Here is a 285434-nt window from a genome sequence, read left to right as displayed (position 1 = left end):
TAATCTTTGACAAAACAGGAAAAAATATACAGTGGAAAAAAGACAGTCTCTTCAATAAATGGTGCTGGGAAAACTGGACAGCTATATGTAGAAGAATGAAACTCGACTATTCTCTTACAGCGTACACAAAGATAAACTCAAAATGGATAAAAGACCTCAACGTGAGACAGGAATCCATCAGAATCCTAGAGGAGAACATAGGCAGTAATCTCTTCGATATCAGCCACAGCAACTTCTTTCAAGATATGTCTCCAAAGGCAAAGGAAACAAAAGCGAAAATAAACTTTTGGGACTTCATCAAAATCAAAAGCTTCTGCACAGCAAAGATAGACAATTTTAAAGCAGCAAATAAAAGCAAAATTTTATGTACAAGGGAAACCCTATAAGGCTATCAGCTGATTTTTCAGCAACTACTTTGCAGGCCTGAGAGGAGTGGCATGTCATGTTCACGCTGAAAGGCTGAAACCTACAACAGAATACTTTACCCAGCAAGTTTATCATTCAGAATTTAGAGAGAGAGAAATAATTTCCCAAACAAAAGTTAAAGGAGTTCATTATCACTAAACTGCCTTATAAGAACTGTTAAAGGGACTTCTTTAAATGGAAAACAAAAGGTCTTAATTCAAAAAAAATTATGAATAAAAAGATGTAAAATATGAGCATATACACAAAAGGAATAAAAAAAAGTTCTTTTAGAATGTATTCACACTTAACTATCAACTTAATATACATCGCTGTATACTTAGGATCCTACATATGAACCAAAACCCCAAAGCATCTGATACATAAGGAGAAAGAAAACCAAACATGACACTATAGAATGTCCTCAATCACAAGAAAAGAGAACAAGAGTAGAAGGGACAAAAAAGAACTACAAAAACCACTAAAAATAATGAACAAAATAGCAATAGCTAGGGCGCCTGGGTGGCTCAGTGGGTTAAAGCCTCTGTCTGCTCAGGTCATGATCCCAGGGTCATGGGATCGAGCCCCATATAGGGCTCTCTGCTCAGCGGGGAGCCTGCTTCCCTTCCTCTCTCTCTGCCTGCCTCTCCGTCTAATTGTGATCTCTGTCTACCAAATAAATAAATAAAATATTTTTTAAAAATGAAATAAAAAAAAATAACAATGGCTACTTTATTTATTTATTTTTTTAAAGATTTTATTTATTTATTTGGCAGAGAGAGATCACAAGTAGACGGAGAGGCAGGCAGAGAGAGAGGAAGGGAAGCAGGCTCCCTGCTGAGCAGAGAGCCCGATGCGGGACTCGATCCCAGGACCCTGAGATCATGACCTGAGCCGAAGGCAGCGGCTTAACCCACTGAGCCACCCAGGTGCCCCGTAATAGCTACCTTAAATGTAAATGGACTAAATGCTCCAATCAAAAGAAATATGGAGGCAGAATGGATCAAAAACAAGACCCATCTACAGGATCCCTACAGGAGACTCACTTCAAAACTAAAGACACATAAAGACTGAAAGTGAAGGAATGGAAAAAGATACACCATGCAAATATGGTGGGGTGGGGGAAGCAACACTTATTTCAGAAAAGATAGACTTTAAAAACAAAACCTATGGGCGCCTGGGTGGCTCAGTGGGTTAAGCCGCTGCCTTCAGCTCAGGTCATGATCTCAGGGTCCTGGGATCAAGTCCCGCATTGGGCTCTCTGCTCAGCAGGGAGCCTGCTTCCCTTCCTCTCTCTCTGCCTGCCTCTCTGCCTACTTGTGATCTCTCTCTGTCAAATAAATAAATAAAATCTTTAAAACAAAACAAAACCTACAACAAGACAGAGAAAAGCAACACACAATGATAAGGGGTCAACCCAACAAGGGATATAACGATTGTACATATCTATGCACCATCACTGAAACACCTAAATACATAACAGAAATATTAACAGATATTGTATAATTGTCTATTTCTCCTTTTATAATAGTAGGGGACTTCAATACCCCATTTACATCAAAGGATAGAATACCCAGCCAGAAAATAAGGAAACAGTGTCTTTGAATGACATATTAACCCACATAAACCAGATATGTACAGAACGTTCCATCCCAAAGCACAGAAATACATTCTTTTTTTTTTTTTAAGATTTTATTTATTTATTTGAAAGAGAGAGAGATCACAAGTAGGCAGAGAGGCAGGCAGAGAGAGAGGGGAAAGCAAGCTCCCTGCCAAGCAGAGATCCCGATGTGGGGCTGGATCCCAGGACTCCGGGATCATGACCTGAGCTGAAGGCAGAGGCTCAACCCACTGAGCTACCCAGGTGCCCCCAGAAATACATTCTTCTCAAGTGCACATGTAACATTCTCTAGAATAGATCACATGACAGGCCAAAAAAAACAAGTCCCAATAAACTTATGATTGGAATTGTATTGTGCATCCTTTCCACAATGGTATGAAACAGGAAATCAACCACGCACACACACTACAAAAAACACAGACACATAATGGCTAAACATGTTACTAAACAGTAAATGGGTCAAGAAAGAATTCAAAGAGGAAATAAAAAAATTCAGAGACAAATGAAAATGCAAACATAGTAATTCAAAATCTTTACGACACAGAAAAAAACAGTTCTAAGAAAGAAATGTATGGTGGTACAGACATACCTCAAGAAACAAGAAAACTCTAAAATAAACAATCTAACCTTACATCTAAAGAACCTAGGAAAAGAAGAAAGCCGGAGGTAAGCAGAAGAAAGAAATACAAAATATCACAGCAGAAATAAATAACATAGATATCCCCAGCGCGCGCACACACACACACACACACACACACGCACACACACAGTTGAAAAGCTCAATGAAACCAAGAGCTGGTTCTTTGAAAAGATAACAAAATTGATAAACCTTTATCCAGACTCATCAAGGAGAGAGGACACAAAGAAATAAAATCAGAAACAATAGAGAAGTTATAATATTACAGAAATAGGATTATAACAGAATACTACAAAAAAAATCACATGCCAACATACTGGACAACTGAGAACAATGGATAAATTCTTAGGAACATACAACCTTCCAAAATTGAATAAGACAAAATTAGAAATCTGAACAGAATACTTACTAATAATAAAACTGATTCAGTAATCAAAAGACTCCCAAAAAAGCAAAGTCCAGAACTAAATGGATTCACAGGTGAATTCTACCAAACATTTAAAGAGTTAATACCTATTCTCCTCAAACTATTTCAGAACATAGGAGAGGAAGGAAAGCTTCCAAATATATTCTACAGAAGGAGCATTGCCCTGATACCAAACCAGACAAATATAGAAAAAGAAAACTACAGGCCAATATCCTGATGAACACAGATGCAAAAATCCTCAACAAAACATTAGCAAAGCAAATCCAACAATACATTTAAAAAGTCATTCATCACAACCAAGTGGGGTTTATTCCAGGGATGCAAGGAACATTCAGTATTCATAAGTCAATCAACCTGATGCACATCAACAAAATGAAAGATGAAAATCACATTTCAATAGATGCAGAGAAAGTATTTCACAAAATTCAACACCCATTTATGACAAAAAGTGCCAACAAAGTGGGTTTAGAGAAGGAACATACCTCAACATAATAATGGACATATATAAAAAACCAATTAACATTAATACTCTATAGAGGAAAAACTGAAGACTTTTTCCTGTAATATCAGGGAGAAGACAAGGATTCCACTCCTACCACTTCTATTCAACACAGCACTGGAAACCCTTATCACAGCAATCATACAACAAAAAGAAATAAAAGGCTTCCAAATTCATAAGAAATTAAACTATTTCCAGATGACAAAATACTATACAAAGAAAACCCTAAAGAATCCACCAAAAAACTATTAGAAGTAATAAATGAATTCAGTAAAGTTGCAGGATGCAAAATTAACACCCAGAAATCAGAAATCCATAAACCAATAATGAAGTAGCAGAAAGAAATTATGAAAACAATCTCATTTACAATTGTACCAAAAAGAATAAAATACCTAGCTATAAACTTAATCAAGGAAGTGAAAGAAACTATACTCTGAAAATTGTAAGACACTGATGAAAGAAACTGAAACAAAGAGAAAGTTATTTTGTGTTTATGTACTGAAAGAATATTGTCAGCATGTCCAGACTACCCAAAAGGATCTATAAATTCAATGTAATCCATATCACAATATCAATGGCATTTTCCACAGAAGTAGAAGAAACAAAATTTGCACAGAACTACAAAGAACCTGAATAGCCAAGACAATCTTAAAAAAGAACAAAGTTGGAGGTATTACAGTTCCAGATTCCATGATACACTTCAAAGCTGTAGTAACCAAAACAGTATGAAACCAGCACAAAAACATACACATCAATGAAACATAATATAGAGCCAGAAATAAACTCATGTTTATATGATCAATTAATCTTTAACAAAGGAGGCAACAATACACAATGGATAAGGACAGCCTCTTTAACAAACAGTGCCAGAAAAACTGGACAGCAAAAGAATGGAACTGGACCACTTTTTTAAACCATACAGAAAAATAAACTCAAAATGGATTAAAGACCTAACGTGAGACTTGAAACCATGAAACTCGTAGAAAATACAGAAGCAGCCATTTCTTTGACATCAACAACGGAAACATTTTTCTAGATACACCTCCCCAGGTAAGGGGAGGGAAAAGCAAAAATAAACTTTTGGGAATACATCAAAATAAAAGGCATTTGCACAGTGAATGAAACCATCAACAAAATAAAAGGTGACCTAGGGACTGGGCGAAGATATTTGCAATGATATATGTGATAAGGCGTTGATGTCCAAAATACATAAATAACCTATACAACTCAACACCAAAAAATCACAAATAATCAAATTTTAAAAAAACGGGCCGGGGACCTAAACTTTTTTCCAAAGAAGTTCCACAGACAGCCAACAGAAACATGATAAGATGCTCAACATCACTAGTCATCAGGGAAATGCAAATCAAAACATCAGTAAGATATCACCTTTATCAGAATGGCTAGAATCAAAAGGACAAGAAATAATACGTGTTGGTAAGAGAAAAAGCAACACTTGTGCATCACTGGTGGGAAAGTAAACTGGGGCAGTCACTGTGGAAAGCAGTACGGAGATTCCTCAAAAAATTAAAAATAGAAATAACATACAATCCACTAATTCCACTACTGGGAATTTATCCAAGGAAAATAAAAACACTAATTCAAAAAGATATATATACCCCTATGTTTACTACAGCATTATTTACAATAGTCAAGATAGGGAAGCATAGTGTCCTAGTGTCCATCCATAGATGAATGGATAAAAAAGAGTGAAAATTACACATATAAAATAGACAAAAAGCAGGAACAGACACATAAATACAGAGAACAAACTGATGATGGCTAGAGGAGAGTGCAGTGGGGGAACAGGCAAAATGGCTGAGGGTGTGGGAGGTACACACTTCCACTTAAGGAACAGATAAGTAATGGGGATGAAAGTCATAGCATAGAAAAAATAGTGTTATTATAATAACATCATATGGAGACAGATGGTAGCCATAGGCATAGTGAACACAGCATCATGCACTGACTAACCCAATCATCACTGTGCTGTACACCTGAAAATAATGGAACACTATATATCAAATGTACTTCAATTAAAAAAAGTCGCCCTTAAAGACTGAGTTGCAAAAGAAAAGTAATGTCAACTACATCAATCTTAATTTGAAGCACTGGGAAAAATTAAAAAAACAACATTTTCAAACAAACAGATAAGAGTCTATTCCTAAAACAAACAAAAAGAACAAACAAAACAAAACAAAAGAACACCTCTCTATTTTATACAAAGTGTCTGAAGTCTAAAGAGGCTTATATAAATGAACAGACTAGCATTTTAGCACATCCTTTCCAGAATGTTAATTTAAGCCCTAGAAAATAATGATTTTTTAAGTCAGTAAAATAAATAAATAAATAAAGCTAAAAAAATAAAGTATCACTTCAGCCTACAGTAAATTAGAACAGAGAATGAACATTTTCACTTTTTTACCAGATTTTTAAGCTCTGAGTTCTACAACAAACCACCAATGCTATTAGTTACATTTCAGCAGAGGGCACAACTGTTTGCCACAGAAGACTTTAAACAGACTCCAGTCACAGGGGGCAAAGAGAGCAAAGGAAGGAGATGGAACCTCCTTTAGATATATTGTTGTTTACGGTGCAAAATCTGTGGGACGCAACAAAGGCAGGCCTGAGAGGAAAATATATAGCGGTACAAGCCTTTCTCAAGAAACAAGAAAGGTCTCAGGTACACAACCTAACCCTACACCTAAAGGAGCTGGAAAAAGAACAAGAAAGAAACCCTAAGCCCAGAAGGAGAAGAGAAATCATAAAGATCAGAGCAGAAATCAATGAAATAGAAACCAAAAAAACAATAGAACAAATCAACGAAACTAGGAGCTGGTTCTTCGAAAGAATTAATAAAATTGATAAACCCCTGGCCAGACTTATCAAAAAGAAAAGAGAAAGGACCCAAATAAATAAAATCATGAATGAAAGAGGAGAGATTACAACTAACACCAAAGAAATTCAAACAATTATAAGAACATACTATGAACAACTCTACGCCAACAAATTTGACAATTTGGAAGAAATGGATGCATTTCTAGAAACAAATAAACTACCACAACTGAACCAGGAAGAAATAGAAAGCCTGAACAGACCCATAACCAGTAAGGAGATTGAAACAGTCATTAAAAATCTCCAAACAAACAAAAGCCCAGGGCCAGACGGCTTCCCGGGGGAATTCTACCAAACATTTAAAGAAGAACTAATTCCTATTCTCCTGAAACTGTTCCAAAAAATATAAATGGAAGGAAAACTTCCAAACTCATTTTATGAGGCCAACATCACCTTGATCCCAAAACCAGACAAGGATCCCATCAAAAAAGAGAGCTATAGACCAATATCCTTGATGAACACAGATGCGAAAATTCTCACCAAAATACTAGCCAATAGGATTCAACAGTACATTAAAAGGATTATTCACCACGACCAAGTGGGATTTATTCCAGGGCTGCAAGGTTGGTTCAACATCTGCAAATCAGTCAATGTGATACAACACATCAATAAAAGAAAGAACAAGAACCATATGATACTCTCCATAGATGTACTTTGACAAAGTACAGCATCCCTTCCTGATCAAAACCCTTCAAAGTGTAGGGATAGAGGGCACATACCTCAATATCATCAAAGCCATCTATGAAAAACCCACCACAAATATCATTCTCAATGGAGAAAAACTGAAAGCTTTTCCGCTAAGGTCAGGAACACGGCAAGGATGTCCATTATCACCACTGCTATTCAACATAGTACTAGAAGTCCTAGCCTCATCAATCTGACAACAAAAGGAAATTAAAGGCATCCAAATCTGCAAAGAAGAAGTCAAACAATCACTCTTCACAGATGATATGATACTATATGTGGAAAAACCAAAAGACTCCACTCCAAAACTGCTAGAACTTGTACAGGAATTCAGTAAAGTGTCAGGATATAAAATCAATGCACAGAAATCAGTTGCATTTCTCTACACCAACAACAAGACAGAAGAAAGAGAAATTAAGGAGTCAATCCCATTTACAATTGCACCCCAGACCATAAGATACCTAGGAATAAACCTAACCAAAGAGGCTGAGAATCTATACTCAGAAAACTATAAAGTACTCATGAAAGAAATTGAGGAAGACACAAAGAAATGGAAAAATGTTCCATGCTCCTGGATTGGAAGAATAAATATTGTGAAAATGTCTATGCTACCTAAAGCAATCTACACATTTAATGCAATTCCTATCAAAGTACCATCCATCTTTTTCAAAGAAATGGAACAAATAATCCTAAAATTTATATGGAACCAGAAAAGACCTCGAATAGCCACAGGAATATTGAAAAAGAAAGCCAAAGTTGGTGGCATCACAATTCCGGACTTCAAGCTCTATTACAAAGCTGTCATCATCAAGACAGCATGGTACTGGCACAAAAACAGACACACAGATCAATGGAACAGAATAGAGAGCCCAGAAATAGACCCTCAACTCTATGGTCAACTAATCTTCGACAAAGCAGGAAAGAATGTCCAATGGAAAAAAGACAGCCTCTTCAATAAATGGTGCTGGGAAAATTGGACAGCCACATGCAGAAAAATGAAATTGGACCATTTCCTTACACCACACACAAAAATAGACTCAAAATGGATGAAGGACCTCAATGTGAGAAAGGAATCCATCAAAATCCTTGAGGAGAACACAGGCAGCAACCTCTTCGACCTCAGCCGCAGCAACATCTTCCTAGGAACATCGCCAAAGGCAAGGGAAGCAAGGGCAAAAATGAACTATTGGGATTTCATCAAGATCAAAAGCTTTTGCACAGCAAAGGAAACAGTTAACAAAATCAAAAGACAACTGACAGAATGGGAGAAGATATTTGCAAATGACATATCAGATAAAGGACTAGTGTCCAAAATCTATAAAGAACTTAACAAACTCAACACCCAAAGAACAAATAATCCAATCAAGAAATGGGCAGAGGACATGAACAGACGTTTCTGCAAAGAAGACATCCAGATGGTCAACAGACACATGGAAAAGTGCTCCATATCACTCGGCATCAGGGAAATACAAATCAAAACCACAATGAGATACCACCTCACACCAGTCAGAATGGCTAAAATCAACAGGTCAGGATGTGATGGATGCTGGCGAGGATGCGGAGAAAGGGGAACCCTCCTACACTGTTGGTGGGAATGCAAGCTGGTGCAACCACTCTGGAAAACAGCATGGAGGTTCCTCAAAATGTTGAAAATAGAACTGCCCTATGACCCAGCAATTGCACTACTGGGTATTTACCCTAAAGATACAAACGTAGTGATCCAAAGGGGCACGTGCACCCGAATGTTTATAGCAGCAATGTCCACAATAGCCAAACTATGGAAAGAACCTAGATGTCCATCAACAGATGAATGGATCAAGAAGATGTATATATACACAATGGAATACTATGCAGCCATCAAAAGAAATGAAATCTTGCCTGTCGGGAGCCACGCTGGCAGAATAAGAGCAAAATGGCGCATGCGCTTTTGAGGAACAAGATGTGATTGGCTGACAGCTTATGTAAGAGGTGAATGAACACTGCGGGATCCTTAGGTGGTGGAAGGGAATGATCATGCGCGCGCTGCATGATAGGGCTGCTCATTGGCTATTACAAACCGTATATATGTGCGTGAACTTCTGTGTAGGGGAGGAGCGCGGGGCCCCGGGAGCGGTGGACCAGCACGGGTTCCCGGCGCTGCGGCGCAGTGCCTGCGGCGGAGACCCCCGGGGCCCCTGACGGGGCTGCTTCCAGCAGGGCGTCCCAGGGACAGGGCTGCCCCCAGATCGCGGCGCAGGAGAGCGAAATAAAGAAGCTTGCCACCCTGTGTGCCCCCGGGTCGTTCTTGATGGTGAGAGCGACACTTGCCATTTGCGACAACATGGATGGAACTAGAGCGTATCATGCTCAACGAAATAAGTCAAGCGGAGAAAGACAACTATCATATGATCTCCCTGATATGAGGAAGTGGTGATGCAACATGGGGGCTTAAGTGGGTAGGAGAAGAATAAATGAGACAAGATGGGATTGGGAGGGAGACAAACCATAAATGACTCTTAATCTCACAAAACAAACTGAGGGTTGCTGAGGGGAGGGGGATTGGGAGAAGGGGGTGGGGTTATGGATATTGGGGAGGGTATGTGCTTTGGTGAGTGCTGTGAAGTGTGTAAACCTGGCGATTCACAGACCTGTATCCCTGGGGATAAAAATATATATTTATAAAAAATAAAAAAAATAATTTAAAAAAAAAAAGATATACTGTTGTTTAATCGGGACTGACCTAAAAAGTATTTTTCAGGACCAAAAGAAAAGGTTACATATATAAGGTTTCCTTCATCAGCTACTTTTTCTGGGAGAATATGTATAATTTCAAAAGGAAAAAATCTTAAAATCCCCCATGTACATTCTTTTGATGAACTAAGCAGTTTTAAACCCCAATTTTTGATGTTTCACTTGGTTCCCTACAAATGTATTTTAGTTCTGCTCTGTGTCCATGGCTGTGGTCAAAATGGCTGCTATTGCACATATTTTAGGAAAATTATTTCCTTATTCAAATTCTTACTTGAAAAGAGGTCTCTAAGGGCGCCTGGGCAGCTCAGTTGGTAAGTGTCTGCCTAAGGCTAGGGTCATGATCCCAGGGTCCTGGGATGGAACTCTGCATAGTTGGGTTCCTTATCTCAGCAGGGAGCCTGTTTCTCCCTCTCCTGCTCTCTGTGCTTGTGCTCTTTCTGGCTCTCATAGATAGATAGATAGATAGATAGATAGATAGATAGATAAGGGGAGGGGAGGGGAAGAGAGGGAAGGAAGGGAGGGGAGGGAAGAGGAGGGGAGGGAAGGAGGAGGGGTCTCTACATCGCTTAGCAATGACCTACTTTTCCAATATGGAAAGTGATAGATTCAACTTCTACTTCTCTGAGAAGTTTTAACTTGATTAACAAGGAAGGTAATTGTGGTCCTGGTACCTGTCTCTCTTCTGTACCTTGCTCTTGTTTCTGAACCTTGGCAGCCATCTGTATGTCCTGGCTGATGTTTCCGAAATTTGTAATTCCTTCCCAATTTATAGTATCTGCTTGAAGATACTAGAGAAAGGTAACAGCCAATTGTTAACCTTTGTTGTTCTATAGCAACTGGCAATTTAAGGAATACAGGTAAGTGCAATCTCAGGGCAGCTCACTTGGACAGCTGGATTAGGAAAGGAGCATCAGCGATCTCAGCATGAAAATGCACAAGGGTCCCTTCACTGTGTAGGGGGTGGCCTTTCTGTTTCTGTGGAAACCCTCTACAGTGGAGATAAAGGCGTGGGCATTCTAGAAGTTGGTCCACCAAGTTGGGGGAGGCAGTCATCCAAACCACAACAAAGAGCAGACTACAGACTTGCATAGAGGTTGTTCCCTTTCCTGCTTCTCCTGTCTACCTCCTTTCCATTCACCTTCACCACCTACTACTAGAGCTGAAGCAGACTTTGGGCCTGTCATTTATCCCCTCAGGGGAAAACCCACTTCTCTCCCCTTAGGCCTCTCACTGAGCAGAGTAGAGCAAAATGATGTTTAGCAACCTTGATGATAAAGAACCCAAGCTCCAAGTCAGATACCCAGCTCTGACCCACTGCAGGGCCTTATGCTGGTTCCTTAACCTCTCTCAGCAAGGCAGGATTCAGCACTTTATTTTTATTTGTTTTTGTTTGTTTTTACTTTAATATTAATTTATTGTGCAATTCCATACTTGAACACAATTACATTTTATTTTTAAATCCTTAGATCACTGTTATCAATAAAATGTAAACTATGTTAACACATTATGTAAAAATCTCAACTACAACAATTTAGAATATGAAGAATGAAGAAAATGAAGAAATGATAAAGTTAATATTATACAGTAAATAGGTGGAATTATGAATCATGTATGTATTTATAACATTACTGACCCATCAACAGATCCAAGATACATGAAAAGGAAATAAATTTCAGTTTTTTAATCAATTTGTTAACATTAAGTTATATTATCATAGCTTGGCCTAACATAAAACAATCCCCTAGACTGGGTGACTTAAACAAAACAGATTTACTTATCAAAATTCTAGAGGCTGGAAGTCTGAGATTGGGATGCTAGCTGGGTTGGGTTTTGATTAGGATTCTTTTCCTGGCTTGCAGGCAGCCACCTTCTTGCTGGGTCCCCACATGACAGAGAGTGAGCTCTGTTGTCTGTTCTTATATGGGCACTACTCCCAACATGAGGGCTCCACCCTCTTGATCTAATGTAAGGATTCAACTTTTTAGAGATAGGTTGCCAGATAAAATACAGGAGATAATATTACATATTTAAGTTGCAATTATCATTAAAAAATGAGTGGTGAAAAAAATCTGCATAACAGCATAATCATTTTAACTTTGTTTTGCAGATAGGTATGTCCTAAAGTATGGTATGTGGTATGATTTTAAGTGATACACTTATGTAATTTTTAATTTTAACTGCTTTATATGTATTCTATGAGTATGGAAAAAATATTACTAGCACATAAAATCTGTTATATCACTGACAGTATTGCTTAAGAGTGAATTCTTTTCAATTAAAACAGAGTGAATTGAATCAAATTCACAGACAGTCCTGTGTAGACAAAGAGTCTTCAGGTTTTACTGCTAAGGCAGTACATAGTGTGCCGGCTAAAATCATCAAATACCAGCCTTAACACAGTGTCACTATGCGCATATTACTTCTTCCTGTGTTTCCGTTTCCTCTTCTGAAGAAAGATATTAAGGATGGGGACATTAAGAGTATCTGTGTTGCAATATTTGTGTAAGAGATCATTGAAAAACATTTAAAGAAGTGGCCTAGCAAGCAGTAAGCACTTAATAAGTTTTTGCTATTAATACTATTAATGGTGAAATTTGCAACATTAGATTTGTGTTTTAGTAAAGTTAATCCATCTGCCAACTGCAACATGGATGAGGGAAGAAGACAATGCATCTGGAAATAACAGAATACAGTCAATCATTCAAAGGCCAAAGGAAGTGTGCCTACACAGAGTAGTACCAATGAAAATGTAGAGAAGGGAGAAGTTTATAGATCTAACGGAGCTATAATAAACAGGACTTGACAAATAGTTTAACAGGAGAAAACCCAATTAAATTGAATTTCTGATGAACAATGAACCACATTTAGTAAGAGTATGTCCTATTGTATGACATCCTTTATTTTTTATTTGTTAAATTTGGCAACCCCACTAACAGGCCCCAAGGACCTAAAAAGATTAATATCCCTTCCCTACTACCAAATGATGCAAAAAAAATTTTTTTAAATCTATAGCTTAAAAGACATGCAACAAAGTTCACTGAAGACCATATTTTTCCCCACAATACTTTTATTGAAACATCAGATTTTTTTTCAAAACCTATTTTTGGGGACCCAAATGTTTGCTTAATCTACCTATTAATACACCACAGATACTTCCTTAATTGTAGTAAAATACTGCTCATGTAAAAATTTATCATTTTAACCATTTTTAAGTGTATATAGGTCTGTGGTATTAAGTACAGTCACACTGTTGGGCAACAGTCACCACCATCTGGCTCCAGGACTCATTTCATCTTGCAAAACAAACTCTGTATCCATAAACATTATTAACTCCCCATTCTCTCTTTCCCCAGCCCCTGGCACCCACCATTCTTACTTACCATCTGTATGAGTCTGACTACTCTAGTTACCTTATATAACTGGAATCATTCAGTATTTGCCATTCTGTGACTGGCTTATTTCACTTTAACATCACATCCTACAGGTACATCTATGTTGTGGCATGGATCAGAACTTCTTTCATTTTAATGCTGAGTAGTATTCTATTGTGTATATACCATATTTTATTTATCCATTCATCCATTAATGGGTGCTACAGTTGCTTCCCCCTTTTGGCTCTTGTAAATAATGCTACTATGAACATGAGTGTATAAATTTTAATCAAGTCCTCCCTGTCAGTTCTTTTGGTTATATTTTCAGAAGTGGTATTACTGGATCATATGGCAAATCTACTTTCAATTTTTTGAGGAACCACCATACTTTCTCCCACAGCATTCAGCGCTATTTTTAAGCCTCAATTTTTTCATCTGTAAAGTGGGGTTAGGTACCAATATCAAAAAAGTACATATTTAGGAAATATTAAAACTGGCTCAGAAGGAAAGAGAACAACTTGGCAAATAACATTGACCTTAGTGAAACTTAATCCTCAGTCACACCTCCACACAAAGAAGTCCAAAAGCCAGTTGGTTTAAAGGCAGTTTTATAAAAAACAAGAAAAAGGAAACTAACCAACTCATTTAATACAGCTGATATAACCTCAGAAGGTTCATTCATATAATATTCTATTGATTTCCTTATAGTATCCATCTCTACAACCATCTGTATAATGATGCATTACAATTAGGGATTATACACACACAGCTGAATATGGAACAACAATTTATCAGCACAGGTTTATGAATTAAGTAATAATTTAGTGTTCAGATCAGAAATTGAGAGGAAAATAGATAAAATCTCTGTTAGAATTGCTGTGCCAAGAAGTCATATTTATTTTCACCTTAGAACCTTAGAATCAAAGGCTAAACTGTGGTACTATAGGATAGATGGAAAGTACCATAGGTCATCTGGGAAGGTTTAAAGGGAAAGCTGTTAGAAGGCTTCACAGAGTGTACAATATGGGCATTTGTTTGCACCACAAACAATAAGATACCTAGGAATAAAACTAATTTTATTAGTTTTATTAAGAGGTAAGAGATTTGTACTCTGAAAACTATAGAATATTTATGAAAGAAACTGAAGAGGACACAAAGACATAGGAAGAAACTACATGTTCATGGATTGGAAGAACATACATTGTTAAACATTTAACATTGTTAAAATATCTGTACTATCCAAAGTAATCTATACATTTAATGCAATCCCTCTCAAAATACCACCAGCATCTTTCACAGAGCTAGAACAAAAATCCTAAAGTTAATATGGAACCACCGAAGACCACGGAGAGCCAAAGCAATCCTGAAAAAGAAAAGCAAAGTGGGAGACACATCACAATTCTGGACTTTGAGCTTTATTACAAACATGTAATCCTCAAGACACTGGCACAAAAACAGACACATACATCAACAGAACAGGAGAACCCAGAAATGGACCTACAACCGTATGACCAACTAATTTTCGACAAAGCAGGAAAGAGTAATCCAATGGAAAGAGACACATCGTATTAAGAAAACTGGACAAGCAACATGCAGAAGAATGAAACTGTACCAGTTTCTTATACTGCATACAAAAATAGACTCAAAATGGATGAAAGACCTAAATGTGAGACAGGAAACCACCAAAATCCTAGAGAACACAGGCTGCCTCTTTGGCTTTGGCCACAGCAACTTCTTACTAGACACATCTCCAGAAGCAAGGGAAACAAAAGCAAAAATGAACTCTTGGGACTTCATCAAGATAAAAAGCTTCTGCACAGCAAAGGAAACCATGAACAAAACTAAAAGACAGTCTATGTAACAGAAGATATTTGCAAATGACATAACTGATAAAGGGTTAGTTCACAAAATCTAGAAAGAACTTATCAAACTCAACACCCAAACCCCCCAAATAATCCAGTTAAGAAATAGACAGAAAAACATGAACAGATATTTTTTCCAATGAAGACATCCAGATAGCTAAAAGATGCTCAACATTACTCATCATCAAGGAAAAACAAATCAAAACCATGATGAGATACCACCTCTCACCATTCAGAATGGTGAGAAACAACACAGGAAACAACAGATGTTGGTGAGGATATGGAGAATGGGGAACCCTCTTATGCTGTTGGTGGGAGTGTAAACTGGTGCAGCCACTATGGAAAACAGTACGGAGGTTCCTCAAAAAGTTAAAAACAGAGCTACCCTATGCAATTGCACTAGTGTTTACCCAAAGGATACAAAAATATAGATTCAAAGGAGTATAAGCACCTTGATGTTTATAGCAGCATTATCAACAGCTAAACTGTGTAAAGAGCCCAAGTGTGCACTGACTGATGAGTGTATATATAAGAGGTGATATATATATATGTGTAATACGTATATATATTTTGTGTGTATATGTGTGTGTACACACACACACACAAACACACACACACAGAGGAATATTACTCTGCCATCAAAAACAATGAAATTTTGCCATTTGCAGCAAGATGGATTGAGTTAGAGTGTATTATACTAAGCAAAATCAGTTAAAGACAAATATCATTATATTTTACTCATATGTACAATTTAGCAAGACAGATGAACATGTGGGAAGGGAAAAAAAAGAGAGAGGGTGAGGCCAACCATAAGAAACTCTGAATGATAGAGAACAAACTGAGGGCCGGTGGAAGATACAGGTGGGGGATGGGCTAAATGGGGGATGAGTATTAAGGAGGGCATTAGTTAATGATGAGCACTAGGTGTTATATGTAAGTGATGAATCACTAAATTCTACTTAAAAACCAATAATACGTTGTATGTTATTTAACTAAAATTTAAATAAAAATTTGGAAGAAAAAAATAGGCACATTTGTGGGCTGAATCCCAATTTATGAAGTGCTTTCATATAAATAGTGGTGGGTGGGTGTGGAGCAGCGTGTATGGGAGCTTGATACATACTTTTAGTGAAGAAATGGCACTGCTGGGAGCAATGGGAGGGGGCATGGAGAGAGAACAGAGTAGATGAGGCCTGATAGTGGCCAGCCCACAAGTCAAGCAGGTAAGGAAGGAGATGCCAGGATGCCTTGTGAAGCAACAGGGTTATCCCTCTGGGGAATGCTGTAACAAGATGGGGCATCTGAAATCAGTGCAGCTGGAGAGTGTAGCCTTTGCAATGTGAGCAAGACTAAATGGTGGCTGACAACTAGGACAGTGACAAAGGACAAGGGAACCATATAGGAATGTTAGGAGCTCCAAGAACATTTTAGTTTTAGGCAGTAAGAGATTATGAAGTTCAGCAGGGGGCTTGGAGCACTGAGAAAAGTGGTTCCATGAATAGGGGATAAAGTGAGAAAAACCATGAGTTTAAGCTTTGAATGTACTGAGTTTGAGAAGATGGTGAGAACATGTGACATACAATGTCTTAGCTGGTTGGATGAAGAGAAATAAGGACAAGATGAGAAAAGAGCTGGCCAATGAGCAGAGGATTTAGTCTCTGTTGCCTCCAAAGTATGCCAAGATCACCACTGAATCCTGGTTGAGAAAACATCAAGACAGACCTTAGAACTGCAATGAGGAAAACCAGCTAAGAAACTCTCATTGGGCATATGAACATTAATGTTCATATGCATTTTTCTAAGTACTAGTGAGTTTTAATGGAGTTTCTTCCATAAAATAGCTATTCAGAGACTTTTGGATTCTGCAAATGGTGTCTCCTACCACGTGTTTTATTTTCTAAAGGTAACAATGTTTTTTTTTTTCAAATATAAGGGAATTAGTAAGCAGAAATAAGGAAGTCTCGCTAGATTTTTTAATAACGATAATGTTAATTCGTGACTCTCCTTTATTCACCGGTAGCAGAAACTCTTTAATGGCCGATTACATATTTTAAAGTTCCACAAAAGTACAAGTTTCCTCCTCAGCCATAATAAACTCCCTCTTCACACTGTTTTCTCTTTTCTAGTACCATTTTTTAATTTAAATAAAATTAATTAACATATAGTATATTATTAGTTTCAGAGGTAGAGTTCAGTGATTCATCAGTCTAACATAACACCCATTGCTCATTACATCAGGTGTCCTCCTTTTTTTTTTTTTAAAGATTTTATTTATTTATTTGACAGAGAGAGAGATCACAAGTAGGCAGAGAGACAGGCAGAGAGAGAGGGAGAAGCAGGCTCCCCGCCAAGCAGAGAGCCCGATGTGGGACTCGATCCCAGGACCCTGAGATCATGACCCGAGCCAAAGGCAGAGGCCCAACCCACTGAGCCACCCAGGCACCCCACATCAGGTGTTCTCCTTAATGTCCATCACCCAGCTACCTCATCCCCCAAACCCTCCCCTCCAGTAACCCTGTTTGTTTCCTATGATTTAAGAGTCTTTTATGGTCTATCTCCCTCTCTGATTTTGTCTTGTTTTATTTTTCCTCCCCTGCCCCTATAATCCTGTTTTGTTTCTTAAACTCCACATATGAATGAGATCATATCACTGTCTTTCTCTGATTAACCTTCACTTAGCATAATATCCTCTGGTTCCATCCACACTGAAAGTGGCAAGATTTTATTTTTTTTGGTGGCTGAGTGGTATACCATTGTACATATATACCACATCTTCTTTATCCATTCATCTGTCAATTGACATCTGGGCTATTTCCATAGTTTGGCTATTGTGGACATTGCTGCTATCAACATTGATGTATGGGTGCCCCTTTGGATCACTACATTCCTATCTTTGTGGTAAATACCTAATAGTGCAATTGCTAGGTCATTGGACAGCTCTCTTTTCAGCTTTCTGAGGAACTTCCATACTGTTTTCCAGAGTGGCTGCACCAGTTTGCATTCCCACCAACAGTGTAAGAGGGTTCCCCCTTCTCTGCATCCTCACCAATATTTGTTATTTCCTGACTTGTGAATTTTAGCCATTCTGACTGGTGTGAGGTGGTATCTCATTGTGGTTTTGATTTGTATTTCCCTGATGCCAAGGGATGTGGAGAATTTTTTTCATGTGTCTGTTAAGTCATTTGGAGGTCTTTGGAGAAATGTCTGTTCAGGCATTCTGCCTACTTTTTGATTGGATTATTTGTTCTTTGGGTGTTGAGTTTGGTAAGTTCTTTATAGATCTTAGATACTAGCTCTTATCTGGTAAGACATTTCCAAATATCTTCTTCCAATCTGTTGGCTGTCTTTCAGTTTTGTTGATGGCTTCCTTTGCTGTGCAAACCTTTTTACCTTGATGAAGTCTCAATAGTTCACTTTTGCCTTTGTTTTCCTTGCCTTTGTAGACATGTCTAGCGTGAAGTTGCTGTGGCTGAGATCACAGACATAGCTGCCTGTGTTCTCCTCTAAGATTTTTATGGTTTCAGGTCTCATATTTAGGTCCTTATAAATTTATTTTTGTATGTGGTGTAAGAAAGTGGTCCACTTTCATTCTTTTGCATGTCGCGGTCTAGTTTTTCCAACACCACCTGTTGAAAAGGTTTTTCCATCAGATATGCTTTCCTGCTTTGTCAAAGACCGGTTGATTATAGAGTCCTTTTCTGGGTTCTCTATCCTGTTCCATTGATCTATGTCTGTTTTTGTGCCAGTACCATACTATCTTGATGATTACAGGTTTGTAACAGAGCTTGAAGTCCAGCACTGTGATGCCACCAGCTTTGCTTTTCTTTTTCAATATTCCTCTGGCTATTTGGGGTCTTTTCTGGCTCCATACAAATTTTAGGATTCTTTGTTCCAGCTCTGCAAAAAAAGTTGATGGTATTTTGATAGTGATTGCACTGAAAGTATAGATCGCCCTAAGTAGCACAGACATTTTAACAATATTTGTTCTTCCAGTCCATAAGCATAGAATGTTTTTCCATTCCTTTTAGTCTTCCTCAATTTCTTTCATGAGTGTTCTATATTTTCCTGACTACAGATCCATTGCCTCTTTGGTTAGTTTTATTCCTAGGTATCTTACCGTCTTGGGTATAACTGTAAATGATACTGACTCCTTAATTTCTCTTTCTTCTAATTGTTAGTGTATAGAAATGCAACTGATTTCTGAGCATTGATTTCATATCCTGCCACACTGTTGAATTCCTGTATGAATTCTAGCAATTTAGGGATGCAGTCTTTTTTTTTTTTTTTTTAGGAGTGCAGTCTTTTGGGTTTTCCACATAGAGTATCATGTCATCTGTCAAGAGTCAAACTTTGTAACATAGTCTAGAAAGGAGCAGAGACAATCTACAGAAACAATGATTTTACAGGCAATACAATGGCATTAAACTCCTATCTTTCAATAGTTACGGTGAATATAAATGGGCAAATGCCCCAATCAAAAGACACAGGGTATTAGATTGGATAAAAAAGCAAGACCTATTGATATGCTTTCTGCACAAGACTCATTTTTGACCCAAAGACCCCTCCAGATTGAAAGTGAGGGGTGGAAAACCATTTATCATGCTAACAGACATTAAAAGAAAGCTGGGGTAGCAATCCTTATATCAGACAAATTAGATTTTAATTCAAAGAGATGAGGAAAAATACTATACTGTAATTAAAGGGTCTATCCAACAAGAATGTCTAACAATTGTAAATATTTATACTCAACATGGGAGCAGCCAATTATATAAGCCAACTAATAACAAAATTAAAGAAACATTGTTAATAATACAATAATAGTAGGGGACTTTAATACCACTCTCACTGCAATGGACAGATCATCTAAGAAGATCAACAGGAAACAAGGGCTTTGAATGACACACTGGACCAGATGGACTTCACAGATATATATTCCAGTATTCCATCCTACAGAAACAGAACACACATTCTTATTGAGCGTACATGGGTCACTCTCCAGAACAGATTGTATACTGGGTCACAAATCAGGTTTCATCCAGTTCCAAAAGACTGGGATTACTCCCTGCATATTTTCAGATCACAGTGTTTCCATACTTGAACTCAATGACAAGATGAAATCTGGAAGGAGCTCAAACATTTGGAGATTAAAGAACACCCTACCAAATAATGAATGGGTCAACCAGGAAATTCTAGAAGAATTTTAAAAATCCATGGAAACAAATTAAAATGAAAACAAAACTGTTCAAAATCTTTGGGATTCAGCAAAGGCAGTCCTAAGTAGCAAGTATATATCAATACAAGTCTTTCTCGAGAAACAAGAAAGGTCTCAAATATACAACTTAACCTTATACCTAGAAGAGCTGAGGAAAGAACAGCAAATAAAGTGTAAACCAAGCATTAGAAAAGAATTAATAAAGATTAGAGCAGAAATCAATGAAACAGAAACCAGAACAGAACAGATCAACGAAACTAGGAGCTGGTTCTTTGAAATAATAGGATCGATCAACCACCAACACCAAAGAAATACAATTATAAGAACATATTATTAACAACTATATGCCAACAAATGAGACAATCTGGAAGAAATGGATGCATTCCTGGAAACATATAAACTACCAAAACTGCAACAGGAAGAAACAGAAAGGCCCACAATCAGAAAGGAAATTGAATTAGTAACCCAGAACTTCCCAACAAACAAGAGTCCAGGGCCAGATGGCTTCCCAGGGGAATTCTACCAAATGTTTAAAGAATTAATATCTATTCTTCTGAAGATGCTTCAAAAAACAGAAATGGAAGGAAAACTTCCAAACTCTATGAGGCCACTATTAACTTGATCCTCAAACCAGACAAAGACTCCATCCACCAAAAAGGAGAATCACAGACCAATATCCCTGATGAACATGGATGCAAAAATTCTCACCAAGATACTAGTGAACAGGATCCAACAGTACATTCAAAGGATTATTAACCATGACCAGGTGAGATTTATTCCTGGACTTCAAGGGTGGTTCAACATTCACAAGTCAATCAATGTGATACACTACATTAACAGAAAGAACAAGAACCACATGATCTCTTGATAGATGCAGAAAAAGCATTTGACAAAGTACAGCATCCTTTCTTAAACTTCTTCACAGTGTAGGCATAGAGGGAACATACCTCAATATCACAAAAGCCATATAAGAAAAGCCCACAGTGAATATCATTCTCAAAGGGGAAAAACTGAGAGCTTTCCCCTTAAAGTCAGGAACACAGCAGGGATGTCCACTCACCACTGTTGTTCAACATAGTACTAGAAGTCCTACCCTCGGGATTCAAACAACAACAAAAAATAAATAAATAAAAGGCATCTGAACCCCCACATGGTTATCTACTTTTCTCTCTTCCTTGGAACTGTGACTGGAAGCATTTCTGTCCTGCCCCCAACCCAGGACTGTTTCACAACTACAACCTTCAGCCTCAGAATCACTTGTTCCTAATGACACAGTATCTCTAGTGCAGTTCCAAATGTCTAATTGCAGCAACAGCCTGAATGGGAAAGCATCAGGACTTTTTCTTTTGGACAGCACTGAAAAGCAAAGTGAATGTGGTCAAACCTAACATCTGGTAGCCACTTTTAGTTAAGTGTATTCTGAAGCCTCAAAGTTTCTCTATCAAGTTAGTATTTTAAATAATTTCAAAAATTCCAAAAATGCCACATGAATTTCAAGTCTGTGTAGTTCATGACTTTATTTTATTGTGTAAAGTTACATATTTATCTTCCAATGTCGCTGATGTCTTCACACAGCAGCCCTGTGCAGCACTAACTGCTCTGGTTAGGGACCTGTCATTGTTCTTAATGGCTCTTAGTTAAAATCCATTTTGTCCTCAACCTCTATGTGCTCCTCTGTGATCCTCTAAGTTGTTTCACAGCTCCTGGAAGGTCTATATTGTGTTGGATATTTCTTAGGCCTTTCTCCCAGAGCTAACATAATTGGGACTTGTGTAAGATTATTAGTAAGTAATTACCAAACATTAGTTTATCATTCTTTCTAAAAGTACCTCATCAGTGTAGTTCTTCCTATAAATATCAAAACTTCTTTACAAATTCCTCTGAACCATCTAATAAGCATAAAACAAAGAGGCAGATAGGCCTCTTTAACAAGGTATTCCCAAAAGAAGTTCTAGAAGCTTACCAGTTTTCATAATTAGTGAAATTTTCAGCTTAATACATCCTGAAATATAAAAACTATCAGGATTTTTCAAAGGGCAACAAAGAAATAGCCCATGTTCCTTTCAAATTTTTTCAGTGTTGAGCAATGGAACCCAGAGCAGTTGTCTGAAGCAAAGACTTGGATGAGAACATAATGGAAATAATTTTTTATAACACAATTTAGAAATATTTTCTTCTCATAGTGTATGTTGTATGTAATACTTAGTTATAAAGTTTTAAAGCACAACCTCCAGTTTGAATATTGAAGAGCTGGGGTCTCTGTTTGCATAATTAGAAGAATTTCACAGCTATGTAAGAAGGTTTTTGGCAGCTGGTTTTAGCCAGAACCATTATAAGCATCAACCATTTCATGAATAATTTAATTTTTAGCATGTGTTCAAAATCCAAATGTGATTGTCTTTTATAAACAAAAAGCAGCAAAAGCTTTGATAAAAATTGAAGAATGCATAGATGCTAATAGAATTGTGTCTCTATTAGGTGGTCAGAAAAGAACAGTTATGGAAAGAACATCAGTTGAGGGCGCGGGGGTAGCTAGTGAGAAGCCGATACACCAGATGTTAGATGTAAGGCTCTACAACTGGACTAGAAAGGTAGTCAGGATTAGGTGGAGGCAGGAAGGCAGAGTGATTAGTACTGTATGATTTCAATGTAATTCTGTACCCTTCAAGTCTGATTGAAGCGAAGGTGGAATCTAAGAAGCAATATGAGTGAAAAGGGCAAAAGAAAAAGAAGGAATGATCTGGCAGGAGAAATTCATTAAGACTGGCTGAGGGAAAAATCTCCAAGATCTCTTGATCTTCTAGGTGAGATCAGAAGTGAACTGAAGAAAGCACTTCTTAGTGGGCTAACCTAAAAGAGAACATCTCCCTCCTTTTTATTAAGTGTTATACTAGAAGTGAAATAGATCAGGGAGAATACAGAAAAAGAGGAATCCTAAAGTAATAAAGTGACTAGGTGAATAAATGAATTATCTCCAATATCAAGTGGAAAGATATGCATATATGTATTTTTTAAAATTGATTTAACAAAAATGAGATAGAACTTAGGGTCTGAATACAACCTAGTTATTTTCAACATCAGGAATTCTTCAGAGGCTTACAACAGGACCCAGGGGCTACAATATATAACATTTGCAATATCCAGGATACAATTCAAAATCTCTCAACATACACACAACTAGGAAAATAGGATGAACTCTCAAGGGAAAATAACAGTCAACAAATGCCAATCTCAAGAGAGAATTATCAAAGATATTAAGGTAGCTATTATACCTATGTTTCATAAGGTCAGGGAAAACACATTTGATATAAATGAAAGGATACAAATTCTCAACAGAGAAATGGAAAATAGAAAAAGGAATCAACTGAAAATTATTGAACTGAGAAATACAATATCTGAAGTGGAAAAAAATGACTGGATGGACTCAATATCAGAATAGAGATGATAAAAGGGTCAGTACACTTGAATATACAATATAAATTATCCAACCTGCCAAACAGAGATAAAAGATTGAAAAAAAGTCAGAGTGACCAGTGTCTATAGATAGCATCTAAAGATTTAATGTAGTATAATTAGAGTCCCACAGAGAGAAGACAGATTGAAACAGATAAAATATTTAGCAAGAATGGCAAAATACTTCCCCAATTTAGTGAAAGGCATACATTTAAAAATTCAAGACACTTAGCAAGTTGCATATAGAATAAACTCAAACCAATGCCTCAACACAATAACCAAATTTCTAAAATCCAAAGATCACTAAAGAATTCTTGAAAGCAGCTGGAGAAAAAATGAAAACACATATTACGTATAGGGGAACAATGATTCAAATATCCATGAATTTCTCAAGAGAAACCATGAAGGCCAGAAGACAGCAGAACCACATATTTAATGCACTACAAGAACTGATCAACCCAGACTTCTACATCCAGTGAAAGTATGAAAATGTCTTTCAAGGATAAAAGTGGGGAAAAAAAAAAGATTCTCAGATGAAATAAAATGAAAAGAGTTAATCAAGAGCAGTCCTGTTCATATATTCAGAATATATATAAAAGCCAGTTAGGACTCAATAATAATATAAATAACCTTATTAAAAATAAGCAAAATATTTGGACAGATAATTTCACACAAAAAATATGAATGGCCAATATGCAGAAGAAAAGATGCTCAATGTCATTAGTCATTAGGATTATGCAAATTAAAACCAAAATGGATCTGAGTTCTAGTCCAAGATGGCAACACAGGAAGAACCTGAACTTAACCTCCTCCACAGACACACTAAATCTACACCTATTTATAGAGCAATTCCCCCTGAAGAAGAACTGAAGGCTGACTTAACAACTCCTACCCAACAAAAGATAAGACAAGGGCTAGAGAGACAAAGATAAGGAAACAAAGGGAACCCCCACCCCTGACAAAGATGTGAACTACAGTGGGGAAGAAGAGCATTGAGGGACCCTGAGCAGACAGATTCATGTTCCCTGGGGCACAAGAAAAAAAAGAAAAAAAAAAAAAGCCGCAGTTTAAAAGAGCAACTAATACATAAAAGATCCACCCCTGGAAATCTGCCAAATGACAGGGAAGCTGCTGAAGTTGAAGGAGTTGGCAAGAGCCATGGTTTACATTCCCCCTCTACCTTGAGAGGGTAGACTCCAGCAAGGCCTGGAAGCCATAGCTGGCTTGCTGCCTCAGTGAGCACCAGGTCCTTACCCCACACCAGTCCCACCCATCCCACCAAGGCAGCCCCAGAAGAGTGCACATAGGGAAGCCCTTGGGGGTTAGCACTCACTACAGCTCCAGCTGTCATGACAATGTGACGCAGGTGCAAAGCACCCTGGAACACTACAGACCCACACCACTCTGGCTTCAGACAGCTTGCTAAGGCAGCGCATCCCTGGTGGAGACTGCTCTGGAACCTCCCAGCTGATGTGTGCTTTGGCTCCAGCCACCCCACCAAGGTGCCCCTGTGCCTAATGCCCTGGGAACTTCCAGCCTGTGCCCTCTCAGTTCCAACTGCCCTGCCAGGGCACCTTCTGCACTGAGTACCCCAGGACACCCTGGCTTGCACCCACCTCAGCTTTAATTGTGCTGCTAGGGCACCCTCTACTCACAGAGCCCAGCCACAATATCAGTGCACACCTGCTTAGCTGCAACTGTCTAGTCAGGTCTGCCCCTAGGCTGCATACACCAGTATCCCCTGGCCCACACTCAGCCTTGGCTCCAGCTGGTCTCCCACAACATCCTGTGTAGAGAGTCCTGGACCATCCCAACTTTAGTTCTGCTATCCTGCCAAGGTGCCCTCTGAACACTCCAGGTCCTTCCCAGGCCGCACTTGCACCTAACTCAGCTGTAGCTATCCTGCCAGGGTCCCCTCTGCATGGAGAGCCCTAGTACTTCCCAGTCCACAACCTGCCTCCCCTCCCGCCACCCTGCCAGGGCAACTTTAGTGTGAAGAGCCCCAGAACATCCTGGCTTACACCTATGTCAGCTTCAACTAACCTGCCAAGATGCCCTCTGTGTCTAGAGCCTAAGGACAGTCCAACTTGTACCAACTTTCAGATTCAGCTGTCCTGCCAGAACACTTTCTTCACAGAGAGCCCAGGGACCGCATCAACCCATAAGCCATCCTGGTAGGGTGCCCTCTGCATGTAGAGCTATGCAACCTCCCGGCTTAAAATCCACTTCAGCTTTAGCTCCCCTGCCAGGGTGCCTCTTCATATAAACCTCAGGATCCCCCTGGCTTCAATCCCCCCACTTCAACTATACCTGTCCTACCAGGTGCTTTCTGCACAACACCCAGAACCCTTAGGCCTGTACCCACTTTAGTTATAGCTGCCCTTCCAGGGTGCCCCCCACATAGAGATCCTCAGGAGCCCTGCAGCCTGCACCACTTCAGTGCTGGCCTTACTGCAAAGACAGCCCCAGCACAGACTGCCGCATGACTCCTAGCACATACCAGCCATAGCTCTAGCCAGACAGCCAAAGTCACAGGCACACACAGTCTACATAAGGGACAACCATACACAAGATGATTTAGGTTTAGAAGTAGCTCTTCAGCCTAATTCATAAAAACAAACACAAAGTCAAACAAAATGGGGAGCTAGAGGAATATGCTCCCAATGAAAGAATTTAAAATAAAATTTTAGAAAAAGAATTAAATGAAACAGAGATAAATAATATGCCTAATAGAGTTTAAAATAATGATCTTAAAGATTCTCACTGGACTGGAGAGAAGAGTGGAAACAATATAAAAAAGAACGAATCAGGGGCATCTGGGTGGCTCAGTGGGTTAAAGCCTCTGCCTTCAGCTCAGGTCATGATCACAGGGTCCTAGGATGGAGAGCCCCACATCAGGCTCTCTGCTCAGTGGGGAGCCTGCTTCCTCCTCTCTCTCTGTGCCTGCCTCTCCACCTACTTATGATCTCTGTCAAATAAATAAAATAAAAATCTTTAAAAAAAAAAGAACAAATCAGAATTGAAATTAATAACTGAAATTAAAAATACATTAGAGGGAATCAACAGTAGATTAGCAGATGCAGAAGAACAGATCAGTGATCTGGAAAACAGGGTAAAGGAAAGCATCCCGGCTGAACAGTATAAAGAAAATGGCATTCAAAATATTGAGAACATGTTAAGGACTCTCTGGAACAACATCAAGTGAACATTTACATTAAAGAAGTCCTAGAAGAAGACACAGAAAAAAAGGAGTAGAAAACTTATTTGTAGAAATAACAGCTGAAAACTACCCTAACCTAGTCAAGGAAATAAATTTCCAGGGTCAGGAAGCATAGAGAGTTCCAAACAAAATGAAACCAAGGAGGTCCACACCATGATGCATAATAATTAAAACATCAAAGGTTAAAGATAAAGAGAGAATTTTACAAGTAACAAGAGAGAAGCAACATGCAAAAGAATGAAACCAGACCACTTCTTTACACACTATACAAAAATAAATATAAAAATAAATGGATTAAAGACCTAAATGTGAGATCTGAAAATATAAAACTCCCCGAAGGGAATACAGGCAGTGAGTCCTTTGACATCAGCCATAGAAACAGGCAACAGAAACACAAGCAAAATTAAAGTATTGGGATTGTATCAAAAAAGCTTTTGCACAGCAAAGGAAGCCATCAACAAAACAAAAAGGCAACCTACTGAGTGGGAGAAGATATTTGTTGAATGATACATCCAATAAGGGGGTTAGTATCCAAAACAGATAAAGAACTTATACAAGCCAACACTAACCCCACCCCCAATAAATAATCCAATTAAAATGAGCAGAGGACCTGAATAGGCATTTTTCCAAAGAAGGCATACAGATGGCCAACATCTCTATGCCTGCTTGACACTGCTAATCATCAGGGAAAGCAATTCAAAACCACAATGAGATATCACTTTATACCTGTCAGAGTAGCTATAATCAAAAAACACAAGAAATAACACGTGTTGGCAAGGATGTGGAAGAAAAGGAACCCTCACGCACTACTAGTAGGAATGTAAACTGGTGTAGCCACTGTGGAAAACAGTATGGCATTTCCTCAAAAAATTAAAAATAGAATTAATTATATGATCTAGTAATTCCATTACTGTGTATTTACCCAAAGAAAACAAAAAAAATAATTCATAAGATATATGCACCCATATGTTTATTATAGCATCATTTACAACAGCCAAGACATGGAAGCAACCTTAGTGTCCACTAATAAAAGAATGATCAGAAAGATGTGAGATATATGTAATGGAATATTACTCTTCCTTAAAAAAGAATGGGATATGCCATTTGTTACAACATGGATGGAGCTAGAGAGTACTGTGCTAAGTGAAATAAGTAAAACAGAAAAAGATACCTTAGGTTTTTCACTTAAATGTGAAATCTAAGGGGAAAAAAATGAAGAAACAAAAAGCAAAATAAGACCTATAGATACAGAGAACAAACTGATGGTTGTCAGAGGAAAGGGGAGATGAGCAAAATGGATGAAGGGGAGGGAGTGGAAAACACAGGCTTCAGATTAGGGAATGAACATGTCATGGGAATAAAAGGTATGGAACAGGGAATACATACCTTGATGGTATTGGAATAGAGTTGTATAGTGACAGATGGTAGCTACATTTGTAGTGAGCATAGCATGACATATAAACTTGTTGAATCACTATGTTGTACACCTCAAACTACGATAACACTGTGTATGAACTATAATCAACAAAAAGAACACCACAAATTGTCTCATGAGTGTTGTTAATCTAATATATGTATATATCCAGCAAGTATTTCTTCAGCATAAAATATTAGAATTAAGAAGAATTTTAGAAGTCATTTAGCTTGACCTCTCCTCCAACATAGGCATTTTTCCATAATTTTTCTGACAAACGTTTGCCAGTTAAGATTTAGTTATTTGTAATAATGAGGAACACCTCACGGTGTTGGGCAGTCCATTCCCTTACTGGATAGCTCATCATAATTCCTGTTTACTGCTATGGTTTTTTTCAGCCTCATAGAGTATATTTACCCTTCTTCCATATGACAACTGCTAACACAGCAGGTGGCAGCTAATCTGTCCCAACTAAATACCACCAGGTCTCATAGTGATTTTTCAGATCACACTGACTAATGCATAAACACCCAAAAGTTATCAGTATTCAACTCTGGAAGGTAAGATATAGACATGTTTTAATATTCTTGTTTATATGTAAATTCTAATTTTCACAATAAATATTTTACTTTAATAAGAAAAACACAAGATCCAACCACATACCCTCTAGAATGCTAAAAGCATTGGCAAGAATGTTGAGTATTCTTGTTCAACAATGTTGAGCATTCTTGCTCAAAACAGTACAACTTCTATGGAAAACTGTTTATTAATTTCTTTAAAAAATTAAATATACTATAAAAATTTCTTTAAAAAATTAAATATACATACTGTACATACCATCTATTCTATTCTTGTTATTTATCAAATAGAAAGAAAAACATATATCTAATAAAGACTTATAGATAAATGTTTTTAGGAGCTTTATTTGCAGTAGCCCAAAACTGGAAACATTCCAGATGTCCATCTGTAGAATAAACTATACCATACTCATATAATGGCCTACGTAGAAATAACAAGGTTATTTATAAACTACTGATATATAAACTACTGATAAATCAACATGGGTGAATCTCAGAAATATGCTGAAAAAGCCTTACACAAAATACATACTGTATGATATCAAGTACATAAAATTCTAGAAAATGGCTGGGGTCAGGGTAGAGAGAAGAATAGATTGTATGTAGGCATAAGGAAACTCAGGGGAGACAGAATTACTGACTCTCTTGTTGGTAGTGATGGCTTGATATACAGATCAAAACTAATCATCTTAGTTACCTGGTGTTAAGTTTTACTTAATATATCTCAATACAGCAGTAAAAAATAATTAAGAAATGAATTTCTTAATTGATTATTTTGGGGTCTGGGTGCTGTTGATGTGGAATGAATAGGAAAACACCCAGAAACCTGGTGACACAACTGTCCCTTCGAGGTCCTAGAGAAGCCCAGGAGCTAGACAGCTGCCCTTCTGCTTTGCTCTTTCTGAAGATTCTGCAATCAGCACAGAGCCATATTTATAGTGGGGGTAAGGGGCAGCTCCAATGACTGCATCCTTTTCCCATGACCATACGTTTTCTTCCTGAGGTTCTCCAGTTTTAAAATGAGTTCTCGGAGGTTCTGGGAAGATGGGGAGAGGAGGAGGACCCTGAGCTCACGTAGTCGCATGGACACACCAAGATAAGAAACACAGCAGCACAACTAACTCTGAAAGTGACCCAAAAGTTGGCAGAACAAACTTTCCAGAGTTAATCAGAGACAGGAGACCACATTGCAAAGGGTAGAAGGGCACAGACACAGCTGGGAATCAAACCTGAGTTAAGACTAACAACAAACAAGAGGGACACCACAAATGCGGAGAAGCGAGAGGATCAGACTCCATACCAGGTACCCCAGGCATGGGGGACTGACACTGGGAAGATGAATCCACAAAACATGTGGCTTTGAAAATCAGCGGGGCTTAACTTTGAGAGTTTTTACAATCATCAGGGCTTAACTCTCAATACTTTAAAAATCAATGGGCTTAGGGGCTTAACTCTCAATACTTTAAAAATCAATGGGCTTAGCTCTGGGAGAGCTGGAGGGCTTTAAGGAACTGAGGCCTGCCCTTAAAGAGACAGCCTAACACATAACTCCACTGAAACACAGCACAGAAATGCAGTTTGAAAAGCACCAGGGACGTACAGGGAGGAGACTGTATTACTAATCTCAGAATGTGCACTGGGGGTGCAGCGATATTTAGAAAACTACTCCAAGAACAAAAGTGCTGGTGGGCACCATTTCTCTCCTGGCCTAGATAGCAGATATTTGTGGGAATGAGCACAAACCCTCTCCACCTATCTTGCTAGGACCTACGGCACTACACCTGCATTTACCTGCACATCCAACCCACCCCACTTGGCAGACATTCCTCCAAAGCTACTCCTGCCCTAACTGGCCCAGCAGGGGTCAGTGCCACTCCAAAGCAACTCCTGCCCTGAAGAGAGGGACAGACACACCAGTGCACTCACAGTCCTAGCAGCAAAACCTTATAGTTGGCAGCACAGAAAGAGTGCCCTGGTCATCAGTCCCAAACTGGAAGACAGGAATCTGGTCTGACTGCCGTCCTGCCTACCAAGGAAAGCCTGTCAGGGAACAACACAGGGGGAGCTCCCTGTACGTCAGCCAAACTGCAGCCCTGGCAAATAGGCTGTGTGGGCAGGCATCTGGTCTGACTGCTCTTAATGCCGGACTACAAGCCTGGAGACCAAACATTAACAGCCCGATGACCAAACCCTGCTCAGGGTGCCCCCAACAGGCAAAGTAGGCCACTGGAACCAACTGGACTAAGGGCACACATGGATTAACCAAAACAGTAGCGCATAGCAGCCCACACAGGGGACAACCCTAATGCACATGGTTCAAGTAAACAAGGGGCACTGCACCGTAGGGCACCACAGGACCTCTTCTTCACAAGATCAGAAGACATAACTGACTTTCCTAATACACAGAAACAAACACAGAGAGTTAGCAAATGAGGAGACATAAGAATAAGTCCCAAATAAAAGAAGAGGGCAAAAGCTCAGAAAAAGAGCTAAGGGAAATGGAAATAAGCAACATGACTGATTTAAAAAATTCAATATGATGGTCATTAAGATAGTCACTGAACTTGAGTAAAAGATTCCCATGAGATCTTCAACAAAGAAATAGAAAATACAAAAAATAACCAGTCAGAGATGAAGAATTCAATAAGGGAAAGAAAAAATACACTAGAGGGAATAAATAGCAGATTAGAGTAGGCAAAAGAATGGATCAGAGATCTGGAGACAGAGTAATAGAAAATAATCAAACTCAACAGAAAAAAGGAAAAGAAAAAATGAGAATAGCTTAAGTGAACTCAGAGACATTATCAAGAATAATAACAGTCACATATAGGAATAATAGGAGAAGGGAGAGAGAAGGGGGCAGAATATTTATTTCAAGAAATAATAGCTAAAAAAATCCTATCTGGGGAAATAATTCAGATATCTAGACCCAGAGTTCACAGACTCCCCCAACAAAATTAACCCAAGGAGGTATACACCAAGATACATAATAATTAAAATGGCAAAAAGTGGTGATAAAGAGAGAACTATAAAAGCAGCAAGAGAAAGGAAAACAGTTACATATAAGAAAGGCCCCAAAGCTGATTTATTGGCAGAAATTTTGCAAGCCAGAAGGGAGTGGCATGATACACTCAAAGGGCTGAAAGGAAAAAAACCTGCAACCAAAAATATTCTATATTCTTCTATTCTGAATGATAGCCTTGCTATCATTATCAAGTAGAGATAATTTCCCAGACAAACAAAAGTTAAAGGAGTTCATTATCACTAAGCCAAGCTTACAAAAGAAGTTCAAGGGAATTCCTGAAGTGGAAAGAAAAGGCAATTATCAATAAAGAAGAAAATTATGGGGTGACTGGGTGACTCATTCAGTTAAGCATCTGACTCTTGATTTCTCCACAGGTCATGATCTCAGAGTCCTAGGATGGAGCCCCACAACTGGCTCTCTTCTCAGCGGGGAGCCTGCTTCCCCCCCCACCCCCTCTGCCTACTTGTGATATCTGCCGGTCAAGTAAATAAATAAAATCTTAAAAAAAAAAAAAAGAAAGAAAGAGAGAAAAAAGAAAAAAAGAGAGAAGAAAACTATGGAAGGAAAAAATTCACAGATAAGTGTAAATATATAATAAAAATAATAATCACTTATAAAACCAGTATGGAGGTTAAAGCACAAGATCAGTAAAATCAATTATATCTACAAAAATTGGTCAGGGAATTCACCAAGTAAAAGCATGTAAAGTATTACATCATATACATAAAGTGGGGAGGAAGCAAAAATTTAGTGCTTTTATGGTTTCATACATAAGCAATTACCAACCCATTATAGAGTGCTATACACATTAGATGTTACATATAAACCTAATGGTAGTGACAATTCAAAAATCTTTTATTAGACACACAAAAATAAGAGAAAAAAATCCAAGCATAACACTAAAGAAAGTCATGAAAACAAAAGGGAAAAGAGCAAGGGAAGAAGAAAGAAACAGAAAAAAGTACAAAAACAATTGTAAAACAACTAACAAAAAGGCAGTAAGTGCATAGCTATCTTTCTTTAAATGGACTAAATGCTCCAATCAAGACACAGGTAACTGAATGTATAAAAAAGGAATATCCATCTATCTGCTGCCTATAAGAGACTTATTTCATTTTTATTTTTATTTTTATTTTTTTAAAGATTTTTATTTTATTTATTTGACAGAGAGAGATCACAAGCAGGCAAAGAGAGAGAGAGGAGGAAGCAGGCTCCCTGCGGAGCAGAGAGCCCGATGCGGGACTCGATCCCAGGACCCTGAGATCATGACCTGAGCTGAAGGCAGCGGCTTAACCCACTGAACCACCCAGGCGCCCAAGAGACTTATTTCAGACCTAAAGACACATATAGATTAAAAGCGAAGGGATGAATAACATTTACCATGCAAATGAAAGTGAAAAGAAAGCTGGGGTAGTACTACTTATCAGACAAAACAGACTCTCAAAGACTGTAACAAGAGAGAAAAGGACATTACATAGTAATAAAGGGAACAATCCAACAAGAGAACATAACAATTATAAGTACCTATGTATTGAACATGGGAGAACCTAAATACATAAAGCAACAATTAAGAGACATAAAGGAAGAAGTGGACAGTGTTAACAATAGTAGGGTAATTTAACTACCTACTTACCTCAATGGATAGATCATCCAGACAAAAAAATTAACAAGGAAACAGTGGCTTTGAATAATACATGAGATCAAATAGACCTAAAAGATATATTCAGAACATTCTATGCAAAACCAACAAAATACACATTATTTTCTAGTTCATATGGAATATTTTCCAGAATAGATCATATGTTCAGCCACAAAACAGGACTCAATATTGAAAAGGACTGAAATCATGCATGTTTTCCTACCACAATAGTATGAAACTAGAAATCAGTCACAAGAAAAAAACTGCAAGGATCATAAACACATAGAAGCTAAACAACGTGCCACTAAATGGCAAATTAGTCAAGAAAAAAAATCAAAGATGAAATAAAAAATTAATGGAGACAAATTAAAATCCAAATCTTTGAAATGCAGCAAAATGTTATAAGAGGGAAAATGATAGCATACAGGCCTACTTCAAGAAGGAAGAAAAATCCCATATAAAACCTAACCTTATACCTAGAAGAGCTAGAAAAAGAACAAATGAAACCTAAAGCCAGTACAAGGAAGGAAATAATAAATTTTGGATACAAATAAGTTAGACTACAAAAACAATAAAAAAGAAAAATGAAACCAGGAACTGGTTCTCTGAAAAGATCAACAAAATTGGTAAACCAGACTCCTTTAAAAAAAAAAAAAAAAAAAAAAAAAGGAGAGAGAGAGAGAGAGAAAGGACTCAAAATCAGAAATGGAGGAGAAATAACCGATATCACAGAAATAACAAAGAATTGTAAGAGAATATTATGAAAAAATATATGCCAACAAATTGGATAAAAGAAATGAATGAGTTTCTAGAAACATATCTTCCAAAACTGAACAAGGAATAGAAAATTTGAAAAGATTGATTACTAGCAATGAAATTGAATCAGTAATAAAAAAAACTCCCAATAAACAAAAGTCCAAAATCAGATAGATTCACAGGTAGATTCTACCAAATATTTAAAAGAGTTAATACTTATTCCCCTCAAACTATTCTACAAAATGGAAGAGAAAGAACACTTCCAAGTTAATCCCACAAAACCAGCACCCTGATACTAAAACCAGACAAAAATACTACCAAAAAAAAAAAAAAGGGAAAATATAGGACAATATTTCTGATGAAAATAGATGTAAAAATCCTCAACAAAATATTAGCAAAAAAATCCAACACATTAAAAAAATCATTCACCACAATCAATATCTGCATATCCATCACATCAACAAGAGAAAACATTAAAATTATACTATCATCTTAACAGATGCAGAAAAAATATTTGACAAAGTATAACATATCTTTATGATAAAAACTCTCCACAAAGTGGGTTTAGAAGGAACATATTATAATGTAATAAAGGCCATATATGAGAAAGCCATAGCTAACATCATAAGCAAAGGCAAAAAACTGAAAGCTTTTTCCCTAAGATCAAGAACAAGACAAGGATGTCCACTGTCACCACTTGTATTCAACAAAGTACTGGAAACCCTCACCACAGCAATTAGACAAGAAAAAGAAATAAAAGGCTTCCAAACTCACAAAGAAGAAATTAAACTGTCACTATTTGCAGATGTCATAATACTATATCTAGAAAACCCTAAAGGCTCCCCCTGCAAAAATACAAGAACTAAGAAATGAATTCAGTAAAATCATAGGATACAAAATCAATATATAAAAATCTATTGCATTTTACACTAATGAGGAAGCAGCAGAAAATGAAATTAAGAAAATAATCTCATTTACAGTTGTGCCAAAAAGAATAAAATATCTAGGAATGAACTTAACCAAGGAGGTGAAAAATTTATACTCTGAAAAGTATAAAACATTGATAAAATTGAAGATAACACAAAACAAGTGGAAATTTATTCCATGGTTATGGATTAGAAGGACCAATACAATTATAAAGCCTATATTGCCCAAAATAATCTACAGATTTACTGTAATCCCTATAAAAATTCCCACATTTTTCAGAGAACTAGAACAAATAATCCCAAAATTTGTAAGGTACCACAAAAGACCCTGAATAGCTAAAGCAATCTCGATAAATTAGAATGAAGTTGGAGACACTACAATCCCAGATTTCAAGATACACTACAAAGCTGTAGAAATAAAAACAGGAAGGTACTGGCACAAAAACAGACACATGGATCGGTGAAACATAAAGACCCAGAAATAAACCCATGTTTATATGATCAAGTAATCCACTACAAAGAAGGCAAAACATACAGTGGGGGAAATACATCTCTTCAACAAACGGTGTTGAGAAAACTGGACAGCTACATGAAAAAGAATGAAAGTGGACCAGTTTCTTATACCATATACAAAAATAAGCTCAACATGGATTAAAGACTAAATGTGAGACCTAAAACCATAAAACTAGAAGAGAATATAGGCAATAATTACTTTGATATTGGCCATAGAAACATTTTTCTAGATATGTCTTCTCAGGCAAGGGAAACATAAGCAAAATTAAACAACTGGGACTACCCCCAAATTAAAAGCTTTTGCATAGTGAAGGAAACCATCAATAAAATGAAAAGACAACCTTCTGAGTGGTAGAAAGAAAGCAGATGAAGAAAAATAGAAACAAACCAAAGAATGACTCTTAAATATAGAAAACAAACTGATGACCAGAGGGGAGGTGCATGGGGGGTGGGTGAAATAAAGTATACTCTTAAGAGTACACTTATCTTGAGGGGCACTGGTTAATGTATAGAATTGCTGAATCATTATAGAGCACACCTGAAACTGACATAATACAATGTTAATTACACTTCAATAAAAATTTAAAAAATGTAATAACAGAAAAATGCAACATCCCTAAATCCTCTCTCTTTATTCCCATAGCTATTAATAACAGGCCCAGTTTAAATTGTACATGGGCATTTGAAGTTGATGCTTCAAAGCATGATGTGCACAGCAGTGTGAACATTCTTCCAAGGAATGCTTAATTCTTCTTGTTATTGTCTAATAGGCCCATGCAGAAATGAGGCAAATATGCCAGGGAATGAATCCTGAGAATTTTGGAAGGAGTGGAATTGGGACAGAGGTGAATACAAGCCTGGGTAAGAGAATATTTACTGCTATGTGGGTACTTCCCCAAAGTAAAATAAAATATGATTCTTGCCAAAATCAAGAGTTGGACACTTAATTGACTGAACTACCCAGGCACTCCTAAAATTTGGTTCTTGATTTTAGCTATATTTTTCTCTTACCAGTCTAATCTTCAATCATTGGGAACTCATTTCAGTCATTTCAGATCATTCATGATAACTCTTAATACTAAACATTCTATTTTTGCTGTAGCTTAACACTCTTCAGTCATTAAGTATGTGTTTTTCATAGATAAATTTCAATATATTTCACTTACAATCACCTAAATGTGGATGCTCTTCAAATTTCCAAAACTTTGTTTTTCCGTTTTCCTGCTTTTAAGTTAGATCTGACCTATGCCTAAGGTTTAAAATATAACCTAAATGCAAGGATTCTGAAAGACTCAAAAAATCAATATTCACAATCCTCACTTCTTCAAAATCCAGTTCCTGTTGTCTACTACGCATTGCCACTTAGATGTTTCACCCAGCACCTCAAACTCAACTTTATTTAAACAAGCCTATATTCTCCCCCACTCTCTTCCACTTAATTGGCTTCACCTTTAAATTTCCCAGTAATAACTGGTGCCACCATCATTCCCTCAATAGGTTATAAACTCTCCCATTGTTACAAATGTTAATTAAGATAATCTTGATACTCGGGGCGCCTGGGTGGCTCAGTGGGTTAAAGCCTCTGCCTTCGGCTCCGGTCATGATCCCAGGGTCCTGGGATCGAGCCCCACGTTGGGCTCTCTGCTCAGCAGGGAGCCTGCTTCCTCCTCTCTCTCTGCCTCTCTCTCTGCCTCTCTCTCTGCCTCCTTGTGATCTCTGTCTGTCAAATAAATAAATAAAATCTTTAAAAAAAAAAAAAAGATAATCTTGATACTCATATCTAACCACTCCCTCAGTACTACTGCTCTTTTCTTCAAAACATTCTTTGCATTTTCTTCTTTATTTCCATTTGCCAGTTTATGTCTTTTTCATTCATTCATTCAATAAATATAGAGCACCAGCTGTATGAAATGCCCAGGCACTAGGGCAGTAAACAAAACAGACCAAATCATGCCCTTCGGACTTCATTTCTCCTACGACCTTGATGTCAGTCTCATTCAGCTCAAGGACTCTGCTCAGTGCAGCTTCCTTGCACTGATAAAATACTTACTCACTGATAAAACAGACCATATCACAAACCTCCTCTAGCCTCACAAGCAGCTCTTTAAGATAAATTCCAACATTTTAAAAGTTCCAGCCCCCTACTGTAGCAGCCTGTAGAGGACCATTTCAAACTCTTCACCTTCCTGAACCCTTTGTCCCAGTCCAAATGGGTTCTTGGCTGCCCATGATTATGTCCTGGCTCATTCCCACTTCATTATTCTTGTCTGTTCTACTTTTCCAACTATGATTTATTATGCCTGCCATCTCTCTTTATATGAAGTCTAAATTCTTCCTCTTCTGTGATTCTTTCCAGCCCACTTCTTTCATTCTAATCTACGTCAGAATTATTGCAACTGACGATCAATCACAGTTTACCTGAGGGTATCTCTTATGTTGCAAAAAGCTCCTTACCAACTGAATTATTTATCTTTAAATGTTGGTCTTCTCCCCAGTCTTAAGCAGTGATTTTTTTTTTTTTTTTAAGATTTTACTTATCTATTTGAGAGTAAGAGAGTGAGGAAGAAAGAGCACAAACCCAGGGAAGAGACAGAAGGAGAAGCAGACTCCCCAGTGAGCAGGGAGCCTGATGCAGGGCTCCATCCCAGTACCTTGGGATCATGACCCGAGCATAAGGAAGATGCTTAACTGACCGAGTCTCCCAGGTGCCCCTTAATCAGTGATTCTTAATTAACAGCAGTTTATACAATATATCTGATTGCAAAAATTTGAAATGACACTTTCTTTGAGAAATCGTTAGTTCTGGCACAGTGCCTATTGTGTTTTTACCATTCCTTTAACCAACCACACAGTTAAACAACAGAAGAGGAGGGAACACTTTTAACTCACTCTAAGAGGCCAGCATTACACTAATACAAAAGCCAGTATTACACTAATATAAAAGCCAAACAAAGATACTACATGAAAACTACAGACCAACAGCCTTTACCAATATTGATGCAATAATCCTCAACAGAATAGTAACAAACTGGATTCAACAACATATTAAAGGTTTATACAATATGACCAAATAGCCTTTATTCCTGGAATGAAAGGAGGGATCAACATATGAAAATCAACCAATATATCACACCATATTAACTGAATGAAGGGGAAAAAGTAACACACGGTCATCTCAATTGATGCAGAAAAATATTTGACAACATTCAAGGGCTTTCATGGTTAATTTTATATGTCAATTTGACTGGGCTACAGTGTACCCAAATATTTGGCCAATCATTATTCTGGGTGTTTCTGTGAGGGTGTTCTAGGATGAGATTAACATTTAAATCAGGGAGTTTCTGGATTGGTGAACACATGGATAGTTGAGGAAAGGGCATGGAAGCTCCAAGCCCCTTCTCACATACCTTAACCTATGCATCTCTTCCATATGGCTAGTCTTCGGTTATATCCCTACACGGAAAAAAATAGTGATCCAGACTGTGAGCCTCTGATGCCTTCTCCACAGTTCATTAATTCTTACTTGAATTCTCTCACGGATGATATAATTTCTCAGCCCACATAAGAAAAGTCTTATGAAAATAAAAACATGGAAGGGGAGGCTTTAGAAGTATAAGAAAATTCTGGATATGTAAAGAAGAAAACTATGATAAAATCATTAAGTGAATGCTCAAAAGAAATACATACTCAAGGCAACTATATGGCAGAAACATTTTTAGTACAAGGACAAGGGAGAAGATGACAGACACCACGGGACAGGAAAGACCATTTCCTTAAACCTACCCCAGTGATCATTCCCATACTGTAGTTATGGTAAATACGATAATTTCTTCAACTACAAATTATAAATATTTAGTAATACTATCCACATGAATTCCTTTGTACTTGTCCACAAGTTATCTCTGTTAGGAAAATACTGTCAGCTATTTTTTACCCAGGTCTTATCCTGATTCCTACTGGTTCCACTTTCTCCTAGCTGCTGAATGGTAAGCCAAAAAAGACTTTTTTAAAAAAAACTTTTTCTCTTACTCCTATTCATTCTTTTCCATGCTAGTGCAAACAAACCCGAGTCCTAACTTCTTTAGGCCATATAGATCCCAAACCCCCAATCCTCCTTTTTTGGGGGATATCAGCACTTTCCACCTGGCCATCCTTCACCCTCCCAGCCTTAGATGGAGACATTTTATAGAAGTTAACTAATTTGCTCCTACTTATACAGTTGGTAGGTGGCAGAGTGAAACTTGAATAGAGATTTTTATATCTGTACACTTCTCTATGTTTCCTTGCTCTTAAGTATAACACTAAGTATGACGTTGTATATTTGTATATAAGTATACATATATTCATTTAAAAGGCAGATTATAAAGTAATGAAATGGACTTTTCTATGTTGCTTGTGAAAATCTATAAACACTGTATATATTGTGTAAATGAGAAAATACATAACACACCAGATTAGAAAGGTTTTATATTAGTTTTATCAAATCAACATTAGTCAGCAGTCTACAGAAACATTTTAAGCTGCAATTGCTTTTAAATATTATGCTTCAATTAGTCAAAAATGGCATGTTTTATACCTAAATATTCCAATCCATAAGCAAATTTTTGTTTATTTGTTTTGGGTGTTGTTTGATTTTGTTTTTTGCCTTGAAGAGGTAACTAGACAAAGGAAATGTGTATTACATTACATCTAATATGACACAAAGAAAGCATTAAGAGCTCAGCCCCTGCACAGAAAATAAAAGGATTGATTCCATCTGCAGGTACCTTTAAGAAGAAAGGAAAATTTAAAAGAAAGGAGAGCAAAAGAAGGTATTTTCATGTCTGTATGGCTAATGTGACCTGTAAATAAACCATAACATAGAGAAGTGGGCCTGGATCAATTACTGAACATGAATAATAACAAAAATATTTCTTTACATTTCTAGAGTTTAGAGTTCTAGAATTTTCAAAATGCTCTTACATGTATAATCTCATTTTACCATAATGGTTTCATGCAGCAAGCAGGAAAGTGTAGGAAGGCTCAGAATGTCAAAATCCTTCATGAAATCTTTCACATCTAATAAATACCAGGGAGCATGAGAGATCTGAACGTTGTCCTAAGACCTTTGGAATGAGAAACCTAGTTCCTCAATGACAGCTGACAAAGTTTCCTCTGGATGGTTCAGAAGAAAAGTTATCTATAGGGGAGTTTTCTTTATGCCATTACTAATCAAGATAATCTTGAGAGATTTTTATTACATAAACGGCTCTCAGGAATCACAGGTAGATAATGAACAGAAAAAAAAAAAGAAAACAGTCACAAAACTATTATTATTTTTAAAGATTTTATTTATTCATTTGACAGACAGAGATCAAAAGTAGGCAGAAAGAGAGGAAGGGAAGCAGGCTCCCTGCCAAGCAGAGAGCCCAATGCGGTCTCAATCCCAAGACCCGGGGATCATGACCTGAGCTGAAGCAGAGGCTTTAACCCACTGAGCCACCCAGGCGCCCCACAAAACTATTATTATACTTCCAAGGTGTTAAAGAAAACATTCACTCATTCAATAAATATTTACAGAGCAACTACCAGGTGCCTGACACTGTGTTAGACGTTAGGGACTCCATCGTAAGCAAAACAGGTTGTTTGCCCCATCCTCAAGAAGTTTTCCAGTGTGTAGGGAGTGTAAGTGAGACATCAAGTTTTAAAAAGAAATCTCAAAACATGAGTACGAACTTTGAAGAGCACTAAGAAACAGTGCTATGGTCTGAATGTGTCCCTCCAAAATTCATACTCTTAAAGCTAACCTCCAGCGCGATCGTACTAGGAGGTGGAGCCTTTGGGAGGTGATTAAGTCCTGATGCTGGAGCCCTCATCACTGAGACTGGTGTCCTTATAAAACAGGCCCCAGAGAGGGCCTCAGGCCCTTGCCCTCTTCTACCATGTGAGGACATAAGAAGTCTGCCATCTAGAACAGGGATACCACTAATCACCTGGCACCTCATCTTGGACTTCCAGCCTCTAGAACAGTGAGAAATAGATTTCTGTTGTTGGCAAGACACCCAGTGTATGGCATTACAAAAAAAAAATTTTTTTTTTCTAAATTTGACAGAGAGTGAGTGAGAAAACACAAGCGGGGGCGGGTGGCAGGTAGGAAGAGGGAGAAGCAGGCTCTTTGTTGAGCAGGGAGCCAGATAGGGGGCTTGATCCCAGGACTGGGATCATAACTTGAGCCGAAGGCAGACGTTTAAACCACTGAGCCACGCATGCGCCCCCGAGCTTATCGCATTTTTGCCACAGGAGGCCAAGGGACTAAGATTGGTGCTATACAAGCCTATGAAAGTTACTAGTAACGAGCACTGGGGGACAGGGAGTAGAAGAGGAGACTAAAAGGTTGTTGGGCAGATTGCTCTAATGAGGGGAGGGCGGGAAAGCATCACACAGCCCTCAAAACGTGAAAGTTCTTGCTGGCAGCTGTCTCCAATTCCCAGCTCCTTTAATTTACTTCCATTAAGTTTCCATGTCTACAGGTCCCAGGTTGCCTGCATAAACCAGAGCACCAACCTAATGGGTACTGCTCCACGATTACACAACCACTCAGAGGCGGTCAGCTGTGAACTCTGGAGCAGATGCTGTGGGAGGCTCACCCATGTCCCCTGGACACCCGCCGACACACACTTCTATTGCAAGCCGGCGGCTCTTGCTGCCCCCTCCCTTGCCTGACTAGGACCTTAGCGGCCCTCACACAGCCAGTGAAGCACCTCTGTCTCGGTGCGGGTTTCAGTCCGGGACTCCCAGTCTTCCCCTAAGTCCCCGCTCCCTGGGGCCCGGCCTGGCCCTCATACCTCCAGCCGCCCCCCAGCCAGGATCTCCGCACCAGGCCCGGGCCTTGGAAGGCCCTGAATTGTCCTTGGCGGGAACGGTACCCACGGGTGGGAAACACCACATGCATCTCACCAGGCTGGCAGGGAGGGGACCCCCGCCCCGGCCTGGGCCTCCTACTCACCTACTCGTGGGTTTCGGGAGTCACATGATCCAATGGGATGTGTGACAGCAGGGACCCCGTCACGGCCAGCCCTTCGCCCGTCCCCGGGGACAGCTTCCTTGGACTCTTTAAGGAATATTCAGCCCCGCAGGGTTGAGCCGTTTTGTGTTCTCTTGGCCTGTTCCTGCTCCTCAAGCACACAGAGAGGGAAAACATGGCGCTGAGTTCTTCAAAGCCACCCCATTCGGGCCACTGTGGTGAGAGAGAACTAGGACGCGCCTAGGCGCAGGAAGCGTCGACATTCAGGCCCATCTGGCTTTTAATGGCTGGCAGGCAGGCCTACACCGGACGTGCGTGAAAAGGCAAAGCCCACTGGAAGCTGAGGGCTGGGGCGGGGCTACAGAGGCGTGGGGGCGTGGCCTGAAAACCAAAGGGCTTGGCGGGGCGGGGGCGGGGCCAGCCCAACCGTGGGCGAGGCGGTTGGGGAGTGGGCGGAGTCAACCTGCAGCGGTAGGTGGGAGTTGTCTTGGCGGTTGGAAAGGGTTGCAAGGTGTGGTCTGGTACCTGGAGACGGTGGCATTCATATCAGTTCTGTAGAAAGCAGGGAATGGTGGCTGCCCCTTGCCCGTAAAGAGAGAGGTCAGGCCACTGCAAGGCCTGAGAGTTGGGGGGGAGAAGCTGTGAACAGTGGGTTTTCACAGAGGGATGTTGAAAGTGATTGCTGAGAAGCTAGAGGGATTTCTAGTGAAGCTAGGTGTCATCCTTTCATAATCTCCTCCAGTAAATTGGAGAGCGGAGTAAAATAATTCTATTTACCCAGAGTGGCCTCAGGACGATAAAGCAATCAGGAGGGGACTGGAGTGTGTGCTGTTAGTGAAGGCAGCACTGGAAGGACTCGCTTGGCCCTCTGATCTCCTCTTGGGAGTTTCTGGGAGACTCAGGAATTTGGGGAGAGGTTGTGGGAAGAAAAAGGAAGCCCAGATCTCCAGATGAGAGCAGCTAGAAGTGGGGTTGGGGGTCTGGGCTGTGGCCCCTTGCTGGGGAGGCTCCAGCCCTTTAGTGTGGAGTTGGGGAAAAATGTACTCTCTTTAGGTTTCTAAGGTTCCCTGTACCTTTTTTATTCCCTTGCGTCAGAGAGCATGGCCAGACCAAGAGATGGAAACTACAGGGAGGCCAGCTGAGACTTGATTGAAGAAGGTAAGGACTGGGCTGAATGAACATCCCATTCCTGGGATCCGGCAATCATTTGCCAGGAAGGCTGACCCCTTGGTGGAAAGAGCTTGGTTTCGTAAATGAGAAGTCTGTCTGCTTCTGATTTTGAGTTGGTGATTTAATTCCCCAGGCCTGTATGTCCTCATTTCTGATACGTTGTTAAGAACATTCTCCCTTCTACCTCATAAACTGTGGCAGAGGTCGACTTTGATAGCTGCCAGTGAAAATGCTTTGCACAGTAACTATGACAAGAGCTAACAATTACTGACTCCCAGCCCAGGACTATTAAGGGATTTTCCACATGCAGTCTCGTTTAATCCTTACATGAACTCTTTATGGTAGGTATTGTTATTATCCCCCCTGTACAAATGAAGAGACTATGGCTACTGTCTATCAGAGAATTTAAGTAATTTGTCCAAGGTCGTACAGCACGTTGGAGCAAAATCAAGGCTCGAATTTATTCAGACTGACTCCAGAGCCTACTCTCGCAACACTGCAACTATTAAAACCTAAATCCAGTGGGGTTTTTGTTGTTGTTGTTGTTCTCAGTATTTTATGGAACCAACTCCCAAATTTGAGCAGGATACTGAACTGTATTTCTTCTAAATCCAACAGTGAGATTCGCTGATTTCAATAATCAACTCTTTCATTATTATAGCTTAATTTCTCCGAGCCTTAAATAACATTTTTACCTATAATTAAGGGAAGGTGCCCAGTAACAGAAATGAAAATTTGACCCAGATAAAAAGAGGTTAGAAAGAGAGTTATGGGAAGAGGTAATATTAAGTAATTTGTCTCTCAAATTGTTGATAATGATAAGCCAGTTTTATTTTATTTTTTTTTAAGATTTTATTTATTTGACAGACAGAGATCACAAGTAGGCAGAGAGGCAGGCAGAGAGAGAGGGGGAAGCAGGCTGCCCGCTGAGCAGAGAGTCCGATGTGGGGCTCGATCCCAGGACCCTGGGATCATGACCTGAGCCAAAGGCAGAGGCTTAAACCACTGAGCCATCCAGGCGCTCAACAAAAAATAATTTTAAAACCAGTGCACATTCATTGAAAATATGCATATAGGTGATTAATATGAAGAATCCCTATTACACTTGTAGTATTTTGTTATTCTACAAATGTGCTCACTTCTTGTTAATTTATCTAAAATAATTTGGGTTTATGACATTACTTGCTAAGGTATATCTAAGTGACTTCTTACATTTTGTTTTAAAACCTCATTAGAGAAGGCACCTGGGTGGCCCAGCTGGTTGAGCATTCAACTCTGGATTTCAGCTCAGGTCATGATCTTCAGGTCCTGAGACTGAGCTCCATGTCCGGCTCTGCACTCAACAGGGAGTCTCCCTCTCCTTTTCTCTCTCACTCCTCTCACTGAAATAAAGTAATTAAAAAACTCTTTAGAGCAACTAACCTCACAGAGGTGTGTTGATTGCAGTATAAGAGGAGATTAATTTCAGCAAGTTCATTTTTAACTTTGATCAGAAATGACCCAACTGATGCTGCATTTTCAAAATTCATTTTCAGTCCATCAGCTAGTTCCACTATTTATTTCATGAAGTTTTAGTTTTATGTCAACTACCTTTTATTGAAATTACTTGTCAGAGCTATGATTTTCCTACATAGGCTATTCTAGTAATGAAAAATAAGATTTAAAGCATTTGGTCAAATTCATATGATGTTTGTAACTTTTCAGATTGGCAATACAAAGATCATCACCTACTTCATTGACAGTCTTCATTGACAGTCATTTTTTAATTATGGAACATGTCAAAAATCTGTAAACTTGTGTTCTTCCAAGCTTCTTTTATTTCTCCCTTACAATCATATATTCACTGGTAAAACATGTTGCTATGCTTCCTCCCACAGAAGTATAAAAATCATTAAAATATTGAAGAGGGGCACCTGGCTGGCTCAGTCCTTAAGAGTTTGCATTCGGCTCAGGTTGTGATCCCAGCAGATCTTCTCTGCTTGGTGGAGAGTCTGCTTCTCCCTCTCCATGTGCATGCTCTCTCTCTCAAATAAATAAATAAAATATTTTTTAAAAAATCAAAGATAGCAACAAATAAGCAAGACTATCTGGTTTACACTTTAAAAAATTAGAATAAAAAAATAAAAAATTAGAACCAAATTAACGTATTTTGTAGAAACATAAGGCAAGAATTTGACACAATGTCGTTCTTGACACAACTTCTCCATAAAGATCCTAATTCAGCATGCAGTACCAGTTATGACTCAACTTCCATATTATGACATTATAAAAAGAATAATCTTCAATTTACCATGTTAGTTTTTGCTGCATCCCTAAGCATAGGTTTTAGGTAAGCTGACATATTTCATAGCAAGACTTTTCTCCACGACAGGAGCTGTGAACCGATTATAGTCAGTTGCAAGCTCTCCATCCAGGGAACTCTCACAAAATGTTTTTCTCTCATTGCAGAGGTGCCATCAGAACACATTCCTACTCAAAACTTAAATTCCAAGCACATTTGTTAGCAAGAAAGCTGGGGCGGGGGCGGAGCGGAGAATCCTGTTTTTTTACTATCATGTTCAAATTAGTTCATTTTAGCAAGATCTTTGTAGTTGTCAAGTTGCAGTGAAAAATAGGCAACATTATATGTTTTATGAGTTGGTCTTAAATCATAATAGCCAGTTTCTGAACACATCTGATTGGAAAGTGTTTCTTGAGCCCCATTTTTTCCTGTTTCACCTACTGCTTCTAAGCAAGCATCACCAAAGCAATCTTTTGCTAATCGTTCAGTAATTATAAATGGATTTTTAGTTTTAGCAACCTAAGAAGCAATTCCTTGTGAAGCTCCCAAAAGCTTTAATGTCTATAGTGTAATACCAAACATCTGCTTCTGTCAGCCTTTTAATTCAAAACTCTCTTTCTCAAAGAATTTTTTTGTTTTGAATTTGTTTGGCAAGTAAATGTCACTTCAGTATCAGTCTCATTCATGACTCATTAGTAACTTTCCCATAAATCACGCTCCGGTTTTAGTACTTCGTCAAATTTACTTGCCTAATAGAGCTACGAATATATGTATGTTTACATTAAAAAATCGTAATTAAAAGTCAAAATGATTTAAAGACATTATAAATGAATAATGTGTATAGATTGGAGGATGTTAGATTACAGCTGACAGATCTTAAAGTGATAGGCCGCGTGAGGAGGAGGTCCTCCTGTGCATAGCAAGTATACAGCTCGAGTAACATGGCGCTCACCATTCAAGTCCCACGCAAACTGCTCTGTACTCTATTCAATGAGACGAGTTCACCAATCCTGTCCTGGGGCTTTGAGGAATACATATACGTTTCTCAGAGCTTGCTCCTGTTCTTTCTGCCTACCTTATCTTGGACCAGAAACAGTTTGCCAACTGGTGCTAGATCCCAGACCACACTTTGAATAGTATTATCCTAGAATTTAAGATTGGCACTTGCCAAAAATGCAAATCTGCTGGGTGCCCAATGCTTACCTGGCAATGGATGAGAAAGGATTAGCCATTTTGTGCTCTGGTTTGGCTCAGCCCCAATGATGGGGTGTGTCTTCTTCCAAAGCTACACTTGGGTCATCTTACAGCTGAGGAAGCGGGGAGTCAGAGGGTGGAAGTGACCTGGTGGGGATGGAACTGGATCAGAAAAGAAACTTGGGCCAGGTCTACCCATCCCTTATCCTCAACCAGCAGCCAAACTGTATAGGCAGCAAGCCCAGCCCAGCCCTTGGCCTCTCTGAGTCTGAGCTTGAGCCTTCTTGGGGGACGGCAGGCTGGGCTGAGCTCAGCCCATACTCAGGGTTATCTTTGCTAAGTGTCAGTCAAGAAAGGCAACAACGTCTGATGGGATATAAATATCACCCTGGATTTTCATACTTCCTCAAAGAACAGCCTCATCCTGGGGATCAGCAACGGCAGACTGGATGCCATTGGATTAGAGATTTATAATTGGCAAGGTAGGTGTGTAATATCCAGGATTTTTTGTCTCCCCCATCAGTGACAGAGTAGTTAGGAAACATTAGACATGCCTAGCACCAAATCCCAATGACCTATACTAATGGAATGGGGAAAGTCTCATCACTCATGTAGACGAGAGACCTTTTAGTGACTTTGATGGTACAGAAGCTGTGTCCTTCCCCTGCTCCTCCTCAGCAGCCCAGATCCCAACCTGGTGGAGGCAGAAGAATAATTCTCAACTGCCCTCCTCAGGCAGAATGGACCAACTAGAGTGAATGAACGAATCAGGAGTCAGCAAAGGATGAGCATGGGGTATGGAAAGGCCACAAATGCATGACATCAGCTCCTGTATGGGACTCCAAGCTCCCAGACGAAAGGCGTAAGGTTGTTTGTTGTTTTATACAGCGGCCTGAATGGTAGTCACTAAATCTATGAGGTCTCCAGATGCTTAAGTTACCTTTCTTTTTCTAAAATAGCATTGCATCTCTCCTTTCGAGTTTCATGAATTGATCTGTAAGTCCTGCCCTTCCTCTAATAGCATTTGGGACTTTTATAGTTAGAGCTGCTCACAAAGCCTCTTGTGAAAAATACTTTGCAAATGTCCTTTTCCTCCTTAGCGTTTCCAGAGGCACAGGGTAGAATGACCTGCTTTTAGGTTTTCTAGCCTAATGATAGAGACTCTGAACTCAGGCAGACCTCTAAGTTTCTTTTTTTCTCCCCCAAATCTTCTAAACCTTAAAAAAAAAAAAAGATAAAACATACCATCAAGGATAGTAATTTATATGGCTATTTGCTGTCTGGAAACAAAGAGAACATGAATGGAACTTTATACCAGGAGATAAGTGTAATATTCACGCAAGAGAAGTAGTTCAGTGGTTCTCAGCAAGGGAACATTTGTCTGAACCTAATTTTGATTGTCACAACTAAGGGAGAAGGGGGAAGTGTGATTGGCATTTATCTAATGGGTAGAGACCAGGGATACTGCTAAACATCCTACTGCACCCAGAACAGTCCCCCCACCCCCCGCCACAAAGAATTATTTGACCCCAAATGGCAATATTGTCAGCTAAGGAACCCATGATTTAGTTATCTCTTGAAATTTCTTCTAAGTTAACACTTTTGTGACTTATTTCTAATTAATCCCTGGTATTTGATTCTTTGGGGTTTTGGTCTATGTGTAAGTACTTACCAAATAGAGTATATTTGTAAAACACACAATTCAAAATACTAAAAAATATTAAAAGATACAGAGAATTACCAATTTGAGGACACTGGTCCTCGTGCTTCTGATAGTTTGTAGAGAAGGAGATTCTAATGTTAGTCTTACCATTTTCAGGGGAATCTTCTGATAAAGGAAGACTGCTTAGGGCATCAAACACACTTTTCAACTGAGAAGGCATCAGCACACCAGAGAAATGCGTGCAGTCTGAACAGGCACGAAGTTCTTGTTGATGGTCAAGTCATCTGATGTGAAGGCCTGGGTTTAATGCTGGCCTTAACATCAGTCTCCTGTATTTCATCACCATACCATCCCCTTGGTCACAGCAGAACCTTCATGTCTACTGAGGAGCTTTCTGAGGTGTGCCAAAGTGTGAGGAGCTGCCTCTTTCACAAATTGGATTCCATCCCCCACAGACCACGGTGACAGAAATCCTTCGAGTAACACTGAGATCAGGTCCAGGGGTCGGCCTGGGACTTCAGTTCTGTGGTGTGTGGTTTTTCCTGACTTCAGATAATTGTCCTTGGTAGACCTCAATGACAGTTGGTTCAGAACTGGTGATAAGTTCAATGGAGCTGACACAGGCTGACAAAAATTTCTATAGTAAAGAGTTTGTGGAATTTCCCCAGATGGGGCTTGGAGAGTTTGTCACATTAGTGGGTTTTTAAGAATGCCTTTGCTCTTCATGCATGCAACTGTGTCATTTCTTCTTCTTCTTCTTTTTTTTATAGATTTTATTTGAGAGACTGAGTGTGAGAGGGCACAGAAGTGGGGCAGAGGGAGAGGGAGAAGGAGAAGCAGACTCTGCTGAGCAGGGAGCCTGATGTGGAGATCAATCCCAGGACCCTGGGATCATGACCTGAGCCGAAGGTAGACGGCTTAAGCGACTGAGCCACCCAGGTGTCCCCCCGCATTTCCTCTTAAGACAAAACTTCTACATGTGGTTCATGTTGCTCCATTGTGGGGTGTTTAGGGGAGAGCGGGATGGCTTTAAGTGTAGGCTTCTAGCATGTCATTTGGCACTTCTGTGTCCTGATATGTCTTCTTTTGCTGATTTATTTTGATCAGTTTATCTTAAGCAAATGTTCCTCACCAAAGGAGATGGATAGAGTATTTTCCCCCGCGAGAGGAGGCAGCAGCCACATCTCCTCCGGTGAAGGAATCTGTGATTGGCCTAGTTTGGAGGGCACCATCTGGCACACTCCCCCAGGGGCTGGCCAGCAAGTGCAGGAATCTGCAGGGCTCTCTTCTGATCCAGGTGAGCACTGGAGTTTCTGTTTGTTTCCAGAGTCACAGGCAGCAGATATCCCTGCTGTGGCTGTCTGAGCGATATGCCACATGGAGGGCCAGGGGTTCTGTCTAGCAACTTAGCACGAGCTGAGATCCAGAACACAAAATGGGAACACTTTCTAAAATCCCCCTTTCCCTAATTTTAGGCCTTTTAAAAAGTATGCTGCTTTTTGTTAAGGAAACATTTTTAGGAAACTTATCCTTCTTGGGGGCTGACGTCTGCGCAGGTGCTCAAAACTATCCTGTTCTCTTGACCCTGGTGGTTGGGAGTTTTCTTCACGGTCTGCATCAAACACCCAGTCACTCTGGAAGGAACCTGTACTTCTGTTGCAGTTTTTGTAATAGCAACATCATTTCCCGATTGCCGTCAGACATCTGTCCAGGGACGTTACCCAACTGGGAAAATATCTCAAGAATTGTACCGTAGCAATAAGCAAAAGCTGCTCTCTATTTGTCAAAGACAATATAAACTTCATCTCTTCCAGAACCTACAGTAGCTGCAGGACAGATCAGATGTGATTCTGTCTAATGCTTCAAGTTTCATTCCCACTTTAAATTATTTAAGGCTGGCTTGGGTAATTCCTTCTTAAAGAATGTCAAAGTTGTGATTTCAAATCCATTTGAAATTCATAAAAGGAACATGGGCTGAGAGGACACATTCATCTGGAACTCCAGAGAAGGTTAAGTGAAGCCATCTTTTTTTCCTACGTATGCCCCAATGGGTTGTGGGTCCAAGGAACCTAAAAGCCTTCTCAGGTCCTTTCCATTGTCACAACAATGCTCACTATAAGCTGGCACCTGTAATTCCAGCAACTGTAGCAGTACACACTGGAGAAACAGTGTGAAGTAACATGCCTCCCTTTCAAACCAGCTTTGAAGTTGTTAGCTTGAGGAATCTTGGACTCTCTCAAATACTGAGAAGGAGGAAAGATCCAGTCTCTTTCCAGAAACTGTTCCATTGGAAATTATCATTTTTCACAGGAGATATTCTTGGTTGTCCTTCTTGACAGCAGAATGATCTGAATGCTTTCCCTATTGTAAGCCTTTCTAGTTTTTTCTCAGGCAATGGCAGTGGACAGAGCATGGTTTTTGCCCATGGTCCAGCTGGCATGGGAATTCAGTATACTGCCACCATGTTTCAGAGCCCAAGCACAGAGCCTGGACCTGGTTTTCTTTTTACAGCTTTATTGAGGCATAACTGACATATAATAAACTTCACATATTTAAAGTATACAGTTTAATGCATTTTAGCATATGTATACATCCCCGCAACCACCGCATGATGAGATAATGAACATATCAGCCCCAAAACTTGCCTCGTGCCTGTTAGCCATCCCTCCCTTTTACCCTCCTTTAAATATTTAACATAGTGTTTCAAAGTTGAAGACAAAAAGTGGGAAAGCTACTCTACCCATTTAGTGAGTCCGGGTATAATCCCAGCTCTAAAACAAAGTAAGAAAATTATGACAATTTTAGACCAATGTTACTTCTGGACCTAGATGTGAAAGTCCTTGATGAAATACTGGTTAACGGAATTAATCAGTTAAGGAAAAAATTACAATTGCACAATTACAATTGCTCTTCATAGAATCCTCTTTTTATTCTCCAATGTATTTTTTCACTAAATCTTCGTTCATTTTCTTCCCTACTTTACCCTCCCAATTTCCTCACAGTTATAGCTTTAGCTGATATTCTCATTTTATCCTGACATTATAAAACAAGCTGGCTGTTTTCTCATAAGTTCCTACAGAGGAAATGTGTCCTAGATGAGGAAAAGATTCTAGAAGGTGGCAATCACCCACATTTCAAAATGAAAGGAGCAAAACAATGAGAGAAGTCATATTCAGTTACAATTTTCTTAGGCCCTTCTATTGTTCACCAAACCCTTGAGTCCCCCTCAATACCACTGGAGTTGCCAGATAGTCACTTGTCAGGTTTAATTTGTGTCAAAGCTCCTGAAAACAAAGACTGCTTCTTTGACCTTGGAGGGTAGGACCCAACAAATAGGTCTTCTTTGATATTAATGATTCATTTGATCTGTCTTTGCAGCTGTCTCTAACGTTTCTGGTATTTAGGAATGAATGTTGAACTTTCTCAACAAATATTTACCAGTTAAGTGCTAACTTTCCACTTGAACTGCATGCTGAGATGAAAATGGAGAAAATGCTCTATTAAAATTGCTAGGACCAAAAAGCATAGTTGCACCTTAAAACAGTATAAATTCAAGAGCTAAATTATGGTATAGTGGGATAGAAAGGAATGGGAAGGCTCTAAAAAGGTAGCTGTACTTAGGCTTTGCAGGGTATATGGTGGGAGCCCCTGAAACAGCCCAGCTGCCAAAGTGCTTTCACTGTAATAATGGGACTGTTGGGTATGGGGTAGGTGGTATGGGGACATGAAAGATCTAAGTTCCCTAGTTGAAAAAGGTACCCTGGTGTAATGGGAGAGAAAAGAGTACAAGGTGGATGAGGCCTGATCATGGAGGACCCAACAAAATTACCTTGTGCCCATTTCCAGTCAGCCCCTTCTGTAAGAGGCAACCACTTTTCAGATATCCACCACCATATACTGCTTCCTCCTGCTGTTGAATTTCATATAAATGGAATTATGTAGTACAGACCATTTCATGTTTGATTTCTTTCACCCAACATTGGTTTTGAAATTCATATTTTTGCATGTATTTAAAATTCCTTTTGGGGGCACCTGCTGCCTCAATCCATTAAGCAGATGACTCTTGATCTCTGCTCAGGTCTTGATCTCAGGGTCTTAAGTTCAAGCCTGGTGTTGGGCTTCACATGGGGTGTGGAGCCTACTCTAAAAAAAATTCCTTTTTATTGTTGAATCCCACTCTGTTGAATGAATTAACCACATTTCTCTCTTCTCCAGGTTTTGTCTACCATGAATAAAACTGCTATGAACAATTTTGTAGACATATTTGCATGGATATATGCTTTAATTTCTCTTGGGTAAATAGGAGTTGAACTTCATAGGTTATAGGGTAGACGTCTGATTAACTTCATTCCATTCTGCTAGTTTTCCCAAATGGTTCTCCCATTTTACATCCCCACCGGCAATGGATGAGAATGTGTCACTCAATATCCTTGCTAACATTTGGTATTGTTTCTCTTTTTAATTTGATCTATTTGGGGTATTCTTGTGATTATGAAGTACTATCACACTGTGGTTTAATCAGTATTTTCCTGATATCTGATGATGAGTACCTTTTCCTGTATAGTGACCATTTCTGTACTTTGATGGGTATTGGTTCAAATCTCTTGCCCATTAAAAAAAAAATAAAAGGTGTCTTTTGTATTATTGAGTTGTTAGAGTTCTTTACATGTTCTGGGTAGAATATACCACATGCACACATACACATATTTACTCCCAATCTGTGATTTGCCTTTTCATTTTTTTAATGGTATATTACTGAGCAGAAATCTTAGATTTTAGGAATCCAGTTAATCAATCATTCCCTATGGCAAAGTGTCTGTTGTCCTGTAGTAATACAATATAAGTAAGAGGCCTGATCCCAATCTGTCTTCTAAGGACATAGAGTTCAGGACTACAGCAAAATCGACTGCTGTGTAGTGATAAAAAGGTTATAAACTTGCAGAGTAACTATACAAATGAGCTGTTAAAATATAGAAGTTCATAAATAAGATGGCAATCCAATCTGAATGCCGTGTATGTGACTGTTAGTTGATAAAACTCTGATGAGCCTTTAAAAGAGTGCCCTTTCTATCCCTTGCCAACTTTGGTCTGGACTGTCAGAAAACATGTAACTTACAACCAGGAAGGTAAGAGAAACATGAGAGGCCCCAGCATCCCTGCAACTCCCGATTCTTTTCAATCTGCTTGTATACTTTTTGCTGTTGAACTGCATTTTGCAGAGATCTTTGGAACTGAGATAATGCCCTCTATCACCTGGCACAGCCGACAGGATTCCAAATTGATTTAGTGGAGATTGTAGCTGGGCTCTGGGAAAGAATATTCTGGGATGGCCATTAGAGAACAGCATGCACTCCCTAGTCAAGAATGACAAGGGATTGATAATCTAAGTGAGACTTTGAAGTGGTTAACTGTAAGCCTAGGAATGATGATTTCATTACCCATAGAACAGAAAACATGCCTCACTGAAACAGGGCAAGAAACTGTACCATGGGAGGGCAAAGCCACTACTCTTCCAAATGGATTAACCTGTTACCCCCCAAAAAGAAAGAGTAGGGAAAGCACATTCCTTTGGTTTTCAGTGTCCATTCTCTGAGCCAAAGGCCAAGAGCTACATCCAAGGAAATAAGTAAAACATCTGGAATGAAGCTGTGTTTGTGTAGGGTGCGGGAGAGAGACTCAAAAAGAGACAGTCTAGTCTGCTTACCTTGAAAGAGGCAGGTACAGATAAAGAGGCCCTCTGAGGTGCAAGGACAGATGCAGTGCTTCTAGAAGTGTGCAGTTCCCATGTTTGGGACTTGAATCTAGTAGTGAGCAGCAGAGATGGTGCGTGCCTCATTTGGGCTCCTATCCCCACTGGAGGGCCCAGAGCCTCTGTTCACCCAGGGGGAGGCCAAAAAAGCAGATGGAGTGCCATATGTCTGCTTAGGACACAAGCACTCAAGTTGCAGGGGAAGGATCACCAGGAAGTGCTCCCGGGCCACCTCTCTTCCCAGTCACCCTAAGGTCCCACAGTGTGGTACTGGGTGTGGGGCTACCAGATGCCTGACTTCAGCCACAGCTGTGGACAAATCTTTAAAGGCCCTTCATCTCCCAATCCCCATGTAAAGAGATGATCTGAAGAAAGTTCTGTCTACTGAAGGGTTCTAACACAAGAGGATGACAACAGAAGCCCAACAGGAACCACTCTGCAGCTCATCCTGCACCAAATACTAGAACAGAACCCAAATCCTCCACTGCTGTTTACTGACAGATAACCCAGAAAGCTGAATGTTCTCTAGGATGATGACAGACTTTTTTAGAGGTAAAATTTACAGAACATAAATGTTTACAAGTTCAAGCCAGAAGGACCTGGGCCTACCTGTGTTCTTTTATGACTAGGATATGACAGTACTTTTAAACTTGGTTCCCCCAATGGTTTGCCACTGGGTTGATGTGGGCTGTGACAAGAAAGGATCCAAGGGACTCCAATAGGAGTTTTGACTTGAACTAAAAAGTTGCTCTAAACTGAGGTTTTAAAAAACCAACATATGGTTAGAATGGATTTTGGCATAAAGATTTAAAAATTCACTTTGAGACATGCTAACTATGGAATGTTTAAATGGGGACATTTTTGCTAAACTGGATAAAAATGATGCAGCACCATGATTTGATGTGTTAAACTACCATGTACTATTATTTGATGTTAGCATGCCCTTAATCTCCAGGATAAAGATAATTGGAGCCCCATTAAGATTACTTGGACATATACTAAATGATTGGTCAAGAGATAAAAGGAAGATTACAGTTTCATGGAAAAAGAGTCAAATCCTAATGATCATATATTACTTTGTATATTTGTATGTTAAGTGTCTTAAACATATGCTATGGATGGAAGGACTGTATAAAAAAAAAAAAAAGAAAAGGGTCAACATGACCTTTTCTGTATTTCTATGGAAATCTGACCTTTAAAGATATTTATTTATTTACTGGGTGGGGGGGGGCGGAGCATGAGCCGGAAGGGGGGCGGAGCAGGGGGAAAGGAAGAAGCAGGCTTCACTGGGCAGGCACTCTGACATGGGGCTCAATGTCAGGACCCTGTGAACATAACCTGAACTGAAGGCAGACTCTTAACCCACTGAACCACTGAGGTGCTGCTGGAATCCTGACTTTATTATTTTTTTTTTTTAAAGATTTTATTTATTTATTTGACAGAGAGAGATCACAAGTAGGCAGAGAGGCAGGCAGAGAGAGAGGAGGAAGCAGGCTCCCTGCTGAGCAGAGAGCCCGATGCGGGACTCGATCCCAGGACCCTGAGATCATGACCTGAGCCGAAGGCAGCGGCTTAACCCACTGAGCCACCCAGGCGCCCCTGGAATCCTGACTTTAAATCAACATCCTTGCTGTTCTCTTCTAGGACCCTAGTAGGAGAACATGTTAGCTGTACTGCTGGGGAGCACTGCTTTTAGTAAAAAGGTAGATCTCACGATGCACACCTATGATTTTTTTTTTTATTTTTTTTTTTTAAGATTTTTATTTATTTATTTGACAGACAGATCACAAGTAGGCAGAGAGGCAGGCAGAGAGAGGAGGAAGCAGGCTCCGCACTGAGCAGAGAGCCCAATGCAGGGATCGATCCCAGGACCCTGGAATCATGACCCGAGCCGAAGGCAGAGGCTTTAACCCACTGAGCCACCCAAGCACCCCCACACCTATGATTTTAAATCATGATTTATGTAACCTTTTCCTCCATGTAATGGGTGGTACAGAGAATTGACATGTGCTGCTGGCTCTAGTGGGTGCAGAAAGACCAAAGATAATTCCTCAGACTCATCCCTCTGTATGAATTGTGCAGGAAGACCTAAACCTCAGAGAAATACCTGAGACTATCTTGCTCTGTGGCAACTTCTTTGGCATTTTTACATAATAATTTTACATAGTATCCAAAAGATAAGCAAGTTACTGTTATTTGTTGCTGTTAAGTGATCTTTTGAAATCTGCAAATTCTTATAGTCCTTTGAATAGGGGTTGCTAATGGCATGTAGGCATCCTGAAATTTTTTTGTGAACCTTTCTGCTTATAACAATGCCTAAAATGGCATGTGGTAATGTTAACTTGCTTAACTGACATGGAGGGTGTTAAGTTTTTATGTTCAGTATATTGTGTGTTTATTATCTGCATCACTATATAATACTTCTGGAACTATTGCATTGCTGAATCAAGAGTTGTAGGTTTAGAGATTATGTAACCGGATAGTATAATTGAGAAAAGAATAACCCTGGATTGCTTGTTAGAACTGGATCACTTTGCAACTCCTTCTAAAACATCTGTTGTTTGAACCGATAAGTCACTGCTTTAAAATAATTTGTTGCAGCACTGGAAGGTTTAAGAAACTAGAGGAGCTCCCACCACCCTATTTGGCAATAGATTATCAGACTGGTGAATTCACTGATCATTAATGATGGGTATGTTCTTATTTTGGTACTTACCTGTCCAGACTGTTATGTCATTGGGTTGGAGCCCTGGGGTGCCATGGATTGAGAAGTACTGAGCAAGGGTCACTGATGGGAGAGAAGACCCTGTCACCTAAGGACACAAGCTACACTCCAACACTGGCCCACACCTGCACGGTGAGGAAGAACGTGGTAAGGCTGCAAAGCAAACACTCAGAATGAATTACTGTTAGCTAGAAGCTCATAGACAAACTGTAAGAATATACATGCTTGCTAGTTGACATAGCTCAGGTAAAATTTCGAAAGCATACCTCTCCATTCTCTCTGCTTCTCACCCCCACTCAACTTCTGTCTGAAGATATTTGGAGAGAGTATAATTTACTGTGGGGAAGATAAAAAGAAACATCTAAGGGGAACTCCAACATTGCCCAAACTCCTGATTCTCTTTTATCTGCTTCTGTGTTTTTATGTTAAGAATTCTTTTTTCAGGGGCACCTGGGTGGCTTAGTCAGTTAAGCATCTGGCTCTTGATTTCCACTCAGGTCAGGATCCCAGGACCCTGGGATCAAGCCCCACATCAGGCCCCCTGCTCAGTAGGGTGTCTGCTTAAGGACTCTCTCTCTCTCTCTCTTTGCTCCTCCCTCTGTCCCTTCCCCTACTCATGCACGCCTGATCTCTCTCTAAAACAAATGAATCTTAAATTTTTTTAAAAAGAAAAACATTTAAAAACACAATTTTTTTTTCAAAATTCTATAAAAAATTTCAAGCACGGAGAATATTACATTGAATATTGCTATGCCCACGACCATTTATATCATAAATATTTTGCTATACTTGGCCTCTGGCATATCTGTCCATTTATCCATCCTTCTATTCATTCATCAAACTGTCTTACTTTTATACATTTCAAAAGAAGTTTGAAACTACTTCCCCTGAACTACTCCAGTATGCATACCATTACCTAACATTCAATATTTGTTATTAGCAGATTCTTTTCTTTTTTTTTTTAGATTTTTTTGAGGTAATATTTACATATAATGAAATGCAGAAATCTTAAGTAAACATTCACTAAGTTTTGACAAATACATCTTTATAACCCAAACACTTATCAAAATATCAAACAATACCATTCCACAGAAATATAATGTAAGCGACAATATATAGCTTATACTTTTCTAATAGCTACATTAAGTAAAAAGAAACTGCTAAGATTTATTTTATAATTTATCACTTTAATTTAAATATCTAAAACATTAGAATCGAACTTGGAATAGTAAAATATTACTGAGATGTTTTATATTCTTTCCTACCCAGTCTTCAAAATCTGGTGTGTATTTTACACTTGGAACACATCTCAGTTCAGACTAGTCATATATCAACTGCTCAACAGGACCATGCAGCCAGGGGACCTGGCATGGGATGGCACATAGAGAATGTTTCAATTTCCCAGGAAGGCCCCATGCCCCTTCCACCCAGTCTCCATCCCTATCCTCACAGAGGCAACCATCGTTCTGGGTTTTCTCCCTCATGGTTGTTGAGCTCTGCCTGTCCTAGCATTTCATGTAAAAGGAATTGTACAGTATGTAGTCTTCTTTGACTCAGCATAATGCTTCTGAGATTCATTTATGCTATTTCTGTACTCAGATAGCAGGTGGTAGTTGTATGGTTAGTCTGATAAGAAACTGCTCAGCCCTTGTCCAAAATGGCTATCCCATATTCGATCAGCAGTTATTAGAGTTCTGATTCTTCCACACTCAGAATAGTCAATCTTCTCAATTTTACTTATTTGGTGGGTAGATAGTGGTTTCTCCTTGTGGTTTATTTTGCATCTTCCTAATAAATAAATGCTTATTTGCCATTTGTGTTCTTTTTTTTTCATCTAGTATCCAAGTCTTATGTTCTTTTCAAATATGTGCTTTTCTTTTCACTAGTGAATTCTTTACATATCCTGAATGTCACTCTTTTATCAAATATATGCTTTATACCTATGTTTTTTTCCTAATCTGTGGTTTGCTTATTGGACTTCTTAGTGATCTCTTTGGATAAGCAGCAGTTTTAAATTTTGTTGAGGATTAATTTATTAATTTTCTTTTAAAAGGGCTCTTTTCTGTTCCTCAGAAAGCTCTGCTTATCCTGAAGTCACAAATCTACTCTGTTTTCTTATGAAGATGTCATTGTTTCAGGTTTTAATTAACAATATGATCCCTTTTGGATGAATTTTTTTTTTGGATGAATTTTTGTATGCCTTGTGATATGTATATCCAGTTGTTCTAGTACCTTCTGTAGAAAGCTTCCTTTCTCAACAGGGTTCCTTTGACACCTGTTGAAAATCAAACGACCATGTAAGCGAGCACCTCTTTCTGTGCTATTGATGTAGGTGTTGACCTTCACTCTGCAATGTCTTGTCTTAACAGCTGTAGCTTTAGATCAGTCTTTAAATCCCTGATTCTAATCCAACTTCGTTCTCTTTTGGGGGGTATTATTACTTCAGATGTTTTAGATTCTTTGCATTTCCATATAAATTTGATAATTAGTTTGCCAATTTGTACCTAAAAAGCCTATTGGTGTTATTACCAGGATTGCATCAAATCTATGGGTCTGTTTGTAGAGAACTGACATCTTGCCAACGCTCTTCTATTCATCTGTTCCCATGCAGAAATGTGGCATATGTGTACATTTATTTTGCTATTCTCTAATTTCCACCAAAAATAGTTTTTAGCATACTGATTTTGAATATATTTTGATAAATGTTTACACAACTATTTTATGTTTTTTGATGCTATAGAAAATGGAAATTAAAACATTTGCTTTCCAACTGTTTGCTGCTAATATAAAAAATACAATTAATTTGGATGACTGGGTGGCTTAGTCAGTTAAGCATTTACCTTCAGCTAAGGTCATGATCCCAGGGTTGTGGGATTGAGCCACACATTGGGCTCCCTGTTCATTGGAGGGTCTGCTTCTCAACCTCTCCATCTGCCTGACACTCCCTCTGCTTGTGTGCTCTCTCTCTCAAATAAATAAATACAAAATTAAAAATTACAATTAATTTATATATAATCATCTTGTATACCATGACCTTGGTAAATTATTTTACTAGTCCTAATAGCTGAAGATACTCTAGTCTTTCCCACATATTCTTATCATTTACAAATAGAGACTATTTTATTTCTTTTCTCATCTTTATGTCTTTTCTTTCTGGCCTTTTGCACAGGATACACAGTAAGATGTTGAATTTTTTAAAAAGACTATGAACTGGTATTGAATTTGTCAAATGTTTTTTTCTGTATCTATTAAGAAAGTTTTTCTTTTAAAGGTACATATTAAAAACTTGTCCCAAACATCAACTCAAACAAATTTAGGAAATTATTTGTTCAATCTATCCCTTACCCACAGTTGTCCATTACTATCGTGCTATTTGGCTTTTGTACAAGACCACAAGCTAGGAGGGTCAGTGACAGAGAGCGGGCTCAGACACATACCTTCGGATTTTAAAGCTCCTACTCTTACACCAGCATCATGGTGCCCTTAGACCAGCGGAAGTATCATAAGAATTCTTGTGACAATGCTTTTAGTTTTTTTTCTCTTTATTTTTATGGATAAAATGCAACATACATATTATACTTAACAATGAAAGTTGGGACAAAAGAATCAATACTAACCTTTGAGATGGGAGACAACATAAGACAACATTGGGATTTCTTGTGACATTAAATAATTTTCTAATCAGAGCACATAGTTTTAGAAAATACTCGGGAAAATGACTGAAAGAAAAGATGTTTTTAAATTAAGGTGTGTGTATGTGGAAAACTATTTAAAATGTTTGAGAGAAACATTTTAATCCATGTCATATTATTTTTTATTAAATGACATATTGATGGAAAACAGTTGAAAATGCCTGTCAGAAACTAGGAACTATTTAATCCCATAATATATATTCTTTTCAGGCATGGAAAACATTTGTGAAAAACATTTGAAATATGCTTGAAAGAAAGAAGGGACATTTTCATCTCATGCTACTTTTCAGTCAAGTGCAGTATGGGGAAAGCAGCTGAAAAAATGCCTGAAAGAAGAGAGGACTATTAATTCCCACACTTGAAGACCTGCATTGCAACATGGTGAGACACACATGACAATGACTCCATGATGACTAAGGGACTCAATGACTAAGGGACATGAATTCTCTCAGAGTATAACACAGGTCACAGGTACAGAGTATTTTTGGCTTTAAAGCTTGCACTAAAAAATATTTTACATCATTAAATGTATATTATTAAATGTACACTGAAAGCTAACTGAAGTGACTTAAATAAGATGACTCAGGGACAGTTTTTAACAAAAACTGTTAAAGTCCATTAACTTTTTTCCTAAGAAAGACACGTGAGGTAGTTTATACTATGTACACATTGTAACAAAATTAATATTCCAGTTTATTTGAAGATCTTACTGGCTCTAAGAATCATATCCCCCAATGACCTGCTTAACAAAGGGATCCTCTTTTGCAAAATGGAGAAAACAATGAGCCAGCTCTAGGGTTTTTTCTAAGTGTCACTAAAATGTTAACTTTCTCTAATGCCTTCCTTGATATTATTCTCCTAACTGTACACCAAGAGCACTTGGGAGGAGGTGGGTGGGAAGCTAGTGAGAACTGAATCTAGGAGCTCAGGATCTGACTCTTGTTTGCATACATACTACTCATTTTTACAGACTACCATAACTATTTTAAAACAACTTTTGATAAAGCAAAGATAGTTTCAATAATTATTTGACAGAAATTTTTAACTTGTAATTGTAGGGGTTTGTTTATTCTTTAAGAACAAAATCAATAAAAAGAACCTCTACTCATACAAAAATTAGTCTGTGTGTCTACTGAAATTCTCTAATCACTTAGTTTATCCTATGACTAAGAATAAAAGTTATATTCAGAGATACTGGTATTGACATGGCCTTCCATATTACATAGTTATTTGAAAGTTGTCACACATACTTAAATACATTCAAGTGATTAATTTAAAGCTATTAGGTTAGCTAAGTCTTTAACATCTGACACCACACAAAAGTAAGATATTCAGAAACAGTTGTCTCCTGTCATCTGTCACTTATTTAAAAGTAATGATAAGTGGAGTAAATCTTTGGAACTTATACACAGGTTTAACATGTTTTCAGACCAAACATGGGAAAATTCTCAAATAAAAAATTAGATCTGCAAATATTTGATTAAAAAAGTCTTCTACAATAGTATTTAACTATATGAAACTATAGGAAGCACGATGAGAAAAACCAGTCCCTGTTTTCATGTATAAACAGAAGTATGAGATAGCTAATTTGAAGAATTTCTTCTGTGTGTGGGTATAAATTACTGCCATATTATGCTCTGGAAGTCAGCAGCTGCATAAAATAAAATGTTTACTCCCATTGTTCTGAATTTCAAAAACAATAAAAACATTTTTTTCAGACTCTTGAAAATCATTATGTAAACTAACATGCCATCAATTAGCGAAACATTGAAAAGTGATGAAATGAAGGAATATATAAAAACCTACATGACACATATTTATCTTCTAATGGGTTTTCAGGCACAGGAAATAAAAATTCTCAAACAAATAAAATGAATGGATATTTGAGTTTTTTATAAAAATAAAAAAACCCCTAATGGCCAGAAACATAATTATCTACATGTTGAATATAAATAATGTTTTTAGAGCTATCAAGGCATAATAATGCTGCATATAAAAGATTTCTTCTAGGGGTACCTAGGTGGCTCAGTTGGTTAAGCATCTGTCACTTGATTTTGTTTGGCTCAGGTCTTGATCTCAGGATCGTGAGTTCAAGCCCAGGGTTGGGCTCCACCCAGGGTGTGGAGCCAACTTAAAAAAAAAAAAAAAAAGATTTCTTCTATATGTGGGCTTAAATTATTATGTCATGTTTTAAGAATTGGTAAGTAGGAACATTGGTAAAAACACTTTTTTACCAAAGCATTGGTAAAATGTTTTCTGTATTTATGTTACTGTTTGAACTGCAAAAGAGAGTCATTTGGACATTAAATCTCATTAAAATTATTATAAATTCAATGAAATCTCAATCTGTGGATTCTAATCCAAAGCATGCTTGTAGGATAAATGAGATCTCTGTCCCCATTTCTAGCTAACCTTAGACCTATATCTGTAGTCTTAAGATGAAAGGCAGAGCTGTCTGACCCTTCAGCACATTGTGGATTTGCTCTCCATTAGATTGTGGAGAACTGTGTGTTCTCACTGATTGTAGGTCTAAAAAATGGCTCTGCAGGATCTTCATAGTAAGACAGTTTCCAGCTTACCAAATATGCATCTGACTTTAAAGTCTGAGGCTAATCCACAGTGCTTGGCCAATCTATGAATGATGAACAGAAACAATTTGCTTTTACAGCATATAAAACCTGGATATAAGAGTATTTTTCAGTACTTTTAGAAGAAGAGCAGTTGGATGAAGACAATTCTCTATTTTTAAACTGGGGCTACAGAAGTGACAATCTACAGTTGTAAAATATTAAAAAAATGATATGTTTGATCAGGAAAGGAAATCTGTGCCTGGCACAGAGAAAGCTTTTCATTGAGCACCATAATCATGATGAAAAGATAGAGGTCTGTGACTGGTAACTACACAGAGGTTATGAAAGCATAAGAACACCCTCTGTCAAATTAACCTTTGCTATGGGAACCTGTGCTCATAAGAGAACAAGCTTTAAAAATATAAATTTTCAAGAACCCACAATAGAGAAATGTTTACTTGCACCAGAACGCGGATAGTCATAATACAGTACAACATACGTAACAATACAGTGTTCTTTCAACAGAAGTTCGTCCTCCTCCAATTTGGGAGCAAGTCAGGGCATCGATATTGGATGCCTAACTTTAGAAACTGATTCCCTTTGAAAAGCAAATCTGAATTATTTTGCAGAGCAGAAATTATTGATACTTCTGGCATTCTTGTTCAAAAAGGTCAACATACATATAACGTAAGTAAAACAAAGACTCTTCCATGTCTGTGGTGGAAATTATTGATACTTCTGGCATTCTTGTTCAAAAAGGTCAACATATATATAACGTAAGTAAAACAAAGACTCTTCAATGTCTGTGTAGCATCTGCTACATAAAGAAGTATTTTTTATCTCTAGGTATAAGACGAAGTTCATTTCTGTTGTGAAGTCAAAGTACTAGAAATGATTACAGAGTTCCATATACTAGCTTGGCCTTTCCTCTGGAACAATCACAGTGTCTTTCCTTCACCATTATTAAGGAACCATAGGAGAAAGCCTCAGCTCAGTCAACCAGCTCCTCCTCCTCCACAGTTCATGTTGACAATGCTGGGAGATGCCACTTGGGCTGAGAAACACCAAGAGGGTTATTGAAACAAACATGCCAAAAACAGTCTTGTTATTTTCCCTACCAAATGTAGAATCTTCTTGGCATATAATACATGATAGGTGCCATCTTGGGGGTTATTTCAAAAACTTGGTTGGGGTTTAATCACCCACTCTGCTTGAGGATTTACATGATATATATCCAATATATAAGCATCTGGATCCAAGCAATGCTGCCCTAAAGGAAAGAGAAAATCAGAGAATGTTTTCGAGAGTGCACACTTCTATGTGTGCATGTGCGTGTGTATGTTGGGAAGGTTCAAATAAGGCCAAGACAGCTCTCTCAGCCAAAGGTTAAGTAGATACATGTTCAAGGTTCTTTAGCAAAACCAGTCTGCCTGCCTGCCTTATTCCTTCCCTTCTTTGTTTCTTTCTGACTGTGAAATGCTTCAAATAAACCCCATGCAAAATTGTGGGAAAAAACAGATGTACCAGCTATAGGCAAATTGTTCCCTAGACTCAGCACATAAATTAGGAAAATACGGCAAGAACCTGTCTAAGGTATAAACTGGTCATTTATATAATAATACATGTCTTCTAATGGTTTTACAGACAGTAACTTGACCAGGGCTAGAAAAGATTAAAATCATGTTCACTTCAGGAATGGTCATTTTGTTTCTTTACTACAGGTGCAATTCCCACAGACAGGAAATCTAGAAATGATAACAACAAAAAGATCATTCCACGAAGCAAATACATTCGAAAATTTTTATGTACAGTGTGTTTGAAATGTATATCAAAGTCTCAAATGAAACCACCAATATCTGACTCCTTGCTTGATTCATTTATCAAATATTTCTTGGAAATTATTATATTCCAGGCACTATTCCAGGGGCTAGGGCTACAGAGAGGCTTCAGATAGTGAAAAATATTTGCCCTGAGGGCAAATAAAGACAACCAGCAAATAAGCAAGTATAATATAAAGTAAGTCTTGTGGTGATAAGAACATGAGAGAACAACAAAGCTGGGAAGGCACACCTAGAGAAGGTGAGATCCTGGAAGGTCTCTTTGAGAAGGTGACACAGTGGCAAACACCTGTGAGAGGTGAGGGAGTGAGAAATGAACACTCAAAAGGAGAGCATTCTGGGAAAAAGAGTAAATGCAAAGGCTCCAAGGCAAAATGTGCCTGGTGAATGGATCTGCAAAGCTGGTGCTGAGAGGAAGTCTGTGTGTAACTTGAGAGGCAACTGCCCGCAGGTGCATTTAAAGCAATGAGAAGGACTGAACTCGCCAAGGAAGTTAGGTGTAGGTAAAAGAGTTCCGAGGCCTGACCCCACAGTTTTCCACATTGAAGGTTGAGAGGATGAGAAGTAGCAGGCAAAAGAGACTCAGGAGCTGCCAGTGAAGTGGGACAAAACCCAGAAGCTTAGGTTGTCCTTGAACCAGGTGAAGAACGTGTGTTTTCAAAGAAGGGAAAGATCAACTCCGGCAGTTATCAAGACAGAACGAATGACTGGATTTCACAACGTAAGAGTTCTCTGGTGGCCTCAACAAGAGCAATTTTGGTGAAGTGTTGCGGGGTAATGCTTGACTGGAGTGGTTTCGAGAGAGAACAAGAGGAAGAAATTGGAGAACAGAAAATGGATTCAAGGAGTTCTTGCTGTAAAGCAGAACACTGGAATGGAAGTAGGTTTGAGAGATAGTTTTGTGAAGATGAATATTACAAAAAATGTTTATGTAGTTGGAAATGATGCAGTTGGGAGGGAAAAGCTGATGGTGCTGGGGAGAATGGGGGCTGAAGCAAGGCCCTGAGTGGCAGGCGGGAGCACAAAGTGAGGCACACGTGGAGGTGCTGGCCATTAGTGGGAGCTGGTGTGGTTCATCCAGACTGTGCAGAGGGCAAGCAGAAGACCTGAACAAAGGGGAAGGCAGACACAGATGCAAGCAGAGGCAATTTCTGTTGGATTCCTTTTTGTTCCCCCTCAGGGAAATAGGAAGAATTAACCTGGGCTGAGGATGAAACCAGGGAAGTTAAAGAAGAAAGGTGTCACAGTGGCAACGTTCCATGATATTCTCTGTTTTGCAGGGATCTCCAGGAAGTGACTTTCCAACTCTGAGGCACACTTAAAAGACTCCAAAGTCTGCTCCGTATCAATTAAAATATCCACATTTAAATTTTGAAAATATTTTAGAAAATTTATACAACTGTTCTCATATGAAATTAAAAATTCAGAAACTTACTGATGTTGAATTTATATTTAAGAAACTTATAAAATATGATTTACAATAATAGCATCATATTTCTTTTAGAGTAATCAGAAAATTTCAGAGTAAAAACCGTTAGAGAATGCTTACCTATATTTCCTCCAATTTCATATAACCGTTGGTTATGAATCTTAAAGCATTCTGATGAACCATGACTGAAAAAAAAAAAAAAGCAATGTAATTTAACTTTCTTCCATGATTTGAGGTAAATTTGTGCTTTAAATATCATGGCAACAATTCCTTCTGCCTTGAATAAAATACACTCACAAATCATTATTATAATCAAAGTTATGATAAATAATTCTATTTGTTTGACATGGCCAAGCATCCAAGGCACAGGGAGGGTGGGACGATTCTAAAACAAGATGGACACTGCTGTGCCCTACAGCAACCTGGAGCCCATTCTACCCACAACTGTCAGCTTCATTTAAGAGAGGACTGTTACAGACACAGCAAGGCTGGTGAAGGAGCATCTGCATGTTTAATACTGCCTTGTCATTGGTCACATTACTCTCAGTTCAAAAGAAGTCAGGTTTCATTTCTCTTCTTGCCAAAAATTGAATGGGATTCTCTCCTCTGTCTGTGCCATGTTTCTAAACTTGCCTAAAGCTTTTCAAACTGCTTAATGTTGACTTCATTGCATATTTTTGCTCTATAGTGAAAGCAAGTCAGAGATAATAATTGTCCAATTTAATTTCTCCACCCCAGACTAAAATGCTGCAGTAGAAGAGTTGGCTAATCTTCATCCTACCTGAGCAATGACTTTCAGTTTTGTTACTTTCAAAAAGATTGACCTCAGCTCTTTGTGAGGAGGAAAGATGTGTGACCTATTTTCTTTAATTAAACATTTTTATTTGAGATCATTGTAGATTTGCTCATAGTTTTAAGAAACTCCACAGATAGATCCTATGTACCCTTTACTCAGTTTTCCCCAGTAGTAAAATCTTGCAAAGCTCTAGTGTATTACCACAACCAGAATGTCAACATTGATTCAGTCAAGATGCAGAACATTTCTGTCGCCACCAGACCCCTCTTGTTTCACTATTATAAGCCACTCACCTCCCTCTTCATCCTCATTTCCTACCCTCATCCCTTATCTCTGGTAACCTCCATTCTCTTCCACATTTTCTAGAAGTTTGTTACTTCAAAAATGTTAAATAAGTGGACACATAGAGTTTAGAACATTTTGTATTGGCTTTTTTTCTTTTTCCCAATCACCATAAATTGGTGGAGATTCATCCAAGGTGTGGCATTTTATTTGCTCAATAGCACACAATGGCATGGATGTGCTAGTTTGTTATTTACCTGTTGAATAAAGTTTGGGTTTCTTTTTCAGACTTTACTATTATAAATGAAGTTGCTATAAGCATTTGCATACAGGTTTTTGTGTGAATATTATCTTCATTTCTTTGGGATATATGTCCATGGGGCACCTATCTGGTTCAATCCATAGAGCATGTGACTTTTTTTTTTTTTAATAATATTTATTCAGTTAAGAGAGAGAGAGACAGAGAAGGCACAAGCAGGGGGAGAGGCAGAGGGAGAAGCAGGCTTCCCACTGAGCTGGGAGCCCGATGCAGGACTCGATCCCAGGACCCTGGGATTGTGACCTGAGCCGAAGGCAGACGCTTAACCATCTGAGCCACCCAGGCGCCCCAAGCATGTGACTTTTGAGGTTTGTTTTTGATCTTTTGAGTTGTGAATTCAAGCCCCACATTGGCTGCAGGCATTACTTGGAAAAAAAAATACCTAAGAGTGTGAATACTGGGTCACATGGCTGTGGCATATTTAGTTTTATGAGAAACTGCCAAACAGTTTTACAGAATAACTACAGCCACCACCAATGTATGAGTGATCCAAAGATCTCTGTATCTTTGCCAGTATTTGGTGTGCTCACTATTATTTATTTTAGCCATTCTGAGATGCTTAATGATATCATTGAGGCTTTGCATTTCCCTAATCGTTAAAGATCTTGAACATCTTTTCATGCGCAAATGTGTATCAGTATATACTCTTCAGTGATATACATTTTTTTTTATTTATTTTTTAAGATTTTGTTTATTTATTTGACAGAGAGAAAGAGGGCGTGCACAGTAGTGAGGGTGGCAGGCAGAGGGAGAGAGAGAAGCAGGCTCCCTGCTGAGCAAGGAGACCAATGTGGGGCTCCATCCCAGGACCCTGGGATCATGACCTGAGCCGAAGGCAGACAACTAACTAACTGAGCCACCCAGGCACCCCTTGCTCATCTTATTATTATTATTTTTTAAAGATTTTATTTATTTATTTGATAGGCAGAGATCACAAGTAGGCAGAGAGGCAGGCAGAGAGAGAGAGGAGGAAGCAGGCTCCCCGCTGAGCAGAGAGCCCGATGTGGGACTCGATCCCAGAACCCTGGGATCATGACCTGAGCCGAAGGCAGAGGCTTTAACCCACTGAGCCACCCAGGTGCCCCCCCCCTTGCTCATCTTTAAATTAGGTTGTTTCTTTCTTACTTTTGAGTATTGAGTTTTCCTTTTATATTCTAGATACTAGTCATTTACTGGAAGTGAAGTTTGTTAAGTATCTTTGTCTTTTCACCCTTTTCATTGAATCTTTCAGTATGTTTTCAATCTTGATGATGTCCAATTTATCAATTTTTACCTCTTATGGATCATGCTGGTTTTTTGGTTAAGATTTATTTATTTATTTTTGAGAGAGAAAGCATGGAGGAAGGGGCAGAGGGAAAGAATCTTAAGCAGAGTCCCGGCTGAGCATGGAGACCAGCATAGAGCTTGATCTCAGGACACCAAGATCATGACCTGAGCTGAAATTAAGAGTTGCTCACTCAACTGACTGAACCACCCAGACACGCCTGGATCATGCTTTTGATGTCAACTTTGAGAACTCTTTACAAGCCTGACAACACAGAGGTTTTCTCCTTTGCTGTTTTCTAAAAGTTTTATAGTTTTACATTTTACATTTAAGTCTGTGATCCGTTGTGGGTTTTTTGTTTTTTGTCTATAGATGTTCAACTACTAGAGCACCATTTATCATTTGTTAAAAAGGCTACCTTTCATCCACTGAATTGCTTTTGTACTTCTCGCCTGGGTGGCTCAGTTCATTAGCTCTCCAATTCTTGGTTTTGGCTCAAGTCATGATCTCAGGGTTGTGAGATCGAGCCCTGCGTCTGTCTCCATGATCAGAAGGGAGTCTGCTTGGGTTTCTTTCCCTCTCCCTCTGCCCCTCCCCTCCATTCTCTCTAAAATAAATAAAATAAATCTTTAAAATTTTCAGTTATTAGAACAGTCAAATTCATAGAGACAGAAAGTAGAAGAGCAGTTACCAGTGGCTGGGGGAGGGCGGAATGAGGAGTTACTGTTTACTGGGGACAGAGTCTGAGTATGCAATGATAACATCTTTCTGGAGATGGAAGGTGGTAATGATTATATAATAATGTGAATGTACTTAATACCAGTGAGCTGTAAATTTAAAATGAACTTTGTTATGGGCAGTTTTTTCCTCTCCTACAATCAATCTATCTTTCCTTCTTTTTTCTTTCTTTCACTCTCTCTCTTTCTCCCTTCCTCCCTCCCTTTTTTTTTCCTTTCTTTTCTTCCTCCCTCCCTCCCTTTCTTTCTTCTTTCTCCTTCTCCCTTCTTTCCTCCTTTTCCTTTTCTCCTTCCTCCCTTCCCTTCCTTCCTTTTCTTTTCTGTTTTTGTCTTTTGCAGTGGCTTAATCTTCTAACTAATAGTATTTGAACAAAAGTAGTGTTCTTGATCTAGTGTTAATCTTTCATCATTAAGTATCATATTCGCTGTAGAGTTTTGTAGATAGTCTTTATCAAGTTGAGGAAGTTCTTCCCTTTTCCTAGTTAACTGAGGGTTTTTATCATGAATGGGTATTGGATTTTGTCAAATGTTTCTTCTGTATCATTTAACATGATCATATGCTTTTTCTCCAATCCAATGGTGGATTCTATATTAATTTCTAAATATTGAGCCAAACTTGCATACCTGAAATGAATCCCACTTGGTCACTGTAATTCCTTTAATATATGCTGGATTAGCTTTGCTGATGTTTTGTTGAGGACTTTCATCTCTAAGTTCATGAGAGATATTAGTCTTCAGTGTTTGTTTATTGTCTTTGGTGTCTGGTCAATACTAATTTCATAAAATGAGTTAGGTAGTGTCCATTCCTCTTCTACTTTCTGGTAAAAGAATGTGGTAAATTGGTGTTCATTTTTTAAACATTTGCTAGAATTCTCCAGTGAAACCATCTGGACTTGACGATTTCTTTTTTGGAAAACTTTTAAAGATTCAATTTCTTTAAAGGCTACAAAACTATGTCATCTTTGTTGTCTTTTGGTAACTTGTGGTTTTTGAGGATCTGGTCCATTTCTTCTAAATTTGTGATTTTTGAGTATATAGTCTACTCACAATATTTCATTATCCTTTTAAGAAGGGGAGAAAATACAGAGAAACACAAAGAGGATGTGAAGATGGAGAGACTGAAGTGATAAGTCTATAAACCATAGAATGCCAAGTAGTTGTCAACTACTAGAAGATAGGAGAGAGGGATGGGAGAGCTTCTCCCTCCCAGCTTCCAGAAGGAACCAACTCTGCTGACACATTTCTTTCAGATTTCTGGCCTCCTGAACTGAAAGAATACATTTCTGTTGCTTTAAACCACCTAGTTTGAGGTAATTTGTTATGGAAATACTGGGAAACTAATGTATAGTCATATCTCATCAGGCTCCTCTGTTTCTCACACTTGCCTTGTTTTTTGAGGTCTTTGAGGAGGACTCATCAGGTATTTTGCAGAATGTTTCCAAACTGGGATTTGTCTGATGTTTTTCTTGCAGTTGTCAGGAGTTATGTGTTCTTGGGAAGAAAGCAACAGAAGGGCCATTTTCATCATTTTTTTTTTTTTTAAAATCAGGGCTACATACTATCAGTGTGATTTTATCATTGTTGATGTTAACCTTAGTCACCTGCTGAGGTCAGATTTAGTAACTATGAAGTTATTCTTTTTCTCCCTTTACATACTACAGTCTTTGGAGAGAAGTCACTATGCAGGCAATAAAGAATGCTGAGCCTCAACCCTTTTAAAATATAATTGTCTTGGGCACCTGGGTGGCTCAGTAGGTTGAGTGTCCAACTCCTGATTTCAGCTCACATCGTGTTCTTGGGGTCTTGGGATGAAGCCCTGCTTCTTGCTCCTCACTAAGCGGGGAGTCTGCTTAAGATTCTCGCTCTCCCTCTCCTTCTGTCCCTACCCTCTCCCCTGCCCTCGCTTTCATATATAAATAAAACTTTTAAAATAAATAAATAAGTGAAGTCCTAAATCTGTCCTCAACATACACTGAGCACCATATCCAGTGGTGCAATTTTTGCTTCAACCATCAAATATGATTTAAGAAATGCATAAGGAGTAGGATAATCTATTACAGTTACTATTTTTTACCCATTCTGATGTTCTCCTTTCCTTCCTGATGTTTCAAGTCTTTGTTATCATTTTATTTCTATTTAGAGAACTTCCTTTATCCACTTTTTATCGGTAAATTTGCTAGCAACAAAATCCTTTAGTTTTGCCTCACCCAAGAATGTCTTTGTTTCCCCTTCATTCTGAAAGATATTTTTTGGAGGACATAGAATTCAAGGTTGTCAGTTCCTTTCTTTCAGTAGTTGGAAAGATGCTATGCCATTTCCATCTGGCCTCCAGGGTTTCAAATGAAAAAGGAGAAATCTGTAGTAATTAGAATTGGTGTTCCCTATAAGAAAGGCATTGCTTCTCTCTGGATGATGTCAAGGTTTCTTTCTTTGTCTTTAATTTTTACAAGTTTGATTATGTTGTTTTGGAAAGGATTTCTTTGGTTTGTCCTGTTTGGGTTCACTTAGTTTCTTGAGTATATAGGTTTATACCTTTTGCTAATTTGGAAAGTTTTCAGTCATTATTTATTTACAAATACTTTCTTTAGTTCCTGTTTTCTCTACTTTTGGTACTGCAGTGATGCAAATGTTAGCTCTTTTGTTACCGTCCATGGATCCCCGAAGCTCTATTCACTTTTTTGGGTCTGTCCTCTTCCTGTTGTCCAGAATAAATAACGCTACCGATATTCCTCAAGTTTACGAATTATATTCTCTGTTATCTCCACTCTACTACTGAGCCCAACCAATGAATTTATTTCAGTTATTCTATCTTTCAGTTCCATAATTTTCATTTCATTCTTTTTTATAACTTCTATTTGTTTGCTGAGATTTTCTATTTTTCCATTTGGTTCAAGATAATTAATTGTTCAAGCAGGTAGGTGTGTGTGTGTGTGTGTGTGTGTGTACGTATGTGATGGCTACTATAAAATCCTTGTCAGATGGTTCTAACATCTGATTCAATTTAGCACTGGCATTTCTCATTGTCTTTTCTCATCCCTATTGTGATTTTCCTCGTTTTAGGTATAATGAGTGATTTTGTATCATACTGCAGATACTTTGGATATTATGAGACTATGGATCTTACTTAATCAACATTTTTTTTGGCAGGCATTCCTCCTGTTGAAGTTCAGCATAAGGTCTGGGTGGATGTGTATGTTCAGCTTTTTGCTGGGCCCCGCTGACACCTTTGTAGTGAATGTGGGGCACCAACTGGCACTGCTTTGCTGCCTCAGATTGGGGATGTAAGATCAGCTCCCTGCTGGCTCTGCTGCCACCAGGGAGAGGAAGCAGAGGTTTGACTCTTGTTGCTTTACTGCTGTTGGCTGAGAGTAAAACTCAGCTCTTTACTGGACTTCACTGAGGCTGGGGTGAAGCTGGTAGATAACTGTCTGCCGTGCACTGATTTGTTAGGTCTCACTGCTGCTGCGGGGAGGAGACTCAGCTAGAGGCAGGACCCTGCTGAGAATGTTGTGGTTGGGAACTGGATCACCACCTGATTCTGTTGGGTGGGGCATATAGATCAGTTGCCTGCTTGGTCCCACCAAAAACACAGGTATAGCGGTGTGCTTTTTCTGTTGGTGTTTGGTTGGAGTAGGGCAGGTATTGCCAAAATGGTTTTTTTGTGGTTAGGCTATCTTCTCACTAGTCCTTTGGCTGTAGGGACAGGGTCTTCTTGGAGCTCCTTTATTGTGCGTTCCTGTGCCAGGCTGAAGGTTCCTGCCTATATGTCTCCCTGCCTGGACATATGGGAGGCAACAAGGAAATCCAGGAATTCACCATCATGCTGTTTCACAGACCCAATGTCCTCAGGCAGTCAGCACTTGTCTGTCTACCTTTCAGAGAGTGTCCAACTTTCATTGTGTTATGTCTGAGGGTTTTTAGTTATAAGAGGAGATCTGGGAGGAATGGGACTTCTCTCCCCCTTTTTTACTTAAACAGAAGAAGTGGTTAGTCAGAAAATAAGCCTCTAGTGAAAAAGGCAAAAATGGGCCAGTTTACAACTAAACTAAAATTGGCCACAGTTCTAACTAGTGAAGAAAATGGACTGAACAACATCTTTTGAAGTTCATACAAAGGATTTGCATCTATCTATAGTCACGGATTCTAATCTATTTTTATTAGAACATTTTCATTCTACAAAAGGTCTACATCAGAATACAAAAGCAATTTTATCACGCATGTAACTAGCAATCATTTGGATGGTCGCATCCCCCCAGTGGCATTTCAAGTCTCTCCATGACTGCCTAGTGGTAACTACTTACAGTGTTCTAGCAACAGAAAGAAGTAAGTTTTCTGCACTCCTGTTGGCCTCTGTCTACTCTTTTCTTTTTTATGTATGCTTATATATACACATACATAGATATACATATGTATATGGAGGAGAAAGAGAACATACAAAGCATGCACACATCATAAGAATACTTGAAGAATTTTCACAAAGTGAACATACCGTGTAACCAACCCCCATAAAACTAAAAAACGAACTTCTCAGAAGCCACTGTCATGGGTTCTTATTTACTATTACCTTCACGCTCACAGAAAGCCTCTATCCTGGCTTCTAACACCATAGATTATTTTTATTGGTTACTCTTGTTTTTTAAAATTGAAATATTTTTGAGATAGTGGTAGGTTCATATGTAGTTGTAAGAAAAAATACAGAAAAATTCCTCATACTCTCTGCCCATGTCTCCCCAAATTGTAACATTTTATACAAATACAGTATAATGTCACAGTTAACATACTGACATTGATAAGATCCATCTATCCTATTCAAATTTCCCACTTGTACTCATTTCTGTGTGTGTATATTAAGTTCAACATAACATGTAGAGGTTCTTCGATCTACCACCAGAGTCAAGATACTGAGCAACTCCAACACTGTCAGATCCTGTGTTGCGCTTCTATGACCATATCCATCTCCCTTTCATGATGTCCTCTCCTCAGCTCCTAGCAACTACTAACATACCCCCCATTTCTAAAATTTTGTTACTTCAAAATGTTGTATGAATGGAGTCTTGTGCTATGTAAGCTTATGCAACTGGCTTTTTTCCCCTCCCCATCAACATGGGTACCCCTTCTTAACAGTACTGTAAAGCTTCTCTTTAGGAATTTCCATTAGTTTTGGGGCATCTGGGTGGCTCAGTTAATTTGTCCAACTCTTGATTTTACGTCAGGTCATGATCTTGTGAGATCAAGTCCCACACTGGGTTCTGCTCAGCACAGAGTCTGCTTAAGATTCTCTCCATCTGCCCTTCCCAACAACCCCTCCCCTCTTGCTCTCACTCTCTCTCTAACAACAACAAGAACAAGAACAAAAATAATATCCATCAGTTTTACTAGAGACCATCAAGCTGTACTTGTTCTCTACTGGATGGATTTAAACTAGTGTCTATCATGTTTCTCATCTTTTAAAACTCTCAGGGCAAATATTTATCCTTGAATAAGCATGCCTGAAGATTATATGATAGTTGTCTTGATCTTCAGGCACGGATATGAGGAAGTAGTGATGCAACATGGGGGCTTAAGTGGGTAGGAGAAGAATCCATGAAACAAGATGGGATAGGGAGGGAGACAAACCATAAGTGACTCTTAATCTCACGAAACAAACTGTGGGTTGCTGGGGGGAGGGGGGTTGGGAGAAGGGGGGTAGGGATATGGACATTGGGGAGGGTATGTGCTTTTGGGTAAATTGGAAGGGGTGGTGAACCATGAGAGACTATGGACTCTGAAAAACAATCTGAGGGGAGTGAAGTGGTGGAGGGGTGGGAGGTTGGGGTACCAGGTGGTGGGTATTATAGAGGGCACGGCTTGCATGGAGCACTGGGTGTGGTGAAAAAATAATGAATACTGTTTTTCTGAAAATAAATAAATTGGAAAAAAAAAAAAAAAGCATGCCTAAAGAAAAAATCCTGATTAATGTTACTTCAAGGTGACTTATGGGAGAAGCAAAAGGATTTTTTTTTTTTTTGGAAATAAAATTCTGATCCCAAGATTTATTAGTAGTTTATTTTAAGGAAAACAACGGCTATGATGTCCATTTAACTACATAAACTATCTGATCTAGGCTTGTTGAAGCTCAATGAAGCCTGAAATGTTATTCCAGGTATCTCTAAAACTAACTTATTATATTTTTTATTTTAATAAATGGTAAAACTCATGTAGTAAATGAAACTACCAAGATAGAACATGTCTGTTAAGACTCCCGTTTGTAGAACTTTCTTAAACAAACAAACAAAAAACAAAACAAAAACCCCACTTTTATTACCAACAATTCTATGGTCTACTTAATCTCTTTCTCTAATTTTGGTTTACTCTATTGGTAAAGTCCCCAAAGTAAACAGTTTCTAATTTTCCAAAAAGGTCAAGTTTGTAAAAGCCTTGGAAAGTTACTTAATCTGAAAAACGATCACCTTCCTTGTATAGAGACCTATATTCACTTATACTCACCTGTTCTCATATTGAAATTTTGCCAGTATGTCTTTGGCTTTGGTGTGACTAGTGAGCTGAATGGCCATGGACACCTTAGAGAGAAGCGGAGCATGGACCCTTATGACTCCTTCCGGCACGTCAGACTGCCAATGAGGAAAAATTCAGTACAATCTGTCAAACTAGGATGAAATCACTTTAATGATTGCACTTAAGAGATATGAAAATCAGTGGCAATGCAAATTAGGAAAACACGTGAGTGTGACCAGTATTTAACCAGAATGAAACACTGCTTTCTTTTCAACAGGAGATTCACTAAACTTAACCTGGGATTTTACTTTTGTTAAATGCTTAAGGCCTTGCTATATTGCCTTAAAATGAGAGAAGTAACACTAGGTTATGAAAAAAAATCTTGTGTTTCTATCAGTTTATTTCCTTGAACTGTGCCCCAAATAAACTTACTTTCAGCAGAATTCTGTATTTCAGTATATTTTAAGATCAAGATCTGAAAAATTTGAGAATCAATTAGAAAATACAGCTTTTTAAATATCCTTTATCTTTAGTTAGTAATAATGATTGGGGGGTCCAAGTTGAATTCCAAATGAGTACTTAAAACTTGATCCCTTGGGATGCCTGGGTGGCTCAGTTGGTTAAGCAGCGGCCTTCCGCTCAGGTCATGATCCCAGCATCCTGGGATCAAGTCCCACATTGGGCTCCTTGCTCAGCAGGGAGCCTGCTTCTCCCTCTGCCTCTGTCTGCCAGTGCTCTCTCTCTCTCTCTGACAAACAAATAAATAAAATCTTAAAAAAAAAAAAAAAGTGACCCCTCAAAGTATGTGATAACACTCTGAAGAGCAGCATATGGACTCCTGAGTATCTGTTTTCATGTGACAAGACTGGCCTGCAGACCTAACTTGGAGCTCTTATTAAATGACATAATCAAAGAATGGTATGGTCTAATTAACAGCAATTTCTGTTTTGTCAGGATTGAGTGGAAAATTCCTTTTGTTTCCGAATTTTGAATATTTTAGAAATTAATTATCTACCTAGATATGAATAGAAATAAATTTCTATCTGGGGATCTTGCTAACTCCTCAGGTAATCATTTTAAATTGGAACATTCTCAAAGGATGGCATGGTTGATATAGAAGGTTCAAGCTGAATTGACTTAATATGTACTCTAAAAGGATATGTTAATGGGTTGAACTGTGTCCCCCCAAAAGATATATTGAAGTCCTAACCCCCAGTAGCTGAGACTATAACCGTATTTGGAAATATGATCTTTGCAACTATAATTAGCTCAGAAAAGATCATAATGGAGTAGGGTGGATATATATCCAATATGGCTATTGTTCTTATAAAAGGAGAAGAGACACAAACACACACACAGTGTGTAAAGATGGAGGCAGAGATTAAAGTGATGTGTCTACAAGCTAAGGAATATCAAGAATTGGTGGCATCACCGAAAACTAGGAATGATCATCAAGAAAAGATCCTTCTCTCACAGCCTTCGGAAGGAACGAACTAAGCAGACACCTTGATTTTAGACTTTTAGCTGCAGAACTGTGAGAGAATAAATTTCTAATATTTAAAGCTACCTATTTTACAGTAGGAAACTAATAGAACATATTTTAAAATAGGGTCAGTTATTATTGTGCTTTTATACTATCATCAGTGAGAACCAGGAGAACATGCCAGGGAATGGATGTTGAGGGTGCAGGGTGTCAGGTTATTGGAACCAAGACTAAACTCCTAAAACATTGTTTTGGTTATTGCAGTCCTTCCTCTTCCAGCACCCTCCACCTCACCCCAGAAACCTCTGTAAGATAAATTCCACTTTCCTGACATTACTGAACCTGAGATCATAATAATCACTTTTTCCCTATAAATTCCTACACTATTCATACTTAGGTACAGGATACCTAACCATACATTTTGAGTCATCAGTTAGTTTACTCTCTCCCTATACTATTTCTTTATGTGCCACATGAAATGTCAAGTTTGAAGGATAGATCATGACCAAAATTATACACAGGTAGGATAGACATGGCCAGAGAATACCATGTAGGGACTTAATAAGAGAGGAAAGGAAATTATTTGTTTTCTTACCATTCTTCTCGAAGAGGGTGATTTTTGTAGTACCTTTGAAGTCTTGGGACTTATAACCTAAATAAAACACATAGTCCTCAGGATTAATGTAGGCAAAACAAATACATGCTGCTATTAGAAGAGTTAACTGTTAAAATCTTTATGGAAAACATTTTGGAAATATTTATCAAAGTATAAAATAAGCCAACAATACTACATCTGTAAGTTTATCCTACAAATATACTTTACTAGTGAGAAATAATGTATATACAAGTTTGTTCACTGTGCATAAATCTTACTAGCAAAAGACACAATCTAACTCTTCAACAATATGGGATTGATCACATAAATTATGATATGTCTATGGACTACCATGCAAAAGAAGCAAAGAAGGCTTTGTAAACTTATAATGGAATCATGATATGGAATAATCACCATGACTTTTTAAGTCAGTGAAGCAAGACACAGGACAGTATTTCATATATGCTACACTCATGCAAAAAAAGGGGGGAGAACACTGTCTAGAGCTTCAGTCAGCTGCACTCCATGGTGTTGCTGCCTCAGTATCTATTTTGTTTGGCAAGCATCCTGCAGTGACCTTAAACTGACAGTAGTCCCTCATGCAACCCCACGTCCTAGACATAAACCCATGGAGTCATGAGAAAATCGTGGAGTCCTGATAGGACTTCCCTGTAACCCTCATGAACAATAGTCTCCCTACCTCCCAGGGTCATCCCTGTGTGTGCCCCTTAGATAAGACCCCTGTGGAATGCACAAAAAAACCTACTCTTTTGGTTTGAATTGACTAATCTGGCCTTAGCCTGGGAACCCCAAAGAACTGTACCCATGAACCCCAACAAAGAAACATGCTCCAAGTTCTATGGCTATGTCTGCATCCTGCCTTGACCTACCCATATGGTTCCTTGAGGCATGCTATGTACTTCCTCCAGAACCTGTGAATACTAAACTTCCCTATTTCAGTTTCTGTAATGGTTTGTTGTTGAGCTGTGTGTGATTCACCATCCAGTGCCCTGTGCTCCACTTAACAAATGTTAATCTAACAAAGTCATAATAAAAATACATTCATATTTGTTTGCATATTCATAATACCTCTTTGGAAGTATATACATGGGCATACCAACCCTATACTGGTGATTATTACTTGTCTTCAGGAGAGGAAGTCAGAGGTGGCCTTTATTTTATAGTGTTTTGTACTTTTTGAACTCTGTAACCTATTACCGAACTGTCTATTCTAATCAAAGCTAAGAGGTAAATACATGGTTTAGTACAACAGAACTAAAAAAAGACTATTTCTTTAACTTTAAGTATATGCTTCCATGGTACTTATAAACTTGAAATTCTACCTTTTTCATATTTCTAATGTTAGAAGCAAAAAATAAAAATAGCTGACGTTCATATAGTATTATACAACTCACAAAGTATTTTTACACATGGTAAGTGAGTTAATGCTAATGAGAACCCCATGAATTAGGTATCCTTACTTTTCTCCCCTATTTATAATATAAGAAAATCGAGGCACAGAGAAAGGTTTTAAATCACTGAGGCTACTAGCCTGAAGGATGCGACCAGGGTACTGTTTAAGTAAGAAAAACAGGGTACCTGGGTGGCTCAGTCAGTTAAGCAGCCAATTCTTGATTTCAGCTCAGGTCATGATCTCCAGGTCCTGGCATCGGGCCCCGTGTCAGGCTTCATGCTCAGGAGGGAGACTATGTGAGGATTCTCTCTCTTCCTTTGCCCCTTGCCTCACTCATATTCCACCCCCACCCTCTCTAAAATAAATCAATCTTTAAACTTACACTTTTCCCATCTCTGGTGCCTACCTCAGTGACAGGCTTGAAAATAACAGCCTGCATTCCTGGTACAGGTACAGGAGGGAGCAGAATGACTCATTCACAAAGAATTCTAATTCTTTGTTCTGACCTAGGTGGTAGCTCCTTAGAATACTGGTTCAGAAGGTTTGCCTCTATCTTGACTAACTTGGAACATGACCAGCACTAAAGTGGTAATGGTGAAAACATTTACAGACAAATGTTTTAGTTATGGCTGCCTGATACAGTGGATAAGAGTTGAAGAAAATGACAGACTAACTAAAAAGCTTGAGAGGCAAAGCTGGAAACTGAGATGCTTTGGAGCTTAAGTGCTTTGAAAAGCTCCAAGTATTCCTGAGAATCTAGAAGGTCATAAGCTTGTGGCTATGCATGTGTTCAAAAAAGACCTGAAAATAACTGAAGCTGTCATCTTAAGCTGGCTGAACTTCTGGCTCTGTCCAGGCAGGAAGTGAAGGCTCAGGCAGAGTCATAAACTGTCTAGTTGAATGCTGAAGATACACCCAAACAAACACAGAGTTCATCTGCAAAGGCTGGGATTATTTTGGTACAAGGCGTTTAAGAAAATCTCTGTGCAAACATTAGCTAACCACTAAGCTCATGGAGCAGAGACTTCAGTAGCCACACAAAACAATTCAAACTTTACAAAATTAGCTCAGCAAAAAAGTAATTAAACAAATAATAGCTGAAACAAGCACCCACAAACCCTGGAGAAGGGGGAAGAATCTTATTTTCCAAGTTGCCACATTATAATATTTAAAATGTCCATTCTTTAGGGCACCTATGTGGCTCAGTTAAGTATCTGCCTTTGGCTCAGGTCATGATCCCAGGGTTTTGGGTAGAGCCCCACATAGGGATCCCAGCTCACTGGGGAGCCTGCTTCTCCTTTTCCCTCTGCCACTTCCCCTACCTGTGCTCTCTCACTCTCTGTCAAATGAATACATAAACTCTTACAAAATAAAAAAATAAAACGTCTATTCTTCAACAACAACTAAATTATGGAACAGGCAAAAAAAAAAAGTCAAGAAAATATGGCCCATACACAGGACAAAAGTTAGGTTCAATAGTTTCAGAAGAAACTCCTGAAGTTTCTAGACATTAAATGTACTAGAAAAAGCCCTCAAATAAGATATTTTAAATATGTTCAAAGAATTAATGGAAACCGTGTTTAAAGAACTAAAGAAAACCCTAAGAATAAGATCTCACCAAATTGGGACTATCAAAAAAGACACAGAAATTATAAAAAGGAATGTAATGGAAATTCTGGACTGAAAAGTTCAACTGAAATGAAAAATCCACCAGAAGGGCTCAACAACAGATTTAAGGTGCAGAAAAAAAAAATCAGGAAATTTGAAGATAAATTGATTGAGATTATCCAGTCTGAAGAATAGGAAGAAAAAAATTAATGAAGAAAAGTGAACAAAACCTTAAAAAACAAACAAAACTTTAAGAACAAAACTTTAAAAACCTAAGGGGAATTATAGAACAATATCCAATATGAAATGCACCAACACATACATAATTAAGAGTCCCAGAAGAGAAGAGAAAGGGACAGAGAGAATATTTTAAGTAATAATGGCTGAAAACTCTCCAAATTTGCTGAAAACACTGATCTACCTATCAACAAACCCAAACAGGATAAATTGAAAGAGATCCACAGCAAGATACGTCATAATCAAATTGTCAAAAGACAAAGTGTTTGAAAGCATCAAGAGAAAAGCAACTCAGCATGCATGAGAGATTTTTAATAAGAATAACAGCTAATTCCCCAGCTGAAACTATGAAAGCCAGAAGACAATGGGATGACATATTCAAAGCGCTGGAAAACAAAACAAAACCTGTTGAGCAAAATTCTATCTGGCAAAACAATCTTTAAAAAATAAAGAAGAAGCCTTAGATGCCACTCTGCTAAAGTCACCTGTGCCACCCAGTCATGGTGAACCCCTCCATATCTTCAATTTTTCTGTTGAGAAGTGAGTCCTTCAGCTATATTTCCTTTGAGCTGCTTAGAGACACAGTTTCAAAGACAGAAAACATTCATGCTCTGAGCACCGGGAAGAAAAGATTAGGTTATAAAAGTTACTGCTTTCACAGATTATTTTGGGATTTATGTGCCAGGTCAGTGATTTCCCATGCCATAATTACACTGTTAGCAAGTCTGTGGGGAGAAATTTCATGATGAAAATTTCATCCAAAAGCACATGAGGCCTGGTATCTTGTCCATGGCAAATGCTGGACCTAGCACAAATGGTTCCCAGGTTTTCATCTGCACTGCCAAGACTGAGTGGTTGGATGGCAAGCATGTAGTCTTTGGCAAGGTGAAAGAGGGCATGAATATTGGGGAAGTCACAGGGCTCTTTGGGTCCAAGAATGGCAAGACCAGCAAAAAGATCACCACTGCTGACTACAGACAAATCTAATAAATTTGACTTATGTTTTCTCTTAACCATTAATATTCCTTTTGTAGCTCAGAAGAGTACCTCTTATCCTCATCTGCTTAAAGCAGCTTATCTTTGTGCTCTTGGAGTTCTTTGGGTTCCATAGTTTCCTTATGCCCTCTAGGTGCAGCTGAATTACAGTTAAATTCATGATTATTAAAGAAAAACAAAATTTAAAGAATGAATAAATTAAGACATCCTAAGATAAATAAAAGCACTCTTAGGAAAACTTCCCTGTAAGAAATATTAAAGAGGGTCCTTTAGGCTGAGATGAAGACAACAACTTGAATCTACATGGAGAAATAACACCAGTAAAGATAACTACAAAGATAAATATAAAAGGCAGCATTATGTATTTTTTGTGACTCTACCTTTTTCCCTAACTTAAAAGATAGTGCATAAGTCTAATATAATAGATAATTATAAATCTATATTGACAGGCACATAATTTATAAGGATGCAATTTGTGGCAGGGCACCTGGGTGGCTCAACTGAAAGCATCTGCCTTCAGCTCAGGTCATGACCCCAGCGGCCTTCGATGGAGCCCCACATCAGGCCCCCTGCTCCGTGGGAAGCCCTCTTCTCCCTCTCCTACTCCCCCTGCTTGTGTTCCCTCTCTCTTTGTCTTGCTCTGTCAAATAAAAAAATAAAATCTTCAAAAAAAAAGATGCAATTTGTGGCAATAACAGCATAAAGCAGGAGATATGGGGGGTCTATAAGTAGAGCTTTTACAGGTGAAACTAGTATGAACTAGATTGCAGTATCTTAAGATGGTCCTTGTAGTCCTCAGGGCAACCATTAGGAGATAATTTTAAAAATGTGTAATAAAAGAAACAATGGTTTCTTTCAACAAAAATATATAGTAAAATAATGAAAAGTGGTATACTAGAAAATACTCTACACACAAATGAAAGCAGTAATGGAGAAATTGTGGAAAAAATCATACAGCAAAAGACGTATCATAAGACATACAGAAAAAAAAAAAATGAATGGAGAAACAGACAGTCCTGCTAAAGCTAGAGATTTCAATATTTCAGCACCTCACTTTCGGTAACAGAAGAACCAGGCAGAAGATCAGAGAGAAAACAAATCTTCATCTAGACATAATAAACATCTACAAAACACTAGTAACAGCAAAGTCCATTTACATTAAGTACACACAGAACATTTTTCAGGATAAACAATATGTTAAGTCACAAAATGTGTCTGAATAAATTTAAAAATATCAAAATAATATTGGGGCACCTGGGTGACTCAGTTGAGCATCTGACTCTTGATTTTGGCTGAGTTCATGATCTCAGGGTTGTGAGAGCGGACTTCCTGCTCAGTGGGGACTCTGCTTGAGAGGCTTTCCCACCGCCCCTCCCCTCTTCTCTGTAAAAATTAATAAATCTTTAAGAAAAATTTAAAATATCAAAATAATATGAAGTATATTGGCCACCCATATTGGAATTAAATGAGAAATCAGCAACAGAAGTGAATCTGGGAAATTCACAAATGTGTGGAAATTGAAACATACTCTTAAATAATGAATGAGTTAAAGGAAAATTAAAAAGTGCTTTGAGATAGAAGCGTGAAAATGGAAAACAACATATCAAAACTTATGGGATAGGGCAAAATTAGATCTCAGAGGAAACTTCATAGATGAAAAGGTTTACATTAAAAAAGAATGAACTCGTCAATAATCTAAACTTCTACATAAGAAACTAAAGAAAAAGACCAACTAAACTCAAAACAAGCTAAATAAAATACATAATAAAGATTAGAATTTTACTAAGATTAGAAAAACAAAACAATCAATGAAACAAAAGTTGGTTTATCAAAAAATCAATAAAATTGACAACATTTAGGCTAGACTGACTGTGAAAAAAGAATGAAGACTCAAATTATAAATCCAGAATGTAAGTGGGGACATTACTGCCAATCTTTACAGAAATAAAAATAATTATAAGAGCACACCATGAACAATTTGTACACGAAAAATTAGATAATCAAGATGAAAAAGACAAAATTCTAGAAACACGCAAACTATCAACACTGGCTGGAGAAGAAACAGCAAGTCTGAATACAGTTATAATAAACAAGAAGACTGAATCTAGTATTTTAAAAAATTTCTACAAAGAAAAGTCTAGATCCAGACATTTTTGCTGCTGAATTCTGCAAATTTAAAGAATTAACCAATTATGCTTAAACTCTTCTAAAAATTAGAAGAGGAAGGAACACTTCCTAGCTAGACAAGGTATAACAAGAAAACTAGAGACCAATATCCCTTATGAATGTTAATGTAAAAATCCTCAATAAAATACAAGCAACCTGTCTAGCAGCATATTAAAAGGACTGTATACTTTGGTCAAGTAGGATTTATCCCAAGAATGCAGGGTTAGTTTGATATATGAAAACCAATCAGTGTAATATATAATATTAAAAGAACGAAAGGGTAAAAAAAGTGATCATCTTAATAGAGAAAGAAAAAACTTTTGACAAAGTTGAATAGCTTTCCATCATAAAAGCACCCAAAAAATCAAGAATAGAACACGTTTTCTTGAGGTCCATCCATGCTATCGAAAATGGCAAGATTTTGGGGGCATAATGCCAAGCGAAATAAGTGAGATAGAGAAAGACAAATACAGTATGATCTCTCCTATGTTTGGAATATATATTTGGAATATATATATGTGTACACACACACACACATACACACACATCCCAGCTTGTAGACACAGAGAACAGATTGGTGGTTGCTGTGGTGGGGAATGGGGTACAGTGGGGAGAAATGGGTAAACTATTTTTTTCCAGTTTACACAAATTGAATTTTAAAATTTTTAAAAATTTTAAAAAGAAAAAAATGAAATTTTCTCAAACGAATAAAGGTAATTTGTGAAAAACCCAGATTTAATATCATAGTTAATGATGAAAGATTGAGATTTCCCCTTATGATCAGAAACAAAACAGGATCTCTGGTCTTGTCTTCTTATTTAATATTTTACCAGAGTTCTAGCAAGGAAGAAAAGAAGTAAAAGGCACCCACACTGGGAAGGAAGAAGGAAAATTATCTCCACTCACTGATAGCGTCATGACCTTATATGTAGAAATCCTAAAGAATTAACACAAATAAAATCAAACTATTAGTGTCAGTAAATGAGTTCAGTAAAACTGCAGAATACAAGATCAATACAGAAATATCAGTTGATTTCCATACACAATTAGTGATCGAAAAATGAAATTAAGAAAACAATTCCACTTGCCATAATACCACAATATCAACACGAATATTATTTAGGAATAAATGTTAATCCAGGAAGTATAAGACTTACATACTAAAAACTATAAAACAGTGTTAAAAGAAATTATAAATTATAAAAAACCTACATAAATGGAATGATCATTTGTTTTCATAGACTAGAAAATGTAATATTATTAAGATGGCAATCCTTCCTAAATTGATCCACATATTTAATGTAATCCCTATCAAAATTCCAACTACTGTTTTTTTTTTCCCATTTCCCAGAAATGGGAAAACTGGCCCCAAAATTCTCATATGGAAATTAGGGAAGGCTAAATAATCAAAGTTATTTGGAAAAAAATGTTGACTCTCATTTTTCAATTTTGAAACTTAAAAAAAAGCTACAGTAATCAAACAGTGTGTTACTAGCATAAGGATAGACATACCAATTAATAGAACAGAATTAAGAGTCTAGGGGTAAAAAAACAACACACATTTATGGTCAATTTTCAACAACAGTGCCAAGATCATTCACTGGGGAAAGAGTAGTTTTTTTCACCAAATGATGCTGAGATACTAGGTAGCCACATGCAAAAGTATGATCTTGTATACTCCTACCACATATCATATACTAAAAATAACTCAAAACAGAACAAAGACATAAATATAAGAGCTAAAGCTAAAATTCTTAGAACACATAGGGTTCAAATCCTTATTATCTGAGACTTGACAACAAAAGAAACACATAAACTATACATCATAATTAAAAACCTTTGTGTATCTAGGACGCATCAGGAAATTGAGAAGACAACCCACAGAAGGGGAAAAAATATTTCTAATCATACATCTGATAAGGAACTTGTATCTAGAATATATGAAGAATTCCTACAACTTAACAGTAAGAAGACAACCCAATCAAAAATTGGCCAAGAATTTGAATAGACACTTCTCCAGTGAGGATACAAATAGCTAAGAGGCTCATGAAAAGATGCTCACCATCATTAGTTCTGAGGGAAATGCAAGTCAAAACCACAATAAGATACCACTTTATACTAAAAGGATGGATAAAATTAGTTGCTGATTATAACAAGTTTTGGTGAGGATATGGAAAAATCTGAATCCTCATACACTACTGGTGAAAATGTAAAAATGGGACAGCTGCTTTGGAAAAATAGTCTAGCAGTTCTTCAGATGATTCAACACAGAGTTGCTTTATTACCCACCGTATACCCAAGAGAATTAAAACATGTCTCTATATATAAGTATAAAAGTTTATAGCAGCATTACTGATAACAAGTAAAAGATATAATCAACCCAAATGTCTATCAATAAATGAATGGATAAAAAATATGTGGAAATCCATATAAGGGAATGTTACTTGGCCATAAAAAACAAGTACTGATACATACTACAATCTGGATGAACCATGAAAATATAATGCTAAATGAAATAAACCAGTCACAGAAGGTCACATAGTATATGATTTAATTCATTAAAAGTCCAAAACAGGGAATTCTATAGAGACAGAAAGTTGATAAATTGTTGCTTAGGACTGGGAGAAGGAAATGTTGGAGGTGTATTTAGGGGGATGATAGCCAAAGAGGATGGTGTTTTTTCAGGTGATGAGAATGTTCTAAACTTGACTGCACTGATGATTGCAAACTTCTGGGACTATACTAAAAACCACTGAATTTTACACTTTAAATAAGTGAACCATATGATATGAGGAAAATATCAGCAAAGTTTTTTTTAAAAATGGACTTTTTTTTTCCTCAAAGCAATCTTTTTTTCCAAATTTAAATGTTGATTCTACTTATTCTGAAGTCACTTTGCCTGTAATCAATAAAGGAATACAGTCATTCGTCATGATTATGATAGATCAATAAGCAATACTCCCAGTTCACTGCTTTGCCATTTACTATTCCTTTCCCTGGATTAACTTTTTCCTCCCTTCTCCCTTCAAAATAACATCTGTCCTTCATGATGTAGCTCAAACATCACACTTCTTTCAGAAGTTGTCCACAATTCCCCACAATGGAGCTCATTCTTTCTCTTCTGCATGGTCCTGCCACATGGTCCATACAACTGGTCTAACACTTAGTGCATATTCATGGTTCTTGTACACATTTCTCTCCCACATTAGGTGGAAATTCCTTTAAGAGAAAAGTAAATTTATCTACATCCTCCTCAAGGACGAATGTTCTGACACTCATGATCTTCCTCAAATTAAATTAAAGCAATAAAAATAATTCTTCTAAAACCTGTTCCCTTTTCACCTCCATACAAACTATACTTAAGCAAAAATTCTTTGGAATGCAATGAATTTACACTAAACAACTCGAAGACTAAAAGTTATTTTATTATCTAATCACTAGAGAATTCTTTATTTATTAGATACACTGGATTGCCCTAAATCTAATTTGCAGGAACTAAAAGGTTGACGTCCATCTTTGTGAGAACCATCTTAGACTTAAGTACTTAACAGAATTTCAAATAACTGTCATGATAGAGATATTTCAAAAACTTCAACCAGAAGCACGCAATTCAACAAAATGGCAAGACCTTGGTACTCTGTTATGAATACCATTTCAAAAATATTTATAGTCACAAGGGTGAGAATATAAATTTTTTGGTTCTAAATTACAAGCTACTTCGTGTTAGACTTTGAGAAATAAAAACCTGGGTAATAACAACATTTGCATCCTTAGTTCATTGTCATTACCTCTCGCTCTATGGTCTTCCTCCTCAGCAACTTTTTGACACTTGGGAGCTGCTTCTTTAACAACATGGTAGCTTCATTCATTCTTCTGACTTGCATGATTAAGAAAGACGGAACCTGGAGAAGAAACACTGCCTGAATCGAAAGGAAAGCATCTGAATTAAATCTCCCTGCTAGACTCTTCTGGACACTCAGTATCCTGGAACCAGGGACTGTGGCATTTGTCCTTGTAAAGATTAGAGAAAATGGTAAGAATTCTTGTTTAAAAGTGAAAACATGCTTAGGAGCAGCCATTAAAGAATGTACAAAGATGCCACAAGCAACCTGGGATTATCTTCTCACATTTCCTCCCCGTAACTAAGGGCATATAGCCTTTATGTTTCCTGGGTGTAGGTGGGATTCCAAGGAAAACAACACAGTCATCACACTGTTACTCACCTTCCACAGAATTTTCTGGTATTTAAGCATTAGGCGGATGATGTGCGCTGCAGTGTTTGCTAACTGTAATTCTTCATAATCAGAATGCTTGCTTCGACTGAAGAAAAGGTTTGGTGCCATTATAGTAGAAATATTCCATATACTCATTCGGTTTTTTGATTCGTTGGCAATCACTTTATTGAAGAATGTCATGAGGGCCTAACAAGAAACAGCACTGTGTCACATGACTGTATTTTACCAAAAGGCATCACTGATTGCTATCATTCATTTCTATACCCATTCATGGTGCCCCTGGAAAACTGTAAGAACTATAGAATGGTTAAATATATAATGTTGCCCCTTTTATTCCTTAAAAGTATTAATAAGAAATGTGAATGAATAGTCTATTGAATTCTCTACATCATAAAAGTACTTCCATTTTTATGGAGTTTATTATATTAGAGATTTTATAAATGATAGTTTGCATTTTTATTTTATTTTATCCAAAACAAGGCTGACAAATATTAAAATTATGTAGTAAACCAGAAAGAGGAAACACTGCATTTCAAATAAACATGAAGTGAAGTTTTGTTGCAAAGGAAGAAAAGGAATCCTAAAAAAATCCTTAATTTAAAGCATTACCATTAAAAACTATCTACTATTTCCTTGGGAAAGGAAAAACCCATTAAAAAAAAAACACAAAAATCCCCAAAAGCATGAGTAGCTCATTCCTCAGTCCAAATGTAAACTCAATTGAAAAATTGAAAAATTTTACTTTCTGGGTATCATTTTTCTACTGCTTTTCAATTTTGGAATATTCAGCAGACCAAACGGAAATGCTTACATGCAGTTGTTCTTGGCATTTAAAAAAGAGAGAGAGAGATTTGAGAAAGCTTAAAGTTTGGTTGAGCCACCAAAGTACAGATGCTTATGGGAACCTTCTGAAATTCACCAAGAGGGCTGAAATCTTAAAATGAAAAGATACAAAAAAATTCTCTTTAGTTTCTCAAGTTTAAATTCTGCTATAGTATTTTTTTTTAAAGATTTTATTTATTTATTTGACAGAGAGAGATCACAACTAGGCAGAGAGGCAGGTGGGGGGGGGAGCAGGCTCCCTGCTGAGCAGAGAGCCCGATGTGGGGCTCGATCCCAGGACCCTGAGACCATGACCAGAGCCGAAGGCAGAGGCTTAACCCACTGAGCCACACAGGCACCCCAACTGCTATAGTATTTTAATGTGAAAATGGTTGGCATATAATAGTAATAATAGTCAACATTTATGTGAGGGTTTCTTAGGAAGCCAAGCATTCTTAATACTTCATATATATCACTGACTTTATTATTATTACAAACCCTGTGAAGTAGGTACTATTATTAACACTGTTTGACAGATGAGGAAGCTAATGGAAAAGATTCAGGTAGCTCTCTCTGCCCAAAGTCAATTAGTTAAGTGGCAAAGCCAGGATTTGACCCGAGGAAACCTGATTCTCGAGCCAGAGCTCTTGATCTCTATAGCACATCAGCTTCAATCCTAGATCCAGTCACAATGTAGAATGGGGAAAAAGTGTGTGTGTGTGTGCGCGCGCGCGCATCTCCACCAGTCCCATGACGTTTTTGAGGATCTTCTGATAGAAAAGTGTTAGATTACCTGTTCTTACTGCATCCTTGGATATATGAGAGGATAGATGACATTCTGAGCCAAATATCTGACAGCAGTTGCATCCTTTTTCTTCTTTATATATAAAAGAATACTGTTTACAAATACCCCCAAAACAAGCTAATAAATTTCTAGTTTTTGAAATATTACTGAATTATACTAGAAATAGACATTCTTATGGCACATCCAACCCCCATCCTTGAGGATATAATTGACATATAATTGACACACTTATTTTATTATGTAGGAGGAAAGGCTCTCACCAAATTGAAATGTCTGATGAGAGGCCGCACAAAGAATCATCTTTGTTTTCAGCATTATGTTTACTGGCCTCAAAATTACAGGCTCTTTCCAACTCATCTTAACTCAATTTCATTTGAAAGATTCCAAACACCTGTTGTACTTAGAGCAAATTTCCTATTGCATACAGAATCATTATCAAAATAAGAAGAAAAACTTTTGATTTTTGCCAACATACTGCAAGGAAATAAATCTGAAATAAGGCACAAAATATTTGGGAGAACGAAGGAATATGGTTCTACCAAATGTTGTACTATATGTTAATGGAAAAATCATTTTTCTGAGTCTAATTTTCCTAACCTATAAAATGAGAAGATCGTATCAGGAGATTTCTAAAATACCAAGATTCTAGGATGGTTTCATTGAATTATCTTTATAAGCTGTAAGACACCAACATTTTAGAAATTTTATTTAAATCAGTGACTTCAAATTTCCTCCTTAAGCATACTCTTTGGATCTTTTGTCACCAGACTGAAGTGAGTAGCTGAGGACCTAAAATTATAGAGCTTTACATTCTGCAGCTGACATAATGGCCTCTGACATTATCACATTTGTCTTCTTCTGACATTATCCAATTTGTCTCCCATCTTTGCTTCTCCTCTTGCTAACCCTAGGCCAGTGCCTGGCACTAGACAGATACTCAGTATCTCTTAATAGATTGAATGAATTAAACTAAATGTTCAGAGAAGATTCCAGGATTTATGTTCTTTCCTGTCTTCCTTGGGAGAATAGCAGTAAGAATGTGGAAAGGCAATCACAGGCTGGCAGCATGCGTAGCTGGCTTAGTAAGTTGTCATCTTGGTCTTTATTTTTCCATCTGAGCCATTATCTTTGACTACGAAGGGCCAATGACAGACCATAAGGTTGATGTAACATACCTGGGCTGTGTCCCTGTTGGCATCAGGCAGTGCCATGATCATGAGATGTAAAGCTTGAAACTGTACTTTGATGTGAGGCCCTCCTAACAAGAAAACAGAAATAACCACACATTTTGAACAACACTGATGCATTCTGACAACATTTCTTGCTAACATCTGGTGGCACAGGAGGGCTCCTGACAGCTTTCAGTGGTGAAGACTCCGGTTTTGTGCCCAACAATGTAAATTTGTTAACTTGGACAAGAGCCGCAGTCGATCAACTTCTCTTTTACATCCCATAATGTTACTGTAGAGGCAGGTGGCCAATGAGATCCTCAAAATAATTCTAGATCTGTATAACATCTCCCTTTTCAAAGTACTTCTACAGGCCTTGCTTTACTTATATGCCATAAACAAAAGGCTTAAAAGCTCAAGTCAACAGAAAATAAATCTTGTTTCTACATAACAAGGCAGCAAAATATAATTATTAAGAGGATTGATTCTAGAACCAGGTTCAAATCCTGCAACTACTTTGGTCACTGAGTGACCTTGTGCCGCCTATTTAACCCCTCACTGCTACTATTTTGCCATCTGTAAAACAGGAGTAGTCACATCTACCTATCTCCCTGGGTTATTGCAAAGACTAAGTGAGTTAGTATATGGAGAGGGTTTACATCAGTGCCTATAACATAGTTGCCTCTATATGTGTATGCTCTTGTAATTGTGATTAAAGGCATTTATTCTAGATCATAAATGGACATTTAAGGAACGTGACTATTGTTAGAGCTTTAGAGATTCTTGAGTATTTTATTCCTTGATAAAATGACAGAAGATGGCGCCAGAGGGCTTGCATTTATACCTGTGTATTAAACACTGATTCTTCCTGTTTTAGGGAAAGAATTTTAGGGATTCCATCCACAACTGGATAATCCACAACCAGCTGTGCTGAAAATGTAGGGTATAGCAGAGCATTCCAGGCTTTGCTTTGTTTCTCTGTATTCTCCTCACAATGGTCTCTTGGTGGGGAGTTCCTGGGGGGAAGCATTATATTCTAGCATCCCTAGGGAGTTCTCAACTGCATGAATATCTATTTATATTCAATGGATGAAAGGCAGTTACCTGCCTGTAAAGTTACTTAGCTTTACAGCAGTGGAAACACTCTTGAGACAAGCTACTAGGTTACAGGAGATGGTGTGCATCCTAGTTAGGAGTAAATGACAAATGTGCATAACTATGTAACAAAGAATCAGCTGGGAGATTATTTATAGGACTGTATCATATTGTCTTAGTATAATCCCCATGTGGATTTTTAGAAATTTAGTCAAATTTGTAAACAAAAATGACACAGGGTCAGGATGTTTTTGAAAACGGCTAATGTACATTGACATGAGTTTACTTGATTAACAGGAACTATCAGGAACATATCTCAGTACAAACCACTGAGGGACAGATAAGGCATTATTTTAATACATAAACTACAGGCTGTCTATAATCTTCCAATGCAGCCAACCCTCTGGCAGAGGGAACAACAGATGCAGATGCAGCCTCTGTATTTCCAACAATTTCAGAGAAATTATGAAGTTACTTTTAAGACTGAAACCCTAAACTGGCAAATAATCCATTTTCATTTTATTTAGGAAAGCTATACCTATACCACTTTGTAGCTAATAGATTCATAGTTAATACATTACTGCATCCTGGTTAGGATCTTTTTCCCTTGAGGTCATTATTTTCTCAGAAATGTATTCAACTACAGCTTGACTTAGTCTTTTAATTTTATGGACAATTTTGGGGTCAAGAATGTGATTACACTAAAAGACTACATTCTCCAAACCCCATTTTAAACCATAAAGATTAGCAGTTTAAACACACGTACCCATAATTCTTTCCTTCAGAAAGTCTCTTTATAACTAGGGCTTACTCTAGGTAGCAAAAAGGCCATTTTCCCTGCTGGGAGCAGCCCAGAACTCTGGGCTTCCTGTGGGGTTTGCTGGTATCAAATCAATCACTGCAACATGGTATTTTTCACTTTCAAAGTCATACAAAAAAATGTGGATTCCTCTGTGAACCTTTTCAAGATATTTTCCAGATTTCCTCCCTTCAATGAAGTGTACTGGCTACAGTCAGACACGGAACAATGATGTTAAGGAAACCTAGTTTATCTGTATGAGTTTTTAAAATAAGATTCTCTGAATAGGACTGGCATTGGACTCATCCTGGCAAAATTTCATAATACCACAAAACCGCAAACAGAAAAAAAAAATCTTCTGTGGCACCAATTTGTTTTGATGAATTATTTAGTGTATATACCACAGATCAAGGGAAAACGAATACTTCTCCATTACCCAGGAGAGCAAACTATATAGAAAATACTATCCTTTTTGAACTTACAAATTGAAGGGAGGAAGTCCTGCTTCTGGTATGGCTGAATAAGCTCCTTCCTGACTAAGACCCCTGAAGATAACTATAAACTCTGGAAAAACACAAAAAACAACTATCTAAGGCAGTGAAGAATTCATAAAAGCAGGCAGATTTAGAGGACTGGACGCTTGGAATTAGGGAATGGCACAGGGAGTTTCCCACTATTCCAGCTTTTAGTCTATGGTGGTATTTTAAGAGTTAGCTGAAATTCCAGTCCTTCTGCTTGAACAACCAAAAGACAGGATTCAAGACAACCACAGACACTGGGAAATAACAGGAGGAGGCCCTGATTCTGGTATAAAATCTTGGTTGACTCATGAACGAAGCATGTGTGGAGTAACACTGGTAAGGATACATAACTGAACTAACAGTTCAGAAGACCATTACATTTGAGTTCAATTTACATTCAAGTAAATTGCTGGCTCAAATACAAACAAACAAGCAACAAAAACCAAAACAAAACTCCAACCTCTTTGGAGAAATATTATAGAATGCAGTGTCTCTAAAACACAGTATTTACAATGTTCAGGATATAGTTTAAATTTACTTGATAATGTAAATGCATTCTCAAGGGAAAAGACAATCAACAGAAACCAACCAGGAGGAGACCCAGATGCTGGCACTAGCGGACAAGGATTTTGAAACATCTATCATAACTATGTTCAATGATGTGAAGAAAAATATGCTTATAATGGATGAAAAAATAGGCTATCTCAGCAAATAAAATCCTTAAAAAGGAAGTAAGAGTATGGTAAGGGAGACAAGAATATTCAGCAGGGTAAAGACAATCTCTTCAACAAATGGTGTTGAGAAAACCAGCAGCCACATGCAAAAGAATGTTACTGTGGAACTAGACCATGTTCTTACATACTTACATGCAAAAAGGAATTCAAAATACCAAAAAAGGGGCACCTGGATGGCTCAGTTGGTTAAGCATCTGCCTTCGGGTCAGGCCATGATCCCAGAGTCCTGAGATCGAGCCCCGCATTGGGCTCCCTGCTCAGCAGGGAGCCTGTTGCTCCCTCTCCTACTACCCCTGTTTGTGTTCTTTTGCTCCCTGTATCTTTGTCAAATAAATAAATAAAATCTTAAAAAAAAAAAAAACTCAAAACAGATTAAAGACCTAAATGTGTGATCTAAAACCATAAAACTTCTAGAAGAAAACATAAGCAGTAATGTCTTTGACATCCGCCATAGGAAGATTTTTCTAGATAACATCCTCAGGCGAGGGAAACAAAAGCAAAATTAAACTACTGGGACTACCCCAAACTAAAAGGCTTCTGCACAGTGAAGGAAATCATCATCAAAACAAAAAGGCAACCTACTGAATGGAAGAAGATATTTATAAATGATATATCTGATAAGGGGTTAATATTCAAAATGTATAAACTTAACCACCAAAAAACCCCAAGTAATCTGATTTAAAAAATGGTAGTAGGACCTGAACAGACATTTTTCCTAAGAAGATAGAGATGGCCAACAGACATATGAAAAAATGTAAATGAGATGTTACTTTACACTTGTCAGAATAACTAAAATAAAAAACACAAGAAGTAACAAGTGTTGTTGTGGATGTGGAGAAAAAGGAACACTTATGCACAGTTGATGGGAACGCAAACTGGCACAGCCATTGTGGAAAACCCTATGGAAGTTCCTCAGAAAGTTAAAAGCATAACTACAATATGATCTAGTAATTCCACTGCTGGGCCTTTATCAAAAGAAAACAAAAACAAAAACAAAATTCAAAAAGATATGTACACCCCTAAGTTTACTGCAGCATTATTCACCATTACCAAGATATGGAAGCAACCCCAGTATCTACCAACAGATGAATGGATAAAGAAAATACGGTGTGAAAAAAAATTACGCAGATGTAGGGTTTGTATGTGTGTGTATATATACACACAATGTAGACACACACACATGCATATTAATGGAATATTACTTAGCCATAAAAAAACCAAAAATCTTACCATTTGCAAAAACATGAATGGATCTGGAGTAATAATTCTAAGTGAAATAAGTCAGTTGGAGAAAGAAAAATACCATATGATTTTTTTTGCTCATGTGCAATTTAAGAAACAAAACAAATGAACAACCAAAAAAAAAAAAAAGAAAAAGAGAGAGAGAGAAAAAAAAACCCAGACTCTTAAATATATAGAGAACAAACTGGTGGTTGCCAGAGGGGAGGTAGAAAGGGGATGGGTGAAAAAGATAAAGGACCCAGCAAAAGCACTACTGGGTATTTACCCTAAAGACACAAATGTAGTGATCTGATGGGGCACGTGCACCCGAATGTTGATAGCAGCAATATCCACAATAGCCAAGCTATGGAAAGAACCTAGATATCCATCAACAGAAGAATGGATAAAGAAGATGAGTTATATATGTACAATAGGATACTATGCAGCCATCAAAAGAAATGAAATCTTGCCATTTGCAATGATGTGGATGGAACTAGAAGGTATTATGCTGAGTAAAATAAGTCAATCAGAGAAAGACAATTATCATATGATCTCTCTGATATGAGGAATTTAAGAAGCAGGGTGGGAGATTTTTGGGGATAGGTAAGGAAAAAAATGAAACAAGATGGGATCAGGATGGAGACACACCATAAGAGATCTTAATCTCACAAACACACTGAGGATTGCTGGGGGTGGGGGGAGTAGGGAGAAGGTGGTTGGGTTATGGACACTGGGGAAAGCATGTGCTATGATGAGTGCTGTGAAATATGTTAGCCTGATGATTCAGAGATCTGTACCCCTGGGGCAAATAATACATTATATGTTAGTAAAAATATTTTTTAAAAAGTACACTTATCATGATGAGTACTAAAAAATGTACCAAATTATTGAATCATTATATTATACACTTAAAACTAATGTAATACTGTATATTAATTATATTTCAATTAAAAAATGCACCAACTGGAAATTCTAGAACTGACAAAACACAATATCTGAAGTAAAAAAAGAAGGAAGCAAACTAGCTCTTCTCTCTTTGTAAGCGTCTCTCATAAAACAAAATACTACATCTTACAAAGTAAAGGGATCCTAGTCACAGATGGCATGTGAATTAAAGCTTAGGAAAAAACTTCCATGCCTATGGTATTCTCTTTTCTGAAGGCACAGAGGATTATTTTATGAATCTGATTTAGTTAGAATGTTTAAAGATTTAGAACCTACTATTTTTAGGACAAATTTTGTCATAAAACCCTAGACCTATTATTTTCTTTCATTGTGGTTTTAAGGATTTTATAGTTCTGGTCAACCTGCAGGAAGCTGTAAACTGGCAGATATAGATATCATTTGTTAGGCTCACAGAGTGTTTTCAAATTTGAATTTGTAGCTGATATTTTCAAATTAGCAGTTTCCCTATTAAAGTGTGGATTTTGGCTCTCATTCCTACATGGTAACCATTTTTTAGAGCTGAGCAGTGTCCAACCTTTTTATAAGGGGTGTGTCCTTTCAGTTTGTCCATGGGCCTTTTTTTCCATGCAGAATTGCCATTTATTTAACAGCTTTGTGACCCCTGAATTCCTCTGGTTAGTAGTCAAAGCCCCCTTCATGTAAACCTATTCTGCTTTTCCAAATTCTCTCTTGTCACATCTCCACAATATTCAACCCTCAGGCTAAAAGCATGCCAAATTATTCTCTTATTGCCAAATACAACACACACTTTCCAGTTTCCATGCTTTTATCCAAGTTCCTCACTTAAGGTCTAATCTATGTGACTTTGTAGTTTTCAGAGACAAAACACCTTCTGTGCTGCTTTTATTGTGTTTTACACATCATCAAACCCAGGACCTTGGATTTAAAGAAGGAAGAGACCTTCTATTTTTGGAAGGACTATTACACACCAGGTATTATTCTAGATGTCTTCATTTGATAACTACAACAACTCTGACAAGCAATTGTTATCTGTAATTTATAGGTGCAGTAATGAAGCTCAGAAAGGTTGATTACATGGCTAATAGATGGTTGAACAAGAATTCAAATCTCAAGAGCCTGGTCTTTTGGCAAGCTGTTCTTTTAATGGTCATAAAACCCACTAACTTATATCTACCAGACTTAATAAGGAAAAGAGAGGACTGTTTACTATCAAACTCAGTATTTCACCAACCACTGCCAGGAAATAGGAAATCTGTACATTTATGATCACATTTGATTATGCATCTTTCTTTTGCTCTGTGTCACTTTATTAATCTTCTATCTTAGCCCATTCACACTTAACTTCTTCCACCTACTTTCTATGAGAGTGATGAAGGCAGGTATATATTCCACAGGGAAGAGAGAGGTGGGTAGTTCTCTGAAAAACGCCTTCAACATTACTGCAGCTTCTCTATGGCACATTCTGTCCCATTTAAATTTATCAGCATTAAACTTGGCATCCAGTTCTTCACGGTATTGCTGAAAATCAAGAAAAACAGTCAATATTCAAAGTGTTTTTACCACCTGATCCCCCTTTCCCTTTTAAAAACTGTCATTACATTAATTATTTTTGTAAATAGATTGAAAAGCCAATATCTACCAAACCTAACTTTTTCAACATAATTAAAGAACTGAAATAGCTCTTTTTGAATGATTTTTTCTAAAATCTTTTCAGAATAATGTTAATCTTGAAATAATCTGCTAATTCTACAGAACTATAAAATTCTTTACTCATCATAGTTTTGTTTCTGTGGTTTTGGCCAAATACCACTTAAATCCCCACAGGATAAACGTACTGATTTGACAAAAGTCTCCACTTCTTTTTTTTTGTTTGTTTTCTTTTTGCCATCCTGTCATCTTCTTCTAAATTAGATCAAGAATGTATGCATCTCAACTAGTTCTCATACAGAATGAAAACTATGCCAGTAAAGGAATTCTGACCTCATGGCAACATGCAGACCAATGACATCTTCCTGGAGCAGTTACAGCTAAGTGTTAGGCCAAGAGGTACACATGTCTTCCACATGTCTGCATGCTTGCCCAATCCTTCATAAGGTTTGGAACACTGCGTAAATACTTTAAAAAAATCACTAAGCCTCCGTAAGTTTTAGTCGGGTTATACAGTTCACATTATCGATTCATCTGATTATCAATGCCCCCATTCTCCATGTTTCTTTTTCAAATTCATTTTCTACCACCCCCTTGAATTGCATACAGTTTACCTATTAATAGCAGTTAGTTGTAGCAGCTCCCCAACTGACACTAACTACTCCAAAAAGAGAACTCTGAAAACTCTCAGGGTGTTTATGGCCTTCCAACCTTGAGTCACACAGAGCCAGAGTCAGTCTGCACATCTGACCTTTCCCTACCACACTGCAGCTCATTAACCAGCCCAGACATTAATGCTGTCATGGCGCCCCAAACCTGGGACATGGGAGACAACCTGGTAATACACGTCCCTTATAGAAACAGACAGGATTCCAAGCGACCCCCTAGTCCTTATTAATGACAGCAAGAGGAGATTTTCTTCTTGTCCTTGAGAAGCTCTCAATCTAATAGGAATAAGAGAGCAAATCAAGGAAATCCTTTAATGATAAATACACTCTGTAAAGCACTAAAGCATATATCTGAAGCATACATACAAAGTGCTTCCTAGAATAAAAGAAATAGAGCACAGACTGGGCTCTGGTAAGAGAAGGATGCATGGGATCCATTCTTTGCCTTTAGGCATCTTGCAGTTCTGTGAATGGGACCATCTTATGAACTCCTGATGCTAACTCAGGTCACATATTGGATGCTATGCAGTCAGGAAAGAGGAGAATCCAACTTGGCTCAGGCCAGTCTTGAGTCTGTGAGGAACTTGTCAGGGGAAGAGGAAATAGAAGGGTACTCAAGACAGCAGAAAGTGCTCCAGCAGTGGTACACATGCACAGAGCCCCACTGGGTCTGGGGAACTCTGGTAGGTTCAGTATTGCTAGGGCGCGGACCAGAGCCAGCCCTCAGGTGACTGAACTTCATTTCATGGGCCATGAGGCAACATGGAACACACCCAAGCAGGAGAACAAGGTGAGATTTATCCTTTCTGACAGCCAGATTGGAAAGCGATTTGGAGGATAAAGCTTGGTGTTGATTAGGGAACAGACTAGAGGCAAGGAGACTAGTTACTGGGCCATGGTGCCATTTCTGGGAAATTGAGGACTAACCTAGATAAGCAGATATAAGACAGAAAGGAGAGGTGGCACTGATGGAATGCCTGAAGAAAATTCTCACAAATCAGTGATGGATTATTTAGAGGGTGACAGATCTGTCCAAAATGACTCTGACTGTTAGCTGGAGTCATGGACAGATGGAAGTGTTGTTAATAGGAAGTACAGGGAAAGCAGCAAATGTCTTCCATCCATTGCCTGGTGCTACAAAGCAAAGGTGAAACTGTTTTCATCAAGGAGGCAGGAAGCACCACTGAGAGTAGAATAACTCATATTCATCTCCCACATCCCTCTGCTGTAGGAAGCTGTCTGAAACACACCATGACCACCATTTTAACCTGCCAGTGGTGCACTGTTGCTTACCAAGCAACATGGCGCCAGCATCAAGAGTGGGCTCTATGACTAGATTCTTTAGGTTTTTATCCCACCTCCACAAATGACTAGTGTTAAGGCCTATGCCTCAGTTTCTCACGGTATAATAGGGATATTAAAATGACTTTAGGGGCGCCTGGGTGGCTCAGTTGTTAAGCGTCTGCCTTGGGCTCAGGTCTTGATCTCAGGGCCCTGGGGCTGGGGCTCCCTGCTTAGTGGGGAGTCTGCTTCTCCCTGTGTCCCTCACCCTACTTGTATTCTCTTTCTCAGTGTCTCTCTGTCAAATAAAAATATACAATTTCTATAAAGAAACAAACAAATACATAAATAAAACGACTTCACAGAGATTCAATCAGTTAATACAATGTAAAGTTCAGTGGGGAGGGCCCACCCCAAAGGAAGTGCTCAGTAAACGCTGGCTGCTCATAACATCCCCTCCTCTCAGTCGGTAATAACCTTCAGTATTATTAGTATGGGAAACCCATGCATATGTGGTTATTCGGGTAACAGTATCTCTTCATCTTGACCAGATGGACAGAATATAACAAACTGAGAGAAAGAATGTCCTCTCTTCCTTTTGACCAGAAAAAACTAAGGGCCATAGGAACAGAGCTGACATTTCCATGGTGGTCCTAAACATGAAATCATAAACCAGGTGTTGAATTTAGCTTGCCAAAGACAGGAAAGGAAGCATTTAGAGGTTAAAGAAGTCATGTTTTCTGTCCAGTGTTAATGAGGACACTAGGTCAGGGTCAGATGCCACGTCCTTCAATCTGCTCTGAACAAATATACAACCTGCTTCCATTTCAGAGGTCGTTTTATAAAAGTGCAAATGACCCACGTTCAGATTCAAAAACCAGGTCAGGAAGGGAAACCAGTAGACCAAGTAACATAATTATGAAACATTTAGAACAGCCTCTGAATAACTGAAACAAGACAAAAACAAAAACAAAAAAAACTACCCCTCGCATGTCAAACAGCCTGCCTTCTTCCATAAAATGTATTCCCCAGTGTTCAGCTCAAATTACTGTCATTTTTTGAAAAGAAAATCATTGGAAACACCAAGGCATTAAATTGGTTCCAAATGATCTGTGGCCTCAAATACAGGAACAGGCGCCACTGTTGTGTTCCCTGCATGGCCAAAGCTAGCAGCTTCCCCCCAGGCCTGTGCCCCTGTTAGTCTCACCGGGCCTTGAAAGCACCAGACTGCTCACAATGATACATTAGAGTTAGTGTCACCCACTTGGCACAATTTGAGGATAATTATAACAGAGTTTTTAAAACTATCTTTCCCTAAACACATTCCTAGAAAAACTAGTCTAACAGAAGAATTTACACAAATAGTTTAAAGTTTGAACAAAGAAGAGAAATAAAGACCCCTTTAATAGATCAAGTTACAATGTCTTTCTAACTATGATATTCCCCTTGTTTCTGTTTGCTGGCCCGGATTTCTCTCACATTGGTTTTCCTGGAGCTCAAACCATGCAAACATCTGGATTACATTCTCTCAGAGTAGTAAGAGACAGAATAAATAGGCTGAAACTACATAAAACCGATTAAGGAAGAAAAGGGACTTTTCCCTAAATATGGTTCAGGAATGCATGTGCCTATAAGAACACTCTGAAGGAATTATTAGCCTTTGGTAAGCATTTTTCAGGCAAAGATTACCTAAAGAAAAAGAACTTCTGCTATGGTGTTAAACTTCGTGCTTACAACGGTTGTGTAATGTTGTCTCCTTTTGATTATTTGAAAAATAGAGTTTAAATCACCTCCATTATGATTTACACACACACACACACACACACACACACACAAGCTGGGAATAATCTGTGTAAATACCACTTCTCAGTTATGGAGGGAGATTTAGAGGAATGAAGTCAAATTGTGTCTAGGAAATTTGTTTCTCTAACTTCACTTTGGTTCTCTGACTCTCATCCTCTGATTCAGGGTACATATGACAACCATAACTCTTAGTATCTAAGACAAAAAGCAGATTCAATTTAGAAAGAATAAACCTTGAGGATCCATTAGGAATTTTCTTGCCTTTCAAATGACCTTGTGCTAGCATCTAGCAATCTCCATTCCCAGGGAAGTGACAACTCTCCAAATGCCCAGACCCCTACTGCCACTGGCAAAGTGGCACACCGCTCAGACTTCCCTTACAAAATCAATTAACTGAATAAAATAATGCAGGTGACCCCTGAAAGCTAGCTCTGCCAGCCGTTAGCACCTGCTCATCGGCCTCATTCCCTTCTTCACAGGAAGCCGGAGCAGTGACTGTGTGGTGTGGAAGCTGGTGCCGAGCCCCTCTGCCTGCTGAGGGGCTACACCGAAGGGCAGGGAAGACCGGTGTCAGGTCTGCACCTGGTCTGAGGCCCAGCCTGCTCAGCCTGGCTTCCTCCCTTGCACCCTTCAGAAGCACTATGCCTCTTCTACTCCTGATTCCATCTCCGAATCTGCCTTCTGGAGCTTCCAATAGACACAGCCTATTTATTCTCAGTTTCTACTTACAAAAGCATCGCATCACACTTCTAAATAAAAACTCTGAGATTTCTGATACAAATAGAATTTCCCTAAACATGTACCAAAATGAATTAATGAAGAGATGCTCTTCCACCTCTATGCATTGCAACCGAGTTAATTTTTCCCTCATCCTGAGACTTTTTTTTCCTCAAGGACTGATTATTTAAAACTGCTCAGATTTTCATGTCTTCCAGCCAGGGAGTGATTCAAGGGCAGAGTGGAACTGTTCACTGTGATACCCCCAAGTAGACAAACTTATGAGTAATTTTAGTAATTCTTTCCTTTATACCACCGTGGAGTTTGCCACTACACGGAAGGAAGAAAGCAAAGCAAAAGGAATCACATACACAAGTGGTTTTATAATGTAGAAATTAACATTACCTTCAATAAAACGAGGCTTTAGAACTACAGAGTGATTATTCTAGTGGTGACAGCCATTCCTACGCATTCTTATAAAGACTTTCATTAAAAAGATGGCCAAAGAATGTTTCTAAGTTTAAAGCAACTGGTCATGGGGGGTGCTTCAGTGGCTCAGTGAGATAACTGTCTGATGCTTGATTTCAGCTCAGGTCATGATCTCAGGGTCATGAGATAGGGCCCTGCATCAGGCTCCATGTTGGGCGTGGAGCCTGCTTGAGATTCTCTCTCTCTCTCTCTCCTTCTGTCCCTCTCCCCCAATGCTTAAAGAAAAAAAAAAAAAAAGAATAGTCCATAAAAAATAAGTAAATAAGTAAAGCAACTGATAATGGAAATAAGGATTTATGTAATATTGGCTTAGTAAATTCCACGACCAAGAAGAACACAGCAAACTAAAGTGTTTAACCTTGAAAATAGTGATGGGACATTTTAGCTTTTCCAATATAAAGGTAAGCAGCAGTTTTTCATGGTAAATTGATGTGTGGTTTCTCTGTTGCTGGTTTTTTATTGTTGTTGTTCTAAAAAATAAAAGGATACACAACTCAGGATCATGGAATATTTAATCACAAGTATCCAGGAACACTAGACAGGGTCAAGTGGTCCTACCAACAGCAATGACAACAAAGGACTTAACACCTGGGGCCTGTATGAACTGGGTCTCACTAGCTTTGGTCTCCCACAAGAACGAAAAAAAATGTTCAGTACCTTGACTTTGGCAGTGCATCCTGAAAGTCGAAAAATTCCTTCAGATTCCAGGCCCGATTCTTCAACTTTCTCAAAAAACTAAAAAGCAATGATAAATATTATAAAAATGAATACCTCCATACAATAATAAACATCTGAAATAACAAGATGGTGACAATAATAAACAAATTACCACGCATATATACATGCCTGGTATTTGAATGCTTTGAGAAATGTTCACAACCGCCTCTAAGGTCAACAGTAGTTTCCAATTTGCAAATGCAATGGAGACAGAATTGTCCTGTCACTTTTCCAGGACCAACCTCAAAAGTAATGGCCCCGTCTCTCAAGCTTGTACTTGGCCAGATTTGATTACTATATATCTCTTTCTGCAGATGGACCAATAAAAAAAGTTTCTAAACTTACTATTATTAGATACAAAAACATTAGCTGAGAGACAATAGGAATTCTAGAAATATGACCAAAAAGGCAGAAACTGTAAAGGTTTATACCTCTCTCAAGTTCCCATGGTGATAGTGATGATGATGATGATGCTGTTAACGTAATAACAATATAACCTAACATTTGTTGTGCACTTACTGTGTCAGATGCCCCTTTCTCAGCATCTATTAACTATTTAATTAACTATTTGCCATCTATTAACTGATTTAATCCTCACACTAATTCTACCAGGCAGGCACTAACCACATCCCCATCTAACTGCCAAGAAGACCAAGGCATAGGAAGGGTATGTGACTTGCCCATGTTTACACCACAGAGGAGGATCATCCAGAGTCTCTGCTCTTTTCTTTTTTTTTTTTTTAATAATTTAAAATTTTTTTTTATAAACATATAATGTATTATTAGCCCCAGGGGTACAGGTCTGTGAATCGCCATGTTTACACACTTCACAGCACTCACCATAGCACATACCCTTCCCAATGTCCACAACACAACTACCCTTTCCCTAGCCCCTTCCCCCAGCCACCCTCAGTTTGTTTTGTGAGATTATGCTCTTTTCCTTTTAAGAAATGGTGGTGCCTTGGGGCGCCTGGGTGCCTCAGTGGATTAAAGTCTCTGCCTTTGGCTCAGGTCATGATCTCAGGGTCCTGGGACCGAGCCCCGCATCGGGCTCTCTGCTCAGTAGGGAGCCAGCTTCCCCCCTCTCTCCCTCTGCCTGCCTCTCTGCCAACTTGTGATCTCTATCAAATAAATAAATAAAATCTTAAAAATAAATAAATAAATAAATAAATGGTGGTGCCTGAACAAAGGTACTTTTTATAGGTAGGGTGAGAAATGCGTATTTAGGCCAAGGAAATATGTCCATAAAAAAAGGTTCTCCCATAGGAGTAGAAGAATAATATCTTAAGCTGTCTTCAATGGAGAATACTTGACATGAGGAGTAGTAACAGCTAACATGTAATGAGTTGCTAAGATGATATAAATCCAGATTTGGTTGAACTAGCATTTACTGGGCACCTTCCACTTGCTAAGTTACATAATAATATAAATTCATGTGTTGAATCTCCTCAGTCTTAGATTTTTATGCATTGTCTTCAGACTTTGTCCTTTACATAGAAGAGAGAGGTCATCATTCTAGTTCTAATTCAAAAAAGGAAAGAAAATGTTCATGTCACCGTGGACTTTGGCCATGGACATAGGCTATGCTTCCTTTCGCCCTTCCTCCTGGCTGGGTGTATGTTCAAGGGTGAGGTATCTCACCCTCCTCTGCTTCAGTGGCCTCATGAGTAGAAGGGAGATGATAACACAACCTCCTCACGCTGCTCAGTGCTGACTACGCATGTTAGCCTATGGATGGCATCTGCTCAGGGGAGGCACCCTCAGATGCCCCCATGCATGCTGGCACGTCGCCAGCACCCTCTGGCTCTCTCATCGTTGTCCTCTGCCTCTATCAGCAGCTATCACCTGACTTGAGAAGCCACTTGGTCTGAGGCCCTGGCAGCAAAGTTTAAAGAGTACACAGTAAAGAGGCATGGCATTGTTACTGTGAATAAGGTAAATTTGTTTCCTCAGTCAAAATTTTTCTATATTACTTAACAACTCAACTTAAAATGCAACAAGATTTGTGTTTAGGGCTTGGGATCTTAAATGTGCCACTGGATGTCACTATTGAATAAATACATACTTGAGTAATCCAGTGTAAATTGTTGGCTATAAAAATCACGACTTAAAATCAAATCAGCTATTGAGCAATAATGGTCACAGAGATACTGGCAGATGAAAGTTAAGGTAATATCATTTCTCAAAACTCCCTTCTACCTAAACATATCCTATCATAGTCATACCTGAAAAACCACCAGAAAAGTGGATTTTAGGCTTTATTAAGCTTTGTTTGGCAAATTCATTTAAATGATTATACATACATATTTGAAAACACCTAACCTGTGATATAGCTTAGCAAATACTTAATCAATAAATATACAGCTGATAATTAATGGTCATCTTGTATTCTGCAGAGAATATTCAAATACAGAGACATATAATACACACAAGTAAGCTTTAGAAAATACCGGAAAAAATTATGACAGAGGGAAGCCATGTGACAGAGCATCTGTGTCCATCACCTGATGCTTTATGGTCAGACATTGCAAAGGGCTCCAAAAGTCTGAAGCAAGGCAAACTGGTTCCAAGTGCTGTGGGATGATTTGGGGATGCATGAAGAAATCTGAAAATCACCAAGGGCCTGAGTCCTAAGTGGGTGTTAGTATCTCTAGACATACAAGAAAATTCATTAGTGGGTTTACAACTCCAAACTGCAAACAGGAGGCTCTATCATTTTCCGAGTCATTTACATCCCACTTACTTTTTGTAACACCAGGGGAACCTTCACTCCAGGGTCTTTCTTTCGGTCATTGTCCAATAGGACTGTAAGTGGAACGCCAAAAATACCATTGTCTTCATTGTATAATGGGCAAGAAAGAAAGGAAAAGGAATCAGCAAAGCACTACTCTTATTCCAGGGTGTCAAAGTGTTAAAATCAGAAGAAACCTGTCTTAACTACCTCGTCCTTTTACTCTCTCAGTTTTGTTTCTTTTCAGTTGGATTCCAAAGGCATCAAAAAAGGCAGTCAGTTCAATTAGAGAGAGATGGCGGATTTTCTTCATATCTTCAGCAGACAGATCTCCTGCTTCGGTTAGGCCGAATCTGGTTTTCTGGACAGTAAATTTCTAAAATACATATGGAAGATATTTATTTCTTATGGCAAAGGAAAATTATTATCCCCTCATTCAAATGCCACCTGGACATTCTAAATCTGTATAGCAAAACATGCTACTTGTACGAAAATCTCTGAGAAGCAAGCTGTGTCATAGAAAGATTGTGAATGATTTTTAGAACGTTTGCAGAACATTCTTATGCTAAATTAGAATCAAAACAGTAGTCTGAAGTGCACTATAAAATTGTCATCACAACCATGAAAACATCTTTCTTCCAAGAAACATTCTGTGTTGTCCACTGATGTCCCATGTCTACCACATGGAATATACTGACCAGGGGCACGTGTGACAGGGTTCGCACAGATCCCAAAAGCTAAGTACTCCCAGAAGAGCTTCTGATGTATCCTTTCAGGTTAGGGACCATTAGTCCTTTAATCTGGTGTGACGTATTCTCTCTGCATCCTCCAAAAGATTAACTAATCTCCCCACTGAATGTGATGAACAAGCGTGCTGAGACAGTAGTTATTGTACCTTAAACCTCAAATTCAGATATTTAAAGCCTAAATATTTCTAAAAAATAAAAACATACAGAAGGTACCAAATAATCTCACTATCATTTTGAGACAATGAAATTGCTATATTCCCCATTTCCACAATAGGGAAGAAATACAGTAAAATGGTAACAACAACAACAAACTTTTGAACAATCCAGAAATACTGTGAAGACTAAAATAAGTAAGACCTCTTTTATTTTTTAAAGGTTTTATTTATTCATTTGAGAGAGAGCGAGAGAACAAGCAGGGGGAGCAGCAGGCAGAGGGAAGGGAGAAGCAGGCTTCCTGCTGAACAGGGAGCCTGACATGGTGCTGCATCTGAGGACCTGGAGATCATGATCTGAGCCGAAGACAGAGGCTTAACCATCTGAGCCACCCAGGCACCCGTAAGTAAGACCTTTTAAGAAAAAATTTGTTCTTATTAATATCCACAAGTTAGCATGGCTCTCAAAAAAGCTGGTATGGAAAAAAATGTGCTAAAGTAGAAAAATCTTAATTATTTCAGTTATAAAGCTTTGTATATTCTCTATAGGGGGTCCCTCAGGTTATAACTTTCTTGAGGTTTTTAACCATCCACTCATTCATTCATTTGTTCATTTAGTCAACAACTGTTCCTTGGAACCTCAAGTATTTTAAAAGTAAAAAAAAAAAAAAAATGTAGAATGCGGTTTGGGACATAACTTGTTCTATAAAAAAACTTAGTTGTTTTCCCTTCTTTCTGAAACCAAGGCCCCACATAACAGTAATATATAGCAACAACAACCAAGGCAAAAACTGCAATCATTCATTAAGTAATTACCACTTGCTAAATCCCACACAAAGTTCTTCACAGGAGACTGACCTGCACCCCAGGTAACCCAAATCTCAGGAGGGGACAGCCTGGTTGAAGGAACTGGGAGCCAGCATCCTCATCCGAGGACCTGAAGATCATGCCCCTGAAACCAGAGTCCCAGTGGATTCCATCTTCTGCCCCAAAACAATCCTGTGCCCTCCAACATAGAGGTTTGCTTAAGGACCGGAAGGAGTTTTAGAGTTTGACATATGTAGGTTTAAATCCTATTTCAGCCTCCTACTCACTGTGGGGCTTTGGATGTATAACTTAGCTTCTTTGAGCCTCAGTTTTTTAGCTGTAAAATGGGAGCAGTCACAGGGTGATTGCAATGAAGATACCTAGGGCAGCAGGCTGGTAGAAGATACTCAGTGAATTTTACAGTTCTTGCCCTGCCCTCTTGCTCCTCCCTTATCATGGGGTTGTTGTCCGGGAATGGTCCAGGCTACCTATATAAAGACTCTGCCAGTTTTTATAGGACTCACTGCTTCAGTCCTTAAACTGTCTTTGCCCTGCTGCTCATCATGCCTCTAGCTCTGATCAGCACAGAATATTCAGGACTCTACATCACAAACTCTTCATAAACGCATTTACTGAGTAGCCAACAGATCAATGTAACATAGTTGTAGTGGGCTTTCAGGATATAACATCCTGGATATAGATATAGATTCCAATATATAGTTACATAGATACATACTCTGAGGCTTTCAGGATAATGAAGTATATAGCTCCACTTGTCTATTTCATGATAATATTATAAATTCTTGATAATATTTTTGATGGATTTTTAGTACCTGTTCTGCAAGTGCTCACTTCTTGTTATGATGACTGACTTTTTGCAGTAAGCCCCTCTGATATGTGGTTTCTAGAAACACAACTAAGTATATAGATAGAATCTACATTAACCTTTAAGTAAGGATAGAATTTTCATGAAATCACACAAGCCAGGAAATCCTATTTCCTCTGTAAAACAGTATTCAAGCATACATCCTCACAACTCTTTTGCAACACAGTACTGCCAGGTACGGTCAGGCAGGCTGGGTACTGCATAACACTGATGCCTGCCCTCTCCCTACACACACACACACACACACTTAATAAAGAAAAAAAAAATCCTAGTTTGTCCCATGGAAAACCATAAGAAGTTATTGGAATAATCATGAAAGGTTTTACATACAGTTAAAGCATAGTCTTCTTTCTTAAAATCTGATTTCTTGAATTTACTTCTTTTTGGAGCCTCTGTAACCATTTCTGAATAAGATACTTCAAAGGACAGCTCTTCAGTTTCTGGTGGAATGTTTTTTTTCCGATAATCATCATCTAAAAAAAAAAGGACGTACAATTTTTTATGTCATTTAATCAATCAATATCATGTACTGTAAAATAAGCACAAAATATTTCTAAGTTAACCCATAGGCACATCAGAACGTTTATAACCAAAGAACAGAATCAGACTCACCTAGAGGAGTTCAGTTAAATAATAATGTGGGGTCTTCAGACTTCTATATGAATGAATTTCTCTAATCATTATCCAAACAAACTTTCTATATCATCTGATTTTTTTTTTTAAAGATTTTATTTATTTATTTGACAGAGAGAAATCACAAGTAGTCAGAGAGGCAGGCAGAGAGAGAGAGGGAAGCAGGCTCCCTGCTGAGCAGAGAGCCCGATGCGGGACTCGATCCCAGGACCCTGAGATCATGATCTGAGCGGAAGGCAGCGGCTTAACCCACTGAGCCACCCAGGCGCCCTCATCTGATGTTTTTAATCTTAGATTAAAATTTTATATCTTATATCTTATGAAAGGCACTGAAGATTACTAGAGGAAAGTCCACAAATGAGGCATTTCTTCTGTATGTTATGATATTACAGTTAAGTCCATCTAAACCCAATGTTGCTGCTCCTGAGGAAGCAGAAGCTTAAGGCAGAGGGAGAACGGGAAAAGACCCCACTAGAATTCCTGCCTAAATTCACTTCTCCTGTGTTTCTCCCAAACTATGGGAGGTTTGGTTCTTAGGATGTGTTAAAATTCAATTTGGACTTCACTGCTAGGTTTGTTCATGTAAATTAACCCAGATTCTTGTAATTTGATTTCGTTACCTGATCTCCTATGCTGTTTATTAAAAAAGAGCCAAATGCGTAACAAGAAATGTCCCACATTTCTTGCGAGGTAGTTTGAAATTAAGACAATAAATTCCTTGGCCAAAAACAAGTGAATCCAGAAATCATCTGAGTAATCCTAAACTCTGATTCCTAACTAATATTTGGCTTGCCATCTTTTTTCATTGTCTGGAAAAACTGTTCATATGCAGTGAAAAAAAAAAACTGATTATAAAAAAGAGAACTTGTGTCTTTTACCCTCTTCTATAGACAGTGACTAAAGAAGAACAACAAAAAGAAATAATAGAAGACCTAATTAATCTCACATTAAAAGTTAAATGGAGAAATTTGCAAATCAACAGATTTTAAAATTTTAAACAGAAATACTGATCAAAAATACAATACTCAAGTGAAAGAGGTCCAGTTAAAAAGTAACCCTGTAGCCTTTATGTACTGTTAGAGTTGCTATGTGAGAGTTGTTCCGGTGCTGTACACACTTGAGCCTAAGTAGAGGTTTCTGGAAGTGTCCTACTTCCACTCGCAACTATTAAGCAGATCCAGATTCCTTGTGAAAGAGACCTCAAATCAAAGACATTACCCAAGTGAGTAGTTTCTAAATGATGTGAGGGTAGTGAAAGAGAAGAAGATTCTGCTTCCAGTTTGGCTCAATTAATTTTGTCTGGTGTGACAGAATGGGGTGTTTGGAGCTGGCAAAGAGTGAGTGCTGGAGTGACAGAATCAAAATAGAAAAAAAAAAAAAGTCCCACACATTTTGCCTTGACAAAGTCATGGCTAACTGTACTGAGTGCCAGAGCAAAAGCGAGAAGACACAGCTTTCAGTTCGATATAAAAGGATGTGCCACTCACCACTCCCTGCATTCTGAACTGCCTGTGCAGGGTCTGGAGATCCGTTGGAGAGAACTGGTAGAGCTGGAAGAGTCTTGAGTACAGACTGTGAAACGAGGGAAGATGAACACAAGACGTTTTAGTATACAAACACATGCTCCCCAACATTCCCATCACATTTATGCTCTGCAGTTTACACAAGTTCTTCTCACACAAAACAATTCTCGATTCCATACACAGCCTGCACCTGATTTCCTGTTTCTGAGTTCAGTCCAAACCTGCAGAGCTAACATGGTTTTCTCAACAGAGAACTCTGTTGAAGATGAAAATAACTGTCTTCTTAGCTCTTGAGAATTTGCTGCTTATACCCTTCCTAAGATGTAAAAATTACAATGCCTGATGTCACATAGTTTGACAATGACGGTATTTTTTATTCTTGATGTGGTGGTCATGCATATTGATCTTAAATTTCAGGTGATGATGTGGCTGGATGGTTAATGGAAAGGCCCCTGAGGCCAGATTGTTGGGATTCTAATCCAGGCTCTCCCACTTACTGAGTGACTTTGAATAAGTCTCTTGAATTCTCTATTGCTTAATCTCCTAATCTATAAAATGATAATATTATGAATTTTAAATTACTTGTTCTGTAATCACTTCAAACAATATCTGATACACACTAAGCACAAAATGAGCATTGGTTACTATTAATACTCAACATATTAATTCCTCCATGAAAAAATGAGCGTAATAATGTGAGAGTGATAATAATTACCAAAACCGTGTGTTTTCTAGTTATTTCTAATTTGCTACTTTCTTCACTAAGATCCTGCCAAAGCTTTGTCTTCTCCTGTAATATTGTCAGAAGTTGAGTATCTTCTCTTTTTTTAAAGATTTTATTTATTTTCGAGAGACAGAGAGTATGGTAGGGAAGGTCGGGGGTGAGGTGAATGGGGGTAGTGGCACATAGGGAGAGGAAGGAACAGACACCCTGCTGAGCACAAAGCCTGATGCAGGGCCAAAGGCATATGGTTAACCAACTTGAGCTACCCAGGTGCCCCAGAAGTTGCATATCTTTATAAAGCCCTGTGAAGCAAGCCAACTGCTCAAGTCTGGATGGGTATTAGTAAAAAACAAAAAACAAAAACCAGAAACAAACAAACAAAAAACTTACACACAAATTCTACCATTTCTGCCAATATAAATTTTAATGTGGTAGTATCTATGAATGCGTGTAATGATGGAAATTTGCTATTCAATCACCAATCTTTTATTTACTATTCAATATAAGTTTGTTCATTTCTTTCCCCCAGAGCCTGATGTTGTTTCTTTTACTCTCATATTTATTTAGCAATAACTGAACACCTGTTTCATGAAAGATTCTTTATCATGTGCTACAAATTACACAAGGGTGTCCTGAATTCTGAGCTTTGTGTTCTCTTTTTCCTATTTTATTTCAAAAGAGATGACACAATTGTAATTGTGTAAAAATCATGTCAATACATGGCTAATTATTAAAACATAGATTCCCAATTACTATAATTGGTAGATGAATGAGAAGAGGGGCGCCTGGGTGGCTCAGTCATTAAGCGTCTTTCTTCAGCTCAGGTCATGATCCCAGGGTCCTGGGACTGAGCCCTGCATCAGGCTCCCTGCTAGACAGGAAGCATGTTTCTCCCTCTTTCACCCCCCCCCCTGCTTGTGTTCCGTCTCTAGCCAACTCTCTCTGTCAAATAAATAAAATCTTTAAAAACAATAAAAAATAATAATAATTTAAAAAAAGACATAAAAAGGTCTAGAGCTGGGACGCCTGGGTGGCTCAGTTGGTTAAGCGGCTGCCTTTGGCTCAGGTCATGATCCCAGGGTCCTGGGATCGAGTCCCACATCGGGCTCCTTTCGCAGCGGGAAGCCTGCTTCTCCCTCTGCCTGCCACTCTGTCTGCCTGTGCTCACTCTCTCTGACAAATAAATAAATAAAATCTTAAAAAAAAAAAAAAAAAAGGTCTAGAGCCATACAATTAGTTGTCCATCAGATTTTTGGTAGTACTAAAAACAAAACTACAAAATAAAGATTACCTGTACACTAATATCCTTAAAATGATATGGACCACTTTTCAGTGATCTTCTGAAGTTTTCTAAAAGAGAAATGCTTTCTCAATTTTTGAAATAACTCACCAATGGGAGACAACACTCTAAAAACTGAGAGACTTTTATTTAAAGGTGGAAACTGATGGTTTGGGATGCTTAAACCTACTAAATGTCAGTTTCTTAATCTGTGAAGTGGAGAAGTGCCCATCTGCTGAGTTGATTTATTAAGTCTCTAGTCAGCTCTACTGGACTGAAGTTGTGCCTGCCCTTTGTAATGTAAATTATTCTGGGGGCTGTCTTGGGGAGGCAGAAATTTAATCATGATCCCTGCTCATGAGTTATTGTTTATAATGAGGAGTAGAGTAACATTTATGGACCATTACTGAAAAACAATCAACCCACTGTTCAGAGCTAATTTCTACAACACAGCTATGTATTTACTGGAGGGCAATGGAGAAGAAAGAGGTGCGGCCCGAAAGGGTTTCACCCAGAGGCGGGTGAAGCTGACCTGGAACTCCAAGCATGATGGAGAGGACTTACAGATGCAGAGGCAGCTGGCAAAAACATTCAGGCCCAAAATTAAGATATAATTTCAGGTATGGAAATATCTGAAACACTTCCGTTACATGGAATTGTGGTTTGCCAGGAGCTGAGGCAAGGCATTAGAAAAATATGAGAAATAAAATAGTCAAGATGGTCAGCTCAAATTATGGAAGGCTTGGAAAGCCACACAAAGAAGTCGAGACCCTCCTAAGGGTTAAAACCAAACAGAACAAAACAAAGGAACATTCATGTGTTAGAGTAGGGGAGTGACGTGGTAACAATGAAAAGGAGAAGAAATCTCCCAATAAATGGACTTTGAATTCTTTTTTTTTCCCCAATTTATTTATTTTCAGAAAAACAGTATTCATTATTTTTTCACCACACCCAGTGCTCCATGCAATCCGTGCCCTCTATAATACCCACCACCTGGTACCCCCAATCTCCCACCCCCCCGCCACTTCAAACCCCTCAGATTGTTTTTCAGAGTCCATAGTCTCTCGTGGTTCACCTCCCCTTCCAATTTACCCCAACTCCCTTCTCCTCTCTAACACCCCTTGTCCTCCATGCTATTTGTTATGCTCCACAAATAAGTGAAACCATATGATAATTGACTCTCTCTGCTTGACTTATTTCACTCAGCATAATCTCTTCCAGTCCCGTCCATGTTGCTACAAAAGTTGGGTATTCATCCTTTCTGATGGAGGCATAATACTCCATAGTGTATATGGACCACATCTTCCTTATCCATTCATCCGTTGAAGGGCATCTTGGTTCTTTCCATAGTTTGGCGACCGTGGCCATTGCTGCTATAAACATTGGGGTACAGATGGCCCTTCTTTTCATGACATCTGTATCTTTGGGGTAAATACCCAGGAGTGCAATTGCAGGGTCATAGGGAAGCTCTATTTTTAATTTCTTGAGGAATCTCCACACTGTTCTCCAAAGAGGCTGCACCAACTTGCATTCCCACCAACAGTGTAAGAGGGTTCCCCTTTCTCCACATCCTCTCCAACACATGTTGTTTCCTGTTTTGTTAATTTTGGCCATTCTAACTGGTGTAAGGTGATATCTCAATGTGGTTTTAATTTGAATCTCCCTGAGGGCTAATGATGATGAACATTTTTTCATGTGTCTGATAGCCATTTGTATGTCTTGATTGGAGAAGTGTCTGTTCTGGACTTTGAATTCTTAAGTAGGTTGACTGAAAAGGCTAGGTGCTTGGTATTTATAGTGTAAAAATATCCACTCACCCATTAAACATATGAACACTAGCTTCCTTTGAAATTTTTACTAGTTATTTGAATATATTTGAAATATTAATACCATTCCCATTTAAAACACACTTCCTTTGCTTGACCATAACAGGTCCTACCATTTCCCTATGTGCCTAACCATAAAAGGCTGGGGCTTCAACTGGTGAGGAAAGGCAAGGTTTTCCAGCCAGTGAAGCTTGGTCTGCCACCCAAATCATGCAGCACTAGGACTAGAGAGTAGAATATATGAGATATGATTATTTTGAATTCCAGTCTATAGAAAGTTGGCACTACCTGTTTGAGTTCTCTCAAAATTAGACTTTGACTGTACAATATTTCCTTCACAAGAAACACCGTACCTAACATTTTTCATGTTCATTACTTATAGGAGAAATTCACTAACTCAAAAGCTGTTTCTGACCTTCGGGACTGGCTGGCTGCTGCTTTTTTTCCCTCAAGATTTGAGTTGGTGTGTTATAACTCTATGTATAAAAGCTGCCTTGAATTAATAGATAATAAGGTTTCCCCTTCTTCCCCTTATGTCCCTGAGATTGGAACTGGCAAATCTACATCTTGCCAAATTCTCCAGAGACACATGTTTATTTTTTTAAATTGAAGTATAATTAACATAGTGCTCTATTAGTTTCAGGTGTCCAATATAACAATTCAACATTTCCATAGAGGTTTCAGTCTTTATCGAGATAAGTTTACTCCTCATCCCCTTTATCTCTTTCACCCATCCTCCCACCCAGCCACCCCATTGCAACGTTACTTTGTTCTCTGTATTTGAGAGTCTGTTTTTTGTCTCTTTTTTATTTTGTTCATTTGATTTGTTTCTACAGTTCCACATATGAGAGAAATCATATGGTATTTGTCTTTCTCTGTCTCACATACTTCACTTAGCATTACACCCTACAGGCCCACCCATGCTACTGCAAATGACAATATCTCATTCTTTTTTATGGCTGGGTAATATTCCACTGCATCCATGTATACCACATCTTTATCCATTTATTTATTAATGCACACTTGGGCTGCCTCCGTATCTTGGCTATTGTAAAAAATTCTGCAAACATAGGAGTGTACATAGCTTTCTGAATTAGTATTTTCCCAGTTTGGGTAAATACCTAATACCCCAGAGATAAATAAGTGATATTCACTGACAAATATGCCATCAAGTTTGAAATAAAACATAGTAACAATTACAAAATCTATCCAATTGTGAATTTAAAGGCATTCTCATAATATCTTAGATTAAAAATTAAATCACATGTGAAATTAAAAGCTAAATGTTAGAAAATAAGAACATTAAATTCCAAAAATCCATGATAAAAGTTAAACTGTTATTCAGAGATTAACTCTTAACTTTAAATGCAAATAAGTAAGATTAAAAGTAAATGTGTTTATAATCCAAGAGACTAGAAAAAATTATACAAGTAGAACCAAGAAGGAATGAAAAATTAGTATGGATTAAATATATTAATACAATAGGAAAAGCAGGCTCATAATCAATTATACAATTATTTTTAGGTGACTTCCTAAAAAAACTCCTAAAAAAAAAGCTGGTAACAGGCAACTATTTACAGTTCTAATTGGGATAAAAGACATAAATATTAGGAACAAAAAAGGTGAAATACCTACCTCACAGAAAATTTAAAATTATACACCTAAATAAGTGTGTGTGTATATTTGTATATATGTGTGTATACACAAACAGCATATACTGAAAATGCTAAATAAACTGAAAGTTTTGCTACAATAAATATAGGTTACCAAAACTCACACCATTTGGGATGGAAATGAATATAATGTCAAAACCATATCCACTGAAAAAATAATCAAAACACTATGTCTACACTGATGCCAGGTCTTGGAGGTTTCACTACAAAATTACCATACAAGGAGATTATGCTGAGTGAAATAAGTCAAGCAGAGAGAGTCAGTTATCATATGGTTTCACTTAATTGTGGAGCATAAGGAATAATACGGAGGACATGGGGAGATGGAGAGGAGAAGTGAGTGGGGGAAATCGGAGGGGGAGACAAACCATGAGAGACTGTGGACCCTGAGAAACAAACAGGGTTTTGGAGGGGAGTGCGGGGTTGGGTGAGCCTGGTAGTGGGTATTATGGAGGGCACGTATCGCATAGAGCACTGGTTATGGTGCATAAACAATGGATTTTGGAACACTGAAAAAAAATAAAATAAAATGAAAAATAATTACAATACAAGCTTAAACATAATGGATTTTATAGATGATATATTTAGACCAAATTTTAATATATGGCTCTAAAACATTGAAAAAGGACTCTTAACATATTCATACCAAGATTAGTGTATCTGTAACAACAAAAAGAAATTATATATAGGCTAAATACCACTATTAGAATCTTACTAATAGAGCAGTTGTTAAAATGCTAAAATAGTAGAAACTGATATTCCATAATGTAATAAAGGTTTTATTTAGCAACAAATTTATAATTCATTATTAGAAAGACCTATCAACAGAATTTCCTAAGGTAACTGCTTAACAAAGAAAAACATATTTATTTTAATAGATGAACAATTGCTTTATATAATTCAACCTTCATCCCTAACAAAAACAATTATAAGGCTCAGAAACTTAGAACTAATATTCTACTTAATAATGAAACTTGGAAGAATTCCTGAAAAAATCAAGAACTTATCAAAAGATTCCCATAATTATTATTTAATGTAACAAGTCATTATGGTTAGTTCAATAGGACAGCAAAAAGAAATAAAAGGATTATTTCAAAGAATGAGTAATGAAAAATTTCACTATTTCGGGTGATTATTTGCACAACTTTAAAATCAAATGAAAAGTTCTTTGAAGTAAAAAGAATTTTTGGAAAGGAAGCTATAATTGTACAAATATTAAAAAAATTACTTTCCTTACATCTCTGCAAAAACAAACTGGAAGATGACCAAAAAACCTACCATTTTAAGATGTCAATGAAAACTATAAAGTTCCTAAGTAATTAATCAATGAAAAATGTATATGGAAAAAATGAAAGAAAGAATATTATGAATTTTTATTGAAGTACAGAAGACATAAATAAATGGAAAAACACAATTATTATTTCTCAGTGGGAGGAGTCAATATTTTAAGATGTAAATTCTATTCCCAACATTAATCTTTAAATTTAATGAAGTTCTTAGTGAAGTCCTAATAAGACTAATTTAATGAGTGGTTACAGCATTATCCTAAGTTCATCCGGAAGTAAAAACACCTAAGAAGAAAGAAAATTTTGATCCAGAACAATGAGAGTGAACACAACCCAACAGATTTCAAAAAACAAACCACAGAGCCATAGTAATTAAGACAGACCCCATATATATATATAGATAGATAGATAGATTACAATTATCATAAAATTGACCCTTCAAATGTACAGAAAAGATGAAAGATTGGGGGGAAAAAAAAACCCAAAACAGTATTGGTCAAGCTACAGTTAACCTTTTAGTAAAGTTAGGTCGCCTACTTTAAACCATTACACAACACAAACTCCAAAGGGCAAGTTCTGGGGACCCTCTGAAGTCTTGAAGATGACAATAAAATGTCCCTGGGAATTTATACTGCCAGGTGAGATTTACTTCACAAGAGTCATGGCCAGAGCCCTTGAAGCCCTTGTTAACATATCACTGAATTACTGGAAATCCTATCATCTAGAAGAAACTTCAGCACCTAACTGGGGTGTCAGTGGCTCCTTATAACCAAGAATCAAGGAAGTCAAAATGTATTCTCCTCATGGTACAATGTTCTAGAATGATTTTCAGTACAGATGCAGTAAGGATTAAGTTCTCATCTGTGGGCTGGCTACTCTAGCAACTAACCAATTTGTGGAATATTTCTAAGTAAAGATATTCTGAGTAACAAGCAATCCAAAAGAAGTCACACTGGAGACTGGTACTAATGAGATTTTTTTTGAGTCTCAATACCACTGAAACTTTTATTTATATCACAATCATGATTCAATCAGCTTTCAGAAAAACAAAACATGAATGACTAACATACTCCAGGAGACACTATCTATAACTGCTACATAAGATTACAGCCTTTCTCTTACACCCTCTAACTTTCAAGAATCCTCTATCTGCAGAAAATACATACCTAATAAGACTTGGTGAATGAATGAATGGATCAACAAAAGCCTAACAAACAAGGCCAACCCCAAATTCTCCTCAGCAACTCAATTATGTAACCATTCTGCTCCAAGTGTTACTTGGTGTGTGCATAGAACCACATGCTGTCCTTCGTTGGCTCATATAAAATGCCTGGGGCAGAAAAGTTAGCTAGAGAGAGAAGGCGTCAGACTGTGTCAGGGGTTTTTACGTCAACTAGAAGACATGGGGGAACTGCAGCAGGCATTGAAACAAGGCTTGCATGTTTAGATCAACAACTTGCCGCTGTGAGGAGGATAAATTTAAGGGGTGTATGCTAAAGTCAGGGAGATCACATAGGGGGCTACTTCAGTAATAAAGGAAGATGATTTGTTTCTGTACTAAGGAAGTAGTTACAGGAAAAGGGGGGGGAGTAGAAATATTCTATAACTATTTACAAGACAAAGTCCGTAGTTCTCGGAGATGGGCACATACAGGGCAGCATGTAGGCAGAGTCGAGGCAAATGTATAGGGATGGTGCCCTGGGCACACGAATACCAGCAACTGAGACACAATATACAGGATCCTGTGCAAAAGCCTTGGAGCAGGAGCCCCCAGTCACAGGACCACAGCACAACTGTGAGAGGTCTCTTATAGGTAACTCCTCACTTCAGTACCTATCAGAGTTTGTGAGGGACTTACTTTGTGTTCATCCATCAGTAAGTAGCGTGCACTGAAAAATATCTCTAAAAGAGAGACATCCTTACTCATTTGCATGCCAGTGGACAATCTTAAGTAGGAAAATAGGAGCCAGATTCAGAGCTGGCCGGTCAGACCCTGGGGGCAAGCCCTAGCCCATCTGTGCCATAACCTGTAGGGCTATGGATAAGTTATTCATCGTCACTCACATTCTTTTGTGCTTCTTATATGATCACTGTTTAACAAAGCAACCTCAAAATCAAAAATCTAAAAACACAACAGGAAAACTCCTTCACCTGGGGCTCATGACGTTCTCTCTGAACAACGGGGATCTACTGAGAGCCTGCTATGCATGTAATCATCAAACATCTTTAGTCTCCAACTGGTCAAAAGATGAGAAACTACCGCTCAGAGGCTCATGTGAATGTGCCCCCTCCACCTGCCTGACTGAGGTGCTCTTGTCTGCCATCAACTTGCCATCCGGTAACCACGACCTCACTGAACAGGGTCTCTGCAAGAGCACCTGCACAGAGACACCAAGTAGGGATGTACAGTGGTTCTAGGAGGGGGAAGGACATGATGAGGCTTTCTGATCAAAAGAAGTAAAGTTCTGGGGCGCCTGGGTGGCTCAGTGGGTTAAGGCCTCTGCCTTCGGCTCAGGTCATGATCCCAGGGTCCTGGGATCGAGCCCCGCATCGGGCTCTCTGCTCAGCAGGGAGCCTGCTTCCTCCTCTCTGTCTGCCTGCCTCTCTACCTACTTGTGATCTCTGTCTGTCAAATAAATAAATAAAATATTAAAAAAAAAAAAAAAAAAAAAAGAAGTAAAGTTCTGTCACTCAAGGCCAAGCGAGTGAATGTGTTTGGAGTGGAGGATGTATACAGGTAAGTCCTGAGCTCTAAGGCAATAGTGCCTTCAGTATCAGGATGAGGGTGTTTTAATTTATCCTGTAGGGGTAAAGGACTTCTCGGTTTAAACGGCAGAATTAGGCCAGATTACTGGTGTGAACTCAGTCAAGAGGCCTAAAGGTACCAGATTCTTCCAGGCTTGATACACACAAAGAACATCCTCTAGTTTCTGACCACAGTGGTATCAATTTACAGAGTCCTCTTTTAAACTGAGATCTAGTGGGGCACCTGGGTGGCTCAGTGGGTTAAAGCCTCTGCCTTCAGCTCGGTCATGGTCCTAGGATCCTGGGATTGAGCCCTGCATCGGGCTCTGTGCTAGGTGGGGAGCCTGCTTCCTCCTCTCTCTCTGCCTACCTCTCTGCCTACTTGTGATCTCTGTCTGTCAAATAAATAAATAAATAAATAAATAAATAAAAATAAACTGAGATCTAGTCATTCCTCGGTTTTGAGTCTCATACTTCCTAACTGTTAAAATGTTGGTGGGTCTCCTGGCAGCTGTGGTTTCTTCACAATCTTAGTTCAAGTTTTCCTTATCTGTTTTGAAGAAATTGCTTCTTCTTGCCTTGAACTTGTAAATATGCTGTGCGATTGTTTTGGCGGGTGACAACTTACCACAGAGCCACTCCTAGGAACTGCAAAACTCCCTTCTTCATCTTGGGACCCATCTGACAGGGTGGTATTGTTGAGAGAAGCACCATCTGGCTAAATGAAGAAATAAAAGTACCATTTTTATTCAGGCAAACACTTCTAATGTGTGTATTACACTATGTGTATCTATTTAGATATGTGTGATACTGTACGAAGTTGTGACTTCCTGGGCAGGGACAGCTGCATCCAGTCCTTCAGGGAACATCACTGTGAGTTCCTAAATGCCAGGCCCTTCCACAGACACTGGACAGACCCCGGGCCCTGGAGCCAACATTGCTATTGCCTGCCACAAAATCCTTTTTCCTTAACAATGTCTTGGTTTCGTTTCAGGGAGTTAAACCAAAGAACTTCATTTCTAGGTTGCTTTGCAGCTGGGAGTGATCATGTGCCTAGTGTGATCAATGAGAGGTGAGTGTAATTTAGCAAGAGTGCTTCCAGAACAGTTAAGGCTTTCCTGACCAAAAGAAAGAGGGTCATCTCACATGCACTTGTGACAGTGCTGTAGATGACAGCCTAGAGTTGTGAGGTATGTTGTTGGAATAAGGATGATGACCAAGACAATGGGCAGCAGAGGTGGAAGACCAAGCCTACCTGGGTTTGTGCTAAGGCATCCTGTAATATCCTGTCAGACTCGGACCACCAAACCTCCATGTGAACCAAAACAACTTCAACCCTTCCATTACATATGGCCAAACTTGTCTAATCTTTAATCTATAATTATCTTTTGCAGGGACTAGAATTCAGTAGCAACAGTACCAGGTTATGTTCGTCATTTATAAAGTTAGAAACGAGGTTTTTGCTGTACTGGACAATGGTTTCACTAAAATTTAAGACGTAAATATTCTTTTTTTACTGAAGGAAACTTACAAAATAGAATATATTGAATACTTATGAAAATACAGTGTTTTGTTTTTTTAAAAAAACTTTCACTCGGGGCCCCTGAGTGGCTCAGTTGGTTAAGCATCTGACTCTTGATTTCAGCTCAGGTCATGATCTCAGGGTTGTGAGACTGAGCCCTGTGTCAGGCTCTGCAGGGGCACGGAGCCTGATAATTCTCTCTCTCCTCCTCCTTCTGCTCTCCCTCGCCACTTCTTTCTCTCTCCTTCTCTAAAAACAAAACAAAACAGAAAACCTTTTACTCCTTGCTTGACCACATTTTCTATATTTCTTATGGATAGTAGGCATTACTTTATAAAATGGAGAAGATTTTTTGAGAGAGAGAAAGAGAGGGAACACGTGCACCGGAGTAGGTGGAGGGGTAGTGGGAGAGGGAGAGAAAGAATCTCAAGCAGGCTACACACCCAGCATGGAGCCTGAATCTGGGCTTGATTTTGCGATCCTGAGCCGAGATCAAGACTCGGCCACTTAACTGACTGAGTCACTCAGGTGCCTAAGAACCTTTTCCTTAAAAGGACAACTAAAACATGAGAACTAGTATAAGATGGTGGACTAGTAGTCAAGATGCTCCCCTCCGACCTCCTTCACCAAAAACGGCAGAAAACATATATATATAATTTTTTTTAAGAAGACATTTTTTTATAGCACTAGAAACCATCAAAGAATTCCATAGCAGACCAACACAGAAATTTCTAGATGAAAAACAGATAGAATCGGTTTGGTAAAATAAAAACCTCTACCTAAGAGCTGCATAAAGGAACATTTCTAGAGAGGAAGGAGAAAAACAAATAACAGAATTGTACAAAGAGTACGAAAGGATCCTAGGTAAATAGTTAAAAATGTTTGCAAAACAGAAGCTAAGTAGACCAGCCCCTTAAATATACAGACAAGCCCTGAATATAATGCAAAAAAACTCCCAAAATGTAGTTTAAATAAAATGAACTAACTGCCTTAGGGTATAGGATCCTAGGATGAGTATACAGGCCTAAGAAGGAAATCAAGAGGCCTAACAAGAGACATGGAGGGCAGATTGAAATGAATCAGTTTTGCCTGGAAGCAATAAATTAGGTTCTTCATTCCTGTCATTGGTTTGGTATCTGCGGATAATGTGTACTGACCTACCTGCCTCCTCTACACACTTCAAAGTTAAGTACACCCCACTTAGAAGAACACACAATCAATAATTTTAGTCTTTGGAGAAACTGATCTATTCAAGTGCAAAGGAAATATCTCATCAATTAAAAATTAATAAAGTCAGTGCTATGATTCTACAGAGAACTTTAGGGGCCCACTGAGCTGTAGAGTTCCACCTGAAAGTATGCTGGTGCCCTTGGTCTTGTAGAACACTTTCTACCCTATGCTTCCTTGGATCGAGTATCTGGTGGATCATCCCCCCCTTCTGTGACAGCATTCTCAATGGACAGGAGAACGAGGGAGAAACTGGGGAGCTGGAAGGAAAAAACACCCTGGATCCAGACTCCTGGTCAGAAGTTCTCTCTGCAGTGGAGGCAAAACCTAAAACCGGAAACATGTGCTGCCACTCAACAGGAGATGTGCACTTCCCTGACCAGATGGTTCTCACACTCAGGCAGACACTTCACTGTTTACGTCACTTACTATTACACATTCCAAAAGCTGACATTTTTCCACACAAGATGTTTATATTTGAAAAATAAATGGAAAAAAACCTAAATATTTATATCTTGGTTGATACTTGAAAATATTGAAAAAAAAAACACATTTACATGGTAGTCTGTTATTTTTATGTATGAGCTCACCCTTGAGGATCAAGCTTTAGTTGACAAATCCTCTACTTGGGATACATGCACAAAAACTAGTTTTTGTCTTTGTTTCTTGCTATAGATACTTTTGTAATTTAGTTATTTTTTTTATTTACCTACTAAAGTATTCCCTGCTGAGTTTAGGGGCTATGGGTGATGACCCGTGGGTGGCTTGTTTGCCAACAATCTGAATTACATTACATCTTTACTCAAGAGAAATGACAATATACACCCTTTACATGAAATGAATCTCCATGGTGGCATTAGGCATAACTGCTCAAAAATGGAAACAATCCAAACGTCCATCATGAGGTGAACAGATATACCAGTAGTCGCATATTTGTGCTATGGAATACTAGTAATAATAAAAGAACCAAACTTCCATCACATGCAGCAAATGGATGTATCTAAAAAACTTACCGTGAGTGAAAAAAGCCAGACACAGTATTGCATTTTGTATTTATAGTTCTACTCATATGAGAGTGAAAACCATCCTAACGTGTTAGAAATCACCACAGGGCTTGCCTGGGTAGGAGCAGGATGACAACTGGCTAGCAAGGGGTTCAGAGAGATTTCTGCTGTGATGGAAATGTTCTGTTTTGATGGGCTTGGTTGTATGGGTAAAAACATATGTTGGAATTAACTGAATTACACACCTAAAATACATGCACTTAATGTTTATAAATTATACCTCAGTAAAAAACATAAAAACAATTTTGATTCCTTCAAAAAATTTAATTCTTCTATTCAGTGTGATTTAAGGGGCCATTGCTGCTATGAACCAAGAACCCATGGCTGCTCTGGGGAAAAAGTTGTTTTTGAGAAATAATTTGTTTATTGAAACTAAGAAAAGAATGAGACAAGCTAAAAAAAACCTACATTCATGACCAAGAAAAAATCCTACTAATCTGGAAAATAAAGATGAAGAGACAGAGCAAACAGACTAACATGAGAGGAAGTTTAGGAGATACTGAAATTTAGGGGGCTCCTGGATGGCTCAGTTGTTAAGCATCTGCCTTCAGCTCAGATCATGATCCCAAGGTCCCGGGATAGAGCCCATATAGGGCTCCCTCCTCGGTGGGAAGCCTGCTTTTCCCTCTGCCACTCTCCCTCCTGTGTTCCCTTTATCACTCTCTCTCTCTCTGTCAAATAAATAAATAAAATCTTAAAAAAAAAAAAAAGATACTGAAATTCAAGGATGCCTGGGTGGCTCAGTTGGTTAAGCATCTGACTCTTGATTTTGGCTCAGGTCATGATCTCAGAGTCATGAGATGGAGCCCTGCATCAGGGTCCACACTGGGCATGGAGCCTGCTTAAAATTCTCTCTCTCTCTCTTCCCACCTCTGCCCTTCCCTTTCCTTCCTCCCCCAATTCTAAAAAAAATTTAAAAAGAAGACACTGCATTTCATTCACACATAGCAACAACCATGTGTTCTAGAAGGGTGTTCTAGAAGGGTGGGGACACAGAAAAATGGGGAGGAAAAAATGACTTAAGACATAAAAGAAGACAGTGTCCAGAAACTAGAGGGGGAAAAAAAAAACAGTTCTCAGGTGAAAAGAACTTGCCAAGTAGAGACCAAAATGAATGGAATAAAGGTCAGATCCTCAAGAAAATTCAGAATTCCAGGAATAAATTCAAAATAAATAAAAATTCAAAAATTGGCAGGGAAACAAAAAAAAAATACCCCCTCATTTATGAAGGAATGAGATTTAGGCAACTAAAATAAGAAAATAAAAACAAATAATGTAAGAGTGCAATAGTCAGTCACTAAACATTAGAAGATATTCTATCATAAAAGTTATCCAGGACAGCTAAGGTTTTCCAATAGTAACGGTTAGTCAGTTGACACACGTTCCTATTGGGAATATTAACATGGTATCCAGAGTTTACTAACCATCTTGTAAGAGTACGGATTAAATGCTAAGGTGGCAGCATAAAAGGCAAAAAGCAGAAGTTCATGCTAAGCCTGTCACTGCACTGTACTGCAGATGTACCAGCGACGGTCTACCAACCACCATCAGTACTTGTTTTGTGATTAAAACAAATTCCTACTTGTTTAAATCAAAGTTCCTTAGATTTTATTTTCCACAAAGCAAACACAGATGAAACTGACATTGTTTTTAACAGATGCTATGACTGTATGCTGCAGTGAATTATGAAAGAATAGCAAATACAGGCATTTGATTTTCACTTAAGACACTGGAACTAAACTAGATCAACTACTTTGCTTTTTTGCATATACTAACGCCTCAAATGACTAATTCATTTATCTGGACTGCACATTTTATCTATCCAAGAAGTGATTTTTAGAGGTTTGTTATGATGTTAGACTGGATTGTAGGACTTTTGTAAATGCCCAAATTCAGTGGCATTTGTGATGAGAGTCAAGGGTCAACTGTATATAATACATAAATAGACTATTTTAAGTAGGTTATTTCAAAATAAATACTTCAGATATTAATAAAATAATAAGATGTAATATGGACTCTTTTTTAAAGATTTACTGAGCTATGACATACAATTAACTACAAACATTTAAAGATTAAAGTATACAGTTTGATGTTGTTTTGACAAAAAATGTAGGCCTGTGAAACCATCACCACAGTCAAGACAATGAACAAAATCGGCACCACAAAAATGTTCTTATAGCCCTTTGTTAACCTCTCCTTCCTTCCTCTCCTCATCCATCCCCAGGTCACCGGGGAATCACAATCTTCCTTCTCTCACTATTGGTTAGTTACATTTTCCATAATTCTACATAAATTGGATCTTTTTGATCTGGCTTCTTTCACAACGCATAACCACTTTGAGATCCATCCACATTGTACATATCAATAGTTCATTGCATTTTATTGCTGAATAATATTCTGTTGTATGGATATGCCAGAATTTGTTCATCCATTCATCTATGGGGAAAAACTATTCCCAGTTTGGGACTATTGTACTAGAAGCATTTGAGTAAGTCTTTGTATGAACATATATTATGTATGAGTAGAACAGCTCGGTCTGCAGTAGGTATATGTGTAACATTTTAAGAAGCTGTCACACTATTTTCCCAAGTGGATGGCCCCCTTTACATTCCCACCAGCAGTGCAGGAGAGCGTCAGCAGCTCTGCACCCTCAAAAGCAGCTGAAATGGTCAGTCTTTTTAATTTCAGTCATTCCACAGGTTATGTGGGAATATCTCACTGTGGCTTTATTTGCATTTCCATAATCACTAGTGCTACTGAGCACCTTTCACGAGTTTATTTGCCATCATTTTTGGTGAAGTGTCTATTTGAATCTTTTTCCCATTTTAGAAGATGAGAAAAATACCAAACACTGGAAAGCTCAAAGTATATTCTTGAGAGAGAAAGCTGATTTGTTTTCAGAGGTAAAGGGTCTATGTGCTTAAATTAAGGGAACTAAAGGTTAAATCCTGGCAGGAAACAAACTGGGAATAATTTTCAATATCAAAAGAAATTTTATATTATTTCTGTAAACAATTGGGGTTATATTCTAGGATTAAATGGGAAAGTTAATCAGATGATCAAACCTCTCTTTTCTAAAACCTAATACAGTGAACAAAACATAAAAACAGGAAAAAAGATTCCCAGCAACATTCACATGAGAGGTGACCGGAGAGAGAGATATTCTAGGAATAACATAAATTCTTCTATAATCCAACTGCTGCCCCATCAAAACAGCACTAATGAAGAATGTAAATGGAGGGGCGCCTGGGTGGCTCAGTGGGTTAAGGCCTCTGCCTTTGGCTCAGGTCATGATCTCAGGGTCGTGGGATCAAGCCCCGCATCGGGCCTTCTGCTCAGCGGGGAGCCTGCTTCCCCCTCCTCTCTCTTGCCTGCCTCTCTGCCTACTTGTGATCTCTGCCTGTCAAATAAATAAATAAAACCTTAAAAGAGAGAGAATGTAAATGGAGAAAATTTTTAAATAGACAACTGTCATGTCCAAAATGAGAAAAGACAACCCAAAGTGTGAGTAACCATACTTGGGTTCACTATATGAACATTCAAAGACTCTCCCCAACACCATGTCAGCAAGGAGGAGAGAACCTACTACAATTCACCATTCTGCCTTTTGCTATCGGGAAGGAAGTTAGGAGAGGGAATATGAGGACAGAAAAATAAAAAAAGAAAAAAGAGACTATATGACTTCTACCAAAGAGAGAAAGTAGGAGTGCACATAGAAACCTGTGAGAAAATGTTCTGGGCTAAACCATAAATGCAGTCCCCTTTCCTGTTTGGAAAGAGATATAAGCTCCATCCTCCTCCTCAAGCTTGTCTGGCTGTTCCTTCTTCTGGGTCACCTGGGAGGAGAAGTGGGGATGGGGCAAGCAGGGAGATGGGAGAGGGAGGGAGACACTGGACACCTGAGGTTACATGTATGGTCAGAAGAAGGGTGCTTCATCTTCACCTTGTACTGCACAAACAGTAGAAACCTGAGGACACATGTTTCCCCTCCAGCAGAGGGACCTATGACTTGATGGAATGAACACTCTTCTGAGAATTTTTTAAAATAAAAGAAAAATGGAGAGGAGATAAATCTGTCCCAGAAAAGGCCTACAATCATTGGTTTTCTGGGTATTTATCTGTTTTTATATAGTATGCAATTATTTGTGGATTTAACTATTAAACTTGGCTTTATTTAATGCTTAATGTTTTCCTGCAAATTGAGTAAATGTGGATAGGTATGTTGAGAGCTGTAGCTGTCCAGCCATCTTAATTATGGTACATTGTTCTGAAGTTTTGCCTGATTGTCTTGAAAAAAATGACTTCTTCATTCATCCCTATCCCCAGCTATCTTGCTGTAACTTACCAAGGACCCACTTGTTTTGATAATTCCTGGCAGTTCTTTTTCCTCCGGGGTTCCATCCAACTGAGCAGTATGGTTGTCACAGGTATCACCTGGCTAATGAAAGAATGAGAGTCATTTTCAACCAGGCATATCTGCCCCAACATGATTGTTTATTCAATTACACATTATATAAGACTCTACAAATGTATAGTCATATGGTGATGGAGGATAAGTTGGTCTCAAAAGCAAACACTGTTAATTACCTGCCAAAATCCACTTTTCTTAACTGATGAATATCATGATTTGCTCCAAAGATGTTATGTCTAAACTAAAAACACTAAAGTGTGATCATGTGATGGCTCTGACCAATGAGATACAAGCAGAATCCTACTTGGTAGAGTATCCAGGAAGGCTAATGTTTTCTTGTTAAAGAAACAGCTGACGCTGTTTCTTCTTCACAAGGATCCAGTGTCTGTGATGCCCAGATATACTTGAGAAGCACTAAATATTAGCCCATAGGCCAAGTGGAGCAGAATGGAAAGATGAAAAACTTGGTAGATTCATGCTAGGAAATCAGCCACACCAGCCTCAGACTTTAAGGATAATAAATCTCTAATCATCTAAGTCATGAAGCTTACTGATTAACCTATGCCACTTTAAAACCAACTTTATAATTTTTTGTAATGATTTACAAATCAGCAAGAGCAGTTTTTTCAATCAAGAAACTAGAAATACATTAGGTTGACTAACTCAAAAGCACATAAGACTGAACCAAATATTTGATTCCTATTCACTGAATATTGTAAAAGCTCTGATTTTCATTATGCAGCAAGTGTTATCTAGAGATTATTATGATTGTGATAGATGGCATTTTAGGTCTTGTGCATATGCTCTAAGATTTTTAGCAGCATTTGTGATATAATGGCATTCCCCAAAATAAAACGCAATTATTCTATTCCATGATTGAAGCAACATTTTGCCAAATTAAACATACTGGATATTAATGAAATCATACACTGCTACATGAGACTTCAAAACTGTTGTTTTTCATCTTGCTTTTCCATATTTTCTAACTTTCCCCCAATATGTATGCATTAGAGTAAGAAAAATAGACATCTCTTTCCAAGTAGAAGCAATGCTAAAGTGGCAGTACAAGAAACCAGGTCAGGACAGAGAACTGAGAGCACACCACTTCCAATCACTCAGAACTAGAGAAAGGTGTGTACTGTTATAAGAATAGCTCCAAGTGGCACTGGAAACCAACAAGGTGTCCTAATAACAGATGAGACACTGTTAGAAATTCCTGCAAAATAAAATGTAAACAATGTATTTCATAATTGTATAGAACTTACCCTAAGAACAGCATAAATCAACATTGCTGGCAAAGAAAGGTTAAATCGACAAACAGCAAACATACAACCAAGCGAGTTCAATGTGAAAATTACAAAGGGGAGGAAGGAGCCTTAGCTCAGTGGCCACAATAATTTATCATGAAGTGTTTCCTCAATGGAGGGACCAGACAGATCTCCCAAAGGCTCCCTTTACACCGAACAGCAGGCAGTAGCTACATATGGGCCCAAGAAAATCACTCTGGCTGAAGTGAACCACCTGCCTTGGAAAGTTGTCCAGGGTTGAGACCAAAACACATCTCAGTATCAGGTAACTCTGGACCTTTATCAAAGTCACGGAAGGGAGAATAAAAGGAAACATCACTTTTTGTCTTGGATAGTAAGAAATGAAGTCATTCACCCCTCTCCCTTTGGTGTGTGTGTGTGCACGCATGCATGCATGTGTGTGCACATGTGCACGTGAGCATGGATACTCATCCATATGTAGAGTTTAACTTCCATTCATTCCCATATTTTACTGACTTACACAGTACCCAAAATCAGCCCTCTCATTTAATAAAGAATCCTTTGATTAAATATCTATATCATGGTAGAGAAATCACATAACAATAACACATCATAAGTCACTAATAGGTTGGTCTAGCCCATTAAATATATATCAATCACCAAGGACCATTAGCCATTGGAGAAAATTAGTGTAATGAATAAATTTAGTCATGGCAAAAAAAAAATCAACATTCTAAAAAAGTACAGTGATAAACATTCTGGGAAAAAGAATTGAGGGAAGGGAAAAGGCTTAAAATAAGTTAATTTCAGAGAGATTTGAAAAGATATTACAACCATAAATCAGGACAAACTATCATAATAAAGGGGAAGTCATTGAAAAAAGAGTTCCTATCAATTAATAGTATGACTACTGAATTAAAAAATCAGTAGAGGCTAAATTATAACCACTCATGGCAAAAATGACAATTAGGAATCTACAAACTGATATAGACAAAATCTACTAGCAAAGAGAACAAATAGGAAAAAAGACAAGGAAATACAACATACAATTTAAGAACTATGTGAGTTTAACACACAGGCACTGAAAGGAAGGATAGGAAAATGGAAAATACTAAAGAAATAATGGAAAGAGAATGGCTAGAACTGAAAGAAAAGGAACATTTTTCACCAACAAAAAGCTAAGTGCTGACTGTGATTTTAAAAAAAGGTGTCAGGGGCACCTGGATGGTATAGTCAGTTGAGCATCCAACTCGATTTCTGCTCGGGTTGTGATCTCAAGGTTAAGAGACTTGAGCCCTGTGTGGGCTCGTCGCTCAGCCAGGAGTCTGCTTGGGTTTCTCTTTGCCTTTGCCCCTCCCCACAACTTCCCACCAAACACATGGACATAAGCTCTCTTTCTTTCTCAAACAAATAAATTTTTAAAAAATAAAAATAAAAAATAAATTTTTAAAAAAAGATGTCATATCCTGATGACAGTTCCAGTCTCCAACACTAAAGATAAAGGTAAAAGGCTTCCAGAAATATAAAAATGAGAAAAGGAAACAAATAAAGGAGTAAGATTTAGAGAGACATCAGATTTCTCAACATTAACACTACATGAAAAAGCAAACAGATTAATATTTACAAATTTTTGAAAAAATTAATATAGGGCCTAGCATTTGATACTCCTAGTTTAGGATTTAAGCTTTTTAGATATGAAAATTTAGTATCCACAGATATTTTTTGCCAGATTTGCTCAAAGGATAAAGGATGTAATCTGCTAAAAAGATGTAACATTTTATAATATTTATGATTATGCAAATTAGTATTTGTACCATTCTCTGTATTTACTCTACTATGGTAGCCCCTCACCATCCTCCTAGGAGAAAGAACAGTACTCGCTTTCTCATTCCAGAAACCTGTCAGTAGTTCAGGGGTAGGGCTGGAACAAAACTTTAATGTTCTCTTTCATCTCACTGCAAGATTTCTTCACGTGTTTGGCACCACACTTGCCCCTTTATTCGCCTTTAAAAGGTGGTAAGATCTTCAAGGAATTGAAATACATGGAATAATGATAAAAGGGAAAAGAAACAAAAGAAGCCTAGACTAATCATGAGAGTCCATGGCCAGTGTGGATATATTGGGTGTGGCATATAAGACTTCAAGAGTAAAGCTCACTCTTCAGCACTGCAATGACATCTGGTAAAAGCGCAAGGACCACAAGTGGTGTAACTAGAAGCTCCCCTCCTGCACTGGTCCCTCATAAAAGGTCCCCTAGACAGACAATATTCCTTATCTGGGGGACCAGACACAATTCCTGCTTATCCTTGAGTAACATGTTTCAGTTCCCTGTTAGCCGGTGAAATTGTTCAAACAAGCGAATCACATCCTCCCGTGGGAACCATGGGGTACCTCACTCTCTTGATACTACAAAGCCTGTCTCCTACCACCCCTGGTTATTCACTCTGTTCCCAAGTGCACCCCACACATGGCTCTGTGTCCACATCCCCCAAGCTGTGAGAACATGTGATAATAAATTGCTGTTGATCTTGTCTGTTGCTGAGTATCAAGATACCCCTGTAACCCTAGGGTGGGAATCCCTCCCTCACCCACAGGATGAAGAAGAGATGATCAAAATAGTATACAGAGACAGCCAGGAGAAAGGCTGATAGAAATCCACTATTTGAAAACACTAGTATCTACTCTGTGTGTCCCTATTCTGGCTGGTCTGGAAGAGTAAACGGGAGAGAGGAATCACAGTCTGGATCAGAGTCCTGGTTGGAAGTAAGGTATGTAAGACTCCCTACAATGCAGGAACAATCTAAAACCAAGGGCACTTACTGCCAACGTAGCAGAAAAAGTAGACTTCTAACTAAATGGAATTAATAATCTTATGAGAAAATAATGAAATTAGGAAAAAAGAAAAAAAAACTAGTGACAAAATCTGCAAAATAGGATTGCTCACAAAACTTGACAAAACCCTCAGGCAACAGAAGAGCATCCAGAAGACAAATTAGACACATCCAAACCCTTAAGCAGAATTTGGAAGGAACCAACAACTAGTTTGAATTAGGACAATCTTTTAAAGATCCAGATAGAATATCCCACATAAAATACATGTAAGATGAAAATAAAGTATAGAAACTAAAGATCATCATCATCATTATTCATCAGATCAAGGATGGTACCAGGGTTATTCTTGGAACACCTAAAGTATCTCTCCTCCTCTGGTAGGAAAGAAAAAAAGTAGAGCTCAAGAGAAGGTAATATATGAGTTGTAACAAGGGAAAGTCTCTCACCATAAATTTCCTACTGTCATGAGTCCAAGTGGAGGCAGATGTCAGTAAACTCGTGCCCTTCTATGCCTCTAGTCTGGGTGCAGCACTTGAGTAAGAGGATGCAGGCCTTATGCTAAGTAGTATAAATCATGGCACTGGATTCATCTCACACACAAAACCCTTCTACTGAGATCATGTCATTGGCAGTTACGAACTCAGATTAGCACTCTTTGAATCTCTGAACTAAACTAGACAAGGTGGGCTCTGCTGAAATGTGTTTACCTCTTGCACTAGACAGTCTACTTTTCCCCACTTATTGTTACACATTTAAAAATGCTACCATGCGGCCCCTCATAAACTATTTATATGAAATGTCAAAGTATTTCTTATATTGAGAATTAAATCAATACTGAAAGATACATGGAGAGTAGCATAAAACTCTCTATTACGTGTTCAGGAAAAAGAACAACATTTAGATGATGACATCCCTGACATCTTGACTTCTGGCTGGGGCTAGAACTGCAGCCATGGTTTTGTAGACAGCTGCTAGGCCATGTAGTTATTTGTGGATTTAAGTAATTTTTCATTCCTGAGTTTAAGTGTCTCTGTTTCCTTCTTTCTTTCTTTCTTCTTTTTTCCTACACAAGTTTTTGTTTTTTAAAAGAGCACACTTACCAGCTGAATGGAGATAAAGGTTTCAGATATTTTCCAAAATATTTATAAAACACTTCTTTGATGAGAAATCACTTCTGGAGTGGTGGCTATCAAACAAATAATTATAAGTTATTTGTTCAGTGTTCCAAAATTCATCTGTTTCCTTCTTTCTTATAAGGCAAGTAGGCATTTTGCTCAAGTTTTCCTGACTGCCTTAAAATAATCACTTCTCCCAGCATCCTTACTCTTAAGTCCCTTGCTTTACCTTACCAACTGACCATTTCTGTAAGGAATGGCTGATATCCCTTCTTCATAGAAGGTCACATACAAAAAAGGAGCTGCGATAAAACCAAAATCATCTGGCCACTGAGAAAAATGAAAGTTCAGGTTTATTCAGGCATATTCTCCACAGTGTAATTGCACATTCAAGTATGTGTTCTGCATATATGTGTACATTGATGCAGATTTGTGGAGAGATCCACAGATCTGATTGCTGTGCACCAATCACTGCATGTAGCCACTCATCTGTCAATACTGAGAACCCACTACATTCAGGGCATGATGACAGACATTGGTCTCTGTGGAGAATACTGTTAATTGTTCACCCCAAACCCAATCACCAGTCTTCCTTAAAAGAATCCTGATTTTCCACCCCTCAGGGACATTTGTGTCTAACTAAAACAAATGAAAACCAACCAAAAAAAAAAAAAAAAAAAACGTTGAATTCTTAGACTCTGTTGCAGCTAAGGATGATCGTATACATTTCTGGGCAATGAAAGGCAACTGGGATTCTACAGAGTAAGATTTCTAGGAGATTAAGCTCAGAAAGATAGAATGAGTTGGTACAAGTTCCAGGAATGGCCCGGAATATGAATATAGCGCTAGGAGTGGCCCAACAAACTTACAGGTAAAAGGATGAAGGCTGCATATGAATGACAAAGTAGAAAGATGGAAAGAAGATGGAAGCACAGAACACCTACCTTCACCTTCTTCCTAAAGAGAGAGAGAAAAAAAAAAATCTTTATTTGTATAACTCATGATTTCTTAGGTTTTCTGTTACATGCAGTGGAATGTGTATACAGGTAATACAATCATCGTTTCTTAAATAAGAGTGAATGAAGGGCTTCTGGGTAGCTCAGTCAGCTGAGCATCCGACTCTTGATTTTGGCTCAGGTCATCATCTCAGGGTCATTCGGAGCCCCATGTTGGATTCTGCAGTGGGCTTGGAGCCTGCTTAAGATTCTCTCTCTCGGGAAGCTGGAGGAGAGGTGGAAGGGTGGGGAGTTGCAGGGAGAAGTGATAATTGGGTGAGGGGCATTGAGGAGGGCACCTGATGTAATGAGCACTGGGTATTACATGCGACTATGAATCACTAAATTTTACCTATGGAACTAATTAAAAAAAAATTCTCTCTCCCTCTCCCACTAGTGTGAGCACATGCATTCTCTCCCAAATTAATTAACTGAAAACTAATTCAGGGTGCATGACTATTTTTATGCAGTCAGTTATGCTGGTCCCACCTTTGACTAGTTCTTTATCAATTATGAAGTTGGAAATAAATTAGATAGACTATTTTGCTCAATTAAATGTGTTACTGAAAGGAACATCTGATTCACATCTTCTATATATTAGAAACAAATGTATTTGGGCACTGAAATTCTGCTCATGATGAACAGTACTGTAGACTGTAATATGTAACCAGAAGCTGATTTAGGATTTGTGATTTAGTGTATAATAGTTCTACTAACACAAGGGTTAAATATTCTTTTATGGCTAGGATTCCACTAAAAATTATATTTATTGGATATTTAATTAAATCATAAAAATTTATTTGGGGCTATGGCACCTGGGTGGCTCAGTGGGTTAAGCCTCTGCCTTTAGCTCAGGTCATGGTCTCCGGGTCCTGGGATCGAGCCCTGCATCGGGATCTCTGCTAAGAGCCTCGGGAGCCTGCTTCCCCCTTTCTCTCTCTCTCTGCCTGCCTCTCTGCCTACTTGTGATCACTCTCTCTCTCTGTCAAATAAATAAATAAAACCTTAAAAAAATTTATTTGGGGCTATAGAAGCAGTCATTTATCTTGCTTGTCCATATTTTCTAAGTTTCCAGTAAAGATTATTTTTGTAATAATAGGGAAAAACACATTTTTTGGAAGAAACAAATATTACTGAAGAAACAGCATAGGAAAATTGGATCAAGATAGCAAAATGCACATACTACTTTCCCCTCCCTCCACAAATCTGACTCAAAGTGTCAGAGATACCTTTTTCAAAGAGTAGATCTAGAACCCACTAAACATTTCCATTAACAGAATAGAAATTGTTGGATGTTCCTGGAAGATAAAAAGCAAGCAAGAATGGTTTGATAAGGGCAGAGGAAAACGTCAGCCCGAAAAAAAACTACAAAGAAAAATGTGTAGAAGATAAATGCTGATCTAGAAAAAGCACATATCCAACATGAGAATAAAAAAACAGTAAGGGGGTGCTTGGGTGGCTCAGTGGGTTAAGCCTCTGCCTTCAGTTCAGGTCATGATCTCAGGATCCTGGGATTGAGCCCCACATCGGGCTCTCTGCTCAGCGGGGAGCCTGCTTCCCCCTTCTCTCTCTGCCTGCCTCTCTGCCTACTTGCGATCTCTCTCTGTCAAATAAATAAATAAAATCGTTAAGGAGAAAAAAAAAGAAAAAAGAACAGGGGAAAAAAAAAAAAAGGCATCCCCAATTCAGAAGACAATGGCCAAAGTAACCTAAGAATGTTCTGAACAAAAAGCCCAGGAAACAATCCCTTCCTGTAGCACTGAACAGCAGGCAGTAGCTAAATGGGATTCCAGAATAAAACACAACAAGCATTCTCTTGGTGAGCACCTGACTTGGGGAGGAGGAGGAATGTTGTCCTGGTGTAGTGGTCCTGGACAAAAATAAAATTGACCTTCACTGGAGCCTTCTAAAAGAATATAGATAGAAGTATAAAAAGGAAAGTTAGGTTTGCCTGAAAAACAAATAAATTATAGTTCTTCAAGATTATCATTACTTTTGAATTGATACCGTATTTGTTTGTCTTAAAGTGAAATGTGACAGGTGACTGACACACTTGACCACTCACACAGGCCCAGACTGCATCCACTACAAGAGTACTGGAGAGAAAATAAGTGTACATGATTACACAGGAAATATACAGTCTTTACCTATACTCATCAATCAATCAATGACTTAACCTAGTCCTCCATTAATAAATAAGAATCAACACCCAAAGATCAAAATCAACTGAACAATAGTAATGTGATGATGGCAAAAATAAATACAGGATCCTGAAGAAAACAGTAATTCAAGGAAACAAAGAACACGTTGGAATTTAAGGTTTAATTTAGTACCTTAGAGTGCAAAAAAGAGCAGATCACTAAGGCACAGAGAAACTCAGGGAAAAGAAGAGGCTTCAGGAAATTAATAATATGACTGTTAAATTTCTTCAAATCAGGACAACTGGGTGGCTCAATCAGTCAAGCCTCTATCTTCAGCTCAAGTCATGATCCCAGGGTCCTGGGATCAAGTACCACACTGAGCTCCCTGCTGGGTGGGGAATCTCCTTCTCCTTCTCCTCCCTGCTTGTGCTCACTCTCTCTCATATAAATAAATGAAAACTTTAAAGAAATTTCTTAAAAGTAACTAAATGCTAAAGTATCAATACAACCATGACCAAATTATTGTCATTTAAAAAAAAAATTTGAAGAGATAGGAAAGAATGTAGAATAAGCATACATACAAATAAAGCTTGGAAAACAAGAAAACATTTAAGAGACACAGAGGTTCAATTCAAACAGTGCAACAGTCATCTAACAGAAGTTCCAGAAGGAGATAAGGGAGAAAAAGAAAGGAATAAGTATTGGTTTTAAATGTTAGAAGACAATATATAGAACCAAAAAAATGACTGAGTGCTCATATTGAAAGATCTTTCATATGGAAAATCCCTAGCAGACTAGGATGTAGGTTGTGAAAAGGTAAAACTGGAAAAAAATGCAAGGTTCCAACAATAAACATAAAGCTCAAAAAGCTTCCACATTGGTATATAAAGGAATGAGGTCAGTAGAGATACCATGCTTCTCCACAGTCAACAGTGCACAAGACAATGGGCAAGTATCTCCAAAATTCTGGAGGTTATTCCAAGCATGGGATTCAATGCGCAAAAAATTAAGAAAAGACTAGCATAATCTAATTCTCTTTTAAGTTACTGAATTTGTATCTTCACTAGGTAAGTACAGTGGATCAGATTCATATGTATAAGATTAATGTAAACTTATCTCATGAAACTCAAGACATTAAATCTTCATTAAGAAAGTGAAATGGAAACTTTAGGTGACTGTTCTATTATTGTACATAAATGAGAAAAAAGAAAGAAAGAAAGAGTAGGAGTGGATGGAGTACAGGGGGACAGAGAAACACACACAAATACACACACACACAGAGAAGGAAGGAGGAAGTGAAGGAGGACAGAAGCAAATAAAGAGACAGAGAGGGACAGACAGGTACTTTGGGCAAAAGAAGGAGGAAGAGAGGAATTAATATTTATGCTGTCACATTCAAATAGGAACTTAAAAAGTTTAGGTATGTTTCTAAGAAACTTCCAGGTCCACTTGCAGAAACAGATGCTGAATTTTTTAGGAAGAAAATCTGTGAAGATGTTTATCAGGCCTGATACATGGTACATATACCACATTTTTAAAAATTAAATTCAATTAGCCAACACATAATATATCATTAATTTCAGATGTAGAGTTAAGTAGTTCATCAGTTGCATATCACATCATGACCCTCCTTAAAGCCCATAACCCAGTTGCCCCATCCCCCTGTCCACGTCCTCTCCACCAACCCTCAGTTTGTTTCCTTCAATTAAGAGAGTCTCATGGCTTTTCTCCCTCTCTGATGAGTTCTTATTCAGTTTTCCCACCCTTCCCCTATGATCTTCTACACTGTCTTTTATATTCCACATACAAGTGAAAGCATACAATAAATGTCTTTTTCTGATTTATTTTGCTTAGCATAATACCCTCCAGTTCCATCCATGTTGATGTAAATGTTAAATATTCATCCTGTCTGATGGCTGAGTAATATTCCATTGTACATACTCCATATCTTCTTTATCCATTCATCTGTCAATGGACATCTAGGCTCACTACATAGTTTAGCTATTGTGGACAATGCTTCTATAAACATTGGGGTATAGGTGCCCCATTGGATCACTACATTTATATCTTTGGGGTAAATATCGAGTAGTGCAATTGCTGGGTCATAGGGTAGCTCTATTTTCAACTTCTTGAGGAACATCCACACTGTTTTCCAGAGTGGCTGCACCAGCTAGCATTCCCACCAACAGTGTAGGAGGGTTCTCCTTCCTCCACATCCTCACCAACATTTGTTTCCTGACTTATTAATTTTAGCTATTCTGACTGGTGTGAGGTGGTATTCACTGTGGTTTTGATTTGTATTTCCCTGATGCCAAGTGATGTGGAACATTTTTTCATGTCTGTTGGCCATATGGCTATCTTCTTTGGAGTAACACGTGTCCATGTCTTCTGCCCTTTTCTTGACTGGATTATTTGTTTTTGGGTATTGAGTTTGGTAAGTTCTTTATAGATCTTGGATACTAGCCCTTTATCTGATATGTCATTTGCAAATATCTTCTCCCATTCCATAAGTTAGTTGCCTTTTAGTTTTGTCAGCTGTTTACTTTGCGGTGAAGAAGTTTTAATCTTAATGAAGTCCCAATCATTCATTTTTGCTTTTGTTTCTCTTGCCTTTGGAGATGTGTCCAGCAAGAAGTTGCTGTGGCTGAGGTCACAGAGGTAGTTGCCTGTGTTCTCCTCTAGGATTTTGATGGATTCCTATCTCACATTTAGGTCTTTCATCCATTTTATCTTTGTGTATGGTGTATGAAAATGGTCCAGTTTCATTATTCCACATGTGGCTGTTCAATTTTCCCAACACCATTTGTTGAAGAGACTGTCTTTTTTTCCTTTGGACATTCATTCATGCTTTGTCAAAGATTAGTTGACCATACAGCTGAGGGTCCATTTCTGGGTCCTCTATTCTGTTACATAGATCTACATGTCTGTTTTTGTGCCAGTACCATACTAGCTTGATGATTACAGGCTTGTTTATATACCTTGAAGACCAGCATTTGTCACAGGTTTTCTATTGTTTCCTGTTCCACTTTTGGTAGTTTATATGATTCTAGGAATATATCCATTTCTTCCAGGGTGAAAGAGAGAGAGAGAGAGAGGGAGAGAACAAGCAGGCAGAAGGACAAGGAGAAGCAGGATCCCCGCTGAGCAGAGAGTTGGGTCACAGGGCCTAATCCTAGGACCTTGGGATCATGGGTTAAGCGGCTCAGATGAAGGCAACGCTTAAACTGATTGAGCCACCCAGGCGGCCCCCAATATTCTTCTGATGTCCAATAAATGACAAATCATTCTTCACTCCCTCATTTTCAATCTACAGGGGTCTTTGGGTCTAAAATGAATCTTTTGTAGACAGCATATTAATGGCTCTTGCTTTTTTCATCCAATCTGATACCCTTTCAAAGCTTTTCATTGGAGCATTTAGCCCATTTATATTCAGAGTAACTATTGAAAGATAGAATTTAGTGCCACTGTATTATCTGTAAAGTCCCTGTTTCCACAGACTGTCTGGTTCTTTGGTCTATGTTACTTTTGCACTCTCTTTTTGCTTACAGGACCCCCTTTAATATTGCTTGCAGGGCTGGTTTAGTGGTCACAAATTCATTTAGCTCTTGGCTTTTGTTTTTTTGTTTTTTGTTTTAATTAATTAATTAACTGACACAGAAAGAGAGAGCATGTGCATAAAGTGGCGGAGTAGCAGGCAGAGGAGGAGGGAGAGGCAGACTCCCCACTGAGGAGGGAGCCCAATGCAGGGCTCAATCCCAGAACTCTGGGATCATGACCTTAGCCAAAGGTAGATGCTTAACTGACTGAGCCATCCAGGAGCCCCTTTTTAGTTTCTGTTTGTCCTAGAAGCTCTTTATCTCTCCTTCCATTCTGAATGACAGCCTTGCTGGATAAAGTATTCTTTGTTGCTATTTTTTTTTTTTTTTTTTTTTTTTTTTTTAAATTTAGTACCCTGAATGTATCACGCCAGCCCTTTCTGGCCTGCCTGGTCCCTGTGGATAGGTCTGCTGCCAGTCTAATGTTCCTACCCTTATACAATAAGGAACTCTTATCTCAAGCTGCTTTCAGGATTTTTTCTTTATCTCTGAAATTTTCAAGCTTCACTATTAAATGTCAGGGTGTTGACTACTTATATTGATTCTGAGGGGGGGATTCACTGTGCTTCCTGGACTTGAATGCCTGTTTCCTTCCCCAAGTTAGGGAAGTTCTTAACCATGATTTGCTCAAAGATATCTTCTGTACCCCCACCTTCTTCTTCTACAACCTCAATAATTCCAATATTGTTTTGGTTTATGGTATCACTAATTTCTCCCTTCATGATCCATTAGTTTTTTTTTCTTCCTTTTACTCAGCTTCTTTCTTCTCCATCATTTTGCCTTCTATGTCACTGACTCTCTCTTCTGCCTCAGTTCCCCTAGCTGTTAAAACATTCATTTCAGACTACATCTTAGTTAAAGCATTTTTAATTTCGGTCTGATTAGATTTTATTTCTGCACTAGGAGATCCTCTAGTGTCTTTTATGCTTTTTTCAAGCCTAGCTAGTAACTTTATCATTGTTATTCTGAATTCTGGTTATGACATTTTCTTATATCCGTACCAACTAGATTTGGGGCAGAGAGTGTTACCTCTGGTTCTTCCTTTTGTTGTGAATTTCACCTTCTAGTTGTTTTGTCCAGAGAAAAATAGATGAAGAAGAGAGCAAAATAAAAAATATCAACCACAACCCCAGTAAAATATACACTAGACAAATCTGAAGAGGTCAGCAAGCAAACAAGAAGAGGAAAAGGGGGGCAGAGAATATAATCTTACAGATGGACAGAAAAGAATAATCCACTTGATCCTGGGTGTATTTTGGTCTATTTGTTAGAAGACGCTAAATCCCCAAATTGTAAAGAAATAAAAACTTATACATATAAGAAAATAAAACTGAATACAGTAAAACGAAGCCCAAAATGAAGAATATATCTGTAAAATGTAAATGTAAAAATAAAAATTAAAAAAAACCCTTAAAATCAAAGAGTTGATGAAATAAGAAACTAGATGAAAAGGAAAAAAAAAACCAGAAAATTTTAAAATGAAATACAAAAGATTCATGAGAAATTCTATATACTATATAAATTCTATATACTATTTTCCCTTATTGCAGGAGTTTTTTTAATTCTGTGTGATCCATAAAGTTGGTATTTGCCTGATGCTCCTGCTGGACTTCTGGGGGAAGATTCTGAAATTCTGAGAATCTGTTGCATGGATTCTCAGGTGTCTTTGCCTGGGCGGAACTGTACCACCCTTGCCAGGCAGCCGGCTTCAGTGTAAGCTATTTCAGGTTGCTCTCTGTGGCTTTTGTTCCCTGAAGGCTTTTCACACCGCTTTAGAGGACGAACAAAAAAGTAAAAATGTCAGTGTCCTGATCTGCTGGACAACCAGTGTCGCCACTCTTCAGTGCACCCTCAGGGAAAAGCAGTTAATCCTTTCTTGTGTGCTAAACTCTGCAGGCTCCTGCGATGCACACCCACACAAATCCTCCGGGGAGGGGGTCTCATCATGGTCCCCTGGCTCACTGGGCCCCTACTTGGGGAGTGGTTGCCTGATCCTGTGACAACCCTGCTATTTCTCTTGGGGGGGGGGCAGAGTGGGAGGAGAAGCAGCATGTTGGAGTGGTTATCGCTTATTGGGCCTCTGCTTAGAGAGCAGTTGCAGGACTGCGCCGTGGTTCCTGGTTTGTGGCAACACCTAGCTGAGAGCCCATTCCAGGCTCACTGAATATAGCTGGCTTCCTGGCTCCAAAGTTTGGGAACTCTGCCACACTCAGGCACCCCCACTCTGTCTGTGACCCTGGGGATCCAGAGACCACACTGTCCAACCTAAGATTCTGCCCTGCTTTACCACATGAGCACTTTCCAGGCAGGGATGTCCCTCACTGGAGAAGACTTCTAAAAGTTCTGATTTTGAACTCTGCAGCTTTATCAGTTTCCAGTAGCTGGCTTATAGAGGCTCCTTCCCCACCACAGTTTATCTTATGATATATCCCCTCAGATTTATGTCTCTGCACCTCCTACCTTGCAAAAAATGTTCGCTTTTCTATTTGTAGGATTTCAGCAATTCTCTTCTTATATCTCAGGTTGAATTCAGAGGGTTTCAGAATGGTTTGATAGGTATCTGGCTGAATTCCGGGGACCAGATGAAACGAGGGTCCCCTACTCTTTTGCCATCTTTCCTAGAAAGCCCTACCATATTTTCTTAAAGGCTAGCTTTATGTGGGTTTTTACATTTTTGTTAAAGAACAATCTGAATTCTGAACTTGCATATACAATGCCAGGCTTTCACTGACTTCCAGATGCTACCCTTCTCGATATAGTGCAAGACCTCTACTCCCTTCACCTATAACCACTCACCCTGCTGCACACCCATTCTCTGTTCACCCTGGAATGGAGCCTCAGCAGAAAGAGTAGAAGGGAGAAGAGGAAGATGTGCAGGAGAGAGAGTGCCCAGGGCCATTCCCCTTGCCCACCATAAATGTGGCCGTCTCTCTGCCTTTGCTAGAGTTAAACCCAGTTTCCTAAACCTGCATATTATGGAAAAGTAAGACACCCTTCATTTATTTTTACACTTAAAGCCCCAGTGAGTAAGTGCCCACTTTATATTTTCCTTGAGGGTCTAGGTAAAAGAGGGAAGAACACTGTTTCTATGTGACAAGAAGTTTAAAGCTTTAGAAAACATAAAGAAGCACTGTATGCATCTTCTTGGGTACCTGCAGGATTTGGAGAAGCTGCAGATACTCTACTATTTTGCAGTTTGCTAGGTTAGAGGAAAAGTCTTAGTCTGAAGTAACTAGAAACAGAAATGGGAAAGGAAGCATACAGACCAAGTTCTTAGGAATCTCTTGAAACAATCTGGGTGATAAATGTAAAATGACCCAAGGAATTTACACCAGCAGGGTAAACCTTTTCTTTGATAAGTATCTTGGCCAAGATTCCCATGGCTAAAGCCCTTACTTCAAGTTGTGGGTGTCACTTTTACTCAAATATAGACATAGAAATCTTGCCTTCCACAAAGATACAGGTTTCAACTAGGATGAAAACTGAAACAGCACAGAACTAAAAATGCACTGCCTTAGGTATATCATTTTGTACTGTGGAAAGTTCTAGAACTGTATGGCTCAATACATTAGCTACAAGCCATATGTGGCAATTTAGATTTAAATCAATTAAGATTAAATAAAATTAAAATTTCAGTACCTTATTCACACTAGCTACATATTGGACACACACTAGCTGTCCTTTTGGAAAGCACAGAAATCATTTCCATCACTAGAAAGCTCTAAAGGACAGTGCTATTCTAGGGCATTATCAGCAAAAACACAAAGAGCAACTTGGAAATATGAGCTACTCTGACAACTACCCAGGTTGATTCATGTATCTAAGAGAAGATATGACTTTTAGATAACCTAAAGTAACTCAAATTGGAGGCTGCCTTCAAGCAAGCCTGCTACCCAATATTCTTTAAGTTTTAATTTATGTCTTATGATAACAAATTAAATAGTAGGAAACATAGATCAGAGTGATTAACTAACTTGTTCCAGGCAACTATCTGTAACTATAGCAGAATATCAAGTTTCTTTTTTTTTTTTCTATATATCCCCAAAACACCAAGAATTCTATCTGCATAGAACCTAATGTGGGACATAGGATCTTGCACACTGAATGTATCCAGTAATACTGGTTGCATCACTGGCACAATTATTGATTTCAGCGATGCAATGAATGAAGGAATAAATGAGTAGAGCTAATAGTAAAACAGAGCAACAGGAGAACATGACTAAGAGCCTCAGAAATAAGATTGTGGCCACAGAATTACTAAGGGTGAGCTGGAATTTCAACCAGCCCTTTCTCAGAAAACATGTGATGCTTTCCTTATGTTTCTGAGTCATTCTCTTAATTAATCACTTAATTAATGCTGTATCTTTTACTTTTTACTGCTTGCTTAGAATACTTTGGACCCACTTCCCTGGGAGTCCTTTGTCTGTTCACAGAATTTCCACCCAGATTTATTAAGTAAAGTCTCTGTGAATCCTAGGCACAAAGATTTATTCCGTTACCAAATAAGTTATTCTCAACTCAACAAAGAAGGGAACTAATTTAGTGTTGAGGGAGACTGCTATAGGGGGGATAAGGAATAACCACTTAAGTTTCAAATTTGTAAAAAATTTTGCAATCTGCTGTCTGCTTTAGTTTTCTCTAAAAGAGACAAGATGACCAACTTTTTCTAACATCTTCTTCATGTTCTCCCTCTCACCCCTAATCAAGCCAAAATTCTGAGCCGTGTTCATTACTTACAGGAGATTCGCTGACTCCAAAGATGTCTCTGACATCCCGAACAGACTGCTTGTTCTTTTTTCTCATGGTTTGAGTGTAAGTATTATATCTCTTTTTCACAGCAGCTGCTTGGGTTCGAGTCAGTGTAGAGAGCAAGGCTTTGCCATCCTCCTCTTCATTACCTGAGATCAGGGTTGATAAACCCACGTCTTGCAACCACTCTGCTTCAAGTTCTCCTTCTGAAAAATAACATTACCAAGAAAAGGTTAGAGCAGTCTGCATTTGATTAGACAACATGTGTATCTACAGACTAGTTCATATCAGTGTATTAGGAAGTGTCAATAAACACTATATAAAAGCCATCTTGGACCCTGAGGGCATGTTAAGTGAAATAAACCAGAAAAAGACAAATACTGTATGATCTCACTTCTATGTGAAATCTTAAAAGAAAATAAAAACAAACAAACAAAAAACAAACAAAAACCTCACAAGCTCATAGATACAGAGAACCAACTAGTGGTTGTCAGAGGTAGGAGGTAGTGAAATAGGTGAAGGGAGCAAAGGTATAAGCTTCCTGTTATAAAATAAGTCATGGGGATGTACTGTAAGGCATGGTGATAATAATAATAAATAATACTATATTGTAATATTAGAAAGTTGCTAAAAGAGTAGATCTTAAACACTGCCATCACAAGAAAAAAAAATCTAACTATAGTGATAGATGTAAACTAGACTTGTTGTGGTGATCACTTTGCAATGTATACAAATATCATATCATTATGTTGTACACCTGAAACTAGTATATCATATGTCAGTTATATCCCAATTAAAAAAAAAGAAACCATCCTTTTTTCCAGAGTAATTCTGGGAAAGGTCTGTAGGAATGAATTAAAAATCTGCATATTTTGAAAGCATTTATTTATTTGAGAAACAGCAATGCACGTGTGTGCAAGGGGGAGGAGGGGCAGATGGAGGAGATAGAGAGAGAGAGAAGCAGGCTCCACTCGCACTCAAAGCCTGACACAGGGCTTAATGCCATGACCTTGAGTTCACTACGTGAGCCAAAATCAAGAGTCAGATGCTTACTTGACTGAGCTACCCAGCGCCACATACAATATTTTTTAAATAAGTCAATTTTTTGAGTATTTTCTAGGAGAGTAAGGTAAATTGGCCATTTAGTAAGGTAATTTTCTTTACCAGAGTGTTAAATATAAGCCATATTTGAACTTCCAATCTCAAACAATGATAAAATATGAATATTTAAACTAACTGTAATGGAAAAAGAGTGGCTTAGTGGTACAGGAAAGGGTTTTTTAATCATTCAAATTCTGGTTTAAATCCCAATGCAACCATTTACTAGGTGAATGGCTTTGGACGATTTTTAGCTCTAGGTTTCTGTCCTGCTTAGCAAAACTGAGGTAATAATAAGATGTATCAGTGACTATAAGGATTGTTTTATTAATTTATTCATGAGAGATGGCAAAGACTCTGGAACAGAGGATGAATTCAATAGATATTCATTCTCTTGCTTTTCTCCAAAAGTCTGAACATTAGGTAATCTTTCCTTTTTTTCAGAAGGAAACTAAAAAATCTCAAATTCATCATAATGAGGATTAGATGCTTTGTAAATTATATGTGCAGAAATAATTTTAAAAATTCAGAATAACAACATCATGTAATGGAAAATTCACTACAAAAACATTCCTGGAAATATACTAAACAGGTATTACCTGAATTAGGTTTATTTAAAGTGCAGATTAGACTGATTTATAAATAGCCTGTCAAGTCATCAATCTAAGACTCTTGGGACTCTGCTTACATTATTTCGTCACTGGTATATGAACAAAGACTCCTAAATGTACTTTACAGGTTCAATTTCTTAGCTAGGCAATCTTTTCTTTGCTCTCTTGTTTCTATTACTCATTTCCTTTATAAGCTCTCCCTTTAACAGAAAATGAAATGGTAAACATAAGCTTACTAGCCTTAATCTAAAATAATAAACTTTTAAATTAGTGAGCTCTGACTTTGAAATCTTCCTTTACTTAAGCCATAGATAAGATTTTCATTTTTAAGAAAAAATTTACAAAAGCATTTAATATTAGTTTTAAAAACTGTAATTTTTCCTCCCTCCACCTCTGTAAACAGTAATCAAAAGTAGAAGGAAGGAGTAATAGGTGTTAACATATACTAGGGGTGAGGATGGTCTAAATCCTTTCACTCAGACTACAGAAATCTGTAGAATATATATTCTCCATAGGAAAGAAATATCTCGGAGTAGAGATAAGTATTATTCCTGTAGCATTGCTAAATTATGGAAACTGATACCCTGTATTCATCCCTCCAGTTGCCAAATACATAACTTCCACATAGAACACTCCTTTGAATTTCAGCTCCATATATCCAACTACCTACTCATCCAACTATCTACTTGACTCCATCAATCATATATCAAACTCAATGTGTTCAAACCTGAACACACTGACTCCATCAATCATATATCAAACTCAATGTGTTCAAACCTGAACACAAACCTTCATTCCCAACTCTAGGCCTTTTTCAGTATTCTACATTTCAGCAAATGAAACCCACCATTCAATTATCCAGTTTGGCAAAGAAACTTAGGAAACATTATTGACATCTTCATCCTTTACATATCAAAACCAATATATCACCAAGACTTTTTGATATTAATTCCTCATTATTTCTCAAAAATTTTCCACTTTATTTATCTCTTCTGCTCTGACCCTGGTCCAAGTTACTATCATGTCTCACCTGAACTGCTGCAAAGCCTCCCTTCTGTTTCTCCCATTCTGGACTCCCCTTCTAAACCATTCTCCATACTGTAACTAAATTAGACCTGGGTACCTCTGCCTTTTGCTCAGGTCATGATCTCAGGATCCTGGGATGGAGCCCTGCATCAGGTTCTCTGCTCAGCAGGGAGCCTACTTCCTCCTTCCCCTCTGCCTGCCTCTCTGCCTACTTGTGATCTCTCTTGCTCTGTCAAATACATAAATAAAACCTTTTTTAAAAAATCAGACCTTTCCAAATGCAAGTATAAGCCCTTTTCTAAAATAATGCCACAGTTCTTCCTTGCTCTTGGGGTTAAGATAAAACCCTTACATGGCCCACAAGACCCAAAGCCACTGACTTTCCTTTCCAAGCTTGTACCATGCTCTCTTCATTCTCCCTTCTCTAGCGGTGCTGGCTTACATTTGGTTCCTCAAAAGTTCCATGCTATATTTTGCTACAATGCCTTTGGACATGCCAGTCCTTCTATTTGGTCCCCTAATTACTGGTCATTGAATCTTTCAGATCTCAGTTTATTCATTTCTTCCTCAATGAAGTCTTTTTTTTTTTTCCCCCTGAACCCTTCAGTCAAGGTTAGGTCCTACTTTAACCCATCCGAATCCTGCTGTTTGTGTTTTTCCTTCAAATAATTTTTTCCCCAACATACATCTAGTTATATCATTTCACTAGCTATTTTCTTTCCTCCGAGATTATAAACTCCATTAGAGCAGGAAACATTTCTGTCTTTGTTTATAACTCTGACACCAACATACAATGCCTACACAGATTAGGTACAAATATTTGTGAATTAATTCTCAGTCGAAATATATAATTATTCTAAGTCAGAAAATGAATGAAAAACATCAACTTTTGGAAATGAGTGTAGTTATCATACATATCATTCTATAATGAAAATCCACCAGATCTGTAGTTTTGTTAGAGAAAGATATCAAAAAAAGGAATAAAATCTTCCAGTAAAGGTAGAGTAGCATGTATAGAAATAACAATTCTGTGTAAAACAATTATGAACTCTGAACTAAGTACATGAAATAATTATTTGAGGGAATGTAGAAGAATCAAGTACAAGCAGGAACTGAAAAATAATTAAATTTTGACACAAAATGTACTGTGAGATTTACATCTACACAACTTTTCAACTGAGGTCATTTTCCAATCACTACACTATACAGAGTATGTAGGACACAAACAGAAAACCATAGTCTTACTAACTTCAAGAGTCACAGGATGGAGTACAGGATCATTAGGATATCTGGAAAGTGAGGGGCATATTCCTGTTAGGAGGGAGCCTCACCAGAGAGAGCTCCAAAATCTGTGCATAAACTCTCATCAAATCCTTGACTAAACATTAAACCAAAAAGGTGTATGTGAAACTCCAGGCATCCTACTGAAAAATAGCAGTCAAAAGGCTAAAATAAATGAGCCAGGCTGCATAGAGCAGAAAAGATGGTGTATAACCAAGTGAACTGTAGAAATGAAATTTACTCCCTTTAGAGAAAGATAGTGGGATACAGTCTCTAAAACATATCATAATGTTATAATATTAAATTATCAAAGAGTCCCAAAAAAAGGACTAATTTGGCATGAGAAAAGATCATCATTAGAAAGTACCTCTGACGACTCTGATGCTGGACAAGGACTTTAAGGGAAAGATTCTCATGAGTGAACAGAGAATTTCAGCAAAAAAATGAAAAATATAAAAAAGAAACTAAAAGAACTAATAAATTACAGAACTAAAATTAAAATATATTAAGTAAAAATCTTGCTGGAAGGGCTTAACAGTATATTAAAGACTATAAAAGAAAGGGTTGGTAAGCTTGAAGAATACAACAATATAAATTATCCAATCTGAAAGACATGGAAAAGTATTTAAAAATATTTAAAACAGAGTCCAAGTTATCTGTTGGGAATGTTAAGTTTGACTTTCAGAGAAGAAAGCCAGGGTTACAGAAAAAATTATTTGAAGAAATAATGTCTAAAAGTTTCCAAACTTTGTTTAAAAACCACCTAGCTTAACTAACACCAAGTAGGTCACATACAAAAGAAACTGCACTTAAACACCTTAAGGACAACCTGCTGAAAACCAAAGAGAGAGAAAATTTGAAAGCAGTCAAAGACAACAGATTACATCAGGGGAACAACAATATGCATGTGCAGACTCCTTATTAGAAATAGTAGAGGTCAGAACACAGATGACATTTAGAATATCCAAAATGAAAATAAAAACCTGTTAACTGATAATTTCAAGTCTAGCAAAAATACTCTTTAAGAACAAAGGTAAAATAGTTATTATCACATGAATAAAAACTAAGAAGTTTATTGCTGCCAACTTGCTCTGTAGTATATACTATAGGAAGCGCTTCAGGCTAAACAGAAAAGATATCAAATGGATACCAGATATATAAAAAAGAAATAGTGAAAAGTTTAAAATGCCGATATTGGTTTCTTTAAAAGATATACAGCTACTTCCTCGTTCCCTGAAATTGAGTCTTAAAGCATAAAGATATTACTTAGACACAGTAAGGCAGGTGTTTACGCAGAGTAGCAGGGTGGACTGGGATGTTGGAGACCAAGTGGGATGAGGAGGGCAAGCATGAAAAATAGAGGAACTTGATAATATATGGAGAGGTTGATCAAGTAAGTATATATGTTTAAGATAGTGGAAGCCAGTTTTCTCCTAAGAAAGGAGTCACAACAGGATATAAAATCAATGCACAGAAATCGACTGCATTTCTATACACCAACAAAAAGACAGCAGAAAGAGAAGTGAAGGAGTTGATCCCATTTAAAACTGCATCCAAAATCGTAAGATACCTAGGAATAAATCTAACCAAGGAGGCAAAGGCTATGTATTCAGAAAACTATAGAACGAATACTCATGAAAGAAATTGAGAAAGACACAAAGAAATGGAAAAACATTCCATGCTAATGGATTGGAAGAACAAATATTGTTAAAATGTCTATGCTACCTAGAACAATCTACACATTTTATGCAATCCTTATCAAATTACCATCAACTTTTTTCACAGAAATAGCAAAACTAATCCTGAAATTTGTATGGAATCAGAAAAGACCCCAAATAGCCAGAGGAATGTTGAAAAAAAAAAAACCAAAAAACAAAAAAAAAAACAAAAAACAAAAAACAAAAACCACAGCTGGTGGCACCACAGTGCCAGACTTTAAGTTCTATTACAAAGCTGTAATCATCAAGATGGTATGATACTGGCACAGAAACACACAGATCAATAGAACAGAATAAAAGAGCCCAGAAATGGACCCTCAACTCTATGGTCAACTAATCTTCAACAAAGCAGGAAACAATGTCCAATGGAAAAAAAGACAGTCTCTTCAACAAATGGTGTTGGGAAAATTGGACAGCCACATGAAGGAATATGTAACTGGACAATTTCCTTAAATCATACACAAAAATAGACTCAAAATGGGTGAAAAACATTTTGTCTTTCATAAATGTGAAACAGGAATCCATCAAAATCCTTGAGGAGAACACAGGCAAATAACTCTTTGACCTCAGCCACAGCAACTTTTTCCTAGACATATTATCAAAGACAAGGGAAGCAAGGGCAAAAATGAACTACTGGGACTTCAACAAGATAAAAAACTTCTGCACAGCAAAAGAAACAGTCAACAAAACCAAAAGACAACCAACAGAATGGGAGAAGATATATGTAAATGATTTATCAGATAAAGGGCTAGTATCCAAGATCTATAAAGAACTTATCAAACTCAACACCCAAAGAACAAATAGTACAATCAAGAAATGGGCAGAAGACATGAACAGACATCTCTCCAAAGAAGATATCCAAATGGCAACAGACACATGAAAAAGTGCTCACCATCACTTGGCATCAGGTAAATACAAATCAAAACCACAATGAGATCCTGCCTCACACCAGTGAGAATGGCTTAAATTAACAAGTCAGGAAACGACAGATGTTGGTGAGGATGCAGAGAAAGGGGAGCCTTCCCTACACTGTTGGTGGAAATGCAACCTGGTGCAGCCCTTCTGGAAAACAGTATGGAGGTTCCTCAAAACCTATGACTCAGCAATTGCACTACTGATTTACCCCAAAGATATAATGTAGTGATCTGGAGGGGGACCTACACCCCAATGTTTACAGCAGTCATGCCCACAATAGCCAAAGATGGAAAGAGCCTAGATGTCCATGATGGAATAAATGGATGGATAAAGAAGATGAATGGATAAAGAAGATGCGGCATACGTAAATAATGGAATATCATGCAGCCATTAAAAAAATGAAATCTTGCCATTTGCAACAACATGGAACTAGAGGGTATTGTGCTAACAAAATAAGTCAATTATAGAAAGACAATTATCATATGATCTCACTGATATCTAGAATTTGAGAGACAAGGCAGAGGATCATAGGGGAAGAGAGGAAATAATGAAACAAGATGAAACCAGAGAGGGAGACAAACCATAAGAGACTCTCAAATCTCAGGAAAGAAACTGAAGTTTGCTGGAATGGAGGGGGGTGGGAGGGATGGAGTGGCTGGGTGATAGAGACTGTAGAGGGCATGTGGTATAATGAGCACTGTGAATTGTGTAAGACTAATGAATCGCAGACCTGTACCCCTGAAATAAATAATACATTATATGTTAATATGTTTGAAGAAATAAAAATTTAAAATAATTTCCTGTGATGATGGAAATGTTCTATGTACATACTGCCCATTATGTAACTAGACACATTTGGATACCAACACTTGAAATGTGGCAAGTATGATTAAGAAACTGACTTTTAATTGCATTAATTGTAATTTAGATACATTTATATTAAAATAGTGATGTGTTGTGTTAATGGCTATTATATTTGACAGCTCAGATAGAAGCAAGAATAGACCATTAGCAGTTGGGTACACAGAAAGCCTAGATTTTTATTTTTAAATTCCAGTTGTTACTAAAAGAATTCAGGACTCCTCTGGGAAAAGATTGATTCCAGAGCTGGTCAGGGAAAGTATGAGATGAGCTTGGAAACTCTTATTGTGACAAAAAGTATAGAACTGCTTAAAGAAGGAAGAGTCATATCAAAATAACATGAAATCCAGCTTATAGGATTGCTGCTGGTCAAAGATGGGACATTTGGACATCAAAATACATAGTAATCATAAAGAATTATAATCCATTAGATAAAAAATATCGATGAGTGCACTTGAATATAAATTAATAAATGTATAAATAAATACATAAATTAATAAATGTATAAAACTCTAAATAGAAAGAAAGAAAAAGTCAATCAAAGTCAAATTTTACATGTACACAAAGCAGGTTTAAAAGATATGGCTAGAGCTGCTGGGGCCATTGCCAGTCTTATTTTGGCAGTGGCCCACTGTCACTCTTGAATCAAGTGTACTATACTTATCTACCCAATAAACTCTGTAACTCCAGCTCCCCTTCCCAAAAAAGAAAGGATTCACAAATATGGAAAGGGAAGAGTAGAATTATCCTAGCAGTATTAGATTAGAACTGAAGGTATAAATATGAACTCATGTATTTTAACATCTTTAGTTTTAGAAATATAGATGTAAATGTTTATGTATGTACATATACATTATATTGTATATATAAGCATACACTGTTGTACAAGTACGTATGTGTACATGTGTGAGTATGCACAGATATATGCATATGTACACCTATATATAGGCACACATATACATATATATTCCCTAGCTGTTTCCCAGTTCAAATATAAAACACTTTCAACATCAAAATAAATGATAATGAAAGATAACTAACAACCCACTAAACAAACCAGGAGCCTGCTCTGATATAAAGAAATAATTTGATAGCTTGATATAGAATGGTATATTTACAGAGTTTCAAAGAACCTCCCACTAAAATATGTATTGACCACAAAGATGAAAGGAGTACCTTTACATGGAGAAATCTTGTATATCGGCACCTGAAATGATTCAAGTGGACACCATCATTAATGGGAAAATCAAAACCATGTGATAGGGTGCAATGAGAAGAACACAGCATCATAACCTGCCAAATATGCAGAATCTGAATCTGAATCATCAAGAAACATTGAGACAGGGCGCCTGGGTGGCTCAGTGGGTTAAAGCCTCTGCCTTCAGCTCAGGTCAAGATCTCAGGGTCCTGGGATCGAGCCCCGCACCGGGCTCTCTGCTCAGTGGTGAGCCTACTTCCTCCTCCCTCTCTGCCTGCCTCTCTGCCTAGTTGTGATCTCTGTCTGTCTAATAAATAAATACAATCTTAAAAAAAAAAAAGAAACATTGAGACAAATCCCAGCAAAGGAACATTACACGTAATAGCCTATAATCTTCAAAAGCGTCAAGGTTATAAAATCAAAGAAAAACTAAGAAACTATTCTATACTGTAAAAAACAAAAGGAATATGACAATTAATTGCAACAAGTGATTCTGAACTAGATTCTTTTATTGTAAAAGATAATATAGAACATTTACATATATTTATATATATATTTATATTTATAATATAGAACAAGTGCAGTCTAAGGACTGGATAACAGCAATGTATCAAAAATAACTTCTTGATTTTAATAGTTATATTATCATTATATAAAGGATGGCTACATACACAGAGAGACAAACCACAGGCCAAGCCATCAGAGATGAAGATTTTAATAACTTCCTTTCAGTAACTGATAGAATAACTAGAAAAAATGTGTGTGTATACAAATATATATTACAAAAAACTAAAATATATAATATATATGGGATATCACACACACACACACACACAAACACACAACACATATATAAATATGTAAAGACCTAAGGTAACTGGGAATAACAAGGGTTGGCAAGTTACTGACAAATGATCAAATTGTTCCAAATTTTAAAAAGCTATTTAAATTATATTTGTAATTTTTTATGTTTTAAATTATTTCACAATAAAAAATATATAAGTCCATATAAATAATGTTATATTGATGTGATATAACACGTGGAGATGTTATATATTTGACAACAGTATAAAGTACTGTACAGGAAGGGAAATGAAATTATGCTGCTGTAAAATCCTCTCATTTTATATGAAGAAGTGCAATATTTACTCCAAGTAGATTATGGTAAATTAGAGGCAAATACTATAATACCTAAGCAGTAACTAAAAACAAACAAACAAACAATAACAACAAAGCAGTATAGTTAAGATGCATATCAAGAAACTATAAAAAAAACATGAAAAAGAGATAAAGACAGAGTAAAAGGATGGAAAATGATATCACACACACACACACACACACACACACAAACAGTGACCTTAAGAAAGCCAGAGTGAGGGTCACCTAGGTGGTTCAGTGGGTTAAGCATCTGCCTTCAACTCAGGTCATGATACTGGGTCCTGGGATCCAGCTCTGTGTCGGGTTCCCGGCTCAGCACCCCCTCCACTGTTGCTCTCCCCCTCAAATAAATAAAATGAAGAAGAAGAAGGAGGAGGAGGAGGAGGAGGAGAAGGAAGAAGAAGAATTGTTAGACAAAGGGGACTTTAAGACAAGAAGTATTATTAGAAATATATTGGGGAGGGTGAGTTCAAAAGGGCCAAATTAACAAACAGGAATAGTAATCATAAATGTGTATGCTACCTAGTAACAGTTTTAAAACATGAGGCAAAAAAGTGACAGAATCAGAGGGGAAAATAGACACACAATCCAAGCTGGAGATGTTAAAAACCTTCTCTCAATAACTGATAGAAAATTTAGGCAAAAATTATTAACAGTATAATAGACTTGATCAAATGTACCAACCACCTAAACCTAGTGGGCATTTACAACCACCACACTATGCAACAATGATAGAACATGTTCTTTTTAAGTGTACGTGGAACTCTGGCCAAGACAGACTATATGCTGAGCCATAAAATAAGTCTAAATAAATGGCAAAAGTTGAAGCTTACAAACTGTTACCTAATCATAACACAATTAATTTAGAAACTAGTAACAAATGATATATCTGCAAAAATATTTATAAATCTTAAAATAAAACATTAAAACATTTAAAACTGAATGATAATGAAAATATAACATATCAGAATTCATGGGATGGAGTAAAGCAGTGCTTCAGGAACTGTTCATATTCCAAAAGATAAAAGTGTAAAGTCAGTGGTCTAGGTTTCCATCTTAAGAAGAAAAAACAAGCAACTTAAACACAAAAATCACAGACAGAAGCAAATACGGTTTGGCTATGAGCTGTCACTCACTTCTATTCAGCTTGTACTGGAGGCCCTACCAGCACAGTAAGGCAAGATAAAGAAATAAAAGCACAAAACCCAGAATGAAAAAAGCACAATTGCCTCTATTCACAGTGATTTGTTTATGCTGAAAATCCTAAGGAATATAGTAGACAAATACTAGACAATGAATTTAGAAAGGTAATGAAATATGAGAAAAAAATCAACTGTATTTCTATATACCAGTTGCTAACAATTGAAAAATGAGAGAACGAGAGTAATAACCAATTAAAAGACCCCATTGAGGATATGAATGCACAAGCCACAGATCGTGAGAAATATTTGCAGTACATTAACTTGACAAAAGAGTTGTATCCAGAATATATAAAAATTCACACAGGTCCATAATAAAAATAAAATAAAATAAAATAAATAGCCAAGGGGCACCTGGGTGGATCAGTTGGTTAAGTGTATAACTCTTGATTTTGCCTCAGGTCATGATCTCAGGAGCCTGAGATCCAGCCCTGAGTCAGGCTCTGTGCTCAGCAGAGAGTTTGCTTGAGATTCTCTCTCTCCCCCTCCCTCGGCCACTCCCCCTAACTCACACTCACTCTCCCTAAAATAAATAAATTTAAAGAATAACATAAAATAAAAATAGTAAAAAGATTTCACAAAGCAATTTATATGAATGAACAATTAAGCTATAGCCACTATGAAATACCTCCACACATCCCCTAGAATCATTCACATTAACAAGTCTAATATCAAATATTGCAAGTATGTAAAAGAATAGATTTGTCTGTCAGATAGTGGTGGAGGGAATACAAAATAGTACAACTGCTTTGGGAAAAAGTTGGCAGTTTCTTCTGTAGTTAAACATATTCTATGAAAAAAATATATATCCAAGAGAAATAAAAACATATCTCCAGACTTTCACAAAATTATTCACAGCAGCGTTATACATAACAGCCCAAACTGCAAACAACCTTTAAGTCCATTAACAGTTAAATGGATAAACAAATTGCAGCATATTCGTACTATAGAATGCTGCTGTTATAGCTTGAATTGGGCCCCCCAAGAAGACAGACTGAAGTCTTAACCACCAATACCTATGAATGTAACCTTACCTTGAAACAAGGTTTTAGCAGAGGTAATTAAGATATAAACTGAGATGAGGTCATATTGGAGTAGAGTGGACTCTTAATCCAACATAAGGGGTGTCTTCATAAAAAGAGGAGAAAGACAAAAATTTAGGGAGTAGGCTATGGGACTATAGAGGCAGAGAATGTTGTATGTTGTCTACAAGTCAAGGAACAGCAAGAATTGTGGAAAACACCAGGAACTGAAGAGAAAGATGTGAAACAGATTGTGCCCTACATCTTCGGAGAGATTCCTGACACCTTGACTTCTAGTCTTTACAACTGTGAGAAAATAAATTTCTGCTATTTTAGGCCACTGGGTTTTGGGCTACTTCATTACAACAGCCTTAGTAAACTAATACAAACTACCCAATAATAAAAGGAGAGGAACTACTGATATACCAGATGAATCTCGAAAACACTGAGTTCAGTGAAAGAAGCTAAACCAAAGCTAATCTATGACACAAGAGCATCAGAACCATGGTTGCTTTTGGCCCGATACAGCAAGTCATGGGAGTGTCAAGATTGGGAAAAAGCATGAAGATGTTTTCTCAATTGACTAAAATGTCCTCTCTCTTGATTACTGTGAGGTTACAAAGTTAGCATTTGTCAAACCTCACTGAGTTGTACATTTAAGTTCTGTGCACTTAGTTCAAAAGAAAAAATTTGTAAATAAATATTAAACTCTGGGGCACCTGGGTGGCTCAGTGGGTTAAAGCCTCTGCCTTCAGCTCATGTCATGATCCCAGGGTCCTGGGATCGAGCCCCACATCAGGCTCCCTGCTCAGCAGGGAACCTGCTTCCCCACCTCTCTCTCTGCCTGCCTCTCTGCCTACTTGTGATCTCTGTCTGTCAAATAAATAAATAAAATCTTAAAAAAAATAGATATTAAACTGTAGTTAGTAGCTATGCTTTTTGTAGAAGTTTAGGTTAGCAAATCTGAAAATATTTTGTGTACTCTAGGCTTAGGCAAACGATAATAAAAGCCAGGTCTCTCATTATTAGAGGAGACAGTTATAAATACAGGGGAAAAAAAGATGCAACAACAAACCTGGTTGTGGTGAATTAGGATAGAAGGTTATCAGTATAAACTCATGTTTTTTAATATAGTTAGCTAGCAAGTAAGAAGAGGGGATAAAGAATGACAGACATTTTCCTTCACGTATCTTTCTATCTTTCTGGATCTGAAAAGGCAAAAAAGTAAGGGTGTAAGTTAAAGGGATAAGAATACACTTCACTAATGGAGATGGTTCCCTTGAATGGATTCTCATTCAATGTGTGGAAGAACTTTTTAGTTCTAATGGTTTGTGGTGTACCTAAATTATTATTTTTCAGACCTAAGAAGGATAGACTTATAGGAGAAGGAATGAAGAGTGAAAACGTTTTTATTTTTAAAGATTTTTATTTATTTGACAGAGAGACAGAGAGAGATCACAAGTAGGCAGAGAGAGAGGGGAAGCAGGCTCCCTGCCAAGCAGACAGCCTGATGTGGAATTCGATCCCAGAACCCTGAGATCATGACCTGAGCTGAAGGTAGAGGCTTAACCCACTGAGCCACCCAGATGCCCCCAGACCAAAAACATTTTTAAAGTTTCGATTCCATCTTGGTAGTTGTCTAGCCTAGACAACTGGCTAATCACTGGCTAATGAAAACATTGTTAGGTAGATACTTACTACCAAAGTACCTTCAGTCTTTCTTGGATGTCTTATGTATTTACCTGTTGATAGGCAGCAACTGGAGATGACCTATTTTAATTCAAGTTAAGTAATTTAGCTCTTTCTAAAAAGAGTACATAAACTAGTTTGGTTTTTTTTTTTTTTCAGTTCTCAATTTTCTGTTTCTCTGAAAATTAGTATATTTGACAGGGTTTTTATTTTGAGAAATACAAAGTAATCTGTTCCCTAAATATATTAACACTATGGGGCACCTGGGTAACTCAGTGGGTTAAAGCCTCTGCCTTTGGCTCAGGTCATGAGCCCAGAGTCCTGGGATCGAGCCCCACATCGGGCTCTCTGCTCAGCAGGGAGCCTGCTTCCTCCTCTCTCTCTCTCTGCCTGCCTCTCTGCCTACTTGTGATCTCTGTCAAATAAATAAATAAAAATCTTTTAAAAAAATATTAATGCTAGTAAATGCCTCAAAATCAATTTTTTTCCTCCAAAATTGTAGGGAATTTTTTTCCCTTCTCTTTCTCTCTCTTTCTTTTTTGGAATTAATACTCAAGTATACAAATGTAAAAGCCATTAAAACTAGAATATTCAGTCTGCTAAATGATGATGAATCAAATCAGCGATAGGCACAGCATCTGTAAGTAGATATGTAAGGAATCAATTTGGATTTTGACAGCCCTCCTTAGATCATGTCACCATGTATAGAAGCCACCATGAGCCAATCCAGTAGATATAAATCAGTGAGAGCTGGGAGCTGATATGACAAATTCTACAGATTTCATTTGTTAAACTACTATTGGAATGTCTACCTGCAAACAGAATAAGAGAGAGCACACAAAAAAAGACAGTAAACACATGGGACAAAAGGTCCTGCACCTTACCATCCACAGGCTTGACTTCAGCTGGTATCTGTTCTTCCTGTCCTCCCATGCTATTCTCTTTAATGCTTTCTATTTCCCGCAAAAACTCCTCCATGGAGGTGCTGTCTATGGAGGCTTGTGAGTTGGAGCGGCTAAATGCAGGAGAATGTAGGGACTCGTTGGAGAGCATCCTGTTAATTCTTCGGCAGCGAGGAATAGATTTTCTGCAGAAAGAATAACATCTGTTGTTAATAAAAATCAGTCTTTGATGTTATAAATCACAAAATAAAATTTAGGTTTAAAATCAGTGGAGAAATGAAGTTAAGTGTGACAGAGCGGGGTTTGAGAGAATAATCTGCATTCTCTATAATTCGTAATGACTTTGTGGCTATGCAGGAATCCCCATGAAAATACTTTTTTATAATTTTCACACACTCATGAAGTATGAAGTTACTTGTATTAGCCAAAACATACAGTTCAAGCCAATATCTCTGATGAACACAGCTACAAAAACCCCCGATTAGTAAACTGAATTCAATAATACATTAAAAGAATCATTCAATATCACTATTCCAAGGATGCAAGAATGGCTCAATATCTGCAAATCAATCAACATGACATATAACAATCACAAAAGAAAGAATATTAACCATACAATCATCTCAAAAGATGCAGAAAAAAACATAAAACAAAATTCAGTATCCATTCATGATAAAACCTCTTAATAAAGTGATTATAGAGGGAACATATCTCAACATAATAAAGGCAATATGTGACAAAGTCACAGCTAACACAATACTCAGTGGTGAAAGACTGAAACTTTTCCTCTAAGATAAGGAACAAAGATGTCTACTCTCACGTTTTTATCCAATATAGTTCTAGAAGTCCTAGTGACAACAATCAGATAAGAAAAAGATGTGAGGCTTCCAAATATGTAAGGAAGAAGTAAAACCATCAGTATTTGCAGATGACATGATACTACATAGAAAACCCTAAAAATGTCACCAAAAACTATTAGAATCAATCCATGAATTCAATAAAACTGCAAGATACAAAATTAATACACTGAAATTTGTGGAGTTTCCTTTTTTTAAAAGATTTTATTTATTTATTTCAGAGAGAGAGAACATGCACACAAGTGGGGAGAGACAGGTCAAGGGAGAGGGAGAAGCAGACTCCATGCTGAACTGGAAGACTGATGTTGGGCTCGATCCCAGAACCCTGAGATCATGACCTGAACTGAAGATGATGTTTAACCAAGCCACTAAGGTGCCCTGTAGTGCTTCTATACACTAATAATGAATTAGCAGAGAGAGAAATTAAGAAAATAATCCTATTTACAACATCATCAAAAAGAATAAAAGACCTAGTAATAAATTTGACAAAGGAAGTGAAAGACCTGTACTTTGACAACTGTAAGACACTGGTGAGAGAAGTTGAAGACAACTCAAGTAAATGAAAATACACACCATGCTCATGGATTGGAAGAATTAGTATTGTTAAAATGTCCATATGCCCCAAGCAATCTACAAACTCAATGCAATCCCTATCAAAATAATAATAGTATTTTTCACAAAACTAAAACCAATAATCCTAAAATTTTTATGGAACTACAAAAGAATCTGAAGAGACAGAGCAATCTTGAGAAAGATAAGTTGTAGGTATCACAATCACAGATTTTAAACTATATTACAAAGCTACAGTAATTAAAACTGTATAATACTGCCACAAGGCACATAGATCAATGGAACAGACTAGAGAACCCAGAAATAAGCCCACACTTATACAGCCAATTAATCTATAAAAAAGGAGTTAATGTGTGGTGTAAGGAAATGGTCCAATTTCATTTTTCTGCACGTGGCTGTCCAATTTTCCCAACACCATTTATTAAAGAGGCTGTCTTTTTTCCATTGGACATTCTTTCCTGCTTTGTCAAAGATTAGTTGACCATAGAGTTGAGGGTCTATTTCTGGGCTCTCTATTCTGTTCCATTGATCTATGTGTCTGTTTTTGTGCCAGTACCATGCTGTCTTGATGACGACAGCTTTGTAATAGAGCTTGAAGTCCGGAATTGTGATGCCACCAACTTTGGCTTTCTTTGTCAATATCCCTTTGGCTATTCGAGGTCTTTTCTGGTTCCACATAAATTTTAAAATTATTTGTTCCATTTCTTTGAAGAAGATGGATGGTACTTTGATAGGAATTGCATTAAATGTGTAGATTGCTTTAGGTAGCATAGACATTTTCACAATATTTATTCTTCCAATCCAGGAGCATGGAACATTTTTCCATTTCCTTGTGTCTTCCTCAATTTCTTTCATGAGTACTTTATAGTTCTCTGAGTATAGATTCTTAGCCTCTTTGGTTAGGTTTATTCCTAGGTATCTTATGGTTTGGGGTGCAACTGACTCAAAATGGATTAAGGACCTCAATGTGAGAAAGGAATCCATCAAAATCCTTGAGGAGAACACAGGCAGCAACCTCTTCGACCTCAGCCGCAGCAACATCTTCCTAGGAACATCGCCAAAGGCAAGGGAAGCAAAGGCAAAAATGAACTATTGGGATTTCATCAAGATCAAAAGCTTTTGCACAGCAAAGGAAACAATTAACAAAATCGAAAGACAACTGACAGAATGGGAGAAGATATTTGCAAATGACATATCAGATAAAGGACTAGTGTCCAAAATCTATAAAGAACTTAACAAACTCAACACCCAAAGAACAAATAATCTAATCAAGAAATGGGCAGAGGACATGAACAGACGTTTCTGCAAAGAAGACATCCAGATGGCCAACAGACACATGAAAAAGTGCTCCATATCACTCGGCATCAGGGAAATACAAATCAAAACCACAATGAGATATCACCTCACACCAGTCAGAATGGCTAAAATCAACAAGTCAGGAAATGACAGATGCTGGCGAGAATGCGGAGAAAGGGGAACCCTCCTACACTGTTGGTGGGAATGCAAGCTGGTGCAACCACTCTGGAAAACAGCATGGAGGTTCCTCAAAATGTTGAAAATAGAACTGCCCTATGACCCAGCAATTGCACTACTGAGTATTTACCCTAAAGATACAAACGTAGTGATCCAAAGGGGCACGTGCACCCGAATGTTTATAGCAGCAATGTCCACAATAGCCAAACTATGGAAAGAACCTAGATGTCCATCAACAGATGAATGGATCAAGAAGATGTGGTATATATACACAATGGAATACTATGCAGCCATCAAAAGAAACGAAATCTTGCCATTTGCGACAACATGGATGGAACTAGAGCGTATCATGCTTAGCGAAATAAGTCAAGCGGAGAAAGACAACTCTCATATGATCTCCCTGATATGAGGAAGTGGTGATGCAACATGGGGGCTTAAGTGGGTAGGAGAAGAATCCATGAAACAAGATGGGATAGGGAGGGAGACAAACCATAAGTGACTCTTAATCTCACGAAACAAACTGTGGGTTGCTGGGGGGAGGGGGGTTGGGAGAAGGGGGGTAGGGTTATGGACATTGGGGAGGGTATGTACTTTTGGGTAAATTCGAAGGGGAGGTGAACCATGAGAGACTATGGACTCTGAAAAACAATCTGAGGGGTTTGAAGTGGTGGGGGGGTGGGAGGTTGGGGTACCAGGTGGTGGGTATTATAGAGGGCACGGCTTGCATGGAGCACTGGGTGTGGTAAAAAAATAATGAATACTGTTTTTCTGAAAATAAATAAATTGGAAAAAAAAAACTCAAAAAAAAAAAAAAACTAAGGAGTTAATATACAATGGGGAAAAGGCAGTCTCTTCATTAAATGGTGTTGAGAAAACTGGACAGGTACATGCAAAAGAATAAAAGTGAATCACTCTGGGACACTTGGGTGGCTCAGATGGTTAAGTGCCTGCCTTCAGCTCAGGTCATGATCCTGGCATCCTGAGATCGAGTCCCACATCGGGCTCCCTGCTCAGGGGCAGCCTGCTTCTCCCTCTGCCTCTGCTGCTCGTGCTGTCTCTCACTCTCTATCTCAAATAAATAAATAAAATCATAAACTTCTCCCAAAAAGTGAACCACCTTCCTATACCAAGATACAAAAATAAATCTATTAAATAAAATGGATTAAAGACATAAATGTAAGACTTGATACCATAAAACTCCTAAAAGAAAACATAGGCAGTATTCTCTTGGACATGAGTCTAAGTAGTATTTTTGGGGATGTGGTTCCTCAGGCAAGGGCAACAAAAACAAAAATAAACAACTGGCAATCCATCAGGCTAAAGAACTCTGGACAGTGGAGGAAGGAAGGAAACAACACAACAAATAGGAAACTTATTGACTGGGGAAAGATATTTACAAATGGTACATCTGGTAAGGAGTGTATGGTGCATACTGGAAGGGTGATTTATGCAAGCATGACCCAAATGTCCCTGTTAATCATTATCTTGAGATCTCGTCCTCCTTCTATATTCCCATCAAACAGAATGGGTAGAATATATTGTTCAGTGTTCAAGGTTAGGGGCTCCAGGGGTGTCAACTCAGAGCAACACCCTTATAGCTACAGATAGTTGCAGGCTAATAGCTATACTATAAAAGATTACAACACGTAGATTCCATAAGTGGATGCTTTGTCCAGTTGGCTGTTTCTAGACATCTTCTATGTAAGTTCCCCCAATAAATCTTTGTCTTGATCCCCGTCTCTGAGCAATTTCTTCAATCTCGCCAGATCATCATACACCTCTAACTTAGGGTCTGCTGGGATTTGGTTACACAAGGGGTTAATATCCAAAATATATAAAAATTCATAAAACTCAACACCAAAAAAAAGTCTAAATAAAAATGGGCAGAGGACCTAAACAGATATTTTTCCAAAGAAGATAAAGTAGTCAAAGGCACATAAACGGATGCTCAACATGATTGTTAGGGAAATGTAAATCAAAACTACAATAAGATATCACCTCACACCAGTCAGAATGGTTAGTATAAAAAAGACAAGAAATAACAAGGGTTGGCAAAAATGTGGAGAAAAGGGAACCCCTGTGTACTGTTGGTGAGAATGTACATTAGTGCAGCCACTACAGAAAAAGAGTATGAAGGTTCTTCAAAAATTTAAAAATAAGAATACAATTCAATCCAGTATTCCACTTCCATGTATTTACCTGAAGAAAATTAAAACACTAATTTGAAAAGATATGTGCACTCCTATATTTATTGCAGTGGTATTTATAACAGCCAAGATATGGAAGAAACCTGTGTCCACTGATAGATGAATGGATAAAGGATGATAAACACACACACACACACACACAAATATGGAGTATTACTCAGAGTTAAAAGGAATAAACCCTTGACTTTTCAACAACATGAATGGACCTAGAGTGTATTATGCTAAGTGAAATAGGTCAGAGAAAAACAAATGCCATATGATTTCACTTATATTTGGAATCTAAAAAACAAAACAAATGAACAACTAACAAAAAATCAGACTCATAAATACAGAGAACAAACTGGTGGTTTCCAGAGGGGAGGGGAGTAGAGCCATGTATGAAATAGGTGAAGGGGATTAAGAGGTACAAAATTCCAGTTGTAAGTCTTGGGGATGAAAAGTGCAGCATGGGGAATATAGTCAATAAATTGTAATAATGTTTGGAGACATACATGGACTATAATTGTCATTGTGAGCATTTTTTTAAAATATTATTAATATATAAATGTCAAATCACTGAAACTCAGGTTTCAGTGGGGATGAGGGAATGAGAAGTTTTTGTTTAAAGAGTACAGAGTTTCAGTTTTACAAGAGAAAAAGAGTTCTGAAAAGAGGCAGTAGAGATAGTTACAACAATGTGAGTGTCTTGATACCACTGAGCCATATGCTTAAAAATGGTTAAGATGGTAAATTTTATCTTATATGTATTTTACCAGAATTTTTAAGATTTTATTTATCAGAATTTTAAAAATTGACAAAACACTGGGAGCCTAGAAGGCTCAGTCAGTTGAGTAGCTGACTCTTTATCTCAGGATCATAAGTTCAAGCCCACACTGGGCTCGACACCAGGCATGGAGCCTACTTTAAACAAACAAACAAACAAATATTTTTAAAAAGCTGGCAGCTGAAATAATGAGATAGTGTGAGGAAATAATTTATGACATTAAATAGAATTACCCTACATTAGGGTGAGGAAGAGGGTAATGACCTGGCACACAAACACCCATAGTTAGTTCACGGAGAACTGTATTACCACGAAGCGTGGGGTCCAACCACTGAGGAGGGCAGAGCAGGCTCCTGGCTCCTGTTATCTATGAGGGCCACAATAGGACCACTATCAATCTTGAAGACATACAGCTGAGAAGAGCATGGAGCAGCTTCATGGGGCACTTTCTCATGGAGTTGCTTCAATCACTAAATAAATTTGCATGTGTATGCCTTTAGAACATAAAATTATCGAACAAATGTTAGTTTAAAAATCAAGAGACACAATGGGGGACATACATGCCAAAATGCTGGAATTCTGAGAAATTTTAAAGATTTGCATAAAAATAAAATTATTTTGGGGGCACCTGGGTGGCTCAGTGGGTTAAAGCCTCTGCCTTTGGCTCAGGTCATGATCCCAGGGTCCTGGGATGGAGCCCTGCATCAGGCTCTCTGCTCAGCAGGGAACCTGCTTCCCTTCCTCTCTGCCTGCCTCTCCGCCTACTTGTGATCTCACTCTGTCAAATAAATAAATAAAATTTTTAAAACAAAAATTATTTTTATGTGAGGTGGTGATGTGTTAAGGGATCTTATTGTTATTCTAATCATTTTGCAATATATAGATGTATCAAATCAGCATGCATGCATCTTATATTTAACCCAATGTTATATGTCAAATATCTCAATAAAACTGGAAGAAATTCAAAATACATTTGATTTCTAAGACATATGATTGACAAATATTCATATTTCCTAGGAACAATGTCTGATTAACAAGAACACTTCAGTCTCCAACCATGAATAACTGAGCTGCATTATGCAGTATGATCATCTGTCCTTGCTCTTACGTTATTTTTTTCTTTTTAATCTTCCAATTTGGAGTGGGTGTGCAACTTCTTTCAAAGAACTCCAAGTATGCCTTCTTATCCTTGGTTTCAGGCAAAGTTGAACCAAAAGGCTGAAACTACCTCTTAACTAACGTGCAGTCTGAGTTGTTACACCCCAAACAAGAACTCCCAGACAGAAAGAGGCAACCAAAGCAATGGCATACCAGTATCCATCCGTGGCACTATGACTCATTTAGGGAAGTTTCATTTTTATATACAGAGCAGCAGTGGACTGCTATGGAATTTGGCCACGCCCTACAGCATATGCAAAGAACACTCATTTGAATGAGCAAACAAAGAGAGAGGGGAGTAAGAAAAATCCGTATGATATTTTCTATACCTCCAGGAATTCTACATTTATAAATTGCTTTTAGCAGAAATTTCTGGAATTTTATCACTGATCCTAACACTATCATATTGATAAGTAATGCCAGGTTTGAACATCAACTGACCGGGAGTTAGCTAATTAATTTATAAAACTCAAAGCATTTCAGGAAAGTATGAACTATCTACTTTTATTTTCTTATGCTATGCCATGTGATAAAAATAATTTTAGGCAGCTGTGTTTAAAACTTGGGTGGTAAGAGTTTTCCACTGAATTCTTTACAGTTTGAGAAGACAGATTCTAATGGTTTTAGTTCATATGAAATTAACAAAGGTATCATGATGCTTACTGCTTCCTTTATTATTTTTAGGCTCTTAAGACTTCTCCCTTTTGCAATAAGACCAATACTGAAAGCCACTAACAATTCTGTAGAACTCTAGTACAGAAACATCTACTTGTAAGCTGTAATCAGTTGCCACTGCTCACACAGCCTTCATATATCATATTTAGAAAAAATACTTAGATGAACAAAACTTTCTCTAGTTTTAGATGTTTTTTACGTTTATTTCTTTCAAAAATGAATATTCTTGACTTGGAAAAATTTACAGTATTAATGGCATACATGGACCAAGATTTTAAAAATTACAATGCAGTATTCTAAGCATGAAAGTTTAAATAATATACAATTTATAAAGTGGAAATTGAAGATCTTCTCTTCCATCTGTATCACTTCAATATGTTTCTATAAACTGTTTTGTTTTCCCCCACTCAAAAACATGTCATAGATATCTTTTCCATGCCAATCAAGAAATATCACCTCAATAACTGTATGGAATAGCATAATTTATCTAAGAAATTAAACAAACATGCAGATATATACCTAAGCACTGAAAAAGTCTGAAGAAATGGGAAATTTGAAAAATAATAAGTGAATTTTATTTTTTTTTTAAGATTTTATTTATTTATTTGACAGAGAGAAATCACAAGTAGGCAGAGAGGCAGGCAGAGAAGCGAGGGGGAAGCAGGCTCCCCGCTGAGCAGAGAGCCCGATGCGGGACTCGATCCCAGGACTTTGAGATCATGACCTGAGCCGAAGGCAGCGGCTTAACCCACTGAGCCACCCAGGCGCCCAATAATAAGTGAATTTTAGAACAGGAGGAGCACATTTAGGGCTAATAATGATCATTTCAGTTACAGCACACAGTTCTTTACTCATGCAAAGGTTACATTGGTGGACTCTCAGAGAAGGAATCATAATAACATTCTGCTGGGGCAAGGAAAACAGAGGCAAAATATAGATCATGAGCATCTGAGTGACACACTGGTTCATTTTGAGATAATCCACCAAAAGAATTCTATAAATGCAGTGATCAACTTTTTTTTTTGGCAAAGAAGACAGACAGTATTTTTGGGAAAAGCACATTTGGAAGAGTTCTCACTTTTTTAGTTAGGGATCCAAATATTTCCCCCCTCATCCCAGGACAGAGTAAGGGTCATGACCTTCCACTCTTAAAATATTACATAACTGTGATCCTGAGGCTCATCCAACACTTTGATGAGATTTAATCTGTAGTTTCATACCTTACCATATTAGGATAAATAGAGCTTAATTTTCTTAAACTGTTTGTATTTTTTAATTCCAAAACAATACCAAAAAAACATTACATGAGAAATGAATGCAATTGTATTACACAGTAACTTTTGTTGGGAAAACACCATTAGGTTTCAAATTAGATTTTAAGAGCATGGTAATTTCCATAAATCCAAAGTGGCATTAAAAAAAGATTTTATTATTCCATTTACCCCTCCATTATCTTTCTAGACATGACTTATATTATGTAGTAATGATTACTGGAGATCTAAAACTTCTTAGAGTCTACCCTGATTTAGTATTTTACAACTTGAGAACAACATAAATACCTTAAAGTAGCATAATTCTCTCTTTACCTGTCAACTGACTTAAAAAGACAATAATCTTTTTAAAAATTAAATAAGTAGTCTTTTATATTTATCCTTTATGGTGTTCTTATATTTCTTTCCACATGTCCCTGTACCCATAACAGATCATTTGCAATCAGCTCTGAGAACTTCATTTGGCATTTCCTCTTTTTTCTTCCTTAGCATTTGTTGTACTGTGTATCTGCTGCCAACAAACTCCTTTAGATTTCTTTCTGAATACATCTTTAATTCCTTTTCAATGTGGTGAATTTGTTTACTGGGCAAAGAATTCTAGGCTAGCAGTTTTTATTGTTTTTTAAGACCTTTTATAAATGTCATCCCATTGACATCTGAACTCTTTAATCTGATCAGAAGTTTATTATAATTTTTATTGAGATACTTCTAAATGTCCTTTTTCTAGATGCTTTTCATAAATGTTCTCTTTCTACGTTTTTATGTTTATGTTTAATTATGAAATGCCTACACCGTGGTTTTGTTTTTATTTTGCTTGAGATTTACTGAGTTTCTTAAAATCTGTGGGTCAATGTCTTTCATCAGTTTTGAACAATTACCCATTTTTCTTCTTCTTCTTCTTTTTTTTTTTTGGTCCCACTCTCTCTTCTTCTTTTGAACTCCAATAACATGTTTGTCAGCCATTTGATATTGTCTCAAATGCCCCTCATGGTCTGCTTTGCTTTTCCTCTCACTCTTTCTCTGTTTTTCAGTTGAATTTCTACTACCCTGTCTTCAAGTTCACTTTTCTTTTCTTCTATGCATCTAGTCCACTGTTAAGTTCATCCAAGGAATGCGTCAAGTCTGGTATTAAGTTCTTTTCATAAGATATATGTCAAGTTAGTTCTTTTTAGAGATTCTATTTCTCTGTTGACATTATTCATCTTTTATCCATTTTATGCAACTTTTCCTTTGATTCCTTTAACAACTATCATTATTTAAAGGTTCTTGTCTCTTAATGTCAAAGTCTGTGCCATCAGTATACCTTCTATAGTGATCAAATACCAGTCAATTGTTTATGGTACACATTTTCCCTTTATTTTACTAATCCCATAATTTTTTGTTCTGTGCAGATATTGTTTTTAAAGGAACTCTAGAAAACTGGAGTTAATAGCAATTTCCCTTTTCTTCTGTCTAGTAATTAGACTAAGACACAGATCACTTCGCTCCAATTAGGAGTTGACCTGGGTCTGGGTTATATTACAACTTTAATCAGTTTTAGGTTACCTCTGGTTCTAAATGTTTTAAATGTCCTGTGTGTTTATAGTCCTCCCTCCCCACCACCAAGGAGGGCTTTAGGTTAAACACCATGGGACTAAGAACTCTCTCTGATTTAGAGTCTAACCCCCAGGCTCCTGTATTGTAGGGCTCTCAGAAAAAAATCTCAAGGGAGATGATTATGAAGTGTGGAGGTCCTACATTTGGGGCTTCAACAGATTCCAATCTGCTCTGCCAGTACAGACAGCCATTAATAGCTGTACTGCTATCTCCTTGCCACAGCAGAGGCCCTCCACCCAAGCAGTATCATCATCAGGTGTAAAGACTCAGGGGGGGAAATATGCCCAGGTAGGGAAATGACAACTGGGCTCTGTCACCTAGGAGGAGCTGTGCCCTCCCTGAGATTTATCGCCTTTAGGTGGTGTGTCCATAGCTCTCCACCAGTTTTTAAAACATATCATGTTTACATTTATCCTTTGTTCTCTAGTTGTTACAGTGGGAAAGAGAGTCAGCCACCATGTAGTCTAGCCCTAACTGGAAGTAGAACTCCCAAAGAACATTGTAAACATATCTGATTTCTTTTAACATTGTATTTGCTAATGAACTGCTAGCTCTGTCTAACCCAAGTCCAATTTTTCTAAGTATATTACACAGAATATATTTAAAAGATGTAACTTTTGCTAAGAAATATTCTATGGGCCCTTACTGTCTCTTGTAAAGAATTTCATATATATCAATTTACTACCATACACATTGCATCATTTGATCCTTACATTAACTCCATAAAGCAGCCAAAACAAGAATTCATGTCTCATTATATAATGAGGAAAACAGTTACCGACAGCAAAGTGGAGACACATAACTTCCCACTGCAATTACAATAAAATGCAAATGCTCTTCTAGGATTTCATGGCCCAGCACGTTCTGTCCTCAAGCTGCTTCTGCAGTCACTCCTTATATCACTCTCTCCAGCGTTAGCACTAGGCATGCTAATCTTCTCTCAGTTTCTCTAAAAAGCCAAGCTGTTCCTTCCCTCAGGAAATTTTCCTTTACTGGTTTTTCTGTCTGGAACTATTTCCATGCCAAGATGCTTCTCATCATTCAGCTCCCAAGGTAAATGTCACTTCCTCAGGGGATCTTTTCCTAGCCATCCTAAATTAGCATTCTTCCAGTTATCCGTCATCTCAGCTTTCTGCATTTCCTTTTTCCCATCCATCAACAACTTACACTTCATCTACTCACTTCATTTTTGGGGATTGATTTTCCCCAGTAGAATATAGAGGAACCATGTCTGTCTCATTTACACAGTATCTGGCCAGTAACAGGAACTCAGAAATATTTGCCAGAATATTTCTTTCAATCCTGTCCAAATACTTTCCCTACAATAATCTTTCTTAATTTCAAAAGCCCCCTTAGGTATTACTGTATCTGTGTATGACTATACATGTCTTTATACCATAGAAGAAATATAATATGGTTATTTTAAGAAAAATAACCTGTGAAGCCAGCTGGCCCAGGTTTCAATGTGGGCTCTGGCACTTTCTGGATCTACGACCTACAGAGCAAGCTACTGAACCTCTGTTCCTCCACTGCCTAACCTGTAAAAAGGGAGTATCAGTCATATACATGTCCTGGGGCTATTATAAGGATTGAGTTAATACATGTGAAATGCACAGCACATAGTAAGCCCATGTGTTAATAACTGACTGCTATAATTTAATTTTTTAGCATACTTGTAACTAAACTTATAGTAAGGCTATAGTGGGTGCTAAAATATCATCAGGGCACTGAAATATCAAAAGAAATATAATGAGATAAATAAAACTGCATTTGTCATAATTTTTCTCTGACCCAACCCCATGCCCAAGCCTTACTTCCTTAGGCCACAAAGGGCCATCTTACACATTTCTGGCCAAAGTCACATCATGGTTTCAGAGAGATCTTTTGTTTTACTAAAATAAGTGCTATCACTTATTCTTCCTCATTCTCTCTTCTTGAAATGTAGAAAGATGACTGATGTCTCAGTAGGCATCTTGCAATGATGAGAAAAAACTCAAGAAAATTGCAGAGACAGGCCTTGCCATTACTGCATCTCAGAAATAATTTCAGATGCTGCCTATCTCTGAACTTCTAGAAATATGAGGATAAGCTCCTAATTTTAAAAACAAATCTACCCTTTGTTGTTGTTATTGTTACTTGCAGCGTGAAGGACTCCCAAAGGATATAAACGGAAAGAATACTTCATTAATTCATTTGGAATAGGGTAAGATTAGATGCCTTCTCTACTCCACTCCATTAAGGGAATTAGTCAAGTAAGAATAAACAGTCTTGTGTGCCTGAGTGGCTCAATCATTAAGCATCTACCTTCAGCTCAGGTCATGATCCCGGGGTCCTGGGATCGAGACCCACATCAGGCTCCCTGCTCCATAGTGAGGCTGCTTCTCCCTTTCCCACTCCTCCAGTATACATGTTTTCCTTCTCTCACTGTGTCTCGCTTGGTCAAATAAATAAATAAAATCTTAAAACAAAAACAAAAACAAAAATGAATACATAGGCTTACTAAAAGAAGATGTGTCTAATGTAATGATCTTCAATTTAAGGAGCTACCAAATTATGTGCCTAATCCCATGTCTTGGTATGGCCTTGGTCAGTACACTCTAAAGTTAAACTTCATTCCCACTGAAGATATCCCTGTCTAAATATACAGGAATATATTCACATTGTTCTCAAATCAAATATATTCCAAAAGTAGCAGAAAGAATATGCCAAAATCACAAAAATTTCCCTTTCCTCTTTCTGAAAAAAGGATTGAATTTTCCATTGTCACTCTCTTTGAATGATGCCAATGGCAGCACGGCATAGTCATCTAGAGAAATCATCTTAGATCCTGACCTCAAGTAAGCCTTCACATCAAAGCTCTTGCAAGTGAAATTGTTCAGTCTGTGGGACAGACTCTAGGCATAGTCCCCATAATGCAGTTGATTGCCCTCTTAGTTCCCTCAGGAGGCCATTTAGATAAAGTAAGAAGACAAATCCCTTGTTTTTATGCTCTGGTTTCTCAGCAAGCTTTGGATTCTAACATGCTTATAAACAAGCTCAACTTGGATGTCTTGCAAAAAGCACTTGAAAGGCAATGGTGATAAATGGAAGCTACAGTTTCAGAGTAATAGAAGCAAGAACACAGAGCAGGTTTCTCAGGCTCAGTGATTCTGTCTTTCAGTATCATCTGGCATCCTTCATTCTCCTACCATCCTGGTTTTCTGTTCCTCTCTTGGCCTGCCTCACCCCTCTTTGGGGAACATGGAGAAAGCTAATGAAACTATTCCATCAAAAGGTAAACAGGTCTGCCTGAACCTCTCTGTTGGCAGAAAAAAAATACAGAAAAATGTGTTTGTAGATTAAGTGGAGGCTTGAAACAGCAAACAAATCTCAGTTACTCCTCAGGGAATATTTGAAATGGTTTTGAAAGCTGGAAATTTTTCAGCTAACTGAGGTTCCTATCAGCTATTAAATTCTTATGCATGTATATATCACCTCTGAGTACAAGCACGGGTCTAGAAAGGGGATAAATTGCAACCTGAAAAGAACAACTTCCAACCATTAAACATTGAACCCCAGGAATTTATTTACAAAGGAGGAGGTTCAAATGGTACAACAAGCTCTTCGGCAAGAAAGAATGGCAGAATCTCTTTTTGAGGGTAGAGGGAGGACAGCATGTTTTTCTGTATCTGTAGCTATAAAATAAAGTGAGCTCCATATGCTTGATTTTGAAAGTAATTTATGCCATGTTCTGTCTACTGCTTTACCAAGAAAAGGCCACTAAACCACATAATTAGAATACATCACTTATTTGGATATATGTAAACATTCATGACAAAATGAAAATATAATATTTCTTAAATTTCCCCTACATTGGTTGAGAGAAGGGGTAAATAGAGAGTGACTGCTAATAGATATGGAGTTTCTTTCTGGCAAGATGAATATACTCTGGAATTAGTAGTGAGAGTATCACAATTTTGGGGGCTGTACTAGAATCACTGAACTGTATACTTTATATTTTTGAACTGTATATTTTATTTTCAAAATTTTTTATTGTGTTATGCTGATCACCATACTGAATTGTATATTTTAAAAGAATAAATTTTGTTATATTAGTTGTTCATCAATAATAAAACTATATGAGAAAATAATTATAATTACTTTCTAAAATTTTGATAATTAAAAATGCTTTGACACTAACAACACAAAATACTGGTGAGGATAGGGAGGAAGAAGAATTTTCATTCATTGCTGGTGAGAATGCCAAAAAGTATAGTTGCTTTGGAAGATAGTTTGACAATTTCTTATAAAACTACACATACTCTTAACCATACAATATAGCAACCACGCTCCTCAGTATTTACCCAAAGTAGGTGGAAACTTATGTTTACCCAAAAACCTGCACATGGATATTTATGGCAGCTTTATCCATAATTGCTAAAATTTGGGAACAAAGATGTCCCTTAGCAGATGAATGGATAAACATGGTACAGCCAAATAATGGAGTATTATTAAATGCTAAAAAGAAATGAGCTATCAAATCATGAAAAGACACAGAGGAACCTTCAATGTATATCCCTAAGTGAAAGAAAACAATCTGAAAAATCTACATGCCATATGATTCCAACATATGGAAAGGCAAAATTATGGAGATAGTAAACAGACCAGTGGTTGCCAAGGTTTGAGGGGTCGTTGGGAGGGATGAAACACATGGAGCACAGAGGGTATTTAGGGCAATGAAAATATTCTGTATGATACTTTAATGATGGATACAGGTCATTACACATTTGTCCAAGCCCACAGAGTGCACAATTCCAACAATGAACTCTATCGTAAACTATGGACTTTCAGTTGATTACAATGGGTCAGTGTAAAGTCATCAATGTAACAAATGTACCACTCTGGTAAAGGATGTTAATAATAGGGGAGACTGTGCATGTGTGCTACAGGTGGTATACGGGAAGTCTCTGGATCTTCCCCTCAATTTTGCTTTGAACCTAAAACTGCTCTTAAAAAAAAAAAAACCTAAAAAAATTTTTTTTGTAATTTCAAATAAATTTTAGGAATCAAAAAAAAAAATCAAATTTTCAAGAAGGGCCATGGAGAGAGACACTCCTATGAAAGGCTATTGACTGTTTTAAGCAAAGTATAATGGTCATAGATGGGAAACAGTCTTACCCATTTGACTAATAATCCTCTAAATAGGTGACGGGCTAAAATGTCTGTTTTTAAGGCAAAGGGAATCACCAAGTGTGAACATTTTAAACAAATACACAGTTTATGACTTTGATGTAGATTGATTTTGTTCTGAAGCTCAATCCCGTAAGTGACTAATCACATTATCCTCAAAGATAAGTTAAAATTATTAGTGGAAAACTAGTTTGGTGACATGTAATCATTGCTTAGAGGCTCATATTTTTTATTCAATTAGGAGCTATGGGGGAGTGTCTATAAAACAGAATGCAAGCAAAAAGCAGCTTTCCCTTGCTCTTTAACAGAATTCTACACTTTACCTCTTCAGTGATGTATGTCATTAGAAAAGTCTTGGTGATTTATGTATTTTGTGCTTCTAAAACTACTCTTCTCCAAGAAATCTACATAAATTTCTTGAAGATTGTCTTTTTAGTTCAAAATTAAGCCATACATTCTCTCTATTGATTAGTAATCAATTATTACCAAATTTCAGGGTATATTTTGTTCTGTGGTTCCAAAGGGCTGCTGTGGCCAGTACTACTATGCATGACTTTCAAAGCAACTGACCAGATAAGTTCTCAATCTGGTGTCATCTGAAAAGTGTGCCTCTCTGGTACTGTGACAGTTGCTAGAATGCAACCATGTAACCTCTTTCCTTCTACATCTCTGGTGTCTATTTATTGTTGTTATTACCTAGTCATTAAATGGTCAGCCACAAAACATGAAAGTGCTACTCTAGGGTATCCTTGTACTATTTTATAATTCTTTTGTCTATTGTCCTTCTCCAGCTCCAAAAATTCAACGACAGAATCACAAACAAGATCAAAGGTATAATCAGGCAGTAGCTCTGCTTCGAGTCCCACACAGTCATTCTCATGTGCATGGTCACTCTCATGTACATGAGTTTTAAACAGCTAGCTGTGTGGTCCATCCTATTAAGGTTTTCATCTGGCCTTTTTCCTCACAGGGCAATAGTGTCAGCTCAACTTCAAACTATTTAGTAAAAATCCAAGGTAAATATAAACCCAATTTATTAAATTCTGGCAGGAATGAATTGGCCATTTGGATGAATAATTATCCCCGATTCTCCTTTTTCACAATACATTTTCCACACTCAGACTTATTACATGATGGTTTTAGTTCTATAGGGTCCCTTGAGCAAAAACAACTTTATGTTCCATTTGTTTTCATTGGCTAACCTTAAGATGGTGGCTCCTAACTTCCATACAAACAGCTTTAAATTGGAAACCCATAACTAGTGTTTCCAATGAAACAGAGGATCCTAGAGTTGGGGAGCTGAGAGGAAATTTGAGCAATGCCCAAATAAATCACATTTTACAGATGAGAAAAATGAAGCTTAGAGAAATTGAGTAACTCATCTAAGAGCGCACAGAGCATACAATGCTAATTATTGAGAATTATAACTATAAATTTAATCTTCTTATATCTAATTCCATATTTGTTTTCCCTGGTCACCAGTCTCCTAATTCATTTATATTTTATATTCTTTACTCATTCACCAAAAAAAAAAACAAAAACAAAAACAAAAAAAAACCACCAACAACAAAAAACCCAACCCAAAAGCTTCATACTTTTACATTAGACTATTCTTTTTTCCCTTAATGGATTTCTTAAAATACACATGATAATCAAATGGATCCTATTTTTATCATATGTTGAAAAGTCTATCACTAGTCAAAATTTTCACTAAACAACAAAGAGAGCTATCTGTAAAAGTGCCCCATAAGAAAAAAATTTTTTATTACAAAATTCTCTAAAAACGTGAAATTCTGCCAGTTAATAAACTGGCAATTGTAACAGAGCATATACACTGGCTATAAAATACATGTACCATATATTTAAAAACAACTGTGATACATTTCATCTACAATTAATATATTAGCACTGTTAAAAATAAATCACATTTTTAATTTATCCATGGGCTGGTATATCATGATGTATTAGCATTTCTTGAAATAGTGTCAATAATTCACATCTTTTATTTAAAACCATTCAAAGAAGTAGAAGCTGAATTCCATTTGCTCAATTTTCCTTGTGGCATGTAGAGATATTTCCCAAGTATAACAGCCAGGTTAAAATAAAATAATAAATTCTAAATTCACATTTTTATTATTGTTGCTATTGTTAATCATCATCATCGACATCTGGTTAAAGGTAATTTCATTTGGTTCTCTACCTCACCCTCTCCAATTTAGTCATAACATTGTTCATCATAAGATAAATTCCTTTAGCAAGCCATTAAGAGCCTGCAGTCAGCGCACTTTGCATCCTCTAAATATGCCATAAAAACAACTGTCAGAATTAAGGATGTCAGGGAAAGTCCCAATTACAGAATGACAGGGAAAGGCACTGACCAGTAACTTGAATGCCTATGTTAAAATGTGAACTTTGGAAAAACAAGAGCTGTAAGTTCTACAAAAGAGAATCAAATAACTAATTTCATAATGGTTGACACCTCATGTGGTGGGGGCTCTTGTTGCCATTGCCTCTGAAACTACAACATTCAAGATGAATAGCTTTAGTACTTCAGTACCTAATCCCTGACAGCAGACAGACAACTATAAATCCTTGATCAATATTTTATACCATGGGAAATAGAGTGATTTCTTTTCTGTCATCTTACAGGAAGCTTTTTCTTTCTAAGAATAACCCAACCAGGAAGTTCTCCCTCTTCTAAGGCTTCTATCCACTCCTTTCCAGTAACATTATCTTCTTTCTTTACCAATGGCTGGGATTAATTATGATAATCAGTAAGTCCCTGAATAGACTCTTGTGCACAAAACTGGTGAGATTGTGTAAAGAAGAGATACAAATGACACAAAGGACTTAGGTCTTATATTTTATTGTGTTTTCTTTCGTTTATTTAAAAAAGAAGCTGACTCTTCTGGGTTTTTCATAAATGGGCAAGAGTTTTCATTTTTGCTTTCATTTTCCTTGCAAAAGCTCCTTCTTTAAAGCAAAAAGTAGCAGATTCTGCTTAACAGAATATCTGTACTTCAGATAGAACCATTATATGAATTCAATAAAGTCTACCCTCTCTGAAAAAATGTGGTTTGCCTAATGGGTCAAAGCTGAATCTCTGCCCCACCTGACCCTTTGGCATTCTTATTCAATAAATAACTTGTACAACTATATTCACAGACCTTGAATTTTACTAAATGACTCAGTTTCCCACTTATGTCCCTTACAGAATTATTCTAGGAAAATGCCACTCTCCAGCCAAAATGCTAAAATCACATCTTTTACAACAACAGCAGCAAAAGAACAGCTTTCTTAAGTTTTGGATAATGTGGATATATATTAATTCATTAAGGAAAAAAATAATAATTATGGGAAAGATTGTGAATATTAGTAATGGTTAATGAGTAACCCTTTGAGAAATATGATTTTCACAAAAGATTTTATTGGTGTTATTATCTGTGACAAAAAAAAAAAGCACTATGTTTTTCTCAAAAGAAAGCATAAAAAATGCATTATAATAGAAAAAAAAAATAGAACTGTAGTGTTAAACCTCCAGGACAATGGTAAGTGAAAACTTCCCAAGCCTCTCCTATACCTCTGCACTTCCAAACATAATAAGCAGGGATACATATGCCCTGTTGTACTTCAAAGTATATTTGGATGTACTTAACAGACATGTATTAAAGGACCGCTGCAGAGCAAACTCTTAGAAAATGTTTACTGAATGAACAGTATAGACTTTGCAAAGGAATGGAGTCTAGGACCATTTCCACATCTGAGGAATAGCCACATGATAATCAACAAATTCAAAAAACATATAACCAGCCGGTTCAAAAATGGTACCTGCCCCTCTCTTTTCTTCCCTCAAACATTTCCTTCTCTCTAATCTACCAAAATAGTTATTAAAAGCATTAAAAATATTTCATTTTAAGATGTTTTACTCATTCATTCAATGAACATTTATTAATTTAACAAACTAATAAGTTTTGAAGAAACTTGGAAAAACATGACTCTAGTAGTTGTAGCAGCAAGAAGATTCAGCATCCAGGACTATTCTTCAAGTGGCCAAATACCATGGAACTTTTACAGTGTGATTAGACTAGTACTTTCTATTATATTTCATTGGGTTGATGATTCTTCCTTCTTGAAACGTTAGTCCAGTGGCTGATAATTTTATGTTGTGAAAAATTTCTCAGAGAACTTGATAAAATGCATGTAACTGGGCCCTACTCAAAAATTTTCAATTCAGGTTTGGGGAAAGACCAGAGTATATGTACTTTTACAAACTCTACTCCCATGCTTATCCTCAGGAATTCTGGTGTCACTCATTTGTAAGTTACCTATTTGTGAGAAACACAAATCTGTCTTCTAGCAAGGCCATTCTATCCTGATTCTCATTAAACATTTCCAACCAGTACTTCTTTGCCTATTTTCTGAATCCTCTTTAACCACAGATCCTTAAATATTAGTATCTCTCTCAAAGTTCTTAATACTCTATGTATCTATATAGATCCCTCCCCTTCAAAAAAACTTTTCCAATGTCAGAGTTTAGCGTTAACCTATATATTAATATCTTCCCAGTCCTTAACTCCATTCCTGACTACTCTCTCAGACTCACCCAAGGGCCTGCTGGTCATCTCTATCTAGATATTGCAATGAGATTTCAGGACAATGGTATCCTCAACCACACATCCTACAAATTAAAGGCTAAATGGCTCTCGCCACACTTTCCCAAAGCTTGGAGTCTTTCCTCCCCTCCTGACTTAAGATCCACCTTATGTGGTCTCTTCCTAAGCAAAGAACTTCTCAAACCCATTCTGCATTCCTCTTAACCTGGGCTAATGGAATTCTGAGCATACTTTTATCAATGCACTTATTGGTAATTCTATGAAAGACATAAAAGTAATTTGTATGTGAATGCTTTCGAATTCACATGAAGATAAAGACCATTAAACTAGAATATTTTTTCTATTCAGCTTCAACCTTCTTACCAATCAGCCAAAATGTTGGCTTGGCAACAGAAAAAAGAATACAAGGCTTTTGCAAAGTATCCAAGAATTTAATCTGAGAGTGATTTAGAGGTGAAAGTGAAATAGGAAACATGTAAAAGGAACAAAAATGTATTGTTGACTATAATATGATAATGATGATGATGATGATGATGAATAACTTAACAAATGTTTATTGAGTACCTACTAGTACTAGGTATGAGGCTCAAGGTGCCAAATACCATAAGAGTGGCTGGGTGGATCAGTCAGTTAAGCATCTGCCTTTGGCTCAGGTTATGATCCCAGGGTCCTGGGATTAACCCCCAGGCTGGGCTCCATGCTCAGCAGGGAATCTGCTTCTCCCTCTCTCTTTACCCTTCCCTCTGCTCATGCTTTCTCTTGTTCTCTCTTATAAATAGAACCATAAACCACAAAACCTAACACTCATTGAGATTTCTAGTAAGGACAAATAAAACCCAAACAAATACTGTATATATTCATGTATGCAGATGTGCAATTAAAAATTCATAAAATGAGGGACACCTGGTTGACTCAGTCGGTTAAGTGTTTGCCTTTGCCTCTGATCATGATCCCAGGATCCTGGGATCAAGTCCCACATCGGGCTCCTTACTCAGTAGGGAGCCTGTTTCTCCCTCTGCCTGTTGTTTCCCTTACTTGTGCTTTCTCTCTCTTTCTGACAGATAAATAAATAAAATCTTTAAAAAAAAAAATCATAAAGTGAGCTTCCATTTCCAGCCATGAGAGACCAAAAGGGTTCAGAATTACTTCCTACTGTAAACAACTAAGAAAGTGGGCAAAGAAAGGAAGCAATTGTTTTTAAACTTTAAAAACAGGCTATGCAGGACTGTGATACCAGGAGAAAGTAAACAAGTGCAATGAGACTCCCAGTGGATATGCCTATCTACTTGGAGGCAATTTCACAGAGAAGGAGATCCTGAAGATAACCCAGTAGCGGCCTCACAGAGGTAAAAGAGCAGATATCAAAACTCAGAAAGGCTGAGTCAGCCAGAATTTGCTTATCAGAGTACCAGAACGGCTGGATCTATGAAGTGAAATTGCTTCAGGAACTGGCATAGGGGTCCCCTTGACTATTTGGTTAAACACCTACCAGGGCTACAGAAGTTGAACCTTCACAATAGTAGGTACAAATTAACTCCTAGGAAAAGAATCAGCAAGTTTTAATACAAAAAAATTTCCAGACTTCAAACAAGGCTAGCATGTCTGCATTTGCAGTGGTGTGTACATATTAGAAATATATCAGGTGGACTTTTGCTTTCACCCATGACAAAGTATAATACTTAACATTAGCCAGAGTAAAGAGAAATGGCAGAATACACAGGACATACAGTAGAAACCTTAGAAGTCTCATGTCTTACTAGTAGGATTAAAACTACTCTAGTGAGAGGTAGACTAGACACTAGAATGCACTGGCTTTCCCTCAAATCCACAAACAATGGTTTCCCAAAATAAATCTGTGCGATCTTTAAAGAAATAAATAAAATTTAATAAGCCACGCCTAAAATTTGCAAGTTCAATTAGCCAAACAAAATTAATGATATGAAAAAGGAAGAAAAAAATGACTCATAACCAAAATAAGATTGGCCATAATAAAGACACAGGGACAATGAAATTGGCAGGAAAAAAGGTCAAAAGAGCTATAATAAAAATACTCAAAATACTTAAGGACTTAAAACATGAACATAATGCAGAAAGAAACAGAAGATACAAACAATGAAATTTCTATACATAAAAATACAACATGTGAAATAAATCATTCACAGAATGAAATAACAGTAGATTTGATACTGGAAAAAAAAAATCAGTGAACTTGAAGAGGCATCAACAGAAACAGCATAAACAGAGGTGCACAGCTAAAAAGGAGTGAGAAATAATAAACACAGCCAACAGGAAGATGTCAGGTGGTCTAATAAGTATATTGCTTCCAACCAAGATGAAGTAGCAGGAACCAGATTTACCTCTTGCCTGAAATGAACAACATACACATACACCCACACACACCCCCACACTATTATTAAAAGATTCTCAAAAAAAAAAAAAAAAAAAAGATTCTCAAGATTATTAAGTGATGGGAGACTAAAAACAGTGATCACAAGCACAGAAAACAAAAAGAGTCCTATAATAGCCCCAGGTTAGAGAGAGCTATCAGGCTATGGTTCCATAACAGGAAACCCAGCTGAGGCTGTTGGTCTCTCAGAGTTTAAGAAATGGAGCTGAAGTCAAGGAATCTATGGAGCTCAGAGAGCAGGGTACTAGAGAGTACCTGGTACTCTCCAGAGGATTCCACTCACGTCTTCAGTTTTCATATACGGAGACTACCCCAGGCTAGAAGTCACCAGAGAATAGGATCCCCAGTAATCACAGAGGGTCAGGAATAGTTTGTATTCTCAGCAGACAGAGTGAAAAAGCTCATGGTTTACAGGACCTTGGATAGAGTACTCAGAAGCATTTTATCTCTACCATAGGGATAACTCTCCCATAGAGTAAATGCTACTCTCGTCACACCCAACAAATTTTAAAAGCAAGACACCATAGTTTTCAAGTGCCAGGAAAAAAAAAAAAAATCAAAAATATTTACAAAAATATAAAAATATCTGGCCCCAACAAGATAAAATTCACAACATTTATTACAATTAAAAAAATTATCAAGCTAGCAAAGAAGGAGGAGGCTGTGGCCAAGAGGAGAAAATTCAATCAATACAAACAGACGTAGAAATGACACAGATGATAGAATTAATAGACAAGTACATTAAATCAGTTACTACAACTTTATCCTGCATGTTCAAGAAGCTAGGGGAAAATGATATGTTGAGTGAACAGGGGGAAGATTTTGAAAAGACGCAAACAGAATGTCCAAATTTGATGAAAACTTTCTAGAGTCCCTGATTTTAAAAGCTCAATAAACTCAAAGCATAAGAAACACATAGAAAACTATGGCGGCACATCATAATCAAATTGTTTAAATCAGTGATAAAGAAAAAAATTCTTAAAATCAGAGTAAAATACAAAAACAGCATGTAAAGAGGAACGAATAAAAGAATACCAGATTTTATGTCAAAAACAATGTAATCTAAAAAAAGCAGAGCAACATCTTTTAAATACTTGAAGGAAAAACTATCAACCTACAATTGTATACTCAGGGAAGGTATCTTTCAAAAATTAAAGAGAAATCAAGTTTTCTCAGGCATAATAAAAATCATAGATTCATGAGCAGCAGAACTTTCTTTCAAGAAATGTTAAAGGAAATCCTTCAAATGGAAGGAAAATATCTAGCAAAACATTGATCTGGAAGAGCATAAGAAATGGTAGTTACACAGGTAAATATAAAAGACTTTACCTTATTAGTTAAGTCTCCTTAAAGGCTAATAGATTGTTTAAAACAGAAATAATATGTTATTTCATATTAATAATATTAAAATTAATCTATAATATATGTTATCAAGTAATACTTATTAATTGAAGGTAGACCTAAGAAATAAAGATTAAAATATGTAACTTAAAGCAAACACTAAAACAACACAAAAGATCTATTAAATAAAAAATACCCAATATATTCAAAAGCAGCCCCCAAAATGAAGAAAAAATGATAAGAAAGACAATTATACATAGTATAAAAATAGTACATTTACACCCAACCATATTACATTAAAGTGAACATAGTTCAAACTTCCAATTAAAAGACAAAGATTGTCAGATTTGGTTAAAATCAAGACATTTAAAAGCACTGTTGACAAGAAACACAACTCAAATATAAAGACACAAATAGCTTAAAAGTAAAAGGATTTTAAAAATGTCATGCTAAAAAAATAAAATGAAAACTAGATGACTGTATTAGTAACAGAGAAAGTTGATTACAGAGCAAAAAATATTACTAGAGATTAATAAAAATCATTTTATAATAGCAAAAAGTTCAATCAAGAAGAAACAACAAGCTTAAAATTTTACGTACCAAATAACAGAGCATCAAAACATATAAAGCAAAAACTGATGGCCAGCAGAGAGAAAGACAAAAATTACAATTACAGCAAGAGATTTCAAAAACCCTCTTTCAACAATGTGTAGAACAAGTACAGAGTAAATCAGTAAGTATATAAAACACAACTTACTTAACTGAAAATTACAGAACACTCTATCACCAATAGCAGAATACATATTCTTTTCAAGTATACATTTACCCATATAGACTATATTTGGTCCATCTAACCAGTATCAATAAATCAAAAATAATTCAAGTCATAGAAACATATTCTTTGACTACAAATGAATTAAATTAGAAATCTATAGCAAAGGGGCGCCTGGGTGGCTCAGTGGGTTGGGCCGCTGCCTTCGGCTCAGGTCATGATCTCAGGGTCCTGGGATCGAGTCCCGCATCGGGCTCTCTGCTCAGCAGGGGGCCTGCTTCCTCTCTCTCTATCTGCCTGCCTCTCCATCTATTTGTGATTTCTCTCTGTCAAGTAAATACATAAAATCTTTAAAATGCAAACTATTAAAAAAAAAGAAATCTATAGCAAGAATACATGTAGAAAATCCTCACAAAACTAAAGAACACATTTCTAAATAACCAATGGGGAAAAAAAGAAAATAAGATGTAATTATAAACTATGAGAGTATTAAAAATACGTTAGGACAAAAGTTGTGGGATACAGCTGAAGTTATTTATAAGTTATTTATAAGGAGGAAAATTTATAGCATGAAACAGTCATATTAGAAAAGAAGAAAGCTATCCAACCAATGACTTCAGTTTTCATTTTAAGAAAATCAGAAAAAGAATAAATTAAACCCAAAGTAAGGAGCGCCTGGGTGGCTTAGTCCTTAAGTGTCTGTCTTTGGCTCAGGTCATGATCCAGCGGTCCTGGGATCCAGCCCAGCATCTGGCTACCCCCACAGCAGGAAGCCTGCTTTTCCTTCTCCCACTCCTCCTACTTGTGTTCCTACTCTTGCTGTATCTCTCTTTGTCAAATAAATAAATAAAATCGTAAAAAAAAAAGTAAGCAGAAAACAAGAAATAACAAAATACGAAAAATAATAGTGTAAATCAATGAAACCAAATGCTTGTTGTATTAAAGATCAATAAAATTAATAGACCTCCATCCAGATATACTAGGGAAAAAGGGAAGAAGACACAAACTAGCAACACATACAAGATGAAAAAGGTGACATCATTACAAACTTTACAGATATTAAAAGGATAATATGGAAATATTATAAACAACTTTATGCCAGTAAGTTCAACAACTCAGTTACTAAAAAAAAAAAAAAAAACTATAAGACACAAACTGCCAAAGCTCACTTAAAAAGACACAGACAATCTGAATAGTCAGATATATATGTGTTAAGCAAATTGAACTTGTAGTAAAACATCTTCCCACAAGGACAACTCCAGGTTTAGATGGCTTTACCACAGAATTCCACCAAACTCTGAAAGAAGTAATACCAACTCTACACAAATTCTTTCAGAAAATTAAATAGGAGGAAACATTTACAAACTCATTCCATAAGACCAGCATTACCCAAATACCAAAACAAGACAAATACTACAAGAAATGAAAACCACAAACCAAAGCCCTCCATGTGCATAAATGTAAATATTCTTAATAAAATTTACCATATCAAATCCAAGAATATATAAAAAGGATAATACATCATGACCAATTGGGATTCATCCTGGGAGAGCAAGGATGATTTAACATTTGAAAATTGTTAGTTCATTTAATTCATCAAGCTTAATTATCATTTAATTATTAACAGAGTAAACATTGAAACCATGATTATTGAAAGAGATACGGGAAAACCATTTGACAAAATCCAGCATCCATTCCTATAAAGAAAAAAGAAAGAAAGAAAAAAACCCACAAACCAATAACAAACAAAAACTTTGCAAATTAGGAATAGAATTACCTCAGCTTGTAAAGGGTATCTAGGAAAAACTAATATACCATATTTAATGGTAAAAGACGAAATGTTTCCCGCCTATGATCAAGAACAAAGCTGGATGACTGCTCTCACCACTTTTAATCAAGATTGTGCTGGAGATTCTAACCAGCACAATCAAACAAGAAAAAAAGAGAAAAGGCATCCAGATTGGAAGGAAAAACTAAAAGTATTTGTAATGCAGATATCATGATAGTCTAGGTAGGAAATCCTTCAGAATACAGAAAAAAGGTCCTAAAATTAATAGATTAGTTCAGCAAAGTAACAAGATAAAGATCAATATATAGTATTTTATACAATATATAACATATAATACAAAAAAAACCCTGCATTTCCACATACTAACAATGAGTAATTAGAGTCAACATTTAAAAACAATACCATTTCCAAAGCATTAAAAATGTAAACTACTTAGGATGATAAATCTGACCGAAAGATGGGAAAGATCTATACACTGAAAACTGCAAACATTGCTGAGAGAGATTAAAGAAGACTTAAATAAATGGAGAAATGTAAGCTGTACATGGATTGGAAGATTCAGTACTTTAAGATATTTATTCTCCCCGAATTGATCTATTGATTCAATACAATCCCAAAGTCCAAACAGGCTTTTTTTTGTAGAAACTGGCATGATTTCTACAGTTGATATGAAAATACAAAATACACAGACTAACCAAACGACTATGGAAAAAAAAAAAAAAAACAAAATGAAAATCAAAACACATATAATACCTAAATTCAAGACTTACCATAAAGCTACAAGAGAAAGCCATATAATATTATGATCAAACACACTAAGATCCAAAGGAAGAGAAGAGAGCCCCAAACTATTCACACAAATACTGCCAACAGGTTTTCAGCAAAGGTGCAAAAGCACTTCAGTGAAGGAAAGAAGAATCTTTTTAATAAGCAGTGCTGAAACAAATGAAGACCCATTTTTAAAAAAGAAGAAATAAAAAGAATTTCCATCCATATCTCAGACTATATATAAAAATCAAATCAAAATGGGTCGTATAGGGCGCCTGGGTGGCTCAGTCAGTTGGGCATCTGCCTTGGCTCGGGATTGAGTCCTGCGTCGGGATCCCTGCTCAGTGGAGAGCCTGCTTCTCCCTCTCCCTCTGCGGGCTGCTCTGCCTACTTGTGCTTTCTATCTCTTTCAAATAAATAAATAAAATCTTAATAAAAAAAAAATTCAAAATGGGTCATACACCTAAATGTCAAACCCAAAACCTTTCCAAACTTCTTAAAGAAAACATATAAAGGGTGCCCGGGTGGCTCAGTCCATTAAGTATTTGCCTTTGGCTCAGGTCAGGATCCCAGGGTTCTGGGAGGAGTCCCAAATTGGGCTCCCTGCTCAGTAGGGAGTCTGCTTCTCCCTCTCTGCCTCTTCCCTTGCTTGTGTTTTCTCTCTCTCTCTACGTCAGAAAAACAAAATATTTTTTTAAAAAAATCTAAAAATATGGGAAAACTTTTGTGACCTTGAGTTTATGTAACAATTTCAAAAGCAAGACACAAACAGCATGGTCTGTAAAATAAAACCTATATAACCCGAACTTAAAATCTGCTCTTCACAGGCACCAGTAAAAGAATGAAAAGATAAGCTATATTTTATAAGAAAATATTTGCAAATCACATACCTGATTAGATACTTGTACCCAGCATATTCAAGAATTTTCAAAATTTAGTAATAATAAAACAACTGAATTTTTACAATGAGCTAATCATTTGAACATTTTACCAAAGAAAACTGTACACATTGTTGAGAGAAAAATGAGATGTTGTATAAACCAAGAAGTAACACTTTCTCTAAGATACCACCCCTGATCTTATCAGATGAAAATTATCTACCAACATATATACTACATTGACTTGAAGCTATGACTCACCTAGTTTCTAAAATGAAATTAGAAATTACATTAGATTTATTGTGACATCCTCCAGCATATCATAGGTCCTCACATGATGCCTGCTTTACCCAAGTACATATTAAATATATAAAGATGGATGAATAGTAGGTATATAGGGAAATTCCTTTTTAATTGAAAGTTGTTAAAGAAACATGATTCAGAAAATTATTTTAGGGGTGCCTGGGTGGCTCAGAGGGTTAAGCCACTGCCTTCGGCTCAGGTCATGATCTCAGGGTCCTGGGATAGAGCCCCGCATAGGGATCTTTGTTTGGCAGGGAGCCTGCTTCCCCCCCTCTCTCTGCCTGCCTCTCTGCCTACTTGTGAACTCTCTCTGTCAAGTAAATAAATAAAATCTTAAAAAAAAAAAAGAAAGAAAATTATTTCATAGGTTTAATCATTTTATAATTTCTTTTATGTGCTCTAGAAAATTCTGAATTTTATTAAACAAAATAAATATTTCTTCTTCCTTCCAAGTTTAATGCTTTTCCTTTAACTTCAGGTTTCATTAAAAAAAAAAAAAACTTGTTTTTATAAACCATTATCTTAAGTTAATCACTGTTCTCTAATTTCCTCTCTCTCACAGACCTCCAAATTGTAGAAATCAGTTCCAGGCAGTGCCAGCTCTCAAAAGATAACAGAGCTATGCTATTATGGAAGAGAAAAGGAAACAGAAGACTGGGGAAATGGAGAGGGGGAGAAATATCACATAAAATTTCATGGAAACCCAGAGTTCTTAAGTTGTATGTATTGTTCCAGAGACAACTGCCAGGATGATTCTGGCCTCAGACAACACTCTGAAGCCTTGGCTCTGAGAGCATCCGGAGGACAGGGATCTAGGACTTGACAGCCATCTTTTCTTTTCCAGTCTCAAAGTGACAGAGAACAAATGCCAAGAAGCATCAAAGTGATCTAGGTTTTTTCCATTTCTAAAGTCTTGCTTCAGGTGGGGCATACCGATGCCAAAAGGGGAGGGGGAGGAGATGTCCTCCAAAAACAGGACAGATTCTGAAGTGGATATACCTTACACAGAAACTTAACCTTATATAACACCTGAACCCTAACAGACAAACAGGCAGAGACCCATTAGGCCCCGAAAATCTATTTACTTTCAATAAATATTTACTGGACATAGGCATATAAATTTGGCCCCTCTGCTGAGCTCTGAAGGCTGCCTGGATAAACCTTATTTTATTGCCATTATCAGTTTCCAGAGCTCTCTGCCAGCAGCCACCCTGACTAATGTCTGTTTCTTATTTCCCATTTGCTATTTGTTAAATTTAAACTTTTACATTAAATTCGAATGAAAAGTAAAATCACAGATTTCATGTGTGGTGAAAAAAAAAAGAATACAAATAGGAAGGTTCAGAATGACATGGGACTTTCCTCCTTTCATTCACCAAAGGCCCGATGGGACTATATTAAACAGGTTAACCCGCCAATCTCATTCTTTATAAGACCAATAGGATATTACAATTAGGTATTTTTGAAAAGCAACTTAACAGAACTTAACAGAATTTAGAAAGAAAAGCTGATAAAGCTGAACTTAACAGAATTTAGAAAGAAAAAAAAGAGAGAAAAACAGATTAACTTTAAAAAGAAAATGTAGTGAAGGAGCATCCGGGTGGCTCAGTAGGTTAAGCATCTGCCTTCAGCTCAGGTCATGATCTCAGGGTCCTGGGATTGAGCCCACATGGGGCTCCTGGCTCAGCGGGGAGTCTGTTTCTCCCTCTCTCCCTGCTCATGCAGTCTTTCTCTCACACACACACTCACTGTCAAATAAATAAACAAAATCTTAAAAAAAAAAAAAAAAAAGTGTAGGGAAATGGTTACCAATGAATTTCTTAGCCAGCATGACTCCTTACCTTTTCTGAAGAAAATGATTAACATGTCAAAAAAAAAAAAGTTGTATTCAAATGAGCAGTTATTGACTTAAAGGAGAAGCATCTTTGAAGGCAGCAGGGCAAGAAGCTTTTAGGAGAAAAAAGACTGATCTATAAGGAAAGGGCCAGTGGGGACTGAGCAAGGCAGCTAAGGGGCAGGAAGGCACAGGTTCAAGCATAGCAGAAATCCTGTTTTTCTCAGTCAGGAATACAGAGAGGGATGAAGATTTGTAATGAAGAAAGGTAAGCCTATGTGGTCTCTGTATTCTCTGAAAAAATGAATATACATATGTGGGTATTTTTACCTATACAGAGCTATCTGGGTGTGCACATGTGTGTACTGTGCTACCATTTATCAAGAACTTCTTTTTGGGGAGTGCATGCCAGCAGAACTTGCTGGCTATGTATTCCTAGGGTCTGTTACTCTTGTACCTGGACCGTTCTAAGAGTTATTAAATAAATGGGATACTGCCCTTGCATGCTGCTATACATTTTGTTAAGCACTTCTATCCATCCATTTACCAGGCTGTCTCCAAACACAGAAAATGCCTATAGGCCTTAGGTATGATAGCCTGGCTTTGCCACCTGCTATAATTTGAATTTAGACTCTAATGTTACAAGTGAAATATAAGGGTATAACTGTCTCTTGGCTATGTGTTTTTTTTTTAATTAATTTAATTTTATCATTTTTCAGTGTTCCAAAATTCATTGTTTATGCACCATACCCAGTACTCCATGTGATATACGTGCCCTCCATAATACCCACCGTCAGGCTCATCCAACCTCACACTCCCCTCCAAAACCCTCAGTTTGTTTCTCAGAGTGCACAGTCTCTCACGGTTTGTCCCCCCCTCCATTTCCCCCAACTCACTTCCCCTCTCCGTCTCTCAATGTTCTCCATGTTGTTCCTTATGCTCCATAAGTAAGTGAAACCATATGATAATTGACTCTCTCTGCTCGACTTATTTTACTCAGCATAATGTCTTTCAGTCCCGTTCATTCTGATGCAAAAGTTGGTCATTCTTCCTTTCTGATGGAGGCATACTACTACTCTATTGTATATATGGACTATATCGTCTTTATCCATTCATCTGTTGAAGGGCATCTTTGTTCTTTCCACAGTTTGGTGACTTTGGCTATTGCTGCTATAAACACTGGGGTACAGATGGCCCTTCTTCTGTATCTTTGGGGTAAATACCAGTAGTGCAATTACAGGGTCATAAGGTAGCTATATTTTTAATTAAGGAATCTCCACACTGTTTTCCAAAGTGGTTGCACCAACTTGCATTCCCACCAACAGTATAAGAGGGTTCCCCTTTCTGCACATCTTCTCCAACACTTGTTGTTTACTGTTTTGTTAATTTTGGCCATTCTAACTGGTATAAGGTGGTATCTCAATGTGGTTTTGATTTGAATCTCCCTGATGGCTAATGATAATGAACATTTTTTCATGTGTCTGTTAGCCATTTGTATGTCTTCTTTGGAGATAATCACATCCAAAAAATGGCTATATGTTTTAAAACTTTCCTTAGGATGTCCCAGGTGGTGGTCTGGATCCCAAAAGTGCTTAGGGAGCCCCAATCTATAAATATCTGGTCATCCCAAATATCTCCTCTCACCTTAAGGGTTGGGCTACACCAGCTATCCCAAAAAGAAGGTGGGACGTGACCAAGAACAGGGGTCAGTGAGCTACATGCAAACAATCCAGTCTGCAGCTGCCTTTAAAAAAAAAAAAAAAAAAAACCAGCTTTACTGACATTTAGCTACTCCCACTTGCTTGACTATAATCTATGGTCACTTGTAGCTTCAGTGGCAGAGCTGAATATTTACTGAAGAGATCTCAGGGATTACAAAGCTGAAAACATTTACTCTGGCCTTTTAAAGAAAATTTGCTGATTCCTGAGCCAGAACAAATGAATGTGTTCAGGGCACGTGTTGCTGCTGTGTGCCCGCCTACGACATGGTAAGAAAAAATCCTCTGTCTTCCCCAGATCAAGAGAACAGACCATTTCCTAAGGAGCCAGGGCTGTGAGAATAACACACTCCACATTTCCCCCACTGGAAGCACAGGCTGTGTCCTCCTGGAGCTCTGAGAAATTCTAAGACCTGACTCTCCTTGCTGGACCTTGGGAAGAATGGGAAGCTCAGTTAAACTTCCTGCTGTTTTTTTTTTTCATACTCTGAGTCTGAATCCTTGTACTCAGGTCCATTCATCTAGGGGGAAGAGTGCTCTGAACTCCACTCTTTGATTTAGATAGTCTTTAATAAAATAACTATGCAGGAAAATATACTAATGGCAGTCTGTGAAAATAAGATTTCAATGCTTCAGTTGATTTCTTCAGAAGACCTGTTTAAAACCTGTTTGACCTACTTCTGTGCATTTATGAAAAAGTGTAATTGAAAAGTTAAAATGGTCATGTGATTTTTAAATGTCTTTTTACATATAGAGAGAGGTTCAAATTCTACTGAATGAAAAAAAACAAGATTTGAAATAACGGTCTAATAAATTAGACCCATTAGTAAATCTAAGGAATGTATAAGAAAAACTGAAAATCAGAGTGAAGTTTTGATATCACAACTTAAGGAAAATAATGTATTCCTCAATGAAATTACTGGAGTATAGGTATGTCTTGTAAGGGACCCAATAGCAGCAAAATATCATCAGCCAATGGAGGGTCAAGCTCCTCCTGGCAGGACTGGTTAATTCCAAGACCCCTCTGCAGTTCACAGGACTGTTACCCCATGTTCCTATTACATGCCAAAGGTCAATGAACCAATTTTCAAAAATGGCAATCTCTCTAAAGTGTCTGAAGTCAGGTAAAAACATTAAGCAAAAGCCACTGGGATTTACTTACCACATTATGAAGGAAAAAAAATGGATTTGAACAAAACCTGCCACTCTATTATGAAACTGAGTTTGTGGGGAAAAGCAGAGGGGCTGGGAGAGGAATACTCATTGTGTGAAGTGAGATAAGCCGGGAAAACCAAGAATAAACTTGGCAACTATTTTAAGAACAATTAGTTTTCCATATATCTATTTTGTAACATCTCAAGTTTAGGATTGCACACTGTCTACATTCTCTTAAAGAGAAATATTGTTTGACTTTAAGCGGAAAAATAGCTTAACGGTGTTTGTTACCTAATATTTTTGTTTTTTTTCTAACTGAAAATGAATAAAGAATTAATACAACTAATTTCATGATTATGTAGAATTCACAAAATATAACCTCTCTCTCCCCTTAATAACCATTGTACGAATGACCTAATAGAGGCTTCAGCAAGTAATCCAGAACACTCTCCCAACAATGAATGAACAATGGGTGTAAAATTTTCCATTTATGTTGTGAATTATATTTTCTGATGTCCTTCTTAATTACCCTTAACCTTCATGGATCTAGATGAGTCTCGATCAAATCCTCAGCATATTAGAATGAAATATACATCCTTTACCGAGGAAAGCAAACAGAGAATAACCTACCACCTTTTAAATGTCACTGCCAAGAAACACATGCTGCGTTTTACAGTTCACAGTATGGCTTCCCTTGGAACTGAAGTGGGGGAAGGAAGGAGAGTAGAGAAAGGCATTTAAACAGTTTCCAGAAAACTGACTGCAATTCTTTATTCTCTTCCACTCAGCAAATAATCTCCAAAAGCCTACATTTCACTTTTCTTCCACACTGTTTCTACCTCCAAATTTGCTCATTTCCTTTGGGCATGGGAATACAGAAAGAAGAAGGAAAAATAAGCATGAAATGAAACTGAGGTACATATATGAGTAGCATCCATGGTCTGAACACTTGAAGTTCAAAGAACCACTAAAGAAGCAACTTCCCTTATTCATCATTGCTTTGAGCATTAAAAAACCTCACCTACTCTCACATGCCATGGTCTTCTCTGTATTAAAATTGTGTCCCATAACAAGTATGGACCATGTACTTTATGGTATTTTAGGGTTTCACATTTGTCACTTTTTATAAGTATTTTAACTATGAAAAAAGGGAAGCCCCAGATGTTAAGTGACTTGTCCAAGGGTCACACGACTTAAAATTGAATGGTCTTTCTGGAAGACATGTAGAAAGCTTTTGTACCCAAAATGATCAATATGAATGACACAAAAATCACCCAGAATAACTGAGGCATTTTTTTCAAGATCCTCATTATGTTCTGCTTAATGCTTAAAATACAAGTTTGAACCAGGTAATTATAAGCATCAGCCTAGAAGCAGCTTTTAAGGAACAGATTTTGTGCATAAATAGAGGGAAACTGGCTAGGTAAGAGCCATTTCTAAGGAGAACTACAACACTATGTGTCTAATGAATTAACCTAACAACCTGTAGTTGAGAAAGGAAGGAAGGGATTGCAGCAATTTATGTACGAACAGTGGAAAAAGTCTATCATTTGATTAAGGAAGGAGGACCACACAATTTTACAGAGATAATGATTACCACACCATTAGGTTATTTCCCCTCCACCTCTTGTTTAGCCAGCACTGTAAAGACTAAAGAACACTAAAGATGAAGGAGGGCAATCTAACACTGTGAGCTTACGCTTCTCTCTTGAACTGTGTCACTCCATAGGGAGTGTTCTGGAATGCTGTGGGAGAGCTTTTTGATAACTGCAATGACTGGGACTCTTGCTGGTATTTAATCAGCAGCACCAAGAATGCTAGGAGTCCTACAACGAAGGAGATAGTCCTATACCAAGAAAGAATGGTCCCATGTCACACATGACTTTCAAATACCCTGCTGGATATTATCCACAGCTGAAAGACCTGTTTATAGTTGTTCAAACCTAGAGTCTGATTCAGTGGAAGTCTTTTTTATATACTGAATTTTCCAGCAACACAATTATAGTGTCAGTTGATGAAAAACTGCACTTTGAATATTCAGCATTCTAGAAATTCATGTCGTGTGCAGCAATCCAGCTCAGGTAGACTGGTCTCCACATGCAGTATCCCTATCCATAGTACTTCTGTGTATCAGAGTAACCATTTGACTCCTTCCTTGTGTCATCTCCTTTAGTTGCTTCTCAATGTTGACATATCAAAATACTATATAAAATGCAGTTCCATTTTTCTCTTTATATTACAGTTGGGCTATTATATTGATTTTTAAATTATATGCATTGGTATATTATCTACAAATATCACCTAGGGATGGTTAAGGGACAATGTGTCTGATAGAGTTGACAACAAGAGCTATCGACAATTTTTTCTGTTCTGGAACATCTCTCACTCCTGGCTTCTGTAACAACGCTAACTCCTGGTTTCCTCGAACAACCTTCATCTATTTCCCTGGCTCTTCTTGTGTCTGGCTCTTCAAAGCAGCAATGTTCCCCTGAGTTTCACCCCTCTACACCCCTCTATTCTTACTGATTTATCTCTTCCTCTTCTATGACTTTGACCAACATTTACTTGCCAAACTTCTCACAAATCGAGAATGTAAGTTTTCCACCCCTTTTGCTGAATTTCACACCACATTTTCAGTTGCCCACTGTGTACTACTTGAATTATCTACCAGTGCAGTCCCTCAAATGCAACTAGCTCCAAAGAGAGCTCATTATCTTCCCTGCAAATCTGTTCCTCCTATATTCTCGTTTTTCTTGGCTGGTGGTGATATACTTTACCAAGTCTGCCAAATTAGAAAACTGAGATCATTTAGGCCAGTTCATCATTTTTTACCCTCCCAAAGCAATTGTTCACCAAAGCCTACTAAATCATCCTGTATCTTGAATATTTCTAAAATCTAAAGCTCAATGTTTTATACTTTTTCTAAAATTCAATACAGCAGCATTAAAGTCCTAATGATCAGTGTGATTTAACACATCAAATCCTACTTAAGTTATAAGCCTATAAAAAATAATAGTTTTAGGGTGGTGCAGTTGGTTAAAGCACCCAACTCTTGGTTTCAGCTCAGGTCTGATCTCAGTGTGGTGAGATTGAGCCCCGCCCACTTACTGCTCCCAGCTCGGGTGGAGTCAGCTTGAGTTTCTCTCTCCCTCTTCCTTTGTGCCCCTCCCCCACACTCACTCTGTCTTTCTCTCTCTCAAATAAGTTAATCTTAAAGAAAAAAAAAAAGAAGGAAATAAATAGTTTTAGGCAACTGAATGCACAAAAATGTTAAATATAAAATTACTTATGAAAATTTGAAACAACTGAAAGGAAATGATTTGTTTTTTTATTGTTCATCCCTACAAATGTGACTCTGTAGCCATTGAAATTATGCTAATGGAATGTCTTTATTATAACAAGAAATGCTTTTCATAGTGTTAAATAAAAAATCGAGATCTAAAATTATCTTAACCATATAAAATGTGCAGGGAAAAGTGGAAGAAATCACTAATGGCAATTATCTCTCATGAAAGAATGATAGATTATCTGCATTTTTCTCTTAATATTTTTCTGTGATCTTCCAGATTTTTCACAAGGCTCATGCTTTCCCTATAATTACTTTAAGTCCTTTTCAAGTCTTGTCAATGGTCCCTGTACCATAGTTCAGTCTCCTAATGTACTTTCCTTGCTTCTTGTTTCCTTGCTCATCAGTCCATCCTCCAAGATACTAACGAAATGAACCTTTTCAAAGTGTGGACTTGTTCATGGAGTTCCCTTTCTGCTGGATTCCTACTGCACAAAGGTCCAGGAGCAAATGAGTAAGCATATCATAAAAAGGTCGGACAGCCTCTCTCTAAGTCTGTTTTTTCAGCTTCATCCCCTGCAATTCCTCACCAACACAGACCTTCCCACTTTTGCTTGAACAAGCCATGGACTGTGGCATTTTTTGCAAGGCTGTTTTCTTTGACAGGAATGTCCCTTTTTCCCCTTTGCTGCCAGGTCAAGTAACATATTTATCCTTTAAGACTCAATTCAAATGCCATTACCTCTATGAGGCTTTTGATGACAGTTAGGAGCCATTTACACTCTCCTCCCAAATACAGTTGTGGATACTCTATTGTAGCACTTATCTCTTGGCATAAGAGAGACACGGCCAAAGAAAAGAAATTCCTCTTTGTGGAAAAATACAGTGTCTACGTCCTCATTGCATCCCAAGCCCTGACACAAAGTCTGGCACTCAGAAAGTATTTGATGAATGACCAAATTAATGAACAAAGTCAAAAGCTATAGGAAGAAAATCAGCAAGCACCTCAGATCAGCAGCTGGCCTGGAGAAATGATAGCTGGGCTACAGTTCCTGACTAGACAAAAGGCAGAAGGAACCAGAATGTTGAAAGTAGCAGAACTACTCAAGTTAGTTATGAAGAGGAAATGACAGATGGGTTATGCAGTGACTGATAACTGCTGGAGATTGTTAGAAAAGAAGGATTGCACTATTACCTTAAAAAATCTCTTGTGGGGGACGCCTGGGTGGCTCAGTTGGTTAAGCAGCTGCCTTCGGCTCAGGTCATGATCCCAGCATCCTGGGATCGAGTCCCACATCGGGCTCCTTGCTCGGCAGAGAGCCTGCTTCTCCCTCTGTCTCTGCCTGCCATTCTGTCTGCCTGTGCTCGCTCTCGCTCCCTCTCTCTCTCTGACAAATAAATAAAATCTTAAAAAAAAAAAAAAAAAAATCTCTTGTGGGGTGTCTAAGTAGCTCAGCCGTTTAGCATCTGCCTTTGGCTCAGGTCAATATCCCAGCATCCTGATATTGAGCCCCATATTGGGCTCCCTGCTCAGCGGGGAGCCTACTTCTCCCTCTCCAGTTCTCCCATGCTTGTGTTCCCTCTTTTGCTATCTCTCTGTCATAAATAAATAAAATCTTTAAAAAAACCAAAAAACAAAAACAAAAACCCTCTTGTGCCTTTGTACTGGAAATACAGAAGTCTTTGAGAGCTATGCCAAACACCTTTCATAAAGAATCAAAAACTCTGTAACTGTGTTTTTGAGTAGTAAAACAAAACACCTAACATCAGAACTCCCATGGGAAGCTGAGACACCAGAGTATTACTTAAGGTACCTTAAATATTACTTGTGCAGTCTCTTTGACTGTACATTACAACTTTTTTAAAAATTTAATGCTGGGCTATGTTCTAGATCAACTGGGGCCCAGATATCACTGTTTTTTAAAAACCCCCACTGTTGGGAATCACTAATCTACTAGAAAACAATTTTCCCAACTGTACACTGCATCTCTAAAAGGAAACCAGTAACTTCATGATTACTGTCATTGTTAATCTCATTCCTGAAAAGTGAGAGCCAATAACATACATTTATTATCAAAGGAAGGTAAATAACAACATAACTTAAAGAATTTCTTCACTCAAGTTAATTTTTATTTTAGCTGATTTTTCCCCTGTATTCTCAAAATGCACTTTCAATATAAAATTCAAACCTGAATAAATGATCATAGTGGAATACTATATTCCAACATCATATTTTGCTATTTTAAGGCCAAAGAAAAAAACTTGGAGAATAAAAAATTTATGAGAACAAACTGAGCTCTAAGAAGAAAATGTGCTATTATAAGGAATTTTTTTTCCCTGTGACTGGCTCAATTTTAATAGTTTTCAATGGCAGTTCTTGCTGTGGGGAGAATGTGTTCTAATCCTTTAGACCTTAATTAAAATGGTACAATCTTACATTATTTTCAGGGATTCACCTATATATAGCAGGAACAATGGAAAAATGTTCTTGAAGAATTAAGAGAACACTGATCAGTCATCCTAAGAAGGCATTCTGATGGGCAAGTGATAGGAGGGTAGAAGAGGGACAATAGTGGGGACACTGGGATGAGAAGTGAGGCTGGTGGGGTAAACTGAGTTCCAACTTTCTATTTCTGAGGGTTGCTATCCTCTGAGTTCTCACATTTTACCCTCAGTGTAGCCAACGGTCCTGTCTTAGGTACACACTTACTCCCTTTCAGATGCTGAAGTTTTCTTAATTTTTTCTTTAAGAGTATCTGATCAGGATAGTTTTTCAGAAAAAAATCTTTACTAAAAACTAGAGAAAGGTGGGGGAAAGAAAATGAAATGGTAAAAAGCCATAAAATTTATAATAAATAAATAAATAATATATACATACATATATATGTAATAGGCATATAATAATGTAAGTATGAGACCAATAGAGGCTAACAGTGCAGTTAAGCTGGTATAAATCAGCAACTCTAGAAGTCATTATCCTGGTCATTTGACCTCAAAATGCTATTTTATTTAACTGATTTTCTCCGCTCCATTTTAAGACAAGCATCTTACTCCTGATTTCTCCCCACCACCAACTTCCAATAAGACTTCGTATTTTAAACACTGTGTTATCTTCTAGGGGAGTATTTTTCAAAAAATTTTTAACCACATATCAGAAGTACATCTCTGTCTATCCAACACACACATACATCTTATATGCCACAAACATAAACTTCGTCCAAATCTCATTATGTGTGATATACTCTGATATATTTCCTTTTCTACTCTATTTTTTCAAATGGTGATAGCAGCCTACTAAATTGATTCCATAACCTAGTACGAGGGAGTACTAGCAATAGAAAAACCAAGCAAAACCTGAAGATTTCCATCTTCTCTAATGCTCACATTAACATGGAAGTTCATTTATAGACCAAGAGCAGGATAATGCCCCTTTCTTAGTTTTTCAACTCTGCCCATTTCTCTGGAATTCTCAGAAGGTCCTGGTTGGTTCAGTTATTTCCCATATGGTAAAGGACTATGACAAGCCAAGGATATAAGAATGATAAGGAGTCCTAATCAATTGTAAGTAGTGACAGAAGTCAACCCAAATGTTAGCGGCTTACCAGCAGAGGAAGCAGGGAGCAACATGTACTAGCCCAAGGCATCATTTGGGCCAAAGAAGAGGGCGTTGAAGTTCAAGAATCCAGAATGATGAAGGCATTTTTCTCTATCACTCCGTTCTAATGCCAGGAACAGGTGGCAAAACTGTGGCTCTAAGAGAATGATTTGAGTGACAGCTTTGTCCTCTTGAATGAATGAATGAATGAATGAATGAATGAATAGTTAGGTCAATATTCACAGGCCTAAGCCAGTATCTCATTTTAAAAAATTACATAATGGTATAAAAATTGTCCCCCCACCTTTGCTTGGGTAATTTGGAATGTATGTTAATTTATTTACATGAATTATGCACAGACTTGAATGGGAGTGTTGCTTACAGGTGACAAAAGATGCTGGCCTAATTAGCAAATCCTGTGAGAACCCTTTTGAAAAGGGGATTTAGATTCCTTAACAAACACTGAAATTAACTCCAAGGACAGCTTATGAGGTAATCAGTTGGGTTTTTTCCCTCCATGAATTTTCTTCCTGAAAAAAATCAGCTCCTTAACAGCTTTAGGGCTCTGGCTGCCTGGAAGCATTTGCTGCTCTGCAGCTGCCTCAACACGAACGGCTGTGACTGCACAGATTACTGGCTGTTCCTGGGAGAAACACTATTTGTCAAATGTGACACGAGGATGAAGTTTGAGGACAGGGGATTATAATCAGGTATCTTTACTCAAGATCGTCAAATATGACTAGAATCAGAAAACACAGTGCTTTCACAGGATTTTACAGAGGGACTTCCTCACATTCACTAAGCATACTCATATTTAATTATGATAACTTTGGCCTTTGTTTCCACCTCATTTTGTCCCTATCTCTGCTACAGCATGTACCTCCTGCTATCATGACACTGACTATGAAGATGCCTTCATTCCTTTAATAATCCAGTTGAGGGCAGGCCTGCGTTGCCTTATTCTTTGAATCCTTAATACCTATGACAGTACACACCTGGAGCTTAGAATGGGTGAACAATAAGAAGAGGGGTACAGGGATGTGAGCTTTGCTCTGGGATGCAGGATAGAGTGAAGGTTGAAAGCAGGCAAGAGAACCAAGAGAAGTTATGGGCTTTCCCCAGAAAGGAAAGAGATGACATTTTAAGTAGAAAGCTTAAACTCAACAGGGCTCCTGGTCACTTACTCTCTTAGAAGGAAACTTATCTCTAGAGCAGGGCTTCTCAAAATTTAAGGTGCAGAGAAATCACCTGAGAATCTTGTTAAAATGCTTCTGACATTGGAAGTCTGGGGCAGAACCTAAGAGCCTTCATTTCTAACAAAGTTCCCAGGGGTTACAAATACAGCTGGTTCACAATTTAGACATACCTCAAGTAGCAAGGCACCCAGAACCTGTGTTCTAACATCTGTAGTAACTGCATGGATTTGATCAAGGTCCTGGGAGGAAGTTGGTAATAAATTCTAACAGAGTAACTGAGATTTTAGTAAGATGTGAGCAACATTAGGGGATGCTAGCAGCAAAAAATTAAGGCCCCTAAGGCTAGCAACTGGGAGGAGGAGCCATCACCAGCCCCAGAAAAAAAGGGGGAAAAGGAGGGAGAAGTTACCAGAACTAAAGAACTTTGGAGCTGAAACAAGAATAGTCGTACATCTAAAGATCTGTGTTCTTGGGTATCTTTGGTAGGACACACACATTTCCCAGGGAGTGAGAAGACTCACTCCTGTCCCGCCTTCTGACACCCTGCTGTGCCTCCCACTGGCCATACCCAGTTGGGACCTAGAGGGCAAGGTGGAGGTGGGGGGATATTCTAAATGACCCCCAGAGCAAAGAAGGAAGGGAGAGTATACTGGAAGGCACAGGGAGCTATCCCACAGAGGAACATTTGACCAATTTAACTATTCACTATTTCCTTTGGTTAAAAGTAAATACCCTTAAAACTGAGTCTGGCCTCCCCTAAGGGGGCTACAGAGCAAAAAACTGCAAAGAGTTTATGTTGATTCTGTAGGTAATCTTTGGAAAGAAAAGAGCCTCAAGGGGCTGGGTAAGTAGGGGCAGCTTTAAAGATAAAAGAAAAACAAGCTAAATGCCTGAGGCAGAAGCATAAAGGAAGCGCTGGGAAACCATTAAAAGACCAGCTCAGGAAGTTAAGAATATAGTGGCCCCTACAGAGCCTGGAGAAACAGGACTGGCAGGTTGGGGACAGGGGCAAACAAAAAGACCAGCCTTCACTCTGGTTTCAAAAGCACTCTGCCTGAAATACTTTAGAATTTAGACGCAGTACCACTGGTAGATTTCCAAGATTTGGGGAAGAAAGCAGACCCAAGGAAAACTAGAAACAGTAAGCACGAAGACTAGATAATCAGTTCCTAAGAAAACGCAACCAGAGGTCTCATAGAGAATTCCAATTATAATTGTGTGTGTGTGTGTGTGTGAGAGAGAGAGAGAGAGAGAGAGAGAGAGAGAATATATACATGTTATACACATTACACATACTAGATTCCTCATTAGAGCTCCAGTAAAGGCTATTAGGAAAACATTAAGAAATGGAAAAAGCAACATCCATATTTAGATTTTCAACATGTTAAAAACCCCTTTTACCCTAAAAAACAGTGCCTTCTCACCACCCCAAGGGATGTGCCTTGTTCCTCGTTAGCAACAGTAGGGACTGTACAGCAGTCATTTCCAGGTGTGGAGGTCAGCCCAAAATGCCCGGTATTGTAAGGAAGTGAGAGTACAATGTGGACCCTGCCAGATGAGTCAGATCAGAGTGACCTTTGCCAGGATATGATAGAATGATGACTGGTTCTGCCCCACTTCACTACTTCCACCCCCTTCCCTAAGCCCATACAGTCAGTTCAACATTGGCCTGAGGGGGAACTGTCAGGAAAAATGGGGGGGGGGGGGGGGAAGAGAGCAAACAAAGATTCCAAATTCTTGGTTCTAGTTCAAATGAAAGACAAAAGTTGTTTTGAAAAGAGATATGAACTGGCAGAACAAGTTTTTTGTGCCTGTGAGAGTGTGTGTGTGTATGTGCGCACGTGTTTACTACCCTGGGAAGAAGAGAAAAATTCGGAGAGGAAAAAGAGCATTATAGGCAATTAGAGAACATGCATTCTGTGTTCCACCCCCAGAACAAAGCTCCTATCTATTAGGGTGGGATTTGGGATAATCACAGATTTCCCCCAGAAGTTTGGGAGGATCTGGTAAGAAGCTTGTTTGCTTCCTGCCTCCCTTCTTTCATTATTAAGGGAGATAGATGCAGAGACATTCCAAGTGACAAGGGCAGGAAGAATGAGCAGGGATGGCTTGGTGGCCTAAGGCAGAGGGCAGGAGTTGCCTGACTTGCCTAGGGGTGCTGAGTTTAGCTGACAGTAAGAGGAGATTGATTGATGCCCCATCTGGCTGGAGACAAAGGTACTGATAGCAGGGGCTGCAAAATGAGTAGCTGATGACAGGGAGCCAGGCAGGAGACACACCCATACCCACAGAACCACGTAAGCATCCCAGAGGCTCCTCAGCCAATCCCATCAGGGTCTAGGCATCAGTTTGGAGCTCTGAGAAGTCAGGGGAAGGAGAAGGTGCTGATCCAGAATAAAGGTCCCCTGACTGCCTCTAGAGCAGTACTCCTTAAAAAGCAACATCCAATAAGGAGAGGAAGGAGAGGGGTGGAGAGAAAGATCCTAAATATTCCCGAATCTTAACCAGAAGCAACTTAGAAAGCGCTAAATTGAATGGAACAGACTGGCTGTGGCTGTGACTAGGTTAACTTTTTCTGCTATCTGCCAGAAATGGGGAATTAGAGTTAGAATATAAATTTTGTGGCCAGAAATGAAGAAAATTATATTCTGTGACTGTGAAATTCATGTGCATTACAAGACTGATGGATTTTCCTCAGCATCCAGGGCTTAAATGTTATATGTGAATATTCAGTTAAGGTCAAATTCTATCCAGAAGCAGCAGCACTATGGTCTGACTTCTGCAAACACTGGAGAAGCAGATCCTGGCTGGTCATCTGGCCTTGACATGGGATATTATCTGAGGTCTGATTTACAGGGGGGACAGATTCCTAGGTCCAACCCAGACTCAAAAAGCAGGGCCCTGCCTGGAAGCACCTGGGCCCATGCCTGAGAGGTGGAAAGTAACTTCAATCCCTTTTCACACGTGTGAATATGCCAACAGCTCCACTGCTCACAGGAGGGTCCTGCCCCTTCTGCTTGCCTCTCCTTGCCAACATCTTGCTGCAGCCTCTTATTTCTTCTAGTTTTCCAAACAATTCCTGTTCATAAGGATCTCTTATATAAACCAGGGACTCCTGGGTTCCTGTCAGTGACATTTTGGGTTCTCTTTGATTTACTATCATAGCAAGATGACTGAATTTCTGCCAGAGATTTGTTAGAAAGATGCCCATTGGCCAGCGTAATTTTGAAGCAATAAAGAATTGTCAGGGTCTGTACCAAGTCTCGACAAATGCATTTTCACCATTAACTAACCCATTTTCCCAATAATGAGGGTGCTTAAAATGCTATACAAGAAGAGGCAAATATTTCTGCTCTCCACAAGGACTGGTGAGCAACTGAATGTGACCTTTGTCCTAGAATCAGGGCAGATACTGTCATAAATGGCTGTTTAGGGGATCACAGTACATCTGTACCCTGGGAGTTACAACTGAAATTTTGTAGATTTCTGATGAAAACAACATAGAGAGCCCAGAAAATAAACACCGAATTCCTATACAGTTTGTGAAGCTGTATATATTGAAACTGTATACATACAGTTTGTGAAACTACCATTGCAAGTAGTTGCAATGGTAAAGCCTCTTGCGTCTGGTTCTACCCAAGGAAACATGTGAAACATGTGCAACTCCTGAAAACGTCCAGCTTGTCAGGACTATGATTCATTTTCTTTTTTTGGTTTCTTTTCTTTTTTTTTTTTTTTTAAAGATTATAATTATTTATGTGAGAAGAGAGAAAGCAAGAGAGAGAGCATGAGTGGAGGGATAGGGGCAGAGGGAGAGGGAGAAGCAGACTTCCCACTGAGTAGGGAGCCTGATGAGGGCTCGATCCCAGGACCCTGGAATCATGACCTAAGCCAAAGCAAGATGCTTAACTGACTGAACCACCCAGGTGCCCCTAGTATTCATTTTCTATTACACAAGTTCACAACCCTGATCAGCAGCCCAAACAGGTAGATACTACCCTCTGCTTAACTGCAGAGCTTCAATATCTATCTTAATATGCAATTTGGGGGAATTTCCCTGATAACATGATGTAGAATTATTTTTACATGCACTATGCAGTGCACCACCCTTCAATAATACCTGGGCCCAAACTAAGTCTGATTTTGATAATGGCCTACAAAAGGACCTGGGCTCTTATGTCTGCATGACTGTATGTCAGGAACATCAAATAAAAAACTTCTACTGTAAAACTCAGGCAAATATTCCTTGAGAACTGAGCTGGAGAAAAGGAAATGAACATTCTATATCAGCAAACGAATTCATATGTTCTGACCCCTGCTTAAGCTGGAAAGTTAGGCCAGTGCTTTACTGACAGGTGTGAAGTGGTGATTCTGTAAAAGAAAGGGAGGGAACCCTAAAAAAGCATAGTCTTCTAAATGCATTAGAAGAATGAACTGTTGTGATAGTCCCATATCCCCTAATATCAGAGAATCTATTATTCATAGTATCATCTAGCTAGGAATTGTATTACATTCAGAAAAGTCCAATTAAAAATATATCCAGAGAATGCAGCACTTACAAAGATATTTAAAACAGAATAAAAGAGAGAAAATAACCCTAGTCAATGTGCATTAATACTCAGTAATTATACAAAGCACTCCCTAGTGCCCAACTTTGGGTAAAATACCTGTTGAACATCCTCCACAATTCTATGAAAAATATTATCAGTGCTATTACAATTTCTTTTTACAGATAAAAATATATATATATATATATATATGGGCTTAAGGAGAGTTAGTCATTCATCTGAGGACCCATAGCTGTAATGGGTATGTAATATAAGATGTAGGATTCAAATGTAGGTAGTAGGACCTCAAGATTCAAAACTCTTTGCCCTGTACCTTGGGTGTTTTCCCCAAGACTACCCCCAGTGTTGTTACTTCTCATGACCTGCTCACTGCTAAACAGCTGTCTATGAATAGACAATATGGACAGTTTTTAGAGAAGTTCTGTTCACTACGAGAAGAACATGCCACAATAGAATCAAAGCACTCACACATTTTTAGTACCTAGGAAACTACCAGTCAAGTTTTTAAGACATTTCACAAGAAACCTGGAGCCATTTAAGATATTGTCAGTCATTTCATGTACATTCCATCACTGCACTAATTTATTTTAAAACTAGAAATGTAATGTGCAAATTTTATTAAAAAAAAAAAAAAAGATCCTAAAGAAATGATGGGACATCTAACAACTGATTTATGAGTGAGTTATACATTATCTCTATACTAACTCTTAGTCAATTTACAAAAAGCAAATTATTTCCCAAGTTTGAAGCTGATCAATCGTCTGGGAGTGATCCTGGTAACAAGCAACTAACTGTTAATGGCTTAGCCCCTGTCAAAGGAAGCCAACATAAAGAACAGCTTAGAGTCCTGTTGACAGAGGCTTGGGAAATACCTACTCCAAAGAGTCCACAGGGTAGCCATGAGAGTAAAACACCACTGAGGAGAGTCACACCTTCAATATTGGTGGCTATGCTGAGTTTTGTCCTGTCTACTTGTGGCACTGAGCTCCTCCCCAGGAACTTATCCATTGCTGTGGCTTCACTTATTGGCTGAGGATTCTCTAATCTTTGACCAGATCACTCTTGAACTCACACTCTTCAGGATGTCAAATCATCTTTTTTTTTTTAAGATTTTATTTATTTGACAGAGAGAGAGAAATCACAAGTAGGCAGAGAGGCAGGCAGAGAGAGAGGGGAGGAAGCAGGCTCAGAGAGCCTGATGCAGGGCTCGATCCCAGGACTCTGGGATCATGACCTGAGCCGAAGGCAGAGGCTTTAACCCACTGAGCCACCCAGGCACCCCTCAAATCATCTTTGTATGTTTGACTCATCATGTCCAAAACTCAGCCCCTCCCAACTGTAGTCACTCCTTTTCCCCAGCCTCAGGAACGGCATCACTACAACCTTGCCGTTTTTCACTTCTCCCCCTTTTTACATATCATACTGGACAGGTCCACAAATCTGGCCAAATCTACCTTAGACACATCCCTCAAATCCACCTTTTTTTATTTAATTGTATGTCCATTTGTATACAAATCTATGAAATATCTAGGCTACTGCACACCAAACTTCTCTCTCAATATTTGGCTCCCTGACTTTTTAATACCCTTTACATACACTTGTAAAGGTTACTAAAACAAAAATTATATAAATTATATAATGCCATTCTCTTGTTAACAATCAGTGAATGAGGCTAACCCAACCATTTGGTAGACTGTTACAAATCCATTACCTGGTATAAATGTTTCTTTACAACCTTTTTTACCTTTTTTAACGCATCTCTAACCCCCACTCCAATTATATTTGCTGAAGTTCATCCATAATTTAATCGTGGGTCCCTTAAGTAGGCTGGTGAATAGGGGTCAAGGAGCACAAGAGAGTATAGTGGTTAAGAAAGAGGACTTTTCAGTTTGCTGATGTGAACTGAATCACAGATTTACCTCTTACGGAGGTAGTAACTTCTATGTCCACTCTGAAACCTCACTTTCCTTTGTCTCAAAAAAATGGAATAACATAAATTTATTGTCAGAACTAATTAAAGCAATCTGTTAGCTATTACAATAATAGCTCCTCATCAGGTATATTTAGAGCAAATTTTCAAAGAAGAAACACTTTGTACAAATATATTATTGTTAGTTAAGTAATGATGTCCTCAAGGTTTGTATTATTTAGTTTTTAGAAGTTCTTGAAGGGACAGTTTGGAAAGAAGACGGAAATAAATTGGTAGCAATTAAGAACTATCCTGTTGAGGGTCTTATACTACCCAGTTTTCTGTACTGCTAACTTAGTAGTTCACTGAGTACAAGAACTAGAATTTGCCTCATATTATTACCTTCTTTACTGTGTTTTATCTCCAAATAATACCTTAGGACAGAAACTTCATCTTCTACTTCTTAACATCTCAACATCTCAACATTACCTAGCCCAACACAAGATTCTTGGAAGACCTTCAATAAATACTGAGGTCAGAGTGAGTTATCAGGCTACAGATTGCTAATCCTCATGATAAATGCCCAAAGTTAAATGCATGAGCTTCTGATGCTGCTCAACCACGATGGATTTTCCCCCCCCTAAGGAATAAAGATTATACTTTATAAAAAGAAAAAAAAATGCTTTATAATTCCTTTTGTCACATTGTACAAAGCAAAATGTAAATTAGCATGAACCCATGGGCACACAAATTAAAATTAAGCATTGAGTAATTAATTATCTTAATTGCAATGTTAATAAACACAGTTCATAACACAAAGGCCATCTTTCTCCAGGTTATCTGCACTACTTGATATAAGTAAATATGCACAGTGCTTATAAAATTGTTGACTAATATTTGACTGTTAAGTGAAAATAGCTGTGAGTCTGGCCTCTGATTGGAGACCATCTCACAATGCCTCCTTAGGAAAATGCTCCTCTCAAATATTCTGTCTCCACAAATCTATAAATGTTTCCTGATTGCCATGTTTTGAGGATTTAAAAAATTATGTCCATAAGTTATTCTGAGCTTCACCAGCAAAATTAGCAGTTACTCTATGCCAGGTACCATTCTAAATACTTTACACATATTAACTAGTCTGAGCCTCATAATCGGATGGAATAACTGAGGTTTAAGAGAAAAATTCACTAGCTGACGATTATTGCATTACTAAGGAGTACAGTCCAGATTTGCACATAGTGTATCCATTCCCAGAGCCTCGCCTCTCAATCACGATATCATATGTCACTCATAAAGTAGAATTTAGTACATGTTTTGGGAACTAGAAAGAGGAGAAATTATACTCCATTAAGGTTCAAGAAAGACCTCAAGGAGAAGGATGTGTAGGATTCTGACTGGCAGAGATGGAACAGGAAGGATGTGCATTCTAGGCTCTGGTGAACAAAGTCACAAGCCAGGCAGGTGCAGAGAACGGAGTGGGATGGACGAGGAGTCTGGTTTGGCTAGTGCTACAATAGAAAGCATAGTTGTGACAACTCTTCAGATGCCACAGGAGAACACTGTGGGGCTTTAACTAGTAGGCTGTACAAAGTTTTCTCAACAAGGTAACATGAGTTGAGATATTCTTTGGGAAGATTAGATTCTTTCTTTTAAAGCTTAGGAACTTTTTTCTCAGAAGATCATTTTCCTTACTTAGTCTAACAGACTATTTTGGATAATAATCCAACTCAAGAAATTCTCCACTGGGAGGCCTAAGGGACTGAAACTAGCAGGATGAAGCTTAATAGGAATGGGGATAAAGTTCAGGAACTTCAGCTGCCCATGTTTAGGATGACTGCTCCCTGGCAAGAATAAGGTTCCTATGAAAAAGATGAAGAGATTTTGGCTAAATTCAAGGTTAGTATAAGCTAAGAGCACGACATGGATGCCAAGAAAACTAAGTGGAAGATTAAGCAGCATAAAAGTATATCACACAGAAAGAGGAGATGATTATCCTAAACACAGCAGAATTGGAATTCAGCTCTGGGTACCACTAAGGGGAGATGCTGACAGCCAGGACTGATTTCAGAGCAGGATGGGTGAAGACAGAAAATCAAGAGGCTACACCACTTGTGAATGTTGAAAGCACTGGAGAAATTTAGAAGGCTCCAAGGAAGCATGATTACTATCATCAAACATTTCAAGAACTGTCTTGGGAAGAACAATCTGTTTAGAATCACAATACAAAAACAGAATCAACAAGAGGATAATATAACCAATGAATCAACTAATACTAAAGACAAGCTCTCCATTAGTTACACGGGAGGAGGGATGTTACCAAATTAAAGGAAGCAATCAGTGTTTAGTGGGCTCCCACAAGCTAGCCAAAGACAAGATAATGCTTTTAAAAAGAAAATTCACCTTGCTGAGTATGGGAGTATATAAATACTAGTCTTCAGGAATATAAATACATAGTCTAAGTATAGTATATAAATACACAGGCTTCAGGAATTTGGAGTTGTCAGTATGAAGGAAGTGGTGAGATGGGGAGAAGGGAGAAGGAGTTTGAAGCTGGAATTTGAGCTGGACTTTGACAGATGAATCAGTTTACAATCTGAAGTGGTCAAGTAACTGCCAAAAAGCCAAACCTTCAGTAAATAGATAGAATTGTAAACAGATTACTGAAAATGCTCATTAAGTCCACTTAGGGCTTAAGAACATACAATAATTCTCTCTAATACATTCCTTCTCATTTTATTGCAGTTTATAGGGGGTAATGTGATCCTTTCCCTTCTTATCTCTCAAACGTATCCCCCCCACACCCACACACACGCACGCACACGCACCAAGCTTTATATATTACTGTGGAAGAGTAACAGATATCACCTTCTCCTTCAAGACAATAGGTCAGAAAAGGAAGTTAGAGGTCAGAGAACAGAGAATATGGGGGTCCTATTAATAGGGAAAACAGCCTTACTTGACTGTTCAAAGTCCTACAGCAACTTCCACCAAAATATCAGTTTTCCTATTACCTCTAAACGGGAAAACACAAATAACAAATTTTGTCATTCCCTCAGCATTGTGAGGGAGAAAATGCCCAGGCCTCAAAGTCAAACAAATTTTGGTTCACATTCTTGCCCTGACACTCATCAGCTATATAAAATGTGGGCAAGACACTTGGCCTCACAGTACCTCAGTCCCCTTAACTGCAAACTGTGTATACCCACTCCTGCAGGAAGTTTTTGTGATGATAAAGGAAACAGTATTCATAAAATGCCTGCACCCATTCTGTAGTTCCACTCATCATTACCACCAAAATCTAAAGATTGCTAGCGGCAGACGTTTTGATAGCTCAGGCGTTTCTGGGACTTTGGAAATTAGACTTCGTGAAAAAGCTCCAAATGAGCTTGTCTAATATTGGCTTCTGATTTCTTCTACTTCATAGATTAAAAAGCAGTTTTGAAGGAATTGCAACCTCTTAGTGGTAAGGGATATCTATCCATTGACTTCCCTAACTCAAAAAGAGACTGCACTTTGGGTGTTTCATTTTGTTAGAAAAAGGAGGCAAGGAGGAGCAGCTGCAGCAGCTGGGGATGGATCAAGTGATAAATCCTGTCATTATTTTAACTAAAATACACTAGAAAATTCGTACCTACTGAGTAATTCAAGATTGGCAAAGAATGAAAAACAATTACGATGTAATATGCTATTATTTAAAAAGAAATCCTTTCAAGTAGGTAAACTGTGTTAGCCTCCATTTTAATGACATTGCCTCAAAGCATCCTGCCTGGAAGAGTCACATAGTTCCTCTGGGCGCCCTGCCCTGGCACAGAAGGCTGTCCCATACGCTCCTGCGAGGACAGGCAGCACTGTGTGGGGTTACTGCCTCCATACCTCCAGCATTCCTTTTGAAGTTTATGGAGGCATTTGGAATGAGCTCTGTAAGTTATGGGACAGGAAAAAAACATATCCTTAGCACCTACTTATGCCAGAAGTTTCAGATAGTTATGTACCACCTTAATATACAAATAACTGAAATATTGTGCCTGTCTTTTGAAACAAAATAATAGATACTTCATGTCCCAAATAGTGATTTCTGTTTAGTACCAGGTTGGATTCTTGGTCAAGTCTCCTTTAGGGTGATGAGCAGCTAGGCAGGAAATATCTTCATTTCAGACCCCAATTTTACTACTATGTATATCCACATGAGAAATTTGGAAAGTTTTAAGTCTTCATGTTCATTTAATTAAACACATCTGACATATGGAGCATTATGTATGGTAAGCTTCATACCTCACAGAGAGACAAGACCTGTTTACTCTGCTCACTTACAAAGAGAGTTTGCTTGGTACTTGAGCTTTGTAAACCTATCATTTATTCATCACTAAAGGGCCCTGGCAATGAATGTCCATCTCCTCAGCAGTGACATTGTGCAAACACTCCTCTCAATAGTTTTTGTCCCCTTAAATAATCCACAGGCTTCTATATCACTAAGAAACAATTCCCTTTTTCTCATCCCCCCCCCCTCCTGTTTAGATAAGCACTTGGGGGTGATTGTTCTCAGTGCAATCTTCTCTCAGCGAATGGTCTTATCACCAGGTCACACTATACCTTCAGAGATAGCCGAAAGGCTGTTAGACTCTGTCTCCCAAGATGGTGGTGCACTGCTTCCCCATGTCTTTACTATAATACCACTGCACATCTTGACTGAACTGGCTTCACCTTCTCCACTTTTGGAAAGTTTCCAGGCAGGGTCTGTGTTTACGTCAGCAAGACTGATTCAAAACACCACCTCTGGGGTTTTAAACAGGCTTTGAAACACATTCCTGCACTCTGCTCAACTCAGGTCAGTAGGAGGCTTTCCAGTAAATCTGTTACTTTACCTTGTCGTTCTACTTTTTACAAAGGGGCACTGATTTCCTTGAAGTTCATCTCATAAGTGATTTTACTTTTCTAAAATTTCTGCTGGAACCTTGGCTAATAGAGCCTTGCATTATTATGCCCATTGTCTTCAGAACTCCTTCTCTATGAAGATTCAGCTTGCTTAAGGAAGATAAGCATTATTCTGCTTGTTTGTTTGTTTTCCCCTTCAGCTTTAGGACCATAAAAATTAAGTTCTTTTTTATATTTTCCAATATAAGCACCAGTTTTGTCTTGTTAAACTTGCTTTTGATTAGCACAGTTGCTATTCAATTAATCCCTTAGTTTATAGTTTAACAAGTGCCTTACAAAATTTGTAAGAGATAGGATGTGTACAAAGGTGGTTGGGCAGGGGGCAGTAATTACATGCACAACTATGGGGGGGCTATCAAAACAAAACTGTAGAATTTAAGAATGATTTCTAAAAATAATGTAAATCCTTTTTACTTACAAGATTTAAAGTAAAAGAAAGACTCCCTATTAGTAATAATCATCAAAGCACACTAGTATAAAATTATTTTCACAAACAAGCACATCAAGCATATCCTAGACATTATGCTTGAAATGTATAGCCTATCATAGACCTTGGTTTTGCTTACCACACTCGGAAATCTAAAGGTAAAAATAAAAGAAAAGAAAGGCCTTACCTCTCTCAAATCATACCATACAAGAAAAGCAGTATTTCTCTAAATGGGCTTTCTCAACACACTCTAATCTATAAAGAAGGCTCAACAGGGCTAAAGGAGACTCTACCTTTGATTACAAAAGACATTAGTAAAACAATTTAAAAACAATGAAGAAACTATAAACACACCAGCAAAAATATAAAGATGATGCTACTTAACTAAAAAGAACTCCGAACACTCTGAAGCAGATGATTCTAATTTAAAGGAAATGAAATTCAAATAAACAACAAAAGCACCCGTCCTAATACTTCCCCTTCCTGTGAAAGGCAACACAAAGGACAAAAACAAGAGAAAAAAAAGAAAGAAAGAAAGACAAGACATATAAGGAATCACTGAAAAGGGGGTTGTATGGATAACAGTGCTCTAAAAATTAAACATGAAAGGAGGCTAACAGATACTGTGGAAACCTTTCTGGGAAGGGCTGCATTTGTGTTTCTTGAAATAGGCCTTCTGTTTGCTATTAATCAGACTAAGGCTGGCTTTGAGAGTATTCCATAACACAGGTAACGATTTCTTAAAAAAGGTATATAAAGGTGGAGAAGGTGGAGGCCAGGAAAAGATGAGAAGGAATGGACAAAGGCAGCACCCAAAAATCCCAGGCAATAGTACTTTCTGTAGGGCAGGTATGCAATGGGCACTCCCTCCCCAACCACCTGTCTCTTCTAGAAGCAGGGCAAAAACACAGCTGCTTCTAGTTGGCACCCTTTGTCCTAACATGGAAAACCAGAGGAAAGGCTTGGTAGCCTGACCAAGGAAATACATTAATTCCGCTGAAGAGTGGAAGTGCCTACTTGAGTAATGGAGTCTACCTCAGTAGACGTTTCCAAAATTAGATAATGAACTAGAAAGACTGGATTAGAGTTTGTTTTTTGTTTTTTTTGTTTTTTTGTTTTTAAGATTTATTTGAGAGGGGCGCCTGGGTGGCTCAGTGGGTTAAGCCGCTGCCTTCGGCTCAGGTCATGATCTCAGGGTCCTGGGATCGAGTCCCGCGTCGGGCTCTCTGCTCAGCAGGGAGCCTGCTTCCCTTCCTCTCTCTCTGCCTGCCTCTCTGCCTACTTGTGATCTCTCTCTGTCAAATAAATAAATAAAATCTTTAAAAAAAAAAAAAAAAGATTTATTTGAGAGAGAAAACACACACAGGGCAGCAGGCAGAGGGGCAGAGGGAGAGGGAACAAGAATCCCAAAGAGACTATGCACTAAGCATAGAGCTGCACATAGGGCTCTGTCTCAGACCCCGAGATCCTGACCTGAGCTGAAACCAAGAGTGAGACGCTCTACTGACTGAGCCACCCAGACACCCCTGGATTAGAGTTTTAAAGGCTCCTGCTCAAAAGCAGGAACTGGAATCAAAAGACCTCTAAACCATTCATTTGTATGCATCTATTATTTTAACTAATCTTCCCAAATTAGTAACAGGGCTTATCTACTCTTCTCCTTCTATATTTGAGCTTTAGAAACTTTCATCCACCCTGTAACAAAAATCTTTGGAAGGTTAAAAAATCAACAGTTTACTCTCACTTAACATTATGTACCTAAAACTTACTAATAAAACCATAAGCTCCACTTACTCATTCAATTAAAAATGGATTTTTAAAAAAGCTATAGCAACCATCTACTCTCTTCTTTCCTCTCTTATATGAAAGAATCAGTCTGAGGCAAGAAGCTTATAGCCCAAGTGATTGATCTAGAAAGTGCTCTCAACCTTACCTTTTAGGAGGTTAAAAGTCTCACGGATGATATTCTTAAGAGAGAAATACGGAACATCTGTGCGACCATGTGTCCTCATGGCCTAGAAATGGGGAGGCCATCCTCCAGCCCATATCCAACACCCCACACCCTCTGAGCACTGCCTCCCCCCTCTGAGACAGGACAGCACTGGCTGCCTCCAGCCCAGCGGCAAAGAAACAAAGGGCACTGGAGTTTCTTGTAGGAGAACTAATTCCCACTGCACGGTAGCTATTTAAAGAGGTAGTGCCTGTGGGACAGATTTGCCTCCCAGCCTTCCTGTTTGTGTCCCAGCTCCAATTTTCACCCATTTCCTAAGGAAGACCGCAAAGTGTAATCAGCCTCAAGAAGGCTGAGATTTATGAAAACTCGTGCAGTGCACAAGGGCAAGTTTTACAGTTTTCCCCTTTTCTTCTTTTCCCCACTAAACAGATATAAGGCTTTATTAAAAGTACTTTCAAAGTCAAAAGCAAACACTGTATGTACCATGATTTAGTAAGTACTTCTACTCCTGAAAGAATTTTAACCTGAAATGTAAGAACAAAATAATTTGTAGATAATTAATCTAACAGGTACCAAGCATTAATGCAGAGCAAAAACGTGCACCTTATGGTCAGAAGGCAAAGGCTTGATTCAAAAAACCTTTGGGATTTGCTAGCTTTAAGTAAAAAAAATTCACCCAATCTCTTGGGGCCTCAGATAAGAAATTTACCCCATCTCTCTGAGCCTCATTTTCTTTGTCTGAATAAATGGGAATAATAACATGTAGTTTACATGTCTACTGTGAAAACTGCATAAGATAACCGGAAAAAAGCCTATATTTTGCCTTATGTAAAAGATCATGTAGTCACTGCACAATGGCATCCAATTTCCCAGCAGCTGTTACACAGTATCAGTCATTAGTAGATGGATACAAAGAGCTAATACATCCCCTTTCATCTCTCCAAAATTATATTATGTATGCATTTGTTCACTTTCCTGTTGTCTGACTTCCTCACTGGTAATGAATACTTAACAATATTCCCAGGATCAAGAATAGCACTTATCATTTATTAATATACAATAAGTACTTGTTAAATAAATGAAGAAATAAATGCATAATTTCAGAAAAATCAAGCAAAAGGTTCTACACACATAAACCTGTAACACTTATTGAATTAATGAATGAACCACAACTTTTTTTCTATAGAAAAACATCCCAGAAAAAATGCAATATAATAGAATTTTAAGGAAAGTTGGAGCTCTGAAGAATTTTTGACATAAATATGACTATATGTTTTATGAGATCTCCCTGTTCAAATATATTATTAAGATGGTTAAGGTAAAGGCTTCTTACAACATGGATATGAGGTACAATAATTGGTATGAATTAATTCAGTGAAAGAGTTTACCTTAGTTTAGAATCTACCTAAAATCCTTCCTCAGGCCTCTTTGTTAAAAATGGGAACTCTTGGGGCGCCTGGGTGGATCAGTGGGTTAAATTAAATAAAGCCGCTGCCTTCGGCTCAGGTCATGATCCCAGGGTCCTGGGGTGGAGGGAGCCTGCTTCCCTTCCTCTCTCTCTGCCTGCATCTCTGCCTACTTATGATCTCTGTCAAATAAATAGATAAAATCTTTTTTAAAAGGGGGGGGGGACTCTTTTCCTCTGCTGCCCGTCAAGTTCTAGTGTGATGGCAGTGGGACTTGATAAGGACTCATTGATTTTTTTTTTTTTTTTTTTTAAGAGCATTACCCAGACAAGGAGGATAAAAGCCTGGTGTCCCTTGTGTTTCTTATGATCCAACTACTAATGTTTAATATGACGTAACAACATGCTGGGAGACAGGAGAGTCTCAGGGATCTGAAACAACAGATTTAGTTTTGAGCCGTCACATCATTGCCTCAATCCAGTTCAGGCCAGGTCAGTCTACCAGAGACTAAAAATCAATTTGTTGAGGGCTGCTCATTAATTTATCATGCGTAAAGAAGAAAGTTACTATAGTGGATACTTGTCCATTTTATTAAATTATTAAGAGAGGAAAGATCTTGCATCTTAAAAGATCATGTGAAACATAATTCCCTCTAACTTCTAAGGATTTCTCTTGCTTTAGCTTGAGAAATACGACCTTCCAGGTCTCTCGTCCTTTACTCTCTGCCCTCTCTCTTGGCTCCCACTTTATAGATAGAATAAGAGCTAACTAGAGATTTTTTGGGAAGTGTTAAAAAAAGAAAATAAGGATTTGAAGCTTCTCCCTCTGGATGAAGTCGTTTTGGTTCTGCAATATGAGGAAGCATTTCAGACTCACTGAGCCTGAAAGTTGGGTCGCTTTTGGCTAACAAGAAAGAATCTCTGAAGAACAGAGAGTGGTGGTGATATAAAAACAGAATTTTCTGCCTTTAACCAGTATCTACACTGCTTTTCTGAGCTCAGAGTTTCAGACATAATGACATGGTGTTTGCCACAAACCTACTCCTCTCTGACACAGCTTCCCCAGGGCTAAAGGCATTTTTAATTGAGTAATTACAGATACTAAAGTACTCTTGAAATAGATTTTTTTGACAGCTTCAGCAGCAAGGCTTTCTCACCTTACATGTACCTCTGCCCTGACAAACACCAGTCCACAGGGAGCTTGTAAGTTCAACTACGAGGGTTATCAGATGTGGCTTAAATGCCTCCTTGAACATGTACATTTGACCCTGGGCGAGGGGAACAAATGGTCGAAACTGCCATCCAACAGTCATCTGATGTAAGAAGAACCCTTGGAAGCACCCACCTGAAGGCTCTGCCATCCTCCCCTGGGGATTCTGATGTACCACTAGGTCTATCCCGGAGAACAGCTTTATTGCCCTGGTTACTGACAGACTTAATCAAGATAGCACTGTGTATTTGGTTAGCAAACAAAAAGAAGATAACTTTAAGTTACTGATTACAGGGTTCTGCTATGCTATTTCTATTATTATATAGTCTCAAGTATATATCTTATTTCAATAAACATTTGCCTCATGCTACAGAAAACATAAAAATCAACCTTTAAGGGAGAATAATAAATAGGCATGACTAAAGGGAGCAAATATCATAGAACACATTATTTCAAAATCTGCCATTACTAGGTATGTACACTGCACAACAGAATAATAATGAATGTTTCCTTTTTGCCATCTGTTGTTCTATAAGACAGCTGATTTCCTGTGAGCTGATTCTAGTAACTATGATTAATGAGGAATAAAATAAGTAAAACAAAGTTACATTGAAAAAATCAATCTTATTGATAAGAAAATATTTTGATGGCAAGTTAATTCTAAGAGGTTAGAACTGTTTCTTTTCCAAAATGAGAGATAAAGAAGATGATTGTTGTTCCTCCTTTTCTCCCTCTCAACTTGGTCTGGTGAGGGGCTCTGAAGACATAATATGTGTAAGCACAGGGTTCCTATTCTCAATCAATTCATGAACTGGTAAGACAGGTACAGAAGTAACTATAGTACAAATGTAGTGTGTACTAAAAGGGAAACATAGCTTAATATCAAGAGTGCAGGGCATGAAGTTAAGAAGGACATAGGTCTAAATGACTTTGCCATTTGCACAATGTATGAGGTTGGGCAGTTAATCCTTCTATGCTTTGTCTTATTCATGATAATACAGAGGTCATATTAGTGCCTGACTCCTAGGACAATGGTGAAAAATAAATGAATTTTGAGTATAAATCCTTAACAGAGCATGTTGTTTTTCAAGTCTTCAATAAATAACACTGATGCAAAAGAAAAAGATTAAAAGAAATACTTAAATTGCCATGGATATCCAAAGGAGAAAGACGATTCCATCCACAAACAAGAGATACAGAATTTTCTAGCCAGGACACTCCTCTCTTGGGATAGTTTGAATGTACAGGTTATCCTTGATGTGTAACTGGGGAAAGAGTACCTGGAAAGAAGAGGGGCTAATGCCACCTCTTATCTTCCAGTTCCCATACCCGCTTCTTTCTGAAATGTACAACCAAGATCCTATGTCCAGTCTCAGCCTGTGCCAGTCCAGGGCACAGTAAATGACCTTGGAGTCTCTTCTCTCCCTCCCAAAAAATTTCTTCTTGTTCAACAATGGAGATGTTCTCAAAGGCTACCTTATATGTAAAAGAAAACATCCAGAATATTCATAAAAACTAAAATTTCTGTTTCTAGTCATGATGGATTAACTGGGAATGGAGTAGCCTTCCTGCTATTCAACTGGAAAACTGGATAAAATATGTGAAAAACTGCTTATAAATATTAGAAGAAAGTAAAGATGTGATCCCTGGGAGAAAGGGAACAACTGAGATGAATCCTACAGTTATCCTAGCTTTCATCTTGGATGCACATTCCAGACTGGAAATGCAGTGAGAGGAAACTCAAGAATACTGGGGTCTCATTGAGTTCAGGGACATAGAACAGAGTTCACAGAGGTTAAGGGAGATAAAATTTTCTAGGACAAATACCAAAGAGGAAGAAGTTATGCAGGCTCAAGAAATTCATATAAGGGTCTCCTTGAGTTTGTTGTTAAATATAAGTCACACATCAACAGGGTTAACTTCATAATGCTAGACAAAAGACAAACGAGGATCTTTAAGTTAAATGATTCACAGATATTGCAAAGAGCTAGGAGACACCTGAGCTTTTAATAGCCAGACTAGAAAGTCTGTGTTGAGCACTTGGGGCTTCAGGTCCCAGCCCCAGAAGGGTCTATAGTAGCAAGATAACTTTGAAGTATCAGTTTAGTAGTATGGCTAAGTCCACCCTACAGTAAAGGTTACAGTAGACCTGCCCACACAAACCTTTCAAGAGAAAGACGACAAAATTTACACTGAATAAAAACAAATCACAAATCTAGCATTCAATTAAAAAGAAATCCTACTCATGCAAAGAAGCAGAAAAATGAGATTCAGAAACAGATTCCAAATGACATAGTCGAGGAATCAGCATAGAAGGACAATTATAAATATGCTCAACATACTGAAGAATTCAAAGGAAATAAATGAGGAAACAAATAGAAAATTTAAAAATGAGAATTTATAGAAATGAAAAATTACCTGAAATGAAAATAAACTAGATGGGATTATCGGGACATTAACTGCAGAAAGACTCGTATCTTTGAAGACAAGATAGACAAGATAGAAGACAAGATAGACAATACACAGAGGGAAAAAAGGCTATAAAAAATGAACAGCTTCAGTGATTTGTGGGATGATATCAGAGTGGATTCCTAGGATAGGAGCCAGAGGATAAAAATGACATATAGAAATAATGGCTGAAATTTTTCCAAATTTGATGAAAACTATGAACTATAAGTCCAAAAAACTCAATGAGCCCAACAAAGATAATACAAAGAAAACCACAGCCAGGCAAATATCATGACACAATTGGTAAAATCCAGAGATAAAGGGAAACATCAAAAACAGCAGAGGGGAAATATCAGACATAATATACAGAAGAACAGTAAGAATAACTGCAAACTTCTCATTAAAACAACACAAGAAAAGAGTAGTTGAATAATATCTTTAAAGTATTAAAAAAAAAATGAAAGGTCATCCTAAAATTCTATATCCAGTGAAAAATCCTTCAAAAACAAAGACTAAGTAAATACTATCTTAGACAAACAAAAGTACAAAGAATTCATGACCAGCAGATCTGCATTACAAGAAATGTTAGAGCAAGTTTTTCAAGAAAGAAAATAATACCAGATGGAAACTTGGACCTGCACAAAAGAATTAAAAGTGTGGACACTTGTAAATTTGTGAGCACATGAAAAATTAAAGTATGTCCTTGTTTTTTGATTTCTTTAAAATAAAATCGACTGTTTAAAAACAAAAATAGTACCAGTGTATCATGATAAGCTTTTTGATGTATGTACTAACATTCATGACAACAATATCACAAAGGATGGGAAAGAGAAAATGAAAGAATAAAGCCATAAGGTTCTTAGATTACACATAAAGTGATACATTATTTGAAGGTGAAAAGTGATAAGCTTAAGTGGCATACTGTAAACTCTAGAGTGACCACTAAAAATAATGGATAAACAGCTATAAGACAAGACTGGAGATAAATGGAATAATAAAAAATATACTTAAGTAATCTAAAAGAAGGCTAGAAAGGAGGAGAACAGATGGGATAAATAGGAAACATTTAGCAAGACAGTAATATTAAACCCAACTACATAGGCTGCTTATAAGAAACACACTAATTAGGGGCATCTGGGTAACTAGGTAACTTGAGCCTCTGACTCTTGATTTTTACCATGCAAACCTTAATCATAAGAAAGCTTGGATGGACATATTAACTCAGACAAAGGAGATTTCTGTGGCAGTTTGTGTCCTAGGGGAGGCAGATGTCAAGACTAAATTAGAGGTTCAGTAGATTTATTTGGGGAAACACTTGTGCAAGACAAAGGTAAGAGAGAGCAGGACTGGACAAGGAAAGACCTTCAGGAATGAATGCTATCTGACACCAGTGAAAGGAGAGGAGGCGAAAGAAGATTTGGGTTGGAAGGGCCTCAGGCTGCAGTGCAGGTGCAAGTGTCTCAGCCAGGCTGATGGGCAGTCCCCAGCAGATACTGCCCAGTAGAAGACCTGGAGCTGGACAAAAAGAGCCCAGCTCCAGGATCATGTTGTGCTCGGTCAAGACTGGCACCATCCTGGGGAGAACACCCACAAGGATGGCAGCTAAAGTCATGGGCTAAGTATACTACTTTTTGGAAAGGAGTTCTGAATAGCACGACTCTATGGCAGCCACAACTTTAGAACAAGGGATATGACCAAGGGCAAAGCATTATTTCTTAATGATAAAAATCTGCTTTCATAAAGAGAACCTAACAACCTAATTCTAAATATGTGTGTACTAAGTTATAAGACTTCAAAATATTTAAAGTCAAAACTCTAAGAACTAAAAGGAAAAACAGACAAAAACAGACATCTCTATAGAGATGTAGAAATGTATATAGATCTAGAGATGTCAACACTTCTCTCTCAGTAACAGAACAAGTAAACAGAAAATTGGGAAAAATATAGAAAAGTTAAACAACAGGATCAACCATATTAACTTAACAGATATTTCTAGAATACTCCCATCCAAAAGAGCAGAGTACATATTCTTTTTAAATTCACAGTGCACGGGGCCCCCGGGGGGGCTCAGTTGGTTAAGTGACTGCCTTCGGCTCAGGTCATGATCCCGGAGTCTTGGGATCAAGTCCCACATCAGGCTCCCAGCTCCATGGGGAGTCTGCTTCTCCCTCTGACCTCCCCTCTCATGCTCTCTCACTCTGTCTCTCTCTCTCTCTCTCAAATAAATAAATAAAATCTTTTTAAAAAATAAAATAAAATAAATTCACAGTGCACATCACCAAGATAAATCATATGCTTGGCCATAAAACAAGTGCCAATAAATCTTAAAGGACTTAACTCATAAAGTATGTTCCTTGACCATAATGGACTTCATCTAGAAATTGGTGAAAGAGATCTAAAATATGCCAAAATACTGGGAATCAAACAATATCCAAAATCCAAAAGCTTACATGAAAATGACAAATCCCCTGAGAGATATAAACTACTAAAACTGACAGCAAAAGAAATGCAATCTACCATATTTATTAAAGAAAGTGAATTCATAATTTAGAACCTGCCACAAAGAGAACCCCAGGCTTAAATGGCCTCACTTATAAAACATAAAAATGAAAAAATATCAAACCACAGAAAATGGGAGGCATAGGGAACTCCTCCCAGTTCATTGTAAGAAATCAGAATTATCTTGATGTGAAATCCATACAAGACCTTAAAACTAAAACCAACAGACCAACATTGTTCATAAACATAAATACAGAAATCCTCCATAAAACAAGAGATATCAAATCTAGTAATAGCTGATGACAACCTGTATCTGACTGCTAATAAAGTCTATAGCAATATGACTGTTGAGTTGTATTTATGCTTATGTTACTGTAAGTCCTCTGTTGGAGATGAAGACTTATACTGGCACTGCTCATTTGATTTAAACTCAATAGAACAGGTCTTCCTCGTTAAATATATTCTATACTGGCTAAGATAATGCAATAAAATGGCTGATAGATAGCAAGTGCCTACAACGTCTAATGCTACCATTTTTTAGCACCTACATCCAGTTATAACACGTAAGCAGTCAAATCATTGTTTGTAGACTTGAACTAATTAGGCAGAGGGATCCTATTAAAATAGTGAATTCTTTAATTATCCCTGTTGATAATACAGAAAAACTGATGATAGAGGCTGCAGACTGACCTTACAAGGAGTTAGAATTGATTTGAATTCCAAGAAAAGCTTGGAAACAGGATCTAAGGGTCTTGCCTGTGCACTGGGTTAGCTTACAATTCATACCTAATCAGTTAGAGAACAGACTGCGACCCCAGGAGACAGAGTCTATAAACTCTTAAAGATGGACATGCTACTGCAATTATGAGAGGGCCAGCTTAGTCCCAGCCAAGGACCCCTTGATTATAGAAGGGAGGAGACATCTTCCTGTGAACTCACAGCATTCAGGCTTCTCTTAAGACATTGTTTATTGTCTTGAGCTATTCCTGTGGTGATTAGGAACAATCTGATGGAAAAGATTAATGGTGCTTTATCATATCTGAATGTACAGTGGAAGTCTCACTGTTACTTTCAATTTTCCCTTAGCACAGTTGTAAACATAACTACTGCAAAGAGTCAAATTCACTTAATGACTAATAATACTAGCTTTACTTCTTTTCCATTCCTTTTTAGCTGATAGAACAATGGGTGATTATATAGTAGATTATATAGCAGACTCTTCTTCAGGTATGTTTTGGAGATCTACCTGAATACTCAAATTTGTCAATATAAAAATTTTTTCACAGGCAGATGGCTATCTTACAATTTATACTTATTATCCTCATATCACAAATTGACTGCCTTCTTAAGGTTTATTCAATTCTTTTTCAATTAATGAAAAATTTACTGAAATGATCAAGCATCACTGTTCACCAAAAAAAATTCGTGTGGCTCAGTTGGTTAAGGGTCTCCCTTCAGCTCAGATCATGATCCCAGGGTTCTGGGATAGAGCTCTGCAGTAAATAAACAGAGTCTTAAAAAAAAAAAAAAATTATAGTGGGAACCTCACATCTATATGGATTCCCCATATGTATGAAACTAAATTTAATTTTCTTCTATTTAAATTTTGTAATGGGCTTATTTGTATCACATGTATATAAACCAAAACCACATTTGACTTTCTAACTAAGAATAGCTTTATTTTCTCTTTACCTTATCCTCCACAATCTCAGTCATGAAAGCTTCTGCATACTCAAAAAAAAGAGGAAAATATAAAGAGCCAAGCTGAGATTCAGATCCTGACCAACAGTTAGAGTCACACTTAACTAAGTGACTCCCCACTAACCACTCCTCAGTACACACACACCATGCAGTGTGAATGATGGGGTCCCGACAAAATAAAAAAAGAAATACTTCATTTCACAGAACTTTCAACAAATAGTAAAATAAAATGGATTAAGTCCATAAATGCTCATTCACAGTATTATAAGAAGAAAAATACTTTATTTGTGGGACATAAGGAATAGCATGGAGAACATTAAAAGAACGAAGGCAAAAATGAAGATGGGGAAATCAGAAGGTGAGACAAACCATGAGAGACTATGGACTCCAGGAAACAAACTGAGGGTTTTAGAGGGGATGGGAGTGGGGGGATGGGTTAGTCTGGTGACTGGTATTAAGGATGGCACATATTTCATGGAGTGCTGGGTGTTATATACAAACAATGAATCATGGAACACTACATCGAAAACTAATTATGTACTGTGTGGTGACTAACATAAATAAATAAATAAATAAAATTTAACAAAAGAAAAAAGAAAAACACTGAGAAACTAATGGTATCGATCCTGTTGAACAACAACGTAAAACCAGTCACCATTCCAACTATTTTTTATACATCACTGTTTGTCTTTAGACAAATAAGAAATCTTCCTTTAGTGGCAATAATCCAGACTATAGTAGTTCAACAATGGATTTCATCTTTGTAGGTAACTATCGTATCACAGAGGTGTTTATCTTATTATCAGAGAGTACTTGTCTTATCCAAAGAGACTATGTAGGACCCATAAACACAGAACAACACAAGCCTTGATTTATAAAGTGTCTTTCTTCAGGAACACAGAATTATTTGATATTTGTATTTCCTTGCTCTACTTCTATTAAGTGGAAATAATAGCAGTAGAACTGATTACTAAGGGAATTTTTCAGTCAGCTTTCCACAGTGGGGGCAAGGATAGCTGGAAGGCAGAGAGAAAAGCTAAGGAGGAAATGAGGGAGAGTAAACTCATCCCAGGCCTGAAAAGAATCTGCCAGCAAAGGCATTCTTCATTCTGATTGGTCTAGTACTGACATAGAACAAAGGATTCCTTCATTCATTAAATGTCCTTAAGAATGTACCAAGTACCAGGCTCTATATTGGAGATAACAGATACAATGTGAAGCAAAGACAGACATTCTTGGCCCTTGTCAAGACTGTGGTCTGAAAGAGAGGTAAATCCTATGTCTGCAATTACAAAATGGTGATAAATGTCATGAGTGAATGCTTCTCTGAGGAAAAGCTTCTTGAGCTGCGACTGGACAGTTGAGTAGGATTCAACTCTGTGCACAGGGTGATGAGGCTGATGTCCAGAAAAGCACTACAGACAGGATAAATGTGGTAAGAGGAAATGTGAGGCATCTGAACAACTTAAAGAAATGGAAGGAGCACTGGTGGCTAGAAAGGTGAATATGGCCAGATACACTGCCCTCCCGGCCATGGAAAGGATTTCAGTTCAGTCCTTATCCTTAAACAACAGGAAACCATTAAAGATCATTTTAAACAGAATTTTATTATTGCTTCTGTAAGATTATTTTTTACCAAGTACACTAAGAGGAAGCATGGAAATCTTAGTGAAAATAATTTCCATGAGTCTTCTAATATAGTGTATGTATAATATGGTCCCTTTCAACATACAGTAAAAATGACTTCCCTCGATGCAAATGGAAGGCTTAGTCACGATTTTCATTCATCAAACAAATATTTGAGTACTATATGCCAGATATGATTCTCAGACCTGATTCCTGAAATTCATCAGAGAACAAGATAAGACCTTCACCCTCAAAGAGTTTAATTCTAGTAATACAGAAAAAAATAACACAGACAAGAAATAAGTAAATTATGTAGTAGTTGAGAAGATAGTAATGTCAAGGAAATGAGAAACAGGGTTAAGGAGGATAGAAAGAGGAAGCAGGAGAGAGAGGTATCAAGCTTAGTATTAAATAAGGTTTAATTAATTAAACAAGGCCTCAATTAGAAGATGAAATTTGTATAATTTTGGTAGCTCAACAAACTTTGACTGAAATAAAAGAATAATTCTAGTGCCATTTCTCAACACACTTCAAGTTTAATGTCTGAGACAATGAGATCAAAGGAAATATTAGCTATTGCTCAAAACTTACTGCTTATGTATTTTCTGTCTTGTCATGGTTCTTCTATTAACAATGACATTTTGAATATCAGCTCACGATTTTACTGCACTTTCCATATGGCAGTGATTTATTCATGAGCAAAAGAAAACCAGTATCACCAGTATTATAACTTCGGCTTCTCTCAGCTGGTAAATGCTGACAGATTTTTATCCTCAATTCAGTCCTTATGTCAGTAAGGGTAAAAAAACCAAAAGATACTTCACAGTAACAGATACAGCAGGAGAGGAAATGAAAGGTAAATGTATATTACTAAAGTAATAGTACTTGTATAATCAATACAAATTATTATTAGCTAATACCCTTAATTACAAGCAAGCTTTAAAATGTTTTAATACATGTCAAGATTGCAACTCACCTCTTTGTTTTGTGGAATAAAAAAGGTGGGAAGTGAAATTATAGCTTCCTTGACAACACAAATGGTCCCAAAATGATTACTGGGAACAAAAGAAGCAAAATGACTGTCAAAGGAAATGTGCTCTGAATCCAGGACAGCAAATAGTTCTTGTTTACAGTAAGCTGTGAACAACCAGCTGTGACTATTAGCAGTTATGTGCCAATGATTATTAACTCAGCTACATACTGGGGGCATTAAGTCACAGGATGATTGTTGCTTTTATGCTGTACTTCCACTAAAGCTTGATTTTATTGCCCATTTTCCACAGCTCTTAGATAGGCTTTAGTTGTAAACAACAGCCTTTGGTAATTCTTCTACAGGAAACAAATGATGCAGCCTATGAGTAAAGCCTTTATTATTTATATTTTATAATGTATTATCATATCGATAACATTCAACCAGGGAAGAATAACATATTCAAGCACCATTCTCCATTTACAAGTCAAATGAGTTATCTGTCTTACCTAATAGATTATGTTTTTAATTTCGATCATCAGTGCCCTTAACAAATGAAATCATTCTTATTTTTCTCAAGTGTTTATGTTTCTTCTATTAGAAAGCCAAACTGTAGTCTAAACTTCCAGAGGGAGACATGTACATTAAGATGCCATGTCAGACTTAAAATAATGATAGTAATTGTAAAACATTTTAGATGTTTACTAGGTGCTGATTAGTGTGTAAGTGCTTCACGGACGGGTACTATCTAATTTCATCCTATGTCATTAGATATATGTACCACCCTATGAGATTGTACTATTACTGGCATCATTTTACAGAAGAGAAAATGGAGGCACAGAGAAATTAAGTAATTTTCCCAGAATTGTATAGTGAACCTTCTTCTGACTATGTATGAGGCACAGACAGGTTAAGTAATTGGCCCAAGATTGCACAGCATAGCTTCTGATGTTATATGAGGCACAGAGCAGTCAAATAGTTTGCCAGAATTACAGAGCTAGGCTTCTGACAGTGTTTGAGGTAAAGAATTAGGCAGCTAGCCTCTGATACTGTGCAAACAGATGAGTAATCCCGCAGTGCCTCATTTACTACCTCTGCTTTCACACTGTAGGAATTTACATCTTTACAAATCGTCTACTTCTGGGAATGATTTTTTTGTTTGTTTTTGTTTTTTGGTCTCTATAGGTACACTATGCTGAATCAGGAAAATTATAGCATGAGGAAACAACAATACATTCTGTGAGCTTTTCAGCCAGCAGGTCAACTTGCTCGGATGAAAAGATTTGCAGTAATACAGTAACACACTCCCAAGGCTGCAAGTGCGTTTACAAAGAGCACAGTAACAGCATGTGGGAAGGTGGAATGCTGAAAGGTAAGCAGGACAGAGCTCTGCCTGACACAGATGCCTGGCTTCTACTGCCCGGAGGAAAGATAGATCATTCAGCTCTAAAAGCAAAACTTAACTAACCTCTACGTCTTGGAATGAGAAAAAGATGCTACATCTATTTACAGAATCTGTCCTCTAAACCCACTCGTAAGACAAGAAAAATCATTCTTGGTCAAGTATTCTCTTTGAATAGAAGACCTGCAAAGAATATGTAATCACTAGGTGATGTTATGTGACTCATGGAAAGGGAAGGGGGGAGAAAAAAACAAATATTTATTTAGTTCCCAGGACTGGGCTAAACTCCATTTTATGGGGTTCCCATTTCATCTAATTAAATCTTGACAATGTACCTAAAAGGTACATTTATAGTGTTTTGTGTTATTCCGCCTGTTTGTAAGGATTAGAAGGACTGAGGGTAAAAGCAGTTATGTAGATTGCCTGAGTAAATAGGAAGGGAGGTCAGAGTTTCACCTCAGATCTGTCTGACTCTGAAGGGCCACACCCCACACTGCCCCGCATGGCTGTCCCACCTCAGAGGAGCATCTTTGTAAGAGGCGGTCTATTTCTTTTGGAAGATGAGATTTTATCATGGTCAAGAGCTGAACTCTGGGGTGAGACTCCCTGGCTTTGAAACCTAGTTCTGCTGATGACTGACCAGTCATGTAAACTTGAGCAATCACTTGACCTGGATGTGCCTCAGTTTCCCCAGCCATAGGTAACGGTACCTATATTGTAGTACTGCTTTGAACATTAAAGGAGTTAATATACATGACACTTTAGGGTTATGCCTGGCACATAAATGCTCAATAATGTTCTTACTTATGTTATTAAGGGAACTCTGCTATATCATGAACTGCTAGAAAGTATTACGTGTGCAGTATTATAAACCTATTGTATCCCCACTGTTTTATATAATCCCTGATATAAAATACATGTTTAGTACAGTCTGATAAATAAATTAATATCTAGACCAGAGGATTATAAGTTCTTAAAATGGTTTGTTATCTGACCTGTCATTACCTCTCCCAAATCATCTCCTGCTCCATGCTGCCTTGTTATCTCCACTCCAGTAACACCGGCCTTCTTGCATTTTCTTGGGAAAAAAGACATCCTAGGGCCTTTGCCCTTGCTGCTCCCTCCAGCAGATTAGGCCTTCTTCAGATCTAAATTCAAATTCTTTTTCTTAGTAAATCTCTCTACCTTCCACCCCTATTTTAAATTGCAACAACCCTTCATCCAGGCCTCTGGAACCCTCAACACTTTGTCCCTCCTTTATTTCTTCCTATTGCACTCATTTGTCACAATACTCTACATACTAAGAAGTAACTTATTTCACTTATTTTCTATCCCCAGAACGTAAGCTTCATAAGAGCAGAAATTGTCTGCTCTGTTCTGTATACTACTGTGAGAGTATACAGTACTCTCAGTACTGAGGAGAGGGTCTGATAATACGTATTTGCTGGGTGGTGAATGAATATAAGCTATAAATTTACTAAAGATCATTATTTCAACTTTGTATTAGTCTGAATATAGAAATACATAATGATGCATGCTAGGAAAATAACAAAAGGACTGATCTTTGCGTAAAGATGGGTGTGAGATACTAGTAAAATATAAATGTTCCTTTCCTAGGAAGCTACTAACTTTGTATGTAAGTTAAACTGGTATTTCAATTCCCGTATTGCATTTATAATCATGGATAGTAGAGGAAGTTATCTATTTTATGGGAAATGAAAAGACAGTCTTGTTTTCTTCCATAAGTACACATGGTAAGTAGATATTGTTAAGCTTTCTCTTTGCCTACAATAGACTGACTCTGCATTTCACCTAAATTAAATGTCTTTTTTTTTTTTTTTTTTTGGATCAGCATAAGTATGACCCTCTGTCATGACTTTCTATCCCTAAATTTCCAAAGGGAAGAACAGAAAATATTCTGTGCCCTCACCAGGTCCTACCAAAATTCACTGTAGCATACAAAAATGTATGTAGGGGCATACAAAAATGCTTTGAGCAGGGTCACCTGGACAGTCCAGTCCAGTAAGTGTCCAACTCTTGGTTTCAGCACAGGTCATAATCTCAGGGTTGTGAGACAGAGGCCCTCATCTGACTCTCAGATCCATCTCAGAGTCTGCTTAAGTTTCTCTCTCCCTATGTCCTTCCCCCACTAAAATAAATAAATAAAATCTTCTAAAAAAGGCTTTGAGCAGAAATGTTACCCACCCCTTCAGGACATTTTTAAAAATCTTACTTCCGTTTCCTAAATTATTATTTTATTAATCTGGATATTTAAAAAACTAAGACAATACAGATAATATTAATAAACTATGCATTTTTGCAGAGTCTTTATAAAAACAATAGAAGTAAAAATGCATGTACTATGTAACATACATTGCAGTACATGTAAGTATAAGTCAGTCCACACACTTCTTAATTACATTTGATATAATTATATAGACAATCCTCCATAAACACTGAATTTAAAAGTTAATACTCAGGTTCTTTTTTGTTTTCAGTTTCTTTTTAAAATTCCAAATTTTATCTTTCAAAACCCTACCAAAATTTTACCACCTTCAAGCTATCTTACCAGGTTCCCTCACTATTCTGGGTTAAACACTTAATTCTGGATGCCATAATACCTATAATCTAAATGATTTGCTTACATATCGTCTCCCTATGAGACTGTGAACTGGAGGGCAAGACATTTATCTGTGTATGCCAGAGCCTGGACACCACATGGCATAAAGTAAATATTCAGTAAATACTGAAATGAGTTACTGAATCAAAGTAAATTTTATAAATGAAGCTAATGAACCAAGTCACGCAGGATAAATTGAAAATAAACTCAAGTGTTGGAAAATAGGTATCAATTTTTTGAAAGGCACTTTTTTTTTTTAAAAGATTTTATTTATTTGACGGAGAGAGAGGAATCACAAGTAGGCAGAGAGGCAGGCAGAGAGAGAGAGGGAAGGAAGCAGGCTTCCCGCGGAGCAGAGAGCCCGACGTGGGGCTCGATCCCAGGCCCCTGGGATCATGACCTGAGCCGAAGGCAGCGGCTTTAACCCACTGAGCCACCCAGGCGCCCCGAAAGGCACTTTTGATAATGATCCTTTTCTTTCTTTCTTTCTTTTTTTTTTTTTAAGGTTTCATTTGTTTGAGAGGGAGAGAGAGAGAAAGAGAGCATGAGCAGAGCGAGAGGCAGAGGGAGAAGGAGAAGCAGACTTCCCATTAAACAGGGAGCCATATTCAGGGCTTGATCCCAGGACCCTGAGATCATGACCTGAACCAAGGGCAGATGTTTAACCAACTGAGCCACCCAGACATCCCATATAATGATCCTTTTCTTAGAAAACTTTTGTGTGTGCCAAAAAAAAAAAAAAAAGTGTGGAATAACTAGTTTTATCTCTAAGTGGAACAATATATGTTTCAAGGGTTTTTTCTCAAGTCAGCTTTTAAGGCCACTGCCCCTATAAAGCTCTTCCATTTCCCCAAGTAGTAATGGCTACTGCTTCCTTGATGACCCCAGGTCCTGAATATATTCTATCCCAGCCTATCTCCTTCATTAAATTTGTTTGCTCTCATGACAGCCTCTTTCACTAGACAGAAAACCCTCTGAGGGCAAAGATTATGTTATCTTCATATCCCTGATATCTGGCACACACTAAGTCTTAATAAAAATACACCAAGGGGCGCCTGGGTGGCTCAGTGGATTAAGCCGCTGCCTTCAGCTCGGGTCATGATCCCAGGGTCCTGGGATCGAGCCCCGCATCGGGCTCTCTGCTCTGTGGGAAGCCTGCTTCCTCCTCTCTCTCTGCCTGCCTCTCGCCAACTTCTGATCGCTGTCTGTCAAATAAATAAATAAAATAAATCTTAAAAAAAAAAAAATACACCAAAAACAAAACAAAACAAAACAAAAACCACCACCACCTTCTTTGAGTTTAAAATTTTAATTTTGAGGGCACCTGGGTGGCTCAGCGGGTTAAAGCCTCTGCCTTCGGCTTAGGTCACGATCCCAGGATCCTGGGATCGAGCCCCACATCGGGCTCTCTGTTCGGCAGGGAGCCTGCTTCCTCCTCCCTCTCTGCCTGCCTCTGTGCCTACTTGTGATCTCTGTCTGTCAAATAAATAAATAAAATCTTTAAAAAAAAAATTTTAATTTTGAACTAGCCCGACTCAGTTCTTTCTGGGGTCCCAGAATCTGGATATGGGCCCATTTGCTGATGTTAATGGACCCTCAATTAGAGGAAGGGCCTGTGAAATCCTAGAAAAAGGCCTAACTTACATTATTTTTTTTTTCTAACAACAAGTAACTCAATAATGGAGCTATTTGCCCTTCATTGCAATGAAGTCATTCAGTCTTTTATGTTTATGTGGACTCTTCCCATGGAATTTCCAAATTAAATTGTATGGAATTATATTTTATCACCCACATCCTAAATTTCTGAAGAAAACTTTTTTAAGTTTTGAAAGAACAAAATAGCCAAAGGAGGGCCAACTAGATGTAGGAATATAGACTGGATATGTAATATTTCTTGATAAATGTCTGTTTTCATAATTCCCTTCCCTGATCCCAATAACCAGAACTGCAAGCACCATGGGAAAAGAAGAGGGAGAAGCTGAGATGCCATACTCACTTGAGCCCCCTCAGCCACACTTCTGCCCCTTCACCCTCTCTCCTGAGAGCATTGCTGCTATTTTCCTTCCCCATTTGCAGGCCAGGCACAATTTCTCTGGCAGCTAACTTTCCTCAGCAATGAAGCTGGAAGCATCCCACAAATATTAGTAAGCCACACACTGTCCTGGACACTGGCCAAGAGAATGGCGGGAGAAAAGCCCAGACAGAGTTTGTGTTCCTGGAGCTTGGAGACTAGCAGAAAAGAAAATGAAACATGGCTTTGCAATAATATTAGATGAACGCTACAATAAGGTACATAAGGGTAAAGTGGAGTCAAACTCTGATACCTGTGTTGAAAATATTCTACCTTAACAAGAACTGAGGAAAAGACATAGGATCATTTGCAGATAAGTGTATGGCTGGCAATTCCTCTTTTCCCAGTTTTCTGATTAGTAAATGTAGATGATAAACCTACCTCCCTCTTAAAGTAGTTGTAAGAATTAAATGGATGGGGGGCACCTGGCTGGCAGCTAAGCGTCTGCCTTCTGCTCAGGAGATGATCCCAGGGTCCTGGGATCCAGCCCCATGTCAGTCTTCCATCTCCATGTGGAGCCTACTTCTCCCCCTCTCTCTCTCTGTTCTTCTCCTCTGCATTCACTCTCTCCTGCTCTCATTCTCGCTCTTAAACAAATAAATAAAATCTTAAAAAAAAAAAAAAAAACAAAAAACCATCAAACCAAAACAAAACAATTTAATGGCTGGCAAAAGATACAGCACTGTGACCAGGGCCTGACCCACCATAGGTACCAATGCCTCCTGATACGATGTGCAGTATGGAAGTCAGTCTAACCCAGGCAGTGTCTGAGATAAAGGGACTTCTAAGCTCAGTCTTGAAGAATGGGAGTGAATGCACTGTAGATATACTACCCTCCTAAGACTGCTGTACCAATGTTCTACAAGCAAGGTGGCTTCCACATAGAAATTTATTTTCTCATGGTTCCAGAGGCTAGAAGTCTAATATCAAGGTGTCAACAAGTTTGTTTCTCCCAAGGCCTCCGTCCTTGGCTTGAAGATGGCCATCTTCCCACTATGTACTCAGGTGGGCTTACTTCTGTGCCAGGATGCTTCCTAGTTTCCTCTTCTTATAAGATCAGTCAGATTGGGTAAGGGTCCACTGTAACAATCCCATTTTAACTCAATTACCTCTTTAAAAGCCCTATCTCCAAAATTAGTCACATTCTGAGATACTGGTGTCAGACACTGAACACATGAATTTTGGGGGAACACAATTCAGCCCATAAGAGTAAGGTAGGCAGGGAGAGGCACAGAGAAGAGGGTTGTTTCTAACAAATATACCACTCTGAAATAATTATTACTCTTAGAAAAGTTATTACTTCTAATAACATGCATAAAGTGAAAAAAGATGGTGTAGCATGTTCAAAAGAAACCCAAAGAATGTAAACCCTTCCACAGTATAAAGGGGGAATAGCAAAAGTTGAAAATAGAGAGAGAAGGAGCAGCAAATCGGGCCATGTAGGGTCTTACAAGATAGTTTAAATATTAAGCAACGGTAGTTTATCCTCAGAGGAATGGGAAACCATTGTGGAATTTCAAGTAGGGTGCATATGCAGCCTGTCTGAATTCCATTTTAGAAAAATCATTTAAAAAAAAAAAGAAAAATCATTCTTTCTGTATTATAAAGAGTTTTCTGGAGGCAGAGTGAGCATCTGGGAGCCATCTGAAGTAAGACAAGTGAAAAAGACTGATGGCTTGAACATGCCTTGGGAATGTAAGAAACTGATACAATCTGGAAAGCTATTCAATGGACCTTGTGATGGATGGGGGGGCTAGTGGGGAAGGAGGATGATTCCTACATTACCAGGAAATGGATAGATAAAAGTAAAGGAAGATGACAAAGTCAAAATGGACATTTTGAATTTCAGAAACTTATGGGGCTGCCAAGAGACCATTAGCTATTGATAATACCTGTGGCTTATTAATTCCTCACTCTACAACACATAATGTACCAAGAACTCTATAAACATTATCAAACACCCTTCTACAGAAAAGGAAGCTAAGCCTTAATGAGATACTATAACTTAACCATGGCCCCATATGTCTTCCACAGCCATCCTCAGGGACACCACTATCCTGAACTCTAATACCATATATTAGTTTTGGCTATTTTTGTACAATGTATGAATAAAAGTGCTGTGTATATAATCTTTTGTATTTAATGTACATGTATCTTAAAGTCTGTAATCTAGACAATATGATACTCTATGTAGAAAACCCAAAAAACTCCACCCCAAAATTGCTAGAACTCATAAAGGAATTCACCAAAGTGACAGGATATAAAATCAATGCACAGAAATCAGTTGTATTTCTGTACACCAATAATGAGACAGAAGAAAGAGAAATTAAGGAGTTGACCCCATTTACAATTGCACCCAAAATCATAAGATACCTAGAAATAAACTTAGCCAAAGAGGCAAAGGATCTGTACTCAGAAAACTATAGAACGCTCATGAAGGGAATTGAGGAAGACAAAAAGAAATGGAAAAATGCTCCATGCTCATGGGTTGGAAGAATAAATATTGTTAAAATGTGTCTATGTTATCTAGAGCAATCTATACATTTAATGCAATCCCTAACAAAATACCATCAATTTATTTTCATAGAGCTGGATCAAATAATAATCCTAAAATTTGTATGGAACCAGAAAAGACCCTGAGTGGCCAAAGGAATGTTGAAAAAGAAAACCAAAGCTAGTGGCATCACATTTCTGGACTTCAAATTCTATTACAAAGCTGTAATAATCAAGAGTATAGTACTGGCAAAAAAACACACAGGCCAGTGGAACACAATAGAGAACCCAGAAATGGACCCTCAACTCTATGGTCAGCTAATCTTTGACAAAGCAAGAAAGAACATCCTATGGAAAAAGACAGTCTCTTCAGCAAATGCTGTTAAGAAAATTGGACAGTCACATGCAGAAGAATGAAACCAGACCATTTTCTTACCCCATACACAAAAACAGACTCAACATGGATGAAAGACCTAAATGTGAGACAGGAATCCATCAAAATCCTAGAGGAGAACATGGCAAAAATCTTTGTGACCTCGGCCGCAGCAACTTCCTGCTAGACATGTCTCCAAAGACAAGGGAAACAAAGGCAACTGGGACTTCATCGAGTTAAAAAGCTTTTGCACAGCAAAGGAAACAATTAACAAAACCAAAAGACAGCCAAGAGAATGGGAGAAGATATTTTCAAATGTCTTATCAGATAAAAGGCTGATATCCAAAATCTATAAAGAACTTATAAAACTCAACACCCAAAGAACAAATGATCCAGTCAAGAAATAGAGAACATCAACAGACATTTTTCCAAAGAAGACATCCAAAAGAACAACAGACACATGAAAAAATGCTCCACATCACTTGGCATCAGAGAAATACAAATCAAAACCACAATGAGGTACCACTTCACACCAGCTACAATGGCTAAAAACTAACAAGTTAGGAAACAACAAATGTTGGTGAGGATGTGGAGAACAGGGAACACTTTTCCACTGCTGGTGGGAATGCAAGATGGTACAGCCACTCTGGAAAACATTATGGAGGTTTCTCAAAAAGTTGAAAATAGAGCTACACTACCATCCAGAAATTGCACTACTGGGTATTTATCCCAAAGATACAAATGTAGTGATCTGAAGGAACACCTGCACCCCAATGTTTATTAGCATCAATGGCCAAAATAGCCAAACTATGGAAGAGCCTGGATGTCCAATGACAGATGAATGGATAAAGATTTTATATATATATATATATATATATATATATATATATATATATACACACACACACACACACACACACATACATACACACAGGGTGGAATACTACTCAGCCATCAAAAAAAAAAAAGAAATCTTGCCATCTGCAACAACATGGATGGAACCAGAAGGTAAGCAAAATAAGTCCATCAGAGAAAGGTAATTATCATATGATCTCACACATATGTTACTTAAGAAACAAGGCAGAGAATCATAGTGGATGAGAGGAAAAAATAAAAGGAGACAAAATCAGAGAGTGAGACAAACCATAAGAGATTCTTAATCATAGGAAATAAACTGAGGGTTGCTGAAGAGGAGGGAGTGGGAGGATAGGGTAAATGGCTGCTGGACATTAAGGAAGGCATGTGATATAATGAGCACTCAGTATTATATAAGACTGATGAATCACTGACTTCTACATCTGAAACCAGTAATACATTATATGTTAACTGAATCTAAATTTTAAAAATTTTAGCAAATAAGTTTGCAATCTAACTTGAGAGAAATAAAGGTTGTTATAGACAGAAACATAAGTATAATCACATGAACCCATTTTCCTATATTCTAAGGTATATAGTACATACACATTTGAATTGCCAGGTAAAATCAGTAATGTGAAATGAATCCAAGGAAGAATAAGGCCCATTTTAGTGTTGTATCTTTTGAAGGCACTCGGTCACTAACCCAGAGTAACTGTAACAAACCCCTTCATATAAATTAAAGATGAGAATGTAAAGCAAATAGTAATGGGGAGAGCAGTTTTAAAGGTAAAGTTCTACTTCAGTAACTTAAAGTAAATTTAGGTAAGTTTTGGACAATAATAAATCTGAAATTATCTCTAATAATTGTTTATCAAAGTAATTACCTTTTCTAATTAGGTATCTTTCACACTGCTGAGGAACACACAGTAACCAAGTATTTTGATTGTGTTTTTTAAAACAATGGGAATGTCAGTAAAATATAAACTTTTTTTAATTGGTTTTTAAAATTCTTTTCTGGGGTGCCTGGGTGGCTCAGTGGGTTAATGCCTCTGCCTTCAGCTCAGGTCATGATCCCAGGGTCCTGGGATCGAGCCCCGCATCGGGCTCTCTGCTCAGCAGGGAGCCTGCTTCCTCCTTTCTCTCTCTGCCTGCCTCTCTGCCTAGTTGTCATCTCTGTCTGTCAAATAAATAAATAAAATCTTTAAAAAAAAACAAAAACAAAAAAACAAGGAAGAGCATTTTGAAAAGGGGATGCCCAGGAAAACACCGAATCTAATAAAATTCTTTTCTAAAATAATTCCGTAGAAGTTGTGTATTTAACTTTCAATATTTTACTGTATGTTCAATATACTTTATAATTTTATTACATGCTTGCTGATTTTGAGTTTGTTTCAGACTTGGACCTAAGAATTTCTTGGTGGGGTGGAGATTACAGTCTATTTTTAGGATAAGATTTTCCTCTGATAGTTCTTCTTATGAATTTTACTATTTTTTGCTCTCAATGACAGTATAAAAAACTTAAAAAATTTCACTTGGAGGATGAAAACAGTCACATTTGCAAATTTACTGCTATCCAAAATTTAAAGTTGCCCAACATATGTAAAGGGAGAAAAACTCACCTATACATTATAGTTCTCCAAAGAATTTTCTTTGATCAAACTTATAGGGGCATACATATTTATGATATGATTCCATTTCAGAGAATATTCACATCATTTTCTAGCATACTGAATTCTTTCTGTGAACTCCTCCTGCAAGTCTTTGGATTCTGAGTTCCTCTGAAACCCCTAACATTCCTGATTATATTTTGATGTCTCCCTCCCAGAAGAGAGCCAACAATTAGCACAGACTTCTTGTTGAACCAAACAAGGTTCTGATTACAATCTTAATTAATCTCCTTTGAAAAAACAGTCAACCACCTGTGACCAAAATTTTGATGGCAGGACATTCTGCCTTTAAAATCAGTGGGTAGCAGCAACTTCTGCATGAAATTTAGTCTGGTTACTAGTTAGCAGAGGAACTCTGCACTTGAATATGAAAGTCTAGTCTCTCTGTATTATCTTTCATTTCTTTTCAAGGTCAGATAACTAAGAATCTGTGAACATGTTCAAATATTAGCTATTTTCTACTTTTCATTTTTGCTCTTGTAATTTCCATATTTATTTCCTGTCATAGATGAGTTATAGATTTCAGTTTCTTCACTCATTTAAGACTGATGTTCCAGAAACATCTCTGGCTTATTTAAAATTTTTAAATTTGTTGCACAGCTCAAGCTCTAAATATACAAATACATATATATTATATATATGTATCTATGTATATTTTAATATTATATACAAGTATATTCACATTTCCTATATGAAGACAGTCATCGCAACTTTATATATAGTACAGAAAAAGTATAAAGTGATAAAGACTACCCAAAGTGGGGCTTTTATTGATCACTAACAGGATATTCCAGATGAAAACTAGAATTGCCTTATTCATTTCTGAGCTTTTCTTTTTGAAAAATCTAATTTTTTCCAAACTTGCCAACCAAGTCTTTAGTAAAACTTTCTGAAACTTAATTGTGTCTAAAAAGATTAAAGTAAGAACTAAACCCACATCTATCAGGATATCTGAGTTTACCTCTTTTAAAATTAAATATAAGGCATCAGTGGTAAAATGAAGATTAGAAGAAAAGAGAGTAAGTATTGAAAAGAAAAAGCCTACTCCATTGCTTATTAAGTACTACATTTTAATTGATTTTTAACCAGCATTTCACTCAAACTTACATTATACAGTGTCACATGTGAAATGAGTATGATTTTAAAAACCCATTTAATAAAGAAATATTTTAGAACAAATTTAAAGCAGTCTTATGCCCCTACCTGACTCTTACCTACAAATAAATCTTCAGTTCCTATTTTGCCTTTTCTCTTCCCTGATTAAAAACCACAACTCTTATTTATCGAAGATAATAAGTGGACAGATACAGAATGAACAAAAGTCACAAACACCATAAAATTTCATTTTCAGGTCGTTTTCGTATAAACCTTTAACTAGACCAACCGACTAAGAGGAAAACTGGGTAATTTATATTTCCCCTTCTTTCCCTTCCTGCTTTCTGGAGTAATATTAAAAAGCAGACTCTAGAGCCATCTCTATGCCCTATACCAAAGGAGAACAGCACAATCATACTTATGAAACACAAATTTTAAGCACCACCCCCCATTCCCATTTCTCATCTGATACAATTACAGTATGTTTGTCACAGGAATTTCTTACTTTGAATCTTCTAAATAATATTCCTAGCAAACCTACAATGCAGTGACATATGTTTAAAAAAAAAAAAAAGCAGTTCCTCAAGCTTCAGGTTGTTTCCCAGCTCCTCCTCCCCAAAACTTGGAAACAGCTAATTAGCATAGCACAAAGAAAGGACTCAACAGCATTTGGGGAAAGGTCCTCAAAGTCAAAAATTTCTAGCTCAGTTATTGAACTACTGAGGTCTAGTCTGGGGGAAACACCCTCAACGCCTCTTGATATGAAAGGTAATCCAAGGGGCAGAACTCATCAATTTTCCTCTGGGGCAATGCAGTTTAAAAGCTTAAGATCTAGTCCTGCTTATGTTGGATGAACAACTCTGTGTTCAATGCTCTTCTCTACCGAACTCTGGAAAGACCCTTAACATCAGTTTTTTAACTAATATACTAAAATTGTTATAAAACACTGGCAATTTAATCTGTCCCTGTGTCTCTGAAGTCACAGGTCCCATTAACTTTGTAATGATAGAAGGAGACATAATGCAAGAGAGAGGTAACAAAATTGGAAAAATTATTTATACTCTTGCCATTGCTTACTTTTTTTAATTCAATGGGATAAATAGGTAGAACATCAACCACTACTTAAATGTTCCTTTACTAAATCTATATGAATTTTCTTTCCCCTGGTAACATCATGATAGCTATAAATCCAAGCTGTGTATTAATCATCAATAAATCCCTATAATTTCTAATTCATATACACTCTTCCCAATATGTAATGCTGGCCAGGTTTCTGCCCTCATTATGTCTGCCTCTGAACCATCTCTCTAGAGACATTTTACTTCTTTAGGTTTTACTCCAATTTGTTTCCTCTTCTTTCAATCCTGGTCTGCGCCCCATCTTTCCCCATATATCTCCACAGAATACATAACAGGGCTTCCTCCTGTTTCCCAAACTTTACCTTGTTACAGAATGGCTCATTCCAGTAATCAGTTTCAAACTTCTAAAAAATACTGCTATTTTCCATTTCTGATAACTATTAAAACAGGCCATATTCTCTGTAAAGGGTCAGAAAGGATATTTTGATGCTAAGAGTTCTCTTCATTACTCATCTTGGGTTTTTAACACATTTGTGACAAAATGATGGACCTAGAGAAAATGATGGATGCTAAGTGAAATAAGTCAGAGGAAAACAAATACCATATGTTTTCACTTATATTTGGAATCTAAAAAAATAAACAAACAAAAAACAAACAGAAACAGAAATAGACTCACAGACAGAATAATTTAGTGGCTGCCAGAGAGGAAAGGGATTGGTGGGGGGGATCAATGAAATAGGTGAAGGGGATTAAGAGGTATAAATTTACAGTCATAAAATAAATAAGACAGGAATTTAATATACAGCATCTGGAATATAGTCAATAATACTGTAACAACTTTGTATGGTGACAGTTGGTAACCTAGACTTATTATGGTGAACATTTCTTATGTATGTAAATATCAAATCACTAGATCATATACCTGAAACCAATACATAGTCTGTCAATTATTTTACAATTAAAAAAGGAAAAAGAGGAAATAAAAGTTAAAGTTACAATGGGATATTTCCACTGTACCAGAAAATAAACCAAAGAGAAACAACAACAAAAAAAAAAAAAACAAAAAAGGGTGGCAAGCTCTTTTCAGTAACATCTCTTTAAACAAAAGGAATAATTACGACAGGCCCAAGTAAACTTTAGTGTCACAAAGTCAAAGCCAAAATGCCCCAAATAAGATGAGGAGGATAAGAAGATGACCCTGTGGCTATGTCATTATATGGGATTCAGGCATTGGGCCTGTGTCCCCAGAAGGTATTATAAATATATATATATAAAATATATATATAAACATATTTATATATATATTTATATTCACTTTTATAATTATGATGTTAACTTTATCCAGATATAATTTGTACATCATAAAATTCACCCATTTTGAAGGTACAACTTAATGTTTTTAGTAAATTTTAAAAAGTGTACAACCATAACTATAATCCAGTTTTAGAACATTTTCATCAAATTATTGTGACAATCATAATAGTTGCTCAGATGCCTCTTCTTCTTTTGATTTGAGAAAGCTGAATTTCTTAGAAGTCTGGTGTCTAGTTCAGTGGGATTTTTTTTTTTAAGATTTTATTTATTTATTCAACAGTGAGAGATCACAAGTAGGCAGAGAGGCAGGCAGAGAGAGAGGAAGGGAAGCAGCTTCCCGCTGAGCAGAGAGCCCCATATGGGGCCCCATCCTAGGACCCTGGGATATTTCTGTAGTTAACCACAATGTATGCTTTGTCAGATTACCATGAATCCTGGATAAATAGTAAAAAATGGTGTTGTCTTTCATTTATTACACTTTGATTTTTTTTTAAAGATTCTATTTATTTATTTGACAGAGAGAGAGAGAACACAAGCAGGGGGAGCAGCAGAGGAAGAGGAAGAAGCAGGCTCCCTGCTGAGCAGGGATCCCAGTGTGGGGCTGGATCAGAACCCTGGGATCATGACCCAAGCTGTAGGGAGCTGCTCAACTAACTGAGCCACCCAGGAGCCCCACATATTTTTCTAAGAGGGTAACCTAGAAGAGAAAAATATACTGCAATGTTACTAATGTATTTTAAGTATGATTGTATAAGAATGATTTCCTCACTTGCAAATGAACACTACTTGTTTTTTTTTTTTTTTTTTAAAGGTGGAGCAGGAAGAAGAGAAAGGGAGAGAGGGCAGGAAATGATGATTCAAAGACAGCAAAACATGAATGGTGCTTCATGAAGGGAGAAGGAAGAGGAGGAAAAAGAAAATTTGTTAATTCTTTCACAGATCTTATTATGTGGCAGTTGATGTTCTCAGGTCTTGACTTCTAACTGGTATTTGTAACCCTCACACTAAGTCCATAAAATGTATGCTATAATTACCCTTAGTGAGGAAACTGAGCCAGCCCAAGGCTAGATAGATACCTTGCCCAAGGTCCTGCAATCAGTAGAAGAGCCAGGATTCCAATCCATGCACTCTGGTTCCTGCCACTCACCACTGATTCGCTTCTTTCAGACCTACCAGAGTTGAGTGTTTCAATATTGGTGAGGCTGAAAATGAAATTAGCTGTGACTTACGGCCAAAATGCCCCAATTCTTTTGTGACCAAAATATGAACCACAATACTTGGGACGTATACAAATTTAACTGATATTTTTGGTGTATACTGATATACAAAGAAATTGCTCAAATGCTGTCCAGGGAAAACATGGGATACATTTTATATTATTTGGACTCAGGCTTAGGGTGACCATATGTACTGATTTGCTCACAAAATTCCAGTTTAAACCTGTTGTCCAGGCTTGACTGTACAGCATCTCCTTTTGCTTTCAAAAGTGTCCCATTTGGACAATAAAATAAATAATATTAGTCATGCACAACCAATGTAAATGGCACAAGTCAAACTGCATAAAATTCAGACCTAATCTCTTTATTATATTATTTTTCATGTCATTCTTTATAGCAATTTCAGAAGCCACTAGTCTATACCAACAACAACCAGTGGCTATCCAGCATTTACTCCTATTTTCATGTACATTTTTTTCTTGTTGCATGGTCCTATCCCCAAGCTTTCTATTTAGCAAGAATCTTACTCTTAGTTTTTCCTACATACAAAATTCACTAGGACTGTGGATAAACTTCTAAAAGGCAAAGCTAATATAAAACAAACAACCTCCTTCCCCATCTGAACATATACATAATAAGGAACTTTCTATAAACCTAAAGCTACATGAAGTTATCTCTGTAATGCTAGTTTATACCATATATGCTCATAAAAGGGAGAATTCTATTAATATTTTCTAAACATTTTACAGGATCTGGTACACCCTTATATGAATTTATTTGAGAGAGAGAGAGAACAAGAGAGCGTGAACAGGGGTAGGGGCAAAGGGAGAGGGAGAAGCAAAGACTCCCTGCTGAGCAGGGAGCCTGATGCAGAGCTTGATCTCAGGACCTTGGGATCATGACCTGAACCAAAGGAAGATGTTTAACCAACTGAGCCACCCAGGCACACCCCGACCATGAATTTTCATTAGTCTTTTAAGGGTAACTGAGTGGCTCAGTCGGTTGGGCATCTGACTCTTGATCTCAGCTTAGGTCTTGATCTCAGGGTCCTGAGTTCAAGACCTGCATTGAGTTCCACGCTGGGTGTGGAGCCTACTATTAAAAAATGATTAATTAAATAAACAAATAAATACATAAATAAATAAATAGTCTTTCAGTTTTCCTAGATTCAATATCTGCACAAAAGCTGATAAATGCTGCAAATGGCTTTTTTTTTTTTTTTTTTAAGATTTTATTTATTTATTTGACAGACAGAGATCACAAGTAGGCAGAGAGGCAGGCAGGGAGAGAGAGGAAGGGAAGCAGGCTCCCTGCTGAGCAGAGAGCCCGATGCGGGGCTATGACCTGAGCCGAAGGCAGAGGCTTAACCCACTGAGCCACCCAGATGCCCCAGTGCAAATGGCTTTAATAACTCTGATTCTCTCACTTTCTTATCCTAAAACCCATTTTTCTTACATTGTGAGCCCAAAGGTACCACTTTCTATTTCTCTGCCTCTTCCTTCAAACACTTCATTTCCCTGTCTTTCTGTCAAATCACTGCCTCTCTTCCAATACTTTCTAGTCTATAATAATCACCCTAATGACATTTCTATCCTTAAAGATTCCACTGTCACTTTTTGGAAATAAGCTATTATTCAATCTCACTCTCACTTTATGCTTCCTATAATGCTCCTGACTCAGCAGTTGCCTTAGTAGGCCTAAACTTTCTCCATATTACTTTACTGTTTTTCTGAAAAATTACCTACTTTTGGTCCCCTTATATAAACTCCCTGGCCTCCTTCCCCTTGGATCAGATTCATCTATCCACTAAGAGGTACAGACTTCTGGCCTCCAGCCTCATTTACCCTATTGCTTACGAAGATCTTTAGGAAATCTGCAGAAGGAAGGGAGAAAATTGCTGTCCTTGCTCTGAAGCACTGGATACCATTAATTTACTTTTATCTCAGCGCACAGAGTTACAGATGGTGGAGGGTACAGACATCATTAGTTCTGGAAAGGTACTCCATGCCAGTGTGAATTAGTATGAAGGAAACAACTGCCCACTGTATCTGGCTTAGTGATTTGAAAGTTCTGATGATGTTTTCTCTTGGCCAGCACAGATTCTTCAGATCTTGGTATTTAAGGTTACTCTGACTGTGATATCCCACACAGAAGTGTATTCATCTTTAATTTCCCTATATGTAACTTCTACTATGACTTAGCTCCACCAAATGGTCTCAGTTATCCAAAGACAGGTTTAATCTTACTCTGATAAGGACATGTCATTAAAGGGTCCTCTATAAAAGCTGTCTGGATGTATCGTACCGTTTTGGAAGAAATGATAATAAGGTCTAAAGATCACATTTAATAGAAAGAAGGGGAGTTCATTAAAATTATACGGAAAATAATTACAGTTTCAGAGTCACAGGATCAAAGATAAATTATATATCTTATTCTATAATAATGTTTTAAACAGTCATTTCTTCCTAATTATGTTACCTTGTTCCTTCATGAAAATGGTCTCATTTGAGATAAGTAGACATCAAGACAAAGATGAAATCATTGCAAACAGAGAATCAATGTGTCAAATATTTTAGAGCCACTGACGTGATACTTAAGATAAGCACAATTTGCTGATTTAGACCAAATATGACCAAATCTTAATCCTGAAAAGTGAGCCTTTGTGTCAGCTTCTTTGTGTCAGCCCTACACAATTAGACTGCCTAAGATTTCAGCAGTCTCTTCTTTTTAAATTAACATATAATGTATTATTTGTTTCAGGGGTACCGGTCTGTGATCTTCAGTCGTACACAATTCACAGCACTACCCATAACACAGACCCAATATCACATACCCCATAGGACATCTCCAATGTCCATCACCCAGCTACCCCATCCCTCCCACCCCTCTCCCCTCCAGCAACCCTCAGTTTGTTTCCTGAAATTAAGGCTCTCTTATCAACCTTTTTGTTTTATGACAGTAATTACTAAGACAAAAATCAGTATGCTTGAGTGCAAAGTTTCAAAATGAAACTCGACAACAGAGTGAGAAAGATGCAGTAGCCACACCTCTGAGAAGACCATCAGAACACAAAAACAATAACAAAAATAAGATGAATCAATTCATTCAATTCCATTCCTCCAAATATTGCCTTTTCATTTAATTTTAAAATATCTATTTTATTAGGAATCATTTTTAAAAGTCAATTTCAGATCAAACCTCTTACTCTGTGAGGTTTTACAGATTATGTTCTTCCCTGGGTCTGCAGTTGTAGAATAAGCTGAAACTTTACTATATGAGTAAATCATAAGATTATGTTATCCCCATGAATCACACATATAAGTAGGGGGCAGAAAAAAATACATATACAGTTGATCTCAATTTTGTCTCACTGAAAACACAATACTTATTCTTATTGTTACTTCACATTAGATAGCACAGGAATACCTAATACATTTTTTAAAGGTTACTTTGAAGGAACTTACTTTTAATTAGACAAGAGCAGTCATTCTCATGTCACTTTTTATAAAATAATTTTTTATCTTAAGTTTTTAAAATTTTAATATTGTACTGAAAATAAGCAGAAATATTAAACTGTCCCCTTCAAAGAGTCATTCCTTAAAAAAAAAAAAAGTACAAAATAAGCTCACTGGTACTACTGCCCACTAGGCACATCCTTATCTCTCTGCCTCCTCTCAAATTATAGCCTAGACTCAGAACCGCTTAACTAATAGTATGACATTTCTGCAAGACACAAAAGCTACTGATTTATTAGGAAAGGTCTGAGGCTCTATTTATACCTCATGTTTACTCTCACGTATAGTATTTATAGCAACAACAGAAAAAAAAAAGTCATCAGTGAGTGGGCCGAAGACAAAAGCAAATGGAAAGATCAAGAGCCCATAACAAGGAAAAAAAAACCCTGTAATACTCGGTGCGACATTACTGACTACATTTCTTAGGAGCCTAAGCTCTGAATTCCTCAACTGGGACCAGAGCTGATAAAGAAGTGTTGAGACCAACAAGCGACTTCCTTGTTACCTGTCTGTGCTCTTCAGCTGAGAGGAGGCAAAGACTACGTGTCACCACACAGTAATCCCAGGCTAAGAATGAACCTCATACCTATGAGAAGCTTCCAGAGCCCATTTCATAGCAGTCCTTTCTGCTTAGACATGGTCCTCTTTGTACAGCAGTTGGAGTGGATTTAGCAATTGGTTTTGCTGAGCTTGGAACCTTTGTTACACTGCATGAGGCCTGTGTTAACCAAAGACACAAACGGTCTTGGATGTAGACAAAAAAAAAAAAAAAAAAAAAAAGGGTGGGTTGTAAAAGTGCAAGCTGGAGGAAGAGGATCAAGAGAAAGCTCAGAAGGAAATCTGAAAGTTAAGCACCAGTCCTTTACTCACATGTAATGCCAGTGATACAATCAGAATAGGTAGGAAGGTCTGTCCTGCTCCTTGGTTTGAATTTGGGTATAAAGACCCAGTAATAGGTGCCTCATTAGCACAGTAGGTAGTGTATCAGTCACATCATAAAGACCCAGTAATTTAGGATAACTCTCATAATCTTTTGAAACAGTTCCAGAAACAGTGTTTGTTGAACTCAGTAGGGGAAAGAATTCCATTTGGCTCCTCATGTTTCCCTCCAAGAGTAGTAATGAGGATTAATAAAAAGCATGGCTGAGTAGAAATCTTATTAGTCTACCAAGGGTGAATGGTCTTTAGCCAATTTGTAAAGGGAGCTAAAATTAAATTTTTAATATGATTTAATGTCAATTAAATGCTTACAATAAAGAATGACCACCCTGAAAATTAATCTATCTAATACTAAAATATAATCAAATTGGTCTGTTCTAAAAATGAAGCCCTCCTTCCTTTCTAATTAAATACTATTTTATGAAGTTGTATTTGCCAGATCCCTGGAATTTTTTTAAATTTGGAAACATGTCTTCAAGATTGCTATTTCTTGTAATCAGAAAATTGACTTCTTGTCCTAGCAATTGACAATTAACTTTATAACCCTAGAGAATTTCAAGGACAGAAAAATCAAACTAAAATCAGGAAAGAAAACTAAACAGCAAAAAGTACGATATACACAATTTCAGAGAGACAGCCCTCTAGTATTTTGTAATCAATCTCTAATGTTGCTACTCTTATTAGATCTGGCAGTGCCATCTAGGGTGGACCACTGCCACAGAGAACCAGTAGATTCTCCAGACACCCCTGTAGAGCATGTGTGTATCTATGATATGCTCTGAAAACATCCCAAGCTACTGAGCCCTAAGTTAGGTGCTGCATTTTAACAGGAGACAAATTATCTCCAAGAAGAGGCACTGCCTCATATGAGGTCATGGAAATTTTAGTTTTACACTGTGAAAAACAAAAACATTTCCTTTCTCATTCACAATTCAAAGCCTGGGGTTGTTGTGTTTTTGTATTTTGGTATATGTGGTTTTTTTTTTTTTTTCTTTTTTAACAAAAAGTGAAAATATAAGCAACTAACTATGTGGAAACTGACCTTGATTATCACTTCCTTGTGTTTCTTCAGGGTTTCATTTTCTATTTATTTTATAAGAAACTGTCTTCTGTGATCAAGTCTAACTGAGTCAATTATTTTGACTCCCAGTTTTGGAGAATAAAATTCATACATTGTCCCCTTCCCCCCATTCCATGAACATGTATAAGCCATGTTGCTGGGTACTGACATCATAAGGATAATGGCTCCGGCTCTCAGGGAGATTGCAGTCCAGCATGGGGGCAGGGAGCAGCTACAGAGCAATATCATAATTATTTCAGGAATAATAAATAAAGGGCTGCAGAGGGCCTAGGGAGCACAAAGGAGATAAACTGGCCCCAGATGGAAGAGGAAAGTTAAAGGTACTAGGGCAGGCTTTCTAGACAGTGTAATCTGTAACCAAGGAGGATAAGTCTTAACCGGGAAAAGAAGAATGGGAGAAGGCTCTTCAGGCAAGGGAAGCAGGATGTGTAAAAAGGGGAGTGTTGTGGTTAAGAAGCACAGGCTCAGTTATGTATATTGTACCACAATTTCCAAAAAAAAAAAAAAAGAAAAGAAAAAAGCAGCAGCAGAAACAGATTTTGGAGTGAGGCCACTATAATTGGCTTGGGCAACTCACTCTCTGTGTCATTTCCCAATCTGTAAAATGAGAAGCAAAACAGTACCTACGTCCTAGGAGTAAGATCCTTGTGGCTTTAATACACATAAAAGTACTTGGACCTGTGTCAACTTTAAAGGAAGTACTAAATAAACATTAGCATTTGTTATCATGTTTACAGACCCAGAGATGAGAGAGGACAGGGCACTTTCAAGGGCATGATGAGTTTAAGTTGCCTTCTCCAACCAGAAAAGTCCAGTAGACAGAAGAAGGAACCCAGAAAAGAGAACTGGGCTAAAGTTTATCAAAAGCCTGTTTTGAAAAATACTGGTTTTTGTTTTCTTTTTCATCTATATGAGATGATGGATATGAACTAAACTTGTGACAATTATTTCACAATATATGTAAGTCAAATCATTATGCTCTACACCTTAAACTTGTACATTGCAGTATGTCAATTATGTCTCAATAAAACTGGAAAACATGAATTATTTTTAAAAAATTAAAATGACATTTTGAAGATATACTTTTTCCTCCCTGAGGTCATCCCTGAACGTTAAACGTACACGGGGGTGTATCTTTGAAGCTATGTACACTTCAACTGTTACTCAAGAATAACCTGCCAGTACAAAATAATTACATCTTCCAGCATTAAAATACTCCTTTTCAAAGGGCAGGCTGATCACACTACTCTGAATATGCCTTCTAACCCAACATCCGACAAGGGGTACACTCCTAAATCTATGGGTGCCAAGCATTCCCACAAAATCTCATGTTTGGTTTCACACACAACATTTGATAGTCTGGGGACAGAGGAACTTATGTTATGATGCCACATGGTATGTGGGAAGGAATGGCAAGAAGACAATATGAGACAATGTAATGAATCTTTCCCATAAAATAACATTACAGAAATATTGGAATATTGGAGGCTTGAGTTACTTACCATCTTAGTTTCCTCGCTGGAAAAGTAAGGTTAGGCATTTCCTGAGGACCCTGGGAACTCTAATTCCTATAAACTACTTAATGAACAAGATGTATAGAATCAAGTCTGCATATAAAACTCTAGTAAGGAGGAATATCTGTGCTGTCCAGAAATCTGTCAGGTAATGCTACCAAGGAATGTCTGTAGGAGAGGGCAGTTATCTCTAACTTTCCAGGAAAGACTCACTAATAATTTACTACTCAGACTTCAGGCAACCTTTCTTTAATCTCTATTTTCAGTGTAATGCGGCCTCCTCAATAGACAATGTGAAAACAGATCAGATTAGTTGTTTGCTCTGATTGACTTTAAGCTGAAACATTTTTGCCTCATGTTGTTATGATTATATTGGCTAAAGAGGCACTAAAACTTTTATCCCTCAACTCAGAAATGCTTCGTTTGCACAAACAAACATTTCTCACTGTCTTGGCACATGAGACTAGGGACTGGTAGTCTCAAGCGCAGATCACATACCTGCACAGGGATCCGAGAAAAGCCCTAGCAAACTCCCAATAAGGAGAAGGGCCTTGGACAGTGGGTGTGAGGGCCAAACGGGTTATTTTGTCTTCCTATTAGACAATAATTCGTGTAATTTCCTCATGTGTGAAATACTGAGAGGCTTCCACTTCCTCTACCTCTTCCTTGAGAAGTGGCTAAAACTCAGCACCTTCTTGTGCCATGAGCTCATTAATGTTGATGCCAACATTTTTCACTCCTGAGAACAGAAATATCCTATTCATACAGGTATTAAAAGCATAAACCCAGGCACTCAAGGTTCTGCCCAGTCAGCTTTCTCACACTAGCCCAAATGCCTGAGCCACAGACACTGCCCATCGTGCCAATGCCACCCAGAAGTATTCTGATTATAGGGAGACAGAAACGAACAGCAGCCTCTCCACGGCAGGCATTCTAGTCAGTCCCTAGGTTGGCCAAGTTTGTTTTTATAGTGAATTTGTCTTCCACTTGGTCAAAGCTAATCTCTAGGTACTAAGGAAACACAGCTCTCTTGGGATATAAAAATGGTCATGAAAGCTATAAATATAAAGGTGAGGGAAAACAAGAAAATTTTAAATACAATTTGACCAAAATCTTCTTAACCTGTGCCTCATGATTACATAAAAATGCATGCAAATCCATATAGCATACTTAATGTGTGCTTTTCACAAGGACCTAAATCTTTCGTTAGGTTCTCTTTTTTTTTTTTTTTTTAAGATTTTATTTATTCATTTGACAGACAGAGATCACAAGTAGGCAGGAAGGCAGGCAGAGAGAGAGGAGGAAGCAGGCTTCCCGCCGAGCAGAGAGCCTGATCCCAGGACCCCGGGACCACGACCCGAGCCAAAGGCAGAGGCTTCAACCCACTGAGCCACCCAGGCACCCCTCATTAGGTTCTCAAAGAGTTCTTTTTTTTTTTTTTTTTAATTTTATTTATTTATTTGACAAAGCAAGATTACACAAGCAGGTGGATCAGCAGAGGGAGAGGGAGAAGCAGGCTCCTGATGTGGGGCTCAATCCCAGGACCCCAAGATTATGACCCAAGCTGAAGGCAGATGCTTAACAGACTCAGCCACCCAGGTGCTCCAGATTCTCAGAGTTCTATGACCTGAAAAAGCTAAAAACTACATGATAAAAATATTATTTTTAAAAATACAACTCAAGTCCCAAAGCTAGAAGTAACAAGAAAACAAAATACATCATTTTGTCTTTCATTTAAGTATCTTTGAGTAGGGGTGCATGGCTGGTTCAGTTGGTTAAGCATCTGCCTTCAACTCAGGTCATGATCTTGGAGTCCTGGGATTGAGCCCCTTGTCCTGGCTGCTTATCCCTCTCCCTCTGCATCACCCCTTCATGCTCTCTCATGTGCTCTTTCTCTCTCTCTCTCAAATAATCGAATAAATAAATAAATATCTGTGAGTAATAAAAGTAATTCCAAATTAAAAGACACTATATGCTATACATGTTCAGTTTGTAAAAAGTTACCTCGCTTCAATAGTTCATCAAATAATTTTGACAATACTATTCATAATTTCGCTTTAAGTGAATTCCTCCTAACACCAGGAAAAAAAAAAAAAAAGACAGCTTGGATAGAAAATAGTTCCCCAAATTAGGTACTGATGGATCATTTAATTGACTACTTGCTGAATTTCAGGTCCAGTCATGCTTGGGTATGTGAAGAATTCTATTCTAGGGGTAGCATCATTCCATGAAGGCAGAAAACCTGTAACTGAATCTCTTTATCACTTTCCCAAAACAAATAGGGGTACATTCCACTGCACCAGCAGCCATGGGCTTAACTGCAGCTGACCAAGTTTGAAATGACCTCCAAAATCTGTTCTTAGTAACATTCTTGCCTTCATGGAATTGCCAAAATGCCTGCAGGGGTTGGGTTTTCCTTACGGTTGAGTTGAATCTTCTCCCTCCACCTGCCCTGCATCCCTAATTCTTATCATTCACAATACCCAGCTGTGTCATCCAATGGCAAGGCAAGTTAATGGAGGGTAAGAGCTGTCTACAGCTCTGTTAAACGTGAAGTCTGAAGACTGGGACTTTGGCTGAACCGTTAGGATTCTGGCATATGTTTATGATTATTATTAAGCCAACTACTTCCAATGTGTAAGCTAGTTTCTCTCAGTTATTTAGCGGGCGGGGGGGCATGACATGAATTCCAAAAGAATAAAGTTTATGTTTAAGTCTGAGTCTTTCAAAATTAATGCTTTACTTCAACAAATTATATGGTATCTCTAAAGAATTGAAGACAGCCTCCCAAAGTGAGGTATTTTTACTTTTTTTCATTGTTTTCGGTGAAACAATTGGGATCTTTTCAACAACTCATTCAATGAGCCAACCCCAACTCACAAGTAAAATCCTGGAAATACGTGTATGGCATCTACTACGACTTCCCTTACCAAACCCTCAATATATTCAAGCAGAATTATTGGCTCCTTCCTACACCACCTCTCTGCCCCACACCCTCATCCATACACTGATATACTGACGTCACATAATATATATCCACATGCCTAATCCAAACACCATTTTTTTCTATGAAGCAAGTCCTGTGTTCTCTCCACAGGCTGCAAAGCTTAATGAGATATGGGTCCCAACTGCCTTGAGCTCCCTTTTAAGCCCCTCAAACATGAGAACTCTGTCTTATTTAGCTTTGCTCCTTCATAGTGCCTTCAAGAGAAGACATCCAATGAATGTTAGCTTTAAAAGAAATTTAAAGAGAAAGATAAATCCACGAATGAACTAAGTAAAAGAGGATCTAGGAGTCTCTATTTTCTCAGTTAAGTTTTTTTCTTTTTTTTAAGATTTTATTTATTTACTTGACAGATCACAAGTAGGCAAAAAGGCAGGCAGAGGGAGGGGGAAGCAAGTTCCTCTCTGAGCAGAGAGCCTGATGTGGGGCTCAATCCCAGGAACCTGAGATCATGACCTGAGCTGAACATAGAGACTTAACTCACTGAGCCACCCAGGAGCCCCTCAGTTAAGTTTTTTATTTATTTCTTTTACACACTGGTATTGTTAAAACTATTATTTGGATACAGTGTTTAATATACTGGCTTTTTTTCCATTAATATGTTTGCTATCTGTTTAAGTCTCATTCTTTCTCAAACAACTCTTAATTCAAATTTCAGAATGCTAACACCTGAATTTTTACTTGTGCCTCTTTTATTCCTTTAAAATATGTGAGCTAAGATAGTTTCCCCAAAAGTCAATCCAATAGTATATTTGAGGTAATGTGACTTATAAACTGAATACGGTAAAGAACACTAGTTAAAGATGTGAAAATTCTGAATTGTCTAGGCTCTTTGTGACCTTGAAAAGTTATTATTCTGAGATTCAGTGTCCTCGCTGAAAAATGAGAGACTGTAACAGGTGCAACCTCTTATTCCATTCGACTGCATATATTCTGGAGAATTAATTCTCTTGTATTTTGCTATGATGGGCTTGATACACAAACCTCACAAATACACAAAACAAGAAGCTGTTTACATCAGGGGCCTGAGTACTATGGCCCACTGCCACATTCAGCCCACTGCCTGTTTTTGTTAACAAAGTTTTATTATAGCACAGTCACATCTATTGACTTATTTACTGCCTCTTGCATGCTAACAACAAAAGGGTTGCAACAGAGACCAAATGGTTAGCAAAACCCAAAATACTGGCCTTCTGTAGAAAAACTTAGCCAGTCTCTGGCAAATGATGTGCACTGTGCTGTGTGACTTCTTCCCTAAAGAACCCCCCCTCTGTTCCCTGAATGAGACCTGGAAGTTCACCATTCTTTAAAATTCTACATATGCTCTGAAAAGGTAAAACACCAGAAGTGTTAAGCAAACTGTCAGTTGACTGAATCATCTGACTTCTACCTGGGGGCACGAAAAGGAAAAAGGAAGGCTTCGGTACAACAAAGCAAAGTGAGCAGGCACCAAAGATAAATCTGCTTATACCCTAATTTTGCCTGGATCCGCCACAGAGAGATGTCTTTAGATTCTGATACTGCGATGGGTTTTAACCTAAACCTGCTCTCGTACCTCTTATATGCAACAACCGTACCTGGAGGCCAGCTGGATAACAATCATATAAAATAACAAAACATAACTACCAAAACTTCTACATACGTTATTACCACTTTTGGACTGTGATAGAATGATGTGTTTAAATCCCATTACTCTGACCAAAGGAAGGCAGACACAAAATAATATATACTGTAGTATTCTGCTTATGTAACTTTCAAGAATAGGCAATACTAATCTATGGTGGTAGAAGTCAGAAACTGGCAGGGAGGGGGTTAAAGGGCAAAAGGGCATGGAGAGTTTTGGGGGTGATGGAACATTCTATTATCTTCTTTTGGATGGTAGTTATGAGGCTCAAAAGTCATCTAACTGAATATTTAACTGCATTTTTCTGTATTTGAATATACCTCATTTTTTAAGGGACTATTAAAGAATTTTATAAACTTGGGGGTATGTCTTCAGAAACCTTGGAGATTTTTAGGATCACTGTCATTACATAATTATCTCTCCACAGTAATAGACAGAAGGGTGAGGTAGTAAGAGAAAGAAAGTGGGGGCGTTGTTGATGGAGAGAAAATTCTTGTCCAGCCTCTAAGACCATTTCCTTTACAAATACATTCTTGCAATAAGTCATCAGATACCTCAGTCTGGGCCTTAGTCTTCCAACAAAATAAAACTCAAAAGCAGGAAATGAGGAAACAGGTAAAACAGATTTTTTTCCTTTAAAGTGTGTGTTTGTTGGACTATTAAAAACCACAGAAAATATACAAAAACATGATTACATGCCACCTGGAAGTCTCTACTTTATTCAAGTTGTATTAAATCTATTCTAATTTTGTACCAATATAATCAGAAATATTAAATCTAGTATATATAATATTAATAAAATTTATCTTACCAAAAAGTAAATTATTAATGAATGCTCTTTTTAAACTTGAAAAAAAATACAATAAAGTATGTTCCTCTTAATTTATGATCATCTGAAAAATCAGCTCTCCTTACTAGACAGGCCTCATTTTTCAAAGAAAGGCTTAAAGTCAAACATTTTACTGATCTACTGACACCCTGGCTTGTAGCTTGGTTGAAATAAACCAAACTCTACTTACAGTAATTGAGGCCACTTACACTGGACAACAATCTGTGCTTACTGCACAGACAGCAAAGACAGAGATCAACTAAACAAGCAAAATTAAATGAGACGGGGATACATATTATTATACAATCAGTACAGGTCTAAAGCCAATGTTTTGGTTAAAAATCTAGAATTATCTAATTACCTTCATTTCCAACTTAATAAGAGAGAGAGAAAAAAAAAAGAATTTAAGTGTTTGAAGATTCCCCAAAGGTCAACTCATCAGTGGAACCCCCTCGTTACCCAAATGAAGAAGGAATGGTGTGAACTGAGTTTGGCCTGAGCCTCACTGGTTGACCCCAAGTGCACATGCAATGGCCCCTGCTTCCCCAGCTAGTCTCACTTTAAGCCTGCTTCGGGGACACCAGCACCTGGCTGCATGCCGTTACACCTTTTCCTTCCACCTGCTCTTCTGCCAAAGACACTTCCCGCTCTCATTCCTCCTAAAGACTTGTGCACATTCTCTTTGTTTTTGTTGTTGTTGAAGTTTGATTGACATACAGTCTTGTATCAGTTCCAGGTACACAGTGATTAATCAATTCTATACATTATGAAATGCACAGCACCCTAAGTATAGTCACCATCTGACATGAGAAAACGTGACAATATTATTGACTACATGGCCTATGCTGGACTTTTTACCCCTGTGACTTTTTGTAACTGGAAATTTGTGCTCCTTCTGGGAGACTTAATTTAGTCATCAACTCCTCCAGAAGCTTTCCTTAACGCCTCTATCTAACTCTCACCAACCTAACCCCAAGTGGCAGTTACAACTTCTCTGCTCACCCAGAGCACCACAATTTTCTTCATTCTTCTTACCATTCAAATACGGAGTGTCCACACTGGGCCACTGCTAATGCTAGGGGTACAGAGGAAGAGGCAGCGTTTCTCCCCTAAACCCTAAAGCAAGTGCCTCTGTACTTCAGAGGCAGCTGAAATAACCTGTTAATCAATTGATCTAGTCTCATTGAAGGACTGACTATTAACCATTTGTTCTAGTCCCCAAACCCAATATATGGCACCCAGAGGCTCAACAGATATTTGTTCAACTTTGCTTTTATTATGAAAATTGGACTTTAAATTTTTCATGTTTTAATGAGTGAAATAACCCTTAAGCAAAATTTAATCTTTAAAACAATGGTGGGTATATTTATCTTCTATTCATTATCTTTTTCAAAATTTTATGTGTCAAGGCACACTACTCATTTAAATTGTCACCAGTTTTGATTTGTATTTATTATTCTTTACTTCATAGCATATTACCAAAAGTTTATTTTAATTTAGTGGATTCTGAGCAGGTAGGTGGCATGTATGGTTAGAATAGTCTATTCCCTAACAGAATACCAACCCAAGATTTCTATACGTCTAGTATTTTTCTAACTCAAAATAGCAAATTCTGAAAATATCACCATATACTTGAGATTATTTCTATTTAATGAATGAATTATTCATTTACTCAATAAGCATACATACAGTACCTTGACTGTATTAGTCCAGGAAATGAGATGAACAAGACATGGCCCTTGGCATCAACAAACAGAAGTATTGCTACTAAGTAGTGGGTTAGGTGCAATACTAGAAGTGTGTGATGAGGTAGAAAAAGGGCAAATATGGACATGACCAACTTGGTTTGAGGGGGGGACAGCCAGGGAAGAAGACTTGACAAAAGAAGTGATGCTCATTTTTTGGAAGACTTCCCTGGTAGCTCCTCAACCCAAGGACAATCGCATGTCCACATTTCAGCCTCCATTCCCTGCACTCAGCAACCATTTGTTAAAACTCCACTGAATGCCAGGCCCTTTGATGGGGAAAGTAGTTAAGGATTCCGCAATAAAGAAAACAGGAACGTTCTTGTACTAACAGTGCTTATATACTGCCGTGGGGCTAGGGATAAAGTTTTAACCTGTATGCAAACATGTTATTATCAAAGGATTTTAAGTAGGACCGAATGTGTTTAAGTCTTGCATTTCAGAAATCTAGGCTTCATCACAGTAGAGTACGAGAGGAAAAAAATAACACAAGATGAAATCAGAAAGGGAGACAAACCGTGAGAGACTCTTAATCCCAGGAAACACACTGAGGGTTGCCTCAGGGGAAAGGGGTAGGAAGATGGGTACCTGGGTGATGGGCATCAAGGAGGGCATGTGATACAATGAACACTGGGTATTATATAAGACTGATAAATCACTGAATGCTACCTCTAAAACCAATAATATATTACATGCTAATTAATTAAATTTTAATTAAAAAAAGAAATCTAGGTTTCTTTCTTGACTTTGAATCTTCAGCTTTTTTGGTTAAGTTTGTATAAACACCCCCCTTCAGTCTGCATTTTTCCTCTCTGCACCTTCCCATAAGCTAAGTTTTTATAATAGGTTCTATTTGCTGTCTCTATTTCCTCACCTCACACTTACTCTTCAACCTGCAGCAAACTGGCCTCCACTTTTAGACCCTCATTAATCCCACTCCAGCCAAGATCTTCACTGTTATCCACCCTCCAGACCCAGGGGGTGATTTTCAGACATTACTGGTCATCTAGCTACTCCTGATACGTTGTCTGCTCATTTGGAACCTAATGCTCTGGCTTCCAGAATGCTCCTAGCTTCTTAGTCTCCCAGTGCTCTGCCCTTCCCTATTTGGCACTGCTCCCCAGATTTCTGTCTTTGTTCCACTGTTATTTCTACAGATACTTTATTCTCTCCTGCCAGATTGCATACAGTCCTCGTTTTAACTCTCCTGAATGCGGAAGTCTCCCATGAATAAATAGCTTAGAATTTTCAGGCTTGATCTCCCTCCCAAGCTGCCAGTTTGTAGAGCTTACTACCAACTGTACATACACACTTAGCTCAAAGTTTCACCTGCTAGACTATCTCCCCATCTACAATCTGATCATCTGCCAGAATTCTCAATTTCAATTAAAATACTCCCAAACAAAACCCAAGTAATTTTTTTTAAAGATTTTATTATTTATTTGACAGAGAGAGATCACAAATAGGCAGAGAGGCAGGCAGAGAGAGAGAGAGGAGGAAGCAGGCTCCCTGCTGAGCAGAGAGCCCGATGCGGGACTCGATCCCAGGACCCTGAGATCATGACCTGAGCCAAAGGCAGCGGCTTAACCCACTGAGCCACCCAGGCGCCCCAGAAACCCAAGTAATTTTAATCATCAAATCATACCAACTCCATTGCTTGTTTTCCCCCAAGAATCCATCACTCTCTTTCCTCTGTATTCTCACAATTCCTTATCTTTACTTGAACAACGGCATTTGCGTTCTAAATTATTTTGCTACCTCAGTTACAGTGCTCCTTAAAGCAATCTTTTAAACTCCAGAGAAATGAGAACATTGGAGGATCCTGGAACAGAATAAGCAAACAGTTTCAAAATTACAGTTGTAACTATATAGATTTTAATTCAATTGTTCTGAAACCAGATTAAAACAACAAGAATGATCTGAATTGGGTATGAACATGTTGGAGATGGAGCGTGGAAGAAACAGAATGAGAATAAACCAGGTTAAATTTGGTTAACTGAAGAGAGTTCCTTCTTAAGACATATAAAAAAAGTCCCTCCATGGACTCTAAAGAAAATTGGTGCTAATCTTTTTCAACTCCCACAAGAAGAACTATTTTAGACTCTGGATACATCTCATGTTTGTTTAAGATTGGCATAATAGAAATCAGCTTCGTTTGGGTTTCTTCTAAGCAGTGCCTGACTCATGTTGTTTTAGCTGGTGTTGACTCACTGCCCCACAAAGGATGACACAGCTTTAAATAGGCAGAGGATGGCCTGCTTTTTCCAATTACATGCTTCCAGCAACCAGAAGAGGTGGGGGTCTTCTAGAGTTGAGTTTTCTGCAACTAAGCACATTTTAAACCTAACAAAAACAGTTGCCAAGTTGACCTGGTAATCACTGAGCTTTATAAATGAGGAGGGAGAGAAGTTAAGTTGTGGTATGTTAAAAATCACAGGGGCCAGGCATCCTCTGTTTTTCAAAACAAAATCTGCGGAAACTTACAGTCAGCTCTTTTCCCATTTAATTGCTTACTCTATTGAGGTCAGCAAATGTTTTTCTTTAAGATTCCAATGAAAAGCCACAACAAGTGTGTTTTTAAGACTCTCCATGTTAACTTTAGTGAGATAACGTAGAGGTAGCTGTAATCATGTTTGAAAGGAAGCTAAGGAAATGCCATTCTCATAATCGTTGCCACCTCTTCTATACTTCTATACCCTTCATGTCTCCCAGTGAGAGAGCGAGTTTCCCCCTCTGCCATGATTTCCTTGCCATCAGCCTGACTGCTCCCAGAACACATCAGACCATGTTGTGGGCCTGAGTGGATGCCCAGGGGTCAGTACAATGAATTCCAAGTCTGGTTCAAAAAGTTGGTTATTCCTTATAAGCCTCTCAGCGAGACACTTCTATACTTTGCGTACATGTTGTACCACAGAGATTGCCCCTTGCAATCCTTACTCATGAGCAGTCTTTTTTTTTTTTTTTTAAGATTTTATTTATTTATTTGACAGAGATCACAAGTATGCAGAGAGGCAGGCAGAGAGAGAGGAGGAAACAGGCTCCCCACAGAGCAGAGAGCCCGATGCGGGGCTCTATCCCAGGACCCTGGGATCATGACCTGAGCAGAAGGCAGAGGCTTTAACCCACTGAGCCACCCAGGCGCCCCATGAGTAGTCTTTCATGATGCATCATTCCTATTTGTAACACACTCTGAACTCCCTGGCTGGTTAAGAATTGTTAGAAGAGACTCCTAAAGACCCAGCAGTTAGGAGAGAAGTCTGGACCACACTGTTTATATATAACTAAAATGACTGTCCATTCTCCATAAGTTTATCAAAACGAATACCTTGTAAAATAAACACAAGTGCACAGAGCTGGAGGCTATTCTGATTCAAGTCCAGACTACAATGGGCCCTGGATTAATTTTCCACATACAAATCCTTGCAGCTCAATTTTGGTCACTATTATCCATTGCTCCAAGGTCATTGACAGATCAGGGCTATTAAGACTAGGCATGGCTCAGGGGTCTAGATTGCCACAACTTATCTTACAGTATCTAAAATTTTTAGAAAGATTTAGAACAAAACCAATCTTTATAAAAGTATGGTCCAGGACCTGGATTGGTATCCAGCTTGACTTCAAATCAGGATAAGCCAAAAAACTGACTATTGGAAGACAAAATAGGAAAGATCCATTAATTCTCATGGAGTGTTGTTCCTCAACTTACATTAAGAATTCTTACATTGTAGCATTTTTCACAGAACTTAAACAAAAACACCTACAATTTATATGGAACCATGAAAGACCCCAAACAGCCAAAGCAATCCTGAAAAAGAAAAGTTGGAGGCATCCTTTATTTTACAAAACTGTAGTAATCAAAACAGTATGGTACTGTCACAAAAACAGACACATAGGTCACTAGAATAGAACAGAAAACCCAGATATAAACCTACAATTATATGATCAATTAATCTTTGACAAAGCAGAATACAATGGGAAAAGAGTCTCTTCCCCAAATGGTGTTGGGAAAACTAGTCAGCTACATGCAAAAGAATGAAACTGGGTCACTTTCTTACGCCATACACAAAAATAAACTCAAAATGGATTAAAGACCTAAATGTGAGACAGGAAACCATACAGACAGTAATTTCTCTGACATCGGCCATAGCAACATTTTTCTAGATATGTCTCCTGAGATAAGAGAAATAAAAGCAAAAACAAAACAAAACACAAACAAACAAAAAAAAACTATTGGGACTACATCAAAATAAAAAGCCTCTGCACAGAAAACAATCAGCAAAACTAAAAGGCAACCTATTGAAAAGAAGATATTTATAAATGACTTATGTGATAAACGGCTAACAACCAGAATATACAAAGAACTTATACAACTCAACACCCAAAATATAAATAAACTAATTTAAAAATGGGCAGAAGACATGAACAGACATTTCTGCAAGGAAGACATCCAAATGGCCAACAGACACATGAAAAGATGCTCAACATCACTCATCATCAAGGAAATGTAAATCAAAACTACAATGAGATATCACCTCACACCTGTCAGAAGGGCTAAAATAAAAAATATAAGAAACAAGTGTTGGCAAAGATGTGGAGAAAAAGGAAGCCTCTGGTGGGAAGGCAAACTATTGCAGCCAGTGTGGAAAACAGCATACAGAAGTTCCTCAAAAAGTTAAAAATACACCTACTAGGGCACCTGGGTGGCTCAGTGGGTTAAGTGTCCTCCAACTCTTGATTTCAGCTCAGGTCATGATCTTGGAGTTGTGAGACTGAGTTCTGTGTCAGACTTGGAACTGAGCCTGGAGCCTGCTTGGGATTCTTTCTCTCCCTCTGCACCCCCTGAAAAAATACTACTACCCTACCATCTAATAATCACCCTATGTTTATAGCAACATTATTTACAATAGCCAAATTATGGAAGCAGCCCAAGTTTTCGTGGATAGATGGGATGAACAAAATAATAGTGGAATATTATTCAGCCATAAGAAAGAATGAGGTCTTGCCATTTGCAATAACATGGATGGAGCTATAGAGTATAATGTTAAGCAAAATAAGTCAGAAAAAGAAAAATACCATATGATTTCACTCATACGTGGAATTTAAGAATTTAAGAAACAAACAAACAAAAAAGCAAAAAAAAAAAAAAAAAAAAAAGAGAGAGAGAGAGAGAGAAACCAAGAAAGAGACCCTAACTATAGAGAGACAAATGAGAGGAATGGTTATCAGAGGGGAGAGGGGGTAAAGGGGTGGGTGACATAGGTGATGGGGACTAAGGAGTGCACTTATCATGATGAGAACCAGTGATGTATGGAAGTGTTGAATCACTATATTCTACACCTGAAACTACTATAACACCATCTGTTAATTATACTAAAATTAAAAGAATAATTTAATTTAAAAAATTATTGGCACTCTCCCCAAGGGAGAAAAAGAAAAAAGAACTTTCATGTTGTGAGTCACACTGCAAGGAATGAAGTAAAAAATACCTTTTCAACTATAGGAATCTTAGTTAAAGAAAGCAATTAATAAAATTAAAATGAAAAATTCTAAGAGCTAGTTACTAAGAACATCAAATTAAAGGATTAACAATTGCCCTTCCCCGCTTCTAAGCACCCCCGCTAAAAACCACAGAAAGTTTTCTTGTTACTAATTGCTTAGATCTCACTTTATTGGTCAAATTGAATAACCTCTTAGCACATCTGTCTACTTTACAATACTGTTACCTAAGACTGCATGAGGGGCAAGAATTTAAATTCTTTTAAATTAAAGGGAAAAAATTCCTAACATTATACTTGCTTCAACTGATGACAAAATTTTTCAAGCTATTTATATCCACTCACATTTAACACACTGAATACTTACTCCATTGGAACAGAATTAAAATGATTTCAAAAAGAAAGACTAAATCAAAACTGAGTATTTGTAATATCTATTATGTGAAAGTTGCTAGTTTGCTAAGGTGGATACAATAGCAATACTGTTCCTGCTCTCAATTAACCTATGACGAAACTGAGACCGAAAAACACTAAATCCATAATAAATAATGTTTCAAGATTTAAACAAAATGTTAAAAGCACCAGTTCTGGAAGGGTTGGATGGGAATCCTCGCTCTATCATTACCTCACTGTGTAACCATGGGCAGCTTCTCTGCGCCTTAATTTCTTCCTATGAAACAGGACTGTTTTAAAGATTAAATGATAATGTATGTTAAGCTAAGTAAGTTGTCAATAAAAATAGTCCTTTACAAAAAAGAAATGACATCATAGGACAACGATCTTTATGTTCTGACAGGTGAAAACTGCTGTCAAGGAAATTTTCAGGAAAGAAGTTTAGTCCTTACTTCTCTATTTATTCTCCTTTGTTTGGTACTTCATCTCCAGACACAAATGAGAGTTTGGTTCCAACACAGACATGCTAATTTTAGTTACTTGCATGAATGTTTAGATATGATAATGAAGGTAGGGAAAAGTATCAAGAGAAGAAATCAAATGTCCTATTATTAGCTATAATGTTATTTTTCTATGTTCAACATTTTTTTCTAAGCACCTGTCAGATATCTCTACAGATCTAAAAATATAAATACACCGATGGACCTTTGTATAAAAACAAATGCACTGGCCAGTGTTTTCTAAATAGATTTCATAAATGAATACTGAACAGGAAACCTCAAAAGGATTCTTTTCTCTATATATTACAGATATACAAAAGTAAACATTCTTGCTAATCACAAAATTTAACACAGATCTAAAGATTTATCTCTCATAAATAAGATAATCAGCACCACAACTTAGAATTACTAAAATAGTAGAAATAAGTCTCAAGTGCTTGATAATTTTTAAAATTTTACATACTATTTTCTCTTTGGTTTCCTGTCCTTCATATTGTGTGCCTGTATGTAGTCATCTTCTAGTAATCTAAGGGATCAGAAATGGAATGCATAGATTTAATTACTTTTGAAGAGTAACATGAGACAAAGCAGCTGGTTCTCTAAGTGATAGTGTATGTTCTCCCACCCTTGGACACTTAATACCTGTCAAACAGATAGTTTTATCTATAATACTAATTTATTAAAGAGTGACATAACACAGTTGATACTAAAAGAATGTGTCATAAACCCAGATACTTAAGATGAATATATAGTTAAACAATCTTTTAGTTCCCATTTTAGAAAAGAGCAACTTGAAGTTTTTAGATATGCTATGCTTTATTCTGAAGTGCATCCTCTAGTAATCACAAAGAAATGAACATATGAAATTTCATGTGATGAAAAATGACACAGTATCCAAACTCACTAACTCAATTAACTAGAACACAGCAAGAAACTGAATCCAGACAAGCAAACCAATATATGCTCAAAGAAACTGAAATAAGTGCTATCAAAATCTTTTATTAGATTATACAACTTAGTCCTTTGATAAGCTTTTCTTTGCACAGTTCTAACAACCTTGATTATCTAATGAAAAGTAAATTATAAAGCATGTTAAAAACAACATTAGAAAGAACAAAAGTACTGCGAACGCTTTTCAAGGCTGCCTGAAAACAAAGGGGACTATAACAACAATAAATATTATTTAAGTTATATAAGAAATAAAACAATATATCAATGTAGGCTATTTACTATGAAGGCAAGCAAACTTAAACACCATACTGTCTAAATGATGACAGTCATTAAGGAGCATTACGGCCCTCGTTAAGGGTATGCCTGACCTTATATTTTTATCCAAAGAGGCTTAAAACAAAATTTGTCACTTAAGTGGATAAACTTTACTTCCAAAATTTTCTTCTGAGGACATTTTATTGTCTCCCTTGGCTATGTTCCATAACACCCTGCTTTTATTCTTCACAGGAACTGATATCTAGAGACCACAGATTGAGAAAAAGAGAGTAGGAATTACTTTAGAAATGAAATAGTTTGGTTTAAGGCCAGAATGAGAAGAAATTTTAATTACAGGTAAGTTAAATATCTACTTTAGTTATGATATATCTGCATATGATCAGGTACTATCTCAGGAACACCGGTAAGGGAAAAATGTTTCCATTAAGTATAAACACAGTTCTAAGAAAATATAGCCACAATAATACCCTCTAAGCAAAGTGGGATTTAACATCTATCCTCTTTTAACACAGAATTTAATTTAGTAGACTTCTATTTTTCTCCGAAGACTACCATAAAATTTCTCCGAAAACTATCATAAAATTAGGGAATAGGTTTCATGAATTCGGACCAGAAAAAACTGAACCATTTTATATTTGGTTGGTTTCTTTAAAAAGGTGAAGGAGATAAAACAAAGTCAGAGAAAATACTGAATGTGGGCTTTATAGAAGGGAAAATACATCAATGTAGAAGAATTGAGAAAAAAAATCAGTGGAGGAAGTTAGAGAAGAAAACAGTAGTTATTTCATAATCAGAAAACCTTTACCCCAAGACACTTATTAATCACATAGAGGAAAATATAGTTTACCAGTACAGAAACCCAGCAGGCACCATTTTAAGCAGGTGATCAGAGCCAATATCAACATTAACGAGATAGATCACTACCCACTAATATGATGCACTTGAGAATGGCCCAATATCATTCTGTGGAAGTCTTACCCACAATGCATAATTTCAGTCTAATCATGAGAAGACATCTCACCAACCCAAACTGAAGAACTTCCTACAAAACTCCAAAATCGCCGTAAGAGATAAGGACAGACTGCCAGAGACTGAAGGTTTGGGAGGCAAAACTAAATACAATGTGGGATCTCAAATTCAATTCTACAACAGAAAAATTCTAATGCTAGCAGAAAAACTGATGAAGTCAGGTTATAAAGACTATATAGTTAACTGTACTGCACCAGTGCTAATTTCTCAGTTGTTGTTTTTTTTAAATTTCTCAGTTTTGATAACGGAACCAAGGGTTATGCATAGTGTTAACATTAGAAGAAACTGGGTGAAGGTTACTGGAAACACTCTGAACTACTTTTGGAAGTTTTCCAGAAGCCTAATATTATCTCAAAATAAAAAGTTAAGAAAATATTACTTTTATGCTCATGAATGTGATTTTGCAACACTAGTTCTCTGAATTTTTGTGGATACATTAAGGATTAGCGATCAGGAAGAACTGAGCAGGTTAAAAATGGACAAAGCAACTGGCCAAATGTTTAGCCAAATGACATGATCAAAGGAAATGTGCCAGATGTTTTCCAACAGCTCCACATATGGAGGCACCTACACTCAGTAGGGGCCCCACTGTAAAAAGAAACCAGAGACACAAACTCTAGTTTTAACCATAACATTTAAAATGACCCATAAATATCTTATCCTCTTATAAGAATTCTATTTCCATAACTATTTCTGAATCCTCCAGAAAAAGTATTTTTTTAAAAAAGTATCTGCCCCATATGTTAGTATACCTCTGTATATGGCTGTATATGGCTAGTGTACCTCTGTATATGTATAAGTCACATAGACTTATATAAGTACTTAATTGAAGGAGAGCTGGCACCTTGAAATAAATGTCTTTTCAATTTCCATCCAGGAAAAGTATGGCACTAAGAGTTGCTTGATTTAGTTTTTTCCACAAAATAAAGTATTTTTAATCGGCAGTAACTCCACTTTAATCAAATCATTCCCATTACTATGAATAGTTAAAATATTATAAAACAATATCCCCTTTACAAAAGTTTTTTTTTTTTTAAAGATTTTATTTATTTATTTGACAGAGAGAGATCACAAGTAGGCAGAGAGGCAGGCAGAGAGAGAGGAGGAAGCAGGCTCCCTGCTGAGCAGAGAGCCCGATGCGGGACTCGATCCCAGGACCCTGAGATCCTGACCTGAGCCGAAGGCAGCGGCTTAACCCACTGAGCCACCCAGGCGCCCCCCTTTACAAAAGGTTTAACTTTGCTATAGAATTAGAATTCCTAGGATAACCCTGGTAAGCTTCTTTATTTGTTTTTTGAGGAAGAGCTGGTTCTCTTCCTCTTCTATTTTTGTTCTCTCTTGGGAAGTTTATGGTAAAATGAACTAAACATCAGAAATTCTCATGGCCCTTTAATTCTATACATGCACCAAAAATTATTATATATATATACTTCTTATCTATAGCTTAGAAAATCTTTGAAAAACAAGACACCTTGCTTTATCTTCAGCTATCTTTCATTCTGTAAGCAAAATTATTTTTTATGTATGTCAATATTTTCACTTTGGATTCTGATTAAGAATTTCGAAGAAGCTCAGCCTCTTTGAAAAAAATCACATGATTATAAAGATAGTCCCAACCACTTAACAGAAATGAAAGTTTACAGTTCTTCATTCTCTTTTATACCTTACAAATAGACTGTAAAGATAGAATGTTTGTGAAATAAGGAATTATCTTCTCTCCTCCCAACAAATAGTTCTCCAATTTTTTTTTCCCCTCCATGAATACATTTTGGGGATAGGTACCAAAATACCAAAAACATTTTACTCTCCTCTTTATATCAACAACTGTGATTAAAAGTTATAACAGTAATAATACATCTAACAATTACTGTATGTTTCATTGGTATTGGACACTATTCTAAGCACCTGAAACAAGCTGCCCAAGACGACGTGGTAATAAATGGTATAGGTGATATGCGGGGTCTGGGAGCCTGACCCAAGCCTGAGTAACTGGCAAGTACACTTTATACTGGCTACTTATTTTAATACAATAAAATGTCAATCCCTAAAGAAATCACAGTGGCCACCCAGCATCAATGCTTAAGAGTTAGAGGGGAGGCATGTAATGGAGCAGCCATGACCGCTTCAATCAGTGCTGGCAGGCAGCAGCAGAGCTCTGACTTGCTGGATCCTTTATTCTTTTATTATTATTTATTTTAATGAGAAGTGGCAGTCCAGAATGATATCTGAAGACTCTTGCTTTCAAAACGTTGCCACTTATTCTAAGCTTTCTCAGGAAGTCCTATTTGTCTGAAAGGTAAAGGGCCACATTCTCACAGTAGGGGCTTTGTCTTATTTATCTTTGTATCCCTAATACCTAATGTGTGGCTGGCACATAGTAGGTACAAACAGATTGAATTCTGCTGTTAAAAATCCTGCTGTTTTATCTTGACCATTTTTAACCTTGGTAGGAATTTATTAATTTATTCAACAAGCATTTACTGAGCTATGACAATGTGCCAGACGCTGCTCTAGGCACTTGAGATTCCAACAGTGAACAAAAGAGAAAACTGAAGAGAGAGATAGAGAAAGACAGAGATTATATTTTAGTGGGAAAAAATAGGCCCCCCAAAACCCAAAAGTCCATAAAGTCAGATGGAGTGGAGGCTTGAAAAATAAGGAGAGGTTTGCTTTGAACTGAACCTTTGCTACTCAGAGCTAAAGAACAATGATACAATAGTCCATGCTTCCTAGTGCCATACTGGTCACTCCTCCACAAATATGTTACACATATGTAAGCAATTAAAGGAAAGGGTATTCTTGAAAGAGAGAGTGCTTTCTTCATAAGTTGAACAATACAATCTTGCTCCTTGGCTTGAAAGGAAGTATTGATCAGTAGTTAGGGAGTCAAAGGTTAATAACTCGGTCCTGATTATTTCTGTTATCAGACTCATGATTGATGGTGTCCTCCGGCTCCTTGTAAATGCAGGAACCTCTTTTTGATTGTTGTTACTGGGAACCAAGAAATTAAGCTCTTCTCTCATGATTTAGTTATAGGGGACGGGGTCAACTATCTCCTGCATCAGAGAGTTGAGTGGTACAAAGGTTCCTATAGAGAGGGTGAGTGATCACCAAAAATGCAAACTTGGAGCAGCATAAATCTGATTGGCAGCCATATGATAAAACACTAACTATGACACACAGCTCTTTTGCTCTCATGCATTATCATTCCACAAGACCACATGCTGAGTTAATGGAACTTCTCCTCCAGTTTGCTTTGGAAACGGATGTAGTTTCGGAAGGCCCAAATGGCACAATCTAGCTATTACTCCTAGACAGCTGCTGGGAGTTAGAGACAGGACAGCTAGACCAAAACCATTTAAAAATGCACAAACCAGACCCCTGCTTCTCAAGAACTCTCTTATATCTATTTAGTTCCTCATAATCTGAGTAATTATAGTCAGGGATTAAGTTTAAAAAAGAAAGCATCCTAAAGACAAATGCAAGTTTGTATCTTCAAGTAGCCTTTAAAACAATGTGCTACTAAAGCTGGAAGAAAAATGTTACTTTCTCATTGTCTTTACATAAAAATAAGATTTCACTCAACCTGCTCTTTTTGGAAGAAACAATATTGTCTTTGTTAGCAAAGCCTAACATAGATCTCATGCCAATGTGGTTTGTTCTTCTCATGGATACTAGCCAAAAGGATATTCCTTGAAATAAAATCACAATCTGTTGAAAGCCTCATAAATCAATTAGATGAGGAGACAGAAGTAATCATTATCACATAACCAAAGATAAAAGTATGAGAACAAATAAACGAAAATAAACTTGATGCAAAAAAGAACATCAACACTCAAACTTCCCACTTGTTAAAAGAGAAGAAAAAAAAGAAGAAGAAAAAAAAAAACCATTCCTCAGTGGATCCATAGTAGATAAAGAGCCACATTTAAATAAGCAAAACTTCCCCTAAATATGAGTCAGATAGCAAACCATCTCATTTATCATTGTCTGCCCAGGGAAATTTCCTACAAGTCTAACATTTTTGTTTAGTTAATGGAAGTCACATTGGCCTTGATCTTGCATCAAACAGATGAACACTGATACAGAGTAATTTAACATAGATCCATGCTATATTAAATCTAAAATACACATAATGAGATGGTTATAAACCTCTTTTGACCCAAAAGAAATAAACTATAATAGCATTTACAGCATTAAGTCAACATTAGCAATAATAAAATAATGATACCAATGTATATATGCGGCTGAATGGTTTTTAAAATCTAGAAATAAAATTGTTTTTAAAAAGTCTACTCAGATTTACTTTTTAGAGCATCTTTCCAGTTATGTTTTAACTCAGATGGCATGCTTACTAAAAAACTTTTAATAGTATTCGAGGATTTAGGATAATATATTTTAATTTCTTTTCTTTTCTGCTTGTCCCATTTCCAATGATTTTTTTTTTAATTCTCCAATATGTCAATGAGTGAATTTGGCAGAAATGAGGCATATGCCTATTTATCCTCAAGTTGTATCAAGAACACAGACTTCAGCCACTGTCGGCAGAGACTCGGTGCACTTCCCACTTGCAATCAAGGACAATACAAAGAGCAGTAGACCCACTCATCCAGTCCACTAAAAGTTGGAACAACAATCAAGTGAAGGTGCTCTTATGCCCTGGCAGAAAACACAGCTGGGAGATGAAAGCCCAAGCCCGGGAAACCTCTGCTCCCTTTGGAGTTGCTCTGGGTACCTGCTGCCAGGGTGGCTGGCGGTGGCCCTGGGCGCGCAGCGGGGTTCTGAGCTGGGTGGCTGGGAGCGAGCGTACGAATGGTAGGCAGTCAGCACCACGCCGCCCGAGTCCTCCACTTCCATCCTCAGCGGCACATGTCCCCGCTCCGGCCCGAGAACAAAGGCGGAGACCAGCATGGACCAGCGCACGGGGACTCGGTCACCAGCGGGGCGGTGTGGCCCGTCCAGCTCCAAGGGGCTTGCTCCGGCGGCTGTCAGGGGCGCCCTGAGAAGCCGCCCCGCCCTCGGGACAGCCCTATTAGCAAGGACTTAAAGACACGCCCACAAGTCCCGCTGCGGGTGGGGGGGTGGGAGCCGGGAGAACGCGGCGGGAGGTGGGGGGCGGCCGGGCAGGGGGAGGAGAGAATCGGGGACCGGGGAGGGGGGATCCCTGTTTCTAGGAAACTGGAAACCTGCTGTGATCCTTCAGGGCTCAGGCTAGCTGCTCTAGCAGTTTTTCTTGCTTTGTTTCTTCTTCCTTTCCTTTTCCTTTTCTCATCCCCCACCCCCCCCCCAACCACCAAATGGGGGAGGCTTATCCCATAGCTGGGAACATTTCCTGCCTGGCAGCAAGAAGCAAGAGAAAGAAACCTTGCCCTGGGAGCCTGGGCTGAGAAGGAGAGGGGCCCGGTCTACAACGTGTGGTCTGGGGAAGAAAGGAAGAAAATGTGACACTCTCTCATTTAAAGCATCCACATCAAAAATTGAAGAACCGGATTACGTTGCTGTGTGCTTGGTCAAGTTACAATAAACTTGATTTCCTTTTGGGCAGGTAACTCCCTCTTACAGCAAGCAGAACACCTCCCTCCCTCACCCTCAATGCCACCACAGCAACCAGACTCTTACCTCACTCCACATCCCTTTCCTCCTCCCAGTCCTGATCATACTAAGATACTGCTTTCAGCTTGTCTGAAAATTAGACTTGATTATTCTGGGCCCAATGCATGTTTTTTCCAGAGGTCTATTTAGAGGAAAAACGTGTTACAGGGAGGCAGATAAAAGGGGGCATAAGCAGAAATTATTTTCAATGATTTGGGATCTGAAATATGTCTTTAGGTAAATAAAATTAACAGCACAAATGGAAAGACAACATTCTTTTAACTATACGAAAAGGGAACCAGAAGTATGCTATGGAGGCCCATAATGAGTTCATCTTTCAGGGGCAGACAGGGTGTTTTACCTGTTGTCTCTCACACTCCCCTGGGAGCTAGGTGAAGGGGAAAAGAGAAGTTAGTTCACCCCATACTGAGGGATGACCTAGGTCATGCTATTTAACATCCCAGAGTCTGTTTCTGCATCTGTGAAATGGGGAAAACAATATGTTAGGTTCTCAAGAAATCTGGTCCTTTTTGCTACTTCCTTCACATTTTCAAGAAGAGAGACATTTGCTTTCACTGCCCTTTCAAAGGTTGGGAAAGAAAAAATATACACAAAATGCTTCTTAGGAAATATTTTGTTGATTGAAGGGGTTGGAATAAGAATGACTAACATTTATTAAAATACCCTTTAAGTGTTGGATCCTGCTCATTAGCTCTTTAAACTCTCTGAGGTAGGTATACTAGTATCTCAATTTTGTGAATTAAAAAAAAATATCAAACATCAGTGTATGAAAAAGGAATGTTTCACTCTTCAAAAATTTCAGATACAAAGACATACCTGTTTACCTACTATGTTTTATACTAAATGCATCAAAACAAAGATAATACTTTCTTAAAATGTGAAATAAATTCATAATGTAATTATTGATATATGTCCATAATACCTCATCTAAAATTTTGGGTCCAGGGGTGCCTGAATGACACCGTCGTATCCAACTCTTGCGTTTTTGGCTCAGGCTCAGGTCCCTATCTTGGGGGTTATGAGATAGAGCCCCACATTTGGCTCCAGGCCCAGTGGGGGGTCTACTTGAGATTCTCTCTGCCTCTCCCACTCATGCTCTCTCTAAAATAAACAAAATCTTTTAAAATAAATAAATAAAAATAAATAAAACTTTGGGCCAGATATGTTTCAGAATTTATAATTTTTTTTTTAATTTTTAAAAGTAATTTGGTGCAGGTGCAATTTAATATAGAACACTCTACCTCCAGTAGTTTGGGACAGGACCCTTTATTCAAACTTATTTCCCAAGCATAAAGAATTGATTCTAAACAGGATAAATAAAGCCTATTTATAGCCCACATTTATTCAGATCAGGTCTGTCACCAAATAAGTTTTGACACTAAACTTTTTTAAACATGTAATTTTTACAGCTTTTTACATTTTGGAATTACCATAAGGAATCACAGTAGTGAAACTTTTTCTGGGCATGGAATTTGTCTCGTTAGCATTTTTTTTTTTTTCCTGAGCTATAGATTCAGAATTTCAAATACTTGCAGGGCATCTCCTTGTGAATATTTTTAGCCATAACTGCCTCAAGATGTCCAAAACTGCAGTGGTATTCCCTCATGCCAGCTTCAGCAGCCAGGCCCCCTCTCTTATACATTCACATTTTCGATGCCCTGGAATCACCGTGGCTTCTCCCTCTGATCTCTTGTACCACATCTGTCATCTCTTTCTTTTTTTTTTTTTTTTTTAAATATTTTATTTATTTATTTGACAGAGAGAAATTGCAAGTAGGCAGAGAGGCAGGCAGAGAGGGGAGGGGGGAAGCAGGCTCCCTGCTGAGCAGAGAGCCCGATGCGGGACTCGATCCCAGGACTCTGAGATCATGACCTGAGCCGAAGGCAGCGGCTTAACCCACTGAGCCACCCAGGCGCCCCTGTCATCTCTTTCTCAAAATGTCCACCAACTGCTCCTTCTATTGCCCATGCTGTGGTCTTTGTTCTCACATCACCATCTCTTGCCTAGGTGACAGCCATCCTTCTTTGAAACAGATGACTTTCAACCACCTTCCTCTTAAATCCTCCCCTTCTTCAAAGAGCTGATAGAATGATTCCCCTAAAACACAGTTCTTCCCGTTCTCAAAAGCCCTGTTGTAATGCACTTGCTACAAAATAAAGTCCAAACTCCTTAGAATAGGTGCTCATTAATCTACTTTGATCACCTATTACTTTTTTACTACTGAGACTGGGCAGCCCTCTCACAACAGGCGGTCTTGCCCTCTTCCTTTACCCTTGCTCCTACCTGTTATTTTCCTGTCTAGAAATCCTTAAAACCCCTCTATGCTCCCCTCACTCCATGAAGCCTTCTCAGGTGTTCCTAATCCCAAGCCCTCCCCTTGCTTCTGTTATCAGAACCATCTCACTCTGCCATGCAGTTAAAGCACAGTCAGCCAAAACTGTGCACCATGTACACACTATGCTACTGTGCCCACTGCACACTCAACTGATAGGTTTTTTTCCACTGAGCTCACATGCGGTTAAGAAACCCTTCTCAAAACAGAGCCTCCAACAACAAGGCAGCTTTGTGATGAAACTATCTAACCCAGAAGTGTATTATTATTTTCCAACAAGGCAGTGTCTTTTTCTAAATTGCAAGCTACTAGAAGAGCTGGTGTCATATTTTTGTCTTTATACTCCAGAGCCCAGAGTGTTTTGCAGAGTAGGCAATCAACAAAGAATATCTGTAAAATCAATGAACATATAAATCAATGAATGAAGGAGATAGCACTCTTTCATTCAGTAATTCCAATCTTTCAGGGCAGCCAAGGAATTATTATAAATGATTCATAAGTCTGTACAACACTGTAAATAGTAACTGCAAACTAAAGAAAAAATGTTCCACACGTATGTATTAATACTTTTTGAATGTAGGCATATGCTGTTGACTTAACAATATACAACTCTAAGCATTCTTGAGTTTTGGGGCTTCAGAAAGATGGTAGAGTGCATATATTGGATATTATAGTACACCCTGCAGGACATTTTCCTTTTGCCCTCCATCCCCTTGCTACCCTCTCTAATGCGTGGGACCCCAGTGGCTCACCTTCTGGTCTGTATCCCTGAGCTCCCTTGCCTCTGGGGTCAGGTAGGGCGCCGCCAAAGAAAGGTGCCAGCAGGACATCTACAGGAAAGGGGAAAAGCCAGTTTGCGTATATATTTCCCGTACTTGTCTGTCGATTTGCTACCAGCTGACTCCTTCCACCTGCTAAGGCCTTAGCTCCTGATGGCAGCCCCCTCCCACACTGCTCTCTCTGGAGTCCAGTAATGCTTTCTCTACCTAGCCTTTCAAGCTAGGAGTATTCGCAGCTCCTGGTGCACCAAGTAATCCCTCCTTTGTCCCTCCTGCACCATCCCTGTTCACCTTCAACCCACCCAAAGCCTTACAGACAATCCCTTTACTAAGCTCTCCTCATTTACCTGTGCCAAGTGCCCCATCTCTTCCTGCCAAGATTCTGACTGATAGGTGTCCCCACTGATATCTGGGGTAGTATCCTATAAGCAAAAACGCTGGTATGCCTGCAATAAAGTATAAAAGATACACACACCAGGAGGGAGAAATACAAACAATAAATAGCCTCCTGTCAGTTCAGGTGATTTATCACTACATAAGCTCAGGTCTGAACAAGTTTTATAGTCATGTGATTCATGAAAAAGCTTTCAGATTAGAGAGCTTTGGGGATTTGGGAATTATAGATATGGGATTGTGGAGCTGGTAGAGTCTGTTAACATTTTTGGCATTCTGGGAACCACTTGCCTAGGGGTTCATAGCACAAGACTATGACAGCTGGCTCAGCAGCAGAGTAACCAGGGGCCCTGGGAAAGATACTCCATCTGGGAACTGGGTTGATAAACAGCTTCTAGAGTGGACAGTGTACATTCAGAGCACAGAAATAGCACTGGAATCATAGAGGGAAAATTCTAGTTTCCTATGCATACTGCTCTGTATATCACCGCAGCACCCAGCACTGGACCAAGAACAGGACACCTGGGTGTCAGCACCAACTCTGCCAACAGAAGGCAGGACCCAAGCAAATCGCTGAACTGCAGACCTGTTTCTACACACACAGATGAAATAAAACATTTATTTATTGAGTACTTGCCATGTGCCTGGCTCTATTCTAGGTGTCAGAACCTCAATTCATGGAATGCTCATAGCAGCAGCTTTTTGAGATAAGTATTACTGATAGCATCTTCACTTTATAGTTGAAGAAACTGACTGCATTAACTTGTCCAAAGTCACCCTGGCTAGGACATGGCAAAATGAGGATTCAAACTCAGGGAGTCTGTCTGGCTCCCCACATCCAAGCTCTTAAGCATTGTATTTCTTTCTTTCTTTTTTTTTTTTTTGAGATTTATTTATTTGAGAGACAGAATATGCAAGAGTGTACATGTAATTGAGCAGGGTAGGTGTAGAGGGAGAGTGAAAGAATTTTAGAAGACTTCCTGCTGAGTGTGGAGCCCAACTTGGGGCTCGATCACTTGACCATGAAATCCGACCTGAGCCAAAATCCAGAGTCGGGCCCTTAACCAGCTGAGCCACACAGGTGCCCTTATATTTCTCTTTAGTAAAAGTTTTGCTGAGGTTCAAGATACACTTCTCCTTTATATTGTAATAAAACGGGTCATCGGACTCATTTTTCTTTTGGCAGCTTCCTATAAACCTGTTTAGCATTTTGGAGGATGGATATCACTAGCATGTAAGAATAATGATGAAAACAATAATAAATGAAGAGAGAATTACACATATTTTCCACATGCAACAGTAAGGTAGTTCACAATTTATACATAAGAACAATTCATTAATTTATCTCAGAATGTGTCAGAGGTTAACTCAGTATTTCATTCTGCCTTGTAAGTGTGTCAGTTGATGGCTATATATAAGGCATTAGAGAATACTACCATTTGTGAACCCTGCGTGCTCAGAGACTTCATTGGCATTTGCCAATGAAACCAAGGAGGCAGAATGGTAGACCAAAAAGGGTCAGACAGAGTTAAATCTGAATTACAAATTTGCTACTTACTGCTTGTGTTACCTTAATTTCTCTCCATTTCTATTTCCTAATTGAAGCATGGAGAATCTCCTCTGACAGGTGATGGGAAGATAAAATGAGAGAGCATCTTTAAAACATCAGTCATAGTGCTAAGCAATCTTAGATGCTCAAGAGATGTTGGTTTCCTTCTCTCTTCTTTACTATCCGCTGTCACCCATCCTCTACCTTTGCCCTTCTAGAAGCATCATTTGAATTCAATGCCCAAAAGTAAACAATCTGATTTTAGGAATTCCAAAGGCATTTCATAACCTTTACTGAAAGAAGAGTCAGACTCAACTCTCATAATGATGCACCTAGAAGAGCCTCACAAACTCTGGCCCCTGGGTGTCAGTGACACTGCAGTATTATGAAGTATGGAGACATCCCAACATGTCCCTCAGTTCTATGAGGAGAGGCAAGAAAACAGCATTTATGCAAAACCTCAACAGGGACAAAAGAAAAGTGCTTCTTGTGGCCTTGGCTGCTTATCTGGCAAAACTACTGCTAGAATAATCACTTAAGAGCAGAACAGGAAAACAGCTGCAGCTGCAGGAGTCTTTGTTGTGCTGACCGCCGTTCCCTTAGCAAGAGAGCTTGAAGTTACATGGTCACTGGTCCTATCTTGCAGGAAATGAAGGCACAGTTCTCTCCTACCTAGGGGAACATGCTAGTTCTATCAAAACTCCTTACATGCATTCCAACTTCCCCAATATTCCCTAAAAATGTTGGGTCAAATTAAGGGGAGTAAATGCAAATTTTCATTTATATGAAGAGGAAATACCTTAATGAAACAGGTATTTTAAAAGTATTTCGAAAGGTAATGTGTAAACCCTCCATCAACAGCTGATTATTCTTGAATTACTATCCTGAAATTATTCTCAAAATTTATTGGCACTAATTAAATTACACAAATTTATTTTCTGAATGCTCTTATTATGACACAATTTTTAGACTACTCTGATTTTCCTATTGCTTTCTTATTGCCTATTTTTAAAGACATATTGGGTCCTATATTCTTCAGTAATTATTCTGTGCTCTATGATCAGCTTGGTAATTGGGGTAACAGACTATGTCACCACAAGAAACTGTCAGCCAGGTTGAGACTCTATGTTATTTATGTAAGGGATGTAACTGAGTCACTCAAGTGACTTAACTGACTTCTACAAATAAACTGAATCATTATTGACTGGAAATAAATCACAACCAACACACCCAGGCAGAGTGGGGGGGAAGAAGCCAGATCAACCACAGACATGAAACTTTGGTCTAAAGAGACCTGCATTATGGAATACTTTCTACACTCTGCAATTATACAAGGGGTTTTATTTATTTATCCATCCCTCCATCCATCCTGAGAAGGTACAATCATCATTAGTACCTACAATGCTAAATATGAGGAATGTAAAAAGAAACACGAATTTGAAAGCACGGTCTCTGCAAGAGGTAGGAGTAACTGTTGGAGTAGGAAGAAGAACCTCCCGGAGGAGGTAATGCTAGATAAAAGATAAATAACAATCGGCTAGCTCAGGTATGGGCAGTTGGGGGTGATGAGAAGGGTATTCCAGAAAGAGATAAGAGACTGAAAGTTACAGAGAAAAGTACAGATCAAAGGTACAGAAAATTTGAATTCAAATTCAAATGTGGCACAGGCAGGGACCTACCTTTAGTTTAGCTTTGTTGGGACAATAAGGTATAAAGGAAGGAGAGCTAGAGATGAAGCCAGAGACAGAGGCCAGGCACTGCAAGGGTGGGTGTGGGGAGTGGGGAGTGAGGAATCCGAATGCCATCTGAGAAGTTTAAATTTTATCCTTGAGTTCAAATGGGAATCCACTATAGGTTTCAAACAAGGCAGTACTGGGATCCTCTTGTATTTTTGGATGGCCCCTCTGGGCTCTGTACACCCTGGTCTGCACTCAGCACTTCTGACCTACTTCTCCTGCACTTCACAACCCCGTTTGGAAAAGAACGTACAGAAGAGCCTGGGGAAGAAGAAAGCCTGTTGTGAATGGCCAGATGCTAAGCCCCAAACAGAACTCTAAGAAAAAACCCAAGATGGATTTTAAATAGCTACGAAGAAGAAGTTTAGCTTCATGCCTCAGAAAGGAAGTTGAGAAAAGGACCCAATCAGTCTCCTCTCTCTGAAACTAGCTCATTACTACAGATCAGTTACCTGGTTTATTTACAGTCACCCCAGGCAGTGGAGATGGCCTGACTTGGAAAGTGATCAAATAAGCACATCAGGTTTCCACTGAGTAGAGGAAAAGGGTGAGCAGGACAGTGAGGTGCTTGGGAACCAATACGGCATGCAGGGCTACCAAGGAAAAAGGTTTATTACAAGAGGTCACGGGCTGCAAACCACAAAAACATTTCTGATTCTGAAACAAGGAACAACGTTTTAGAAATATCGTGAGACTATCACGTGATGGAAGGTCAAAGCTGCAGAACAAGGTCTGGGACAGAAATGAGAGCACAATCTTGCCAGAATACAGTCTTGCCAGGGTGTCTTTCTTCCCATCCTTGCTTCATTCTTCTCAGGATACAGAATATCAGAACATTGTTATCAGATTCTCTGTGCTTAGGCTGCATGCTCCTCGTCCATTAGACAGTCCCTGGGTATTAAAAGAAACAGTCTGGTTGACATGGCCTTTAGCAATGCCCTTGCCATCTGTAATGGCAAGCCAGGCCCCAAGATCACACACCATGTTGAAGGACAGTCCCTAAATTGTTATTTGGGTGCAACTGGGTAGCAGGAGTGGATTCTGAGACACCAACAAATAATCAATGTCTACTATAGCAAGGTTTGGTGAAGCCACAGGGAGGCATATCTGGCATGAAATCACCAGGCAAGAGGCATGGTCAAGTCGTAGAGATAAACATATCCAAGAGCTGGGAAGGGAAGAGGTCTTACAGAGAGTGAAGTAAAGAAATGATGCCCAGAAAAAGAATACACTTGCCCACCTTGCAGTTTTGCCTAGATGTGGCCCTAGTTTATTTCCTGAAGTTCACAAATCATATGGACCTTTGATTTTTGTGATGAGAATAAGAGGGTTCAAATCCATATTGGCTCATCAGTTCTCAAATATGGCTCAGATGACATCATTCAGTAAGACTTAAATGACCATGGGGCGCCTGGGTGGCTCAGTCGGTTGAGCAGCTGCCTTCAGTTAGGGTCATGATCTCAGGGTCCTGGGACTGAGCTCCACATCGGGCTCCCTGCTCGGCAGGGAGCCTGCTTCTCCCAATCCCTCTCCCTCTGCCTGCCGCTCTAACTGTACTCTCTCTTTCTGTCAAATAAATAAAATCTTAAAAAAAAAAAAAGAAAAGAAAAGAAAGGCTTAAATGACCTGACCTGAGTCACTTGGGTCTGGAGATGTATAATTGAAAGTATAATTTTAAAGTAAGTTTGTGAAACGGTGGTTGAAATGGTAAGGGTGGAAGAAAGGCAGTGTTTGAAGTAGGAAAGAGATATGAATAAACTGTGTTTCTTCCATTTAGTGGTATAGGACTATGAGCCTTTATTTAATCTCTTTGAGATCCAATTTTTCTTGTCTGTAAAATGAGATGGTAGTACCTACCATACACAGTTGTTGGTCAGGATTTAGAAAGGAAAACTTATAAAACTGCTCTGTACATAACACTCAATACACATATATTCTATTATGCTATACTTTCAAGAAATTGCTATTCTACCTTCTACTTTTTTAGCAATACCTATTTGAGGTTTCAGGGAAATCCAATAAATTCTAGCTACCATTATCAGTCAACCAAAGAAGACAATTCAATACGTTCCTAGGACTATAAATATTTCTATGGAAAGGGTCATGACTGTATTAACAGAGCCATGCACTGAAACTGGGTTGGCCAACTGTAGGAAACTCATGTTTGTTTGTCGGTTAGAACAACAGTCAGTGATGTACCTAGTTATTATTCATTATTATCCAGCTCAAAAAAATCATAGAAAGCCTGAATGCCTCAGCATCACAGACCAGAATACTGGCATGCCCCTCAAGAGGAAGTCTTGACTCACAACACTGGCGCTCCAGATCAGTCACTTCTGGTTGCTTTCTCAGAAAGCAGCTAGCACACTTAGTACAGATCCTGGGACAAGGTAGGCTTAAACAACTATGTAATGAATAAGGAGCCTTCTTCCACTTAATCTTCAGTTTTTACACCTGCAAATGTAAAATGAGACTACAGGTCTGCTACCTGGCTGTGCCTTTCTCAAAAAAAGTGGGAGGACTGGAAAGTCCTAAGAGTGCAGTGCCAGTATGCCTTGAAACTAGAGAACAGGATGCTGTGTAACCTCTGCCCCTGGACTGTGCAATGCAGCCGTGTCATAATGGTCTAAAAAATAGGAGTAGAAGGCTAAAAGAAACAATAGTTGTAGTAATAAAACCTGTGTTGAGGGAGAGGCCAGTTCTGATCTCTGCTCTGTCACCTGACGGCCATGAGACCATACATTAATACTGATTTATATTTCTACCTGATCCCTTTCTTTAGAGCATCACCCCAAGTATCTTTACACAGGAGATACCCTTAGGCCATGTGGTCTGGATTGCGTACACCCAGCACCCTCTGTCTCAATGTTTGCTCAGACTTGAGCCTGGGTGCACGAATGGGTATTTGACCAAAGCTGGGCCACTTTCCTGGGACCTCTGCTAGATCTTCACAATAAGATTTTTTTTCTTTCTCTGTAAGGATACTGCAACCTCTGCAGCTGCAAACAGCTATTTTGCTACCCCAAAACTTGTGTGATCTATCTTGAAGCCAAGGAGAAGCAGAGATGCTGGGGACCTTCCTAACAGCATCATCAGACTCTCCATTCTGAGGCATGTCTGAAGCAAATACTACCACTTCTTTTGGTCCTTAAGCTAGTATGAGTTGGGTTCTTATATCTCACAACCACAGAATAATAATAATAAATAATAATACTAATAGCTGCACACATATGGCTGTAAACTCTGTTTCTTTCATTTAGTGCCATAGGACTATGAGCCTTTACTTAATCTCTCGGATCAGATTTGTGTTTTACACACCTGACTCCCTTAACTCCCATAATAGCTGCATGAGGAGCTATTGCCAATATCATTCTCTCCACTCTGAAGATGGGAAATGGGAGCACAAAGAGGAGAATTCACTCAGGTCAAACATCCAGAAAGAGATACAGGTGGAATTCAACCCAGGTAATCTGACACCAGGGTCCAGGAACTTAGCAACTACACCACTGTGAACTTGGGTGGGGGGGGCAAGCAATTCAACATATCTGAGCTTTCAATGTGAGGAGGAAATACTTAACATTTTATCAGAGCACGCTCTAGTAAATAGCAGTGATTGCAGTGTTTTATATTATTTCCCTATTTCATCCCATTTCCTTCATTCTGAGCGGTGCTTGGTGGGTGTAAATAAATGACCTTATGTTTACAAACAGCTCTGAGGATTTGCAATGAATGCTGGGTTCTAAGAATCATGATAGTCTGTTCCCTAAAAACAAGTAACAGTTCTCTTCCTTTCCACAGAGAAAGAATGAACCACAGTTTGGACCTCATAACTTGATTGTCTGTCCTTGTCACCATCCTATGCAGAAATAAATGGCCACTTGATGCTTGGCTGTTTTTAAAAAATCCTCTCAAATTGACCGAAAAGAGGCTGGAGATGATGAGATACTTGAGAAAGAATTAGTACACCCTTAACAGTGCTTCCAAGAATTCAGAATCCCTTTGTTCTGGATTCATTTCAACTGCTAATGGTGGAAAAGGGGTATATTTCCTAAATCAGATGAATTCCTGTTCTCTACAGATCACAAATCTGATCCAAATGAAATATAATTCTAAAGGTAATCTAGATAGTAGAAATTTACCTTGAGATAACCACAGTCACTTAGAGTCTGCTTCTTTTATGATTTTATGCCCCTGCAACTTCCCCATTCTTATTTGGAACTCTTCCCCTCTGCTGAGACAGGCCAAACTAGACACTTCCTTCTTCTTAGCTAGTTTGCTCTTCCAGGTCCCTCTGGTGAAGAGCAATGCAATAGGTGCTGTGGCATTCCTGGGCATCACCACTTGGCTGCAGCTATCAAAGGGAAAAAACACTCAATTTATCTACCCAACTATAAAACTGAAGTATTGATTTGATTTTGTATTTCCCAATATAACATTCTTCCTTTTCACCAAGAGTACAACTGCTTTAGTGTGAATTCTCCAAAGAAGGATCATAAACAGATAAAAGGAAGTGCAGCAGGGGCGCCTGGGTGGCTCAGTCGGTTAAGGGTCCAGCTCTTGGTTTTGGCTTCGGTAGGGATCTCAGGGTAGTGAGATTAAGCCCCACATCAGCTGGAGCTCGGCATAGAGTCTGCTTGGGATTCTTTCCCCCTCTCTCTCCCTCCCCATCTGCTCCAACCCACCCTCTACCCTGCTCCCTCCCATATGCTTACGCGCTCACTCTGTTTCTCCGCCTCTCCCTCTGTCTCTCTATCTCTCTCAGCTCTCTCCTAAATAACTAATTAAATAAATAACTTTAAAAAGTAGTGCAATATGGTCTCATGGCTAACAAGTGACAGAGCAGAGATCAGAATCAGCCTCTCCCTCTAACACAAGTTTTATTACTATAACTAGTGTCTCATTTAGCCTTACCCTCCTGTCTTCAAAGCCATTTTAACAGGGCTCCGTTGCATAACTCCAGGGACATAAGGCACACAGCATCCTATTTTCTGCTTGAGGATCACTGGCACTTCTCTCCTGTGAATTCTGAGTCCTCCTACTTTTTAGAGGAAGTTTCAGTAAGGTAACAGCCCT

The 285434-nt window shown here is 37.9% G+C and overlaps 1 protein-coding gene and 1 pseudogene across 4 annotated transcripts; one reads left to right on the top strand and one right to left on the bottom strand.

The window, feature by feature from the left end:
* Positions 1–63409: 63409 nt before the first annotated feature.
* On the bottom strand, positions 63410–272945 carry ARHGAP28 (Rho GTPase activating protein 28). Of its 4 annotated transcripts, none has more exons than XM_044243370.1 (18): positions 272695–272945; positions 161815–162017; positions 147143–147360; positions 130393–130485; positions 122863–122952; positions 112666–112750; positions 110876–111018; positions 108162–108327; positions 107964–108055; positions 105161–105238; positions 99254–99416; positions 92608–92690; positions 89794–89991; positions 89359–89472; positions 79150–79206; positions 77063–77187; positions 67299–67363; positions 63410–65181 (listed from the first exon to the last, which is right to left on the bottom strand). In XM_044243370.1, exons 1-18 carry the CDS (start codon positions 272868–272870, stop codon positions 65087–65089), a joined length of 2244 nt encoding a protein of 747 aa, XP_044099305.1. In that variant the 5' UTR covers positions 272871–272945; the 3' UTR covers positions 63410–65086. The 4 variants fall into 4 exon arrangements, with proteins under 4 accessions (XP_044099305.1, XP_044099306.1, XP_044099308.1 ...); XM_044243371.1 differs by lacking the exon at positions 272695–272945 and adding an exon at positions 216996–217158; XM_044243373.1 differs by lacking the exons at positions 161815–162017; positions 272695–272945 and adding an exon at positions 155841–155866.
* Positions 82909–83449, top strand: LOC122903024 (annotated as a pseudogene).
* Positions 272946–285434: the final 12489 nt, after the last annotated feature.

This window comes from Neovison vison, chromosome 3, assembly GCF_020171115.1.
Source record: "Neovison vison isolate M4711 chromosome 3, ASM_NN_V1, whole genome shotgun sequence".
In the NCBI taxonomy this organism is placed as follows: Eukaryota; Metazoa; Chordata; class Mammalia; order Carnivora; family Mustelidae; genus Neogale; species Neogale vison.
This window is presented reverse-complemented; position numbering and strand designations above follow the sequence as displayed.

Bases quoted from the DNA above. Each gene is read 5' to 3' on its own strand.
- ARHGAP28 (XM_044243370.1), bottom strand. From the start codon at position 272,870: ATGCTGGTCTCCGCCTTTGTTCTCGGGCCGGAGCGGGGACATGTGCCG. The intron at 111,019-112,665 runs GTGAGTGGCACA...TTTTTTTTTTAG, and splicing joins AGTTCAGAATGCAGGGAGTG to ATGATGATTATCGGAAAAAA. The intron at 99,417-105,160 runs GTACTGAACATT...CTTGATTTTCAG, and splicing joins GATGCACTGCCAAAGTCAAG to CAATACCGTGAAGAACTGGA.